Source organism: Tenrec ecaudatus, chromosome 9, assembly GCF_050624435.1.
Source record: "Tenrec ecaudatus isolate mTenEca1 chromosome 9, mTenEca1.hap1, whole genome shotgun sequence".
NCBI lineage: Eukaryota > Metazoa > Chordata > Mammalia > Afrosoricida > Tenrecidae > Tenrec > Tenrec ecaudatus.
The window spans coordinates 52,484,683-52,748,497 of record NC_134538.1 but is presented as its reverse complement, the minus strand read 5'-3'; the positions used below and the strand labels follow the sequence as shown (position 1 = coordinate 52,748,497).

Sequence of the window (263,815 nt, the reverse complement as noted above, 5' to 3'; positions counted from 1 at the left end):
GCACCGGGCAGGATCTATATTGTCATGGAGTGGTTGTTTTCGGGTAAACAAAAAAGGGTTTGGGTTATTGGTTTAAAAGATACAAAAGAGCACACTGGTACTTTTTTTTGTTTGTTTTTTGTTACTTTGTTAAACAGATAATGTTATTCACGTGGTGAGCACAAACTATGTCATAGGCATGATTTATAACTATACAGCCCTCTGTAGTTACTGTCTGCAGTACATTGACCTCCATCAAGGACACACCCAGGCATCCCCTATGAGTTGAATAGGTAACTTAACTCATTCAGGTGAGTACTAACTGTGAGTGACCTTGTTACTGCAAGGTTAGCAGTTGAAACCACCAGCCGCTCATTAGGAGACTGGACTTACTACTCCCCTAAAGAATTAAAGTCTCACAGGGGCCAGTTCTACACGGTTATATTGGGCCTGTGTGAGTCGGCATAAACTAGATGGCCGTGAGCTGTGAGTAGTCACAAGGTTCACAATCAAAGGGTTTTTCAAGGTCTAGTTTGCAAAGACTTCATGCCACTCGTGTTAACGTCTACCTCATTCTCTGCTGGCCCCCTCACCCACCCTACCAGGTTTACCTCTACTTGCAAGCTTATGGGGCTATTATGTACCTCTGGATGAGAGCAGAGGTGTCAAGAATTCAGGGGTTGGGGAAGTAGCCATTTATCAAGCAGATGTTTTAGAGTGAAAAGCAAAACTCACTACCAATGGATTATTTCTGACCCATCATGACCCTAAAGGACAGGGAGCAACTGCACCTGTGGGTTTCTGAGACTAACTCTTTACAGGAGTAGAGTTTCTGGTCTTTCGCCCATTAGGGTAAGAGGTCCCAAATTCAAATATGTTTTTTCCCCCACTATAATAACCATCTTTATTTGTAAAAATCCAGATATAAAATGTGTGCTTTCTGTCTTCCAGGTTTTCCTTTTTTACAAAAACAAAAAAAGCCACATAAAAACCTTGCCCGCTTGTCGTTCCCACAGACGGATGTTTTTCAGGCAGCCCTCTCCCCTAACCTCCTCAAAAATGTTTTATAGAGACCCAAATATTAAGTCTTAGGACCAAGACAAAATTAAGACCAAAACAAATCATTCAGATGGAGACCGTCAGCATGAGGCCATAATAGTGTCCAATGACTCACAGTCATGGAACCGCTTAAACAGGATATGAAGAACAAAAGAAACTACCACAAATCCCAATTAGCAGTAAATGTTCCACAGTTGCAGGGAGAACTAGAAAAGTGGGAGGGAGCAATGTACTAGGATATGTCACCTCCCACTTTTCTCATTCTACTTTCAATATTCTTCTCTAGCACCACAACTCAAAAACATCAATTGTTCAGTCTGTCTTATTCAATGTTCAACTTTCACATGCATATGAGGCAACAGAAAATAGTATGATTTGGGTCAGTAGCACCTTAGTCCTCAAAGTAACACCCTCGCTTTTCCATACTCTAAAGAGGTCTTGGTGGTAGAGTGGTTATGCATTGGACTGAGATCTGCATGGACAGCAATTCAAACCACTAGCAGCTCCACAGAAGCAAGACTGGGCTTTCTACTCCTGTAAACAGTTGCTGTCTTGGAAACCCACAGAGGGTAGCTATGACTCAGCATTGACTCAATGGCAGTAAGTTTGGATTTTGGGCTAATAAAGTCTTGTGAAGCAGATTTACCAAATGCAACACATCTTTTGACTTCTTGATTTTGTTTCCATGAGCATTGGTTGTGGCTGCAAGCAAGACAAATCCTTGACGTCAATCCTTCTCCACTTATAGTACTTATTAGTCCAATTGTGAGGATCTTGGTTTTCTTTATATTGAGTTGTAATCCACACCGAAGGCTGAGATGCTTCATCTTCATCAGCAAGTACTTCAAATATTCCTCACTTTCAGCAAGCATCTGCATATCCAAGGTTGTTAATAAGCCTTCCTCCAACCCTGATGCTGCCGTCTTCTTCATATAATCCAGCTTCTCTAATTATTTTCTCAGCATGTATACTGAATGAGGATAGTGAGATGATATAATCTACTGCACAAATTTCCTGATTTGGCCCGAGCCTCTACCAGTATTCCTTTGTTCTGTTTCCATAGCTGCCTCTTGATCCATGTACAGGTTGCATGTAAGCACAATAAAGTATTCTGGAATTTTCATTCTTCTCAAAATTATCCATAGTTTGTTATGATCCACACAGTTGAATGCCTTGGCATAGCCAACAAAGAACAATTAAATATCTTTTTGGTATTCTCTGCTTTTACCCGCAATGCACCTGACATCAGCAGTGATAACACTTGTTCCATAATCTCTTTGTACATTCCGAGTCCTGATCATTAGCAGATTTTTGCAGCTGTTTCTCTTTACTTTGAGTCCTGCCCCATCAGACAATGTCGATTCTGAAGGCTCCACTCCCACAGGCTTCACCGAATTCACATCATCATGGACTGGTCTCCTTCCAAGAAAGCAGTTCCTTCTTAGTCACATTTCAAGTGCCCTCAGACCTGAGGGGCCCATTCTCCAGCACAGTCTCCAACCATGTTTTCTGCTTCCATTCATTAGGCTTCAGAATTGGTTTTGAAACTATGCATAAGGTTTTCAGCAGCTACTTCTTCTGAAGTGGGTAGCCAATTCATTTTTCATTGTCTGTTCTTATGCTGGGCCTCTACTGAAATCTGTTCACTTTGTGTTACCCTGCTGGCATTTGAAATACCAGTGACATAGCTTCCAGCAACACACACACCACCACAGTATGTAAAATTGACAGATCGGGAAGTAGTAGGGGGAGGGGGAACTGATAGCAATGATGACTGTATAACCCCACTTGAGGGGAATGAATAACAGAATTTCAGGTGAATGGATACATTGGATGCTGTAAGATATGGCAAAAAAATAATATAATAATATATGAGTTCTGGGGGGTAGGTGGGAGGAGAGGATAAAGGGGAGCTGATATCAGAGTTCAAGAAGAAAGAAAATGTTTTGAAACTGATGACGGCAATAATTGTACAATTATGCTTGATCTAATTGTATTATGGATTCTTATAATATCTATAAGAGCTCCCAATAAAATGATTTTTTTAAAAGACAGGCACGTGGTAGATGAATGGTTTTACTTTCTAATAAATAGCAATAAGATCATAATCTTTCGCTTCCGCCGCGGCACCCATCGAAGAGTCGCACCCATGGCTGTGCGCTCCCCTATGGCCGTGGGCCTCCACAAGGGCCACAGGTGACCAAGAACGTGAGCAAGCCAAGGCACAGCCGCCGCCGCGGGCGCCTCACCAAGCACACCAAGTTCGTGCGGGACATGATCCGGGAGGTGTGCGGCTTCGCACCCTACGAGCGAAGGGCCATGGAGCTGCTCAAGGTCTCCAAGGGCAAGCAGGCACTGAAGTTCATCAAGAAGCGGGTGGGCACACATATCCGGGCCAAGAGGAAGAGAGAGGAGCTGAGCAACGTGCTGGCCGCCATGAGGAAGGCCGCTGCCAAGAAGGACTGAGTGCCGTGCCCCCCTCTCCCCACCCCCAAATAAAGTCTTTCCAGAAAAAAAAAAGATCATAATCTTTCAAAGAAGTTTAAATGAAGTGAACTTAAAACTCTATCATGACTACTTTGTAACAATGATCAGTTCAAGTAGATGCTAATTATCAGACTGATTAAATTTAGCCAGTAGAACTAAAGTTGAGAAAAAATTGTGACCATCTAAGACATCAACTGTTTTGTCAATGGTAATGTTAGGTAGCCAGATTAGGGACAGCGGGTTTCCCTCCCATGCCTGCAAAGGCCCCATAGAGGAGGTTGGAAAAGAAATCTCGCAACCACTATACACCCATGAACACCCCAAACTGAGTGTACTGATACTCAAGCTCCAGAGCCAAGTGGGAGATAACACCTGGGCAGGCTAAACTAGGCCCAGGCTCATGACATCACCCAGGTGGGCCTAACTCAGTCAATAGGGTTGACCAATACCATCAACCACGCCTTCCCCCAGCCAGGGGGCGGGCTAGAATATGCAACCACTCTAGGCCTACTGGGGTCCACAGCCTCTTGGTCCACATGCTCTCAGTCTCTCTGGTTCTTGGGCTTTCAGGCCTCCCCGGGTCCAATTGCCCCTCCAACACCCCACACACCCCACACAAGATCCACACGTGTGGGTGCTCTTTTCCACATGGTTGTTCAGGTCCAGTTATAAACCCCTTTGAGACGTGAACCTTGTCCTGTCCTTCATAAAAATCCACTTGGATTACAAAACGACCTTTGACATGAATTCTTTCATTGTGCAAAGCCAAGAACCGAGGTATTGCTGATTCCAGAAACCTAACAGTACAACTGAAAAACAATGGTAATTTAGGTTCACTGTTACATCTAAAACTTTTAAGCATTGTACTTTAAAATTTTTCCTTTTGTTTAACATTCCTTCCAAATTTTTGTTTTAATCTTAGTTTTGGTTTAATGTTTGTTTGTTATAATCATTTTATTGGGAGCTCATACAACTCTTATCATAATCCATAAATACATCATTGTATAAAGCACATTTATACATTCATTACCCTCATCATTCTCAAAACATTTGCTCTCTACTTAAGCCCCTGGCATCAGCTCCTCATTTTCCCCCCTCCCTCATGAGCCCTTGATAATTTATAAATTATTTTGTCATATCTTACACTGCCCGACGTCTCCCTTCACCCACTTTTTTGTTGTCCATCCCCTAGGGTGGAGGTCACATGTAAATCCTTGTAATCGGTTCCCCCTCTCTACCGCACCCTTCCTCCACTCTCTCAGTATTGCCACTCTCACCACTGGTCCTGAAGGGATCATCCATCCTGGATTCCCTGTGCTTCCAGTTCCTGTCTGTACCAGTGTACATCCTCTAGTCTAGCCAGATTTGTAAGGTAGAATTGGGATCATGATAGTGGCGGGGGGAGGAAGCATTTAGGAACTAGAGGAGAGTTGTATGTTTCATCATTGTTACCCTGCACCTTGACTGGCTCTTCTCTTCCCCCCACCCTTCTGTAAGGGGATGTCCAATTGCCTACAGATGGGCTTTGGGTCCCCACTCCGTACTCCCCCCTCATTCACAATGATATGATTTTTTGTTCTTTGATGCCTGATATCTCATCCCTTCGACACCTCATGATCACACAGGCTGGTGTGCTTTGTTGCTTCTGAGCTAGATGGCCACTTGTTTGCCTTCAAGCCTTTAAGACCCCAGACGCTTTATCTTTTGGTAGCTGGGCACCTTCAGCTGTCTTCACCACATTTGTTTATTCACCTGCTTTGTCTTCAGCGGTTGTGTCAGGAAGGTACGTATCATAGAATGCCAGTTTAATAGAACAAAGTACTCTTGCATTGAGGGAGTAGTTGAGTGGAGGCCCAATATCCTTCTGCTACCTTAATACTGAAAATATAAATATAGGCACATAGATATATTTCCTCATCCTCATATATAAATATATTTGCATATGTACATGCCTTTATTTGTACCTCTATTAATACCCTTTGTATCCTAGCTCTTTTCTCTATTTCCTTTGACTTTCCTCCTGTCCCACCATCATGCTCAGTCCCCACCTGGGTTTCAGCAATTCCTCTTGATTACATTACCCTTGATCATGCCCTACCAGGCCTCCTACACCCTCCTCACCACTAATTGGGATCACTTGTTATTCCATTGTCCCTGGGTTTGTTAACACCACTTCCTTTCTCCCCACCTCCCCCTCTCCCATGTTCCCCTGAACTGTTGGCCCCATTATTTTCTCCTCTAGATGTTTCATCCAGTCTATCTTATTTAGACAGACCTGCGGAGATAATAACATGCACAAAAACAAGACAGAGCAAAACCAAGCAACAAAAGAAAACAAAACAACAACAAAAAACCAATGACAAAAACAAAAAAAGAAAAGCTTGTCGTTAGTTCATGACTGTTTGTTGGTCTTTAGGAATGATTTCCAGTGGAGTCTGATGGGGTGCTATGCCCTGGCCCCAAAGTCTATTTTTGGTATTACCTAGGGACTTCATTGCTTTGTTCCCTTGCTATTCTGTTCCACACCCTTAGTGTTTTGCCTCGGTGTGGTGGGATCAGATCAGATGCAATTCCCACACTGGGTCTCCAGTGTTGTCCCCTGCAGGGCTCTGGGCCAATGAGGGATGTTGTGTGTCATAGTGGGGTTGACTATATGGTCTTCTCTGTGGATTGGCTGCTCTGAACGGGAATATCATTGTCAAGGCTTGGTTGGCCAGGATGTATTCCACTCTCTCTTCCTCCCCCTTCATTTGCTCCCATGTCCTCTGATCAGACTTGTCCCTCTCCCTGAGCTGCAGCTTCAGTGCTGTCCTCTGAAATAAATTCTTCTGGGGGGAGGGACAACTGTCCACATAGTTGGGATTGGGGCCAGCCCCTCAGACCTCTCCACTGTTAACCTTAGTTTTGCAATTGTTTGTAAATCTTCCAATTACGCTGTTCAAACAATATATATATTTTTAGATATTACTATCAATTAACCATTTCCATAGCAGGTTTTTTCATTTATAGATAAGCTTTTTGTGTTATAGACACAATAAGATATTTAACCAGAATTCTTCTACAAAAATAAACTTATATTGGACTTATAAAAAAGGACTAATATCCTCAAATTGAAGCCCATCAAATGGAATCAAGATTTCTAGAACTCTGAAGGGTTACAGGGCTCACGAATTACAGCTGATCCCAAAATTAAAACCATAAAACCCAAACTTGCTGCCATCAAGTCAGTGCTGACTCACAGTGTCCCCTCTGTGGGTTTCTATGACTGTCACTATTTACAAGAGTAGAAAGCCCAGTCTTTTTTCTGATGAACTGCTAGTGGTTTGAACTGCTCACCATGCAGATTGCAACCCAATGAGCTGGGCTCCTCCAAAATTAAATTTAGTCACTAAATAGATTAAGTGATTGTGGTTCCCTAAGTACTTTATGTGAGACTGTTGTGCGTATTCTCTGTAAGTGCTCTCTGTATGTAAGCAACTACTTAAAAGGAGCTTACTATAATTTGATCTATTCAATTCTGGGGGAAAAACTACTATTCCCAGACCACTACATAAATCTATCCAATGATGGGTACTTGTCTCTTTAAAACATCAACAAGGAGGCCGACTAGCTTGGTGAGTTTACAGTTTGGCTGCTAATGGTCAGCAGTTCAAACCACCAGTAGAACCATAGAAAAAAGATGAGGCTATTACACTCCCTGAACAAGACCCTCAGTAGAATTACCAAGATGGGCACACTGAGGCAGATAAAAGAGCAGCTCCATATTCAGAACCAAAATCCTTTGGTGACCTCTTTACCTCTGCTTTTATTCAAAAAGATTTTTTTCTTTCTCCCTTGCCTTGCATCTGGGAAGGGTTCTTTATTCTACCTCCAATTTCTACTTGTTTCTGAGTCTCCTGCTGCCCCCACCCCTGCTTTTAGAGAGAGGTTTGTTTATTGAGACTGAGTGCACACGTAACCTTCATTCCAAATGCACCATGTTACACCTGAGAATAGCAAGTTACTGAAGGATTTGACTCCCAAACTTTGGGAGCATTGAAAACCCTTAGGAGACTTTTAAAAGGGAAACATGAGAAGGGCTAGAATGAGACAAGACCCAAGAAGAGGCTTTTAAAGCACACAAACAAGCCTCAATTAAGGTCCTAGCCTAAGCACCCTGGACTAGAGAATATATAGCAGACTGCAGTAATTCCATGTAAGAATGTCAGTGATGAACTACTACAGTCCCATCCCGCTCTTGGTGGATCAGGCAGCTCACAGGTTTAGGGCAACTGAAGAGAGCGGACCCTGGGGGGGAAAAAAAGAAGTACCTCGTCCCACTCAACGGAAGTAGCCAGATTGGTCAACTAAGATCATGAATGAATTCAGAGTCCTGTTCTCTCCAGGGGGAAATTTCAGGGTCAGCTGGAGGCTTGGATGACCTATCCTGAATTGCCTTCCATGATCCATTCCATCGATCATGTCAGGGTCAACTGAGGTCTAGACCCATCCCAAATTGTCTTACATGATTCATTCAAAGGACATGTCCAGATAACCTATGGACTAACACCGACACCCCACATGATAATGAGGTGCCATAGATTATGAATCTAACCATTAGGCTAGAATAAGGCCCATCAGGATGCAAAAATTAAGGGCCAGTGAGAAAGGACAGGGGTTGAGGTGAGCCAATGGGGTCCTACTGCCCAACCCCTATAAATGTAATCTCATACCTCTAAACATCCTCAGTTTCCTCAAATCACGAGGTAACCCACAAGCTTTCCTCCAAGCAACAAAAGCCCAGGGCATCAGCTGTCGACATACAACAGAGATAAATGATAAAATTCAGCTGAGATGTCAATATCACATAATTTTCAAAAGCAATAGAGATTTGAACAAAGTCCAGTGACCTCAAAGTCCACAATCATTAGATAATGGCCTCTGCTTTTGCCCAGTAAGGATATTTCAAATCCGGATGAGTGTTTGTTTCTTTAATCTGCAACAAGTTTGTTTAAGGTTAAACACACAAAGTTCTGAATATTCTAGTGGAGTTCCAATTGCATGTTCTTCCGATCTAACCTGTGAAAAATGTTAGACACCTTGGAAACCACAATGTAAAATCCCTAGATTTAAGGCCAGTGGCGTGGCTCACCACAGGTAGAAGAAAAAGAAATTTGGTGAAAAATGTATGATTTACAAAACATTACAGGGGGTATGTAATATATATTTCATGCTTTTCCCTGGGGGAAACTGCCTTTTCCTAATTCACCTCCAAAAAGTGAAGTCACCTTTTCAAAGACAAATAAAATGTGCAAAGGGGTGGATGTCTTCATCTATATTCCCCTCTTCCGATCATGAATTTCCATGGAAATTATTTGATTACTATCTTGTGTCTTCTACACTCTCCTTCCTGGCCCCTAAAAAAAAACCCCAAACTGACTCAAACTGAGGTAAGAATTCCTTTGCAGAACCTCTAAAGGCAATGATCTACACAGACTACCCCAAGTTTCATGAAAGCCAGAGATAGAATGAAAATATTAACATAATTAGACCAGTTGTCTGAAATAATCCAGTATAGCAAGTACCATAGGCATTTGTGGATACCTAAGCAGCACTAGCAGCAGCTACATTCTGGAAAACTTCAGGTTATGTATAAATATGGACACTGAAACAATCATCTATTAAGATACAAAAATGTTCCTCTGGAGGCTTAATAGAAAATATTACTGCAATTTTATTTTGTAAACCATAGCTTGAACTTGATTCACTTCTTTATTTATGGTTTTTATAAACTTGCTAAATTTACTAATCCTTTATTCTGAAAATCATAACATTTCAACCTATTAACTAGATAATTTAAGGCAGCTGTTCTCAACCGGTGAGTCGCGACCCCTTTGGGGTCATCTAAGAGCATCGGAAAACACCTGTTTCCGATGGTCTTAGGAACCGAGACACCATTCCTCTAACTTGTCTCCATGCAGGTCCGCCCACATGCAGAGATGCCCACATATGAGTACCCGTTGTGAAGACTGTTACCATGCTACACCATGTTTCAAGACAAAATATCATTTATTTGTCATTAGAAATAAATATTTCACAATATAGAATTACATATTGTTTTTGTGATTAATTACTGTGCTTTAATTATGTTCAATTTGTAACAATAAAAATATATCCTGCATATCAGATATTTACATTATGATTCCTAACGGTAACAAAATTACAGTGATGAAGTAGCAATGAAAATAATTTTATAGTTGGGGGTCACCACCACATGAGGAACTGTATGAAAGGGTCACGGCATGAGGAAGGTTGAGAACCACTGATTAAGGGTAAAGGAGAAAGGCAGTTTCTTAATATGCAGAGAATAGACCCCTAAGATACTCAGAATATACCCATATAAGTATTCATAGGAACATTTCAGTCTATTCAGTGGCTGATTTTCATTTCTGACCATTTGGATCAGTTGTGTGTGTTGGAGCTTCACTTCTGAACACACTGGTCTGCAAAAGGCTATGGCTGCCAGTGACAGCTCACAATCCATTTTCAGCGTCTCCACATAGATGAAGCCTTCGTTGAACGCTTTCTGATCCTTAACCAAGGATCTTACCCTCAAGCAGAATACCTTGAAGTGTGGATTCCCTCCACCCATCTCCAGCCATCCCTGGAAGGGCAGTCTCACTCCTAGGTGCTTGCCTGGGTGTGTCTTTGATGGGGGACCACTGTAACTTTAATGGGGTCACAAGAACCTGTCAATCCAGCCCTGACTGCCTTGCTCAGAAGGCTCTGGAGCAATCACTTAAGCCCTTCCCATCCAAGGATGCTTGTTTCCTAAACATCTTGTCCCATTCCTGCTTCTGTAGTCCCACGTAGAATTGCGATGCATTGATCTGCCATGATCGTGCTTTTGTGACATTTTCTTGGCCCACATATACCTTTTTTAAAGCCTAGTATCTCAACAAACCCTTAGATGCTATTCTAACCTTGAGATAGTAGCCTTCCTTATTCAGATTATGTGTCCATGTCTATGTGGTGTCTTTGCATCTTTTAAGGCTTAATAAATGTTCTCTTACATTATTTTGAGATGGGGTACCCTGAAACTGTTGTAATTTGTGAACCTGTCACTTTCCAGAGTTTTGAATATCTTAATTTAGTCTGGAGGACTTCAAGCTCAAACAAGCTCTAAATTCAGTCTTGTTGTGTATATATAGAGAGACTTGACTTGGCAACAGTTAATTCAACATAAAATTGTTAACACTGAAAGACCTGGTGGGAATATCAAAAACAATGAAAAATCAAATAAAGTTAATCCCAAATCAGAAGGAACATTAAACAAAAAGCATCTCAAAATAACAAGAATCAATCTTTGTTTTTAAGCTTTAAACATAATACCAAACCTTGTTAGAATATATATCGTATATTGAACAGCAGGAGACAGGTTGATTGGAGGAGACCTGAGCGGGGCCTCTGACCTGAGTCAAAAGGTCCTCTCTGTACAGACTAGCAGGGTTCATAGAGCAAGTCAAGGGGGTTCATTTGTGGGTGGGGATGTGTGAATTGGCTAATTCCAGGACGCAGGGTTATCTGGTGGGAGATAACTGAACAAGCTGTTTCTTCAGCAAGTGTCCTTGCTACCTGCACAAAGAATCACCGATGAGTATGCTTCTGTGGGTGGGAGTTTCTATGGATCATTCTTCTTCACTCCCAGCCAACAGGCAGTAAGTATCAAAGGAAGAGCAAAGTCGACATCTGGTTGCTTCCTGTTTAGTTGACTACTCGCTACCTGTGGCACTGGGACTGAAGTAGGAGAATGTTTGGGGTTTGTTCTTGAAGTAGGAGTTGGAATTATGGTCTCATCGCCCTTGTCACTAGCTCCGTGATTAGACCTACAATAAAAGGGACAAAAGCAAATTTTAAAAGTATTGCTACTACAGGGCCTAAGAAAGATACTACCCATTTTAGAGGGCCTGAGAGAAGAGCCCAGGTGACATCGGCCTATTGTTGCAGTTTTATGGCTCTGTTGTTCAGTTTTGAGATCATTTTTTGGACAACTCCTGGCTTATTGTTTTAAAAAAGTAGTCTTCTCATAAAGCTAGGCAAATACGTAAGGAGAAGGAAGGGGGAACAGGGGGAAGCGATCACGATGATCTATCTATAACCCCTTCCCAGGGGAATGGACAACAGAAAAGTGGGTGAAGGGAGACATTGGTCTGTGTAAGACATGACAAAATAATAATCATTTATAAATTATCAAGGGTTCTTGAGAGAGGGAGGGTAGGGGAGGGGGAGGGAAAAAATAAGCTAATACCAAGGGCTCAAGTAGAAAGAACATGTTTTGAAAAATGGCAACAAATGTACAAATGTGCTGGACACAATGGATGGATGGATTGTGATGAGAGTTGTACAAGCCCCCAATAAAATAATTTCTTTTAAAGCTAGGCAAATGTTTCCTTTTTTCTGCTAATCGTCTCCTGTCTTTTAGGACTACAGCTGCTAGGTTGTCTATCTGGGTGTGGGGCATGTGGATTCCTTCTGAGACTTTGGTTAGGGTTTCTCCTAATTATCTTGATAAGGCTTGCCTAATATGCAGGAGGTGTTCATTCCTCCTATCCCCAGCCCCAGGGGTGCGGTGAAGCCTTGGCCTACCAGTAGGGGAATCAGGCGAATGGCATGCTTATGATTTATTATAGATGCTGCTGCTATTTCAAGGGGGATAGACACACTAGATTCTGCTGGAAGGAGTGTTATACACGTGACAGACATACTACTGCACAGAGCCTAGTCCAATTCACTGGCAGACAGAAGCAAGTACTGGTAGAAAGGACCTATTTGGAAAGAAGATTCCTTCTTTATCAAGGCAGCATGGATAGCTAGTGAGAAGTACCAGCAGAGCAAGCATCCTCCACTTGAAGTCTGTGATTAAAGCTTGACTGCGGCATAACTGAAATGGCCCTTGGGTTAAAGGATATGAGTTGGAACCATTCGGTTTTCTACATGGAATAAGAGTTCCTTCAGGTCTACCTGGGATGCCAATTGTAATGCTATTTCTGGCCATTTTTTTTCAATTTGCATGGGGTTTTTTGTACACATGGTCCAAGGGGAAATAGGTGTGAAGCTTAAAATAGGTGTGAAGCTTGAAATAGGCCAGCCTTTGCAAAACCCCATTTGTTCTGTAAGCAGGGTGCACGTGTGGCTAACATTTTTGGAGAGCCAGTAGATCATAATGTTTTAGGAGTTGCTAATCCCCCGGGGATTATGACGGGTCTGGATTCCTTTTTTGTGCCGTGGTCAGCAGGCAGGGTGAGGTAAACGGTGGCTTTGCTCTGTTGTGGGCGGCGCGCGAGCCTACAGAGATATCCTGGGCTCCAGTGTGTCAGGGGAGCCAGCCCCTAACAAACCATCACGGGTCCAGAAGGCGCAACTATCCAGCGATCAGTAAAGAGTCTACTAAAGTCATGGAGAATAAGAGAGATAAAAGAGATTGAAATAATGGAGTCAGACACATTTCATAGTAGCATGCTCACCTCAGCCCCGCTTGGTGGTCCACATCAGGATGGGAGGCGAGAGGGCAGGAGAGAGCGATTTATTGCTAACCAAGGCTTATATATCCTTTGGGGATGTGCAAGCCCCCTAATTACAGGTAAAGACCTACGTCACAGGAAAGGATTGAACTATAGGTATTATAGCAATGGGAGGGGGGCAATCTAGGGGTCTACATGTAATAGGAAGGGGAGGAATTGGGGGCGCACATGTGACAAGATGGGCGGATCCCAGATTCAGGATGGCAGCCTAACTGTGGATGTCACAGAGCAGGTTTGACCTGTTCTCTGACTCTCCATGGAAACAATGATCAGTAGGGTGTGAACCCCACCTACAGTGGACCAGACAGCAATCTGATGGCTGAATGTCTTCAGGGAGAATATCTCTAAGCATCTGACCTCCCTCCAAGGGCTGGCAAACAGCCTCTAATGATTGGCATATGTTTGGGGGAGACAAAGCTGGGAAAAGTCTTTTTATATCCCACACCAGTGTGGTTGGTGCATTTGGGAGCCTGAGAAAAGTTGGTTTGATCTGTCAGCGGCCCATAAGGACAGAGCAGTTTCTTTTGTGGATGAGTTTTTGGCATTTGGCTAAGGTTTCACCTGAGAATGTGTCCAACCTGTATGTTTTGGAAGGGATAGGCTGGGCGCATAGCCCACTCGAGAAAAGGAATTGGGGCTACTGTGCTTTGGGCTTGGGGAAAATGGCAGGCAAATCAGCAGTGTTGGGACAGGTATTTTGGTAAGGAGGTCTGTACTGTGCACCAAGTTTTGTTTCTGATCTTGGATTATATTCAACTCCTTGCACAGCTGGGAGGCAGCTTAGGTCAGGAATGACAAGAAGAAGGTTAAAAAGATGACCATGCTTAGGAGTGTAGACTAGAAAGGTCCCTTGAAGACACAGTTCTCTTACTAGCTCTCAGGGACTGATTTCTTTACTGTCATCACTGGATACCATTGCAGGTCTTTAGTTAGGTCTACAAATCTGATCAGCTGCTCAGGATCAAGGCTCAGTCTGGAGAAATAGCAATTCTGAACTATCAATGTTGTAATAGCATGGAAAGTAAATATTGCTGCTTTCCTTTTAATTTTGCTGTCATGGGTGGGGAAAGGATGACTTCAAAGGGACCCATCCTGAGATGGTTAGTTTATTGTGCCAGCCTGGCCGATAAACACAAGTGGGATTAATTGAAGGGCGGAGAGATAAATGGCTCGGTGAGTCTCGCCTTTCTTGTCTCTCGCTCTTTGATCATCGGACCAGTGTGCGGCTGAGTTGCTTGTTCTGTGCCTCAATTTACAGGCTACACTACCTGTGGGACGCCTAACCTGTGGGCTGTGTCGCTGTAAGTTGAGGTCCCTTTAAGACCACATAATTGGAATTTATATCCCTTGAGTTGGGGACTGACTGCTGGTCACCTGGCTGACAGCTGGTGAACTGCCTTGCTGTTTGCTGCCTGTGCTGGGATAGCCTAGCTCTCTCTACAGAGGACTACCTGGCAGCCCTGAAGACTTGAAGGACTGCTAGTGTCTCACAACTCTCTCATGGGAGTGATTTGCAGTGAGCCATTTGTACTGCATTGTAATTTAACTGCTCATTTCTTGTATTTTTTTTACGATGAATCCTTTATTCTCATGTATTTTTTTAAACATTTTATTAGGGGCTCATACAACTCTTATCACAGTCCATACATATACATACATCAATTGTATAAAGCACATCTGTACATTCTTTGCCCTAATCATTTTCAAAGCATTTGCTCTCCACTTAAGCCCTTTGCATCAGGTCCTCTTTTTTCCCCCCCTCCCTCCCTGCTTTCCCCTCTCTCATGTGCCCTTGATAATTTATAGATTACTATTTTGTCATATTTTGCCCTATCCGGAGTCTCCCTTCACCCCCTTTTCTGTTGTCCGTCCCCCAGGGAGGAGGTCACATGTAGATCCTTGTAATCGGTTTCCCCCCTCCAACCCACTCATCCTCTACCCTCCCAGTATCGCCACTCACACCCCTGGTCCTGAAGGTATCATCCACCCTGGATTCCCTGTGCCTCCAGCTCCTATATGCACCAGTGCACAACCTCTGCTCTATCCAGACTTGCAAGGTAGAATTCTGATCATGGTAGTTGGAGGTGGGGGAGGAAGCATTTAGAATCTGGGGGAAAGCTGTAGTCTTTATTGGTGCTACATCGCACCCTGACTGACTCATCTCCTCCCCTAGACCCCTCTGTGAGGGGATCTCCAGTGGTCAACAAATGGGCTTTGGGTCTCCACTCTGCACTTCCCCCTTCATTCACTATGGTAAGATTTTTTTTTTGATGATGCCTTATACCTGATCCCTTTGGCACCTCGTGATCGCACAGGCTGGTGTGCTTCTTCCATGTGGGCTTTACTGCTTCTGAGCTAGATGGCCGCTTGTTCACCTTCAAGCCTATAAGACCCCAGTCACTATCTCTTTTGATAGCTGGGCACCATCAGCTTTCTTCGCCACATTTACTTGTTCATCCGCTTTGACTTCAGCAGTTGTGTCGGGAGGGTGAGCATCATAGAATGCCAATTTAATAGAAGAAAGTATTCATGCATTGAGGGAGTGCTTGAGTAGAGGCCCAAGGTCCTTCTGCCACCTTAATACTAAACCTATAAATATAGACACATAGATCTATTTCCCCATCCTCATAGATATATTTGCATGGGCATGTCTTTGTCTAGACCTCTATAAATGTCCTTTGCCTCCTAGCTCTTTCCTCTATTTCCCTTAACTTTCCTCCTGCCCCACTATCATGCTCCGTCCCCACCTGGGTTACAGCTATACCTCTTCTTTACGTAACCTTACCCTTGATCATTCCCTACCAGCATTTCTTGTACTATCTATCTATCTATCTATCTATCTATCTATCTATCTATCTATCTATCTATCTATATAATTTAACAGTTCATTTCTTGTGTTATATATCTAACTATCTTTATAAATATATATATATGTATATAATTATCAGCAATCTGGTTTTATCTCTCTAGATAACCCAGTCTAACATACCTCCACAGGTGTTTGATGAATTTTTTGAAAAGGTTTTTTGTAGGACCCCATCACTGGGCATTCGTGCGTATGGTGGATTTTGTGTAGGTGCTGGGAAGGTTTGGTTGGCTGTTTTCCATTGCCGGTTTTGGACTGTTTGTAATATAAGGCCAACTAGCGTCATGAGTAGGGTGAGACACTCATCTGGGTTGGTGCTGTCAAAGGTGCCGTACATTAATTCGAATGGGCTGATCGTTAAAGTTTTCCAAGGGAGCTCTCTGAGCTTCAGCAAGACAACAGGCATCAGTGCAGTCCACGTCTGCTGCATTGCTATGGCGCGTTTGTGAGGGTGTGTTTGTAGTGTGCCATTCATTTTTGGACTTTTCTTGAGAATTGTGGACAGTATCGGATATGAACGTGCCAGGAAATTCATAACCGTTTGGTTGTGGTTTGAGTGATTTGGGATATGCATTCTTTTCTCTTGCTAACTTTGGTATTACAAGCTAAGAAATCACCGAATGTGGACATACTATCACGTTTAGCCAAATGTCAGCAAAGGTTTAAGTTGTCTCCAGAGCAGTGGTTCTCAACTTTCCTCATGTCACGACCCTTTCATATAGTTCCTCATGTAGTGGTGACCCCCCCTCCAAACATAAAATTATTTTCGTTGCTACGTCATCACTATAATTTTGCTACTGTTATGAATCAGGCGACCCCTGTGAAAGGGTCATTTGACCCCCCCAAAGAGGTCATGACCCACAGGTTGAGAACTGCTACTCTAGAGGGAAATTTCTTCTTCTTCTTTTTTTTTTTAACAATTTATTGGGGCTCATACAATTCTTATCACAGTTCATACATATACATACATCAATTGTATAAAGCACATCTGTACAGTCTTTGCCCTAATCATTTTTTTCTCCTCTTTTCTTTTTTTACATTTTATTAGGGACTCATACAACTCTTATCACCATCCATACATATACATACATCAATTGTATAAAGCACATCCATACATTCCCTGCCCCAATCATTCTCAAGGCATTTGCTCTCCACTTAAGCCCCTTGCATCAGGTCCTCTTTTTTTTTCCCCTCCCTCCCCTTTCCCCCCTCCCTCATGTGCCTGTGGTAATTTATACATCGTTATTTTGTCATATCTTGCCCTATCCGGAGTCTCCCTTCCCCCCTTCTCTGCTGTCCCTCTCCCAGGGAAGAGGTCACATGTGGATCCTTGATTTCTTCTTCTTTTTAAAACATTTTATTAGGGACTCATACAACTCTTATCACAATCCATACATACATCAATTGTATAAAGCACATCTGTACATTTTTTGTTCTCATCATTTTCAAAGCATTTGCTCTCCACTTAAGCCCTTTGCATCAGATCCTCTTTTTTCCCCTCCCTCCCTGCTCCCCACTCCCTCATGAGCCCTTGATAATTTATAAATTATTATTTTGTTATATCTTTCCCTGTCCAACATCTCCCTTCACCCCATTTTCTGTTGTCCGTACCCCAGGGAGGAGGTCGCATGTAGATCCTTGTAATTGGTTCCCTCTTTCCAACCTACTCCCCCTCTACCCTCCCAGTATCACCCCTCACACCCCTGGTCCTGAGGTATCATCCGCCCTGGATTCCCTGTGCCTCCAGCTCCTATCTGCACCAGTGTACATCCTCTGAAATTACTTTTTATCTTTCTGGTTCAAGCAAGCACCAAGTTCCGAGGCTAAAGCAGCTGCTTGTGATGGGTGGGGGATGGGGAGTAGAGAGACATAGATTTCCCTTCCCGCTACAGGGGTTAAGTCCATTCTGCTTTTCTGGTCAGGTGTTTGCTTTTTGAAGAGGGGGTCTTAAGTTTTAGACTTAAGGTTCATACCGCAAAGTACTTTTCTGCTTAGTATTTATGGTGTCCAGAGCTTGAATTGGCTTCCCTTGGGACAGATGCACACACAGGTTAAGTCTGGATTTTCGCTGCTCAGTCAGGTGTCTTAATGTTTGTACAGAAAATAGAGGACCTGATGCAAGGGGCTTAAGTGGAGAGCAAATGCCTTGAGAATGATTGGGGCAGGGAATGTATGGATGTGTTAAAAAAAGAAAAGAAAAGAAAAGAAAATAGACTTGCTATGTATGAACTCAAATGGTGATACGTTTGAGACAGAATGAGAGGATGCTGTAATACTTATAAGAGCTCTAGAAATAGGTGTGAAAGTTATCTGAACCCTTAATTTGAATAAGAAAGCTCTTCTCAAAATGGAAGCAGGGAGTTCAGGAACAATTAAAATGGGATGTGAAAATAAAGAGCTCTCCTAGGTGCAGGGCAAAGGAGGTCTAAGGAACCTTAGTTGGCAGCCCGTTAATGCCACCAACGTGGAGATAGGAGGAAGTCAAAAGGCCAACAAAAGGTCTTAGTACCAAATGTGCAGCCCTCGTGTGTCCAGCAAAACATGGATGGGGTTACTGGCAATGTCCACACATACCCACAGCTTCTTGAGTTGGATGCCTATGGTGTTGCCAGAAGATGCTAAGGAGCTAGGGCACCATCAGTCAACAGGATCTCTTGCCACCAAGACTTGCTTGGGGCAGTGACAAGCTTGGTGTCCTGGAGTCCCACATTGGAGACAGGTGGAGGGAGGCTTCCCTCCTGCCCCCATGTGTCTGCTTTCTTGAAGGACCTCCTCTTCGACACTCATGCTGGTCATGGCCAGGCTTCTCACAGCTGTGTCCGACCACGGGGTCAGGGCTATGCGGGATGGGCAGCATCCTCCTGTGGAGACGTAAGAGCTGACATTGCCGCGAGAGCCACTCAAATAATTGTAGCTTTTCGGTGTTCCGTCTTTTCCATCTCTAGATCCCGATTGTAATCCTCCTCAGGTTTCCACTGTTGGGAGCTCACTTAGGCCAATCTGAGGTTCTATAGCGTGACATTGCAGTTTCTTGCAAGTGCCTGCAATGCACTGCTTAATAAAATGGATTTTAGAAAAAGGTTCCTTCGGGTGTTCTTGAATCTACATGGGTAACTCTCTGAATCTGAATGTCTTTCATTCCTTCTATGAGGCACGTTGGCATGCAATCTTGAGACGCACTCCCCTCAGCTGGAATTCCCTTCAATTTTTCCTTCTGCCAAACAGACTGCACACAAACAAAGCTGGGTGTCCAGAGCTTGCTTGTCCAAGGTCATCTCACAGCTGCTGCTTAGAAACAGCCTTGGTAATCTGGCACGTTGCCTCGAAGGGAAGGAGTCTTCTGCTGAGGGAAGATGTTCCATTAGAAACTGGTGCAACGTGAGGAGGGAGGGGAGGGGAGGACTGGAAGGGAGTGACCAAGAGGAAGGTAACTGAGAGGAACTACTGAATCTAGAATGAAGGCTAAATATGGTAATGGGTCGGGAGGAAAGCGAAAGGAAATAGAGGAAAGGAGTAGGAGGCAAAGTGCATACAGAGAAGCCTAAATACAGACAAGTACATATGTAAATATATTTATGATTATGGGGGCAATCGATTTATATACATATATTTATAGGTTCAGTAGTAGGGTAGCAGATGGACATTGGGCCTCCTCATGCATAATCCCCCAATACAATAGCACCTCGCCCTGCTAAACAGCCATTGCAGGATACCCATCTTCCCGACGTGATCACTGAAGACAGCCGTGTGTGTAAGCAAATGTGGTGAAGAAAGCTGATGGTGCCCGGCTATCAAAAAAAGATATAGCATCTGGGTAAAGGCTTGAAGGCAAATAAGTGGCCATCTAGCTCAGAAGCAACAAATCCCACAGAGAAGAAGCACATGGCCTAAGCGAATACAAGGTGTTGAATGGACCATGTAGCAGATACAAAGGAACAAAAACAATCATTGTGTGATCACCTTCCTCACATAATTGCTGAAGACGAAAGTGTGCATAAGCAAGTGTGGTGAAGAAGGCTGATGGTGCCCGGCTACTGAGAGATATAGCGTCTGGGGACTTAAAGACTTGAAAGCAAACAAGCGGCCATCTAGCCCAGAAGCAACCGAGCCCACACAGAAGCAGCACACCAACATTGGTGACCATGAAGGACAGAGGAGACCAGGTCTCCAACAACAAAGGTGGGGTGGTGGTGAGAATCACATCACCGTGAAAGAGGGGGAGTGCATGATGGGGACCCAATGCCCACCTGTAGACATCTGGACACCACTTCCAGAGGGGCAGTGAGGAGGAGATGGGCCACTCAGGGTTCAGTGTAGCAACAATGAAACTCAAAACCTTCCTCTAGTTCCTGAACGCTTCCTCCCCTCCCAATCATCATGACCCCAATTCTACCTTGCCTTGCGGACCTGGTTATACCAGAGGATGTACAGCGGTGCAGTGGGGATCTGGAGGCACAGGGAATCTAGGACAGACGAACCCCTCAACACCAGCGGTGGGAGTGGCGACACCAGGAGGGAAGGGCATGTAGAAAGGGAGAACCGATCTCGGAGATCTATGTGTAACCTCCTCTCTGGGAGATGGGCAAAGGGGAGGTGGGTGAGGGGAGACGCCGGGGAGTGTAAGATAAGATATAATAATTATTTATAAACTATCAAGGGACCAGGGGTGGGATCGGGGAGGGAGGGGGATGGGGGGAAAAAAGGGAAACTGAGCTGATTCCAGGAACCCAAGTGGAAGGTGAATTATGAGAGTGACGAGTGCAACGAATGTATAAGGGTGCTTTGCTCAATTGATGTATGTACAGATTGTGATAAGAGCCTTATGAGCCCCAATAAAAAGATTAAAAAAAAAAAAAAGAAACTGGTGCAACAAGTGTTCTTTGTGTCTGATGTGGACTGGGAGATGAACTGGAGATAAAGGTGTGTTCTTTTCTCGAGGGTGTCAGGATCAAAGCGAGTATAAACTATTAAGTAAATTTTTCTTAATTTTCCAAGCTGTTTCAAACTGTCAGAAATTCATATTAATCTACTGATATACAACCCTTGAGCACAGATCTTTTAAAATCATGTGTTTTGGTAAAGACCTCAAATTTCAAATAATTGTTAACATTCTTAATCAGGAAAAGACAAGACAAGGACATATCACCCAGATGAGGAAGACCATTAGCATGAGGTCATAATGGTATCCAGTGTGCGGTAAGTTAGTTTATTGTGCCAACCTGGCCGATAAACACATGTGGGGTTAATTGAAAGGCAGAGGGATAAATGAGCAAGTGCTGGTGAGAATGCAGAGAATGCAGCCCTCTAACCCTGCTGGTGTGGGTGTGAAAAGCAATATAATGCGTCCTCAAAAAGTTGGGACTGACATAGCCTCTGACTCAGCAATCCCTCTACTTGATTTATATCCTAGAGAATACGAGAGGCAATGTCCATGGAAGCCCTGTTCAGATTAGCAAAAGATGGAAGCATCCTAAGTGCCAATCAGTGGAAAAATAGCTAAATAAAAATTGTTTTTGGATACCAAAGAGACCCGATTCTCAAATATCACTTAAGGAAAACATTAAGTCTTAAAAGGAACAAAGATAACACAAAGACACAGACACACCATCCGGATGAAGGAGGCCATTAGCACGAGGTCAAAATGATGTCTTAAGATTCAGTTTGGACGCTAGATAAATAAGACAAGGAAATAAAGGAAACTGTCACAAATTCATAATTGGGGCAGATCAATATACCACAATTACAGGTGGGACTGCAGAAGCAGAAATGGGACCATGTTTGGGACACATGATAGAAGATTTTACAGAATTGGTCCAGGGATTTTATGAGCAAGGCAGTCAGGATGAGCCTCATAGGGCATGACTCATAACCGAGGGTCAGCAAACAGCAGCTCGAGAGCCATATGCAGTTCTTCCGGTACATACATGTGACTCTGAAGTAAAATTGAAAAAAAATTAGGGATATTATTCAGATAATGGTGATTTCATTTGTTGGTAAAAATGTATTTATGGCTCTTGAATAATTTTTAAATTGTGCGAGGGACAGGATTGGCTCTTCTGTCTCAAAAGTTTGCTGACCCCTGCTCATGACTATTCCTACACCCCTTTTACAATGCCCAGTACGGTGACCTTTATCAAAGACAGCCAGGCTGTCCTCTAGAAGACACTGCCTCTTGCTGGGCTGGCTGGAGAGGGGTGGACATCATCTGCTTTCCAAGGCATCCTGCCTGAAGGTATGATTATCTGTGTTGTCCTTAGGGGCCATCGAATCAGGTTATGATCTCTAGCAACTCTATGCACAACAGAAGGAAACAGTGCTCAGTCCTGTGCCATCCTTACAATGGTTCCTGTGCCTGAGCCCATTGTTGTGCCCACAGTGTCAATCCATCAACTTCAGGGCTGTGGTAGTTACATAATTTCATGTCAACTAGAAGATATCAAAGTGTAGAGGTGGTGTCTATGCAGGTACAACTTGATGGTACTTCCTGGTGGCATGGCTTTATCATAAGGAGGATCCTAGGAACTTCCCCTCTCTCTGGCTTCACCTACCTGTTGAAGATCCACACGGAGACCTGGATGATCCCTGCGAAACTTCCACCACCATTGGACCCACAAGACTTTTCACCCACCAGCCTGTGATTTTCCTGCACTTTGCATCATTGAAAGTGGCTATGTGAATCTGAAGAGGGACTTATGTAATGTTATCAGACTTAAGGACTTGAATTGGATTGGGTTAAGTACAATTACTACTTGATATAAAGCTTTTTCTTACACATAAATGAGTGTCTCTGGATTTGTGTCGCTAGTCAACCTGGCCTAACACAAGGGCCTTCCTCTTTTTCACTGCTCCTCTACTTTACTAATCATGTCTTTCTTCGGGGACTGGTCTCTCCTGACAATATGTTCAAAGTATGTAAGATGAAGTCTCATCTTCTGGTCATACTTTTTCCAAGACAGACTTGTTTGTCCTTTTAACAGTCCATGTTACTTTCAAATACTCTCCAGCACCACAATTCAAATGCATTAATTATTCTATTGTCTTCTTTATTCACTGTCCAACTTTCATATGCATATGAGACAATAGAAAATACCATGGCTTCAATCAAGCATACCCTAGACCTCAAAGTAGCATCCTTGCTTTTCAACACCCAAAAGAGGTCTTGTGCTTCAGGTTTACCCAATGCAATGTACCATTTGATCGCTTGACTATTGCTTCCAGGAATATTGATTGTGGATCCAAACAAGACAAAATAATTTGACAACTAAACCTTTTCTCCATTATCTATCACGTTATCTATTGGTACAGTTGTGAGGATCGAGGTCTTCTTTGCACTGAGTTGTACTTCATTCTGAAGCCTGCAGTCCTTGATCTTCATCAGCAAGTGCTTAAGGTCGCCTCATTTTCAGCAAGCAAGGTTGTGTCATCGACACATCGCAGGTTGTTATAAAGCTTTCTTCCAATCCCACTGTGCACATTCTTCTTCAGCACACACATTGAACAAGTATGATGAATGAATGCAACCTTAACACACCCCTTTGCGGATTTTAAACCTTGCAGCAGTCCCTTATTCTATTCACACAACTGCCTCTTCATCCATGTACAAGTTCTGCAGGAGCACAATGGAGTGCTCTGGAATTCCCATGCTTCTCAAGTCATCCATGGTTTATTAGGATCCATACAGTCAAAGGTCTTCGTACAGTCAATAGAGCACAAGTAAACATCTTTTTGGTATTCTCTGCTTCAAGCCAGGATCCATATGACAGCAGCAATGATATCCCTTGTTCCATGTCCTGTTCTGAATCTGGCCTGAACTTCTGGCAGTTTCCTGTCATTGTTTTGCTCCAGTCATTATTGGATGATCTTCAGCAAATTTGTACATGTGTACAGTATCAATGATACTGTCTATAGTTTAAGCATTCTGTTGGGTCACTTTTGTTTGGAATGGGCACAAATATGGATCTCCTCCAGTTGGCCAAATAGATGTCCTCCAGATATCGTGTTATAAATGAGTGCTTCCAGTGCTTCATCAGCTTGTTGAAACATTTACATTTGGATTCCATCAATTCCTGCAGCTTTGATTTTGGCTGATGCCTTCAGTGTAGCTTGAATTCCTTTCTTCCGGCCATTGGTATTTGCTCATATGCTACCTCCTGAAATGTTGGAATGTCAACAAGTTCTTTTTGATATAGTGACTATGTATTCCTTCCATTAAAAAAATGTTTCCTGTCTTATTCAATGTTTGTCCCATATATCTTTCAATATTGCAACTTGAGCTTTGCATTTTTTCTTGAGTTCTTTTAATTCAGAACAAAAAAATTATGTCAATGTGAATGAGGGGGAGTGAAGAGTGAAAACCCAAAGCCCATCTGTAGACAATTGGACATCCCCTTACAGAAGGATCCTGGGGAATAAACAAGCCAGTCAGGGTGCAGTGTAGCAATGATGAAACATACAACTTTCTTCTAATTCTTTAATGCTTCCTCCCCACCAACTATCATGACCCCAACTCTACCGTACAAAAATGGCTAGGCCAGGGGATGTACAGTGGTACAGATAAAAGCTGGAAACACAGAACACAGGCAATCCAGGACAGATAAAGCCCTCAGGACCAATAATGAGGGTAGTGATACCAGGAGAGTAAGGGTCAGGTGGTGGTGGGGGGGAGCAGGAAATGGGGAACCATCAAAATGATCTACATATAACCTCCTCCCTGGGGAACAGACAACAGAAAAGTGGGTGAAGGGAGACAGTGGCCAGTTTAAGAAATTAAAAAATAATAATTTATAAATTATCAAGGGTTCATAAGGGAGGGAGGGTGGAAGAGAGAGAGAGACAAAAATGAGGAGCTAATACCAACGGCTAAGTAGAAAGCAAATGTTTTGAAAATGATGATGGCAGCATATGTACAAATGTGCTCTTGACACAGTGGATGTAAGTATGGATTGTGATAAGAGCTGTATGAACCCCCAATAAACTGATTTTTTTAAAAAGATATGCTGAGCATGTTCTTCCCTTTTGGTTTTCTAACTCTAGTTCTTTACGTATTTCATTATAATATTTGGCTTTGTCTTTGCGAGCTGCCCTTTGAAGATTTCCATTCAGCTCTTTGACTTCATCCTTTCTTCTATTTGCCTTTGCTGCTCTCTGATTAAGAGGACGTTATGTCTCTTATGACATCCACTGGATTTTTCCTTTCTTTCTTGTCTTTTTATTGACCTTTTCTCTCTTCATGAATGATGGTCTTAATGTCCCTCCACAGCTCTTATAGGAAAGAATAGCTTTATTTTCTTCTGATTAATTTTTTGAAATGAAATTTTATGTTATTAAAGACTCCAAGTCCATTTCAGTGTTGACTTGATGGCAGTGAGTTTTTATGACATTGTCCCTAGGAGTGAAATAGATGGTGCATCTAATCTCTAAAAGCAGAAGAATTCTGTCCTTTTCTTCAGATGAGGAAAGATCAATAGTTGCACCTTAGATGGCTGTTCACAAACGTTTCAGACCCAAGTTCATTCTTACCTAAGTAGGATGTAGAACACTGTCTTTGTGAATTATGTTATGAAAATTGACCTTCAGTTTCCCCGAGACTATTCTCCTGAGTCCCTAGCCTTAGCAACTAATTCCCTAAAGGTGTGTGGTATGACTAAGTAATATTCATAATGCCCGCTATGTGTTGCACCATATTCATATTTGTGACAAAGGTAAATAAACAGTACATCTGACCTCCAGTTCTTGGGTCTTGGGCTAGGAGCCTGCTAATATGGGGATTTGTCAACTTCACACACACACAAATATATTGAGTGCAGGCCATAGTCAAAGAAAACTCTTTGCATCAGAATAAGGGTAAGACTTGAATAAAAGTGTGACTTAAATCATACGTTCTTGTAAAGTTGTGACACACTAGTCTTGCCTCATTAACATATAGAAATTGGGATTTCCAACACATAGAATGTATGGTAATTATACAAAATCACAAAACAGAAGAGAATCACCTAATATTGTGAATCATGCCCTAGCTAAGTTACATATAACGTGAACCATATAACATGAGGTCAGGTTGTATACTGGTTATTCATTGGACTGTGACATGAATGGTAAGTAGTTCAAAACCACCAGCAGCTATTCAGGAGAAATACTGGACTTTCTACTCCCATAAATTAATATTACCTCTAAAACCCACATTGGGTTGCCATGGGTCAGCATTGACTTGATGACAGTGAGCTCATCATACATACACATACATACATCATACACACACACACACACACACACACACACACACACATACGCCCTAATTCAGTGAAGAACAGCATCCAACCAGAATGACTCACCTGCTCTGTCAAACCAGCAAACTTCTCCGCCATGCAAACAAGTGAGCTCTTCTCAGCTATGCAAGCACGTAGGCCTTGCTCTTGGTCATGCTCACCCCATTCATCTTGGCCACGCAGCCTCTCCACTATTGGACTCTCTGTTCGCCTCTCTAAGTGGCCAAGCTGCTGTTCTCTAAGCAGTAACTTTCTGCCATCACCACAGATTCTGTGGCAGGACCCCTCTGGACCTCTGGTCAACTTTAATGTTACAGCTCTTGACTCTTATTGCAGTTCTTTTAGGAGGTGTGATGGTTAGGTTTTTGTGCCAATATGGCAACCATAAGAAGATATGGGTGGAGTTTAGCCTGTCAATCAGGTCACAGCTTGATGACTTCAGTTGGAGGTGCCACTGAGATAAATGGCTCGCTGGAAGGGACCACTCTCTCTCTGTCTTCACCTTCCCATTGGAGAACCACGTGGGGACCTGTCAGAGCCCTAGATGCATCCACTGCCATTGGATCCACAGGATTCTGCACTCACTGGCCTATGATCTCCTTACGTTCTGCATCATTGCACGTGGCTGTGTGAATCTGAATAGGGAATTGTGGACTAGTATCGGTCTTATGGACTAGTATCTGACTTATGAACTTGATCTGGACTGGGTTGAAATGTTTTCCTACTTGATAATGACTTCTTGATATAAAGCTCTCTTACACATATATGACTACCCTTGGATTTGTTTCTCTATTCAACCCAGCCTAACACAGGAGGTTCCTTGCATCCTCTCTCTGTGTTTCTTCTTTCTCCTACACCTCTAAAAAGCAATTTACGGTGGTCTGCTTATATAAGTAGACTCCTCATCAATTTCAAAGCACAATCCTCCCAACAAGACCACAATTAACCAGTCCCAGCAAGTCACTCAGTCCTATTGGCAGGATTTTGAAGGTAATGGATAAATTCTTACAACTCCAAAAACCAAACTCACTGCCATCCTGTTGATACTGACTCCTGACAACCCCACAGGACAGGGTGGAACGGCCCCTGTGAGCTTCTGAGACTGTGACTTTTTAGGTGTTCTAAAGAACACCTCATCTTTACCTGAGAACCTTATGGCTAGCAGCCCAAAGTGCAACCATGATGCTACCAGGGCTGATTCTTACAAGGTGCATAAAATAAACTAATCACAGGGCTGACTGCAGCTCATGGCCAAATAAACAAGTCATGGAGCTATTTACAGCTTATTCTGGAAATGTTAATCAATCGGGGCAAAAGTAACCAGTCCTCTGAGGTAGAAAACAATCTAAACACCCCTCATAGTGGCTTCTCCAAAGAAGTAGACCAAAACTAACTCCTTGGAACTATGGGAAAACACTTTGAAGCTATCTTTTTCCCCAAAGAATCAAGGCAAAAGGTCAAATAAAGGGACACATTTCACCACAACCCGCTTTTAACTCTCTTGGGTATATTTCTAAGAGTGAAATTTGGGGGTCATATGCAATTTTATGACTAATCATTTGAGAAGTAACCCAAAGTACCTCTTTTATTTTTTAACCACAGTGGCTTTTTTTTAACATATATGTTTGTGTATTTCCTTGAGCAGTTTATGGAGATTCTAGTTTTCACACATTTTGTATTATAATATGTGGGCATGATGAAATATTTGCAATATAAAATTTGTCATTTTAACCTTTCTCAAATATAAAGTCCAGTGGCATCAATCACACTTGCAATGTTGTGCAACCGTCACTATTTGTGACCACAACTTTCCCATCACTTCAAACAGAAACTGTATCCATGAACATGAGCAGTAATCTGTCCCTCTCTCCTCCCCGCAGTATCTATGCAGTTGTCCTTTCTAGATATTTCATATAAATAGAATCACAATATTTGTCCTTTTGTATCCTGAATATTCCACTAGCATAGAGACTTCAAGGTTCATCTATGTCTCCATATGTATTACAACTTAATCCTTTTTAGGGTGGAATGATATTCCATTGTACATGCACTATATACCATATTTTGTTTATCCATTCATTTGATAATGGATATTTGAGTTTTTTCTAGATATCATTTAAAGCATTGCTTTCTCACTTTCTTATTTTTGGGGTCAATAGCCAGTAGGGAAATTACTAAACCATATCATAATTCTGTTTAGCTTTTTTAAAATAAAGGGACACATTTATAGTCAAACTGTGCTCCAGTAACTACCATTTTACATTCCTACTAATTGTACATGGAGGCCTCTGATTTCTCCGCATCCTCCGCAATGCTTGTTATGATCTGGATTGTTTTTGGTGGTGATGTTGTTTAGTTCTGAAAATAGTCATCAAAGTGATATAGTTTTGACTTGCATTTTGATTTGCTAATCATTTTATTTGATTAGTCATTTGTGTACATTCTTTGGAGAAATGTCTTGGGTCATTTGTCTTGGTACTGAATTACAATGATATACAGATTGGATCCCTTATCAGATATATAATTTGTCATTTTCCTTTTTCCTGTGGGCTACCTTTTCATTTTTTTGATATCCTTTGACAAATAAAAGTCTTAATCTCTACAAAGTCCAATTTTTCTATTTTTTTCCTCTTTTGTGTTTTTTTATGCCATAAGTAAGAAACCATTGCCTCATCCAAGGTCATGAAGAGTTAGACCCATGTTTTCATTTAACAGTTTTGTAGTTTTAACTCTTCTATTTAGCCCTGTGGTATATTTTGAGTTAGTTTTTTTGCATATTGATCCAATTCCATTCTTTAGCGAATGGAGAGCTAGTTGTCCTAGCACCATTTGTTGAAAAGGCAACTCTTTTGTGGTAGACATTCTTGTCAAAAATCCATGGAAAAGGTTAAATTATGAATTCCATATTCTTTCCCATTCATCTATATGTCTGTCTATATGCCAGTATCTCATTATCTTAATTGCTCTGACTTGTGAAATCAAGAAATGTGAGCTCACCCATAGGAGCCCTGGTGGTGTAGTGCAATCCACATGGTCAATATTGCAAACCAATAGCTCCAAGGAAGACAGACAGGGCTCCCTTCAACAGCTATAGTCTCAGAAACCCACAGGAGTGACTTGATTACAGTGAAATCTAGCCACATCCTAAAAAATAACTTAGCAGTAACACAAAGAAATCGCCAAACTTGACCTATGGCTACCATGGGTGAAGGAGGAAGAGTTCTTGCTTAGGAAGCACTGAGTTCATTTTAATGGTGGCAGAACAATTTGGAGAGGGATATCAATAATGGTTGTACAATATGAAGAGTATAATCAATGGCATTGAATTATGCATGTAGAAGTTCTCAAATTGGAGAATGTCTTGTGTATATTTTTGCCAAAATTGAAAAAAATTACATGAATAAGAATGAGTATGAGGGGGAAAATGTTCTAAAATTGATTGTGATAAAGATTGTACAATTCTTCTCGATATGGTTGAACTATTGAATTGCATGATATGTGAATTAAGTGCCAATAAAACCGTTTAAAAACAGAGAGAGAGAGAGAAGTATGAGTTCTCCCCCTCTGTTCTTTGTTTTCAAGATTACCTTGTCTACCCTGGGTCCCCTGGATTTCCCTATGAATTTTATGATCAGCTTTTCAATTTAGGAGGAAAACCTATGATTTTGATAGGGATTACAATGAATCTGTAGATTGTTTGGGTGATAGAGCCACCTTAAATTAACACTGTTCAGTTTTCTGATGCATGAGCATGGGATAGTTTTCATTTATTTGAATTTGTTCAACAATGTTTTCCAATCTCTGAGTACAAGTTTTGATTTCTGTGCTTCTTCTGTTGATTTGGTTCTAAGCATTTCATCATTTTTGATACCTTTGTAAGTGGAATTGTGTTCTTAATTTTAAGTTTCGGTTTACCTATTACCACAGAATTGTAATTTTATTTTCTATCTGTAACTAGTCATAAGGTTCAACTGCTGACTGAAAGATCGGTGGTTTGAATCCACTAGCTGGTCTGTGAGAAAAAGTTGTGGCTGCTTCTATAAAGATATATAGCCTTGGAAATCATATGAGACAGCTTTACTCTGTCCTACAAGGTTGCTGTGGGTTGAAACTGACTCAGTGGAAACTCCTTTTTGTTTCATTTTTGTGTTTGGTATAAGGTTACTTTAATAGATTCCTTAGGATTTTCTATATAGCAAATTGTGATGTACAAATGATGCCTTACTTCTTCTTTTACCATCTGACTGCCTTTTATTTCATTTTCTTGTCTGATTGCTAGAACGTCCAGCACAATGTTGAATAGCAGTGGTGAGAAATGCCCTCATAAAATTTTTCTGGACTAGGCAAGAGCTCTGTGATTGTTCTCTCCATTTCTAAATTTAACTCTAACAGTGTGTCAGAGTGAGGGTTTAAAATCATAAGTGGGATAACAATAATCCTCTAGCAAAAAAACACTATCATAGTTTTACATTGCACATATGCCAAAATATAATCCAGCTCTTTACAAGATCCAACACGAAAGGGCCCCAGTATCTCTCTGCTTCCATGTCCTACTACTCTCCTCATTCACAATGCTCCAGTCACACTGATCAACTTTGATTGTTCCAACTCCCCTAACCCTGTCCAAATTCCTTGTCTTTCCACTATCTGTCCCTTTCCTCTGCCAGATTTTCATATGGGTTGTTCCTTTACTTCCTTTGGGTTATATTGTTATTTCTTCACATTTTTAGTTCCGTTTTTTTGTTTGCTTGTTTCAGGAAACTTTCTGCTTTCATGTATATGGAGAAGATATAATTTCCCCAATACCCCAATAAGTCTAACTATATCCCAGGCTTAGAACTGAAGATGGTTTTATTCCAGAAACACCCAAAGTGTTATTAAATATGAATCCCCCCAAATTCTACCATTTGCAGCCAGAGAACCAGGAAGAGTAGTAGTTAGGTGGCATCACATTGTTTCCAAATCATAGTAACCCTGGGTACAACAGAACAAAACACGCCTGTCCTGCACTGTTATCTGAATTGTTATGTTTGGACCCTTGTTGCAGGTACTGTGTCAATCCATCTCTTCAAAGGCCTTCCTCTTTTTCATTGCCGCTCTACTTTACCAAGTGTGGTAGTTATATAATCTGTTGTCAATTTGAGAGGATTAAGAGTGAAGGGGGATGGGCAACAGGAAAGTGGGCAAAGGGAGACGCCAGGCAGTGTAAGATAAGATAAAATAATAATTTATAAATTATTAAGGGTTCATAAGGGATGGGGGAGTGGGGAGGGAGGGGAGGGAAAAAAAGGAAAATGAGCTGATTCCAGGAACCCAAGTGGAAGGCGAATTTTGAGAATGATGAGGGCAATGAAGGTATAAGGGTGCTTTACTCAATTGATGTATGCATGGATTGTGATAAGAGTTGTATGAGCCCCAATAAAATGATTTTTTTTTAAAAAGAGTGAAGGGGTAGAATCTAGCCTGTCAATGAGGTCATAGCCAATGAAGCCACTGTGTGGGCATAGCCTTTCTTGAGGATTCTGTAAACTCATGTATTCCTCGCTGGAGGCGGGATACACTCTCTCTCTGGGAGACATTGCAGCTGACGAGACACATGGAACTACGCTAGTGTTCTGAGCTGGAGGAGCCACGTGAACCCCTGCCAGCACTGAGATGCTTACAACACTACTGGATCCACAAGACTTTCCACCCACTGACCTGTGATCTTCCTGCATTCTGAATCATAGCATGTGTTTCATGAGTCTGAAGAGGACTTTATAGATTGGTATCAGACATATGTGCTAATATCGGGCTTATGGACTTGATCTGGACTGGGCTGGGCTGTTTTCTCAATATTCAACTGCTCTTGTATATAAAGCTCTTTCTTATATACATAGGAGTCTCTCTGGATTTGTTTCTCTAGTCAACCCAGACTAACACAGTAGGTAAACTGGGAGCAGCAACCTCCCATTGGGGAAAAATGCCTAGCAATACTTATATATAACCCAAGGGGAGAATATGCCTGGTATTATGCTACTAATTGGATACTTTTAACCTATTTCTAACCAGTCCTTGGTGACCCAGTTCATGTGTTACAGGCAACTGCTACTTTAGATGTTCTCTTTTTCAACCAACTAACATCTGGTTACACCAGAAGGCTTTGATGAGTAAACTTTACTAAGTGAACGGGGATTTACTTCAAACTCACTGATACCAGATTTATGGAATTGACATATTTCCTTGTAGTTAAGGCTGAAATGTCCTGGTGTGAGAAGAAACTGATAAATAGAACTGGCAGTCATTAGACTTCTGTTTGGATGCTATGCTTTAAGAGGGCTCAGTGAATGGTGGCCTGCAACTACCATATATTTACTATTTTAATGCCCTTCATGCTTTCTTATGACATGTATCAATCTTGTAGGCATGGTTCTGTCTCAGTGAATGAATGTTATTGATATTTTTGCCTTATCGCCAACCTCCATTGTTTGTGTAAGTAGTTTCAAGTCACTTAAGAGTTTAATCTGCAGAAGTAAAAAAAAAAATCATGTGTTGCAGTCTAAAATCAGTTTATACTGGTATATTTTCCTTTTCTCAATCTTTTTTTCTTTTCTTTTAAATAATTTGGGACCTCATACAACTCTTATCACAACCCATACATACATCAATTGTGTAAAGCACATTTGTACATTCATTGCCCTCAGTAGTCTCAAAACATTTGCTTTCCACTTAAGCCCCTGGCATTAGCTCCTCATTTCCCCCCCTCCCTCCCCACTCCCTCTCCCCTATGAACCCTTGATAATTTATAAATTATCATTATTTTGCCATATCTAACACTGTCCGATGTCTCCCTTAACCCACTTTTCTGCTGACCATTCCCCAGGGAGGAGGTTATATGCAGATCCTTGTAATCGGTTCCTGTTTGGGATGGGTCAGAACTAGGCAGCCCTGTTTGGTCTAAGCTGAAGCAGCTCCCGGCCCTGCATGTGCTTCCCTGCACACCTCAAATGTCAGCAGCAGATGGCACCAGATAAGATAGCCACCCGATAAGATAACCAGTGAAACCAGATGCTCTGGGTTCAAAGAAAGTCACAAGGAGTAGACAAGCAATTCCCAGAGATTCCAGAGCCCATATGCTAATTGCCACAATTGCCAGACATTCCTCACCACCCCTTTAAAAAAATCTGCACCCCCAGCTGCTGAGCATGACTTCCTTGACCTGTTGACCTAGGTCATGGAACCTTGTCCGGGAGCTTCACCCCTAATAAAGCTACTTCTGTTACGGTTCTCCCTTGTCCTGTCAGTTATGTCTGTCTGTCTCCCTGTACCTCTGTTTCACCTTTATATTTGGTGCGGAAACCCGAGAGAGGTAGGGACATGGGTTCTGTGACTTCTCGGCCCTGCTTCGACTGGGATGTAGCCCACCCCTCCTCTCCTTTTGAACCTCCGGAGCCTGTCTGAATGACCGACTTCTGATCAGTATCTCTCTGTGTTCTGTCTGTCGTTTTGGACACCAATGACCAGCAAACTCATAAAGGAACCTAGGGTCCACGGGAGGCTAACTAGTTGAGAGCCCTGAAAAGCAAGTACACTGAGAAGCTGAACGTGGTGCCCCTGCAGGGGTTTATTCTGCAACCCTAGTACCAAGAGGAGCTGGAAATAACTGCCTTTCTCCGAAAGGGGTGCAACAATAAGGTCAGTTTCTTGTGTCCATCTTTTCTCTGTGTCTATCTTCTCTCATGTGGCCTCCAGCCTTTTGTTTCTGTGTTTACCTCCTGGGATTCCTGCTGATAACAGGACTCCTAGTACTAGGCCAAGCAGCCACTGCACCTTCTGCCTCAATTGGAACACAGAGGGTGTGTCTGAGCCTTTTCTACCTGTTTGTGTGTTTTGTGTTTGCAGCTCTGTGGTACTTTCTCTAAAATGTTCTGCTTGCCCTTCTTCTCACTCTGACCAAAGACCTGACCAACCTCCATTTTTACCAGCTATTAAGCCAGACCCCTCTCCCCCTCCTCAGCTTCCATTGTGTCTCTCTCTGATCTGAGGTCCCTGTCTGCTGGACGAAAGCCACACATCTGCACCAGGGAACCTTCCTGTTCCGGAGAGTCCAGGACTCTCCCTCTGGGCCCCTAGCTCTGACTGGGACACCTCTCAGGGTTACCAGATCATCTCCTGACTGACGGGTGTGAACAGGAACCAGGGGACACCCTCTCTGTACCCCCTGCAGTTTGAGACACAATGGGAAGTTTTCTGTCCCACCCCCCTAAGGACAGTCCTTTGGGGTGAATGGGGCTTGGCTCCTGATCTCCAGCCCTAAACACCTGGTCTTTTTCTGTAACCAAGTTTGGCCTCAATACCAATTGGACAAATAATAAGAAGTCATATGTTTAGGTCTTTTCCTTTCTTCGCTCCCATCCCTCTCTACTACCTGTCACCCTGCTCAAGTTCTCTTAGACAAACTCTCTCTTAATCAGGCCCCTGACAGTACTCCCCTTCTGTCTTTCTGCGAACTCCCTGGCTCCTTCTCTGTACCCCCAGTAAACCCTCCTCCACATTCTGAGTGTCCGTCACCATCACCTCCCTCCGCTCCCCTTTCAACTACCAAAGGCTGAGGCACTGTGCCTCTGACACCCGTCCCCTCCCCAGAATCAGACCCCTCAGACTCCCTGGTCTCTCTCTCTCTCTCTTCCCCCTTCCCGGCTCCCTCCCTGCTCAGCCTCCTCTGAGCCAATAGCTACAGCCTCTGACAGACCTCTCCCAGATAGGGAAGCAGGAGGGAGGGGTCAGAAAGCTCTGGGAAGTAACAACTTTCATCGCCTGCCGCACTTTTGATTTCAATGTCTAAAATCTTGACAGTTTTTGCCAGTGAACTCACAAATAGCCCTTTCTCTGTGCTCCTGTCCCTTTTCCTGTATTTCCTGCTCCCCATCCCAAATCTTCTTAACTACAGAAAGTTCCTCCTCTCCTCCTGCTTCTGCACCCCGCTCTGGTGTTTACCTTTTCAGAACTGCCTGAACATCTTGTCTCTCCATCCACTCACCTCTCTCCCTATCCTGGCCACCTGGAGTCCCCATGTCCTCTTTTCCCGATCCACCCACTTCTCTGGGGGAACCTGCATCTACGCTCTCCGCACCAGTTAGCAAGCACATGCGATCGCAGAACCCCTGTTCTCCTTGGTCCGCTCGGAAAGTGGCCGGGCTGAAGAGTGGTCCGGTTCATGTTCTCTTCTCTCTCGCTGATTGATCTCAGATTGACAAGTTTTAGGCTCCTTTTCTAATAAACACCTATGTTAAGGAGTTTCAATATTTGACTCAAGCTTATAATGTATCCTGGCATGATATTCTTGTCACCCTACACTCTACCCTAACCGCAGATAAGAAGGAACACATTTTTTCTCGCTGCTTAGCAGCACTCCAACCAGGTTCATTTGACCACCCCTGACCTAAGCAGTTCCCAGACAAAAACCTGGTTGGAATTATTGTTTGGGCCGGGTCCGGACCATGTAGCCACCTCCCTGGCTCTCCTGAAATTTAGACTTTCTGCTGGACTGTACGGCCCCCTTCTCCCCACCTCTCAAGGCCAGAGCTGGACAGTGCAGTCCCTGCCTCCAACATCCCAAGGAGCTTATCTTCCAGGATGGGTCTGTACAGCCTCTTCCTTCAGTGTTCCAGGATGATTTACTCACAGACCATGTCCTGACTCAGACCCTGCAACTGCAGCATCAGAAGGCTCTTTCCTTCCCCTTATCAGTACATATGTCCTTGGATCAAGCTCTATATATGTCCCACTGCCAGGCGCGATTTCCCTGACCTAACTCGTTGGATCTCGGAACCTTCCTGGGGGTTCAAGATGCTCCTGTCCTTTCCTCTGCTCTCCCTTACCTCCCGGGAGTTTTTTCCCTGCCTCAATAAAATTTTTCTCAACTTCACATTCCTGGCTAAATTCTCTCCCTGTTCCACTCCTCCGTCCCCAACCTCTCATCTTGGTGCTGAAAGACATGGGACTGACAGGAGGGGCCTCTGTGCTGTCCCAGCCTTCCTCTGGGCTGTGCACAACCCCATCCTCCATTTTCAACCTTTCTGTTATCAAATTGACAATCAAGCAGGTAGGAACAGATGTGCCCACCATGATAAAATGCTTCAGTGTGTCCTGACTTGGCTTCAGGACATTTCCCATATAGGAGGCAATTTTAATAAACTTAAAATCCCTCAAAAGCCTGACGAGAATCCAGCCACTTTAAGCTGCTTAACTAATGCTTTAACCAGAAAAACCCTCAAACCCTGGTCGGAGATTTAGTGAATATGGCATTGAAGGTTTTGAACAGCTGTGAGGAGCAGGCAGACTTAGCCCAAGAAGCCTGGTATCCGCAGAAGGTAAATTTTCAAACCCAAGCCTTAGTAGCAGTCCTGTAACCGGAGATCCCCTGGACAGCATAGGGCAAGTGTGTATGGGAACAACAACTGCCACCTGGCATCTGCTTCAAGTGCGGCGAAGAAGAGCACTAATCACCAGAGTGCCCCCAGCCTGGAGCTCCAACCAAACCCTGCTCAGCGTGTGGTCAAAGCGGACACTGGAAGTCCGACTGTCCTTGGAAAAGCGACAGGCCCTTTGCATCTCCACGCAGGGGGACTGTCCTTCCAATACCTGACTCACTGTTGGCCCTGGTGGGATTGGCCGAAGACTGAGGAAACCCTAAGTGTACCTTCCATCACCCTCGCCAAGCCTGGGGTATTGGGTGAGTACATTTCCTTCTTACACAGAAGCTATCTTTTCTGACCTGCCCTCATTTTCAGGGCTAGGCCATCCTTCCTCAATCTCGGTCATGGATATTGATGGCAAACCTACCTGCCCCAGGTGTACTAGCCCTTTACTCATTCCTTCCTTATAACCCCTTCATGCCCGGTCGCTCTATTGGGAAAAGCCATTTTAAATAACTTAGGAGCCTCCTTACACCTTACTTTTGGTCTTACAGGACCTGTGCTCCTTCCCCTTCTTTCACCCGACCTGGAAGAACTGGCCTTACAGACCCCGTTGCTTCTCGATGTTAACCCATCGTACAATGATGCCTCCTTTCTGGCAACCTCATTACTCCTACCAACTCTCCCTGCAACATTCCAATCTTACCAGTAAGAAACCAAATGGTACTTACCACTTGGTCGAGGACCTGCACCTCAATAATGAAGCTGTTACCCCTCACCCGGTAGTTCCCGACCCCTATCCTCTTTTGTCCCACATTCCCCCCTCCACTCTACCTTTTTCACCATCCCCCTTAGCCCAGCTTGTCAGCATTCATTTGCCTTACCTGAAGGCCCTCCTAAACAATTCTAAAGCAAGCACAGCCCAACTTCTCTCTCCCTCCAAGGCACCGTTCTCTCATTCACTACGATCTATTCAGGCCTGTGCCTCACCCTACCACCCAGGGTTTACTCTAGAGAGACACTGGGTCATAAAGAACCTCCGACCACTGACTTTGAGCGAACAAATACTTTACATTAGGTCCCAAATTGCTTCCTTATAACTAAACCATTAAACTTCCCGAGAGTGGTCGCAGCAGCCTTTATGTAATGCAGCAGAAGTGACTCCCAACAGACCTTTAACCCTTTGCTGACACTTAGTTTGTACAATTTTCATTTCAGTGAATGTTTAAGTCTAGATGGAAACAGTAAGTTTCAGAAGGTCAGAGTAAGTTGTAAATAATAATAATAAAAGAGTTGGAATAACCTATCATAGAATGTCTGGCTGTTCCAGAATATGAAGAAATTTGAAAGTTACGGGAAGCTGTTTGCTGAGAAGTTGATAAGAAAGAAATGAATGTGTTCATGCTAAGAAAGATTACAGGGTGAGAAATGTGAAGGACATCAAGTTGATAGTTCCCCAGGAACATGGGGAAGGGACAGAGCAGACAAGGTCGCCCACAGCCTAACTAATTCAAATCAACCTCTTCTATTCCCTCCTTGTCACTGCCCAATGCCAAACCACAGCTAATCTGTTACTTCACAAACCAGGATGAGGATGACTTTTTTCTGCATGGAGTTAGCAGAATGTTAATCCCACTCACACTCATTGGTGCAAACTCACTCACTTGCGTTCATGCATCCACATGCCCACGTCTGCGCACTCACCCATTAGGGCACAGCATACTCCAAACACAAAACTTTAACAAACAACTCCAGTTGGTCACAAACTCCACCTCAAAGTCTCTCACCTCCTTGCAGCAACAACTTACATCCCTGGCAAAGGTAACCCTTCAAAACCATAGTGACCTGTCCAAAAAATATGTAAAAACGTCAGTAGGGCACCATCAGCCCTTCCTGTTGGTTTCAAAGTCCTGTCATGACCTGGGTCATGCCCCTCATAAGACTCTGATAATAATCTGTGTACTATTACTTTTACTCCGTGTGTGTTTAAATTTTTGAAGGAACATATGAAAAAATCTCCAACCTGATCTTCAATCAGCTTCTTCTCTACTTTTACAGTTTGCTGCCAGCAGGCCCAACCCGAACCTTCCAACCCTTAGTCACCCCCTTCTTCTCCCTATCTCAGCAAGAAGTAGTCAAGACAGAACACATTGCCCATTACCACTATTAAGAAGTTTGGAATGTTTGAGTGGGGTCGGAACTAGGCAGCCCTGTTTGGACTACACTGAAGCAGGTCCGGGTGCTGCACATGCTTTTCCCTGAACATCCCAAATGTCCACAGTAGATAGCTCAAGATAAGATAACTGTTGGATAAGACAACTGGTGAAACCAGATTCTCTCGGTTCGAAGAAAGCAGCAAGGAGTTGACAGGAAATTCTCTGTTTCCAGACTCCATATGCTAATTGCCATGATTGCGTTACATTCCTCACCACCCCTTTAAAAACTCGAGCTCCCAGCTGCTGACCTGTTGACCTAGGTCACAAAATCTCACCTGGGAGCTTCCCCCGTAAAAAAGCTATTTCTCTTTCTGCTCTCTGTTGTCCTGTCAGTAGTGTCTGTCTGTCTCCCTGTGCTGCACTTTCACCTTTACAGTTTGCCTTTTCCACCCCAACCTCCCTCCACCCTCCCAGTATCACCACTCTCAGCACTGGGCCTGACGGGATCATCGCCCTGGATTCCCTGTGTTTCCAGTTCCTATCTATACCAGTGTACATCCTCTGGTCTAGCCAGATTTGTAAGGTAGAATTGGGATCATGATAGTGGGTGGGGAGGAAGCATTTAGGAACTAGAGGAAAGTTGTATGTTTCATCGTTGTACCCTGACTGAGTTGTCGTCCCCCCAGTGACTCTTGCGTAAGGGGATGTCAAATTGCCTACAGATGGGTTTTGGGTCCCCACACCACAATCCCCCTCAGTCACAATAATATGACTTTTGTTCTTTGATGCCTGATACCTTATACCTTCGACATCTGGTGATCACACAGACTGGAGTGCTTCTTCGATGTGGGCTTTGTTGCTTCTGAGCTAGACGGCCACTTGTTTACCTTCAAACCTTTAAGAGCCCAGATGCTATATTTTTTGATAGTGGAGCATCATCAGCTTTCTTCACCACATTTGCTTGTGTACCCGCTTTGTCTTCAGCAATTGTGTTGGGAAGGTGAGCATCATGAAATGCCAGTTTAGTAGAACAAAGTATTCTTGCATTGAGAGAGTACATGAAGGGAGGCCAAATGTCCATCTGCTTCCTCAATACTAAACCTATATGCACATAGATCTATTTCCCATCCTCATATATGAATATATTCGCATATGTACATGCCTTTATTTAGACCTCTATAAGTGCCCTTTGCCTTCTAGCTCTTTCCTCTATTTCCTTTGGCTTTCCTCTTGTCCCACTATCATGCTCAGCCTTCATTTGGGTTTCAGTAATTCCTCTCAGTTACATTACCCTTGATCATGCCCTACCAGGTCTCCTACCCTCCTCACCACAGATTTGGATCACTTGTAGTGCCCCAGTCCCTGGGTTTGTTGACAGCACTTCCTATCCCCTCACCTCCCCCTCTCCCATGTGCCCCCGGAACTGTCAGTCCCATTGTTTTCTCCTCCAGAATGTTCATTCAGCCTATCTTATTTAGACAGACCTGCAGAGACAAGCACAAAAACAAGACAGAGCCAAACCAAGCAACAAAAGAAAACAAAACAACAACAACAAAAAGCCAATGCCAAAAACAAAACAAAAACCCACAACACAACAACAAAGAAAAGCTTTTCATTAGTTTAAGGACTTTTTGTTGGGCCTCTAAGAGTGTTTTCTGGTTGAGTCTGATGGGGTAACCTGCCCTGGCCCCAAAATCTATGTTTGGTATTCCCTTCGTTGCTCTGCTCCCCTTGCTGTTCTGTTGCATGCCCTTAGTGTTTTGCCTTGGTGTGTTGGGATTAGATTGGGCACAATTCCCACACTATATCTCCAGTGTTGTCCCCTATAGGGGTATAGGTCAGTGAGGGATGTCTTGTGTCATAGTGGGGCCGGCCATATGGTCTTCTCGGTGGATTGGCTGCTCTGAGCGGGAATATCTTTCTCAAGGTTTGGTGGACCAGGATGTGCTCCACTCTCTCTTCCTCCCCTTCATTTGCTCCCGTGTGCTCTGCTCAGACATGTCCCTCTCCCTGAGCTACAACTTCAGTGCTGTCCTCTGAAATAAGTTCTTCTGGGGGAAGGGGCAGGTGTCCATGTAATTCAGATTGTGACTGGCCCCTCAGAACTCTCCACTGGTTCCCTACTCCATGCCAGCATGTTGCATTCACATCTTGGAGCACTGGTTTGAATTCTGGTCCCTCTTTCCCTGTCGTGATATAAACAATACCCTCCCCTTGGGTGGGTTAGTGCCCTGTTCCCCCACTACCCATTTCTTTTTTATTTTTTTCTTTCCCCCCCCTCCTTTTTAGTTGTCAACCACATGTATCCCTGGATTTGGTCTGGTCCCTGCCATACTACCTGGTCCTCTCCCCAGGAATGTTTGTATATAGTAGCTTTTTCCCTATGCCACTTTTGCATTTTTTTAAAGCTTACCCCAGAGGACTCATGTTGTACTTGTCCTTTTGGCCTTGGCTTACTTCGCTTAGCATGATTTCCTCCAATTCTTCCCATGCAGCAATGTGCTTCATATGTTCATCACTGCTTTTTAGCAGTGCGTAGTACTCCATTGTATGTGTGTACCACAGTTTTTTAATCCACTCGTCATTTGATGGAAATTCGGGTTGTTTCCAAATCCTTGCGATTGTGATCTGTGCCGCAATGAACATTGGAGCACAGACGTCTGGTCTTTGTTTGTTTCTTGCCTCTTCTGGGTGTATGACCAGTAGGGGGATTGCTGGGTCATATAGTAGCTCTATTTCCATCTGTTTTAGATATCACCAAATCGATTTCTTTAGTGGCTGTACATACCTACAGGTCCACCAGCAGTTGATGAGAATTCCTGTCTCCCCCAAGCCCTCCAACACTTGTTGCTTTCTGATCTTTTGAGTTGGGCTCTCTTTGAGGATGTTAGGTGATATTTTATTGTTGTTTTGATTTGCATTTCTCTTATGGCTAAAGATCGGGAACATTTTCTCATATATTTATTGTGAAACTTCTGTTCAGGTCTTTTGCCCACCTCCTCAGTGGGCAATTAGTTTTTCTTTTTGGAAGCTAGCAGAGTATTGTAGATTTTAGTAATACGGCCTCTGTCTGATGTGTCATTGCCAAAATATTTTCCCAGTCCGTGGACTCTCTTATTCCTCTCTTGGGGAATTTTTGCGATGTACACAGGTGTTTTATCTTCAGTATATCCCATTTTTCAATTTGTGCCTCCTCTGTATTTGTGTCCTTCCCTATTTCTGATAGCCTGTGTATTCCCTGTGCCAAAGTTCTCAAGTTGGTCCCAATCCCCTCATTGATGGCCCTAATAGTTTTGACTTTACTTCAAGATCTGTTATCCGGCTCTGCGGTGCTGGTATTTAGAGCGCAGCGGCTGACATGCCGGATCGCTGTAGCTACTGCCGGTGCTCTCGCTCTGCCGCCCGCCCGCCCGCAGCCCGGGCGACTCGCCCAGCTGCGCTCACCCCACTCCTGCAGACATGTCCGAGACCATTCCCGGCCCGAGTCCGCTGCCTTTTTTGGCATCATGGGCACTACGGCCGCCATGATCTTCAGTGCCCTGGGCGCCGCCTATGGCACTGCCAAGAGTGGCACGGGCATCGCAGCCATGTCGGTCATGCTGCCGGAGCTGATCATGAAGTCCATCATCCCTGGGTCATGGCAGGCATCATCGCCATCTATGGCTTGGTGGTGGCTGTCCTCATCGCCAACTCCCTGAATGAGAAGATCACCCTGTACAAGTTTCCTGCAGCTGGGCGCCGGCCTGAGTGTGGGCCTGAGCGGGCTGGTGGCTGGCTTTGCCATCGGGATCGTGGGGGACGCCGGTGTGCGCGGCACAGCCCAGCAGCCCCGGCTCTTTGTGGGTATGATCCTGATCCTCATCTTCGCTGAGGTGCTGGGCCTCATTGTGGCCCTCATCCTGTCTACCAAGTAGCTCACACCACGCCCAGCCGCCGATCCGATGTAAAGACCACCCCCTCATTCCAGAATGAACAGCCTGACACCCGCAGGGGCCGCTGACCCCCCAGTAGCTGGTCTTGTAAATGCGCAGTGTCTTAGTGCCCATTGTCTGTGCCCCCCCCCCCCCCGCCCCATGGACGTCCGGGCCCACTCCTCTCTTTGGCCCCAGTGAGGCACAGCCCCAGAGTGCTCTGTGTATCAGGTTGACTAGACACATCATTTCCTCTTTACTGGATGTTTTATTTATAAAGATTTGACCTGTTCATACGTCTGTGGAGCAGCCCTCGCTGCCCATTCTATAGTAACTCTAGGTAGTGTGTCCTGTGGGCTCCCGGGCTGGGCCGCCTTCGCCCCTGCCCGCCTGGAGAGCTCTGCCCGGGCCCTGACATCCGTGTCCAATAAAGTTCTCCAATGTGAAAAAAAAAAAAAGAACAGTTATCCACCTTGAGTTTATTCTTTTGCGTGGAGTGAGATAAGGGTCTTGCTTTATTTTTCCACAGGTAGGTATCCATTTTTTCCAGCACCACATGTTGAAGAGGGCATTGCTTCCCATTTGATTTTTTGGGGCCCTTATCAAAGATCAGTTGCCTGCATGCTGATGATTTTATTTCTAGGTTTTCAGTTCTTTTCCATGGTCTGAGTATCTGTCATTACACTAATATTATGCAGTTTTGACAACAGTGGCTTTATAATATATGATAAGTCAGGTAAAGCAAGCCCTCTCACTGTGAGCTTCTTCTTGTGGAGTTCTCTCCTTATTCTGGGCTTCTTCCCTCTCCCTATGAAATTGGTAATCAGTTTTTCCATTTATTTGGAGAAAGATGAGGGTAATTGTATTGGGATTGCATTAAACTTATATAGTGCCTTGGGCAGAACTGACATCTTTACTATATTGAGTCTTCCAATCCAAGAACATGCGATATTCTTCCATTTGTTGAGGTCACTCTTGGTTTCTTGTAATAGTGTTCTATAGTTTTCCTCTTACAGTCTTTTGTTCTTTTAGTCAGGTATATCCCTAGATATTTCAATTTGTGGTTGGCTATTGTGAAGGGTACCACCTTTTTGATCTCTTCTGTGTTCTTCTCTCATGTGTATAGCAGTCTGATGGACTTCTGTTTGTTGATCTTGTATCCTGCCACTCTGCCAAACTCCTCTATTGCTTCCAGTAATCCCCTTCTGGAGCTTTTGGGATTTTCCATATATAAAATCTATAATCTGCGAATAACGATAGCTTCACCTCTTCTTTCCTTAGATGAATACCTTTGATGTCTTTTATTTGCCTTATGCTGTTAGCTAAAACCTCCAGCACAATATTAAGTAAGAGTGAGGACAAGGGGCATCCTTGTCTGGTCTCCTTTTTCAGTGGGATTGTGTTAGTCTTTTCTCCATTGACTACCATGTTGGCTGTTGGTTTTTCAAATATAGGTTGTATTATCTTGAGGAATTTTCCTTCCATTACTAACTTCTCAAGTGTCCTAAACAGGAATTGGTATTGGATATTGTCGAATGCTTTTTCTGAATCTATCGATATTATCATGTGGTTCTTATAGTTTTTCATGTCAATGTGGCAAATGATAGTAATGGTTTTTTGTATGTTGAACCATCCCTGGGATGAATCCCACTTGGTCATGGTGAATTATTTGTTTGATATACTTTTGTATTCTATTGGTCAGTATTTTGTTAAGGATTTTTGCATTGATGTTCATTAGGGATATTGGTCTGCAGTTCTCGATTCTTGTGGAATCCTTGCCCGGTTTTGGTATCAGAGTTATACTAGCTTCATAGAAGGAATTCGGGATTTTGCCATCCTTTTCTATGTTCTGGAAGAGTTTGTGTAGGATTGGTTTTAGTTCTTCCCTAAATGCTTGGTAGAATTTTCCTGTGAAGCCATTTGGGCCAGGGGATTTTTTGTTTGTAATACCTTGATAACCTTGTCTATTTCTTCTATTGCTATGGGTCTGTTGAGATTCTTGATGTCCACCAAAGAGAGTCTAGGAAGGGATTGTTTTTCCAAGAATTAGTCCATGTCTTCCAAGATGTTGAATTCATTGGAGTACAATCCTTCATAGAACTGTGTAATTATTCTTTTGATCTCATTAGGGTCTGTTTTAATGTCCCCTCTTTCATCCCTCATTCTTGATATTGAAATTTGTTCCCTCCTTTCTTTGGTTAGGTTTGCCAGCGACCTGTCGATAATATTTATCCTTTCAAAGAACCAACTTTTAGCAGCATTATTTTTCCCATAGTTTTCTTATTTTTCCTCTCTTGAATCTTAGCCCTCATTTTTATTATTTCTTTTCTTTTGCTATTAGTAGGATTGTTGTGCTGACTCTGCGCTAGTAAATTTTGTGCCAGGACATCAATCATGAGTCTCTATTCCTTTTTCAGGTGTACATGCATTGCTATGAAACATCCTCTGATAACTGCCTTTGCTGTGTCCCGTAAGTTTTGGTACGTCGTGTTCTCAATCTTATTGGTTTCTAGAAATTTCCTAATTTCATCTCTGATCTGCACCAGTATGCACTCCTTTTGCAGTAGAGAGTTATTCATCCTCCAATTTTTTGGCTCTTGTTTTCTTTGTCTTCCTTCTGTTTATTTCCAGCCTTTTGGCACAGTGGTCAGAGAGAGAGGTCTGTCTGATATCAATGTGCTTCAATTTATGTAGATTCACCTTATGCTCCAGCAGGTGGCCTATCTTCAAATATGTGCCATGTGGGCTTGAAAAGAATTTGAAGTTTTTTGTATTTGGATGAAAAGCTCTGTAAATATCTATCAGGTCAAATTGTCTAATTGTAGTGTTTAGATCTCCAACCTCTTTGTTGAGTTTCTTTCTTTCTCAGAGAGCGGTGTATTGAAGTCACCCACTATTCGTCAACAAGCAGCCATCTAAGTGAGGCAGCAACTAAATTCACATGGAAGAAGCACAGCAGTCTGTATGATCCCAGGATTGTAAATAATATAATCCAAATTCAAAGGAGGGTACGGTATCAGAGCTTATATTGTGAACACCTGGTTTGCAGAACGCTTTGCAGAGTGAAAGCTGACAATCTATTTGCAATGTTCCCACACAGATTAAATCTGTAGTAAATTCCCTCTGATCATAGATGGAGGATGTGAACAGCTTTCCTGTCACACAGAGAACATTGTGAGTTTGATGATGGCAGGTGTTGTTAGGTTGAAATGTAATACTTTTATCATTAGATCTCTCTTTCAACCCATTTTAAAGTTGTTTCAGTTTTTAAAATTTTCTGCTTTCATTTTGATTAAGGTTTTTCCTGTGTTTTGGCTAGTCATTGTCCTTGGGCTTTATTTGTTTGTTTTCTATGATTTTCTATTTGTGTTTTGTTTTGTAAGATGTTGCATATATGAAATTCAGGATAGGTAGACCTAGAGAGACAGTAACTGGATAGGGTCATGGCAGAGGATGATGGGGGATATGAGTTAACAAGTATGAGAAGAAAATGTTCTGAATTTGGTTGTGGTATTATTGCATTAATCTTAATATGATTGAAAGATTAAACTGTATGATAAGTGAAGTATATATGCCAATAAAACTCTTTAAAATAAAAAGAAGACGACATAGACATAGTCTGAGGCCCTCAAGAATGCCCAAAGTGCTGCTTTTAAGTGTTGTAAATCAGAGCACCAAATTCTTCAGCAAAGTGTTAGCGAGTTGGAAACACTGCCTTCAGAAATGGACAGACCTCCAGACAAAGGAACAAAACTCACTGCTATTGAGTTCATTCTGACTCAGAGTGACCCTATAGGACAGTGTAGAACCAGTCCTGTGGATTTCACAGATTGTAAATCTTTGAGTAGAAAGCATGATTAGCAGCAGATCAATACACCTCAGTTATAGGTGAGACTACAGAATTGGGAATGGGACAGTGATTGGGACACATATATTACATAAGACAGAAGAGTTTACAAGATTGATACAGAGCCTTCTGACAGTCAGTCAGGCCCAAACTCATGAGTCAGGGCATGACGTGTGGCTACGTGTGACCCCAGGATAGTGATTTCCATCAAGAACACATCCAGGCAAACCTTAAAGGGGGACTGCTTCTCCCTGGGTTAGCTAGGGTGGTGGTGGTAATCCAATTTCCATTACACTAGGCCCGAGGACAAGACTGTTTACATCCGTGGTTAATGGACAGAAAGGAATCAGTGGAAACTTAATCCATGTGGGGATGCTGCAAATGGATTTTGGGCTTTAACTGTTTTCCACATTGCTGTGTCATGCCTTTGAATTGGTCCGATTCATAGCAATCCTATGCACAAAAGAATGAAACATTATCTGGTATGGGCCATCCTCACAACTGTATTTAGGTTTTAGCCTGTTCTTGCAGTCACCGTGGATGGAGGAACATAGAGCCAACCCTTTTACTAAGTGCTCTCAGGAGATGCAGAGATTTAAAAGGTAAACACTGCAATTGAGGGGGGTACATTTGAGTGCATAATATTTACCAATGGTGGGTGCTAATGTCTTGGTTGTACACCTCTACAGGGGCTTGTTTTCTTTGCCAGGATGGCTCTAGGTGACAGCATATTGCTGACTGTGAATTTCCTGGCATATTTTAAAATATACAAGATACTGTAAAGATGGATGTTTAGGGTGACTTTCTGAGAATCAGTTGACCACCCAAAAACTCGTTTCCTGATATCATATAGCTGATGGGAGCAATAATTGAATTAGATCCTGATTGTTTTAATTTTATTTTTTAATTTAATAGCAGTGAGTTTATTGGGAGGAAATGGTTCAGAGGTCAAGGAATAGTTCAATGTTGCTCTCTAGACCCAAACTACCCAACAGCTCTCCTCAAATCAATTCTGACTTGCGGCCACCTCAGATGTGTCAGAGTGTTGAGGGGCTGCCATCTCTCAGAAGTAGATTGCCAGGACTTTCTTCCAAGGCATTAGACCCACCTACCCTTCAGTTAGTAGCCAAGTGCTTAAATGCCTGCGCTACCCAGGGGTGCTATTCTTTATTTTTTAAAATAATTTTATTAGGGGCTCATGTAACTCTGATCACAATCCATACATACATCGATTGTGTACATTCATTGCCCTCATCATTCTCAAAACATTTGCTCTTCACTTAAACCCTTGGCATCACCTCCTCATTTTCCCCCTCCCTCCTAGATCCTGATTATATTGGTGAAAGGTATACTGGCAGGATTAGAAAACATTAAGCACGCAGTCATTAGTTCATGACAATGCTCTTCAGCCAGCAGCCAAGTCTCTGTTCCTTAGCCTCAGTCACATGGCTCCTTGACTCTGCCTCCACGGCTCTGTCTCACTTTCTCATAGTCTCAGAGCTACTTCTCTGCTCTGTCTCCTGGTCTCCTTGCCTCACCCTCTGCTCTCAGTGTGCACGCCTCCGTTGCCTCCACAACTTCAGGCATAGGATCACTATAAACATGTCTAACATCAATTTATTCTGAGTGTACCTCTCTAACTCTCAAAAGTGGAACCACAACATTTTTAAAGTGCCTATGTAAGCAAGCAACCCATCTCCCCACCCCAGTGTTGAATAAGAACTGCTGTGTCTACGGAGCCCTAGCGGCACTGTCAGGTAAGTGTTGGATTGCCAATTGCAAGATCAAGGAGTCAGCAGCTCTACTGGAGAAAAATAAGGCTTTCTGCTGACCACGAGGTCAATGATCACCAAGTTGTAACAGTGAGGAAAACAAGATTTTTCAGGGACAAGTCCTCAAAAAAAGCAGAAAAAAGTTTTTGTTCATCATATGTGAAAATTAGAAAGAAAACAGACTGAATAAAGCTATGTCTGCACAAGTCCAAAGAATAATACAAAATTAATGGTTTCTATACAAGGTTAGTGGCGATTTATTTCTCTCAATAGACAAGCTAAGCATAAAAAATAGGTCTTTGGTAAACGCTTAGGTGGTAAAGACAGTCAGAGGTAGATTCTGTTAATTCAACAAGCCAGAATTGGGGGAAGGGGGCACAGGAAAACAAAGGATGATATCTCCTGTCTACTTTAGTTCTGAGGTGACTCTCTTAAGCCTATCTTCCTTAGTCTTTGTGCATGTGGTTTATCTGTCTTTCCCATAGGCACACACTACTCCTTATCTTCCTGGAGTGTCACAGACTTCTCAGAGCTGCTCCCTCTCCCCAGTGGTTAGAAGTGTGTGGGGGGCACTCAAAATGGTGTTAGGACTATTTCAAGGTTTACGATGGAACCAGGTACTGAAGGCGGAAAACGTTCCCTGTGGTGTTAGCCTTTGGTGTTAGGCACTGCTTCTGAACAGATCTACAGTCTCAGAAGCCTTACACGGAGTCAGAACCTGTGGGATTATAAAGAAACTTCCCCAGTTTTGTCCCCGGAAAGATATGCCATACATTAGAGGCTATTTGCCAGCATGTGGTGGGAGGTTAGCTGCTTAGACATCCTCCCTGAAGGCAGTCAGTTGCAGACTACTGTCTGGTCCCACCACAGGTAGGGCCCACTCCTTACTGTTAAGGACAATGGGTTACTTCTCCCTAAAGGCTTGCTGCCATCTGTCTGGTCACTGTAGGTGGGGTTTATACCCTACTGATAATGGTTTCCATGGAGAGTCACAGAACAGGTCAAACTGGTTCAGCGACATCCAAAGTTAGGCTGCCATCCTGAATCTAGGATCCACCCATCTTGTTACCTGTGTACCCCCAATACCTCCCCTTTCTATTGTGTGGATACCCCTAGATCGTCCCCCCCCCTCATTACTGTAATACCCATAGCACAACCCCTTCCTGTAACGTATGTCTTTACTTGTAATTAGGGGGCTTGCACAACCCCCAAAGATACATAAGCCTTGGTTAGCAATAAAGCTCTTCCTGTCCTCTTCCCCCATCCTTACTCCCCTGTTCCCTTTCCCTTTGTCCTCCTTTCCGCCCCACGTGGACCACCAAGTGAGGCTGAGATGAGCATGCTACCATGAAATGTGTCTGACTCCATTATTTCAATCTCTCTTCTTTCATGCTATGACTTTACTATAATCTTTACTTATTATCGCTGTAAAATTGCACCTATTGAACCCACATTAGTTGGGGGGGGGGGGCTGGCCATTCCCCCACAAGAACTGACTTGCCAGTGGGCTTGTTAGGTAGTGTAGCATAGGCGCTGGGGTGTCCATTACGCATGCCCACAGGGCCAAGGTATGGAAACAAAGGAGTGGCACACTCACATGCTCTGAGGTTCAGGTTTCCTGCTAGGTGTGCTAGGTGGGTGCTGCACCTGGATTGGCCCACCTAGGCCAGGTGAATTCAATTCAGCCAATGGGGTCGACCAGGGGTCGCCCACCAAGCCTCCTGGTGGATTAATTGAAAAGGCAGGAGCCCGGAGTCAACCGTGTAACTTTGCAGGAGCAGTTTTCAGGCAGGCTGCACATTCACGTTTGTGAGGAGCCCTGTGGGTGCCTATGTAAAATCTGAAACTTCTTCCAATGCTCATAAAACTCATTGGATCACACACCAGGTTTTGGCATAAATTCTTTCTTGCGTGGAGCCAACAACCGCGGTATATCACTCCTCTGAGAGATCTAACAGGCTTGGGTTTTGTGCTGGTGTCTACATAAAAGGTGCAGTTGAAATTTCACATCAGTGACAAGCTGATTTTATAACAGAAGAGTACAAGATGGAGTCACTTAGGGCAAGTTTCGGCCTTACTTAACCTTTGTTATCAGCAATTACCAGTTACTCAAGGCCTCACTTTTAAAATGTTCATCTTCCTCATCCTGTCTACGTGCCCCTCAGCTTTTGCATTCCTCTGGGAATGTCAGAACATGTCACCTTCTATTTGTTTCTGGTAATCTAATCCCAGGGTGAGAAGGGGCCTGCGGTTCTAGATTCTTATTCGCTAACATACTGTCAGCAAATGGAACCTGCAAGTGTCCAGCAAGTTATTCGTTGAACTTATTGCTGGGCGTTTCCCCAGGTCAAGTCTCAGAGGGACAGATGCAGGCGCGATGCTAGAGGCCGCGTGGGCTTTCACACTGAAGAGACGTGCAGAGACGGCACGGAGGAACACATTCATCTGTTCGGCTTCAGGAACCATTGCCCTTCACGTTCCAAGCCCCGGGCCTCGGCCTCCGTAGCGCCCAGCCGCGGCCCGCGTGACCAGGAACGCCACACTTCACCGGTGACCCGGCCCGTAGTGCCGTCTCCCATCCGGCCTTGCGCGCTGCTGTGGCGGGCGGCCCGCGCAGGCGCGCTGTGGCGGGCGGCCCGCGCAGGCGCGCTGTGGCGGGCGGCCCGCGCAGGCGCGCTGTGGCGGGCGGCCCGCGCAGGCGCGCTGTGGCGGGCGGCCCGCGCAGGCGCGCTGTGGCGGGCGGCCCGCGCAGGCGCGCTGTGGCGGGCGGCCCGCGCAGGCGCCGTTCGGAGCGCTGCGGAGGATGGCAGGTGTCACAGCCCGGCGGCGGCCGACAATGGGCTGTTGGGAGCTGCTGCTGCTGGCGTTGTGCGCCGCGGGTGCCCGAGCGCTTTACTTCCACATTGGCGAGACGGAGAAGCGCTGCTTCATCGAGGAGATCCCTGACGAGACCATGGTCATCGGTCAGGCGGGTGGGAGGGTGGAGAGGGCCCTTCTCCCTCCACCCCCATCTCCCCCCCGCCCCGTGGTCACTTTTACTCCCGGGGACTTGGCTTTTACCCCCTCCCCAGCGGCCTGCCATTGCCCCGAGAAAGCCAGGTCAGCGGCGGTGGGACCTAGCTGGGTTGGCTGCCCGCCTGCGTCCGCCGGGCGCTCAAGTGCTCTAGCAGAGTGTAGGGAGCCGGAGGGACAAGGTGACTGCAGCTTGTGATTGGCCTCTCTGCTCCACAGGGAACTATCGCACCCAGATGTGGGATAAGCAAAAAGAGGCGTTCCTGCTCTCCACGCCTGGCCTGGGGATGCACGTAGAAGTGAAGGACCCTGAAGGGAAGGTAAAGCCTACGTACCGCTAGCAACCCCGCTAGCAACCGGCAGGTAACGTGTAGGCGACTTCCAGGCTTTCCGCCGTGTGGGACGTTATGAACAGGGCCTTCAACCTGAAGGTCAGAGTACACCGAGCAGTCAGCGTAAAGGCGAAGGCAGGTGCTGGGGGCAGGATGGTCACTGAGGGCTGTGTTGCAGGTGGTGCTCTCGCGGCAGTACGGCTCAGAGGGCCGGTTCACGTTCACGTCCCATACTCCTGGTGACCATCAGATCTGCTTGCATTCCAACTCTACCAGAGTGGCTCTCTTTGCTGGTGGCCGACTGGTAAGAGGATTTATTTTCTCATTGGCTGTAGCTTGGAATCTCTCACTTGTTTTCAGACTTTTGCTTGACTGCTCTCTTCCACTGCCCTACATCCAGGAGCCAGAGGTGATTCCACAGAGACTACGTTTGAGCTGAAGCAGACTTTAGGAAGCCTCATTATTCAGACATCAAAATGTCAACGTGTTTCTGACTTGATTACTTTTGGGCTCCTATGCTGTTTCCTTTTAGCGTGTGCACCTAGACATCCAGGTGGGAGAACATGCCAACAATTACCCTGAGATCGCTGCCAAGGATAAACTGACGGAGCTGCAGCTTCGAGCCCGCCAGCTGCTTGATCAGGTGGAACAGATCCAGAAGGAGCAAGATTACCAGCGGGTAAGTGCTTATTTCCTTGTACTTGGAGATGGCAGTTGACCTTTATACCAACTAGACCGAAGTGAAGTTTCTGTTTGGTGCCTTCCCCACTTAGGGGATCATGTCTTGAGAGAATGGAAGGTAGGGTATTGATCCCGACAGGCATTGTTAAGCTCTAATGAAAATGAAGGCCTCAGTAAACAGAGGAAAATGTATACTGAGTGATAGTCATTGTCCCATCAGTTTTAAAGCTTGTGGAGGGGTAGTGGTGTCCTGTCCTTAGGGGCATTCTTAGTGGAGAAGCAACAGCACACAAAGGAATATTCCAGAAGGCATATAGTCCTTGAGTAGCGTTGTATTACGAGGGGAAGGGACCTTACAACAGCCCGTGACTATTTCTCCTTCACATTTAACTGTGCCCTTGTCCCATGTAGTATCGTGAAGAACGCTTCCGTCTGACCAGCGAGAGCACCAACCAGAGGGTCCTGTGGTGGTCCATTGCTCAGACTGTCATCCTCATCCTCACTGGCATCTGGCAGATGCGTCACCTCAAGAGTTTCTTTGAGGCCAAGAAGCTGGTGTAATAACCTCTTTCCATACGACCCTCCTTCAGTCACCTCGATACTGACCTTAGCTACCTGGATTTTGAGGCAGGGAGGTGGGGTGAGGAGGTCAAGGGATGAAAAACAAAACAAAAACGTAAGCCACATTGGTTCCATTGCAACAACCATTCAAATCAACTATGTGTTAATAATAATTCTCAGAAACATGGGACATTGGTCAAAGGTTTCAAAATGCTGTTTTAGGATTTATGAAGAGTCTGAATTGACCCAGGACTGAGTTTTACTTTTTTTACATCCAGTGATACCCCTTTGCCCTTTAAAAAAGTGAACAAATGAAAAACCTTTTCTACTCTATTCATCTATTTATGCAGTTAGGTGACTAGAAGGACCTACTAAGAAGAAGGTCCCTGATCACCACTCCCTAATCAGTCCTGGGTTCACTCAGTTACAGTAAATGTAAATAAGGGTCAGATCATTGGCCCCAGAGGATTGATTTTTTTTCCTATCAGAACTATTTTTTTGATAAATTATATATTTTCCTTCCTAGTTGAAATGCTACTGCCTGTCTATATAGCTGCAAACACTAATACAGTCTGTTCTGCATTATATGTTTATCTGTACATTTTTGAGAACTACCGTAGCAGTTCAGTTCAGTGGTCTATGGGCCAGAACGCAGGCATCGCAGCTGTTGGCAGTGCCTTATCAGCAGACGAGGCAAAGCATCTCTTAGGTACTTGTGATTTCCAGCACATAGATCGCCTCCAAGTAAGAGGTGAAGTGATGACACTTGAAGAGCTAGCAGAAAACTGTATTCTCACTTCCATTTAATTTTTTTTAGGGTACAAATGTTTTCTTAGTGACCAGATTTGATTCTTTGTATAGATTTTTCCAGTGAAATAAAATGTGTTGTAATAGCTGTGTTTGAAATGAAATAAGAGGCTGTGGGCAGAGGGGAAACACGAGGGGCAATGGAGGAAAGGCTCCTGGCTGGGAATGCCCCTGCAGATGGTACAGACCTGTGTATAGAGACTAGACTAGGACTGGCCTGAGCAGGCCAGTCTACTGGAGGCCCTCCCCACCGTTCACAAAGGGCAACCAAGTAAACATCTCAGCCAGGAATTGCGGGAAGCAATTAAGTGTGGTAATGATTTCTTTTAGAAGAATTAATACCAGACTGGTTCCAAGGAGCTGAAGATTAATAGTGTCTCAAATGTCCAACTCTTCTAAGACGCAATTCAGCTCCATATTCCGCCACACTCTCCCCTTGAGTATATTCCCTCATGTCCCCGGGTTCTGCAAATTGCTGCAACGTCCCACAGAAACTCACAAAAGTCTGAAGAACTGTCTCGTGTGGTGGTGGGTGCTGATCAGTCCAAAATCCGAAGGTCAGGCAGAGGTGAGCCAGATGCAGGGTTCAGAGCTGAAAGCCAAAGAGGTCCAAAATTCATAGTAGCTCCTCTTCCTTCTACCAAAGCTCAGTTAGGAAATGGGGGCTAGCTTTGCAGGTGAGGCGATGATGATATTGTATGGTGACACTGTCATATAGCTAGGGGAAACTTTCATGCCTGTTTTCATGCCTTGTTCTAAGATGGGGTCTTAAAGATGTCATCAAAGAAACAGAATGTGGCACCATTCACACCTCTACTAAGGTCGGGTCTTAATCCTGTCCTATACCTGCTCATTGGTTAAAAATGCCCTCCAAAACGGGACTGTCGCCACAGATGTATAAAGTCCAGAACTAGAGCATGTAAGGCATTGTGGCTGGAAGGGCTATAGTTGACTATAACTCATATATGTACCTATTTTCTAGCCTCCAGGAATCATAAATTTGAACAGATAGTATACTTCCCTAATGTCCTATTTAAAATTTAATACCTGGAGTTAGTTATTCTTTATAGTTTACTTTTATTTATTAAAGTAAAATTTTCCTAAATTATTCTCATGTTTAGTTCTCTATGTCCCATATTACTCTTTATGTGTTTTTACTTATAAAAGTACATATATGCAACTTAGTTTTATATTTTTTCTTTAATGTTTTCATAAGCATTTTAAAATGGTATGTTTTTACATATTTTAGTTCTGAATGGCTCTGTATAGAGCCCAGTGACATGAAATGCCATCATTATGTGCTTATCAAAAGTTATAAGTATGTTTAGAATATATTATTATAATTATTCCATTCATTATTATTAATCAGTAGGTTATCAACAGAGTAACTTCCCAGGTTAATTACCAATAGTCCATTAGTCGTTATTAATAGTACTTTGTTTATAGAACATTTTACTATTTGGTATAAATTAACGTTTAACGTGGTTATCAATCATTATCATGTTAGAATAACAGGGAAAACAGATAATCCTTCTAATTGGATTGAGTGAATCGTGGCTTAAGGTTCTTGAGGAATATATTACATATTAGGAAGAGAACAGACAATTTTGTCCTGTAACTATTCCTAGACACATCACTGTTGAAACAAAAGCATTGGCCATGTGGCAGGGCAGGAAACCTCAGACAGGTAAGGGCTGGAGTGGGTTAGACAGGTTGGTCACACAGCAGACATTTTGGTGATCTCATTCATGCCAATAGGTTATTGTGTCCTGGGTTTCTCCAACTGCTACTTGTTGATAGGAAGTGGGTGCGGAGTGAGTACGAAAGTGGGAGTGCATCACACTTTTGCACTGATGGGACACATGGAATGGGTCAGAGGATGGGTTTTATCGGGTGATGGCTGTGAGCAGGATTTCCAGGCTGGTGGTTGTGCGGAGAACAAGGTGTATGGTGTGTGTTAATTATAGATATATTATGTCCTTACATTTATTATGATTAAAATAGGTAGGGCACACCCAGGAAAGTCTTCAGATCCATGCCCACCCTCAATGCTTGTGCAATCCATGCTAACCTAAAGGTTGGTGATTCAAACTCATCCAGCAGTACCACAGAACAAAAGGCCTGTCAATTTACTTCTGACTGCCGCCAAGAAAACTCTGTAGCATATGAGGTTACCATCAGTTGGACTTGACCAAATTAAAAAAAAAAAATCTTCCATTGCATCAACGCTAATTGGGCAGGATAGAACTGCCCCTGTTAATTTCTGAGACTATTTATAGGAGTAGAAAGCTCCATCTTTGTCCAGCAGAGCTGCTCGTGGTTTCAAACTGCAGCCGTAAGTGTGAGCACTATACCACCAAAACTCCTCAGTTGACCAAATGGCAGATAACAACGATGCCGCTATGATTCCTTTCTGAAATTGCTTCAGTAGCCAGTAAAACATCAAACAGCTTTCTCCCCTTTACCACAGATAAGAGTGTGTGGCGTGTACAGTGTACATTCATTCATGGCCATCCTCTGTCCTCACTCGACTGTGTACTACTGAAGCTTGACTTCATAGCTAGACTGGCCTGTGATACTCAGAAGCTGGGTCCATGTCAGACCAGAGACACAGGATCCACCAGGAAGCGTCTCAGCAGAGATCCCTGGGCAATAGTGAGGCCCAGTCTAATTTGGCAGGTTTGGGTGTAAGGTGGTGTTTTAGCAGGGAAATGATCACCCAAAGATGTCTTCATTCTAAAGTTTTCAACCTTGGAAGATGTTACCTACCCTGGCAAAGGGCCTTCAAGTTGCAGACAAAATTATGGTGGGTAATCAGTCCCAGCCAGGGCATCTAATGCCCCTTTCAGCGTGGGCCTCATTTAATTGGGGTCACCTCATCCCTAACCCCTTTGGGTCATAGCCATAGGCTCGGTAGTCTACATTGGATAAAGGAAACTGCTACCGAGTAAATTCCAAACCAGAGCAACCCTAAAAGGATGAACTAGACCGGCCTGCTGTGTTCACGATTAGAAAGCCACCTGTATCTTGTGGAGCAGAGCTGCTGGTGGGTCCCAATTGCTGACTGCTGGTTAGTAACCCAACATGTAGTTCACTGTGCCACCAGGACTGCTTCGACAGAGGCTAACAAACTCAGGCCGTGGGATCAATTCTGACGCACAGCAACCCTATAGCAACCCTATAGCCCCTGTGGGCTTCCACTATTTTAACTCTTTACGGGAATAGAAAGCCCCACCTCATCTTTCTCCGGCAGGGCGGCTGGTGGCTACATTATTAGGGTACCATTGGGTACACTTCCTAATAAATGGTCGAAGGGTGTTGGACTCACTACATTTTGCTGTTTTCCTTATACCTGATTTTAGGTAGCACACATGAAAGTTCTGAACAGTGGTTATGTATTTGTTTTAAAAATAAGTGTAACTAGAGGAATTCCTGAAACCCAAATGAAGGCTGAACATGATAGTGGAACAAGAGGAAAGTACAAAGAAAGAGAGGAGGCAAAAGTCATTTATAGAGATCTAAATACAGGCATATACAGATGTAAATATATTTATGTATGACAAGGGGGAAGTACATTTATGTACATATATTTATAGATTTAGTAATAAGGAAACAGATGGACAGTGGTTCCCTACTCAAGTACTCCCTCAATGCAAGAACACTTTGTTCTAATAATTTGGCAGTCTGAGATGCTCACCTTGCTGGCACGATCACTGAAGACAACAGTTATACAGGCCAATGTGGTGAAGAAAGTTGATGGTGCCTGGCTATCAAAAGATATAGCGTCTGGGGTCTTAAAGGCTTGAAGATAAACAGGCAGCCATCTAGCTGAGAAACAACAAAGACCATATGGAAGAAGCACACTAGCCTGTGAGATAAGGCGTCAAAGGGATCAGGTATCAGGTATCAAAGACCAAAAAAATCACAGCATTGTGAATGAGGAGGAGTATGGAGTGGGGACCCAGGGTCCATCTGTGGGAAATTGGACATCCCCTTGCAGATGGGCCATGGGGAGGAGACGAGCCAGTCAGGGTGCAGTGTAACAATGATGAAACATACAATTTTCCTCTAGTTCTTGAATGCTTCCCCCCTCCCCACCCCCCCCACTATCATGATCCCAATGCTACCTTAAAAATCTGGCCGGACCAGATGATGTATACTGGTATAGGTGGGAACTGGAAACACAGGGAATCCAGGACAGATGAACCTCTCAGGACCAGTAGTGACAGTGGCAATACCGGGAGGGTAGAGAGAGGAAGGGAGAACAGATTACAAGGATCTACATATAACCTCCTCCTTGGGGGACGGACAGCAGAAAAGTGGGTGAAGGGAGACATCGGACAATGTAAGATATGACAAAATAATAATTTATAAATTATTAAGGGTTAATCGGGTAGAGGTGCAGGGAGAGAGGGGGGAAATGAGGAGCTGATACCAAGAGCTGAAGTAGAAAACAAATGATGAGGGAAACAAATGTAGAAAAGTGCACGACACACGACACAATGGATGTATATGTAGATTGTGATGAGTTGTACAAACCCCCAATAAAATGATTTAATTATTTAAAAAATAATAAGTGTAACTAATTCTGGCATCATGAGTAGGGTGAAGCTGTTAAAAGAACGTGTGTAATTGTGTGGACGGTGTTGTCTGACCCATGTAGGCAAAGGAGTGCACGGTTAAGTTCTAATATTCCCATTACCACATAGTCCAGACCGCTTTGCAGCACCAGGTAGATGCAATGGTTCCAGGTGGGACTAGTAACTAGAGGTCAGCAGTTCGAAACCACTCCGCACAAAAATGGGGCTTTCTGCTCCCTTAAAGAGTTGGCCTTGGACCCTGTCCTGAGTCACTGGGAGTGGGCGCCGCCTCGATGGCAGTGGAGTTTTTTAGTTTATGGAGGACCAATTCCTCTCCCTGACCAAGCGAAGCCGGTCCTGCAAGCCTGTCCCGCCACTGACAGCGGAAAGAAGCGTAAGAAGGATGCGAAAAGGCCCGAAGCTACTTCGCGGCCCTAGCCTTCTCTCCAGAGCGGCCTAAGGCCGGCGGAGTGGCTCCGGGGTGCCGAGCCTTGCGCGCAGAGAAAGCTGACAGGCGCCGACCGGAAGACCGGAACTTGGGCCCCAGCACTTCCGGGAGGGACTCCGCCCCCGAAGGCGATTGGCTGCTGCGCTGCCCCGCCCCTGCTCGCTTCCAGGGCTTCCTGCCGCGCGTGCGCGCTGCTGTTAGCGAGCAGCATGTCGGACGAAGGCTTGGGCTTTGAGCACATGGGCCTGGATCCCCGGCTCCTGCAGGTACCGGCGGCAGGCTGAGGCTCCCAGCCCGCGGGGCCCAGAGGGACGGCATGGACGGACGTGGAGCCGCCACCGCCCTCTGCGCCGCCTCAGCTGCGTGTCTCCTGTCTCCTCTCCTAGGCCGTCACGGACCTGGGCTGGTCGCGCCCCACGCTGATCCAAGAAAAGGCCATCCCGCTGGCCCTGGAGGGGAAGGACCTCCTGGCGCGAGCCCGCACTGGCTCGGGAAAGACTGCCGCGTACGCCATTCCAATGCTGCAGCTGCTGCTCCACAGGAAGGCGGTGGGTAACGGGGGGGTGTGGGGACGGAGGGAAGGAAGGAGACGTCCCGTACAAGGCCGGTAAAGCAGATGCCGGAGTCTTTACCCGCTTGTGCTTTCTTGCTAAGCCATGTCGCCCCTAGCTTCTCATTCTGCCACTCCGGTTTCCCCAAGAGCAACGACTCCTCTTGGTACCTTAGCCTCGAAGGCTCTTCGGAGAGAATCCGGAGGGAGTTGGGCTGTTGTTGGAACGTTGTAGAGTTCAAGGTTTGCAGTTCAAACCCACTAGCCACTTGGTGGGAGAAAGATGAGGCTGTCGGGCCTATTAAGAGTTACAGCTTTGGAAACCCAAAGGAGCAATTTTTCTCCACCCTAGATTTGGTTGCTATGAGTCGGAATTCACTTGATTCCAGAGATTTGTTGGGTTTTGTGGAGTTAGGGTATAGGCCCTCGTGGCATAGTTAGACTACTCACTGTAAATAAACTCTAGTTCAAAACTCCAGCAGCTTCACAGGAAAAAGTGGAACCTTTTCGCTCCCCTGAAGACTGAGCGCCTCAGAAACCTCCAGGGGGCAGTTCTGTTTTGTCCTATAGGTTGCTGCTAGTTGATGGCTGTGAGGATGAGGTTTTTCGTCAGGAAATGTATTTCTTTGGCTGTTCTGTAGAAAAGAAACACCACTCCTTTCTCTGTGTCACAGAGTTATTGCGAGATTCCAGCTTCATAGTTGGTACATTTTAAGTAACTGAATAAGCCAGCCTTTTTAAGGGGCAGGGCCTGGGGAAAGATCCCCTCCCTGTACATTCGAAGTGGGCAGATGTATGTGAGGGACTGATGAGAATGTGCCTAAGTTGTGTTGGAGTGGGTGGCTCAGATTGCTTGTAAGACGTAGAGAGAAGTATTAGGTGACCACGGTGACGTGAACCAGCTGGCAAAATACTTTAATTCCTCTTCTTTCAGACGGGCCCTGTGGTAGAACAGGCTGTGAGAGGCCTTGTCCTTGTGCCCACCAAGGAGCTGGCAAAGCAGGCACAGTCCATGATACAGCAGCTGGTGGCCTATTGTTCTCGGGACATCCGGGTGGCTGACGTCTCAGCTGCTGAAGATGCGGCTGCTCAGAGGTAGGTGTAAACTGCAGGGAAACATGTAGCAGAAGGAAGCTACACAGATGTGGGATTGAGTTTGGGTGCCACAGAGAGCAGTCTGATCATGGGTAGGTTATAGCTACTTCTTCCCTTAGCACTGCGCTTTCCTGACGATGCAGTCTTGTCTCGTTAGAACTGTGCTGGTAGAGAAGCCAGATATCGTGGTGGGGACGCCATCCCGCATCTTAAGCCATCTGCAGCAAGACAACTTGAAACTTCGCGACTCCCTTGAGCTGCTGGTGGTGGATGAGGCGGATCTTCTTTTTTCCTTTGGCTTTGAAGAAGAACTCAAGAATCTTCTCTGGTAAGAAGGCTCTCTCAGTGCAAGCATTTCTAGAGAGTTCGGCCTAAAACAGGTGACAGCTACAACAGTTGGAATCGCTCAGATGGGGTCTGACTAGACTTTGCTTTGTTTCAGTCACCTGCCCAGGATTTACCAAGCTTTTCTTATGTCAGCAACTTTCAATGAGGATGTACAAGCACTCAAAGAACTGGTGCTCCATAACCCGGTAAGGAACAGCAGAGGGATGGACGGAACCGCAGACATGGTGGTACCGATCCAATGTTCTCTTCTCAAGGAGCCCTCTTGGTGTTGGAGAGGGAACATGGTTACTGGGCACTAAAAGCCTCTAGTAGACTTGCTCCCCAAAGTCTTGTGGTATCACTTCATACTTCTGGATGGCCCCTGGGAATATTTCTTTCCAAATTCAAGTGACTCTTTTCCTAAAATTCTGACCAGGGATCCTCAGGCTGCCTTGGGTGGCAAAGCCAAAAAATCTAAGGTCCTCACCTTATGTGAATGTTATCCTTCTGTGACATTGCTTTCCCGCTAATAGTCACTTACTGAGGTGCTGCTCATTGTTTCCTTTCTCCGTGATGTACGTGTTGTGTCAGCCATTGTCTGTACCGCAGCAAGAAGTCCTTGGGCGGCATGGGTGGTTCGTGCTGGACAACTAGCCAGAAGCTTGGCGGATCGAAATCACACAGAGGCGCTTGGGAAGATAGGTCTGGCCCGTCCGCTTCTGAACGGTCACAGCCTTAGACACCTTGGGCCACCATTCTGCTTTGCATACGTGGCTTTCCATGCGTCAGAATCAAAATTTTATCCCAACAGTTTTTTGGCACATAATGCACACACACAATTCAGTAACTCAGTTATGTCAAGAAGAGTTACACAATTATCACCACAATCAGTTTTAGAACATTTTCTTCGGTCTTATACTTGTCAATGTTAGCTCCCCACTTCACCCCAACATCCCCTGCCAGACCTTCAGGGAACCATTAATCCAGTTACTGTTTCTTTAAATTTTATTTGTCCTGGATTTCATATACAGCAAAAGATTTAAAAGCAGCAAGAGTAACAAAGTAAAACATTAAAACTTCAATTGAAAAGAAAGCAAAAAATATGAAAAACTAACATTTAAATGGCTCACAAGGGAGACCAAATGAGAGGATGCTAAATTTTCACCTAACTGCATCTGCAGCAATGCACTCTCCAATGTACACTGCGTGATAGCAAGGCCGTTCACACCTCTGGTCCGTGGGCACAGGGGAGTCGGAATCAGCTTGATATGGTAACTGATAGCAACATGCCCCAACAGGGAAGGCAGGCTGACTTCAGAGATTACAGAGTAGGCAAAGAACACAGGGTACCCGCAATCTTTCTTAATAGTCTCTCTGCCTTGTCCTAAAATGGTTATGCTTTGTTTATTGAGCCAGTGGCGTCCGGTGGCACTTCTGTCTTTCCGTCCTCACTGCAGGCCTGTCCTCTTTCTAGGTTATCCTCAAGTTGCAGGAGTCCCAGCTACCAGGGCCAGACCAGCTCCAGCAGTTTCAGGTGGTCTGTGAGACTGAGGAGGACAAATTTCTGTTGCTATATGCTCTACTCAAGCTGTCACTGATCCAGGGCAAGTCCTTGCTGTTCGTCAACACTCTGGAGCGGAGTTACCGGCTCCGCCTGTTCCTGGAGCAGTTCAGCATTCCGGCCTGCGTCCTCAATGGGGAGCTCCCACTGCGCTCCAGGTTTGCTGCTTCTGCTCTCTCGGTCGAAGTAATAAGGAATAGAAAAGGAGACCCAGCTGCTGTCCGTTTCCTTAGCCTTTGAAAGGGCCGGGCCCTGGATGTGATGTGCATCGACGCACAGCTCTGATAGAGGGTGATGAGGCACAGAGATTAAGCTGGGGAGAAAAGGAGGACCGCGCTAAAGGCTGCTGCTCCTAGCGATGCTGTGAGGGGGGGGGGTCGGGGCAGGGGGTGCGCTTTCCTTTGCCTTTGTGCATTCTGGGACTTTACTCTCCCACTCTTGCTCACAGGTGCCACATCATCGCACAGTTCAACCAGGGCCTTTATGACTGTGTCATAGCAACCGATGCTGAAGTCTTGGGGAACCCCTTCAAGGGCAAACGGCGGGGCAGAGGAGCCAAAGGAGACAGGTGAGGCCACTTTCCTCCTTCGCCAGCTAACTCCGGAAAGGCCTGTGTGCCAGCTTTGAGGAAAAGCACAGCGTCAGAGGGGGCTGGAGGCCTGCGTGGTAGTGAAGGGCAGGGTGAGGGCATCCACCACGTATGCTCCGGGCAGCACTAAGGTCAAGGCAGTACGTGTGCCTGATGGTTGACTGGCGTGGTGCCCGGTCTGCAGTGGGCAGGGGTTCTGACTGAGGGTTTCACATTGGGCAGGAAGGCGGGGGAAGGAAAGCTCCCTGTTGGTGTCCTCTGAGGGCCCGCTAGCTGATAGCGCTACGGTATTTCCTCATGATTGAGGTGAAAGGGTTTGGCCACACTGGGAGGCACGGAGCTGCCCCATGCTGTTCTAACTCCCCAAACATTTCGGATGTTCAGGTCATGTGAGGGTGCTGGGCTCCCACGAAAATCTGCCTGAGGAGGTGGTTTTGCTGACCTGGCTTGTCTCTGCAGGGCCTCTGATCCCGAGGCTGGTGTGGCCCGGGGTATAGACTTCCACCAGGTGTCTCTAGTGCTCAACTTCGACCTTCCACCTACCCCTGAGGCTTACATCCACCGAGCTGGCAGGTAGGGCTGCAACTCTGGGGCAAGGTATGGGTCAGGCATACTGGAGGACTTGCGCATGTGGGTGGGCAGGGAGCTGGAGTGGGAGACACAGACTGCTAGCTAATCTTCCCTTACAGGACAGCACGTGCCAACAACCCAGGTATAGTCCTGACCTTTGTGCTACCCACAGAGCAGGCCCACCTGGGCAAGATTGAGGAGCAGCTCAGTGGAGGTAAGAGCCCCACTTTCCTGGGTATGGGCCCGGCCTCTGCTCTCAAACATTGGACTGCACTGGGTGGTAATGGGGACAGGATTAAGAACTGCAGGGAAAATTGTGACAAAGCAGCTACTGGCTTGTATGACTCGTGTCAGGCCCTGTGGTCAGTGTGTGACATGCATGGCTACATGGGATCCTAACCATGTCCCCCTTCTGTGTGGCAGGCACTGCACCCCAGTATACCATTGAGTAACCAGGCTTCAGAGTGGTCAAGTAACTTGTTCAAAGTCCTGTTTGTACACATCTGCCTCACAGGGCAGAAGGCCAGAGGGAGGGGTTCAAATCTTGGGCGATGTCCTGAAGAGGCTGGCGTATGTCTAAGTAGGTGACCCTGGGAGAAGAGGGGGAAATGGAGGCCCGTGGAGAGGAGAGGTGCCACATCATGCAGCACACAGGGTTGGCAGCTGCAAGCCCACCCTGGTTTAGGAGCAACAGCCTTGCTTCCCACCAGGTGGCATCCAGTGCTGCGGAGAAAGATGATAGGAAGGGAAGGGAAGGGAAGGAGGGGGCTGCTTTGCTGCCTGCAGACTCCTGGCCAAGTCAGAGAGCCCTCCGAGTGTGACTGTAGTGCATCCTGGTGGAAATTTTGTGGCCTGTTCCTTTACCCCCTGGATGCCTGGAAAAGGACCTGTTCATGTAGCCTCTAGATCAGGGGTCCTCAAACTACGGCCCTTCGAGGACATTTATCCGGCCCGCTGGGTGTTTTACCCGTTTTGTTTTTTTACTTCAAAATAAGAATGTGCGGTGTACATAGGAATTTGTTCATAGTTTGTTTTTAAAAAACAAAACAAACTATAGTCCTGCCCTCCAGTGGGTCTGAGGGACAGTAAACTGGCCCCCTGTTTAAAAAGTTTGAGGACCCCTGCAGATGGTTGGAGTCTCTGGGTACTTCATAGGCGGCAGGACTCAGGGGACGCCTTTTCACTGAGGCTTGTGGGTGTGGAAGCTCCCTGGCGTTGGACTGCTAGCTTCAAGGTCAGCGGTTCAAGATCACCAGGACCCCGCCGAAGGAAGATGAGACTACCTGGTCCTGTGAATGTTTACACCTTGGGATCCTCTGTATAGGGTCAATAAGAGTTAGGATTCACTTGTTGGAAGTGGTGGGTTTTATTTTTATTTTTTTATTGATAAGTATCATTTTATTGCTGTCATTTTGCTATATATTTTTCTTTTTTTTTTTCACACCAACAGCCTTACATCATTTATTGTTAAACTTGATTAGGAAGCAAAAAACCAAGGAATAAACCAGATTATTTGCCAATAGAAGTTCAAGTCATCAGATGGGGACAAAATTTGAGCCTGGGAAAATGCAGCCATGCGTGCCACCCTTCAGGGGGCTCCTTACAGCCCCAGCTTGGTTCTTCTCCAATGTCTTCTCTTGGAGTTGTACCTGATTTTATTACCGGTTTTCATTCGAATCCATTGGGGAATGGGCCGATTCTGCTTCTGTTTCTTGGCCAGGAATCTCTTGATCCTGAAAGTCTTATGAGACGACATGGTGAAGTCGGAGCACCACCGCACTCGGGGTGGCAGAGAAACGGAGAGCTATTTTTCTTTCTTAGGGTCATTTTATTTATTTATTTTAAACATTTTATTAGGGGCTCATACAACTCTTATCACAATCCATACATATACATACATCAATTTTGTTTGTTTTTAAAGTGCTTGTGGCTGGGACTAGTTGGGGAGGGACATTGGGAACAATTTGTACCTTGATTTCTGTACCTGAAAAATTGAGTAACACTTGGTAACACAAGTGCTTTCTGTACCTGCAAAGTGGCACCTGCATTATTGGTGTGTTTGACCATGAGGTGACACCTGTGGTTAGGTGTCCCTAATACCCGTGGGCACTGCCTTCCGGTTTGGCACTCCCTGTAGTGTTCTGGTGGGCGCACCAGAGAGCGCTTGTACAGGGGGAGGTCAGGACACATGGGCCACCCTTGCCTGTGGGCTCAGAGGAAGTCCTAGTGTGCAGCAGGGCTTGTGCGCAGGGCCTCTGGGGAGACTGCCCTCAGCCCTGGTGGACTTACACTGCCTTGTCCACAGAGAATGGGGCCCCTGTCCTATTGCCCTACCAGTTCCAGATGGAGGAGATTGAAGGTTTCCGCTACCGCTGCAGGGTGAGCCAGACACGGGGCCGTGGAGGGCAGGGAAGTGGTGGGTAAGGTGGTCAACCTTTAGGGCTCATGGCATTCGGGAATACACGGGGTGGATTGGGCAACCACACTGTGCTGATGGCCACCTCTGCTCCCAGGATGCCATGCGCTCTGTGACGAAACAAGGCATCCGGGAGGCGAGGCTAAAGGAGGTGAAAGAAGAGCTTTTGCGCTCAGAGAAGCTCAAGGTGAGTATAAAGCTGAGCGGAGGCAGGCCCTCAGCCGCCAGCCTGCTCACTGGAGCTGGGAACCGGGGAGGCCCGCGGTGGCTCTTGCAGGTGGGGAAGGACAGTGGGCATGGCTGGTGGGACTGTGGAGACCGTTCTTTGGCCCCACCTGCCCGAATGACAACTTCCTGTAGCCTTTGATTTCAACCCGGCTGCGGGGAACTTCGCTCTGAGCTGGGCTCCAGATCACAAAGCAGCCGTGCTGACTGTCATCCGTGGCGATGGGGTCATCCTCCCAAGAGGGTGACAGCCGGAGAAGCCGAGGCTTTAACTCTAGGGCAGGAGTGGGGGACTTTTTTCTTTTTCTGTCTAGGGCCATTTCAATATGTATAACATCATTCTTGGTCCCCCCGGTTCAACATTTAACGAGCTCACCCCCGACGTGGTGGCTGGAACTACTGCTCTTTTCAGTGGCAGGCGGTTTTCGTGTGATGTTTGTGTGGTGTTTGCTGGTGTTCATGCTTTCACTCCTCGTAGGCCCCGGACTGGGGCTTCCTCGCCCCGATAGAGCCAAGTACTCCCACATGGAGGAAAGAACCAGGAGGCTGCTTGTTACAGCATGTTGCTGTTTGTGTGACATTCAGGGTCATGTATGTTTGTAATGGGTGTGTGCCTATGTGCATACATTCATAGAAGGCAACACATGTTGCTGCTTGGAGGGTGGCATTTTGACACACATGACTATATTATCCGCTCAAAGGATGTCATTTACAAAGAATGATGCGGACCTTACCGTGGTCCCTTCTCTTCCACGTCAGACATACTTTGAAGACAACCCCCGGGACCTGCAGCTGCTACGGCATGACCTGCCCCTCCACCCTGCAATTGTGAAACCTCAGCTGGGCCATGTTCCTGACTATTTGGGTGAGCGTTGCCCTGGGCAGGTCGAGAGATTGGGGAGAGGGACAGGCAAACAGAAGCTGGGAGAGCTAGGCCCTGTGCCCGGGCCCTGGGAATGCCACTGTAGATGTGTGTGACCTCAGCGGTCCCAGCTGGGTTCTGCTGCCTGCGCTGTGGGGATGGTGGGCTGGTTGCAGAGCTCATTGGGGGAAGACTGAGCAAATGCTGGCTGCTGCGGGCACAGGCTGGGGGAGGGTGGCAAGAGTGAAGAGCAGAGCCACTGCCGTGGTCGGAGGCTGGGGACTGAGACTCCAAGGCCGAGGCCGGCAGCTCTGCACAGAATCACAGTGGCAGGTCTGTGGGCGACATCACAGAAGGCGGGGGAATAAGAGACAGGCAAGGGAGAGCAGAGGTGCGCAGGAGGGTGTCCTGGAGCTAAGGGGAGAGTGACTCCGGGGCTGAAGGCAGGGAGGGGTGGGAGCATGTTGAAGATGAGGAATGGCCCTGGCTGTCACCACTAGGAAGTAGAAGCAGATCTCTGAGGCCCACGCCTTACCCCTCCGAGTCCAAAAGCTTGACCCTTTCTTGTGCATCCTCATGTTCCCGAGAGCTGACTCGGGCGCAAGGGGTTCATTTTTTGTGTGTGGAGCCCGTCTGTGACAGACTGCGTTCAGCTCTGAGGAAGCAGGCTGGCATGTCTCCTGCTTGTTGAGGGTTAGTGTGCTCCCTGAGCAGGAGGCTGTGCAGACAGAAAAGCTGGAGTCTGGCTGGCACCGTGAGGAAGTTGGAGCTGGTGGAGGGACTGCGGGACTCTGGGGTCACTGGGGAGGGTGCAGAGGTGCAGGCAGGCAGGGTGGGGGCACTGAGGGTGCTTGGCTTTGAGCAGCTGCAATCTCTCCTCAGTCCCTCCCACTCTTCGTGGAGTCATCCACCCTCACAAGAAGCGGAAGAAGCCTTCCTCCTCCCACCGGAAGGTCAAGGTACATCCATTGAGTTTTGATAGGCAGCTGCATGGTCTTCCCCCCGAGTTCCTGGTTACTGCTAGACACAGCAGGGAATTTGCATGTCTCCACTGAAGCACAGTCAAGGGGTAGAGGACCAGGAGGAATGGGGCTAGGTGGGGAAGGCCTAGGCTGGAAATGAGGGGGGGCAACTCCAGAGATTGAGGGCTGATCCACAATCGGTGTCCAGCACGAGGGCATAGGAAGTAGTAGCCCTTCTTAGCTCAGGAAGGGCGGACAGGTGGCCAGACACCCAGCTAATCCTCTGCTTTGCTCTATCACAGAAGGGGAAGACCCAGAACCCACTCCGTAGTTTCAAGCACCAAGGACAGAAGCTCAGACCTGCCAAGAATCCCTCCTGAGCTCCTCCGACCCAGCACTTGGGTGGCCTGGAACCCTTGCTGTCTACAAGCCTGTCCCCGCGCAAGCACACGAGTAGCCCACGATACTACTGTAGGCAAGGCCAGTCTGGCACTTTGCCCCTTAACAGTATTTTGATGCTCCTCTGAGCTTCTAGCATGTCGACAGGGACTGTCCCTGAGTCCTTGGCAGTAAGAGGATGGGCCTTTGTGACAGAGGAACCGATAACTCGGTCACAGTGAACTGAAACCTGCCCTTGTCCCTTCTGATTTCTGCTGTGTTCTGTGCCAGAGTCCTTGCTGCTCAGCTTCTGCGGACCTAATGGCTTGGGTCACATCTGGGTACTCACCTACCTGGCAGGTACATGTGCCTCCTTCTCTGGCTCAGAAAGTATATTCCCTCTGCCTCAAGGGAAACATACCCCCACCCCCAAATAAATGTGAATCGTAAAGGCAGTGGGGCCCAGGAAAAGGCATCTCACAATCCAGTCTTCCTCAGAGACTCACACTCACCTCTATCAAGTCACCTCTGACTTATAGTGACTCTGTAGGACAAAGTTGAATTGGCCCTGTGGGTTTCTAAGACTATAACATTTCGGGGAGTAGAAAGCTTTATCCTGCTGAGCAGCTGGTGGTTTGTACTGGTAACCTTGTGTTTAGCAGCCCATGTCTCCTGAGGTTCCTTCCTGAACAGTTTTGTACATGCAGGAACATGTGTAAGTATGTAGTAAGCACACACATGGCTTCAGTGTACACACACATTGTCCTTTCATCGGATCCATGCCCAAGCTGCGCGGTTGCTTCTGGGCTCCCGTTTGCAGGAGGGTTCCAGCGCCAGACTCGGCCTTTGACCTGGAGAAGTTGAAGGTCCCATGCCCAAGGAGTGCACAGATCAAGCCTCTGGGTCAGCTGCCTCCTGCTGATTCTCACTGTCACTACCACCCCCTGCTGATTAGGAACCTTAAGGCAGGCAGGGAGCATAAGGGGTCCTTGGGGTAGGGGAGGAACAGGAGAAAGTAGTGGAGAAAAATGAGGGAAATGCGTGAGTATTTCCTTAAGAACGAGCCAGACAAAAGGCAAGTGTCACTAGCAAGCGGAGAGGACGTGGGATCTCTGGTTAGGGTTAGAGATAGTGTCTAGGACTGGGTTTAGTAAGACCTCAGATTCGGGCATTGGCAATTCCTGCTCTTAATACTTCCCTGAGGATTTTCCAGAAGCTAAGGTGTTTCTGACAGCACTATGGTGCTAATCTTGGGTTACATGTGGAGCTGTTAACTGCAAGGTCAGCAGTTCAAAACCACCAGTAACTCCATGGGACAAAGATGATATTTGCTACCCCCATATGATTAAAGTCTTGGAAACCCACAGGGACAACTCAACTCTCCTTTAGGGCCAGTACAAGTCAAAATCAACTAGATGGCAATGTTTTCGGTTTGGAGGGTGTGTCTGATAGGGAGGCAATGTAGGATGGCAAATTGCTAGATCCAGGTGGGGTGTGCAGCCAGCCAGGGAGCGGCATTTGAATGTACACTGCATTCTGAGGACTACCAGAGCCCGTTTATTTTGGGAACTACCACGTCAGTAGATGGATGAAGAGAGGAGCCAAGGAGCTAGGACTGGTTGCTGACAGCTCCTGTGCTTGGCCTATGTGGTCTTTCCACACTGCTTACTGGGAGGTGCACTGCAGAGGGCACTGAAACACACAAGATGAGGCCTGTTGACCTCTAAAGCTAAGCCAAATGCCGATGGAGGCCAGTGCGTGCTTTGCTGACCTGCCACTGTTAGGGTTCCTCGCCTCTGACGTTTCTAGGCATTGCAGAGTGCAGAGAAGACAGGGTGCTTTGAGTGGCACCGTAGTTTTCTCTCACGGTACAAAGCCAGTGCTCTTTGGACTGTGTCCCTCATTGGGGACCGCTGAGGCAGGGCAAGCACGTAGAGGGCTATGCAAGGCCCTGTGCTAAGCACACACTCACCTTCTGTCCTGACAGCCCCTTGGCAAAGGCTGCTGTTGCCAGTTCAGAGATGATGGTGCTGAGGCCCAGAAGTCCTCTGGCTTAGCTAGGGTCCCGAAGCTAGTAGAAACCCGGCCTACCTGGTACCACTGTCCTGCTCTTAACCACCATTCTGGTGTCTCCCCTCAGCTTTCTGATATTGCTGGTAAGACAGTGTCCAGTTCATACCAGGGTGCTTGCCCTCTGGTAGGGTGGTAACCTTGAAAACTGGTAAGCCCCCCCTTCCCCTTCTAGTTCTTGTTTTTGTGGTTTGGGTTAGCGCCAGTCATAGCAGCTGGTAGAGTGAATCGTCCTTGCCGGGGCTTGTCCCTGCACCTTGATCTGTCGGCCCACCAATCCCAGGTCTGGAATATAGAGATAACCACACAGGATAGGCTGTCCTCACTTTTTTTTTTTTTTTTAAATAGAACTTTCCCTGTGGATTTAGGAGACTGACTCTACAGGAATAGAGAGTCCCATCTTCCACAGAGCTGCCGTGGTTTTGATCTGCCAACCATGTGCATCACAGCCCAACGTGTAACCACTACCCCACCAGGGCTCCATTACTTGTCTTTTTTCAGGTTAAGTTGTCATTCAGAGGCAGGGGCTGCCACTTCAGTGTTGTCCAGTAAAACCTGTGAGTCAGTCTACAAACCTAAAACTAGGCCCTCTGATGAGTGGACAGGTAGGGGTGGGCCACCTGAAGTGGGCTGACTGGGAATGGGCAGGCAGGAGGGTCTTTATTTGTGAAAGGAGACAAGTCAGGGAACACGGGGACCAAAAAAGCCTGCCTCTTAAAATTTAGGATTTGCGCTGAACAGTGGGCCATCTACAGATTTCTAGGCTGAATGAGGGTGGGAAGTTTGGGAGTGCTTCTTAAGCACTGACAATAACTGCTAGCCTCTCCAAACCATCCAGTTTCTGGCCTGTACTGATGCCTGCCATGTTCTGGGCTGTGCTAGTTTGGGGAACAGAAAGTGGGTAAAGGGACAGTCCTTACATACACGGAGCTAGGGCCTTCAGTGCAGCCAACCTAACAGCTGTAGTCCAGTCCACAAAGGGCTTACTCGCCTGGCCAGTAGTTGAGGGTCTAGGTTCAAGGCATTGGTCAAACTAGGGTGAGTGTGGGTCTGGGGCTCACATCTCAGCCTATTGGAGGTGTGGGCTTGATGGAGGGGGGTTGTAGGGACCTCCCAGTTGCAGCATTCAGGGGGTTATGCTGAGATACACAAGATGGAAAAGATAGCCTAAGGAAGGCCCCTGTGTGGAAGAAACTGGTACATTGGAGAAACATCAAAATGTACTGCGCTGACATAACAGTTTGATTAGTTTTTTTAAAAGAATGTTCCCGTGTTTCCATTTGCTGCTGAACTTTGAAAAAGCATTGAACTCAGTTTCACTGTTAGATTTTACTCTTGTAAACCATGTTTAGAGCTGATTGGGAAGGAAAGTTGAGGGTGTGTTGGGGTTTTCAAGACTGACCTTTTTTTTGTGAAAAATCGCACAGCCCACCTCAGTACACGGAGTCCCAGCATGCCCTCCAGTGACCCCTTCCTTCCACAGACCCTCCCCGCCCTAGCCTTGTCAAAGCCTCCAAACTGCTGCTTTTTGATGTGGAAACATTTTTTGTTTTTTTTTCTTTTATAATAGTGGTGTCACACAGTATTTGTGTGAGATTGACTAATTTGCTGAGCGTATTTATATTATTTTTTTTAATCTTGCTATCCGTGTCACTGACAGGGTATCTCATTGTCATTTGAATTTGCATTTCTCTTGTAGCTAATGATTTCAGCATTTCTTCATATAATTGTAAAGTGTTTTCTGTAGAATTTTGAGATTAGCCCTGTATCTGGTATATCATTGATCAAAAATTTCCCCAATCGGTGGGTTCTCTTTATAAAGTCTTTTGCTGTTCATAAATGTCATTTTTGTTTTTTTTAAATCATATTTTGGGGGGGTGCTCATACAGCTCTTATCACAATCCATATATACACCAATCATGTCAAGCACATTTGTACATTTGTTGCCATCCTCATTCTCAAAACATTTTCTATTTGATCCCTTGGTGTCAGCTCCTCATTTTTTCCCACCCTCCCTCCCTCATGAACCCTTGAAAATTTATAAATTATTATTATTTTTTCATGTTTTACACTGACTGATGTCTCCCTTCATCGACTTTTCTGGGAGGGGATTAAATGTAGATAATTGTGATTGGTTTCCAAATGCCATATTTTTAAGAGGTCCCAGTCTTCTATTTTGTCTTCCGCAATACGGGAATATTTCCTGATATTTGGTTGCATGTTTATGCCTTGTACTAGGGTTAGGGCCCTTAAATTTTGCTCCTCTTTTTTCATGGATGGTCTTTATAGTTCTAGGGTTTATATTTAAGCCTTTAATCCATCTTGAATTCATTTTTGTATAAGTTGAGTTACTGGCCCTATTTTATTCTTTTGCAAATACAGATCTAGTTTTTCCAGGAATATTTGTTGAAAATTTGTCTCTTTTCCAACTCGTGTTTTAATCTTGTTTTTTAAAAAATCTGGTGCCTGTAGTTCTCTGTTCCGATCCATTATCTACATACTTGTTATTGTACTAATACCAAACCGTTTCGATTACCATGGCTATATAATAGGTGTTTCAATCTGGGAGTGAAAGGACTCCTTTTTTTTCTCTCTCCAATTTTGCTCATCCTGGTGTCTCTTTTTTCTATATTAAGCAGATGATTAGTTTTTCCATTTTGAAGAGAATTGTGCTGGGATTTGGATAATAATTGCATTGCATTTATAGAGTGCTTTTGGTAATATAGATATCTTCAATATATTATGTCTTCCTGTGAATGGACACGGGACATTCTATTTATATAAGTCTCTTGGCTTCTTGTGGAAGTGTTTTATAGTTTCCTTTGTATAGTCTTTTTATTTTTCTAGTTAGTTTAATTCCTAAGGATTTTATCTTTTGGGTAGTTATTGTTAAAGATACTGTTATTTTGATTTCCTTTTTGGGGTAGAGTTTGCTGTACGTAAGCTCATATTGTCTACAAATACAGTTTTGCTTCTTTGACAATTTGGATGCTTTTTTTTTTAACATTGCGTCTGCAAATCCTTTTCTTTTACTGTTGTTTTTCTTTGATGTGTAATACCTCTGGCTAAGAATTCCAGGTCTATATTAAATAAGAGTGATGATAAAGTCCAAGCCTACCTGGTTCTTGTTCAGAAGGGAGGGGGGTGCCTTCCGATCCTCTCCAGGGGGTAGAATGCTTCCTCATTACTTTGCATATATGGCTATTATTATGTAGAAAAATTTTCTATTCCCGTTTTATTGCATTTTTTTCTAGACTAGATGTTGTATTTTATAGAATGCCTTCTCAGCATCAATTGATTGATTTTTTTTTCAAATTTCTATATTGGATTGCATTGATTATATTTCCAATATTAAGCCATCTTTGCATACCTGGCATACATTCCATTTGATCTGATATACTTTATATTCTGTTGAATTCTCATGGAATTTTGTTGAAAATTTTTATATTTTTGTTCATAAGGGTTGTTGTCTATAGTCTTCTATTCTGGTGATGTCTTTGCTGGTTTTGGTATCACGGTTTTATTTGCTTCATAAAATGAGTTTGTAGTATATTGTCCTTTTATATTCTGGAATAGTTTGAGTAGGATTGGAGTCAATTCTTCTCTGACTGCTTGGTAGAATTCATCAAGAAAACCATCTGATTCTGGATGTTTTGCTGTTGGGTTTTTCACTCACTATTTCTTGTGCTAGGGGTCTTTTAAGGTTTTCTGAATCAATCTGTGTTAATTTCGGTATGTAATGCACTTCTAGAAATTTGTCTACTTTTTCCCTAGGTTTTAAAATTTGTTGGAGTATAATCTTTCATAATACATAATTATCTTTTTTATTTTGGTTGTATTGTGATGTTTCCCATTTAATTTCTTATTCATAACAAGTGCTTTTTCTTTCCTTTGTTAGATTTGTCAGTGATTTATCAATTTTCTTAATCCTTTTGATGAACCAACTTCTTATCTTGCTGATTATTCTAATTATTTTCCTGATTCACTTATCTTGGCTCTAATCTTTATTATTTCATTTCTTCTGGTGGTTGAGAGTTTTACTGGTTATATTTTAACTGTAGGTAATATATCGATTTTGGTTCATTCTTTTTTTGTTGATGTAAGCACTTATTGCTATAAATTGCCCTCTGAGATCTGCTTTTGCTGTATCCTAAAATTTTGGGCATGTTATTTTTCCTTTCTTTTTTTGTTAAATACTTTTATTGGTGACTCTTACATCTCTTATCACAATCTATACATTCCTCCAGTGTGTCAAGCACATTTGCACGGATGCCGCCATCGTCATTTTCAAAGCATTCTCTTCCCATGTGAGCCCCTGATATCAGCTCCCCATTTCTTCCCCTTCCCTATCCCGCCTGCCCTCCCTCACGGACCCTTGATAAGTTATACATTATTTTTCCATATCTTATATCATCTTTGGTTGTCTGTCACCCACTTTTCTGTTATTCGTCCCCCTGGGAGGGGGTTCTAGATTGATCCTTGAGATCAATTCCTCCTTTCTCCCCCCACCCTCCCTTAGTCCCCCTGGTATCTGTACTCTCCTTGGGCATGTTATATTTTCATTCTCATTTGTTCTGAAGAGTTAAAATGGCGCTCTTTATTTCTTGAGTTATCCAGTGGTTTTAAGTATTGTTCAATTTCCATGTAATTTATTCATTTTAGTTTCATTTCCTATTACTGATTTCTAATTTTATAGCACTGTGATCTGAAAAGATGGTTTGTAGTTTTGGAGTATTTTAAATTTTTAAAAAATCATTTTATTAGGAGTTCATACAGCTCTTATCACAATCCATACATCCATCAACTGTGTAAAGCAATTTGTACATTCATTGCCCTCATTGTTCTCAAAACATTTGCTCTCCACCTAAGCCCCTGGCATCAGCTCCTCATTTTTACCCCTCCCTTCCCGCTCCTCCTCCCTCATGAACCCTTGATAATTTATAAATTATTATTTTGTCATATCTTGACCTGTTCGACGTCTCCCTTCACCCACTTTTCTGTTGTCCATCCCCCAGGGAGGCGGTCACATGTAGATCCTTGTAATCGGTTCCCACTTTCCAGCCCACCCTCCCAGTACCGCCACTCACACTTTTGGCCTTGAAGGGATCATCTGTCCTGGATTCCCTGTGTTTCCAGTTCCTATCTGTACCAGTGTACATCCTCTGGTCTAGCCATATTTGTAAGGTATAATTGGGATCATGATGGGTGGGGAGGAAGCATTTAGGAACTAAAGGAAAGTTGTTGCTACATCGCACCCTGACAGGATCGTCTCCTCCCCGAGACCCTTCTGTAAGGGGGTGTATTTTTAAATTTATGGCTGCTTTGTGGCATAACATATGATCTGTTCTGGGCTACATTTCATAAGTGCTAGAAAAGAGTGTATATTTTATAGTTATTAGGCGAAGTCTTCTGTTTGCTTAAGAGATCAAGGTGTGATTACTTGTATTGTTTAATTTTATATCATTATGGATTTCCTTTCCAGCTGATCTCAAAAGTGATGTATTAAAATCTATTATAGACTTGACACATGGATATATGTATAGACTGTGTTAAGAGCCACCAATAAAATGATTTAAAAAAGAAATAGAATCTATTATAGTATTGCCTATTTATATCTTCATCTCAATGATTTTGATTAATGTAATTTTGAAAGTCTTTCATGGGGTGCATAGATGTTTATTATGGTTGTCTTTGTCAATTGTGACTTTGATCATTATATAATGGCCTTCTTTTTCTCATACATAGCTTTAACTTTGACATCTATTTATCTGAAATTCATATGGCCATATTACTGCTTTAAAAAAAATTAGCCTGAGAAATTTTTTTTCCATCCTTGAGGTTTTCTTTTGTCGATTTTGACTTTGGGTCTGAGGTATGTACCTGTAAGCAGCGTATTAATGAATCATTATCCATTCTTATCCATTCTATCTTTTAGCTGATTGGTTTACTCCATTTACATCCAGTGTTGTCATTGATAGGCAGGATTTTATTGCTGTACTTTTGCTGCATGTTTTTTATGGTGTTATTGGTGCTGATTATATTTGTTGGTAGATTTTCCTGTCAATCGCAGCTTCTGCTTCATGCTTCCTTGGAGATGTCTGTTCATCTGTCTTTTCCCCTGACTTTCCTGCTTGTTTGTTTAATCCCTTTTCTATCTAAGAGATTGACTCCAGAGAGACCTTATCCTAATCTTCCTCATCAACGTAGCATCGTCAATCCACTTCCAAAGGAGATTACAGCTACATGCATAGAAATTAATTAAAATATGTTTTTATTGAGAAAGTCTAACTTTAGAAGCAATGTAAAGAGTTCCCCCAAGGGGGTGCACCGTTCCCGGAAGTACTGCAATACCAGGTCGATGCGTGGAGTGGACGGAGCAAGCTCCTATTCCATCTCCCTGCTCCAAAAAACCATTTAATATATTGTCCTCGGATAGAGGACATATCAGATATTAAACTGATAAGAACAGATACTACACTTGCTCTTAGACAAAAGGCCGAGACGCGATAGAAGTTAATTTTTAAAATAAATATTTTGGGGGCACATAGTTCGATTCATAACATTTCATCCTTTGGTCCTTAAAATGTATCGCCTGCCAAATGCAAAATACATTCATGTATCGCATGATATCATCCCTAAAATCTTACATAAATTCCCAGTCTAAAATTTCATGAGTTATCTAAATCAAATATGAATGAAGCTTTAGGTGTAGTCCACCAGAGGGCAACATTTCCCTTCATCTGTGAGCCTATGAAAGCTAGAGGAGAACCCTTTTCAAGTACATTAATTCGATCCCCCATCTCCCTGGTTTCACTTTACAGAGTTTCAGTTACTCCTGGTCAAACTTAGTCCAAAATAAACAGTTTATGAGCTTTAAATTGCCATCAGGTGTAGCATGATAAAACCTTGCACCACCCTACCCTGTCTTACTCAAGAGTGGACATTCCTTTACCTTTCATTGAATAGCCTTCTCAGGGATTACGCCAACTGTCATGGTATTAACTAGGGATCTCAATATGTTATACACAGAGATGGATAGACACTAGTACAATGGTGAAATGTACACAGATGGACATTTCCTATTAGAAATGGAGAAATTAGAGGTAAGGGATAACAGGAAGCAAACAAGTAAAAACCCAGCAGAATCTCTTTCAAGGCTTGAAAATACACTCACACATCTGGGCAACAGGTCTCGCCCTCTAAACTTGATGTTGGCCAAGTCCTTTGGATTCTGGGAGAAAAGCCCCTCTGCCCTGACTTTAGCTTCACCTTCCTGACCTGCTTCAGGCAACCTCATTCTCGCAGTTCATCCGAGTGATGTCCCCCCCTCTCAGCCCCAGTAGGCTTTATTCTTCTGACCCTTGGGCAAATAGTACTTATTCACACCCACCCCCCACACACACCTTAATGACAGCTTTACTCCTGAGCTCAGCTTGGGGGGTGGGGTAAGGGAACGACACAGGACCCTGCTCTTGGAAACCAAGAAGGCCCAGCTTTCTGATTGCTTTCTCATCATTCCGACCTCTGAGCTGCCCCCGAGATGGCCCTTTCCTTTTCTGGGTGTATAACTTCTTTGGCCTGTTCCCCTGCCGTACACCCAAAACAGAGACCATTCTTTTGTTTTCTCTCTGTCTCTCTTGGTCTAAGTTAATAATGCTTTCTGCTTCGGTTGTTCCATTAGATCCATCTGTGACAGGCTTCATCTTTTGAACATTTTATTAGTACATTTCCAAGTCTTCATTTTGCAAAGTTTGTTTTTAAGTACCTCTTTCCCCTTGCATTTTACCATAACCATCAAGGGGAAAGCATGAGGCTCCTTTAAGGTCTTGTGTAGAAATCTGAGCAGCCAGCTTGAGTTCCCAGCCTTGGGCCAGGCTGAGAGATAACTGCCATCAGTCATGTCTGCCTGACGCTACTGCTGCTGAGGAGCCTGGCCGCCTGGGCCAGCAGCACCTAGTGCGATGCCCACGTCCATTTGAAGCCTCCACAGAAGCAGCTTGGGACCATAACATGCATCATCGGACTCCCTGTCTGACTGGCTCCCGTTACACCTGGAAGAGCTATACGAAGCAGGCATGACCTCCTGCGCCCTGATCTCCCCAGCCCATTTGATCACGTGTCCTGTCTCCCTGGACCATGTCATTCGATTGTGACCATCTCTGCAGGCGTAGTGGCCTCTCAGAGATTCCTTGGGGCCACAAACATCTGCGTGTAAGGCTCCAACGTGTAATGATAAATGTGATGGAACTTTTAAAATAACAGATATTAAAGTTCGTCCCTTGCAAGTTATGTGTTCCGCCCAGCATTGAACCTAATTGAGTTCTTTGGCACTGTAATGAACGCACCACCCTTCCTCCATCTTAAGTCACACCAGTAACGTGTTTAACGTCTACATTTCTAGGAACACTGTGTTGCTTGCGCCTTGTGTATTCCCTAAAATGATAAAGAGCCTATAGCTCTCCTCTTTTCCTTATGAGCCCTCACAAGAATCGACTTTAACCTCTAAAATCCTACCAACAGTTTCCATAACGGTTTTACTGTTGGAAAACCATCAAAATCCCACTTCCAGATGAACCCCTCAGGACCAGTGGTGAGAGTGGCGATATCGGGAGGGTAGAGGGAAGGTGAGGGAGTAAGGGAAAACAGATTACAAGGTCTACATACAACTTCCCTGGGGGCGGACAGGAGAAGTGGGTGAGGGAGACGTCGGATGGTGCAAGGTATGACAAAATAATAATTGATAAATTATCAAGGGCTCGGGAGGGGAAAATGAGCTGATATCAAGGGTTCAAGTAGAAAGGTGTTTTGAGAATGATGACAACATGTGTACCAATGTGCTTGACACAATTGATGTATGTATGGATTGTGATAAGAGTTGTATGAGCCCCTAATAAAATGATAATAAATTCAAGGTGGAACACACACACACACACACAAAAATCCCACTGCTGTAGTCATATAGGACAGAGCAGGACTGCTCTATGGTTTTCCAAGGCGGTAACTGCAGAACCAGTCTGCCTCGTCTTTCTCATGTGGAGCAGCTGTTGGGTTCGAACCACCTACATTTCAGTTAGCAATCCAACTTTATCCACTGTGACCCCAGAGCTCCTCATTTCACTGTTGTTAGTGCCAGGGGGTTGGCTCTGACTCAGAATGATCCTATGCACAGCCGATCCTGCGCCAGCCTCACAATTATTCCAAGTGTTCGCAGCCACTGTGTCGATCTCTGTTGAGGGTCTTCTTCCTTTTGCTGACCCTTTATTTAGTATGATGCCCTTTTCCAGGGACTGCTCCCTCGTGATAACATATCTAAAGTACAAGAGACAAAGTCTAGTCATCCTCCCTTCCAAGAAGCATTCTCCCAGTACTTCCTCCAAGACAGGTTTTTTTTTTTCTGGCAGTCCATGGTACTTTCAGTATTCTTTGCCTGCACCATAATTGAAATACATCAGTTCATCGGTCTTATTCATTGTCCACGTGCGTATGAGGTGATTAAATAGCAGGGCTTGAGTCAAGTGCACTTTAGTCTTCCAAGTGCAATCTGAATTCTCTGACACTTTTTGCGGCTCATTTGTCCGTGCAAGTCAACATCTGGTTGCTGCTTCGTGAGTGTCAAATGTGAATCCAAGCAAGCAACGTGAAACCCTTGACAACGTCCATCTCTTGTCCATTTATCATGATGCTGGCTACTGGTCCAGTTGGGAGGATATTTGTTTTCTTTACGCTGTGTTGCAAGCCATACTGAAGACTAATCTTTTCACCCTTGCGAGTAACTGCTTCCAATCGCCTTCCTTTCAGCAAGCGAGGTGGCGGCATCTGCATACCGCAAGTTAATGAGCCTTTCTCCAATCCTGATGCCATGTTCGTATCTAGCATCTTGGGATATTTTCTCAACATACAGACTGAGTAAGCATGGTGAAAGGTATATACAACCTTGAAGCATGCAGCATTCCATAGTTCAAATGACTGCCTGTCGGTCTGTGAACAGCTTCTACATGAGCACAACTAAGTGTTCCTGAATTACCATTCAGTGACATGTTCTCCACAGTGTGTGATCCACACAGTCGAATGCCTTTACACAGTCAGTTAAAAACCAAGCACATGTTCTGTTACTCTGCTCTCAGTCAAGGTCCCTCTCACGGTGGCAGCAATGCTTTCTTTCATTCCACCCCTTTCTATGAATTCAGCATGTATTCCTGGTTACTCCTTGTTAATGTATCGCTGAAACCATTGTTGGATTGTTTTCAGCAAAATTGTGCTTGCATTTGTTACTGTTCGGTTTCTGCATCCTGTTGGGCCCCCTTTCTTTGGAATAGGCACAAATAGGGATCTCTTCGAGTTGCTTGGTGAGGGAGCTGTGTTCCATTTCTTGGTGTCGGCAAGTGAGTGCTTCCAGTGTGTCATCAGGTTGTGTTGGGACGTTTACATTGATAGCCCACCCATTCCCGGAGCACTGTTTCTCCCCAGTGCCTTCAGTGCCGTCTGGACTTCCTTCAATGCCACTGATTCTTGATCATATGCCACCTTATGAAATTCTTTTTGGTACAATGACTGCGTATTCCTTCCACCCTTAAAACTTCCTGCATCATTCAATATTTTGTCCATGTAACTTCTCAGTATTTAAACTCCAGGCTTGAATTTTTATTCTTCAGTTAAAGAAATGCTACGCCTGTGCTTCCCTTTTGGTCTCCTCACTCCAGGTATTTATGCATTTTGCTGGAAAGCTTAATTTGTTGTCTCAAGCTGCCCTTGGAAATTTTGTATTGCGGTCACTTTTTCCATTCACTTAAGCTAGTCTATCTTCAAAAGCAAGCTTCAGAGTCTCTTCTGACATCCACTTTGGCCTTTTCTTTCCTGTCTTAAGTGACCTTTTATTTTCCTTCTGTATGATGTTCTTGATGTCATCCCGTGGCTTGTTAGGTCTTCAGTGTTCGGTGTGTTAAATCTGTTCTGGAGATGGTCTCTAAATTAAAAATATGACTCATGGTCACATTTTGACTATCGTGGGCTTTTAATTTTATTTTTTAAAATTTATTTTTTAGTAAATAATTTTATTGGGAGTTCTTACAGCTCTTACAACAATCCACACATCAGCTGTATAAAACACATTTGTACATAGGTTGCCATCATCATTTTCAAAGCACTTTATTTCTGCTAGAGCCCTTGGTAACAACTCCTCTTTTTTCCCTCCCCAAACCTCCCACCCATTTGAACCTCTGATAAATTATAAATTATTATCATTTTCATTTGCTGTCCCCCTTCACCCACGATTCTGTTGTTTGTCGAGGGGGTGGGGGGTTAATATGTCAATCACTGTAGTCAGTTCCCCATACCTCTATCACTACTCCCATTACTGCTCCTGAGAGGTTTATCTGTCCTGGATTCTGTGTGTCCAGAGCTCTTATCTGTACCAGTGTACATGCTCCAGTCTTGCCTGAAATCAGTTGTAAGGTAGAACTGGGGTCATGATAATGGGAGTGGGGTAGCATTAAAGAACTGGAAGAATGTCCTGTGTTCCATCGGTATTGTGCTGCACCCTGCCTGACTTGTTCCTTCCTTGTGACCCTTCTGTGAAGGAGTGTCCAGTTGTCCACAGATGGGCTTTGGGTCTCCACTCTGACCCCACTTATTTGCATCGATATATTTGTTTGTTGTGGTCTTCCGATACCTGATCCCATCAACACCTGATAAAGGCCCAGATGCTATATCCTTTAATAGCCGGGCACCATCAGCTTTCTTCATCACTTTTGCTTATGCACCCATTTTTACTTCAGCAATCATGTCAGGAAGGTGAGCATCACAGAATGTCAGCGTATTAGAACAGCATTCTTGCATTGAGCGAGTACTTGAGTAGAGACCCAATGCCAGTCCTTATTGCTTAACATTTAAATATATGTACATAGACCTATATCCTATCGTTATATAGTAATATATTTACATATGCATATGCCTATATTTATACCTCTATAAGTGTCTTTTGCCTCCTAGTTTTTTCCTCTATTTGTGTTTATGTTCCCCCTGTCCCACTATCATGTTCGACCTTCATTCGGCTCTCAGTATTTTCTCCCAGCTACATTGCATTTGATCAAACTTCACCAGACATTCTATGCCCTCCTCGATTTTAGATCTCTTATTGTTCCCTTGCCTCTGGGTTTGTTGACTCCCCTCTCCCTTTCTTCCACCTCCTCCTTTCCCATAGCCCCCTGAAGCCATTGGCCCCCATCATTTTTCCTCTGGATTATTTATCCTGCCTATCTTATATGGATAGACATGAGAAAAAAAAGCCAATAAATAGTTCCAGGACTGTCTGCTGACCCTTATGAATGTTTTCCAATTGGGTCTGGTGAAGTGCCAAGCCCTGCCCACTGATTCCGAAGTCTATTTTCAGGATTCTTCGGGGACTTCATTCCTTTGCTCCCCTCACTGCTCTGTTGTGCTCCCTTGGTGCTTCGCTCCAGTGGGAGGGCTGGGGAAGGAGAAAAGAGACAAAGACACAGATACATCATCTGGATTGGTGGGGGGAGGCATTAGCACAAGGTTGAAATAGCCAAATATTATAATGAAATGTGCAAGGACCTAGAATTAGAAAACCAGAAGGGAAAATATGCTCAGCATATCTGAAACGGAGAGTACTTAAGAAGCGTTCGGTTCTTCTGAGGAAGCTAACGCTGAGTTAGCACGAGGCTCTCACTTCATCCAGCGACTAGCACCACACCGGGCAGCCACCAGCCCAGCACTCCTGCACCAGGGCCTCCGTCTCTGGGCTCGCCTGCATCTACTCGGCCCTTATCCTGCATGATGATGAGGTCACGTCATGAAGGACAAGATCAACACCCTCGTTAAGGCAGCCGGCATCAAGGTGGAGCCCTTCTGGCCCAGCTTGTTCACCAAGGTCCTAACCACCGTCAATAATGGGAGGTTCATCGGCAATGTAAGGCCTGCCCCACCTGCTGGTGCTGCCCCAGCCTGAGGACCTGCACCTGAGGAGAAGAAAGTGGAAGCCAAGAAAGAAGAGTCGGAAGAATCTAATGATGACCTGGGCCTTGGTCTTTTTGACTAAACTTCCTTTTGTAACATGTTCAATAAAACAAACTGAATTCTCGGTGGCGGGGGGAGGAGTAACCAAAAAATGCAAGCCTTGAATTACAATTTTGAGAGATTCTATAGGCAAAATATTGAATGATAAAGGGAGCATCAAGAGAAGATGGGAAGAATACACAGTCGCTGCGCTAGAAAGAGCTAGTCTTGCAGCACTTGATGAAGAGCGAAGATTGCAGCATTCAGTAGGGGTTACAACTCAATTTAAGGACGTCCAAAATCCTCACAACTGGGTCAACAGGTAACATCATGATCAATGGAGAAAAGGTTGACGTTGTCAAGGATTTTGTCTTACTTTGATCTATTATCCATGTGAGTTTTTATGAAGGGCAGGAACAGTTAGGTAAACTGAGGCACGAAACGAGAAGAGACGGACCATACTCACTGAGGACTGATTAAAAAAGCAGGCTTTATTGGGGACAAGTGGACGGGTTCAACAGCCCACAGTAAAGTGAAGCTGTGGAAGCCACCCCAGGGGAGCGCTTGAGGGATTTTTTATACCCCTCCCCCCCGTTGAAGCTTTTGGAGAGTTGACGTAAGGTGCGGTTTTGCTCAGGGGGCGTACATGACTGTTTGCTCGTTGTACAAGGTCAGTCTGTTCTGGTTCTAGGAACAATGATATGGGTGGTCTGTGCTTTTAGAGGGTACAGTTGTTTGCAGAACTAGCCCGTTTCTGGGAAACTCAGTCTGGGGGAAGGGTGTCCATGCTTTTACCAGACATCCCTGACTCTCTCTGATAGGGAAAGGGGTGACGACGAGGTTGTCCGAGATTACTTCCTGCTGTACGGGGTCGTAGTGGGGAAGTTTGTCAGACAGAATGCAGGGACTCCGGGTTTGGCATGGACGGCAGGAGTTGGTATTGCTGACTCGTTGATGTAATAACAGCATTCTTCTTGGAGGTAAAGGCAAGTGCCTCCTTTTTCAGCGGTGATGAGGTTTAAGGCTTGTCGATTCTGTAAGGCAACTTGGACGACTGAGGTTATTTGTTTTTGCAATGAAGCTAGGGATTCGGCGGAGGCATCTATGGCCAGTTGGAATTGCATGGCTAGCCTGTCTGTGGTTAGGACTGAATGTGCCAGGGCCTCTCCGCTAAGTCCCAAGGCTACTGCTGAGGAGGCGAGCGATAGTCCTGCGACAAACGGAAGAAAAATGGCTCTAAGCACAAACAATTCCTTAGGACTAATCTTATCTTAACAAGGACAGCTGTGTTCTCAGTTTACTCATTGCATCTCGGAACTTGGGAAAACATAAAGACACAGTGTCTTAAGAGAGTCACCCAAACACTTCAGTTAAAACTCAGTGATTCTCTATAATCCCCCCCTTTTTATTTTATAGCTAACACTGAAGACTCAAAAGGCAGCCATCTGCTGAAGCTGTGGTTTTGGAAAATGCTGCAGGGTACAGGTTAAGCTGAACTTTATGCAAGGTTGGGATCATCCCGCCTTCTTCTGTTCTTATTGCAAACCTAGAACAGTTTCACCCAGAACAATTGCAACTTCCTTACCACCTAGAACAACTTCAATTTCATTATCACTCAGAGCAATTTCAACTTTTTTATCACCTTCTCCATCACATCACATCCTTATTATATTCTTATCACATTCCTTATCTTTCTTAGAACAATTTCAGCTTCTTTATTACCTTCTCCATCACTTCACATTTCTTTCAACATCTTTGCCACATCCTTATCGCATTTTTTCACATTTCTTATTCCCTTTTTCATCACATCCTCATCACATTCCTTATCTTTCTTTACTGATTTGGGGGCATACTCAGTTTTCTGACTCAGTTTGACTTGATCTTGCACAAACTTTAACTCCTTCCTTACTTCTGCTTGGGTCTGCCTAACAACTTCAGTTTTGTTTGCAACAAAAGTAACCCTAGACCTAGTTAGTGGGTTTTTGAAACTGGAAACTGGGGGCAGTTAGGGTACACATTAGGTTTTGTTTTTTTTTAGTTTAATTAGGCGGGCTCGTGGTGCCTTGCCAATGTGGTTATACTAATATCCCAGACTTCAGGAGACACCTCAGGTAACAACTGGCTGATTGGGGGCAGGGATGAGGTTGTGGAGGTGGCCTGACTTAAGAGGGCGATAAAGGGGACAGTGTTGCTGGAGAAGGAGATAAAATATTTTTTTCCAGCAACAGAACAGGGCACGAGGGGATAACTAAAAAGGAGTGAGAAAATGGGAGTTGATTAAATTGGCAAAAGAGAGATCCTGTCTTCTGTGGAGTAGAGGGGGGCCCGTCTATTCCCATAACCGAGACCTGGGAAGGGGAAATAGGACCCGAGTGAGAGGGAAAAAACGGAGAAAGTAGCCCCCGTATCCACCAAGAAAGAGATGGATTTACTCACTACCTGGAGCACGACCCGGGGCTTGGCGAGGGTGACCCGAGTCCAGGAGCCAGGGCCACTTCAGTCATCTGCCAATCCCAGGAGCTCAAGTACCGGAAGGTCTGGAAGATCCCGGGGCCCAGCTCCTACTCATGGAGATGCCTAGGGCGGGGCCGAAGCCGGGCAATCCGATTTTCAGTGACCTGACTGCTTACATTGGGGGCAAGGTCGGGTTGGAGGTCTGGGGTTAGGGCAGGAATTGGCCCAGTGGCCACTTTTTCCGCACTTGAAGCAGGCACCTGGTGGTGTTTGCTGACCCCCCTTAGGGGTCGCTGTGGTGGGGCTGAGCCACCTGCCGGCCTCAGGGAGACCACCAAGGCTTGGGTCTGGAGGCTAACCTTTTGCTGGAGTCTGGCCTGGCGGGCAGCCTCAGCCGTTTCCTCTTGAGCATTAAAAACTTTAAAAGCCATTTTTACCAGATCTTGGATGGGAGTTTCAGGGCCGTCCTTGGCCTATTTAAACTTTTTTCTGATGTCAGGTGCTGATTGGGAAATGAAATGCGAAGCTACGACTGTGGCCCCATTTCGGGATCCTGGGTCTAGCCTGGTCAAACGAATCAGGGCTTCCTGCAACCTGTTCAGGAAGAGAGCAGGGTTTTCATCTGCCTGTTGGGTCACTTCCCTGAGTTTATCACAGTTAACCACCTTATTAGAAACTGCTTCCAATCCTCGGAGGAGATCCCTGAGCATGAGGTTCCTGTGGGGAAAGTTGGTGTCCTGCCCTATTTGATAGTTCCAGTTGGGGTCTTCTCTGGGGATGGCATGCTCTCCCAAGGGGACGGTATTGTCTATAACATGGTCCCGGTCGGCCTGCTGCCTGCCTGTGTCCGTTACTCTGGCACGTTCATCCGGGGTTAGTGTGGAAGCTAAAATGACCTGTACGTCATGCCAGGTTAAATCGTAGGTCTAGGTTAAGTATTGAAATTCTTTTATAAAGTGGGAGGACAGAGGCGAGGGCTCTGGCAGAGGAGTGGGGGGAGGCTGCACGGGCGCTGGGGAATGTGGGGGTGGCTCTACAGCAGGACACCATAGCTGGAGGAGAATGAGATGGGGATGGAGGAGGCGCACTGAGGAGTTTGGGCGGCTCTTCGAGATGGGGGGCGGGGTTGGTACTGGTTTGGGGGTCTGCGCTAAGAGGATTTGGCGGGTGGAACAGTGGCTACAGAGCTCGGAGTGGGAACCCAAATCCCCAAAAGCCTGCACACGGGATCTCAGAATCCTTACCAGTCCACCGGCAAAAATTGTCCAGGTCCTGAAGAACAGTGAAATTGAAAGTGCCAGTCGGGGGCCATTGTGACTGGCTGTGTAATTTGTACTGAGGCCAAGTGGTCTGGGAAAGAAAAAGGAGTTTTTTTCTTTCGGAAGGTCTGAGAATATCCCAATTTTGGAATTTGTTAACAGGCAGCCTAGGGGAGAATCGGGGTCAATTTTGGATTGGTTTGTTCCCATGGTGAGCGGAAACGCAGTGTTTTGGCTCTAGGTTGAGAAGTGAAATGGAGTTGGTAGGGGGCTAGGTGAGCGTCTTCAAGTAGCACCCTCCGGCAAATAAATGGAGAGAGACTGGGGAAAATGTCTTTTTACCCGAGCCCTCTCCCTATGACTCCGGGTGTCGGGATAATGGGAAGCGATTCCGGCTCGGCTGTGACTTTGGCGGACCGCCTTGGATGGGACTTAACGAACTAGAGCTGTTGGAATTAAAGAAAACTCACCTCAGGAGTCAGGCTGCTATAAGGAAAAAAATAGTGGTTGGTGGTCGAGTGGTCCCTGCTTGGGGAGAGGGGCGCTCTGGACCCCCGTTAAAGGGGGAGCCACACTCCTTTCCCGGGTTTCGGTACTATAATTGTTAGGTAAACTGAGGCACGAAACGAGAAGAGACGGACCATACTCGCCGAGGACTGATTAAAAAGCAGGCTTTATTGGGAACAAGCGGACGGGTTCAACAGCCTACAGTAAAGTGAAGCTGTGGAAGCCACCCCAGGGGAGCGCTCGAGGGTTGTTTTTATACCCTCCCCCTTGAAGCTTCTGGAGAGTTGACGTAAGGTGCGGTTTTGCTCAGTGGGGCGTAAGTGACTGCTCGTTGTACAAGGTCAGTCTGTTCTGATTTTAGAACAGTGATACGGGCGGTCTGTGCTTTTAGAGGGTACAGTTGTTCGCAGAACTAGTCCGTTTCTGGGAAACTCAGTCTGGGGGAAGGGTGTCCATGCTTTTACCTGACACAAGAGGTGCATGTGGGTCCTGAGTAGGACTGGCAGGTGCGTGTGTGCCCTGAACGCTAGAAGCCCGCCTTACAACATGCCCCTGAGTGAGGACAGGGCAAAAGAAATATAAACTATATATATATATAGTCAATATGTGATGTGTGTGTGTGTGTGTGTATATATATATATATATATATATATATATATATATATATATATATATATATAGTCACTATGTGATGTAACGGACTGCAAGGCAGAGTGCCTTGCAGTCCGTTACATCACATAGTGACCTTACAGGACAAGGCGGAACAGCCCCTGTGTGTTTCCTATATTGTAACTCTAAAACAAGAGTAGTACAGGGCATGGGAGGGCATAGGAAACTGTCACAGAGCATACTTGGTGGCAGATCAATGCATCACAGTTATAGGGGGGACCCCAGAAGCAGGAATGGAAACAGGATTAGGACACGTACATCATACAGAAGGGCTTACAAGATTGGCCTAGGGCCTTCCATTCAAGGCAGTCAGGGCAAAACTGACAGAGCACGACTGATAAGTCACTCCTTGATGCCACCCCACCCCCTTTGTACAGTGACTTTTATCAGGGACATAGACTGGGCATGCCCCTAAGAGAGAGACTGCCCCTCCCTGGGCTGGGCTGGGCTGAGAGAGGTAGAGGCAATCCAGTCACCAAAGCATTCTGCCTGAGGGCAGGATTATTTACATCCTTGGTTAATGACTGGAAAGCATTCAATGAAGGCTTAATCCATGTGGGGACTCTGCAAATGGATTTTGGGCTGTCACTGCCAACCATGTTGTTGGGTACTATCACGTCGGTTCCCACCCATAAGCATCTTCTGCACACCGCAAGGAGGCACCATCCTGTTTCCATGCTCAGAGCCATTGTTGTAGCCAAGGTGCCCATCCATCTCCTTGAAGGCCTTCCTTGTTTTCATTCTCTACCAGACACGATGTCCTTCTCCGCAGCCTGGAGTGCTTAGAAGCAAGGATGGTGGGGCTTCATCTTACACATTGCCCTCCCTACGTTTTGGCAAACCAGGGTGTTCAGAATCATTATGGCCTCCTGCTGATGGTTTCCCTCAACCAGATCAATTTATTTTAGTTTTTTGTCTTGTCTTTTCTTTGTGTGTGTTAGGCCAGGTTGACTAGAGAAACAAATCCAGTGATACTCATAAGGAAGCTTTAAAAAGGAAGGAAGAAAGCTTTATATTAAAAAGTAATTATATATCAAGGAAGAGTCCCAGCCCAATCCAACGCAAATCCATGTCTGATACGAGTCCCTCTTCAGACGCATGAAGCCACATGCAATGGTATAGGATGCTGAAAGATGCAGGCTGGTGGGTGCAAAGTTCTGTGGATCCAAGGTTGGTGGACACAGGGCTCCAGCAGCTCTCAGGGTCAGTGGCAGAGTCCCAGGAAGCAGGAAGGCAAAGGAATGGGGCTGGGGTTTTTTTTTTTGGGGGGGGGGAAGTGTGTGTGAAGTACCCAGGGTCCTTCCTATAAGAGGGCCACACCCTCAAGGTGGCATCATCAGGCTGTGACTGATTGACAGGTTGGAGTCCAGCCCTGTACTTTCATACATCTTCAAGTTGACCTAAAATCATCTAACTATAATAGGTCTCCATAGATTATATCAGAATTTTGGGGCTACTTTTCCTTTACAATGTTTTCGGATACAAAAAGAGACCCCCATCTCAAGTATAATTTAAGGAGAACACTTACTGTCTTAAAAGAAACAAAGACAACACAAAGCCACACCATCTGGATGAGGGAAGCCATTAGTATGAGGTCAAAGTGGCAGCCGAGGATCCACACTTGACAAGCTAGATAAGTAGGCCATAGAATAAAGGGAATGCACACAGATTCATGATTGGTGACAGATGGAGACATCACAGTTACAGGTGGGACTTCAGATGCAGGAGATGCCCATGATTGGGACATACACAGTTAGGGAGAATGACTGAAAGATGGGCCTGGGGACTTCTGACCAAGCCAGGGTGAGACTGATAGGACATGACTCATGACTATGCAACCGTCTGTACTGTCCCCAGTACAGTCATCTCCATTAAGGACACACCCAGGCAACCCCCTAAAAAGAGACTGCCCCTCCCTGGACTGACTGGAGAAGGGTGGAGGTAATCTACTTTCCAGGGTACTCTGCCTGAGGGCAAGATGGTCTACATCATGGGTCATGATTAGAAAGAATTTAGTGGAGGCTTAATCTGTGTGGGGACTCAGCATGTAGATGTTCAGAATTTAAGCTCTAATTCAAAAAATAAACACCCAACTGCCATAGGATCTATTTTGACTCATATGGACCCTCTAGGATGGAGTCAAATTGCCCCTGTGGGTTTCCGAGACTATAAATCTTTTGTACACACACACACACACACACACACACATAATTCTTTACAGATGTAAAAATGTTCATCTTTCTCTGGAGAAGTGGCTAGTGGTTCGAACTGTTGACCTTGTCATTAGCAGCCCAACACATAACCTACTGTACCACTATGGCTTCTATTCTGTCCTATAGGGTCTCCTGCTGTGCGTCAGAATCAACTGAATGGCAGTGAGTTTTGGGTTCTTGGCTTTCCCCCTTTAAAACCACCTTAACAAACAAACGTGTTTATTTTCTCATGATTTTTGAGGCGAGAGTTTGAGTTCAGCGTGCTAGCTCTAAGACAGGCTTTCTCTGTGGGCTTTGTATGTCTTCCACTCCTGCTTCTTGGTTCTTTGGAGGTCTCCCTGAGTTTGGGGGTCTCTTGTACCCCTTCTTGGTTCTATCTAAGGAGCCCTGGTGGTGGCGTGGGTTACCCACTGGGCTGCGAATCCCAAGGTTAGCAGGTGGAAGCCTCCAGTGGCTCTGAGGAAAGCAGATGAGGCTTTATACTCAGGTCAAGAGGTAAAATCTTGGACACCTCTAGGGACAGTTCTACCTTGTCCTACAGGTTTGTTGTGCGTCTACGTCAACTCATCAACTCATCGGCAGTGAATTCTTTTCTATCTCAGGAACCCTGTGATGTCATGGGCTGTGGGTAGCACTGCTAACCCCAAGAAGAGCAGTTTGAAACCACCCACCACTCAGGGTGGGGGAAAGATGAGATTTTCTACTCCTATAAAGATTTACAATCTTAGAAACCAAAAAAGAAACGATTCTACTGTTGGTGAGTTTGAACTGGCAACCTGTGGTGAGCAGGCCGTTTACCCCACAGCATGACGATGGTTGGTGGTTCCTAACTATAGGCATAGAGGTTAGTTTTCGCCACCCACTGGGGGTCGAGGAGGGCATACTTCACCCCATCCCAGTGTTCATCAGTGGTTTTTGTTTGTTGCAGGGAATGGTTTTGAAAAGGAAGGGCCTTGGTCCGACTGCTGAGGAAGGTGAATTGAGGAGGATACTCCTAGCAACCACCGAAAGTGGAGCACAGAGCTGGACAGATACTTTTCCCGTTCTAGCTTTCTCCATCCTCCACCCTGTCGTGCTAAGGACGAATGACTCAGCTTTTGGAGAATTCCTTATTCAGGACTTTGGTCTCCAGGGATGGTGTGCCTAGGAGGAAATGGTGATAAAGCTGCCAAGAGATCGGCTATCGAAGTGGCTGAGTGTTTTGTTCCTTGTTTTTCTTTCCTCTTTTGCACTTGCTACAGCCCCTTTCAAGATGAAACAGAAAACGTCCTTTCCTGGAGAGGCAGAGGCCTTGGCCAAGAACACGTGCTGTGTGCCAGGCCCCCTGCTGCGAGAGCTCGGATCACCACTGGGACACCCTCAGCATGCCTGTCCCCGGGCTGCCCACCTGCCCCCTCATGTGCTTGGCTCAAGAGATAAGCACTACAGAGTGCACCCACCCCTTCTTCCCCCGTGGTGCGGTAGGCATGAGGAGACACAGGCGCCGGTAGACCCGAGTATATCATTCTCAGATGTTCACTTGCAGATGGTCAGTGTTAGGATTTATAAAGATAATGAAAGGAAAGGCTCCTTGGTGGTATAGTAGCCTATACACTGAGCTCTCACCACAAGGTCATTGGTTCAAACCCACCAGTCTCTCTACGGGAGAACGACAAGACTGTGGGCTCTCATCAAGATTGAAAGTCTGGAAACAAACGGGATGGTGCAAGGCATCCTGCAGAGTTGCCATGAGTTGGAATTGACGCGCTGACAGTGAGTTGGTTTGTGTTGTTGTTAACAAAAGGTAATAGTAATGAAGCAGTCATGGAACCGAACCTCCTAAGTGGGGACTAGTGGGGACTCCCTATGTATGCCCTGCTTTGCACTTGCTAAAGGTAGCAGCACTAGGGTGTTGGGACCTTTCCAGCTCTGGCACAATCTCCTCCAGACGTTTTTCTTGGCCCGTGGCCAGTACTGGGCGCCTTTATCTGTGTGCACCGCTAACTGCCTTGACCTCAGTGGACACTTAACTGCGACACTTAGTCTCCACCCCAGCAGGGGACCTCGACAAAGCCAGGCTGCATGACCAGCTGTTTTTGTGTCTGACCTGTTCCACGAGAGCTTTGAACTGAGAACGTTGCTGCTTCTTATGGGCAGTTCTTTCTTGTGGCAGCCCCTCTCCCTGCCCGAGGCTCCTGGGGACAATTTCTAATGCAAACTAGAAAAATTATGCTTTGAGGGGCGCTGAGCAGAACTGGACTCTGTCTCCATGACTCAGCAGGCTAGGCCCTGTCTGCCCTCCCCGGGGTGACGTGGCTTTACATGGAGGCCTCCCCCAGCACCTTGTTCCCCTCCGCCAGATCCTTGGCTGTGTCTCACCAAGGCCAGCGAATTCCATGTGTACCCTGCTCTGGGGCTGGCGGGCAGCAGGCCCTCTGCCAGGTCCTTCAGAGCCCCTCCAGGTCACCCTCTGGGTTTCTGGCTCCAGAGAGAAAGACACAGCTGCAGCACAGATGAGGCCAATTCAGAAGACACAGCGCGTCTGTGAGTGGGAGAAGTAACTGGAGGTTTGTACAAGAAGGCATGCATAGAGGGTCAGCTCCCTGGCCTGGAACCTGGAGACAGCAGCTTCTGGTGCTCCCTCCACTGGTGAATTCTTCAACTTCTGGATCCTGCCCTACATTCTGAGCTTAGCGCTAGTTTTTCCTGGCAGGACCCTGGGGCTGGGGGAAAGTGCTGCCTGCTGCCATGGCTTCTTCCAGGGACACGACAGGGAGCCCCGAGAGGTTCTCTAGGGAAGTCGGCAGCCTCTGCTTGCTCAGCTGCCCTTCTCCTCTCCTTGTGCCTGCCCGCCAGCCCTCTTTGTCTTAGCAGAGAAGGAGATGTCCAAGGTAAAGTTGGGGTGTCTGCTCCACCAAGCGATGGGGACACAACTCGATCGAGGCTCCTGACTCCCTGTGCACAGGGTCAAGAATCGGATGTGTGCAAGGCCCTTGGCATAGGAGACATGACCTTGCCCCCAGAAACTAGGAAGGCAGCTTCCAGAAGCATGCCCCACCCTGTGGCTGTGAGGAGGCCATGTGCCTCCATGTCCAGCCATGCTCGGGGGGCCACGGCAGGGAAAGACCACCCTGGCCTGGAGGGTGGTTAAAATCCTGCTGCCAAGCAGAGGGAGTTTAACTTAAGTTGTGAGCGATGCAAGGCTGGGGAGGCATGGGGTACCAGGGAGACAGCCTTTCTAGCGAGCACAGCAGAGCTGGGCCCTTAGCATCCACAAAGTGCTTAACGGGCAAAAGCAGATCCATTGGCCTTGGCAAGGGCTTCCTGCCAGGCCGTGGCTTGCACCAGATATAAAACATCTCTGGTTATCACAGTGGGGGACTCCTAAGAGGGGGAGTCATCAGTGATACTGCTAACATTTAAAATTTTTTTCTATTCTCTTTATTATTATTATTTTTAAATCATTTTATTGGTGGGTTCTACAACTCTTATCACAGTCCATCCATCCATCCATCCATCCATTGTGTTAAGCACATTTGTACATTTGTTGCCCTCATCATTCTCAAAACATTTGCTTTCTACTTGAGCCCTTGATATCAGCTCATTTCCCCCCTCCCTCTCCGTCCCCCTCCATGAACCCTTGCTAATTTATAAATTATTATTTCATCACATCTTACACTGTCTGATGTCTCCCTTCACCCACTTTACTGTTGCCCGTCCCCCAGGGAGGAGGTTATATGTAGATCCTTGTAATTGGTTCCCCACTTCCACCCCACCCTCCCTCCACCCTCCTGATATCGCCACTCTCACCACTGGTCCTGAAGGGATGATCCGTCCTGGATTCCCTGCGTTTCCAGTTCCTATCTGTACCAGTGTCCATCCTCTGGTCTAGAGACTTCTAAAATGTATCAATGCTCAGGGCATCATCCTACAATAATGAGTCTGCTGGTTAAAAAATGTCAATAGAGCAACACAAAGAGAGGGTTGACTGATAGCCAGGTGGTAGAGCGTAGAGTCCCAAGTCCATGAAGAAGGAGGGTAGGCCACTGCAAGTGAGAAAAGGCCTGCCTGCAGGGGCTTAACCAAATGGTGGCTTATCTTTCTCATGTGTCCAGCTGGCCAGAGATAAGTAGTGGTGAACCCTGGTTAGCGTCTTCGCGGTGCTGTCTTCTGCAGGGTGACCCTTTCTTCATGTCTGATGCCTCTGGGACATGACATGGTTGCGACCGCTCCAGGCATGCATCCCATCTATATTTAGGGCAGAGAGAGGGGAAGGCTAGATTAGCATGTCCACTGTATGTTGTTGTTGCTAGGTGCCATTGAGTTGGTTCCGATCCATGGCGACCTGCTGCACAACAGACTGAAACCCCGGCCTGTCTTGTGCCTTCCTCACGAGCGTTCCTATGCTTGCGCCCATTGTTCCAGACACCGTCCGTCCATCTCCTCGAGGTCCTGCCTCTCCTTCACTGCCCTTCAACTGTATGTGCTCCTCTGGATAAGAAAAGCGAAAGCCTTCACATTGGTCAGCACTCGATCGCATGGCCACCACTAGCTATGAAAGAGGTGGGGCCCGGGACTTCCCAGGGAGAGCAGGGTTCTGACAGAAAGGAGGACCCAGGAACCAGTAGGTACTTACGCTTCAAATTTCAATCGCAAACCAAAAATAACTGGTTATCTCAAAGGACCGTAATTTATTCTGTTATAACTCATGTTCCTACAGTCGAAAGATTACACACAGGCCCAACCGCAGTGCTCACGGCCCCGTCTGTGACTGACAGCAACCTACCTTCCCTGCTCCTTCATAAACTCATAGGTTTCTGTTGGGGTCCCAATCCCACTCCTGGGGGCCCTTAAGAGCAGCAAGGCAGTGAGTGGTCTTGACATCTCTGGGGCCATCCTGGTCAGGGTTCACCTAAGGCCTCATTCTTCCTGGGCATCCCCACAAGGCACAGCCTCCTTAACTGATGGCCATCGCCTGAGCCCCATGCCTGCTTCCTCATTAGGCTTGCTCAGAGTAACTACTTCCCAGGCATGTTCAGTCTCACTAATAATAATAATAATAAATATATACATCCTAAATTGAGGTCTCAGTTTACAGTTATACGCAGTATGAGAGCAAGTAAGACATAGGACTAGAATGAGCCAGGGCAGACAGAACTGCCTCTCTTGGGGAAATCAGTGCGTGTTCTCCACCAGCTGGCCAAGAGGAATCTGATAGTGGTTTGATCGAGGGAACAGATGAGTTACATGTGTAAGAGTCAGATGCTCTTTGCCTCACCCTTTTTATCGCTGGGAATTTAGGCGGGGCACATAACGCTAACGTAGAGGAGACTCTTTAGGTCCAAAGAAGCTAACCAGAAACTCACTTCTAAGGATTACATACTGTGAACAAGCTCACTCTTCAGTACAAGAAGGGAAGAAGATTCACCCAGTCTGAGGAGCACTGTGCGAATCAGAGAGAGGAGAGTACCGTTAAGTGTTGATGTTAATAGCTCAGAGAAAAAGCAAGGCGTTTAAGAGTGTATGTCCAATATAATGGAAAAAAATCCCTATCTAGGTCAGCCTGGGAGTTTTCATCTTCTACTTGGGGCCTGATGCTTTCGCTCTCCCATCGCGTGAGTCTCAGAGAGACCCAAAGTCAGGTTCTGCTTGAGTGTACTTGTGAGTAGGTGATTGGGTTCCAGGGTCTCCGCCAGGCCTGCCTGCTCAGGAGTACAGCTTTGGGCAGTCCGCCTGCATGGCCAGAAGGAGCGGCCTAGGCCTAATGGTCCCAGGCATGCTCGATAGTCTCCTGGGGTGCAGATTCTCTCTACAGGGGAAGCCAGAGCAGGCGTGCCGGAGTAAAGGCTTCTAGAAGAGTCCCTCACTCTGTGATGGACGGAGATGGTGGACACACATGCTTTGGGGGAGTCCCTGCCCATCTCTCAGAGGCCCTAGGGGCAGTGAACCCTCAGGGACTTTGAACACCTACTCGTTTTCGTTTCCTTATTTGTAGTAAATACGTACATTAGAAAACATCTGCCAATTCAACACTTTTTGCATGTACAACTCAGCGATGTTGATTACACGCAGTGCGTGTACAATCCTCCGTCTTTTCCTTTTCCAAATGATTCTAGAAGCCCGCGTCTCCTTGTCCTTTCTACATGGAAATCTTAATTAGCTTTGGTCTCGCTCTGTTTTTGTGTTCTAAATATCTCATTAAAATGGGATAATCCAGCATTCTTCCTTTGGTGACTGGAAATTGTGTTTTCAAGTCTCATGAACTCTGCTGATCAGCTAGAGGGTTGGAGTTCGGAGCCCACCAACTGGCCTCAAAGAGAAGCTGAGGCAGTCTGCTTCTGGAAGGACGACAGCCGTGGAAACCCAATGGAACAGTTCTCTGGCGGTATGTACATGTATGGATTGTGATAAGAGTTGTATGAGCCCCTAGTAAAATGTGAAAAAAAAAAGTCAATAGAGCAACAAAAAGAGAGGGCTGACTGATAGCCAGGTGGTAGTTCATTCAATGTTTTTGTTTGTTTCTTTTGTTTTTCAGTATTCTATATGGACAAGTATATGCTCCATGTTGTTCATTCATCTGTTGGTGGGCTTGGAGTGTTTCCATCTTTTAGCTATGGTGAGCAGTGCTGCACCGAACACGGTTGTTTATGTTTCTGTTATCAATTCTTCTGGGGAGATGCCTATAAGTGGGATTGCGAGATTATGTCGTAGAAACCTGTTTTTTAAGGCACCCTGGATTGGCTTCCTGTCTGTCCCTGACTTGTTTCCTATTGGTGCCTTCTGGGACCAACTCCCAAGTGAACTATCTGTGGTGTCAGGGTGACTGAGTGGCACCAGGCTCAAGCTTGTTCAGCTTCCAAGTGAACTGTCTGCACTTAAACCCTTGTCTCAGATCTGCTTCTAGAGGAGCCCAGGCTAAGATGCCTAGTCAGTAGACTAGAGGATGCTTCCTCAGTGGGTGATGGAGATGCCTTGGTGGCCAGGACAGGCATAGGGGCAATATGGATGGATGGTGTCAGCTTACTTTGTCAGGGCCGTGGTCCACTGGCTCTTCCTCTCCACTCTTGGAAAACTATGGGTTTAAGGTCAGCTCCAAAGTCGCTCTTATCTCTGCCTCTATATCCTGCACTCCCTCCCCTGATCTCTGATTCCCTCTGATCCCTTTCGGGGTCAGGACAGGATACATAGGACACAAATCAAGGGAGCAGGTGGCCACAGGGAGATGTTCCCAACACTCACAGCAGCGGCATCATTAGGGTGCAGACTATATCAGGTGACAGTGCCAGAGGGATGAAGACTACAGTGATTTAATATAAAACTTTGTGCAGTGCTTCAGTAGAAATTTATTCTTTTTAATTAAAATATATTTGTAGTTAATTATAACAACAGAAACCTTTTTCTTTTCTTTTAAAAAAATCATTTTATTGGGGGCTCATACAACTCTTATCACAACCCATACATATATCCATTGTGTCAAGCACATTTTTTGTCATCACCATTCTCAAAATATTTTCTTTCTACTTGAGCCCTTGGTATCAGTTTCTCAATTTTCCCCTCCCTCCCCACCCACCTCCACGAACCCTTGATAATTTATAAATTATTATTATTTTGTCATGTTTTACACTGTCCGATGTCTCCCTTCACCCACTTTCCTGTTGTCCATCCCTCAGGGAGGGGGTTAATGTACATCCTTGTAATAGGTTCCCCCTTTCTATCCCTCCTTCCTTCCTCCCTCCCAGTATTGCCACTCTCACCACTGGTCCTGAAGGGTTCATCTGTCCTGGATTCCCTGGAAACATTTTCATAAGCCCAAATACATGTATTAATATATCTAAAAGGCTAATACTCTATGCTTATGTATTTTTTATTTTTAGATTGTTTTATTGGTGTATACTTCACATATAATCATATAATTTAGTCATCCAATTCATATTAAGATCTATGCAATCATCACCAGAATCAATTTCAGAACATTTTCTTATACTCATTAGCTCCCCACTTCCCAATCTACCTACCCCCGTCATCTTCCTAGGCAATAATCAATCCAGTTACTGCTTATATACATCCACCTATCTTGGATTTCATATACAGGAAAATCATACAAAGCAGGCAGGAAGCAAGCAAGCAAATAAACAGAAAACCCAACAACAATGACTAGACAAAACATAGAAAAACCTCAATCAAAAAGAAAGCAGAGACCTAGTCTGAGAAAAAAAAGAAAGAAAATATTTAAAAATGGAAACAACTTTAAAATGAGTCATAAGGGAGATCAAATGATGAGATATTCGCTACATCTGCCAGAGTTCACTTTTCAATGTTCTCTGTATGATACCAAGGCTATATTCACATCCCTCAACAATGGTTAGAGAGGATTCACCAGAGGCTTAATCCATGTGGGACCTCTGCAAATAATGTTTGGGCTGCCATTGTCGTCCACAGCTTTCTGCAAAACCGGGAGTTCACAATTTAAGCTCTGGTGCCATTCGCTCTTTCGGATTTGGGTTTTTAAATTTTTTACAATCTTTGGATCACACAGGTTGGTGTGCTTCTTGCATGTGAATTCAGTTGACATCTCACTTAGATGGCTGCTTGTGTGAAGACAAGCCTTTAAGTTCCCAGACCCTTATTCTTTTGGATAGCTGGGTACCATGCGGTTTCTTCACTGTATTTTGCTGTAGCACCCACATCCTCAATGAGCTCCTCCATGAGGGTGGGCATTGAGCAGAGCCAACACTGGGACTGGAATTAAGGGTGAGCCCAACTCCATTCATCTATTTATGGTTGTTATCGGCCTCTGTTTCAGAGAAATCATCATCATTTTATGATTAGAGAACATCACCAATCATCCCTCTGGGTATGAGTTATTCTAGTGATAATGTCATTAATTTAGCCAATGGTATAGAATTTAAAGCAGCAACTGAGTGATCAAATGGCACATTGCAGAAGACTTTTTTTTAAGTGTTGAAAGTCAAGGATGCTACTTTGAGGACTAAGGTGCGCCTGACCTATGTCATGATATTTTCAATCGCCCTATATACATGTGAAAGTTGGACATGGAACAAAGAAGACAGAAGAAGAATCAATGCGTTTGAATTACGGTGAGGGCAAAGAATATTGACAGTACTATGAACTGCCAAAAGAACAAACACATCTATCTTGGACGAAGTACAGCCTGAATGCTCCTTACAGGCAAGGAAGGTGAGACTGTCTCATGTACTTTGGATGTGTTGTCAGGAGAGATCAGTCCCTGGAGAGAGACATCACGCCTGGTAAAAAAACGAGGAAGACCTTCAACAAGACGGATTGACTCGGTCTTTTTCCGCACCAGTAAATTGAACCGCATTAAACGCCTGTGGAAGAAAAAAAAAAAAGACGGATTGACTCAGTGGCTGCATGGATGGGCTCAAACATTCCGAAAAAAGAAAGAAAGAAAGAACGAAAGAAAGAAAACAGTTGTCTGGATGGCACAGGACCGGGAAACGTTTGGTTCTGTTGTACACAGGGTCACTATGGATCAGAATCAACCTGACAGCACCTACAACAACAGTGAATTTAAAATAATGTCGTGAAAAGGAAATTCCATAAATACAGGCTGGCTTCAGACTGCAATCCATGAAGTGTTGACTTGTCCAGATTAAACTCTTAAGTGACTAGACACTGTGTACACAAACAATGGGGGCTGGTGAGAGGGCAACACTTTCTATAACAATCATAAAGGCAGAAGATTAATAGGTATCATAAGAAAGCAAGGAGGGCATTAACATCGTAAATAGATGGTTGTCTTGGGCCACCATTCATTGGTCACCCTCAAAACAAGGGATTTGAGCCAAAGTCCAGCGACCACCAATTCTATAAGCTTGCTTCTTTTCACACTAGGGCATTTTAACCTCAAGTCTAAGGGGGCATGTCGGTTCCTTACATCTCTACAGGTGAGTTTGTGGTAAAGCCCAGTCACTTAGTGAGGTTTCCACATTGAAGCCTTCAGGTGTGACCTAGAAGAGATGCTGGGCACCTCGAAAGCATAGAGTCTAAAGTCCTAGTAGTCTGTACAGCAAACGGCCTTAGTCACCAATGGTTGGGTGGAAACTTGGTCAGAAGTGTCCAAGGAGGAACACAGTACCTGGCATATTCTCCCCTTGGGTTCTATATAAGTATGGATGGTCTTTTTTCCCCGTGGAAGGTCACCCCACTCGGTTTACTCACCAACAGAAATGTAATTCCCTTCTTCAGGATATTCATGTCCCTGCCCCCGCTGTCCCATTTTGACTGGAATGTCCAGTAAGTGTCACTTATCCCTCTGGTAGGAGTGTCAGTTGATTTGGGGTGACCTTAGCTGTGTTGTACGGCAGCAACTGAATGGTCTCCTCTTTCTCCCCCATCTTGAAAACTGGCCTCACCTTATGTGAGGTCTCCTCTGTTGAAGGGTTTCTAACATTGCATATAGAGGACATTGGTTCGTGGGCGATAGGCAGGCTCCCGACCTCATTGCTTGGGGTACCAGTTAGATGATGCCATGACCTGAAAAACAGACGTCTGCCTTCGTCCTGGTGGCATGTCTCCTAAAAGTAGTGCATGAATCTGATTCTTGTCCTTTTGTGATTGACTCCACACACCATAGCCACGTGGAGAGTGATATGGCACTTCCTAAAAATACTGGGAATAGGAGTCACATATGAGGGGGTGGTACCAAAAAAAGAACGTGGAATTTTTTTCAAAGCTATGTATGTATGTATTTATTTATATACACAAAACAACCATATCACCTTCAAACTACTCTTCATTACACTTCATACATTTGTCAAATCTGTGATTCCATTCTTGGAAACATTTTTCAAACTCATCTGTTTGGATGGCTGACAGCACTTCCCTCGTTTTTTTTCTTCACCTTTACTATGTTGTCAAATTGCTGTCCTTTCATGGCCCTCTTCATTCGTGGAAACAAAAAGAAGTCACAGGGAGTGAGGTCAGGTGAATAAGGTGTTGAAGGTAAGAGAGGCATGCAGGTTTTGTTTGTTTTTTTTTGCCAAAAACTGGTGCACTGAGATGGCTGCATGAGCAGGTGCATTGTTGTGGTGGCAAAGCCAGGCCCATGTCTGCCACAAAGCAGGCCTTTCTTGTCACACACTGTTATGAAATCTTTTCGGAATGTCTAAATGGAAAGCTTGATTAACAGTAAGACCTGGTGGATTGAGCGCCAAATGCACTATGAGTCAACATTTTCATCTGTTCGGGAAGTTGATGGACATCCAGAATAAAGTTTGTCATCAATTAATATTTCATCTTTTTTGAAATAAGAAAACTCTTACACTTGAGTTTTTCCCACAGTGCTGTCCTTGTAAGCTGTGTTCTGTTAGGGAGCGAGACCCTCACCCAGACCACTCACTGAAACAGAGATGGAAACAGGAAAGCTTTATTCAGACAGATTCGAATCGGGGCCCTCACCCGCAACTGAGGCAAGCTCAGTCTGTAAGGTGAGAGCCCCGAACAGCTTCAAAAGGGAAGTTATTATACATCCTTGTGGGGCGTCTTGCCAAGCAATGGGGAGGGGGAAGGCAAGTTCTTGTGTGAAACTGGCAAAGCATTCTCAGGAAAGTGAAACAAAACAGTTTTTAAGTCTAACAAAGTAAGTTCTACATTTAAGGTCAGCTTGTCCCCAGTGGTCTGCCAAACGATACTGTAGGTAGGCTAGGCTGCTTCTTGGAGTGTAAACAACCTGGGCTGGGCTACACCTGTTTCAGGCTGCAATTTAAAAAATTTCCATTTCTGACCGGGGTGGGGGGGGGGATGACCTGCCTGTTACTGTTACAGGGCACCCATTCCTGACCGGGCAGGGGGTGACCTGCCTGTTATTGTTACAGGGCACAGTGTCACATTTTCAACATCACAACAGTTTCTGCATTATTTTTCCCAAGTAGGAAGCAAAATTTCACAGCTGCATGCTGTTCTCTTAAATTGGCATCACCAAGGACGAGGTTTGAGCGAAACTGGTTTTAAGAAAAAATTCACTGTGAACCAGAGAGAACCTTCCCAGGTGATGCCACTGTGTGCACGCCTCAGAGCGAGTTGCTCAATGCTCGCCTAGTATGCTGTCCTATGTCCATTGCACGACAGTTTTCCAGCAAGCAGCTGGAAATAGCCCAAAGGCTCATCAGTAGAAGAATGGATCAAGAAATTCAGATACATACGCACAATGGAAGCTACACATCTCTAAAAAACAGTGATGAAACCATGAAACACTCATGACATGGTTGGACCTAGAGACCATTGTGCTAATTTGTTTTTGAACATTCTAATGCTCTCATTCAGAGTACATCACACAAATACAGATGCTTCCGATGATGGCTTCTGCCTGCGCTACCAGCACATGCTGTTGTTTTCATTGCTGTTGATGTTTGTATAGTCACTGATTTCGCTACATATCTTTGGTGTTTTATAAAGACTCAGTACAGTGGTAATAAGTATTTGCGAATCTACATCAAAAACTGTTTTCTTTCTTTTTCAGAGTTAAAAAAAAACAACCAGTTTTATTGGCTATAATTCACATATCATATCAAATAGTTCAATTATATCATGAAGCGTCGTACAAACATCACAATCAATTTTAGAATGTTTTCTTCATTCTAGTACTCGTTATTGGCTCCTCATTTCCTCCCTCAATAATTTCTTTCAGACTAAAGTCATAATTAAAGGGAAGGAGAAAAATTTTAAAAGGCTTCTATTCATTTAGAAATAACATTATAACTAATAATGTAATTCAATGGAGAAAGATATTACAAACCAGTTTTGATGGTAGTATTCGTATAATCTAAAAAATATTACATCTGAGTAGTTTGCAACTTCATTTAGCACACATTTTTCTGTGAATGAAAATGAAAATCAACATTACCGAGGGTTCTGTGTGGGCTGGCATAGGAAGAGGTTCATGATGTTGAATGAGGACAGGGTGGGTGTGTGACACTATGCTTTACCACTTATGTGGCACCAACCTTAACAACGCCTCTGATCCACAGCCTGTTATCAGGGAGCCAAGGTCATAGCCCTTCCTGACGATAGGGAAAGCCTGAACAAGGCTGTGCAAGATGCCTATCGGCAAGGAGCAGAGGGCGTTTGCAGTGCACTTGGGCCCAGCAGGGTGTGCCTGGTGGCTTTGGCCTGCCTTCTGTTCCTCACCATGCAGGCAGGCCCGACAAGGGGCAAGTAGAGGAAATAGGGAGAGCGGAGAGCTGCGTTTTCCTCTTTCCGCATGTGCACTGAATCCCAACGATCTCCTCTTATCCTGTCGTACTAATTCATAATAGTTGTTAAGGACGGTGGCATTGGGGTATGTCTGGGCCGAGGGGGATTGAAGGGAGAGGGAGGATCTGAGAGGAAGTAGAGGTTCCCAGGTCAGTACAGAGCCTGTGAGCCCAGAGCTCCACAGCCCAGAGCCCTAGCCAAGCCCTTCCCTGTCTTTCAGGGCATGGCTTCTCACGGCAGGAACTAGATAGAACCTCGGGCTTGGTGTGAGAGGCCCACGCTGGCCTCTCCTCTGCTGGCTCAGCCCTCGCTCAGCCTTTGTTGCTTTGGGAAGTGGGCGAAAGAAAGACTTCACCCTTTCCACTAAGAAGAGGCCATGGAACGGGGCCCAAATGGTGGATGAGCAGGGTGTGTGGTGGATCATTAACCAGCTGGAAGTCTGAGCGGTGTACCCATTGGCTCCCACCCCAGTCAGACCAGGGCTGTCATCAGCGGGGAGGAGACTCTTTTTAACGTGTAATGTCAGGAGCCGGAGCTCTTGGCTCGTCCTGCGCCTGACCCTCTATCTGGCTCTCTGTCCACTCCCAGGTCCAGGATGGTTAAGGGTGTCTTGAGGTGGCTGTTCTTCGTCCTGCTCCTGTGCTGGGTGAGTCCTTGCCACGTATGTCCAGAGTCCGCTGGCCTCAGGGAGCCCTGGGTGGGTATGCTGACAGATCTTGGGGACGAGGGCTGCTTGATGCACAGTGAGAAGCCTTAGGATCTGAGGGAGATGGCAGACCCAAAGATAAACGGAGGGCCAGGCTAGTCTATGGGGGAGCGGTGGGTTCCAGCCCGTCAGGATCACGACTATTACCATCACCTCCTGACTCTCTAAGAGGTTAAATTGGACTACAGAGGGCAGAGAAGGGCAGGTAGCTCCGCCCGGGAAGCAGCTTGTGCTTTGGGCTTGTCGCCGCACCCCTGTCACTAGTCTTGCTATGGAAGTCTTCGGGTCCTAGAGACGGAGGAGGCGTGGGGGACGGATCTCGTCCAGCGTCCTGGCAGCTGGCAGGAAGCACGAGGCTTCTTAAGAGTCTTGCCCCCTCCTTAGTCTCTGAGGGTGGGTGGTCATCCAGGCCAAACACAGCCTGTATTCAGCATCTCCTAGAAAGACTGACAGCAGGGCCTCTGGACTGCGGCTTTGCAGCTGGGGGCTTCCAGCCTTGGGGGCACTCAACCTCCTGAGCTTCCACATCAGCTCCCAGGAGCCGGCCTCAGCCCGTGTCCCGCCCACCCATCCCTCGGGCTCTAGGACCCTCGCGGCAGCAGACCCTCTGGGCAGACTCCAGCCCCCTGGCTTGCTTGGCTGGGAGAGATATTTCTAAACCATTCAAAACTGTACATCTATCGAGGGGGCCCTTCCTGCTGCTCCAGGCCCCCTTTCCGCTTGCCCAGTTACGTGTCCTTGGCCCAACTCCCTTTCTCTGTGTCCTCCTTGGGTCCCCCTGGGCCTCCACCCCAGGCCCAGCGACGTCTTCTGTTCCACAGGCGCGCGCAGAGCTGTATACACCCATCCACCAGGCTGGCTACTGCGCTTTCTATGACGAGTGTGGCAAGAACCCTGAGCTGTCGGGCAGTGTGCTCCCTCTGGCCAACGTCTCTTGCCTGTCCAACACACCGGCCCGCCCAGTGACAGGCTCGCACCTGGCCAATCTCCAGCGCATCTGCCCTCGTCTCTACACGGGCCCCAACACCACCTATGCCTGCTGCTCCCTCAAGCAGCTGCTGTCCTTGGAGCGAAGCATGACGGTCACCAAGGCCCTCCTCTCACGTTGCCCCGCCTGCGCCGACAACTTCGTCAGCCTGCACTGTCAAAACACGTGCAGCCCCAACCAGAGCCTCTTTATCAACGTGACACGCATCTCCAAGCTCGCCAGTGGGCCGGATTCCGCAGTGCTGGCCTATCAGGCTTTCTACCAGCGCAGCTTTGCCGAGCAAGCCTATGATTCCTGCAGCCGTGTGCGCATCCCTGCAGCCGCCACGCTGGCTGTGGGCACCATGTGTGGCGTGTATGGCTCTGCTCTGTGCAATGCCCAGCGCTGGCTCAACTTCCAGGGAGATACCAGCAATGGGCTGGCCCCACTGGACATCACCTTTCTCCTCCTGGACTCCAGCCCGGCCCCTGGGGCTGGGATCCAGCTTCTGAACTCGGAAATTGTGAGCTGCAACACGTCCCAGGAGTCTGGTGCTGCGGCCTGCTCGTGCCAGGACTGTGCCGCATCGTGTCCTGTCATTATGCGCCCCCAACCTCTGGACTCCACTTTCCGTCTGGGTCGGATGGCGGGGGACCTGGCCCTGGTGATCATACTCTGCTCCGTCCTTGCTGTCCTTGTTGTCTTCCTTGTGGGATCCCGCCTGCACTGCTGTAGGGACAAGGACAAGGTGGCAGACCCAGGTGTGCACACAAGCTTCGCCGACAGGCTCAGCCTCTCCACCCACAGGTTCCTGGGCCAGCTCTTCCAGACCTGGGGCACATGGGTGGCCTCCTGGCCACTGACCATCCTAGGGGTGTCCATTGCCGTGGTGCTGGCTCTGTCAGGGGGCCTGGCCTTCATGGAACTCACCACTGACCCTGTGGACCTGTGGTCAGCCCCAAACAGCCAGGCCCGACGGGAGAAGGAGTTCCACGACCAGCACTTTGGCCCTTTTTTCCGAACCAACCAGGTGATCCTGACCGCACCTGGCAGGACCAGCTATGGTTATGACTCCCTGATGCTGGGGCCCAAGAACTTCAGTGGGATCTTGGCCCTGGACCTGCTGCTGGAGGTGCTGGAGCTGCAGGAGAGGCTGCGGCACCTTCAGGTGTGGTCCCCTCAGGAGCAGCGCAACATCTCTCTCCGAGACATCTGCTATGCCCCACTCAACCCTCACAATGCCAGCCTCTCAGACTGCTGTGTCAACAGCCTGCTACAGTACTTCCAGAACAATCGATCGCAGCTGTTGCTCACGGCCAACCAGACGCTCCTGGGTCAGACCGCCCTGGTGGACTGGAGGGATCACTTCCTGTACTGTGTCAAGTGAGTAAAACCCACGGTAAAGCCATGGGGCGGCCAAGGTGCTCCCAGATAGGGTGCTCCTTGGGGGTGTGGGGGAGACACAGCCAAGCTAGAGGGCTCGGGACCTCTCGGGCTGCACGGTTCTTCCCTTTCCAGTCCCTCCCTCCTCCTCTTCAGCAAACACTATGAGGGGCCACTTCCCTTTCTTTCTGTTGCGGGGACCCCACTCTTCCCTTTGGTCTTCAGAGAGGAGTCTGGCTGGCCCCGCTCAGGCTTCCGTGGGTGTGCATTTGCGCTGTGCCACGACCTGCATGGCGGCAGGTGCTGCGGTGTGAAGAGGAAAGAGGGTGAGGGCGTGGTGTTGTGGGGGCCAGGCCGCTCTTGCTCACCTGCCTGGGTGTCCCTGGCAGGGCTTGGCTTAGCCCCTCTGCTGAGGCCCATGTGCAAAATGAATGTGCGGGCGGGCAGTAGCTGTGGGTTTGGGGCGTGGAAGTAAAACAGCGACCCTCAAATGTCTTTTGATTTCAAGGCCTCCTTGCCTTCCCAACATTCATTGAGCACCGACCCTGAACACTTTCTGTTAATGTGCATGAGCTTTCTCAACACTGCCAGATTAACACAGAAATGGAAACCAGTTAGTATTTTTAAAAGAACAACAAAAACCTTTTAGATGGTAATACGCACAGCATGTTTTTATGAAACATGTTTTCCAAAACAAAAACATCCATAGCGAGGAGGGTACGTCGCCCTACATTTTTGCAAATTACCTTTCATATCTGGCCTAATCAACGACAGCTGGATTTTCCTAACTGACGCTGCGCTGCCTCTGTTGCGATTTGTTTGGTGTCCCGAGCAGGCTCATAGCCTTTCCAGGCAATGTGGCTACTCTTGGATGCTCTGTCAAAACGCACCAAGGGACCTTTCTCAAATGCTAGTTGCAAAGGGCAAGGGGGAAGGGGAGGCTGTGCCATGGCTTCAGTGGGCACCAGGGGCATCTGTCCCTGTGTCCCCACTCCTCAGTCCCGCACGCAGCATGCTACGTTTGTTTAGATTATGGATTCTCACAATCATCTGGGCGGTCTGGTCTCTTCAATCCCAGACAAGAAACCCAAGGCTCAGAGGGGGGAGTGGGAGATGCTCAGGTTCGAGAGCAAGTTAGGAACACAGCCAATATTGCAGCTGCCCAAGGGCTGATAGACCCACCGCCTCTTTGCACTAACGCACGTATGGAGTACTCGTGGAAGGACCATGGACACCTTGTCCAAGGTCGCCCCCTATAGCGGCGGTGCGGACTCCGCAGAGCTCTGGGACTCGGGTGCAGGAGGCCAAGCATACGGTATGGGGGACATCTCGTTCCAATCGCAGCCCGCAGCCCCACATGGACTCTTATCAGCGTTGTCCTCCACTTGCTTTGGGGGAAATGAGCATCGCCACAGTACCTGAATTGTGGGGCTGGTGTGAGGCTGAACGAGGGCAATTAGCCCCGGGAGAGAGCCTGCCCACATGGACAGGACATGAACGATCCGCTTGATCTCAGGAGTCGGGGGCTTGAACCAACAGAAATTAATTTTCTTCTCGTGGAGGAGGCTCGAAGTCCAATTGGGAGGTTTTCTCTGCTCCTGTGGTAGAACATCTTTGCCTTTATCTTGTCCATGATCTCAGGGCGCCTCAGCTCTCTGAAGCTCCCCAGTTGGCATGTCTCTTTCCCTGTGGGGTTTGCTCATCTCTCGCTGCCAAATCTGTTCTTTGTCGATTTCTAGAGTAATTCAGTTGAAGACACGCTCTATACGGACATGACTTAGTGAACATCGCAAAGGGATGACTTCTGTGGGCATCGGCACATATGTGTTGAAATGGCAACATAATTCTGGTGGACACAGTTCAACCCATGACACCACTTTGCTTCCCGGGCTTCTTTAGGAGGCTGAATTTGGGAAACAGGCCAAGACCATTCATTACCAATCCCCTGGACCAGGTGGCCCAGGGCTCTCCGGCTCCCACTCCACAGCGGTGTGGCTGGGCAGGGAATGGGAATGAGAATGGAAAGGAGAAGGCAGAGCATGTCCCCTTTCCTGTTCCCCACAGCGCTCCACTTACCTTCAAGGATGGCACGGCCCTGGGCCTGAGTTGCATGGCTGACTATGGGGCTCCTGTTTTCCCTTTCCTTGCAGTAGGGGGGTACAAAGGTAAGATGATAGCTCCCGAGGACACCAGCAAGGGGCAGGGACCCTTGGGTGGCAGGTGGGAATGACTTTGAGGTTCTTGTGTATGGGAGCTCAGGTGGCCTGCCTTGCCCTGCCTCTTCCTTGTCTGATAGTATGCCATCCTTGTACTGGGCACTGGCCCACAGGTCTTGCCTTTGGCCGAGATGAGATAGGAAGGCCCAAACACTGAATAGGAAGGTGTGGGTGTGGGGGGCAGGGAGATGGAGAGCTGAGCCAGCAAGAGCTCTCTGTTGAGTGTGTCTTTCCCAGGGAAGGACTATTCCGAGGCAGAGGCCCTGATCATGACCTTCTCTCTCAACAACTACCCACCTGGGGACCCCCGGCTGGCCCAGGCCAAGCTCTGGGAGTCGGGCTTCCTGGAGGAGATGCGAGCTTTCAAGCTGCGAACGGCTGGCACCTTCCAGGTCACCTACATGGCAGAGGTGAGCTCAGGCCCAATGGCTTGCAGGTGCAGTCCAGGCAGCCTCAAGTGGGTTCCTGTGCCCAGTCCTGTCCTTGCCACCTCCTGAGTGACCCTGGGCAAGAGAGCTCACTGACTTATGTCCTGGTTGCCAATCGGGGCCAATTAGGGCAGCCTCCTTGCTCCAAGGCTGTTTGGGTCTTACAGCCCATCCCCAGGTACACGAGGATGTGCAGCCATGAGAGCTCAGGACGCTTTGCTGCTGCTGGGATGGATGTTCATGATGATAAAGATTCCTCCCCCATCCTCCCCGAACCCCCACTTCGCGCCCTTGCAGTTCATGAACGTTGAGAGTCTGCTAGCCCCGAGCAGGACTCAGCCAGTGTGCTTGCTGGTTGTGTGTCCACAGCGCTCCCTGGAAGATGAGATCAACCGCACCACTGGGGAGGACCTGCCCATCTTTGCCATCAGCTACATCGTCATCTTCCTGTACATCGCCCTGGCCCTGGGCAGATACTCGAGCTGTAGTCGAATGCTGGTGAGCTCTGACTGGGTCCTAAACGGTCCCCGCGGAGAGCACAGGTGGCTGTAGCGTCCTAGAAGCCCTTCATGGACTTCCATAACCAGAACACAGAGCCAAATCCACCTCAAGTCAAAGTAGCCTCTGGTCTGTTTCTCGGCAGTGCTCTGTTTCCTAAGGCCAACGCCATGTTTTCATGCCGCTCCTTGAGATGTCTTTCCATGTAAGAACCAGTAACTAGAGTTTCTTATAATACATATATGCCTCCTGCTCCAATATGAACTCCCCGCTCAGCCGTGGCCGTGGGGCCCCGGGCCTGCCCTGGGAGGCTGGCTCTGGAGAGCTGCCCAGTGATGGGAAGAGCTTGCCCTGGTGGGAGAGTAGGGTGCACAGCTGGGCACACTCTTCCTCTAGCCTGGGCGGGCGCACTCCCCTGGCAGAGGAAAGGAAGCTGATCTTTGATCCCAATGCAGGTGGACTCCAAGGCCACGCTGGGCCTGGGGGGGATAGCAGTGGTGCTGGGAGCAGTCATGTCTGCCATGGGCTTCTTCTCGTACATGGGGGTCCCCTCTTCTCTGGTCATCCTCCAAGTCGTGCCTTTCCTGGTGCTCGCCGTGGGTGCTGACAACATCTTCATCTTCGTTCTCGAGTACCAGGTAAGGAAGCCCTACGCCAGCCTAAGTCAGTCTGTGGGGCATTCCTCCAGACTTCTCCTTCTCTAAACGCACACGCTTGTTCGTGGCACCTGCCGAAAGGAGGGGCTCCTTGAGCTCTGCGGCACGAACGGTTCACCCGCTTGGCTGCTAACCCAAAGAGCGGGCAGCTCAGAGCTCATCCGGGGAACCTCAGAGGCAAGGCCTGGTGATCCACTGTGGAAAACCGGTCACTGAAAACCATATGGGGTACGGGTAAACTCTGGCACACGTGGGGTCACCGTGAGTCGGGGTCCACTGGACGGCGACTCACTGTTACGGAGAGCAGAGTTGTGTTTTGTATCGCACGGGTGGATCGATGGCGCATGCACCATCCGGCATGAACTCGCTTTCGGCTAGCTCCACACGAGGTCAGGGAGATGCCGCCTGCCTGTACACTGGCCTATGGCCCCTAGCATCAGGATAAGTTGTTAGTCCTGTCCTGATGAACATGCAGGTTCCATCCATGTGCGGGTGCAGCGATCCTGATACTCTGAAACACTGTGCCTGCCATGGTTGGGTGAGGCTACGGTGGGAGGGCAGCAGTGCCAATTGCCTACAAGGAAGCTGGAGGGCAGACTCTTTGCACCATGTGAGGTCTTTAGGAAGAGATGATTCTTGGCATTTCCATGTGGGCCTCTAGTTCTCTCCTGGCCTGGCCCACGCTTTGGCTAGGCCCTGGATCCCTTCCCTCTGCTATCCCCACACAGAGGCTGCCGAGGGAGCCTGGGGAATGCCGGGAAGCACACATTGGCCGCACCCTAGGCCACGTGGGTCCCAGCATGCTGCTGTGCAGCCTCTCTGAGGCCATCTGCTTCTTCTTAGGTAAGACTTGGGCTCCCCACCCAGGGGCTGGGTCTGTGTTGAATCGGGAGTTTCAGATGGGCCAGGCCCTTGCCTCTTGGTCTGCCTGTGCCCCGGATGGAGTGTTCTGACAGTCCTCTGGCCCTCCCACAGGGGCCCTGACTCCTATGCCAGCCGTGCGAACCTTCGCCCTGACCTCTGGCCTGGCGGTGGTGCTTGACTTCTTGCTGCAGATGTCCGCCTTCGTGGCCCTGCTCTCTCTCGACAGCAGGAGACAGGAGGTGGGGGTGGGCCAGGGCTCAGTGTCCTGCTTTGCTGGAGAGCTGTGGCCTGGGAGGTGGCTGGGAGGAAAAATTTTTGGACTTTGCGTTCCCGGTTTCCCTAGAATAGTGATTTCACTTGTGCCATTTTTCAAGAAATGCATAGAATTTCCAGGAATGCATGCGGTCAGCTACACCCAATAGGTGTGAGCAGGTGACAGGGAGTGATTGGCTACATGACCGTAAAATTCAGAGATAATTTCGCAAGAACAGCTGTGCAGGGTGGGCAGAGCCTAGTGTCTTCTGCACCACCCTGAGGGACTGCCTCCCCAGGCCTCTCGCCTCGATGTCTGCTGCTGCGTCAGGAGCACACAGCCTTCCCTGCCAAGCCCCCAGGAGGGGTTCCTGCTGCGCTTTTTCCGCCAAGTCTACGCACCAGTCCTGTTGCACAGAGTCACCCGTGGGGTTGTGGTGAGTTGCGGGGCAGCCTGGCCACTTGGGCGTGTTTGTTCAGTCTTGAACCTGGCTTTCCTGGAGAGAAGACAGGGCTCAGAAAGGTGGGGGACTCCCCAGAGAGTTTTTATGTGGGTGGCCTTGAAGGAAGATAGTCTGATTCTGGGTGCTGCCAACCAGACCCCTTGGAGGGCTGGGGAAGGAAGGTGAGCAGGGAAGAAACCCCAGGGGCTCTCATGTCCTTCCTCCCCAGGTGATGCTGTTCCTGGCCCTCTTCGGAGTGGGGCTCTACTTCATGTGCCACATCAGCGTGGGCCTCGACCAGGAACTGGCGCTGCCCAAGGTGAGGCCCTCCCGCTGCGGCTGCTGCCTGGTTGGGGTTTGGGAGCACTCCCAGAAGGGCAGGGAAAGGGCCTTGTCAGGTGGGGGAAATGCAGGCACTAAAGACTAGTGCAAGGCCGGAGGACCAGAGGTGGCCCAGGTGGCCCAGTGGTGGGCCAAGAGGACACCTCTGCAAAAGTGGGCTCAGTAAAATACAGATGCCGTCTGCATGTGCCTGGGCCATGGGGCTCTAGCCAGAGGGGCTGGAAGAGCTTCCGGAAGCTGCAAGGGAGAGGTTGGAGCAAGAACAGTGGGGGCGTTGAGTATGAAGGTGAGGAGACTTGGAGGGCAGAGACACACAGACAGGTCTGGCCTTTGGGACTCCATCCAGGCAGGCATGGAAACAGGGATCAAGGAAGAATGCAAGGCCAGCAAGTTGTAGGGTGGTGGCCAGGTGTTCTGAGGAACCAAGGCCAAACCTGCTGTTCCGCTGGATGTGCATTCAAGCGCTGGATGGCAGCAAGGGAAGGGAGCAAAGGACCAACCCCTTAGAGCCAGGGCCGATCCCTTGGGAGACATGGGCACTGGGACCTAAGAGCTTGGAGGAGGGTCAGGCCTAGGCCTGGCTACAGTGAGCCTGGCAATATCTATGGAATTGCTTTAGAGGAGCGGGTCCAAATCTTGAAGAGATCAGATGCAAAAGACTGTAGCCGTGAGGCGGAGAGAAGCCAGCCAGATCTTGGAGTTGAGGACAATGTGCCCTTAGCTTTCAAGTACTCGTGGGACCAGTGGTCTCCTAACAGGAGAGTGTCAGGTTGGGAGGCACAGGGAGAGGCCAGTGGATGTGCTGGTCCCTAAGGATGGAGCTGAGTGAGCATGGGCCATCTCTGTGTGGCGGTGTCTCAGGGCCACAGGTTGGCTGGGTATGGTAGGAAAGACAAGGTGGCACATGTGTGTGTTCATGTCGGCCAGAATGTGTTACGCTGTGCTTGTATCCCCAGAGTGTATGTACTTCTAAATGTGTGTGTGCCTTCTCTGTGGGTGGACTCTGGGTACGTACACCTCTGCACGTCTCGGCTGTGTCTGTGCCTGTCTATACTTCTATGCACGTACCTTTGTGTGTTCACATTTTTCCATAACTTTGTGTGTGTGCGCCTGCATGTGCACCTCTGCGGATGTGCCTATGTGTGTACACTTCCACGGGAGTGGGCCTACCCACCTGACTGCCCTGTGTCTCCTAGGACTCATACCTGCTCGACTATTTCCTCTTCCTGAACCGGTACTTTGAGGTTGGGGCCCCCGTCTACTTTGTCACCACGGCGGGTTACAACTTCTCCAGCGAGGCCGGCTTGAATGGCATCTGCTCCAGTGCAGGCTGTGACAGCTACTCTTTAACCCAGAAGATCCAGTATGCCACTGAGTTCCCTGAGGAGTGAGTGACTCTCTACTCAAGCCCCTCCGGCTTGTCCCTTCCTCTCCTGCCCCCAGTCTCCCACCCAGTCCTTTCTCACAGCAAAGAGCCTTCTAGGAAGCCTCCCCACCCATGCTCAGCTGCCCCATCTCTCTCCTGCCCTTCAGGTCTTACCTGGCCATACCTGCCTCTTCCTGGGTGGACGACTTCATCGACTGGCTGACCCCCTCCTCTTGTTGCCGTCTCTATGCTTTTGGCCCCAATGTGGGTGAATTCTGTCCTTCGACTATCAGTGAGCACAAGGCCTAAAGGGCCTCCTTGTCTACCTCATCTGTGGGAAACTGGGGTGCAAGGAACAGCAATCGAAAGGAAGGCAGTCAGTCTTCTCGTCCCCTCCTTTACCAGGATCTGGCTCTCCCACACTCCCCTCACTGCCCCTGTCGCAGGGGGGGGGGGGCGGCCGCCTGAAGGAGCCCATGTCTGGGGGTCTTGTCCATCTACGTATAGCAGGCACCCTGACCGTGCGTGGCTGTAGCTGGATGGGCTTGGCGAGCAGAGGGTTGCCAGTACCCTAGCAGGCGGACCAGCTCCACCAAGGGGAGAGGAGTGCTCCTGGGCAGTTTGCCCAAGATTGCCTTCTGCAGCGACGCCTGTGCCTGGAGAGGGAGTGATTTTCCTCGACTGGTGACCCTCGTGCAGCAGAGTAGAACTCCCCCACAGGGTTCTCTAGGCTGCAATCTTTTGGGAAGAAAAGTATTCAGTCTACCACAGACTGCCAGAAGCATGAACGGATCTGTGTTGAAAGAAGTGAAACCAGAATGCTCCCTAGACTCTAGGTCAGTGAGACTTGGCCTCTCGTACTTTGGACACGTTATCAGGAGCGACCTATTTCTGGAGAAGGACAGCATGCTCGATAAAGCAGAACATCAGCAGCAAGGACATGGATTAGGCACAGTGGTGGCAACCAGGGGCTCACACACGGGCGTGGCTGTGAGGCTGGCATGGGACCCAGCAGGGTTTCCTTCTGCTGCACACGAGGTCGCTGTTACTTCAAACTGACTTGGCTACACCTGACAAGCAGCAATGACAGTCGCTATGGAAGCAGACCATGGGGGTGGGGGTGTTTGAACTGCTAACCTTTCAGTTAGCAGCCAAATGCCTAGCAGCTGTGCCGCCAAGCTGCTTTCCTCCGGATTAGCGACAAATCCCTCTAGAAGTAGCACGGGGCCATATGCTGCTCTCCGATGCTGTGAGCCACAAGGGCAGGCTTTCAGAGGGTCAGGGGTGGGTGGGCTGGAGCCCCACAGAGGGTCGCTCCTGAGACCCAGGTTGCCTCTCTACCGCAGCTTCCTTGAGCTGTTCTAAGAACTGCATGAGCCGCACTCCGGGCCCTGTCCGCCCCTCAGTGGAACAGTTCCACAAGTACCTCCCGTGGTTCCTGAATGACCCGCCCAACATCAAGTGTCCCAAAGGGTACGAAGAAGGGCTGCCTCTGGGAGGGAGGACGGGGGGGCTCTAAGGGAGCATGAAGCTGACAGGGGGTTGGGGTGGGGGGGTCAGGGGGAGAGTCCTAGCCCCTTTGCTCAGCATTCTTCTCACAGGGGCCTGGCAGCTTACAGCACCTCTGTGAACCGGAGCCAGGATGGTGAGATTTTGGGTGAGTGCAGCCTGGCTGGGAGCCCTGAGAGGTCCCTGTGTGCACTGTTTCTCATTTTTCTCCTTCACACATCCCGCCTCTAAAGGCTTTAGACTCCCAGCCTATGCCCCTCACCTGGGCCCCTTCTGCTATCCCTTATCCCAGGTTAGCCTGAAGTTTATGGGATGCTACCCCAGAATTTGGAACTGCCCGAACAAACCCAGGCTGGCCCCCATCCTGCGACATGCCCAATTGACTCCCGAATGGCAGGGAGGATCACTGGCTAAGTAGGTCGGGAACGTGCTTTGTGCAGCAAGGCTTTGCCCGGCTGTTGGGCTGAGACAGGAATGCCTAGGGCATGCGACCATTAACTCTGAGACCACAGAGGAGCTGGCTATTCTGTGCCACGCGAGGGCCCCAGCACGATGCACATAGCGCCCCCCCTCCCAGGCTAGTGTGGGCAAGTGGGTCTGGAGGCCTGCAGCAGGGCGTACCCCTGTGGATCACAAGGACACCTCCTGGCCTTGAAGCATTCACAAGCATGCATTTCTTCCTTTTTTGAATAACAATGTTTAAATAGTAAATTAGGTGGGGGCTTGCCTTTAGCACGCATGTCTTTTAGGGGAGTTAAAGAAACTGCAAAACATTCTCCCCACCCTCTTAGCTAAATCAACCGGTTCCCCTCTTCTAGGGAGGGGGCTCATGCTCCCAGCTCATCCTGCTCTGTGCCCCCCTCACCTTGCCTGTGACCAGCATGGGATGTTGGGGACAGACGGGGGTACACTCCCTCAAGCACAGAGGCTGGAGGGCACAAAGGAAGCAAGACAGGTGTATAGCTGCCTGAGTCCTGACTGACTCGGTCCCAAACGCACTGTGGTCTGCATGGGTCTCTGCCCACCTCGGACCCTGGTCCTCTGGAGACACATCAAGGTTGACGTGGAGCAGTGGTTCCCAAAGTGTGGGTCCCAGACCAATAGCAAGAGCGTCCCCTGGAATCCATCAGGAATGCAGACGCTTAGCCACCACTGAGACGTTCTCTGACTCAGACGCTCTGGGGCTGCGTCACTAGCAGAGGTGCTGCAAGCGAGACTGGTTCCCCTGGGCTCGAGCGCTGCCCCATACTTTCTGACCCTCGGGTTGTCTCTACCCCAGGGCCCGTGCTTTCTGAACATTTTCTGCACAATGACAAGAGCCATACCGTGTCCTTCTCTGGTCTGCCTGCTCGTTAGAAACACTTCAGAGTGCTTTCCATTGTACCTGACTGGCACCCAGGCCCAGGATCCCATGGTCTCCGGGGTGGTGGTTTTCATTTTTCTTCTCTGTAGGAATATGCACAGGGGCAAAGTGATTGTTTTGAAGAAAACTTTGCAATCCTGTGCACGTTTTGAAGCCACACAGAGGAGCACTGGAGTCCATTAGGGTGATTGCTTTGGGGGGGTCAGTCAGTAATAGAGCCTGGGACCTGGCCTAGACCTGGTAGCCATACCAGCTGCCCAATCTGCAGGAGGAATTAAAATGAAATTTGGGGCCTTGGCTCCAAAGTAATCAGAATTGCATGAAGGCTACTAGTCATTGCGCGACTAGTCCCAGGTTTGAGGAAGCCAGAGCAGCTCCCGGCTGAAGCTAACGGTGTCTTGAAGTAGAATCTGACCCTTGTCCTTCTCCCGTCTCCCTGGCCCTCGTCCACGGCGGCCCAGCCTCCCGGTTCATGGCGTACCACAAGACCCTGAAGAACTCACAGGACTACACGGAAGCTCTGCGGGCAGCTCGAGCCTTAGCAGCCAACATCACTGCCAGTCTGCGCAAGGTCCCGGGGACAGACCCGGCCTTTGAAGTCTTCCCCTATACGTGAGACTCTGGGCAGCTGGGCCCCAGGAGAGTCAAGGGCCCCCGGCTTTAGTTTGTGGAAGTTGGGTTGCAGGGGAGTCAGGTGGGAGAGGGCACCGTTAGAATAGAAAGTTGGGGTTACATTTGGGCCTGTCTGTTCCTCACTCTGAGGTCCTCTGTCTCCGTCTCTTCATGTTAAAATGGGAGCACCCTGCCTTTCCTGATGGGATCAAGTGCTGGCTGGCTGTGACCATGTCTTGTCAACCACAGGATCACAAACGTGTTTTACGAGCAGTATCTGACTGTCATCCCCGAGGGGCTCTTCATGCTGAGCCTCTGCCTCATGCCCACCTTTGTTGTCTGCTGCTTTCTGCTGGGCATGGACCTCCGTTCTGGCCTCCTCAACCTCTTCTCTATCATCATGATCCTCGTGGACACTGTTGGCTTCATGGCGCTTTGGGACATCAGCTACAACGCTGTGTCCCTCATCAACCTGGTCACGGTAAATCTCCAGCCACAGGCTGGCAGCCCAGGGCCTGGGTCTTGAGGGTGGAACTACCTCTCCTAAGAGGTATTTGGAAATGCCAGCTTCCTAGGACGCTGCCAGTTCCATTGGGTCCTGGGGAAGACTTCAGTCTCTTTGGGTGCCTTCCCACTTTGCCTAGCCGAAGCCTTCTCTACCTGCAGGCGGTGGGTATCTCAGTGGAATTTGTGTCCCACATCACTCGCTCCTTTGCCATCAGCACCAAGCCCACTCGCCTGGAGAGGGCTGAGGAAGCCACCATTAACATGGGCAGTGCGGTGAGTGGCGTGGCGCCAGCCCCACATACCCATGGTGCGGGGTACCCGGGCCCTAACCTAACACTAGCTTGTGATGCCCAGGTCTTTGCTGGTGTGGCCATGACCAACCTGCCTGGCATCTTGGTCCTGGGACTTGCCAAGGCCCAGCTCATCCAGATCTTCTTCTTCCGCCTCAACCTGCTCATCACCCTCCTGGGCCTGCTGCATGGCCTCGTCTTCCTGCCTGTGGTCCTCAGCTATCTGGGTGAGTGCCCGACCACTCAATTGTTCCTGCCCTTGCCTGCTCTAGGTCAGGGTCATTGTGCTGATGATCACAAAGGTAATGCATGCTTCCTCCCGGAAGGTGAAGCCACACGAGCTGGAGCGAAAGCACTGAGACTCACAGACAACTTACCCAGCGACAGTCACTGTCAGCTTAGCTCTCTCTATTGATCTCTGGGTGTGAGCATACGGTACTTTCTATTCTGAAGGCTCCTCTTTTGCTTAATATATTGTGAATATCTTTGTTCAACAGATGTGTCGGAAACACTGAGAAATGGCTATATAGTATTTCATTGCTGTGCTTTGAAACTTTTAACTAAGACCTTCAGTATGAAATGGGTTTTACACTGAGAAGCTATGTGCACGGTTTGGTACCACAATGGTTAGATCTCTCGTCTGCTCGTGGAAAGGCTGGAAGTTTGAACACCAGCCAATCCCTGGGAGAAAGGTGCTGTAGTCTGCCTCTGCAAAGGTGTACAGCCTTGGAAACCCCGTGGAATTGCTTTCTGCTGCCCAGTAGGGCTATTCCAAGTGTTCCTAGAGAGACTTGCAGGCCTCCCAGGAGGCTCAGGTGCTTTAAAGTGCTTCCCTGAAAGAAAGTGTCAGCAGCTGGGCCCCTGGTGCTCTGGAGGGCAGATAAGCCAGAGGCCTGGCTAAAGTGCCCACAGTGGCTGGTAGTTTTCCAGCAGGATGAGCAGTAAGAGCAGGGAGCAAGATACGTGGAGGCAGCTGCACAGTTTGTGGGGTATCCTGCATTAATTGTGTGTGGTTCCCTGCTGCAAGGGATGGGGGCGGGGGAAGACAGACAACTTCCCAGCCAACTCTCTAATATCCTCTACTGTGGTTGCACCCCCAGGGCCGAATGTTAACCAGGCTCTGGTGATGGAACAAGAAAAGGCAAAGGCGGCTGCTATGGCGAGGGAGGCCATGGCCAAGAAAAAGCCCTGCCCAAAACATCCTTCCCTGACCCACACGACCAGCAATCTCTACGTGAACAAGGGCTTTGAAGATGATGCCAAGAGTGCTGCTGATGTGCCCCACAATGGGGAGGTGCTCTGACGGAGCCCTGTCTGGCGTGCCTGTGTTTATGGTTTGAGGGTGCTGACTGGAGGGGCTGTGGGTTCCCTTGTGGTAATCCACTGACCTTTCCTTATTGGGACCTCGGGGTGCTATGCCCTTAAGAAAGCCCACAGCTCAATTTGTGTGGTTGCACCTGATATAATTATCCTCTGTTTTGTGAAGAGGGCAGGGCTCAACTCCTACTCTTACTCATGTTCTCCCTTTCCTCATGCCACAACCTTCCTTAGTTCACACCCTTTCTTGAGACCCCTCTTGTCCTTCCCAAAGCTAAAAGGAAAGAGCAGTGAGCAGAGATGGACAGATCTCACTAGTGCCAAGGAAGAAGAGTCAGCAGTGGAGTGCATCCTTTGGGCCTGTGGGCCCTGTGCTGAGAATCTCCTAGAGCCAGAGGAAGGTTGATGCCAAGACACACGGTGAGCTCCACAGAACCAGGAAACAGAAGCTAAGAAGACATGGACCTTCCTCTAGAGCCAACATAGAGAGGGAGTCATTCCTAGAACTGTCTCCATGGATTCAGACTTCTGGTCTCCTCAACTGTGAGAAAATACATTTCTGTTAAAGCCAGTCACTTGTGGTAGTTCTGTTATAACAGCACTAGATAACTAAGCCATCTTTTCACAACAAAACAAAACAAAATCTGACAGGCGATTCTAGCCATTTGCAATAAGGCAAGAAAAAGGAATTAAGGTTGTAAGAATTGGAGATAAATTGTAATACCGTGTATACTCGAGTATAAGCCAAACCGACTATCAGCCAAGGCACATAATTTTACCCCATGAAACTGCATTAAAAATGTGCTGAAAAACTCAGCTTATACTTGAGTATATACAGTAATGTTTAATAGAAATTGGTTGAAGTTTATTTAATATAAATGTGCAAATCAGGGTGACACATTAGATTGTTGTTGTTAGGTGACGTCCAGTTGGTTCCAACTCACAGTGATTCTATGTACAGCACAATGAAACACCACCCAATTTGTGCCATTCTCAAAATGGTTCTTATGTTTGAGCCCACTGGTGCAGCCGCTGTGTCACTCTATCTTGTCAAAGATCATTCTCTCTCTTTGCTGCCCCTCTACCCTAAACAAGCATGCTGTCCTCTCCAGGCACTGGTCTCTCCTGACAACATGTCCAAAGCATGTGCGACAAAGTCTCGCCCCCCGTGTCTTTAAGGAGCATCCTGGCTGTTCTTCTGAGTCAGATGTGTTTGCTCTTTTGGTAGACTGTGGTACTGTCAACATGCTTCATCAGCACCTTAATTCATACGCATTAATCTTTTTTGGTCTTCCTTTCAATGTCTAAGGTTCACATGAACATGAGGTGATTGAAAATACCATGGTTGTGGCAGAAGCACCTTAGTCTCCAGAGTAACATCCTTACTTTTTAACACTTTAAAGAGCCCTTGTGCAGTACATTTACCCAACGCAATGGAGTCACTCGATGTTTTGACTGCTGCTTTCATGAGCATTGGTTGTGGATCCAAGACAAAATCCTTGACAATTTCAATTGTTTCTCCACTTATCTTGATGCTACTTATTTGTTCAGTTGTGAGTTTTGTTTCCTTTGAGTTGTAATCCATCCCGAAGGCTGTCACCCTTGATCTTCATCAGCAAGTGCTTCAAGTCCTCATTTTCAGGAAGCAAGGTTGTAACATCTGCATATCATAGTTTGGCAATAAGCCTTCCTCCAATCCCGGTACCACATTAAAAAACATGTTTTTTTTGGTTTTTGCTTAACAAAGGTTTGTATGATTTATAGCAATATATTTTTTTGAATAAAAAATTTATTTAAGTCAAAGTATGCAACAAATAAAACCTACAGAAAACATTTTCTCATCACAATCTTTTGCTTTACGAATATTGTATTTGAAAACACTTTCCTTCAGTCATTATCTACTTCTTAAAATACAAAAGACAAGGGAAGGTCAGGTAGAAAGGGGGAGCCAATCACAATGATCTACATGTAAACCCCTCCCTGGGGGACGGACAACAGAAAAGTGGGTGAAGGGAGACATTGGACAGTATCAGACATGACAAAAAAAAAGACATGACAAAATAATAATTTATAAATTACCAAGGGCTCATGAGGGAGGGGGTCCTGGAGGGGAAAATAAGCTGATACCAAGGGCTCAAGTAAAAAGAAAATATTTTGAGAATGAGGGCCACGAATGTACACATGTGCTTGATACAATGGATGTATGTATGGATTGTGTTAAGAGTTGTATGAGCCCCCAATAAAATGATTTTTAAAAAATACAAAAGAAATTAAATCTGTAAGGAAGTCTAGTAGATCAGCTGCCATGTCTAAAGATAAAAATAATATGCAGCATCGACACATTGAAGTCGTCTTGAATTCTACTCTTGGCTGCGGCTCTGGAATGGGAGGTCGTGGAATGGGAGGTCGTGGAATGGGAGGCGATGGCTGAGATAGAATGGATAATCAGGGAGGATATGGCTCTGTTGGAAGAGTGAGAATGACAGTGGAGGATCCGGCACTCCTGATGGCTTGGGTGATTGTGGCTATGGTAGTAGTGGTGGAGGCAGTGGAGGGTACCATGGGCAAGGTGGCATGAGTGGAGGTGGATGGTGTGGAATCTACAGAGTCATAATCAACAATAGATAGCAATATTTAAAAAGTTTTATTGGCACTTCACCCACATATCATACAATTCCATAGTTCAATCATATCAAAAAATTATACAAAAAGAGAAATGTACAATCATTACCACAATCAATTTTAGAACATTTTTCTCCCTTGTACTCATTGCTTTTTGTATATTTATTAATTTTAAAATTATTTTTTAAATTGTGGCAAAAATATACAAAACCTTCTTCGATTCAACAACTTCTAACTATATAATTCAGTGCCACTGATCATACTCTTTGTGTTGTACAACCATTATTGATACACTTTTCCAAATCATCCCACCACCATGAACATCAACTCAATGCCCCTCCTAAGCAAAGTCTCTTACTTCTTCACCCCTGGCGACCACAGGTCAAGTTTGGTTTCCTTTTCTTGATTTAATATTCACATATCATACACTTCTGTAGTTAAGTCACTTTTTAAAAGAGTTGTAAATACATCATCACAAGCAGCTCTAACATTCTTCTTTATTTAACCTGGCTTCTATGATTGTTTACTCAGCACAGAGATGGAGTAGGTGAAAAAAAAAAAAAGAAAAAGATTGAATAGGTATGGTGAGAGGCTGCAACCCTGATGCATACTTTTCTTGATTTTAAACTATGCAGTATTCCCTTGTTCTGTAAACACAACTGCCTCTTGATCCACGCACAGGTTCTACATGAGCACAAGGAAGTGTTCTGGAATTCCCATTCTTCTCAAAGTTATCCATAGTTTGTTAAATGCCTTTGCAACATTTTATTTATCTTTAACACTTTTCTTGGCATATAATTCGCAAGCCACACAATTCATTATGAAGTAGAGTTGTCCAATCATCGCCACAACCAATTTTAAAACCTGCTCTTTGTTTTCCCACTCACCGTTATCAGCTCCCCATTTCCACCCAACCTTCCCTGCCGTAGTCCCAAGGAACCATTAATCCAGTTACGGTCTCTAAAGATTTATCCTGGATTTCACAAACAGAAAACCTTTGAAAATGAAAACAGCCAAGAGGGTAACAACAACAATAACAAAGTAAAACATAAAAACCTCAAAAAGAGAGCAGAAAATATTAAAATCCACAACAAATTTGATGTGGGTCAAAGGGGAGAGCAAATGATACGGTGTTACATTTTAACCTAACTGCATCTGCAATAATCCACTTTCCAATGCACTCTGCATGATAGCAAGGCCATTCACATCTCTGGTCTATGATCAGAAGGGAATCCCTTCATTGTTTTTTAACTGAAACAACTTTAAAATGGTCAAAACAGGAGATCAAATAATAATATATTACATTTTAAGCGAACTAATTGACTTTACAATGTCCTCTGTCTGAGACCAAGGCTAGTCACATCCCTTATCTACGGTCAGGGGGGTTCACCGGAGGCTTGATCCATGTGTGCACCCTGCAAATGAATCTTGGGCTTCCACTGCCACCCACAGCCGTCTGCAAACTGGGTGTTCACAATTTAAGCTTCCATACCATTCCCTCCCTGGGATTTGGGGTTTATTATGTACAATTCTTGGATCACCTAAACTGGTATCCTTTAAAAAATTTTAATCATTTTATTAGGGGCTCATAAAACTCATCACAATCCACATACATCGTGTAAAGCGCATTTGTACACTCATTGCCCTCATCATTCTCAAAACATTTGCACTCCACTTAAGCCCCTGGCATCAGCTCATAATTTCCCCTCCCTCTTTACTCCCCCCTCATGAACCCTTGATAATTTATATATTATTATTTTGTCATATCTTGCCCTGTCCGACGTCTCCCTTCACCCACTTTTCTGTTGTCTGTCCCTCATCAGGGAGGAGGTTATATGTAGATCCTTGTAATGTTTCCTTCTTTCATGTGGAATTAATTGACACTTTACTTAGATGGCTGCTTGTTTGAAGACAATCCTTCAAAGCCCAGATCCTGTTCTTCCTGATAGGCAGGGACTATCTGGGCCTTCTCAGCTGGCAGAACAAGGAAAATGTATGTATGTATGCATGTATGTGCATGCACTGACCCATGTTTCTGTAACTATTTCTCTGTGTAATAATTTGTATTTATATTAGGTAAACATGAGTTTAAACTGTCTCCAACTCGAATCCACTACCACACGGATCATTCTGGTCTCCTCTTCTTGCTTATCTGTAACCTCTCCCACGATCATCATCAGCATTCACTTATGAACTATGTAATTCCAATGTGCAGATATCGTGGTTTCATAAGCTAGACTGCAAGTTCTTACGTGTACTTTCTTTTGCTTTCAGTCTTACAGATTTCACTCATCTTCAAAATTATTGAGGTTGACACCCCCCCCTTTTCTCGTTTATTTACAGCTAGTCTTATGCACATTTCCAGTTCTACCCTGCAATCCTGACCTAAGTTTGTATACGTGAAGGCTCACTGTTTGAGTTGTAAAGCTCTGTGGACTTTGAAAAATGCAGCGTCATCAGTGTTCTACAGAAAAGCTTCACCAACCTACATCTCCGGGCTTCACCTGTTGAACTTTTCCTTCTCTGAAGCCCTTTCCTAGCAACTCTATTAACTTGGTTTTTTCCCCCAATGGCAGTCTGGGATTGTCACCTATGCATCCTCTTCAGATCGACGACTATACCATTATACATGTACGATTAATCCATATTTTGATAACTTACTCTTTTAAGATCCAGAAGAGTAGTCTCTCTATGGCCGTATCACAGTTTGTCCACTCAGCCTATTGAAGGACATGTTGCTGGGTGCTTCCAGTTTCTGGTAATTACAAATAACGACGTCAGCAGCCCTGGTGGCATAGTGGTTACATGCTCCGCTGGTAACCACAAGGTCAGCAGTTCAAAACCACCAGCAACTCTGAGGGAGATCACACAGAGCTTTCTACTCCTGTTAAGTTACATTCTTAGTAAATCACAGGGGTGCTACAGGGTCTACCCTGTGTGATAGGGTCACTGTGAGTCTGCATCAACTCGATGGCAGTGAGGATTTTTGGTAACTGCTGATGTTTTCTAAAGAATAAAGCTGCTGTGAAAATCCACATGCGGTTTTTTTGTGGTCATAGTTTTCAAATCAGTTAGGTTTCCAATAATAAAAGTGTTTGCTTGATCATTTCATAAGGCTATGTTTACCTTTTCACTAAGTTTACTTCTCACATTCTTTTATTTACTTTTTGACCAGGTAATACATATACAAGGTAACAAAATGAAACACCCCCCCCCCCAATAACCCAAACCAAAGCTCCTTCCTATCTCAACCTCTCCAGCCCCCTTCCTCCCCTTTCTTGCATATACATTCAAGTCATACTGAGGTTTCCTTGACTCACTACCAAGAGTCACTTCTGACCCTGACCCTATAGGGCAGGCTGGAATGTTCCCTTTGCGTTTTCAAAACAGTTTACATTTTATAGAAGCAGATAGCCTCATCTTTTTCCTCTCAAAAAGGCAGGTGGGTTCAAACCACTGACCTTCCTTACAGGTAGCAGCTCAGTGCGTAGCCCATCACATCACCAGGGCTCCTTAGTTTACTCAAGGATGATCGAATTCTCTAGGGTTTTGCCTTTCCAAGTGGGGGCCTCCATGGTTAAATTAGGATGTGGTTTGTGTAAAGGCGAAACTGAGGAACAGGGAGGAAGACGGACATGACCGGACAAGGGAGAGCAGAAACAGAAATAGCTTTATTCGGTGGGGGGAGTTTCCGTGACCTAGTCCAACAGGTCAGGGAAGTCCTGCTCAGCAGCTGGGAGCGAGGGTTATAAAGGGGTGGTGAGGAATGTAGGGTAATTAGCATATGGGGCGTGGAAACCAGGAGACTTGCTGGTGGACTTCTTGCTTGTTTCACTGGTTAATCTTATCTGGCGCCTGCTGCTGCTGACCTTGGGGATGTGCAGGGAAGCTTGTGCAGAGCCTGGACCTGCTTCAGCTTAGTCCAAATTGGGCTGCCTAGTTCTGACCCGACCCAAACACTGATGGCGCAAAACAAAAGGTAGGCACAACTATGAGTGCCACGGCAGGAGTCAAAGTAGTGGCACCGTGGTACTCAGTAGTCCCTGCGTTCTTCACTGCCTGACACACTCCCTCCCCCCTGCCAAAGAAAGCCAGTTTCACTTAAGAATGTCCCAATGCAGTGTTAAAATGATTGATTTTAGTACATTTTGACACTTGAGATCAAGCCATGGTAATATTCTACGTGATGAAAAAGAATTGCATATAAAACCATCTGTTTATAAACAAACAAAACCCCCAACCCCATTGCCACGGAGGCAATCGATTCAAAGTGACATGAGGCTACATCGCCAGGCGAGCAGAAAGCCTCATCTTCCTCCTTCAGTGCAGTGTGGGTTCAAACTGCTAACCCTGTGGCTAGTAGCCCAGCGCATCACTTAGGAAATTAAGAATGAAGAAATTCATACCAACCTCCGTACATGCATTTCCCCCTTATGTGTCCCACTGATCAAAACAAAACAAAACTTACAGCGGGTCCGGTTTTAGCCACTAATAAATTGGGAGAATTCCGCCAACGAGCTGGCCAACGTCCCACCGGCCACGTGATGCCATCCAGCGACTCAGTTGACAAGCGAACCCACGTGTCAGAACGCGCAGCCGACACGCCCCTTCCCCCCGCCCACTTCCTTCAGGGTCCTCAGGTAGCTTCAGTCGAGCGTCCGCGGGGCCTTCCGCTCACCTGCGTCCACGGTCGGGCTCCGCGCGAGGACCGGCGGCGGGCGAGCCCAGCGCGGGCAGCCGGGGCGGTGCTCCCGGCCGGCGGCGGAAGCGGGTCTCCGGGGCGTCCGGGCGGAGCGAACGAGCGCGGACCGGAAGTTCCGCGGCGGAGCCGGCCGGCGGAGCCGTTAGCGGCTGCACGCCGGAAGTCGTTTGTGGTCGGGGATCCTCCAGGCCGAGCTGCGGCGGTGCGTGAGCTCCTCCTGGGCCCGTCGGACGACATGGAGCCTGGCTCAGCCGAATTGTACGATCAAGCCCTGCTGGGCATCTTGCAGCACGTGGGCAACGTCCAGGACTTTCTGCGCGTGTTTTTCGGTTTCCTCTACCGCAAGACCGACTTTTACCGCCTCCTGCGCCACCCGTCCGATCGCATGGGCTTTCCGCCGGGGGCCGCTCAGGCCTTGGTGCTGCAGGTAACAGCGGAGCTGGACAGGTTCCCGATCGTGTCCACCCAGTAGCCAGTCGCTGAGGTGAAGGTCCCCGAAGGCGCCCGTTTCGGGGGGCATCCTGCTCCCTGACATACCGCGCAGTCCTGGCTGCTTTTCTGGCCCCGCCCCCCTTTAAGTTGCGAGACACTACTCCTACCAACCTCAATTTCTTAAACCTTTTGGTTATTCTGTGGCTCTCCCTCCCGGGCCAGTGCCGGGCACCAGCTGGGACGAGGACAGCGAAAATAATTTGAAACGCTGATTGGGTATCAGGTTATTCTTCAGTGGGATATGTGACTGCCTCTCGACCAACCTAGTTTTACACACAATGTGTCAACAGTAGTAGTTTAGGATCCACCCCACCAAACCCAAAACAAGCTCACTGCCGTTGGAGTCGATTCTGACTCGTGACCCCACTGGGCAGAGCCGAACCGCCCTTGTTGGTTTCCAAGACTGTGTAACTCCTTGACAGAAGTAGAAAACCTCGTCCTTCTGCCGCAGTGACTGGTGGTTTCGCCCGAAGCGGAGCCCTCGTTCACCCCATAGTGGCGCAGCACTCTTGCAGGTGCTAAGGGCTGCTCGTCAGGGAGGGAAAACTATGCAGGTATTAGGCCAGGTGGGAGGAATGACAAATTTACAGCAACAGAAATGGACACGCCCCCAAACTACAAAGCCAAAACACTCTGGAGGTGGAAGGAATGACTGAGGGATGGTGTTCATGAATCGATATGGTCAATTTGTTTGAAACAAGAATTACCATCGCTTCTCGGCCTTTTGGCTAAGATCAAGTGAAACATGAATTACCAGCTCAGAGACAGTCATAATAATAATAATATATTAAATTTACACTTGAGCATATATATAAAATTAAGGAGCCCTGGTGGTTACGAGTTGGGTTGCTAACTGCAAGACCAGCAGTTTGAAACCACCAGCCGCTCTGTGAGACAAACATGGGCCTTTCTAACTCCTGTTAAAGAGTTATAGTATTGGAAACTCGCAGGGCCAATTCTACTCTGCTCTATAGGATCATTATGAGTCTGGCGGCGAGATTTTCTTATATATATAATTATTAAGTTTATATTTTTCCATGTGTCAATACAATTCACGTCAAAGTGTATGAACAGCTTTTAATGTTCATTCAGTTAATTTGATTGTGATTATTGCAAGTATGAGGTAAGTAGCAAAGTATTGATACGAAATCATATAAACCCTCGTTAAAGAATGATCAAAACCCAATGCTTTGTTTCTTGACACATCCTTTATGTAGGCCTGCACATTTCTGAAGGTGACGCTTCCAGTCCTCTCAGGTTTCCCGACAAACGTATATTTGCTTACACACGTTGAAAGGACACAAGTATGCACTTATTTGTTTGTGTCGTGGTGCTTGTTTCGCTTCGTAAAGTAGATAGAGGGTCAGCAAAATATAACTCCTAGGATATATACCTAGTAGTGGGACAGCAGGATCATTTGGTTTTTCTAGTTCCAGTTTTTAAAAGGAGAGCCACACTGTTTTCCATAGTGAAGGAGATACTTTTTAGCAGGACCGTAAGAACCTGTTGCTACTGTAGAGTCAGTTTCAACTCACAGCATCCTATTGGACACTAGAATGGCTCCACAGGGTTTCGAGGGCTGTAAATCTTGGCCGGAGCAGATTGACTTCTCTCTTGGATTGGCTAGTGGGCTCCAGCATTAGATTTTTGGAGAGTAGCCCAATACTTCCTGACCCTTGTGCCGCCAAAGCTGATGTAGCCAGCAGGGCTTTATGGTAGTTTAGTGCTTTCATCTAACTCTTGCCATTTGAGCTTCCATTGTCCCTGTAGATGGAGTGACGCAGTGGCTGCAATAAGGGGCTTACGCATAGGAACACTTGTGAAGATGGCACAGGACTGGGCAGTGTTTGTGTTGTGCTTATGGTTGATATGGGTCGGAACTAACTTGATGACCCCTAACAACAACAGTAATAATAACAATATCCCTGTACAACAGATAAGAATAATTGTATGTGGCAGATGATGGGACCAGCTCAGCAAAATTAAGTGATTTGACCAAGAAAACAACTAGTTCATCATGGAACTGGAACTCAAAATCTCATTTCTTTGATTTTTAAATCTTTCTACTCTGTCATGTAACCATTTGGTAGCTGAGTGAAAATACTTTTGCCTAGGATGATTGAGAATTATATTTATGTGCTAGTCATCTTGTTAGATGTTTTATATATTGGGCTGTTAAGAATTTAATCCTTATCCTGACCTGAGAGGTTGGTCTTTCTTTTTTCCTAAAAACTGAAATTTCTATTGCAGACACAAGTCCTTGCTCTGCTGGTGGGAACAGGAAATGCTCAGGGAGATATGAATGATAGGAAGATGAGAGGTAAATGAACAGGGCAGTAAGTGTAAAGGAATCCCAGGGAATAGAATTTCCAGGGGTTGGTTAAGTGTAGTGTTTTCATCACGATTACTGAAGAACTTAAAAAGTCCTCACGCTCCCTGGATATTTTGATTTAGTACATTAACGTGAAGGCAGAGGATCTATTTTTTTTTAGATTGTTATTGTTAGGTGCCATCGAATTGATTCCAACTCACGTCAACCACCCTATGTACAACAGAGGGAAACACTGGCCGCTTCCGTGTCCTCAGCATTGTTGCAATCAGTGTGTTCGTCTTGCTGAGGATTTTCTCTTTCACTGACCCTTTTTACTAGGCATGGTGAACTTCTTTTTTTGTATATGTCTTATTTTTTTTCTTTTTTTACATTCTATTAGGGACTTATACAACTCTTATCACCATCCATACATATACATACATCAATTGTATAAAGCACATCCATACATTCCCTGCCCCAATTATTCTCAAGGCATTTGCTCTCCACTTAAGCCCCTTGCATCAGGTCCTCTTTTTTTTTTTTGTTCCCTCCCTCCCCTTTCCCCACTCCCTCATGTGCCCTTGGTGAACTTCTTCAGGGACTGGTTCCTCCAGATAATGTGTCCAGAGACAAGTCTCCCGATCCTCCTTTCTAAGCAGTCTCTGGCTGTACTTCTTCAAACATGGATTTGTTTGTTTTTCATGGACCATGGTATATTCAATATTCTTCAGTACCGTAATTCAAAGTCATCAGTTCTTTGGTCTTCCGTATTCATTGTCCAGCTTTGGCATGTGTACGAGGCAATTGCAATACTGTGGCTTGGCTCAGGCGTGCTTCAGTCCTCAGGTGATATCTTTGCTTTGCATTTTGATTCTACAGAACCCTATTTGGCAGAATGCTTGCGAAAGTGATTTCCGTTTTGGCTAGGGTTTTGTTGTAAGATGGGATATTAAAATAATGACTTAGATTTGTATCTGTCTGGCTTTATCTTCGCTTTAAAAAAAATCTATTGTGAATTTGGTGGAAGTTTTGAGATCAGATCATCAGTTTTACAGTCAACAATTCATACATATTTTATTTCAACTCCTTCACTGCAGGCCCCTCAGTGTTCATTCACTTATTTCACTTCCTCTCTGGACTTCCTGTTTCCATTCCTCCTTCTTTCCTAGCTCTCTGAGCTTTGTCCTTGGGGAAATTCAACCATATGATCTTAAATGGCTGCTTACTCTAACAGGAGAGGCAGTTCAGTTTCAGACAGAAAGGGTGCCAAAGGGCAGTAGTCTTGGGACAGGGGTGTGGGGGTGGTTGGAGGGAGTGGGGTGTCCTACACATCTCTCTCTGACTAGTAAGTGTGTCTTTTATGGTTTCGTGTTCAGTCCCACATTTTCCTCCCATTCTATCCGGAACCTTCTACTGCGATCCCTTTCAGAAGAATAGTAGGAGTAGCCAGGTACCACCTAGTTTTCAGGTCTCAGGTTTGTGGAAAATTATGTTTGTGTGGTCCATTAGTCCATTGGACTACTTGTTTCCATATGCCTTTTGATTTTCAACACTTTTCTTCCCTCCAGATGGGGAGAGAGCAATACATGCACCTTAAGTGGCCGTTCATGAGCTTTGAAGACCCCAGTTGCTATTCACCAGCCGTAGACCCTCCAGTAGTTTCTCTTCCTGCATAATTTCTGTCACGCCTCTCTTTTATTGTACAGCGCCCTCCCCTTCATCCACGCTGAAACCTGTCTACCCTCTAGCCAGTGACTTCCCCACCTATCTTCCCCTCTCGCCAGTGGTAACCGTCAGAATGTTTGTTTTAGGATGAAAACCTTTTTTGACTCTTCATGATAGTGATCTCATACACTATTTGTCCTTTTGGGCTAAAGTCACTCAGCATTCAGATTCATCCATCTTATGAAGTGTTTTGCAGATTTGTTCATCTTTAACTCTGTATCGTGTTCTATTGTGTGTATGTTCCAAGGTTTGTCTATCCATTCCTCTCCAACCGATGACAAGGTCCCATATTTCTATTTTTTTTTTTGCTACAGTGTGTGTGCATGCATCCACGTAACAGCTCATGTTTCTGCAGGGTATCTACCACTCGAAGGTTGCTCGGCCATTTGATATTGTTAACTTTTGGAGAAAGCACCCTACCATTCCTACAGTGTTTGCACCATTGTCTTCGCCCACGTGCAGTGCATGACTCTGCTCTTTGCATGCTCTCCACCATCGATCGTGGAGGTAGTGGCTCAGTGTTTTGATTTGCATCTCAGTGGCTAATGATACCGAGCATTTCTTCATGTCTGTTTGCTGCCCGTGTCTTTATTGGAGAAGTCTGTTCACACCCTCTGACCATTGGTCATTGTCATTTCCTTGCCGAGGCGTTGAAGTGTATTGTAATGTTAGATATTAGTCCCTTGTCTGATAACGTCATTGCCCGAACTTTTTTCTCTGACAGCGGATTCTCTTTTCACTCTTTAGGTGCAATGTTTTGATGCCCAAGTGTCTAATTTTTAGGCGGTCCCAGCCATCTAGCTTGTCTTCTGTCATCTCCTGACCTGTCTTCCGACTGTGTATTCTGTATTTGGGAGGCTTCTTTTGACCCTTCCTTGTCCTCTTAGCAGTCCGTGGTTCTTTCAGTATTCTGCTCCTGCCCCAGAGTGCAAATGCATCGATTCTCCTTCGGTCTTTCCAACTTTCACACGCAGACGGTGCCGTGGAGAATATCCTGGCTTGGGTCAGGTGCACCTTAGTTCTCAAAGTAACCCCTGTTCACTTTTCACTCTGGCTGACCCTGCTGGCATTTGAAATACTAGTGACCTAGTTTCTAGCATCACAGCAACACCCAGGCCACCACAATGTGACAGACTGACAGACAAATAGTGGTTTTAAAGACACGTGAAAATCCCATTCCATTTCATAGAAAGGTGTTTAAAGAAAGATTATTTTGAACGACATGCTACTGATTACAGTGGATACTCTATGTTTATCCTGGAGTCAAGTTTGAGAATTACCTAGTAGAAATCCCTGACATGAGAATCAGGAAAGCCAGCTCTATAGCTGTCTGTCACCTCGTCTGTTGGGGAGATCATAGGGAGATCACTTCACCTCTTTGTGGATTGAAAGTGTGCTCGCAGGACCACAGGAGCCTTTCCTAGTTCAACGGTTCTGAGTCTCGAATGGATGTGATGGAGAAGTTGGTCGACATGAACAACGCTCCTTGGTGATGGCAAGTGGGCGGCTTGCAGGAGGCTGTGGCGAGTGCTGTGAGGGTGTAAGGAGAGACTGAGGCAGGGGAGGAAGTCTTGGGGGCCCTGCATTAGATTTTCCAGGGCATTAGGGGAGAATTTGCTGCTGCTTTGCTTTCATGGTGTTGACGATCTGGTGTGTCAAGGGAAGATGGCAGTAAACAGATGTGTGGGTGAAAGAGTGAGTCGAAGGCTTACTTTTCTGGCAAAAGTAGAAATGAACATGTATGTTATTGCTGTGATTTTTAACCTTAGAATTCTATTTATTTTATTTTGATTGTATTTTCTTTATTTGGTGCCATATCTATATCTATCTATCTCTATATTGTAACTGTCTTGTCTCACCGGTAGGACTGTGGGCAACTTTCTTAATCTCTCTTTGCCTTATTTTTTCTTCTCTTTAAGTATATTTTTTTCCTCACAGAACTTTTGTGAGAGTTTCCAGAGAATGTTTGTAAAACCATTGGTGTAATTTAGTGTGTTTGTACCCCTCTTTTATGATTATTTTTCAGCCCGGTGCTCAAAGCTTTTCTTGTATAATTCCTGCCTGCATTCCTTCCTTTCAAAATCGGCCTTTTCCAGCTTAGCCTCTCAGCCTTTCCTACGTCTAGGAGAGCAGGGTTTCTTGGCGCTGGGCTCGGTGTTTCCTTGGAGAGCTAGCTAGCTGTTCCTTAGTGTTTCCTCTCATAGCTCCCTCAGAAAGCTCTGCCTTTCAGTCACAGTCCAATCCCCACCCCTTTCTCTCACGTCTCTCGAGTTCTTTCACCGGGAACCCTCACTCCCGGCTTCACAGTGGACGTCACAGCCCTTCTCTCACTAGCGTTGTCTGGCTGGGCTTCAGGTGCTAGGGGCGTCTCGGACAGTGAGCCGACAGCATCCCTATCCTTTTTCATATCGCAGACCTTTCTTGTTAGTGCCTGTGTCTCAGAAGAGGTTAAGGGCTTCCGAGCCACACACCAGGATTTTGAGTGCTTAGACGACATAAGGCATCATTTTTAAAATGGTTTTTTGGTGTGCTCCTTGCGTATCACGGGCACCTAGTAGATGTTTGCTGGATCAGGTTGCCAAGTTTTCTAAGTGATCACTTTCCCTCAGCCTGCACAGTGTGGGCAGGAGAGCAGCACTGTCTAGTGAGCTTGGTTCTCTGGGCTAGTTGGGGATTGATGTGCAACTGAATTTTCACTTTTCTGTGTTGTCTGACTACCTCTCAGTATTGGCGCGCTTTGTTCCATGGCATCATATGTGAGATCATGTAAGGGGCTGCAGAGAGACTGATCGGGAAGGCAACCTAGTGTGCATGCTTTTCAACTAGACAGGTTGACTCGTAAGGTATGTAAATGTTGTGCATCTTGGCTTGTGAATTCTTAATTTTGATGATTGTTTTCAAAATAACTAGTAAGTATTAACAGCATTCTTTTCCATTTTATTAATGGGAAGCCTTTTGGCTGGAGATAGGACAGTTTTAGCACAATGAGCTGTTGCTAGGTCTTGTCCTGACTGGTTCTTTCTATTGCCTTTTGATTCTGTATTACCAGCTCCTGCTACATTTCCTGTCTGACTGTGATAGGGTATCGGCTCGCTGAATTGATTGCTGTCTGATTTTAGGTATTCAAAACCTTCGACCACCTGGCTCGTCAGGATGATGAGAAGAGGAGAAAGGAACTTGAAGAGAAAATCAGAAGAAAAGAAGAAGAAGAAGCAAAAGATAAAGCAACTGCCATCGCTGAGAAGGAACCAGTCCCCGTCCCCGTCCAGGAAATAGAGATTGACTCCAGCACCGCATTGGATGGGCCTCAGGCAGCGGCTCCAGTGCAGACTCCAGGCACACAAGGTGCGGAGCAGGACGAGGCCTGTGGCTCCGAGGAGGCAGAGCCTCCGGGGGAAGTTGCTGCTGTTGCTGAAGTTCCTAGGGAACCGCTCGCTCTTCCCAAGTAAGAAGTACTGATTTGTGGCTTTCTACTTTATTTAAAAATTTATATCTACGCGCACGCGTGTGCACACATGCACATACACACACACACATTGGATGAACCTGTAGGACATGTAAAATTTGTTTTTACCAGTTTTACCGACATAAAATTCACATACCTCCCAGTTAAATGGTTAAAACACATTAAAGAGTTGTACATTTATCAACACAATTCTAGAACATTTCCCACCTTTTCGTCCTCATTAGCTTCCAATCTCTGCACAACTTCTCTTGCCATAACCCTAAGAAACTATTAACCCAGTTACAGTCTCTATAGATTCACCTATCCTGGATTTCATACACAGAAAAACTTAACAAAAAACCGCTCCCCAGGAAACAATAACGAAATGAAACATAGAAAAATCCCAATAGAAAAGAAAGCTAACAATAAAAACTAGAATAAATTCTAAATGAGTCAAAAGGGAGAACAAACGATCAGGTGTTCTGTTTTAACCTGACTCCATCTGCATGAATCCACTTTCCAGTGTGCTCTTTCTGAGAGCCAGGCTTTCATGTCCTTGCTCAGTGGTCAGCAGAGATTCTCAGGAGGCGTAATCACTGGGGAATGCTGCAAATGGACTTGAGCTTTCACTGTCATCCATGGCCTTCTGCAACTGGATGCTCAGCAGTTAAGCTGGAATACAGTTCCATGCTCCAGTCTTGGATTTTAGTATTTACAGTCCTTGGCTCTCACAGGATGGTTGCTTCCTTAGCTGACCCCTCACTCAGACAGCGGCCTGTTTTGAGACAAGTCCAAGGTCTTAAAAGACATCAGACACTGTTCTTCCTGGTAGCTGGGCACTGTCTAATTTCCTCATTACGTTTTGCTTAACATTACCTATATAGATTCCCAACTGGAGAATTATGCTCCTAATCAAGCATTTTGACCAAGTTACTACTACCCAGTCCTTGGTGACCCAGACCCGGACATTAGACTCTACCCTTTTGATGTGCACAATTTTCTTCAGAGGCCACACCAGAAGCATCTGCTTTGGAAACCCCACCAAGTGAACCACTTTAAACACACGTGTAGCGATTAAAGGAACTAAAATACTTTCATGGACGTCACATGTGAGACCTTGTCATTTGTTCTCCCCTGTGACTCATTTAGAATTTTTGCTAGTGCTTAATATTTTCTGCTTTCTTTTTCAATTAGGTTTTTCTCTTTTATTTTATTATTGTTAATCTTTTTTTGCCTATGTTTTTCTGCACATGAAATCCAGTATAGGTAAATCAATGGATACGGTAACTGGATTAGTAGTTTATTATTGTAAGGAACTTGGGGGCTGAGGGGGAGCAAATAAGGAATATACAGAGTAGAAAATGTTCTCAAGTGGACTGGGGTGAAGACTGCAAAACTTTATGATATGATTAAGTCATTAAATTGTGTGATATGTAAACCATATGTCTAAACTGAAAAATGAGAATAGAACAAAGCAAGCTGTTATAAAATGTTTTTATGAAATGAAAATATAGCTATAAAATTATAGAAAGTCAGCTGCCCATAGATAGATGAATTTATAGACTGTCCCTCAGTTATGACTTTGTAATTAATGGGCAACTCAAGCTTGCCCTTTAATGGTATGCAAATTTACCTTCACTATAAAATGACAACCCACAATAAAATTTTTATTTCATTTCTTTTTTTAAAAAAGAAAACAGAAACTATTACATTTTAACAGAAAGAACACAATAGTGGTACTTTTTTAAAAATCATTGTATTGGGGGCTCATACAACTCTTATTACAATCTATACATCCATCCATTTCATTCAACTCCATTTGCTGCTTTTAAATCATGAAAAGGTGTGCAGCCTTGTCTTGCACTGCTAAAAAACCACACTCTACCGCCACGGAGTCTTCCTGTAGGACACAGTAGAACTGCCCCTGTGGGTTTCCAAGAGTGTCTAGCTTTATGCGATCGGAAAGCCTCATCCTCCCCACTGCCATGCGCCAGGTGGTTTCAAACTGCTGACTTTGTGGTTAGCAGCCTAACACGTGACCTACCACACCACCAGGGCTCTATGCACCTGTCAAAGGCAGGAATGAATCTTGTTCATCACCTGGGCGCTCTGTCTTTGGCTCTCAATTCTATTGCACTGGTCAGTATTACTCTCCTTATTCCTGTCAGAAGCTCTTGTGATCACTGGGGCAATACAGTATGTCTTGAGATCAAAAACCTTCTACTTCATTCATTTTCAGTGTTCGTTTGACTGAGGTCTCTTGTCTTTCCAAATAATTTGATCAATTTTTCCATTTTAGTAAAGAAGTTACTGGCATTTACATTGGGATTGTATTTTATCCATAGATCTCTTTAGACAGCATTGACATTTTCATGTTAAATCTTCCATGCACATGAAGTATTTTTCTGTTTATATTAGATTGTTATAGTAGTTGTGCTGTTTTTGTTCTATTTCAAATCCTGGTATGTTTATTCCTAGGTATTTTACCTTTCATGGGGCTATTGTAAATGGTACTGTTTCCTTGATTTTATTTTTGGAATTCTCCCTGTTGGAGTAAAGGAATCCAACAGATCTTTATGTGTTGATTTTGTACCTTGCCATTTTGTTAAATCCTATTAGATCCAGTAGATTTTTTATAGGATCTGTAAGGCTCTCTGTGTGTAGAATGATGTCATCTGTGGATAGAGATACCTCTGCCTGTCCAATTTGGATGCCCTTCTGTTCCCTTTCTTACTTTATTGCTCTGGTTATGACAGCACACTATTGAATAATAGCGATGATATGGCCATCCTTGGCGCATTAATCTCAAGTGATAGACTCTCAGACTTTCTCCATTTGGAGTAAAGCTTTTCCTTCGATCCCCTTAATCATTGGAAGGAATTCCCCTCTATTCCTATTTTCCTGAGAGGTTTTTTTTTTTTTTAAGTCATATTATTGGGGGCTCGTACAACTCTTATCACAATCCATACATCTATCCATACATCCATCCATACATCCATCAAGCACATTTGTACATTTGTTGCCATCATGATTCTCAAAACCTTTTCTTTCTACTTGAGCCCTTGGTATCAGCTCCTCTTTCCTGAGAGTTTCTGTGTTGGATTTTATTAAATGACTTTTCTGCATTGAATGGATGATTAACTGATTTTTCCTTTGTTTTATTGATGTGATGAGTTGCATTCCTTTTAGCCCCTCCAGTTTCTCCCACTTGTGATGGAATAGCTACCTTGTGCCTATCCTTCCATTGTACTTTGGAAACAGACGACTTGCAGAACATTTAAAATTCTAGGTATGCAGAGAAAATGTCTGGAAATACATAGTCGTTTTTGCAGGGTGTGGTGGGATTATGAGCGTTTTTAATTTTCAACTTTGCCTGCTAATGTATTTTCTATAATGAAAATATGTGAGGGTAAGTCAGATAGTATTTCAGCTAGGTCTGCAGGTCACACCTGCATGGACTGGGTCTTACTCCAAACAAAAGGTAAGTTTACACGTGTCTTTGTGATCAGTGGATGGCTGTGAACACGTTCCATCAGTCATACACTTGTCTCATGTGACGTCCATGAAAGTATTTTAGTTCCTTTAATCGCTACACGTGTGTTTAAAGTGGTTCACTTGGTGGGGTTTCCAAATCAGATGCTTCTGGTTTGGCCTCTGAAGAAAATTGTGCACATCAAAAGGGAAGAGTCTAATGTCTGGGTCTGGGTCACCAAGGACTGGGTAGTAGTAACTTGGTCAAAATGCCTGATTAGGAGCATAATTCTCCAGTTGGGAATCTATATAGGTAATGTTAAGCAAAATGTAATGAGGAAATTAGACGGTGCCCAGCTATCAGGAAGAACAGTGTCTGATGTCTTTTAAGACCTTTGACTTGTCTCAAAACAGGCCGCTGTCTGAGTGAGGGGTCAGCTAAGGAAGCAACCATCCTGTGAGAGCCAAGGACTGTAAATACTAAAATCCAAGACTGGAGCATGGAACTGTATTCCAGCTTAACTGCTGAGCATCCAGAGGACTGTTCCTGATAGACACCGGGGCTTAGTATGAAGTTTTAAGAAAGTGAGAAACTGCGCTGGCGAGAGAAAGGCTAGGAAAACCCCACTGAGGAATTCTTTCCCATCGCACTAACACTTCAGCTCACTATTGGGACGAGTGTGGGCTACCCTATGAGAACTTGTCTGGAAAACTTATCCCGTACCATCTAGCCCAGATCCTGCTCCTTTAGCTTTCTTTTTGTTCCCCAAATTCAGAGAACATTGAACAGGAAGATCTGTTTTCCTCCATGATGCCCAAACTGCCTCTTGGCTGTGGTGCGAATCGAGGCACACAGAGTTCTTGGGGAGGGTTGCTAAAGCCGCTCTGCGGTGGAGCAGGGTGTGCGCCCACCACATGGTTGCCAGCACTCACTGTTGTTGGATCACTTCCATTTTTGCAGGAGTGAGGCAGTAGTATCTCATTGTGATTTAGATATGCATCACCCTACAGTAGCCCTGGTGGCATAGTGGAGTATGCAGTGGGCTAGTAAACACAAGGTCAGCAGTTCAAAACCAACAATTGCTCTGAGGGAGAAAGAGGAGGCTTGCTGTTCCTGTAAAGATTTACAGCCTGAGAAACCCAAAGGGTTATTTTGCCCAAATAGTCATTATGGGTCAGAATTTACTGAATGGCAGTAAGGGTTTGGAGGGTTTTTTGCTTCATGGTTAATGATTATGAATATCTTTTCATGTATTGGTCACTGGAATGTCCCCGTTACTGAAGTATCTGTTCAGATTCCTTGTCCACTTTTGAATGCAGTTGCCTTTTTGTTGTTGAGTGGTTGAAGTTTCTTATAATTATTGTTTAGACCTTTGTCATGAGATATATCATCCCAATATTTTCCCTTTGTCTTTTTATTATAATTATTAATTATTTTACAGTTTTATTGGCATTTAATCCACATATCATACAGTGCAATAGTTCAATCATATCAAGAAGAATTGTACAATTATTACAATTAATATTAGAACATTCTCTGTCTTTTTTTCATGGTTAAATCACCTTTAAAATGAGTTGTATAATCACTCTTTATGATTTAAATAAGGTCTTTTGATGAGTAGAAATATTTAACTTTTTTTTAATGTTTAACTTTTATGTGGTCCTCGTTATCTTTTGCTGCTCTTGCATTTATAGTTGTGTTGGATAATTTATTCCTTAAATGAACTCATAAAACTATTTTTTCTTCCAAAACCTTTTTGGTTTTCGTTTTAACATTTAGGTCCTTAACCCATATTTAGTTTTTAATAACCTGTGACCCATATGAGTCATAATTGGATACCCAATTTTGCTGGCACCATTTGTTGAAGAGACAAAGACCATATTTACTGGTCTCTGTCAAAAGCCAGGTTTCTGCAGATGGATAGATTTATTTCTGTGTTCTGAGAACACAGAATACACATACACTGCTGTGTGTGTGTGTGTCTATTGTTGAACCGGTACCAGGCCTTTTTGATTACTGTGGCTGAATAGTTAGTTTTGAGGTTGAGAGTGAGGTCCCCTGGGGCTCTTCCTCAATGTTACCTGGGTATTTGCACCTCGTTCCCTTCCATATAGCTGGTGATTCGTTTTTCTAGTTTAGTAAAGAATTTTGTTGGTCCAGTTAAATCTTAAATGCACTGCTTTGGCAGGTCTGAAAATAGAATGTGAAAGATCATCGTTTTCCTTGTCCTATTTTTAGCTATATCCTAGAGCTATCTCTGTCCAACATAGTGTATTCTAAATACTGTAGCTAGATCTGGAGTTGTGCTGATTGAATAACTCAGGGCACTTATTCACTGCCTGTGCTGGTACTGTTCCAAAAGTCACTTACCTACCTGATAGATCTTAGATCACGGACTTTTTTAATGATTACCATTTGCCACATGTTTTGGGGGTGGTTTCCTTAGTGGGGGAGGAAGCTGAAGCTCTCTCCTTGTGTAAAGTTTCATAGCCTGGGCAACCCACAGGGGCCGTTTACCCTGTCCTGTGGTGTACCTGTGAGTCCCAATAGACGCCTTGACTGTGAGTGTGTGACTCATTGGTAAGCGTGATGGCAAATACTCTCTTCTCTTATTTGGCAGCAAAGTCGTATCATATGCATATGCAATTAAAACAAAGTTAGCACAAGTGCTGGGAAAAAATGAAATGCAAAAAGTAAAGATGCTTATCATTTACATACTCATTTTCTTATAAGAAGTTGATCATTAAGTACTTTTTTGTGTGTTTTGCTCAGGTATGGATTGTTGTATGGGATTCATTTCAGAGTGGTTGGTAGTAGTAATTGTGTACCATCTAGTTCTTATAGTCTCTGGATTGTGGAGACTTATTTTTTTTTTGAACAGTTTCATTGGCACTTAATCCACATATCACACAGTTCAGTAGTTCAGTCACATCATTGCCACAGTGGAGACTGATGTTTATGCAGTCCATTGGACTACTTGTTTCTATGTCTGTTGATTTTCATCATTGGATGGCTGCTCATGGACTTTTAAGGGCACAATTACTACTCATCAAACAGGATGTAGAGCATTATCTTCGTGCAGTATTCAGCCTATTGACACTGATGTTGCTTGAGACGAGGGTCCTGGTTCCCTAGACCTAGCAACTCATTCTGTCGAGGTGTTTGGTTGGATTTAGAATGTTTTCATGACTTTGCTCTCTATGCTTCACCACATTTTCGATCCATATGCAGCAAAGGTCAATGCATGTATACACATATCCTTTGTCAATTCTGTATCTCTTTGAAGGTATGTCCCCCTCCCCCTCCATACCTGTGGCTATCTAAACATCCCCTTGTAGATTACCACTGTTGTAGCATTGTCCACTCAATAGCACTTGCCTCTGTTACCTTTACCTTTTGCAAACCTCCCATTGTCTTCGGTTTGCATCATTTTTTGCCAACTTCCATTTTACGGTTTATTGCATCCCCCTTCACCCAAGTTAACGTTTGTTTATCCTCTGCCCCATAGCTACCTATCCCTCCATCTCTTTCCCTCCCAAATAGTAAACCTCCAAACTCCTAACACTAACCCACTGCCATTGAGTTGATTTCAATTCGTAGTGACCTGGTTTGGATTTCCAATGAGGCAAGTCTCTACTGGAGCAGAGAAACTCATCTTTCCCCCTCAGAGTGGTCAGTGGTTTTGAACCGCCAATCTTGTGGTTGGCAGTCCAATGCCTACGTGACAGCCTGGTGACCACCACAGTATGTTCTTTTAGCCTGAAAACCTTTCCTTGACTTTGTACAGTAGTGAGCTCATACATCTGGCCTGTTGTGAGTGACTAATTTTGCTTAGCATGATGCTCTCGAGATTCATCCATGTGATGAGGTGTTCAGCAGATTTGTTGTTATTCAGCAGTGCGTAGTACTCCATTGTGTGTAAGTATTAAAGTATGCATCCATTATTCCACTGATTAGTATTTAGGTTGCTTCCATATTTTTGGTCTCTCTCTCTTTCTTTGGCATAATAGCTCTGTGTGTCCGAGACCAGTGGATGCATAAATGAAATGATGCCACCTTTTTTAAAAATGTGGTTTTACTACATGGTCACCGCGACGGCAACACTTGATGGCTGCCAGCCACGTAGAGATTCCGGTGGCGTGCGTCTGGGCTTCATCCCTGAGCGAGTGCTTTTGACTGCAGGCAGAGCAGGGCTGTGGCTCACCGGCTGCAGGGTGGATGAGGGCAGTTGCTGGCCATACTTCTGGTTACCAAGAAGTGTGGGGCCCAAGGGGAGGTGGCGCCTGAGGTAGCGGCCACTGGAGTAGTGCTAGTGCAAGGGGAGATAGCTCCTTGAGGTAGCGGCCACTGGAGTAGGTGCTAGTGCAAGGGGAGATAGCGCCTGAGGTAGCGGCCACTGGAGTAGGTGCTAGTACAAGGGGAGATGGCGCCTTGAGGTAGCGGCCACTGGAGTAGGTGCTAGTACAAGGGGAGATGGCGCCTTGAGGTAGCGGCCACTGGAGTAGGTGCTAGTGCAAGGGGAGATAGCGCCTTGAGGTAGCGGCCACTGGAGTAGGGCTAGTGTGGCCCTTGGCAAGCCTGTGCAATTATTACTCAGGCTGCTGCCCAAACTGACGGCTACTTAATGAATGTTCAAAATGGCCGTGCTGTGGTTTCACGTCAGCCGACAATTGGCGCATTCTTAGTCGCCTCCTCACTCAACTCCTCAGCTTCTCTGCGCAGGTACACAGCCCACTGCTTTACCTTTACTCTGAAGCCCAGCGTTCCGGGATTCTCACCTGTATCTGCTCCATTTGGTCTCCGTGCTTTCAGAGCAAAGCTTCTTACACGATGGGCTGTGACCTCATAGAGGGTGTGCAACTGAATGTGGGGCATCTCAAAACATTGGCAGCGGTAAAAGATTTCTGAATGCACAATGACCAGAAAATAATTCAAAATCGAACTTTGAACAAGTCTGAGGTGTTTCTGGCCGCTTTTGCCCGTGTTTCAAATTTCTTGGGTGAAAACTAGTCTCAAGTCGAGAAAGTTTAAGAAGCCCTGGTGTAGCGGGTCTGTACAGTGTGTTTCCCTGTCTGCCATCTCTGCAAGGCTACTGTCCTTGTTTGTATGTCTCTTTCTGACTCAGCTTCCAAGTCAGATTTGTTCATTCTTCCTGAGTAGTCAGCATTCTTCACCAGCATCGTAATTCAAATGGTAGAGCTAGTGGTTTTTATTCCCTCCCTAGACTTTTCCTGGCTCTTCTCCTCCCCCATCACTGCGATTCTTGAAAAATAATTAAATATGAAAATTGTGTTTAAATTTTTACTTGGAACACATGAAACTTATGTTTTTAATTAGGGAAAATTCATATCATTACAATATTAAGTCTTTCCATTTAAGAACAGATATATCTTAATTATTCAAGTTTGTTTCACTCAGTAGATCATATACACCAATATGTGAATTCTTGTTGCTAATAATTTTTAAATTTGTTTCTTAGGATGCGAGTAAACCAAAACTAAAATCCCACAAAACCCCCAAATCCACTACCATTGAGTCGAGTGCAGTGACAGCAACCGTCTGTATGATTTCTTCGATTATTGGTCTTCACAGGAGCAGACAGTCTCCTCTTTCTGAGCAGTAATGGTGGATTTGGGTTGCTGGCCTGTGGTTAACCCACAGTGTTACCTCCATTTAGAACAGTGGTTCTCAACCTGTGGGTCGCGTCCCCCTCTGGGGGCTGCGCAACAGGGTTTCCCAAGACTATTGGAAAACACATATTTCCGATGGTCCTAGGAACCGAGACACAGTGCCTCGCTCCGTCTCCAGGCAGGTCCGCCCACATACGAGTACCCGGCATGAAGACTGTTACCCACCATGCTACACCATACTGCAAGACAAAATTTCATTTCTTTGTCATTAGAAATAAATGTTTCACAATATATAATTATATATTATTTTGTGATGAATCATTATGCTTTATATTTTTCCATTATGCTTTAATTATGTTCAATTTGTAACAATGAAAGTACATCTCGCATATCAGATATTTACATTACAATTCATAACAGTAGCAAACTGACAGTTATGAAGTAGCAACAAAAATAACTATGGTTTGGGTCACCACCACATGAGGAACTGTATGAAAGGGTATGGCTTTAGAAAGGTTGAGAACCACTGATTTAGAATATAGTTTAGTCTTGATCTAGTCTGTACGTATTTAACTTTTTATTATGAATAGGATGAAGATACTGCTGGAGCCTTAGTGAGGTAGTGGTTAGGCACTGGGCTGCTAAACCACAAGGCCAGCAGCTTGAAACCACTAGCTGCTCCTGGGGAAGGCTTTCTATAGCCTTAGACCCACAGAGGCTGAACAGCGCTGATGGTGCCCGGCTAGCAAAAGAGACAGTGCCTGGGATCTTAAAGGCATGAAGGTAAACAAACGGCCATCTAGCTCAGAAGCAACAAAGCCTACATGGAAGAAGCACACCAGCCTGTGTGATCACGAGGTATCGGCAGGATCAACTATTAGGCATCGAAGACCCAGAACAAAAAAAATCATATCAATGTGAATGAGGGGGAGTGTGGAGAGGAGGCCCAAAGCCCATCTGTAGACAGTTCGGCATCCCCTCTAGTTTTTTAATGCTTTCCCCACCCCCTACCCTACCCCAACTATCATGATCCCAATTCTACCTTACAAATCCTGGCTAGACCAGAGCATGTACAATAGCTAGAAACACAGGGGCTCCAGGACAGATAACCCCCTCAGGACCAATAATGAGAGTAGCAATTCCAGGAGGGTAAGGGTAAGGTGGTGGGAGAAAGGGAGAATCAATCACAATGATCTACATATAACCCCCTCCCTGGGGGATGGACAACAGAACAGTGGGTGAAAGGAGGCAGCAGACATTGTAAGACATGAAAAAAATAATAATTTATAAATTATCAAGGGTTCACGAGGAAGGGAGGGTGGGGGATGGAAGGGAAAAATGAGCTGATACCAAGGGCTCAAGTAGAAAGAAAATGTTTTCAAAATGATGGCAACAAATGTACAAATGTGCTTGACACAATGGATGGATGGATGGATGGATGGATGGATGGTGATAAGAGCTGTATGAGCCCGCAATAAAATGATTAAAAAAAAAGAAAATGATGGCAACATGTACAAATGTGCTTGACAATGAATGTATGTATGGATTGTGATAGGGCTGTATAAGCCCCCAATAAAATGATTAAAAAAGAAACCCACGGGGGCAGTTCTGCCTTGTCTTATCACTATGAGTTTAGTTGACGGCAGTGAGAGACTGAGGGGATTTACAAAGCAAAGCAGTTTTTTTTCCGTTTGAACTAATTTTAATAAATTTGTTAAAAATCATTTTATTGTGGACTCATACAACTAGCAAAGCCGTTTTCTATTCAACAGTTGACGTACATTTTGTTTCATCTCATTGGTTGTAATCCATACAATGAAGCACAATTTATCATACATCCGCCCTGTGATTCCTGTTTCCATTTCTTCTTCTTTCACAACCATCTGGACTTTGTCCTTGGGTAATTGCTGCCCTTTTGGTCTGAAATTGTTGTGTGTTGCCTCCTTAAGTCGTCTTGTTCCCTTAGAGACCCGTGTTTCGTTAGCCTGAAGGAGCCCCGGGAGTGTGGCAGGGCTGCGTGTTGGACTCTGACTGCAAGTCAGCAGTTCAAAGCACTAGTCCCTCCAAGGGAGGAAGATGAGACTTTGTACTTTTGAAAAGAGTTGCAGTGTTGTGAGCCCACCAAAGCAGTTCTACTCTGCCTTAGAGAGTGACTCGGGGTTCAGATTGCCTCGATGGAAGTGAGTTTGCCTCTGAGATGGTTAATGCTGAAAATTGAACATTGCGGGTGAACTAATTTCCAGACCTGAAAGGTGACTAATGGCCACAGGCTTGGGTGGGGTGGGGTGGGGGCATTTCCAGCAATCTCCATTTGACCAGTAAGCCTACCCCTTTTAATTATCTTGAGTTTTGTTGCATATTTTTCTCCCACACTGTCCAGCACCTTCTGATCTCTGTTAGAGCAAGCTGAAGGTGTAGGCAGGCCACTTCAGGGTCATTGGGGAGAGGGAAGGTTCACATGGTCCTGTAGTACATTGGACTAATTGTTTACATGCAGTTGTTTACATTCAATAATCTCCATTCTTCTTTGCTCCAGCTGGGGAAAGACCAGTAGCTATATCTAGGTGGCTGCTTACAAGTTTTGATGGTCCTCGTTGCTGCTACCCAGCAAAGTAGAATGTAGGGCGGTGTCCTGTGGACTGTGTTATGTTAGTTGACAGTGATGTCCTTCGAGACTGTGGTCCTGCACTACCATTTGGTTATCCTATGTTAGTAAGCATTATATTTAGTAATAAGGAGCCCTGGGGCACAGTGGTTATGAGTTGATCTGCAGTTTGAAGCCCCAGCCCTTCTATAGGAGAATGATGGGACTTTCTGCTCTTGTAAAGAGTGATAGTCTTAGCAACTCACAGGGGCAGTTCTACCCTGCCCTCCGGGCTCCTCAAATTGGGTTGGCATCCAATTGATGGCAGTGAGTTTTGTTTGGATATATTTAGCAATAAACCATATACACAAAGTAGAACTATATTTTTTTCTCCTCAGACTTTTTTTGCCTCGAGCAACTGGAAGGGTGTTGTTGCTATTATTAACCAAGGAGGAGGACAATGGAGGAGGGACAGGTTCAAGGGGACGAGCAGGACCTTGGTTTGGCTGTATGAAATTTGACAAATCTGCGGGGTATTTCAGTGGATTGTCAAGTAGGCAGTTGGGTACATGAGTCTTTTGGGTTCATGGGAGAGCTATGGAGGAGAGAGAAAACATGGAAAAATGTTAGTATTTGTATAGGCGCCCTGGTAATGTATGGTGGCTGAGTGTTAGATTGTTAACCTCAGGTTGTTAGAGCAGACGCACCAGCTGCTCCTCAGAAGACCAATGAGACGATGCTCCCAAGGGATTTATAATCTCGGAAACCCCATCCAGACTCCCCGTGGGTCAGAATTGACGCAGGGACAGTGTTTTGGGTTTTGGTAGTACATGAAGAGACCACTTTAAGACTGGGTGAGGTCACCAAGGGTGTGTATATTGATTGAGAAGAGAATAGATAAAAAGGACTGAGAGTTGGGGCCTTATAACATTAAGATGTGGGGAAAGGGGAGCCTCTCTGTGGAAGACTGTTAGGCTGTGTTGATTTAGAGAACCAAATCCAGTGATCCTCATACATGTGTAAGAAAGAGCTCTCTATCAAGGATTTATTATGTGTTAAGAAAGGATCCCAATCCAGTCTACCTCAAGTCCATAAATCCGGTACTAGTCCATAAGTCCTTCTTCAGACTCACACGGCCACATGCAATGATGCAGAATGCAGGAGGATCACAGGCTGGTGGGGGCAAAGTCGAGTGGATCCAAGATGAGTGGGAAAAGCATTGCAGGGCTCCAGCAGCTCAGAAGCTGAGAGAGAGAGAGAGAGAGAGAGAGAGAGAGAGAGAGAGAGAGAGGGGGGGGGGAGGGGGAGGGGGAGGGGAGGAGAGGAGAGGGGAGGAGAGGGGAGGAGAGGAGAGGAGAGGAGAGGAGATGAGAGAAAACAAAAACCAAAAAAACCTGGTCCCCAGAGGGGGGAAAAAAACAAAAACCTGGCCCCCAGAGAGTTATATATCTCAGTTGCCCTTCAAGTGAAGTCATCAGGCTGTGACCTGATTGATAGGCTAAACGCCACCCCTACACTTTTGTTGACATGAAATTATGGAACTACCCCAGAGACTAAGGACAGGAAAATGTGATGAATGAGTGAATGAATTCACATCAGAGGCTTGGACAAAAGTACCCCTATTTTTATTGCCAGAGCAATATGGAAGAGAGAAAAGTAGTTTTAACTTTGGTAGCACCACCATTGCTGCAGCTTTATTTTGTCTTTACATTTTAAAAATTCTTTTTAGCCCCTTTGATGTGATGGCTTGTATTTTGGAAAGTCCCTGGGGTTATGACTAGCATTTGCAATGATCTGTATTTTTGCTAATTGTGTCTGTCTTAGTCTCTGCCACATCTTTTCATGGAATGCTTGCATGTCTGATGTCTCACCCTGTCCCTGGGTGGTTGCTGTGGTACTGGGTAGTTGGTGTTGGGTTATAGTCTCGGGTTCCAGACAGTCGCATGTCTGTTTGTGGCTGTGTGTGACAGCTGGAGATGGCCTCTCCCATGCTCCTTCCTATACCTGATCAAAAGTGCCCCTCTCATATCTTCAGTTTTTAATCATTCACACGTCCCCTGCTAATTCTCTTATCAGAAATTAGGATTAGTGAAAACTGGCATAAAAGTAAATAAGGGATACCTGTGGCTGTCAAGTCACTTTCAACTCATACCCCTGTCCTTGAATCATTGCTGACATATCACAACCCTGTAGGGCAGAGTAGAACCGCCCTATAGGGTTTCCAAAGCCATAGCCTTTGTGGAAGCCGACTACCACATCTTTCTCTTGTCTAGTGATTGTCTAGTGATTGGTGGGTAGGAACAACCAACTTCTCAGGGTTTTTTTTTTTTTTAATTTCAAGAACATCCTCTTTTTTTTTCTTTTAAAAAATTAAAAAAAATTTTTTTTAAATCATTTTATTGGGGGCTCATACAACTCTTTATTTTGAGTTGTGGAGATTTTATTCTATGCTTAATTAAAAAAATTTTAATCATTTTATTGGGGGCTCGTGCAATTCTTATCGCAATCCATACATGTATCCATTGTGTCAAGCACATATGTACATTTGTTGCCACCATCATTCTCAAAACATTTGCTTTCTATTTGAGTCCTTAATATTGGCTCCTCATTTCCCCCCTCTGTCCCCACTCCCTCCTCCCTCATGAACCCTTCATACTTCATAAATTATTATTATTTTGTCATATGTTACACTGTCTGATGTCTCCCGCCGCCCTCTTCTACTGTCCATCCCCTAGGGAGGAGGCTATACGTAGATTCTTGTAATTGGTTTCCCCTTTCTATCCCACATTCCCTCCACCCTTATCATAATGCATACATACGTCAATTGTATAAAGCACGTCTGTGCATTCATAACCCTCATCATTCTCAAAACATTTGCTCTCCATGTAAGCTTTCTATTCTTTTTTTTGTCTTTTAAAAAAAGCTATCATTTTATTAGGAGCTCATACAACTCTTATCACAGTTCATACATACATCATTTATGTAAAGCACATTTGTGCACTCATTGCCCTCATCATTCTTAGAGCATTTGCTCTCCACCTAAGCTTCTGGCATCAGCTCTTCATTTATTCCCCTCTCTCCCCACTCCCCCTCCCTTATGAACCCTTGATAATTTATAAGTTATTATTTTGTCATATCTTTCCCTGTCTGATGTCTCCCTTTACCCACTTTTCTGTTGTCCATCCCCCAGGGAGGAGGTTATATTTATATCCCTGTAATCGGTTCCCCCTTTCTACCCCACCCTCCTGGTATCACCTGGTATCACTTTCATCACTGGTCCTGAAGTGATCATCCATCCTGGATTTCTTGTTTCCAGTTCCTATCTGTACCAGTGTACATCCCCTGGTGTAGCCAGATTTGTAAGGTAGAATTGGGATCATGATAGTGGGGCAGGGGGAAGCATTTAGGAACTAGAAGAAAGTTGTATTTTTCATCGTTGTTACATCGCACTCTGACTGGCTCATCTCCTCCCGAGACCCTTTTGTAAGGGGATGTCCATTGGCATACAAATGGACTTTGGGTCTCCACTCTGCACTTCCCCCATAATTCACAATGATATAATTTCTTGTTCTTTGATGCCTGATCCCTGATCTCTTCTACACCTCGTGATTGCACAGGCTGGTGTGCTTCTTCCATGTGGGCTTTGTTGCTTCTCAGCTAGATGGCTGCTTGTTTACCTTCAAGCCTTTAAGACCTCAGACACTATATCTTTTGATAGTCAGGCACCATCAGCTTTCTTCACCACATTTGCTTATGCACCCATTTGTCTTCAGCAATCATATCAGGGAGGTGAGCACACAATGATATGATTTTTTGTTCTTTGATGCCTGATAACTGATCCCTTTGGCACATCGTGATCACACAGGCTGATGTGCTTCTTCCATGTGGGCTTTGTTGCTTCTGAGCTCTAGATGGCTGCTTGTTTACCTTCAAGCCTTTAAGACCCCAGATACTATCTTGTTTGATAGCCGGGCACCATCAGCTTTCTTCACTGCATTTGTGTATGCACCGCTTTGTCTTCAGCGATTGTGTCTCGAAGGTGAGCATCATAGAATGCCAATTTAGGCCGATTCCCTTTGGACGCTGCATCTGCGCTACGCCGGGCAGTGGAAGGAAGAAGCCCTAGCTCGAGCTAGCTAATAAACTCCTTTTGCAGCTTTTGTAAATAAATAAAGAAAGAAAGCCAATTTAATAGAGGAAAGTATTCTTACATTGCGGGAGTACTTGAGTGGAGGCCCAATGTCCTTTTGCTACCTTAATGTTAAACCTATAAATATATACACATAGACCTATTTCCCCATCCTAATATATAAATGTATACATGCCTTTATTTAGACCTCTATAAATGCCCTTTGCCTCCTAGCTCTTTCCTCTATTTCCTTTGACTTTCCTCTTGTCCCACTATCATGCTCAGTCTTCATTTGGATTTCAGCCATTCCTCTTGGTTACATTACCCTTGATCATGCCCTACCAGGCCTCCCACACCCGCCTCACCACCGATTTGGATCACTTGTTGTTCCCTTGTCCCTGAGTTTGTTAACACCACTACCATTTCCCCCCACCTCTCCTTCTCCAATGTCCCCCGGAACTGTTGGTCCCGTTGTTTTCTCCTCCAGATTGCTCATCCAGCCTATCTTATTTATACGGACGTGTGGAGATAATAACATGCACAAGAACAAGACAGAGCAAAACCAAGCAACAATATACAACAAAACAGCAACAAACCAATGACAAAAAACAAAATACACCAAGAAAGAAAAGCTTGTAGTTAGTTCAAGGATCGTTTGTTGGCCTTTAGGAGTGTTTTCCAGTCCAGTCTGTTGGAGCACCATGCCCTGGCCCCAAAGTCCACCTTCAGCATTCCCTGCGGACCTCACCACTCTGTTCCCTTGCTGTTCCATTGCACCCCCTTAGTCTTTTGCCTCGGTGTGGTGGGATCAGATCGGGTGCAATTCCCACACTGTGTCTCTAGTGTTGTCCCCTGTAGGGCTATGGGTCAGTGAGAGACATCGTGTCTCATAGTGGGGTTGTCCATGTGGTCCTCTCTGTGGACTGGCTGCTCTAATCAGGAACATTGTCCTCAAGGCGTGGTGGGCCAGGATGTGCTCTCTTCTTCCCCCTTCATCTGCTCCCAGGTACTCCGATCAGATATGTCCCTCTCCTGGAGCTGCGTTTTCATTGCTGTCCTTTGAAATAAATTCTTCTGGGGGGAGGGGCAGGTGTAGTAGTTGGGATTGGGGCCGGCCCCTCAACCTTTTAGTTTTCAGTTGAGCATTTAACCATTGTGTCACCAAGGTGCCTTCTTCCTAATATAAACTAAAAAATACCTCTCATGGCCATCAATTCTGACTAATGGTAACCCTAGTGGACAGGATAGAACTAGCCCTGTGAGTTTCTGAGACTGTCAGTTTTTCGGGAAGTGCAATACCTCCTCTCTCCTCCATAAAGTGGCTAGTGGTTTTGAACTGTCAACCTCTTGGTTGGTAGCCCAGCTTGTAACCCTTACATGATCAGGGTTCCTCCTCTTACAGTACTGTGTTTTAATGTAGTTTAGACGGTACTCTTTCATTTTCCTGTGTTCTTGCTGAAGTGTCAGGCAGTCAGCTGCCATGATGTCTATTATTGTGTGTGCTCTTGCCTTTGTCTCCCTTCCCCTGGTGATTTATAATCCTTGTGGGGTACTGTAAATCAAGAGACCTGTGGCGACTTGCTGTACTGTACCTACCTGTGCAGTCTTGGTCTCTGCAGGCTGTGGACTCTGGGCTTTAATAGTAACTAGAGTAAACATGAGTCAAGGAGCTCTGATGGAGCAGTGGGTTGCGCAATGGACTGCTAACTGCAGGTCAGCAGTTCAAAGCCACCAGATGCTCCACAGGAGAGTGATAAGACTTTCTACTCCCATAAAGAGTTTTTTCCTGTTGAGGTTTTTCTGTTTTACTTTGTTTGTATGTTTTTTTTGTATATGAAATCCAAGATAGGTAAATCAATGGATTAACTGGGTTAATCTTGGGGGCCTGGTAGGGGAGGTTGGTGGGAAATGGGGAGTTAATAATGAGTACAAAAAAGAAGCAAATGTTCCAAAATGGATTGTGGTGATGATTACACAGCTCTTTTTAATATGATTGGACTTTGAATTGTTTGATATGTGAATTGTATGCCAATAAAACTGTTAAAAATAAATTTGAAAAAGAGTTATAATCTAAGAAATGGCAGTTCCATTCTGCCCTGCAGGGTCACTATAAATCAGAATAGACTCTGTGGTATTGCACCTGCTTTGGTGTGTCCAGGGGGTCTTGGTCTGGTGAACTGAAGGGCAGAGTAATGCATCATAATGGCTAGAAAGCAAAGTTTATTTAGATAGGGAAGAAAAGCACCCGGCACAGCCGGTGGGAGTCGAGTGAGTTCCCGCTAACCGAGTTCTGTCTAGGTGTTTTTTATCAGATGTGGGGTACTTGGCCTGTTTGTGTTTCCAGGTTATGGACAGATCAATCTGGAGTCTGGTCACATCTCTCTGCCAGGAGCCTGGTCACACTCTGTCCACATTGGTATCTTGCTGGGACTAGATATGGGGAAGTTATCAGGCAAAAGTGTATTATGTTTGCTGACTTTGGAGTTTAAAATTAATTTAAGGATCCAGTACCTGCTAACTAAAGGTTTAAAATGACCCTAGGCTATCAATGTCACCTCTCCAGACATCTTGCCACTCCCGGTGTTTTTGTGTGTGTGTGTGTGTGTGTGTGTGTCCCTCAGACTCCCTGTCTGCATATTGTCTGTCTCCTATCTCTCAATGGCAATGAGTTTGCTTTAGAATTTATCTATCTATCTATCTATCTATCTATCTATCTATCTATCTATCTATCTATCTATCTATCTATCTATCTATCTACCTATCTATCTATCTATCTATCTATCTATCTATCTATCTATCTATCTCATCTATCTTTCCATGATCTACTGTCATCATCATAATAATAACCAAGGACCTTATTGTTCATGTGACAGATTTGTGGGAAGCTAACAGTGTACATCAGGTGAAATCTGAGCGATGTCACCTAATATAGTATTGAGCATCCTAAGGAGACCCAGGTGTAGTGGACAGCTATGCCTGTTTGCTCTGAATCCTATGTTTGGTTGTGTTACCTGGAGGAGGCTCAAAGTTTCAATTCAGATCATGCTCACAACAAAGGGTTTAGATGAGGGACAGCGTTCAGACCAGAATCAGAGAAAAGACTTGTGCAGATCAACGTTGTTCTGTTTATTGAAGGTATACCTAAGTGTGTTTATTAAAAAGTGAAATTCTTATTTTTCTTTTAAAAATTATTATTAGTTGGGAGTTTATATATATATATTTCCATGGTTCAAGCACACCAAGCAATATTTTACTACCACAGTCATTTCAAAGCATTAATTCCTGACATCCCCCCACCCCACCCCACGGTACCCCTTCTGAGATAGTTTATTGTGCCAGCCTGGCTGATAAACACATGTGGGATTAATTGAAGGGCGGAGATATAAATGGCTCAGTGAGCCTCACCTTTCTTGTCTCTCGCTCTTCGATCATCGGACCAGTGTGCGACTGCCTTGCTTGTTCTGTGCCTCAATTTGCAAGCTGCACTACCTGTGGGACACCTAACCTGTGAACTGTGTCACTGTAATTTGAGGTCTTTTTAAGACTTGCCTCGCCAGAGAATTTGAATGTACATCTCTGGAGCTGGGGACTGACGGTTGGTGATCTGGCAGACGGTTGGTGACCTGCCTTGCTGTTTGCTGCCTGTGCTGGGATAGCCTAGCTTTCTCTCTACAGAGGACTGACTACCTGATGGTCCTCAAGACTTGAAGGACTGCCAGTGTCTCACAACTCTCTCACGGGAGTGAGTTGCACTGAGCCATTTGTACTGCCTTATAATTTAACTGTTCATTTCTTATATATATATCTATCTATCTGTTTATAATTTAACTGTTCATTTCTTATGTTATCTATCTATCTATCTATCTATCTATCTATCTATCTATCTATCTATCTATCTATCTATAATTATCAGAAATCTGGTTTTATCTCTCTAGAAAACCCTGTCTAATACATTTTGGTACCAGGAGTGCTTCTAGTGTGAAATACTGAACCGAGTTTTAATGCACACAGTGGTGGACCTTGGTTGGTTTTCTACTCTTCCACTGATGGCTGGCTTTTCATAGTGTACTTCCCATACTTCCACTTTCCTAGTGTGTGTACATCCCAGAGTGCATGTTATGTCCTTGTCACCAGGCCTCAAAACCAAGGTCGATTCAACGACCTTGCCTTTTCTCCACCCACCCTCTCACTAGCTTTGCCTCTTTCACTGGGAAGGAAATGAGGCTAGTGTGCGCTTCACCTTCCTGTGTGCTGAGAGGCTAGGGGAAACGTGCCTCACCTTGTGTTTTGTGCCAGAACTCCATCCCCCGTTAGGTCTGTGTCTAGCTAAGATGGGAGATTGGAATTGTAACCGAGCCTCTGACTAGGGAGCAGTGAAGCCTGTGGCTTGCTGCCTGTGATTCTGTAAAAGCTAGTCAAATTCCTAGCAAACCAAGGACTAGCTTGCGTACTTAAGCTCTTTCCTTTGCGCCCATATAACTCAATGTGGACTTTTTTTTTTCAATTTTTTCATCTTGAGAACATTTAGATCTAGAATACAGTTCTAAAAACAGCACAAAGAATTCCTATACATTATTCACTCAATTTTTGCCATTTTACTTTTTAAATCATTTTATTGGGGGCTCTTACAGCTCTTATCACAATCCATACATCCATCCAGTGTGTCAAGCACATTTGTACATCTGTTGCCATCATCATTTTCAAAACACTTTCTTTGTACTTGAGCCTCACTCAGCTTTTCCTAATGTTATCATCTTCCATAACCAAGGGATACTATTTGCTAATCCTTAGACCTTATTCACATGTCACCAGTTGTGTTAATCTGGGTAGACTAGAGAAATTCACAGACACTTGTGTCTAAGAAAGAGCTTTATATAAAGAGTAATTGTACATTAAGAGACCATCCCAACCCAGTCCAGATCAAGTTCAAGTTCATAAGTTCGATATTAGCCCATATGTCCATTATCAGTCAATGAAGTCCTCTTCAGACTCACGAAACACATCCAGTGATGCCGAATACAGGAAGTTGGTGAGAAGTCTTATGGATCCAGTGGCGTTGTCAGCATCTCCGCGCTGGTAGGGGTCTCCACGTGGCTTCTCCAGCTCAGGACACTAGTGTAGCTCCATGTGTCTTGTCAGCTGCATTTTCTCCCAGGGAGTGAGCATGTGTCCCACCTCAAACAAGCTATTGATCTCCTTAGCGCCTCCAAATGAGGGCAGCAAGCTGCCACCTGATTGGCAGGCTGCACTCCACCCTTTCACTCTCATCCTCATATTGACACCAGATTATGTAACTACCACAGACCACCCGTGTCAATATGACACTTTCACACAACTCCTCAGCCAGATATAATTTTCAAGCAAACAATAATAAAATCATATTTGTACCTAATAGGAGAAAACTAAAATGCATCCAATTTAATATGTGCCAGAGCCTCATTTAAACATAATATTCTTTAAGTGAACAACACAACAATATTCTATGCCGAACAGTTGCAGTTAAGTACCACCTACACCTTAATCCTATGAGTATATTACTCTACCTGTGAAAGTTTGTCAGCCAGCCACGTCATGCCTTTATCCGCCTCATTTTGGGTATCCAATTTCTATACTCTCTTACATCAACCCAGTGCTCTGAGGAGACAACCATATTTTTTGATGTGAAGAATCTTCATTCTAGTTGGAATTCCGTGAAGCTGCATCCATAAGCAAAGTCAAATCAGGACAGGCCCTCCATAAAGTCTGCAGCACCAGTCATGTCCTTTTTTCTGGTCCATGATTCAATCTGTTAAAGCTTGTTGCATTTTGTGGTCATGTTTCTTAGTTCTTTCTAGTGGGACAATTTCTTCGTTTGTCTTTGTCTCTGTTGACTATGGCACTTTTAATACTGACCTTTTAAAACCTTCTCCTTGTAGAAGACCCTGCAGTGTGAATTTGTCTTATTGTTTCATTACGATTGGCAAATATACTGGTGTTTTTCGAATTGTGGCTATCTTAGTGAATTAGATTAGCAGGTATAGGAAGCCTATTGGTCCCCTTGCTAGTGGTGCTAACTTTGATCACTTGGTTAATCAAGGTGACCAGGGTAAGTACCTATTTTTTCCTTTGCTAGTTGCAAATATCTTGTGGGGAGATACTTTGAGACGGTAAATTCCTTATTTTTCATCCTACTTTTGCCCACTAACCTTAGCCACCATTGTTTACTCTTGCCTGAGCAATTACTACTCTGGTATTTACAAATAATAATTTTCTGTTATTCTTTCTACTTTTATTAATGGAAATTATGTTATAACGGAGAGCTTTCATATGTGTTTATCCATCCAATCATTCATTGATTTGTATTTTCCAAATGGACTCATGAATATTATTCTGTAGATTATAATCCACTGTGGCCTCAGTTGACCCAGATTTGGTCAGGCTGACTTGTCCTTTTGGTTTGTTGACCTCTGTCTTTACTTTGCCACACCACAAGATGTCAAGCTCATGTTATTCTTCCCCTACCTCACCTTGTGCAGTCAATATTTTCTGGCTCTTTTTGATTAGTGGATGGTATTTAGAAATCAATGTGGATACTAGGTATGCCTGAGGTGCCATTCATTGCCTTGAGACCCTCTGGGCCGGTCAAAGAGGAAATAGGCATTTCATGCCTTTTTGCACTGTGACATGATGTGTTTCCTTTTTCTTTCCATCCAGACTTTTCTTCCCCTTTCAAAAAAATGTACGGTATGGGTAAGCGTGACCATAAACACTGCATTCAGATACCAGCTCTGACGCTGATTAGCTGTCTGGCCTTCCTCTCTCTGAGCTTTGCCTTGTCATACGTAAAATAGCGACGAGGATCACTAAAAAGTTGTTGTAGTGGTGAAGCGAGATAGTATTATCGTGAAAAACTTCCCGGAGAAATACTAGATTTGGCTCTCATTTAGCAGGTGACATTTATGGAATGAATCAACATTTAGGTTTGTTTGAGGGCCTCAGGACACATGGGGATTAAGAGAAACCTCCTTGTTTGTCCCCGGTCAGCCTTGGATCTGGGAAGTTGACTTTCTGAGTGTGATGGATGGAGAGCAGAGCCTCTGCCTGATTTTCTTCTCGTTACCTGAAGCAGCTTTTACAGTTGGAGTCAGGTGGGGGGGCGGGAAGGCAAACTTCTTTTTTGGCCACCCACTGGCGCAGGCTTTTGAGTGGGAGCTTCTGCTGTCCCAGATTTAAGTGAGCAGTCCTGGTTCTGCTCCGGAACATTTTGCTACTGAGAGCAGGAACCCCACACTTGTCTGTGGGCGTTCATCTCCTGTGCAGCCCTGGAAGCAGCCTCTGCTCCCCTTCCTCTGCTTTTGCTGGGACCTTTTTGATTGGTGACCTTTTCTGTAGAGACACGGTATAGAGCAGGTGCTCTGACCCGACGGGGGTCCGACTCTGATCTCCCACTGCACCAGACTTCTTGAAATCTGCTCGATGTTCTTGTGGGGACCGGAGGAGGCGGCCTGTGATTTTTCCCTCCCAGCTGGGGGCTGGGCGCACAGAAGCTGGGAAAAGACAACCAGCCTGGGCTCCCTCCCCCTCAGTCTTCAGCACTGATGGCACCAAGCCACCCTAGAGGCCTCTCTGGAGAGAATTTGTGCTTTCTTCTCTGGGAACCGTCGGGAGGGCTCAGAAATTGAAGCTTGGGCTGATAGTACTTCTGTCCCGTAAGGCACAGTGACCTTTGCAGCGAATCGGAAGAAGTGGCATTTGCACGTTTTACCCTCCCAAGTTTATGTCATACTTGGCAGTCCAACGCAGTGAGGACTGGCTGCTTCCGTCTGCCGGAACAAACAGCACGGGAAGTGGGTAGGTAGGACTAGCTGTGGCCTGAAAAAGCTCTTGAGCATCTTCTGGTGTCCCTAGTGAAGAGCTGAGTGAAATAGGAGAAATGTCATTGGAATGTTCAGATTCTCCCAGGAGAACGAACTTCCAGATCCTCTTTGAGTTCTGATTTTTAGCCCGGATCCCACTCCTGGGGCCGTGGGCAGGCTGGGTGGTGAATAAGTCACATGTAGTGACTGATAGCTTTCCTAACATGCTCCCTGTGAATGAGGATGGCAGCTTCATTCTGGACACCTTGGGGCCCACCCCCTACTGACCGCCACATTGATTCCTATGTAAGAAAATCAGAAAGAAATCTGTTTCCCGCCCCAAAGAAAACAATCCTCAAATAATGAAAACAACGAAGCCTAAGTAAGTACAGTATCAAGCTCAAATTAAGAAGGAAACCAGAAATAGCTCTCACCCATTTGCGTGGTGGACTTGTGTGTCTGTGCTCACAGTGTGTGCTGTGCTCCCTTCCCCTCTATCACATGGGGCAGTGGCATCTACTGTCTAGTAAGCGTTGGGCGTATTTCCCTGAGTAGCAGCGGTTTCCAGGTTTACATACCCACGGCGTGATACGGAAGGCCTTGGAGAAGAGTTCTCCCTAGATCAGCCCTGGGATGAATATTATTAGGTCTTTGACCCTGTTCGTTGGCTCTTTTCTGTTCTCCCATTGGCCTTGGCTGGCTGTTCCCACTTTCATAGGGGGAAGGCAAGTTTTACATTAGTGCACTAGTACACCTAGCACCTTACTTGGTGCCGCACGGCCAAGGCTTTTCCTTAGGGATATTGAAGTTCAGTGACTCAAGACCGCATGGTTTACAGTGGCAATGCCAGCAGCCTCCTCCGCAGTTCCAGGCTTTTGCTCCTTTTTGCTGTAAAGCCATGTCCCGGTTAGGTCAGCTTCTTTGACTCAGCTGTGCTTGTTGGTGCTGTTATAGCCTTTATTTAGACTGGACTCTATTCTATTCCTCTGACTCTGGAACTTCTTTTATTCTTAAAAATTTTTTTGGGTGGCATAGATATTTTGAAAAAACAAACAAACTCCACAAGCATATTAAAAATCATTCATGTAGTACAGAAGCCTGGCCCCATCTCAGTCATCTTGTTCAAACAGCACAGCTTCCTGGCAACTCCAGAAGCGGCATTTCTCACCTCAGCTGCAGCTTAACATCCCACGAGTTCCTTTTAGCCATTACAGGTGAGAACAACCGCAGCTTCACTCACACGTTTCATTTCCCATGCCCCTTCTTCTTTCTCTCTTGAGACCCCATGCTTCCATGGTCTGGAGCCCACACCCTGACACCAGTTGAGCAAACCTCCTCTGGCTATATGAAAGAAAAGGAGACGCCATCTCCACCCGGTTGCTCTAAGGCCCCCATCAGACATGCCTTCTCAGTCCTTTACTAACTGTTTCTCTGCTTTTCTGCTGGGTTCAATAATCTGTCGTAAGGATGACACAGACCTCACAGACAATATTCACAATTAAGGGATGTTTTAGCAAGTTACACAAGTCAGAATCTGTAGACAGTAATGATACAGTCACTGGTCCATAGCAATACCACTCCTCAGCCAGTAGCCAAATCTCGCTTCAGACCTTATCCTTTCAGCCACGTGATTCCTTGAACTCTGCCTCCATGGGCCAGGAGGCCAGCTCATCGCTCTGTGTTAGAGTCTCAGTGCTGCTCCTCTCTTGTGCCCCCTTGGCTCCTTTGCCGCAGCCTCTAGTCTTGGTCTTGCCGTTTTTTGTGTGCTATGGTCTCTGGTCTTGGCCCCTACCACTTCAGACAGAGATCTCAAATGTGCTCCATTGATGTGTTCTTCTTTGAAGGACCCTGGGGTTCTCTCTCTGTTTCTGCACCTGAGGTAGCTCTTAAATATGGAAGTGTGGTTTTTGTCTTTCATCAGACCAGATACCCAAGGAAACAAAAGCCGGTGACGATTCACACCCAGTCTAGTAAAATGGACACTCAATAGATCTCACCTTAGTCCTGTCCATTATTATAACAGAAAAATCCTTCTGTAATGGGATTATAAACAGAGGCACAGAGACTAGAATTTATAGAACCTCATAGAAGGACTTGTGGCTAGAAGGCCCACAATAAGTCATTGACTACAAAGCAATAAGGAAACATTTTTCTGGTTTTCTTTACTTTTGCCCAAGATCCATATTCCTCGTGCCATGCTCACTTCTGGAATCAGAATATCTGTCAGCTCCATGTAGATGTTCTACTACAATTGCTGTTGAATTACTTCAGAAAAATTTTACTTGCATGTGATACTGATGGCATTATTTAATAATTTCCACCTTCTGTTGGGCCTCCTTTCTTCAGAATGGACACAAACACAGGTAGCTTGCAGTTGAGTGACCAGGTAGCTGTCTTCTGAATTTCTTTGCACAGGCATGTATGTGCTTCCATGCTTCATCACCTTGTTGAACCATTTCAGTTGATTTCAATTGATATTCCAGCAATTCCTCAAGTCTTTTTCTTAAAAATAGGTTTATTGGCATATACTTCACTTATCTTATAGTTCAATTGTTCAATCATATTAAGAATATTTGTGCTCTCATCACCACAATTAATTTCAGAACATTTTCTTCCCATAGATACTGTTGCTAGTTCCCCATTTCCCCCATTCTTCCTCTGCCATGCCTCTAAGCAATTATCGATCCTGTATCAAACTGTCTCTATAGCTCTACCTAACTTTGATTTCATATATAAAGAAAATCATATAAAACACAGACAGGAAGCAAATAAACACACAAAACCAACAACAATGACTAGACAAAACATAGAAAAACCTTAAAAATAGAACACATTAAAAATGGAAACAAATTTAAAGTGGGTCAGAGGGAGATTAATAATAAAGTATTATTATTTAACCTAGCCACATCTGCCATAATCGACATCACAATGCTCTCTGTGTGATAGCAAGGCTATGCACATCCATGGATTCTAGTCCAAGGGGATTCACCAAGTCTGAATCCATTTGGTGATCCTGCAAGTGGATTTTGGGCTTCCAGTGTTGTCCATAACCTTCTGCAAACCAAGTTCACAATGCAAGCTCTGATACCATTCTCTCCTTTAGACTTGGCTTTTATTATTTACAGTCCTTGGATCACACGGGCTGGTGTGCTTCTTTCGTGTGGACGTAACTGACGCCGCCTCCCTTAGATGACTGCTTGTTTGAAGACAAACCTTTAAGACCCCTGATCCTATTCTTTTAAAAAATCATTTTATTGGGGGTTCGTACAATTCTTATCACCTATTTGTTCTTAGACTGGGGCTATGATTACATGCGAACCCGAAATCTCTTATTTATCTATGGTTTATGTATGTTTTTGGTTCACTTTAGAGACATCATCGTTTTATGATAGAGAACATTATAAATCATACCTCTGTGGCATAAGATACTTCTTTTGATAGTGTCATTACTTTAGTGAATGATACAGAATTTAAAACACTGTTGAGAAACAGAAATTTGCAAGTATAGGCAAGCTTCAGACTGCGATACATGAAGTGTTGACTTGTACAGATTAAACTCTTAAGTGACTGGACAGTATTTATACAAGCAGTGGGGGTTGGTGAGAAGGAAAATTAGGCAACAACAACAACAGCACTCCTTCCCATAGGCAGAATCATGTGTACCAGATTGAAACCTACCATAAGAAAGCAAATAGAACATTAACATAGTAAGTAGTCCCAGGCTACCATTTCTGGGGATTATCAAAGCAAGAGATTTGAGTCAGTCTAATAATTGTCAAGGACATAATCTTGGGATAGCAGTTGTCATCCTACCTTAGAGTATGTTAGTCTGAAGTCCAAGAGTGTGTCAGTTCTTTAAATCTGCTACAGGTGAGTTTGGGGGAAAACCCAGTTGGCGTAGTGGAGTTTCTACATTGAATTTTTGTGGTATGGCCTTTGAGCCTTGTGTTTTGCTAATGCCTTCAGAACAGCTTGGACTTCTTCCTTCAGTACCATTGGTTCTTGAAAGTATTGAATGTCTATCAGTTCTTTCTTTCTTTTTAAAAGACATTTTATTAGGAGTGCTTACAGATATTATTACAAGCCATAGTTTACCAGTTCTTTTTGGTCCAGTGACTGTGTATTCCGACCTCTTCCCTCCCCCCATTGTCTTTTTAAGAAATGTATTAATCATTTAATGGGTGCTCTTACAGATATCATACATTCCATATTCCAATCACATGAAGCAGTGTTGTACAATTGCTACCACAATCAGTTTCAAAACACTTTCATTCTTCTTGAACTCCTTGATATCAGCTCCCCTTTATCTCCTCCTTCCCCCATGATACCCCCCAGGAACCCTTATTTTAAATTTTTTTTCTATAATTGTTTTTTTGGGGGTGGGGGGCATGTCTTATACAATCCAGTATATCCATTAACATGCAATCCTTTTGTTCAGTCCCATCGAGTGGGTTTGAACATCAATGAATCATCGGTGCTGTCTACTCCCTCTTCCCCCCTTCCCCACCCGTACCTCCAGGGTACCATTCCTTCTGTTACTGTTTCTGAAGGGTTATCTATCCTGGCTTTCATGTGCCCAGTGATCTTAACTATACGAATGAACATGTGCAAATGTAACATGATTAATGAGGTAGAAAACAAACCCATAATCGTAAGGGAAAGACAAAGAACTAGGTAATAGTTATGTGGTTCATCGGTGCTATGCCACCCCTGGATATATCATCCTTTCTGTGTGGCTCTTCTGAGAGGGACTGTCCAATTAGCTTACAGGTGGGTTTTTGGTCTCCACTACATCCACGCCCCTTCACATCGATTTGGTTGCTTATTTTTGAACTTCTGATACTTCTTCCCATTGACACCTCATTATCACACAGACTGGTGAACTTCTTTCATTGGGCCCTGTTGCTTCCCTGCTAGATGACCGCTTGTTTAACTACAAGCCTTTAAGAACCAAGATGCTGTATCTTTTAATAGCCGGGCACCATCAGCTTTCTTCACATTTGCTTATGCACCCATTTGTCTTCAGTGAGTGTGTTAGGAGGTGAGTATCATACAGTGCCACATTATTAGAACAAACCATTCTTGTATTGAGGTAAGATTTAAGTAGAGGCCCAAAGTCCATCAGCTTCCTTGTTGCATTTGCTCATATGTACATATATAAACAAATACCCATATTTTTATATTTGCATATATACAAGTAGACGAGGAGTACACAATAAAAAAACCCCAAACCCCCAAACAGAACATTTTTCCCCAAGCTATATATTTAAAAAATTTTTTTCAAAACAACTTTATCACCTTGAAAGTACTCTCCATTACACTTAATACATTTGTTAAATCTATGATTCTGTTCTTGGAAACATTTTCCAAATTTATCTGTTTGGTTGGCTGACAGCACGTCCTTTTGTTTTTTTCTGCACCTCTTCTACATCAGCAATCACTGCCCTTTCATGACCCTTTTCATTCACAGAAACAAAAAGAAGTCACATGGAGTGAGGTCAGGAGAGTAAAGTGTGTGGGACAAGAGAAGCATGGTGTTTTTTTGCCACAAACTGGCGCACTGAGATGTCTGCGTGAGCTGGTGCATTGTCGTGGTGGCAGAAGTAGACCCCCGTCTGCCACAAATCAGACCTTTTTTGTTGCACATTGTTACGCAGTCTTTTTCAGTTTGACTTGGTGGAATGAACTCCAAATGCACTGTCCCCCTCACATCAAAAACACAAATGAGCATCAGCTTTTATTGGAGATATATATATATATATATATATATATATATATATATATATATATATATATACCCTTCTTTCCTCCTTTTCTTTTTTTCTTCCTGACCCACTATCATGTTTACTCATTCACCTATCATTAATTCCTCTCCGATAAAATTTGATCGATCAAGCATGACAAGACAAGCTCCACCCTCCTCCTTATCAATTTAGAACATGTACTATTCCCCTGTACCTGTCATTATTAGCTCACCACTCACCTCCCCCTGCATCCTTACCTCCCATGCCCCCCAGGAACTGTCAGTCCAGTTGCTGTCTCCGTAAGAGTGCCTGTCCTCCCTATCTTGTGTAGATGAATACCAAAGAAAAAGGAACATGCAGATAGTCAAGTGTTACAGGGATCTTGATATTGAGCAGATGAATCTCTCTGTTGAATAGAGAGAAGGACATGTTATAAACCATCAGTCTGTCCCCATTTCTTTCAGGGTTACATATCTCAGGTCCCACTTACCTAAGAACACACACTCCCCTTTTAGTCTTCATTTATGTCCTAAAGGTATGCATCCTAAAAGGCCCCCTTTTCTTACAGTCAGGGATGGAGCAGTCTAGTGAAATGCCTTTAGGCTTTCAGTGTGGCCCCTTTGTGAGTAATCCCCAACCAGTTCTTATGGGATGCTAAGTGCTGCCCCCCCACCCCCAGTCAGAAGTGTACAATCAGGATTCCTCGGGGACTGTGGCTTCCCACCCATCAGTGGTCTGTTGGACTCCCCTCTTGGTTTGCCCCCATGTGTCTCCCTATTATCTTTTGATGTTTGCTGTCCTTTCTGTGTTTTGGAATAGTTTCTGTAGAATTGGTGTCAGCTCTTCACTGAATGTTTGGTAGAATTCCCTGCAGATGTCCTGGATGTTTTTTTGTGTTGAAATTTTTAATGACCTGGTCTGTTTCTTCTTTTGTTATGGGCCTGTGGCCTGTTAAGAATTTCTACATCAGTCTGTGTTAATTGGGGTAGATAGTGTAAGTGCATTTCTAGAAATTTGTCAGTTTCATTTAGTTTTTCAAGGGTGTTGGAGCAGTCTTTTTTTTCCCAAATCATTTTATTGGGGGCTCCTACAGCTCTTATAACAGTCCATTCATCAATTGTATCACATATATTTGTACATATCATCGTTTTCTGAACATTTACTTTCTATTTGAGCCCTTGGTATCAGCTCCTCTTTTTTCAACCCCCTCCCTTTCCCACCCTTGTAATTGATCTCTTGATAGATAATAAATTATTATTGTTTTCATATCTTACACCGACTGCTGTCTCTCTTCACCCGCATTTCTGTTGTTCATCCCCCTAGAGGGTGGGGATTATATGTACATCATTGCAATCTTTTCCCCCTTCCATTCTCCTGATATTGCTACTCCCATTTCCGTTCCTGAGGGGTTTATTTGTCATGAATTCTGTGTATCGTGAGTTCTTATCTGTACCAGTGTACATGCTCTGATATAGCCAGGACTGAAAGGCAGGACTGGGGTCATGATAGTGTGGGAGGGAGGAAGCCTCAAGGAACCAGAGGAATATTGTGTGTTTCATCGGTGCTATATTGCGCCCTGGTTGACTCATCCCTTCCTTGTGACCCTTCTGTGAGGAGATGTACCATTGTCTACAGATGGACTTTGGGTCTCTGCTCTGACCTTCCCCCCATTCTCATATATATATATATATATATATATATATATATATATATATATATATATATATGGTTTTTATTTTATTATCAGATCTTCTGATGCCTGTTACCTGATCCTGTCAACACCTTCTGATCACACAGACTGGTGCGCTTCTTCCATGTGGGCTTGTTGCTTCTCTGTTAGATGGATGCTTGTTTAATTTCAAGCCTTTAAGACCCCAGACGCTATCTTTTGATAGCCAGGCATCATCATATTTCTTCACCACATTTGCTTATGCACCCATTTGTCTTCAGCAATCCTATTGGGAGGGTGAGCATCACAGAATGCCAAGTTGTTAGAACAGTGGTCTGGCTTTGAAGGAGGGCTTGAGCAGAGACCCAGAGTCCATCTACTTCCTCACTGTCTTGACATAATACCTCTATTTTTATGAATTAATATATTGCATAAGTACACACCTATGTTTATACCTCTATCCATAGCTTTGCTTCCTAGAGCCTTCCTGTTTCCTTTTACCTTCCTCCTGCCCCACCATCACCTTGGCGTAGTCTTTTGCAGTAATGTCTTATTATTGATTTTATTTCATCTGGTTCTGTTATTCTTGATATTTGCATCCTATCTTTCCTTTCCTTTATTAAGTTTGCTAGTGACATGTCAATTTTATCAATACGTTCAAAGAACCAACTTCTTGTCTTGTTGATTTAAATTCTTTTTTTGTATGGTTTTTTGAAGAGGTAACTTTTATATTTTAAATCATTTTTGGGGGGGCTCGTACAACTCTATCACAATCCATACATCCAAACATTGTGTAAAGCACAATTGTACATTTGTTGCCCTCATCATTCTCAAAAGATTTGCTCTCCACTTAAGTCCTTGGCATCAGCTCCTCATTTTCCCCCCTCTCCCTCCCTGCTTCCCCCTCCCTCATGAACCCTTGATAATTTATAAATTATTATTTTGTCATATCTTGCACTGTCCAACGTCTCCCTTCACCCACTTTTCTGTTGTCCATCCCCCAGGGAGGAAGTTATATGTAGATCCTTGTAATCAGTTCCCCCTTTCCACCCCACCTTCCCTTCACCTTCCTGGTATTGCCACTCTTTGCACTGGTCCGGAAGGGATCATCTGTCCTGGATTCTCTGTGTTTCTGGTTCCTTTCTGTACCAGTGTACATCCTCTGGTCTAGCCAGATTTGTAAGGTAGAATTGCGATCATGATGGGCAGGGGAAGCATTTAGGATGTAGGGGAATGTTATATGCTTTATCGTTGCTACACTGCACCCTGATTGGCTGTCTCTTCCCCCTGACCCTTCTGTAAGGGGATGTCCAGTTGCCTACAGATGGGTCTTGGGACCCCAATCTGCACTCCCCCTTATTCACAGTGATACAATTTTTTATTTTTTGATGCCTGATACCTGATCCCTTCGACACCTCGTGATCAAACAGGCTGGTGTGCTTCTTCCATGTGGGCTTTGTTGCTTCTGAGCTAGATAGTTGCTTGTTTACCTTCAAGCCTTTAAGAACCCAGATGCTATATCTTCTGATAGCTGAGCACTATCAGCTTTCTTCACCACATTTGCTTATGCACCCATTTATCTTCAAGGATTGTATAGGGGAGATGAACACACATTGATAAGATGTTTTGTTCTTTGATGCCTGATAACTGATCCCCTTGACACCTTGTGATCACACAGGCTGGTGTGTTTCTTCCATGAGGGCTTTGTTGCATCTCAGCTAGATGGCCGCTTGTTTACCTTCAAGCCTTTAAGATCCCAGATGTTATATCTTTTGATAGCCTGGTACCATCAGCTTTCTTCACAAGTTTTTCTGTCTTCAGATTAATTTATTTCTGGTCAGTTCCTTATGATTTCTTGTCAATTGTTGATTGAAAGCTTGTTTTATTACATATGCTCTAGTTTCTGAATATGCTTGATTAAAGGTGTTGATTTTGGTTCTCATGTTTTTTCAGGGGTGCACTTACTGCTATAAGTTGCCCTTTGAGTACTGCTTTTGCCAAGTCCCAAAGGTTCTGGTATGTTTTTGTTGTCATTCCTTTCAAGGAATTAAAATTTTCATTCTTTATTTCATTGTTACCCAGTCATATGTTTAAGTAGTATGCTGTTTAGTTTCCATGTATTTGATTTTTGCCCTAGCCCTTTCTGTTAGTGATTTCTAATTTTATGGTGTTTTGTTCTTAGAAAATAGCTGGTAAAATCTCAGTATTTTCAAATTTATAAGGTTTGCTTTGTGTCCTACTGTGGTCTATTGTAGAGAGTGTTCTGTGTGCACTGGTAAAGGATGTGTGCTTTTGGGTGGAATGTTCTGTATAAGTCTAGGAGATCAATTGGTTAATTGTGTTGTTTAATTCTTTTGTGTCTTTATTGAGTTTCTTTCCTGATGATTTCGCTATCCTTCAGAGTGGCATATTGAAGTCTTCTACTATTATTATTGTACTATCTGTTTTTATTTTTTGTTTTATGAGTGTTTGATTAAAGTTTATCCAGGTTTTTTTGTTGTGTGCATATATTTTTATGCATTCTTGTTCCAGTATCTGTTTAATCATTATATAAAGCCCTTTTTGCTTTGCACAATGTTTTTTTATCATAGATTAATATTGCCACTCCATGTTTTTTGGCTTCCATTAACTTAATATATATTTTCATATCTTTTGATTTTTAATCTATTTGTGTTTTTATGTCTGTGGTATGTTCCATGTAAGCAGCGTATTGAGGCAGGCTTTGGATCCATCATCTAGTTATTCTCTCTATAGATTTAACTATCCTGGATTTCATATACAGAAAAAATTAGAACAAAGCCAAAACTAACAGCAATAATAATGTAAAACAGATAAAAACTTCTACCAAGAAGAAAGCAGAAAATATTAAAAACTAGAACACATTTAACTGGATCATAAGGGAGATCAAATGATAGGTGCTAAATGTTAACCTAACAACATCTGCAGTAATTAATTTTTCCATTGTACTCTGTGTGATAGCAAGGCCATTCACATCCCTGGGCCATGGTCAGAGGGGGCTCAATGGGGTGAATTCACAGTAATTCCCCTTCACAAAACTGACCAATCGCTGAAGACAAATGTGTGCATAAGCAAATGTAGTGAAGAAAGTGGATGGTGCCCGGCTATCAAAAGCTATAATGTCTGGGGTCTTAAAGGCAAACGGCCAAAACCGTCAGAGAAGTAACAAGCCCACATGGAAGAAGCACACCAGCTGTGCGATCATGAGGTGTCATTGGGACTGGATAACAGGCAGCAGAAGACCCACAACAAACAAACAAACAAACAAACAAATAAAAACATTGTTGAAAATTAGGGGAAGACTCACAACAAACAAAAACACATTGTTGAAAATTAGGGGCTTCGGAGCAGAGACCCAAAGCCCATCTGTAGACAATGGAACATCCTCCCACAGAGGGGTCGCAGGGAAGGAATGAGTCAACCAGGGTGCTGTAAAGCACCGATGAAGCACACAATATTCTTCTGGTTCCTTGAGACATCCTCATCCCCCACTATCATGACCCCAGTGCTGCCTCTCACTGTGGACTTAACTGGAGCATGTGCCCAGGTACAGATAAGAGATAAGAGATAAGAGCTCATGACACATGGAGGCCAGGAAGAGGAATGGGAATATTGTTCCCCTACCAGTAGGGTAGGGGAACAGGGAGAGAGGAGGTGAGAAAGGGGGAACCGATAGCAATGATCAACACACCCACCTCCGGGGGAAAGGACAACAGAAACCATGGGTGAAGGGAGACAGCAGTTTTGTGAGATATGAAAATAATAATTTATAATCTATCAAGGGGTCAGGGAGGGAAAAAGGAGAAGCTGATACCAAGGACTCAATAGAAAGTAAATGCCTGTGGATTAAATTACTTGGACATGTCTTGGTGTCTTCATCTTTACAAGATGATGCCAAATTCTAAAAACTGGATGTACCAGTTTATACTTCTCCCTGCACTATGTGAATTACCTTTGTTTCACATCATCTTTAGCACATGTTTATTTTCTTTTCTTCTTTTTTTTTAAATTTTAACAATTTATTGGGGCTCATACAATTCTTTTCACAGTTCATACATATACATACATCAATTGTATAAAGCACATCTGTACAGTCTTTGCCCTAATCATTTTTTTCTCTTTTCTTCTTTTACATTTTATTAGGGACTCATACAACTCTTACCACAATCCATACATATACATACATCAATTGTATAAAGCACATCCATACATTCCCTGCCCCAATCATTCTCACGGCATTTGCTCTCCACTTAAGCCCCTTGCATCAGGTCCTCTTTTTTCCCCCCCCCCTCCCTCTCCATTCCCCCCTCCCTCATATGCCCTTGGTAATTTATACATCGTTATTTTGTCATATCTTGCCCTATCCGGAGTCTCCCTTCCCCCCTTCTCTGCTGTCCCTCTCCCAAGGAAGAGGTCACATGTGGATCCTTGTAATCAGTTCCCCCTTTCCAACCCACTCACCCTCCACTCTCCCAGCATCGTCCCTCACACCCTTGGTCCTGAAGGTATCATCCACCCTTGATTCCCTGTACCTCCAACCCTCATATGCACCAGTGTACAGCCTCTGTCCTATCCAGCCCTGCAAGGTAGAATTCGGATCATGGTAGTTGGGGGGAGGAAGCATCCAGGATCTGGGGGAAAGCTGTGTTCTTCATCGATACTACCTCACACCCTAATAAACCCATCTCCTCTCCTAAACCCCTCTATGAGGGGATCTCCATTGGTCGACACTTGGGCCTTGGGTCTCCACTCTGCACTTCCCCCTTCATTTAATATGATATATATACATATATACACATACATATATACATATACACATATATACACATACATACACACACTTATATCTTTTTTTTTTTTTTTGCATGATGCCTTATACCTGGTCCCTTGGGCACCTCGTGATCGCACTGGCCGGTGTGCTTCTTCCATGTGGGCTTATTTGCTTCTTAGCTAGATGGCCACTTGTTCACCTTCAAGCCTTTAAGACCCCAGACACTATCTCTTTTGAAAGCCGGGCACCATCAGCTTTCTTCACCACATTTGCTTATGCACCCATTTGTCTTCAGCGATCCTATCATGGAGGTGTGCAGTCAATGATATGATTTTTTGTTCTTTGATGCCTGGTAACTGATCCCTTTGGGACCACTCGATCACACAGGCTGGTGTGTTCTTCCATGTGGACTTTGTTGCTTCTGAGCTAGATGGCCGCTTGTTTATCTTCAAGCCTTTAAGACCCCAGTCACTATCTCTTTTGATAGCCGGGCACCATCAGCTTTCTTCACCACATTTACTTGTTCACCCACTTTGACTCCAGCCGTTGTGTCGGGAGAGTGAGCATCATAGAGTTCCAATTTAATAAAAGAAGGTATTCATGCATTGAGGGAGTGTTTGAGTAGAGGCCCAAGGTCCTTCCGCCACCTTAATACTTGACCTATAAATATAGACACATAGATCTATTTCCCCATCCTCCTATATATATTTGCATGTACATGTCTTTGTCTAGACCTCCATGAATGCCCTTTGACTCCTAACTCTTTCCTCCATCTCCCTTGACTTTCCTCCTGCCCTACTACCATGCTTCGTTGCCACCTGGGCTAGAGTATACCTCTTCTCTAAGCACCCCATGTTTATTTTCTATTACAAATTTTTACCAGTGTAAAAAAAAAGAAAGTAAATGTCTAGAAAAGAATGATGGCAACATATGTACAAATATGCCTGATTTAATTGCTTGTAATAAGAGTTGTAAGAGCCCTCAATAAAACAATCATAATAAATTAAAAAAGGAAAAACAAACAGAAACAGCTTTAAAATTGGTCAAAAGGTAGATCCAATGATATATTCCATTTTGACCTAATGATGTCTGTTGTGATTGATTATATAATGCTCTCTGTCTAGTAACAGGACTATTCATATCCTTCAACTATGGTCAGAGGTGATTCACTGGCGCTTAATCCCTTTGTGGACCCTGCAAATCCAGCTTTTAGGCTCCCTCTGACATTCATAGCCTTCTGTGAACCAGGCGTTCACAATGTAAGCTAATACCATTACCTTTACTACAGGCAGCTCTTTACTCCCCTCCTGTGCAGATTCCAGGAACTGTCTAGTGTTCTTTAGTGAAACTTCTATCAGTAGTTCTTGCTGAGCAGCTCTGGTAGTTTGCACAAGTTCCCATGGATTTTGTTTATTCGGGAATGTTTTGATTTCATTCTTATTTTTGCATTCAAAAATAACTTTGTTGGGTCAGGAATTCTTGGTTGACAGTTCTGTTCCTTTAATATTTTGTATATGTTGTTTCTTTCCTCTTGACCTCCAGAGTTTCTTTTTTTAAAATCTTTTTATTGGGGGCTCATACAATTCTTATCACAATCAATACATCTATCCATTGTGTCAAGCACATTTGTACATTTGTTGCCATCATCATTCTCAAAACATTTGCTTTCTGCTTGAGCCCTTAATATCAGCTCCTCTTTCCCCCTCCCCCTCTCCTTGCTCCCCCCTCGAGTTCCAGGTTTCTGAGGAGCAATCCATACTAAATTATTGAGGGCCCTTTATGTGTAACACTGTACATTGTCATGACAGCTTTACAAACCTTCACCTTGTCTTTGGGTTTCAAGAATTTATTTTTTGCAGCATGTCTTGGTTTAAACCCCTTTGTATTGTTTCTTCTTGGCGTTTACCTAGCTTTCTGAATTTGCAAGCCTGATGCCTTCTTTAATTATAAATCATTGTTTGCATTGTATCTTGGAAAATTCTTTTGAACTGTTTCTTACCTTCCTCTTCTTGAAATTCTGAACATTCTAATACTGAATTTCCTATGTGTGTCTCACAGTTCCATTTGGCTGCATTAATTTTTCATTCTGTTATTTCCTTGTTATGAGGAAGCTTCAAGAAGCTTGTGAAAATATGGAATTCTTCCATGAATTTTTGGAAAACTGCTATAAAGTTCAATTAATTTGCCTTCTGCTTTCACTTTTTTTTGGTCCTTTGACTACCTGAATCTACTGCAGTCTTGACCTTGCATTTTCCTGAATTGGAATGGAATTGTTATTTGATTCTTCAATTATAGTATTTCTCTGGTATGTCTTAAATTTTTTAATTAGACACAGACATTTTGAGTATCATTATAATTCTGAGATTCAGAAGCTTCTCTTTTCCCAGGTATTGGTGATTTTATTCCCACCCACCCCCCACCCCAATCCGCTAGAGGGTGCTCTTGCCCTTAAACATTTGGGCACTGATTCAGCAGTTCTGGAGACTTGTGCCCACCTGCCAACTTCTGAGGGAAGTCACTGGCACTTTTCCTGCTTGTTCTTCATGGGCTATGTTTGCCTCCCCAGGCTTAACTCAGGAGCTTTAAAAAGGTTTGTCTATCTATCTATCTATCTATCTATCTATCTATCTATCTATCTATCTATCTATCTCTGTTTTTTAGGAGGGATCTTAACGTCTGCAAAACAAGCCATCGAATTTAATCACTGACTCCTTCGACTCTCAGCATTTTGGCTGAGGAGGTGCAACTCGAGCTGTTTTCTAGAGCGATGCATTTGTTGGTTTGTTCTGTAGACGATCTTTTTAGTGTTCTTAATTGCGTGGAGGGATGCGGGTGTACACCTCTCCAGCTTGCCCCTTGGATAGGAATTCCTGCAGGACCGTGCATGCAGATGAGTTTCTGAACGTTGGCGCTTGTCTCTGCTGGGGTGTTTCTCACTTCATACTGCCTGCTGCTCAGTCCTGGGGTTCCCACGGCCCCAGGGCTGTGTTGCACCACACGTCTGCGTTTAGGCCTGTGTTCCCAGGCCTCTGCTCGCTGCGCCTGTACTTGAGCGGGCTCCTTGGAGGGTCCAGATCCCACTGCATTCTCCATGGCGCTCCATCCTAGAGCTCACCGGGCACCACATTTCTCTTGTGCCTTTGATCCCTTCCTAGGTCTCAGCAGAGGCTTGCTGCTTAGAACACCCTCAGCAATGCTGCACTGATCGGAAACTTAGGGCCTTCCATGTGCGTCCATCCTCACATGGGCACGTTGTGCTTGGCGGCAGAAAGGCGTGAGGATGCCCAGTTAACCTCTGTTCTCCCGCCCAGTGTGTTACTTTTTATTTGAATGAGTGTACTTTTTAGACCTCTGTGTCTTTACGAGGAAGCCCTGGTGGCAGAGTGGTTATGAATTGGATTGTGAACCACAAGACTGGCAGTTCAAAGCCACCAGCTGCTCTGGGGGAGAAAGATTGTAGTCTTGGAAACTCGTGGGACCAGCTCTGCCCTGTCCTATAGGGTCACCATGAACCAGTATTGACTCAGTGACAGCGAGTTTGAGAGAGTCTTTTACTGGACGTTGGGAGTTCTGAAGCTATTGAGATTTTCAATATTTGCTGGTTGTTTTCTCTGATAATTATGGAGGTTTAGAGTGTGTGACTGTTTATGCCATCATCTTACTCTTTGTCCAAGACATTTATTTATTAAATATTTCCTGCCAAGATTTCGTATTACCTTTAATTCAGTCTTTGTATTTCTCCACAAGCACCTTCTTTAACAAGCACGTGGTTAACTTTGTTCTCCAGGTGAGCCACTAGAAGTAAGTGTTTTGCCACAAAGTGGAAAGCTCATCACTAAGGCTTATGAGAAATGGAGCGAGACTTCTGCAAAGTGCTTTTCCTTTATGGAACGAAACCAGTGAGTCCTCTCAGAATAGTAAAATCGTATCTTACGGGTATGCACTTGACCTACAGTGCAGAACTCAGATGTTGCTTTGCCGGTTTAGGCTTTAGTCCTCTTCTTGCTCCTCTTGTGCGCTCTATTCTTTAGATTTCACAAAGCCTTCCTCTCTAGCAGAGAGATGTCCACAATCCTCTGCAGTGCAAGCCATTTCCCCTCGTTCTCTGACACGTCAATTCAATATTCCTAAGCTTTCCAAAGAAGACATCTCTCTCCTCCTCCACATCTTTGATAGTAAGACTTGGTGGCATCGTGGATGACGGACTGGGCTCCTAACCACAAGGCCAGCAGCTTTGAACACGAGGCTCTCTGCTCCCATAACGACTTTTAGCCTTGGAAACCCACGGGCAGGCCCACCATGTGCGCAGGAGCCCACGAGTCCGAATGGACCTGATGGCAGTGAATTGGAGCTTTTTCTGAGCTTCAATACGCTGAACTCTGTTGCAGCGCTTTATTTTTGTCATCTCCATTGTCTATACAATTTTCTTTTTTTACCTTACCTGGGCTAGCCTGAGACTTTGCAGTCGTTTTTTTTCTATGCTGGAATGGGCCTCTGTGGAGCTGCACTGCTAGTGCTGAGTGGTTTTCATTTTTCTCAAAACGGGAACAACAAAGGCAGGAGCCATTGCCCTTTCTTGATCTTCCCTACCTGTTAGCTTCTCTCCAGGCAGTTCTGACTCACGGCAACCCTATGGACATCAAAGGAAGCACAGCCCTGCCCAGCCGCACAATGACTGTTTCTCTCAGTTCGTCTTTGTGGAGAGGCCTCCTCGTTTTCGCGGACCCTCTACTTTGCTAAGTAAGCAGGAGGTGCTTCTCCAGACCCTGGTCTTTCCTGATAGTGTGTCCAGGGAACATGAGCCAAGTTTTTAACTCTTCTGGCTATACTTCAAAAGGTAGATTTGTTAGTCCTGGCATTACATGGTGATTTTCATATTCATTTTCAGTAATTCCATAATTCAAGTGCATCAAGTGAAAACCCCAGGGCTTGGGTCAGGTACACCTTCGTCCTCAGAGTGACACATTGCACTTCAACACCTTAAAGAGGTCTTTTGCAGCAGCTCTGTCTGCCCGGTGTAACATGTTATTTGATTTCATGACTAGTTTCCAAGTGCATTGAATGTGGAGCCAGTTAAAATGAAATACTTAACAACTTCAATCCCTCTCTGCCCTTAGATGGTCTATTATTGATTTTTTTTAAAACCTTGCGATATAATCCACATGAATGGCTGGAGTCTTTGATCTTCATTAGTTTGCATGAAAAGTTTTGAACTACGGAATAAATTCACAATTGTTTTGAAACTTTGATTTTACTAATTTGTCTATGGGAGTATTTTGTTAATAGTCATTATCTATCTATCTAACTAGCTAGCTAGCTATTTCTCATTTTAAATCCCTCTTCCTCCTAAAATCTGCTCTAGTGTTTTTAAGTTCCTGCTGTTTTCGTGTTCTATCTAGGTTAGCTTGGAAATGTATTTTCTCAAGGCAATGGAGCAAGGGAACAGTATGTCAGCGAACTGACATTAGGCAGCCTTTGAGCACATCTGTTCAATCATTGTCAAATTCAATTGCAGAGAGTCATTAATCCAAGTCAGCATGTCATGTTGACTTGGGTTATCATGGCGAGTGACACCAAGGATACATGCACTGCTTTCTTGGGCTCGCAGTGGAATTAATCAATGGCTCATTCCTGCCTATATCCTGGGCCAGTTTCACATTTGTCTTGTTGTCCCTGCCTGACATTGCTGGTTCCCTGATCCTGCTTATGTACCCTCAGAATGACCTCTGCCCCTGTTACATGTTGACACTATGGATTATCTTTTGGGGCCCCTATCTGTGAGATCTCTGCTAACTCAGGGTCACAAAGATCTTTTATGTTTTCTCCTAGAAATGTTATAGTCATAGTTTATGGTTTGGTTTCAGATTCATTTTGGGTTAATTTTGGTATATGGTGGAAGGTATGGGTTCATTATTTTGGAATTGTTCTAGCATCATTTGTTGAAAATACTATCCTTTTTTCCCATTTTAAATATTTCCCCATTTTATTTCTTCTCTTTTCATATAAAGTCTCTCTTATCCTAAATTTACTTTCCCTGAGTCTGTTACATCCTGAGCACATTATTCCTTTTCATTTTACTGTGCGCTTGCTTTCTGTGTCATTATCTTCTGCCCAGTCCTTGTCTTCTACTAATACAGTAGCCGACAATTTAATTTCTGCCTTTTCAATTCAAACAGCGGCTCTCATAAGTGATTGAGATTTCCTAGGTATCAGGGTCAGTGGTCTTCCTTGGTCTTCATCTTTAAGTCTTCTTCCACATTTGGTGGTGTTGATGGCCTTTTCTCCTTGAAACACGGCTGGCTTCTCTATTCCCCTGACTCTTACTTCCCCAATGATTATTCTTTCCAGCCTCCTTCTCTGGTTTGTCTTCTTTTTACCCCTTACGTGGGTGTTCTCAGGATTATATCTGTAATCAGCCCTTTTCTTTCTTCTGTCTACAGCTTTCTCCCTTGGAGAGCTCATCCACTCCCATAGCCCGAAGCCACACATCTGTGTGGGTGACTGAGCTATCTGTCTTGTTCTTGACTTCTCCCCCAATCTCAGTGGCTTATAATAATAGAGGTTTGTTCTTCAATAATGTGAATAATTCACTCTGGTTCACCTGTGACTCTGTGTGGGACTCAAGGAAGATGAGCCATGAGGTCAAGGAAGTTGAAGAGGCTTTTGTAAGTCCTAGCAAAGTTGGAAGTATGTCATTATCATTTGTCAATTAAGCATAAGTCAGAATTCATTCTGACTACTAGTTCTCCAGCTAGCTTACCCGACACACCATTCAGGCTCGGCGATGAGAGACCCTTTTCTCTGTGAGCAGTCACTCTCCTTTCTTTCCTTCCCCGGCGTCGAAACACTGACCAAGTCTCGGCAACAGAACCAAGGAGGCTGTGGCTATTGGAAGGGTTGTCACCACTTATGTTAATATTTACTAACAGTATCAGTCTCTGCAGAGGCCAAATAACTAACTCCAGTTTCTGCTTGCTGGACTATTAAAATTGGAACAGATGAGAGTACAAAGAGGGAATGAGGGAATTGTATTAAGGCCAAGGAGAAGGGAGACTGAAATTAGAAAGGAGCAGTATCATAAACTTGCCAGCTAGCTTGAGGAAAGTGTATTTGTGCCTTGGCTGGAGAGCCGTGTTCCCACGGTTTAGGGCAGTGACTGGAGCTACAGTGGGATCCTGGAAGACGAGGCGAGTATTTCTTCTACTCAGTGACGGAGCATATGACTGGACAATCTCCTTTGCTCTCTGAATTTTGGTTACCTGAGCTGTGAAGTGGTGATGAGGTGCTGCTGGGGCACCTCATGAGGCATGTGTGTGAAAATATTAGACATGGGCTCTGTCTGGCAGCTGCAGAATTGTTTTCCTGACACCCGGAGCCCTCCCCTTTGATAGCTTTCATTGTTCTGTGTCCCTGGCCATTTATAGCAGTGTTATGTTGTAGTGGGCCTTCCTGTAAACTTAGGCCATTGCTTAAGGCCAACAATGGTGAGATGTACATCTTCTCTGTTGAGAAGCCCCCTAGAAAATGTGTGTGTGTGTGTGTGTGTGTGTGTGTGGTGTGTTAAGACGACCCACCTGCTCAGTTCATTTTTTAAAAAACATATCTTTATCAACTTTCTAGTTTGAAACCATAAGCTTCTAGACCAGTGGTTCTTAACCTGTGGGTCACGACCCCTTTGGGGGGTGAACGACCCTTTCACAGGGGTCCCCTGATCATAACAGTAGCAAAATTACAGTGATGAAGGAGCAACGCAAATGATTTTATAGTTGGGGGTCCGCACCACATGGGGCACTGTATGAAAGTGTCGTGGCATGAGGAAGGTTGAACCACTGCACTAGAGGGATGGATATTGCTCTTGAACTCTGATGGTACCCTGTAGAAGGAACACCTCAATAAGTACTGTTTATAGAGAAGCTTTCAGATCCCTTCTAAACCTAATGATATGTGAATTAGTGCTTGCCTCTCTAGTAAAGAAAACAGCTTCAGAATAAAATATCTCCATATTTTATAATCCAAGAACTCGCTGGTTATTCTTTAGGAGCCTACGTATTTGTACTGCTACTTGAAATGTTTTCTATTTAATATAACTTTCTGACATTTATTTTGCTGTGACTGTACTTCATTATTCTTAAATCAACTTTGAATTAAATCAACATGTAGACTTCTTAAATCAACATTACTGGAAATCATCTGAATTTCTAAGGCCTTGATACGTTGACTTATTTTTTTCTGGTATTTGTCCCAATCAGGTAAATTACATTTGAGTAAATGTTTGATTCTGTGATTTAAACAGATAATAGTATTGGCTACCACTGCTCTGAAAAGGATCATATTAAAAGGTCCAGTATAGAGTGGGAGAAAAATGTGGAACAAAACTCAAAACCATAAAAGAGATCATGCTTATTGATCAAATAGAGACTGGTGGGGCCCCCAAGTCTATGGCCCTTAGTCAACCTTCAGGTCTGGAGCTCAACTCATCTCTGTTTTAGAATAACCAGTCACTTATGCTCAGAAGGGCAGCATTTCCTCCAGGATGGAGTTAGAGATGAGGAAAGTCAGAGGGATGGAGATGGGAACACAGGAAGGAAGTGGGAGAAGTGATGGCACAGTGCGGGTGGCACTGCATGACACGGAGCAAAATATGTATGGATTGTTGAGTGGGGGACTGATATCTCTCGAAACCCTTACCCAATTCAGTGTGAAAGGAAACAATGCAGGAAAAAGTTAATAGTGTGGGGATTGAGTTTTACTTATACATTAGTCAAAGCATTTCTTTGGAAACACTTTTTCAGGGGAGGCAATAAAAAACAAACTAGTTTAAAAAAAACACAAACAAGTTGTCAGTTGGCTCAAACCAGTATTAAATGCAACTCATACCAACTCATGTGCCTTAGAGCATGTGAAAGTCGGGCATGATACACTGATCTGTCTTGGAAGAAGTATGCCCAGAGTGCTCCTTAGGGGCAAGGCTGGCGAGTCACTGTCTTAGATATTTAGGACCTGTTGTCAGGAGAGCGCAGTCCCTGGAGAAGGACACCATGTTAGGAAAGTGGAGGGGCGGGGAGACAGAGGAAGGTCCTCAGGAGATGGAGTGACACAGTGGCTGCAACAATGGGCTCGGCCATGGGAACAGTTGCAAGGAGGGGACAGGACTGGGCCGTGTTCTGTTGGGCATTGGGTAGAACAGACCTATCCCATAGGGTTTTTGGGGACTGGTTTTTCAGAAGTAATCTACTTCTTTCCGGTCTTTCATCTGAGATGCCTCTTGGTGGACAGGAACCTCAGTCTTTCTGTAACAGCTGAGTATGTTCATGTTTTGCACCACCTGGGGACTCCAGATGAGTGGTGGTGGCGGTGGCAGTACAGTGGTAGTTGTAGTCACCCCGGTAGTCCAGTGGCAGTGGTAGTGGCGGTGTGAGGATCCACAGAATAGGCTTCTATGCCAATGTAAAATTGAAGCCTTCAAACGAAAGCACAGGGATGTGACTCCGCAGCTCATGCCCTGAAGACATTGAAGGGCCTCAGGTAGACTGGCATGTGGGCTAGGTCTTGGCTGGCATCTCAGCAGTTGTCCAGCCCTGGCTGCTCCTCTTAGCACCACACATTATTGGAGGCTCTGGAGAGCGTTTCTAAGTAGAAGAGGGCTGTTCTGGAGGATCAAATTGGTTAACGCAGAGACTTAAAAATAGCAGGACCGTGTCTCCAGCCTTTGTTCATTCTGTTCACAACGAAAATTTCTTGGCAGCCTGTAACTAATGAGAACGGAAAAGTACTATTTGCAGAGATTTAAAACTAGCACACTCGAATGCTCATGATGCTTTGTCACTAATTGTTGCTTTTCTGCTCTCTTGGGTGACCAGAGTCTCTTCCAAGTTGAGCTTTTGTCTCAGGGATGGAAACAATGCTACTTTGACCAAGAACCCGGAATGTACTCATGTCAGTGAGAAAGCCCTCACGTTTTGTTGGCACGATGATGTTACCAGGTGTGTTAGGCCGGGTTGTCCAGAGAAACAAACAAATCCAGTGATACTCATCTGTGTATAAGAAAGAGCTTTATTTCAAGAAGGGACCCCAACCCAGTCTAGTACAAGTCTGTAAGTCCGATGCTAGGCCATAAGCCTCTTTTCAGACTCATGCAGCTGCATGCCCGCGATGTGGAATGGTGTGCTGGGAAGCAGACCGTGCACAGCCAGGTGAGTGCACAGTTGTGTGGATCCAAAGTCAGTAGAAACATAACAGCGCCCTGACAGGTCTCCTGGTCAGGCAGCCCACATGTGGCCACCCCTAGAGGCAGATGCAGAGTCCCAGTGAAGTCCCAGTTAGGAGGAAGGCCAAGTGGCAAAGAGAGAGGCATTTCCCAGAGCTCCTCGCTCTCATACAAAAGGTCAACCCTCTAGGAGATGTTATCAAGCTATCATTTGATGGACAGGTTTGACTCTACCCCTATCCAGGAGGTGTAGTTGACGTAGTTATCCAACTGCTATCGCACCATGTGCTTTGTGACGAGAGTTGGGCTAGTGTTCCATACTTAGTGGTCCTTAGCTGGGACCTGGGGTCAGTCTAGTGCACAAGTTATTAGCCCTCTTTTCAGAAAAATAAAACTCAGCGCCCTCCAGCAACTAAAAGCTTTGGTACTAGAGCCCCTAGTCCTGAATGAAGTGTAGGTCTCCGTGTTTGCAGCCTCCCTGGATCATTCCAGTGTCCCCAGTGGGTGGTACCCACATTTGGGGAAACACTGGTTTAGTGGGATCCAATAACTGCCCTCCCCACTTGGTATCCCTTTGTGAGTCAGAATCTGTGGTGTATAAATAAGCTACATTGCTAAGTAGAGGCTGAACCTTCAGAATCTGTGGATTAAAGCTCTGAATTCTCTGGCTCATCTGGGATTCTTCAAAACGTACCTTGCTTTAAATGAAGCTGATCTTGGAGCAGACCTTTTTTGTTTTTTCTTTTTTAAAGAAACCATTATATTAGAACACAGTCCAGATATCATACAATGTATCATACCTTTTTGCCTTGATTTTTCATTTCCTCATTTAGAGAATTCATTGTTACTTATAACTTCATGTCACCTTGTAACTATCATTCCCAGTTTCCATACCTTTTGTTTAATACCTTGTATGATGGGGCTTCAAGGAAGTTTGTGGAAAATTGAAATTTTTTTCCATAAAATTCCTGAAGGCCCTTTGCATATGATGGTAAGCAGGAGCCCTGTGGCACTGTGGTTAAAGTGCCTGCTTGAACCCCAGCTACTCTGAATAAAGTGGGGATCTGCTTCTCTAAGATTTACAGCCTTGGAAACAGTAGGGGCCAGTTTGATCCTGTCCCCTAGGGTTGCTATGAGTTGGAATAGATTTGACCGCAGTGAATTAGGTTATATTAAACTATTGTGTCAAACTGTGTCTGTTATTGCACCTTCTACTTACACACATACAGACCTATACACAGAGCAACAACAGTCCTCCTTTCCTCAAAGGAGAATGAAAGACAAACACTACCGTCCAAACCAAACCCAAACCCAATCCAATCAGTAAGGTGGAAGGTGCGTCATTATTACGAGGAAGATGACGCTGGAGTTTGGCAGATTGAGAAGCACGGTCATCCTGAGTTGAAGGACTAACTGGTGGAAATAACTAGCGCCGTATAAGAAGGTACCATTCTTTCAAAGGAATGTCAGATTTGTAGAGGCCTGATGGGAGGAAGTGATGCGCTTGATATTGTAGGATGGGGACTACTTTGCTTAGTGCTTTGATGGTCATACTAAAGAATTGGGGTTTTGCTTCTAGAAAATTGGGGGTACTTGTGGATTTTTAGATGAAAAGTGTGATGCTGAAGTTTTAGAAAGGAATCAGCAGTCAGACTGAAGTGGCTGGAATGGGTAGAAAGGATAAACGCTAGAGGCAGTTCAGGGAGTGTACGTAGAAGATGGAGCCGCAGTACTGTGTGCTCCTGTGCTTCACAGGGTGGATAGGAGAGGAGGGTCGGCAAGGAAGACCAGGGAGAGAGCGAGCTTCAAGGTCAAGGGATGGACGTTTCAGGAAGAGCATATTGAAGTGAGAGTTAGTGGAGTGGAACGGCAAAAACACAAGTTTGATACTTGGAAGACGCTAGTGCTAAGCAGAGAGGCTTCATCATGGGAGTGCTGGAAAGTAAGGTAGAGATGAATATGATGGCATTGAAGGGCAAAGAGAAAATGTCCCCGGGTGTTTAGTGGTGGATCAGTGGAAGAAAATGGCAGTAGCTGGACAAAAAGGCGGGTGAGATTAGAGCTATGAATTTTGGTGAGGCATAAGAATAAGAAATTATATGGTAAGTAGAACCTGATGACTCAGGAGACTAGAGGTATTTGATGGTACAGGGCCCCACAGGAGGTGGGAAAGGGTTCAAACGAAAGCCCTGCTGACTGTTGAGCTTGGAGAAGAGCCAGAGTCCCCTCCTAGGCACCCCAACTCATCTTCACTAGTGGTAGATATATACTAATCAATACCATCTAGGCACCCCACTCTTATAATAATAGTAGATATATACTAAGGAATGCCATCTGTCTTATTTAAAAATTGAATTAGGAGTGATGGGTTGCTATATAAAAATAATTACCCACATTACCATAGGGATTTACCCCAAGGTTCCTTTAAATAGCAAACTCCTTAGTTGATTGAAAATTATTTCTTCCTATATTTACCCACGCAAGTGCTTCAGCTGCCTGAGGGCCCTTAGGGATGAGAACCTGTTCATTCGTCAGCAGTGCTTTTATATAAATGTGAGTTTGTCCATTCTACCTGCTCCAGATATTTAAATGTGAGTTTGTCTGTCCTACCTGCTCCATTTATCAAAATGTGAGCTTGTCCATCCTACCTCTCAGAGCCCCAGTGTTAGGACGCCCAGGGTGAGGTGAGGATGTCGTTGTTAGGTGTCCTTGAGCGGGGTCTGATTCTTGCAACCACGACAACAGAATGTAACCCTGTCTGGTCTTGGGCCATCCTCACAACTGTTGTCATGTTTGAGCCCATTGTTGGAGCCACTGTGTCAATTTATCTTGTCAAAGATCTTCTTTGCTGCCTTTCTACTGTACCAAGCATGATGTTCTTCTGCAGGGACTGGTCTCTCCTGACAACACATCCGAAGTACGGACGTGAGACAAAGTCGTGCCATCCTTGCTTCTAAGGGGCATTGAGACTGTACTTCCTCCAGCACAGCTTTGTTCTTTCCTTTAGCAGTCCATGGTCCCTTCAGTATTGTTTGCCAAATTCATCATGCACGGAAAAGGCTCAGACGGAGTTTCTGATTATGTTTCTCTGGAGCCTTTCCTCAGAACAGGGAACAGAGAAGCCGGCTTTACTTTTTCTGGTCTTCCCTTGTTGGCTTGGCAGTTTGGGTGTGGGAGCAGGGATGACATGGTCAGCCTGAGGTATCTACAGGAGGGAAAAGAGGTCAAACTTGTGACAGTAAGTCTGTGGTGCTGCACTGGTGATCTCTGCTGGACATACTCTTACGTACTTTGACCTGTCTTGTTAACTTAGAGAAAAAGGACTATTCTGCTCGTGATAATTTGTCTCAACGTTGAGAAATGCTTAGATGTACTATTCTTAGATGAACACATCTGGAATCGTACTACATCTAATTTCACTTTTATCAGAATTCAGTGGATTCTACTTGGTTTTAGCTGCTAATGTTGAGCTTCTCAATGGTCTTTTCCCACAGTAGATGCAATAAATTTGATTTCTGTGCATTCCATCTGGAGAAATCCATGTGTATAGTCGGCCACCTTTTGTGTTGTTGAAAAGTGGTATTTGTGATTTAGTCATTGGCCTTGCAACATTCTATCATGTGATCTCCAGCTTCCTTTCTATCACCAAAGTAATGTTTTCCAACTATTATTTCTTCCTCTCTGTTTTCAACTTGCATTCCAATTACCAATAATTATCAATGGAACTTGATTGAATGTTTGCTCAATTTCAGACTGAAGATGTTGGTAGAGCTTTTTAACTTCTGCATCACTAGCTTTGGTGATCGGTGCATAAATTTGGATAATAGTTGTATTGATTGCTTTCCCTTGTGTGTGCATAGATCTAATCCTATTACAGTCAGTGTTGTACTTCAAGAGAGATCTTGAAATGGCATTTTTGATGATGAATGCAGCTCCGTTCCTCTTGCTATGCCAACCCCAGTCTAGTAAACCATACAATTTTCTGTCTCAAAATAACATTTTCTGACTAGTCTAGTTCAACCCACTAACGCTTAGAATATTGATTGTTATGCACTCCATTTCATTTTTTTACAACTTCTAATTTTCCTAGATTTGTACTTCATACATTCCAAGTTCCTGTTATTATTCCTATTATTAATTGATGTTTATAGCTGATCCTTCGCATTTGGAGTCATGCCCATCAGCAGATGAAGTTCCCCCAAATTTTCCTCCCACAAACTTTACTTTATTCCCATCGTCATGATCCGTGTTCCTTCGAGAAGGCAGCTCTTCCTCGGTCATCCTTTAGTGTCTGCCGACGTCAGGGTCTCCTTTTCCGTCACTGCCTCCGACAGCGCTGTGCTGCTTTTCATGAGGTTTTAAGAGTCTGACAGTGCTGTGATCCGGTCCATGCGGTTTCCTTGTCTAATTCCTCAGAAGTGGACAGCCTATTCCTTCTTTGTAGTCTGTTTTAGCCTGGAAGTCCTGTTGAAGCCAGTTCACTGTAGGCGACCCTGCTGGCGTTCGAAATACCGGTGATGTAGTTACCAGCATCGCAGCTACACCCAAGCCGCGACAGTACGGCAAACTGAAAAGTGGTGGCTTGGCTCAATCAAACCTTTTTTTTAAAAATTGGGGGCTCATACAATGCTTATCACAATCCATACATGCATCAATTGTATAAAGCACATCTGTGCATTCCTTACCCTCATCATTCTCAAAACATTTGCTCTCCTCGTAAGCCCCTGGCATCAGCTTTTCATTCCCCCCTCCCTCGTCCCTCCCCCTCCCTCAAGAAGCCTAGATAATTTATAAATTATTATTTTGTCATATCTTACACTGTCCGATGTCTCCCTTCACCCACTTTTCTGTTATCCGTCCCCCAGGGAGGAGGTAATATGTAGATCCCTGTAATCTGTTCCTCCTTTCTACCCCATCGTCCCTCCACCCTCTACCCACCCAGTATCTCCATTCTCACCACTGGTCCTGAAGGGATCATCTGTCCTGGATTCCCTGTGTCTCCAGTTCCTATCTGTACCAGTGTGCATCCTCTGGTCTAGCCAGATGTGTAAGTTAGAATTGATATCATGATAGGTGGGGGGGGGGGAACGGTATGAGGAAGCATTTAGAGACTAGAGGAAAGTTGTATGTTTCATCGTTGCCGTACTACACCCTGACTGGCTCGTCTCCTCCCTGCGACCCTTTTGTAAGGGGATGTCCAGTTGCCTATAGTTGGGCTTTGGGTTTCTTCTCCGCATTCCCTCTCATTCACAATGATAAGCAATCAAACATTTTTGGAGTCAAATTACAAAGTCAAAGCCAAAGAGCCCCATAGAAAAAGAAATGTACTGTACTGCAGAAAACAAACCACACTAACACCAAGTTTCTAATCCTGCATTTAGTTGGGGCATGCTCTGAATGAATTCAATATCAAAAAACAATTCTTGGAACAAGTCAAATAGATACTAAAAACTACATATTAATCTTACAGAAGACATTTTATGCATGCTTCCTTTAAAGAACGAGCTTTTCTAGTAGTTTAATATGCCAGGAGTTCAGGTTTTTTGATACTGAATTTGTTCAAAGCATATGTCATGTTCTGACAACTGTATGTGATTTCATGACTGCATGAGAAAATGCCAAATGAACAAGTGCTCAAAAGTGCTTCAGTGACCATTGGTGCACAGCTCTGGCTTTGTGTGTGAATGAAACGGCATTTAGCGTCATGGTGTTTAGTGTGCAGGCATGCGAGGGAGAGGAGAGGTGGAGTCTGGGTACGGGTTAGGAGAGAGCTGAGGGGAGAAGGTAAGGAAACCTCAGGGGAAAGAGGTTGCTCAGAGCCGCACCCGGCCTGGTGCCTCCCCTCTAGCCCCTTCTGCTAGCCCTCAGGTTCACTCCGGCCTCCTCGAGGCCTCTGTGCCCCCACGTCTGCTAAAGGATGCCTCCACACTGCGTCTGAATGCGCACTTTTCTTTACTACTACCTACTGTATCCCACCTTGCCCTCATCCGAGCCACGGGGACCTCTACCCATCTCAACACAGCAACTCTGGAATGACCTTTTAACAACAAGCGATGATACTCCCTGCTTCTAACCTTACAGTGACTTCGGCTCACTTTTTAAAGATTATTACTATCAGAAAATATGTACCATCTCAATAATTTGTTCCTGTACAATTTAGTGACACTGTGTTTACATTTCAAGCCACGAAACCATTCTCAGTTTACGTAAACTCACGGCCCCTAGACAGACGCCCCCTGAACTGTCCCTGGCAACCGTAATAGTCTCTAGTTTATGTACAGTTCCTTATTTCAGTGACATGACTGACTGACTGTGGTTTTGCACGCACTGTGTTCATAAATAATGTGAATACTCATATAACCCACAGGAAGCAAACATCCCAGGGGTTATACGGTTATAAAAATGTTCCCATAAGGTATTTCGCTTAGCATTCCATTAACAACCTAGTGATGTATGTACTAAGATACCTCCATTTTACAGATGAGCCTGTTGAGGTCAGAGCTCACAGCGAGTCAGTGGTGCTGTGCTCTCTGGCTTATGCATAGCCACATAGCCACTTTTCCACCTAATGTACGTGGCCACCCCCCACCCCTCACTCCATTGGAAGGCTCCTCTCCTCAGTTTGTCTTGGCAGACGCGATCCTATCCTGGAGCAGATCTCAGCATACGTGTTCAGCTGTGCTCCACCCGTGCTTCTTGTCCCTCGACGGTCCTGGCCTCCACTCTTCCTGCTTCGGATGGCACTTTTGTGCACAGAGGAATGACTTGGATTGAGGTGTGGTTTTGTCATACCCCCAAGGAAACAAAGGTTTGTGACTTGATCTGTACCCTCTAGTAAGGTAGAGACTTAAGATACATCCCACCTTAACCTTGTCCCTTATCCTAAGAGAGAACTCCCACCCAAATGGGCATATAATCACAGGCATAGAGGCTAGAATTTGTAATATATCACAAAAAGGATTATAGATAAAACCATAGTAAGGAATTTATCTTCACTACATGCCAACCTCTGGCTCTTCTAGTGATTTTTCTTTAATACATGAAGAATCCCCTCCTCTTTATGTTTTCTACAATTACATTTTTACAATTTTAATTACAATTACATGACAATCACACCTGAATCATGATTCCATCACAATCTTCTTCCACCTTTTCTTAGACCTAATCATTTTGAAACTAAACATACCTTTGAAAACTATGTGGGCACCACTCTGTTTTAGATACCCAAGTTCTTTTACTTTCTTTAAAAAAAAAATCATTTTATTGAGGGCTCTTACAGCTCTTGTTACATCCATCCATCCATCCATCCATCCATCCATCCATCCATCCATCCATCCATCGTCTCAAGCACATTTGTACATATGTTGCCATCATCATTTTCAAAACATTTTTTTTCTACTTGAGCCCTTGGTATCAGCTCCTCATTTTCTGCCCTTCCCTTCCCCTCCCTCATGATCCCTTGATAATTTATAACTTGGTATTTTTTTGATGATTTATACCGGACACTGACTACCACTTTTCTATTGTTTGTCCTTCTGGGGGGGGGAGTTATAGATCAATCATTGTGATTGGTTCCCCTCCCCCCAATTCCCCCTTCCTCTCCTGGAATCGCTACTCTTATTAGTAGTCCTGGGGAGTTTATCTGTCCTGGATTCCCTGTGTTTCCAGCTTTTATCTGTACCAGTGTACATGCTCTGCTCTAGCTGGATTTGTAAGGTAGAATTGGGATCATGATAGTTGGGGGGAGGAAGCATTAAAGAACTAGAGAAAAGTTGTATGTTTCATCAGTGCTATATTGCACTATGACTGGCCCATCTTCTCCCCATAACCCTTCTGTAAGGGGTTGTCCAATTGTCTATAGATGGACTTTGGGTCTCCATTCTGCACTCCCCCTCATTCACATTGATAAGAATATTTTGCTTTGGGTCTTCGATGCCCGATATCTGATACCATCAACACTTTATGATCAGGCATAGGCTGGTGTGCTTCTTCCATGTGGGCTTTGTTGCTTCTCAGCTAAATGGCCTCTTGTTTACCTTCAAGTCTTTAAGACCCCAGACGCTATATCTTTTGATAGCCGGGCACCATCAGCTTTCTTCACCATATTTGTTTATGCACCTATTTTGTCTTCAGCAATCGTGTCAGGGAATGTGAGTATCACAGAATGCCCGGTTGTTAGAACAAAGTGTTTTTGCATTGAGGGAATACTTGAGTAGAAGCCCAATGTCCATCTGCTGCCCTAATATTTAACATATAATTGTATATATATAGATCTATTTCCCTATCATTATATATAAATGTATTTACATATATACATGCCTGTATTTTGACCTCTATAAGTATCCTTTGCCTCCTTGTTCTTTCCTCTATTTCCTTTGACTTTCCTCTTGTCCCACTGTCATGTGCAGCCTTAATTTGGGTTTTGGTAATTCCTCTCGGCTACATTGCTCTTGATCAAGTCCCACCAGCCATCCTACCCTTGCCTTGCCTCCGATTTCAGATCATTATTGTTCCCCTTTCCGTGGGTTCCTTTCCCTTGCCTCCCCCTCTCCCATGGCCCACCCACCCCCCAACCATAGGTCTGTTGCTTTCTCCTCCGGATTGTTTATCTTGCCTGTCTAATCTAGATAGACATGGAGAGACAATTATAAGCACAAAAACAAGACGAAGCAACAAAAGAAAACGAAAAACAACAACCAATGACAACAAAAGAAAAGCCTATAAATAGTTCCAGGTGTGTTTGTAGACCTTTAGGAGTGTTTACCAGTCCAGTCTGATGAGGTGTCATGCGCTGGCCCAGTCAGTTTGTAGTAGGTGGGGTAGACTGGACACAGTTCCCACTCTGTGCCTCCATTGTTGTCTCTCCTAGCGCTATGGGTCAGTAAAGGTCATTGTATCTCGTGGTGGGGCTGGCCCTATGGTCCTCTCTGTGCATTGGCTACTCTGAGCAGGAATATGGATGGCCCTGGAGATTGGTGGGCCAGGATCTCTGCTTCATGTCGGTATGTTACATTCACGTCTTGGTGCTCTGGGTTGAAGTCTGGTCCCTCTCGCCCTCCTCCGTGGAGATATAAACTATACCCTCCCCTTTGGTGGTGGGTTAGCACCCTGTTCCCCCACTACCCATGTTTTTTTTTACTTTCTTTTCCTCTCCATTTTAGGTGGCTCTGTAAGTATCCCTGGATTGGGTCTGGCCTCTGTCATAGTACCTGGACCTTGCCCCAGAAATGAAACACATCATTTTAAAGACATAATCCTTTCTAAAATACTTAAACGCCGTGCGTGCTCTCTTCACTCTAGGCTATCTCATTCATATGCATATGGCCTTGAGCCTGTGGCAGGGTGTATACAGCAGGTCCTGGCCCTTAGCTGCAGTATGGCATCTTTCATATTCCTTTCAGCCACTACAGGTAACAATAACCAAAATGACCATCTAAGCATTAAAAGTTTGACTTGTCATGCACCTTCCTTCTTTGTCTTAGAAAACTCTATGCTTCCTTGAGTCTGAGCCATCGCAACAAATCCCACCATTGCCCCCAGTCTCTTGGAGGCCACAGGAGTATTGACTGACTTAAGAAGTATTGTTCACGAGGCAGTGGGAGCTGAACTCAGTGGGAGCAGGGAGGAGGCCTTGGCTTTGGTGTTGGTGGTTGGTAGCCTTGGGGGTCTTAGCTAGATGTCAGGAGTCTGAGGCTAACATGTAATTCTGCAACTTACCAAGGGAGCAAATGACTAGATAGTTAGGATGCATGAAAGTGGGGTACGTTCTGAGGTGTAGTGCTGAATAACGATGCATTGGGTGGCTGCTTTGGCTAATACTTCATACACAGCTTGAGGAACTGTGGTGCCGTGGCTTTAGCCAGCACATCCTGATGATGCTTTCCCCGTCGACATGGCTTTATACTGGAAGTTTCCCGAGGGTTTTGCTATTTCTAAGAAAACATAAACAGCTCCATTTAGTCCAAGAGGAAACAGTGTACCACCTGCAATCAGGCCCAAGTAGGCAAACCCCACGTTTATTGCTGTGTGGTAAGAATCAAAGAAATTCTCATCTTTCTCCTAGGAAGCAATTGGTCAGCTCAAACCACCAACCTAGCGACTAGCAACCAATGATTAATCTACTGTACCACCAAGGCTCCTTTCTTTCAGATTCAGTTTTCCTTATCATAGCCATTGAGATCTTAATGCAGGTATAGGAGCCAATGAATATGCATAACTGACTAGGTCATGGCTCCCTCCCCCATTCATGACTTGTTGCCAGGGTAGGGCTTTTGTGTTTTTGTTGTTAGGTGCCATTGTGTTGGTTCTGAACCATAGTGACCCAGTGCTCAACAGAAGGAAACGCTGCCCAGTCCTGCGCCCCCCTCACAATTGTTCCGGTGTTTAAGCTCAGTGTTGCAGCCACGGCGTCAATCCATCTCGTACAGGCACTTCCTCTTTTTCGGTTGCCGTTTTACGAAGCATGATATCCTTTTCCAGGGATTGGTCTCTCCTGACAACATATTCAAAGTATGTAAGATGAAGCCTTGCTCTGTCCATATGTCATCCAAGACAGATCTGTTTGTCCTTTTAGCATCCATGGTACTTTCAATATGCTCCTCCAGCACAATTCAGATGCATCGATTCATCTTCCTTCTTCCTACTCAATGTCCAACTTTCACATGCACATGAAGCAATTGAAAATGCTTGAGTCAAGCACACCTTAGTCCTCAAAGTAGCATCCTTGCTTTTCAACCCTTTAAGGAAGCCTTGTGCGGCAGATGTGCCCACTGCAGTGTGTCATTGGATCCCTTGACTGCTGCTTAATGAGCATTGATTGGAGATCCAAACAAGACAATATGCTTGACAGCTTCCATGTTTTCTGCATTTATGATGATGTTACCTGTTCAACTAGATGTGAGGATTTGGGTCTTTCTTCAGTATGTGGTAATCCATACTGAAGGCTGCGATCCTTGCTCTTCATCAATAAGAGCTTCAAGTCCTCATCACTTTCAGCAAGCAGGGTTGTGTCATCTGCGTACTGCAGGTTATTAATAAGCCTTCCTCCAAACCTAATGTCACATTCTTCATATAATGCAGCTTCTCTAATCATTTGTTCAGCATTCATCTTGAATAAGTATGGTGAGAGGATCCAGCTCTGTCACACACCTTTCTTGATTTTAAACTGTTCAACATTGTTCTGCTTAAACAACTGCCTCTTAATCCATGTAAAAGTTCCACATGCGCACAATGAAGTGTTCTGGAAATTGCTGTCTTCTCAAGGTTATCCACAGTTTTTTGTTATGATCCACACAATTGAATGCCTTGGCAGTCAATAAAATACATCTTTCTGGTGTTCTCTGCTTTCAGCCAAGATCCATCTGACATCAACAATGATGTCCCTTGTTCCACGTCCTCTTCTCAATCCAGCTGAACTTCTGGCAGCTCCCTGTTAATGTGCTGCTGCAAACACTGGATGATCCTCAGCAGTTTCACTTGCATGTGAGACCAGTGTTATTTTTCTATAATTTACGCCGTCTGTCGGGTCACCATCCTTTAAAATGGGTATAGAGATGGATCTCTTCCAGTCAGTTGGTCAAGTAGCTGTCATCCAAATTTCTTGGCATCAATGTGTAAGTGCTTCCAGTGCTGCTTCAGCTAGTTGAAACATTTTTTTTTTACATTTAAAAAAAAACAATTTATTAGGGGCTCATACAACTCTTTTCACAGTCCATACATATACATACATCAATTGTATAAAGCACAACTGTACATTCTTTGCCCTAATCATTTTTTTTTCTCCTCTTTTCTTTTTTTACATTTTATTAGGGACTCATACAACTCTTATCACAATCCATACATATACATACATCAATTGTATAAAGCACATCCATACATTCCCTGCCCCAATCATTCTCAAGGCATTTGCTCTCCACTTAAGCCCCTTGCATCAGGTCCTCTTTTTTTTTTTCTCCCTCCCTCCCTAGTTGAAACATTTCAATTGCTATTTCATCAACTCCTGCAGCTTGTTTTTGGTCAATGCTTTTGGTGCAGCTTTAAGTTCTTCCTTCAGCACCACATGCTACCTCCTGAAGGTGGTGGATTGTCAACTAGTTCTTTTTGGTACAGCGACTCTGTGTCTTCTGCTCATCTTATTGCATCATTCAATATTTTGTCCATAGAATCTTTTAATCTTGCAACTTGAGGCTTGGATTTTTTTTCTTGAGTTATTTCAGTTTAAGATAAGCTGATAGCCGGGCACCATCAGCTTTCTTCACCACATTTGCCCATGCACCCATTTGTCTTCAGCGATCCTATCATGGAGGTGTGCAGTCAATGATATGATTTTTTGTTCTTTGATGCCTGGTAACTGATCCCTTTGGGACCACTTGATCGCACAGGCTGGTGTGTTCTTCCATGTGGACTTTGTTGCTTCTGAGCTAGATGGCCGCTTGTTTATCTTCAAACCTTTAAGACCCCAGTCACTATCTCTTTTGATAGCCAGGCACCATCAGCTTTCAAGCTCAGAAGCAGATAGGCCCACATGGAAGAAGCACACCGGCCAGTGCGATCACGAGGTGCCCAAGGGACCAGGTATAAGGCATCATGCAAAAAAAAAAAGATATAAGTGTGTGTTTGTATGTGTATATATGTGTATATGTATATATGTATGTGTATATATGTATATATATATCATATTAAATGAAGGGGGAAGTGCAGAGTGGAGACCCAAGGCCCAAGTGTCGGCCAATGGAGATTCCCTCATACAGGGGTTTAGGAGAGGAGATGGTTTAATTAGGGTGTGAGGTAGTATCGATGAAGAACACAGCTTTCCCCCAGATCCTGGATGCTTCCTCCCCCCAACTACCATGATCCGAATTCTACCTTGCAGGGCTGGATAGGACAGAGGCTGTACACTGGTACATATGAGGGTTGGAGGTACAGGGAATCCAGGGTGGATGATACCTTCAGGACCAAGGGTGTGAGGGACGATGCTGGGAGAGTGGAGGGTGAGTGGGTTGGAAAGGGGGAACTGATTACAAGGATCCACATGTGACCTCTTCCCTGGGAGAGGGACAGCAGAGAAGGGGGGAAGGGAGACTCCGGATAGGGCAAGATATGACAAAATAACGATGTATAAATTACCAAGGGCACATGAGGGAGGGGGGAAAGGGGAGGGAGGGTGAAAAAAAAGAGGACCTGATGCAAGGGGCTTAAGTGGAGAGCAAATGCCTTGAGAATGATTGGGGCAGGGAATGTATGGATGTGCTTTATACAATTGATGTATGTATATGTATGGATTGTGGTAAGAGTTGTATGAGTCCCTAATAAAATGTAAAAGAAGAAAAGAGAAAAAAATGATTAGGGCAAAGACTGTACAGATGTGCTTTATACAATTGATGTATGTATATGTATGAACTGTGAAAAGAATTGTATGAGCCCCAATAAATTGTTAAAAAAAAAAAAAAAGATAAGCTGAATGTGTTCTTTCGGTTTTCTAACTCTAGGTCACATTTTATTATAATATCTTACTTTGTCTTCGCAAGCTGCCCTTTGAAATTTCCTATTTAGCTCTTGGCTTCATCATTTCTTCCATTTGCTTTAGCTACTCTACTATTAGGAACAAATTTCAGAACTTCGTCTGATGTCCACTTTGATCTTTATTTCCTGCCTTTTAAATGAATTTTTGCTTTCTTTAGGATGTTGTTGATGTCCTTCCAGAGTTCATTAGGTTTCCTGTCATTAGTGTTCATTGCAACAAAATACCCTTAAAAATGTTCCCCGAGTTCAGATGGGTTAGACTCAGTCATATTTTAGCTCTTGTGGACTTTAGCTTTAATCTGAACATACATATGTGCACTTGATGGTCATTTCCACAGTTGGTCCCTGGTCTGATTTTAGCTCTTGGTCTTGAACTTCCCCATCATCTCTTCTTACAGATGTAGTCAGTTTGATTTCTTTGTGTTCCATCTGGAGAAGTCCATGTTAAATAGTCACCCTTTCTGTTGTTAAAAAAGGTATTTGCTATGAACAAGTTGTTGGTCTGGCAAATGCTATCTTGCAATTTCCAGCTTCATTTTTATCACCAAGACTCTCATTTCCAACTACTGTCCCTTCCTCTTTTGTTTCCAACTTTTGTGTTCAAATCGCCAGTAATTATCAATGCATCTTCATTGCACATTTGATCAATTTCAGACTGAAGACATTTGATCAATTTTAGACTGGTAGAGTTTTTCAGTTTCTTAATCACTAGCTTTAGAAGTTGGTACATAAATGTGAATAATAGTTGTGCTGAGATAAGAGTTGTATGAGCCCCTAATAAATTGTTAAAAAAAATAGTTGTGCTGATTAGGTTACCTTGAAGGTGGATAGATAGAATCCTATCACAGGTAGCATTTTACTTTAAGATTGATTTTTAAATATCCTTTTTGACAATGAACGTACTACATTCCTCATGATCATGTGATTCCTGGCATGATATATCATGATTTTCTGATTCAAAATGGTCCATTCCGTTCCACTTCAACTCACTAATGCCTAGGATATCAATCTTTATGTATTCCATTTCATTTTTGTTGACTTCCAATTGTCCTTCATTAATACTGTGCACATTCCATGTTCTGATCAATGTGTAGCGCCTACTCATTCGCACAAGTGTAAGTGTTACCTGGCTATTTCAGAAAAATGAAGACACCGCTTCAGTTGCTGAAGAAATCCTAAGCTCTTTTCCAGAAAGATGGTGTTGTGAGTTAAGCACTGGGCTACTCACTGAAAGCTAAACCCCCACAGCCACTCCATTGAATCCACATGAGGCAGCCTGCTTCTGTAGTGATGTGAAGCCTCAGCGATCCGATGGAGCCGTTTTCTTAGGGTTGCTGTCAGTCAGAATCAACTCAGTGGTGTTGAGGATGATTTTTTTTGGAGAGGGCGCATTTTGGCAACAAAGATCAATCTATGTTTCTGTCCTACACAAATAGTGTAAGCTAAAAATTACCAGGAAACAGGTGCCTTAAAAACCTGACATGGTTATTATTGTAAGTCGAGCATGTATGGTGCCCGTCACATGCTGACTGTTGTGAAAGCACACCTCCGTATCTGTGGAAAGAATTCTTGGTAGATTGCTGTTAACATATTCACCCTAAAACAGCAGGCGTGGTAAATAACAGTCCTCTCTAGACAAAGCAAATGGGAAAGCATCTCCAACTTCACTGTGCTGAGTACTGTGAGCAATGGCAACCAGCAGAGAAATTATGGAGGAAGAAAAAGGGCATAAAACCACTTTTATCTGCTTTCCAAAATTAGTAGCAATGGGGATATATGGGAGATGTGAAATAAAATGGAAGGAAACCCCAAAGAGCTCTTGACCTTAATCCACTTTCATCACCTCCTCTTCCCTCAAGCATCCTCTCAGACTGCATCTCATTACTAGTTTAAGACCCTCATTCAAAATCCATCTCCCAGTCACCAGCTCGTAACAAAATAGATTATTTTCTCTTATGTACAATTAGTTATCAGCTGAGATTACAGCTTAAGCACAAAAGCTAGATATGATTGTCTACTGGAGCCCCAAAGTAGATGAAGCCTAAATCTAATTTTTATGACACACGCCAGCCAGAAATTAATTTTCCCATTTCTCCCAAAAAGCGACTTCCTATTTGCCCTTTAACAAAGCTGCACTGACAACGGGGAGAGCGTGAAAGAGGGTGGAGGATGGGGGGACTTCCAGTGTCACTCTGTAAAGAGAAAGTGAAGGTTCTATGGGAAGCTTCTAGCATGAGGCTCCCTTCACAGTACTCTTCGTCCCTCCATCTCCCAGCTGCCAGCAGTCTCCTAGTCGTAGCTCCTCAGTGCTCGAGGAATGGCACCTTCTAAATGACATCCTTAGGCCTCGAAAGACAGAAGTCAAGCTAGAAAGAAAATACTCTGTTCCAGAATGCAGGAGGGCAAACAGCTCCCTGATTCAGCCTCAGGAAATTTTGAGGACTTACTTCTCTGGAGCCACCCAACTTCCTGGTCTCCTGCTCCCTTCCTGGCCAGTTGGCCTGTATCTTTCCTGAGTCCTTCCTAGGTAAAGGGACATTTGTGTGTGTTCAACAATCATAAGGAACATATTCAAGCATGAAAAAAAGTTTGTTTTTGAATTAGTACATGTGTAATTTATCACAGAGGAAGGATACTGATCAAAATGAAAAAACAAAGCCCGCAGTTGTTCATCTCTCCTTGATCTATTGCTATGTATGTCCTGTATTAATTTATGTAGACATTTTTAGCATAGGATTAATTGGTAATTGGTGAATCAGTTCTCCCTCAGGCCAGTCATTTGTCATTAATTTCATATACCGTGGGAGATACTAATTCAATCTCCCATATGCTTGATCTTCAATATCCATATAATAACCTAACAAACAAAGCCAGTATTATACTATGCTGCAGTGTGATAGCATATAAAAATGAGAGTTAAAAGATACTGGTATCTCATGAACATAGTTGTAAAAATGCTCAACGGAACCCTGGCAATAGAAGCCAACAGCATAACAAGTGGGATTCATATCAGATATGCAAGATTGGGTCAATATTAGAAAAGCAGTCAATATAATCTACCACATAAGTACAGCAAAAGGTTAAAAAAAGTCTTATGATCATCTCAGTCAACATTTGCTGTTTGTATGGCACAGTTGAGGGCAGGTTTGGCTGTTGTCTATTCCAGGTGATGTGTGGTTATGCATTGCACTGCTAACTGCAAGGTCAGCAGTTCAAAGCCACCAGCCCCTCCAAAGAATGACAGGGCTTTCTACTTCTGTAAAGAGTTACAGTGTTGGAAACCCACAGGGGCAGTTCTACCCTGCCCTATGGGGTCACTGTGAGTTGGAATCAACTTGATGATGGCACGGAAGTTTTTGTTTTCAGTGTATCTCATTAGGCAGTCCAGGAATGGGTAGTGGCCCTTGCACAGCAGGTGTGTGTACAGGAAGTACCGGCATGGCTGGGTGGTGTGGGCGCGTTGCTCTCTCCTTTTGGCTGGGACAAGGGGAAAAACCAACAAAAGGAGAAAGGAGAAAAATAATAGCCAAGAAGATAATAGTTAAAAAACAAACAAACAAACAAAAACAAGCCGAGTAAACCAGGCAAAGAAAAGCAAGAAATAACAACTTAATAACCAAAAGGAAAAGGGAACTATAAACCAGGGAGGAGGAAATACAGAAATACAGTCAGTAAAGCTAGGGATGGGAAAACTACACAGCAAAACAGAAGAAAGAATGGTAAAGAAAAACTTTAAAAAGGGGGGAAGGGGAGGGATAAGAAGAAAAGAGAAGCAGGAGAGAAAGAAATGATAAAACAGTAAAAGTGAACAAGGAAAGGCACAAAATGAGACAAAAGCAGTACCCTGAGATTGGAACAGGATCGAGTGCCTGGGACCCATGAGGGTAAGAGCCCTCTGCCAGCCAAGGAGCTCACAGGGAGCCACGGTCCTGGCTCCTTTGGGTGACGAGCAATTGTGGGTGACCCTCCTTCCTGGGTGACCCGTCCTGGTGTATTAGAAAGCCTTTGAAGGCCTGTCGTTCTCTTGGTGCCGGCTTTGCCTTTCTTTACCCACCATTTCTTACACTTGACACTGGCTATTTTAGACTTTGGATGGTCCCTGATCCTTTGTGTTAAAAAATAAGTTAGCCATTTGACTCTAGGAGGGAGTGAGAAGTGCCCCCACAAGCTCCCGTCTTGCTGAGAGTCATTGGTGGGCAGGGGTCCTGCACAAGCAGATGGGAAGGCATCTGTGGAGGGTCTGTCGGCCCCTATGTGCCTCGACTTCTCATTCGTGGACTCCTGTTGATGGCAGGGGACGTGGAGCTGAGCATTTTCTCTGCTCAGCAGAACCCACACATTGCAGTCCTACCAAAAGATCTGACAGCTTCTGCACCAGGCTGTCCCCATGGAGACAAGCCTTTGACTGCTCAGAGCACCAGGCAGGAGAGCTTGTGTTGTTTTTTCTTGAACATATTTAGAACCTTGTTATCTGGCCTGCTCCTGGCCTCATTGGGAGTGGGGGATGCCAGGAGGCCTACTCTGTAATATGTACCCTGGCTCCTGATGTGTTTTCTTACTCCTACCCCGGTGTTGAAGCATTGCGTTTTCACTCCCCTGTCTCGTCTCCCTGCTCCCTATTTGCTCCCTGCCCCACCATACTCTGCAGGTGATGCTTTGCTTTTGTACCCAGGGTGCAAGCGGAGTGGGGGTTAATGGCCTCCTGGCCTGGATTATCTCAATAGACGGGCTGGGGCAGATGAGGTTTTCAGAGTCACCTGGATATGACAGGAGCCAAGATGTAAATGAAGGAGGTTTATTTTTACACACTGTCAACTGGAAATAATCAACTTTATTTAAAGAGAGTGTGGAATCGGGAGTTTAAAAAAGCACTCAACAACTTGCTAGAGCTGTTTTAGGAGTGATGCTGGGTCTCTTTTACAGTAATTCTCCAGCCGCCACTGGTAGAGGCTGCAGTATGTATACGCAGGGCAAACGAAGAGCTGGGCTGCTCTGGATGCACCCCACTCTCCAGGCCCCCATAGCTTACCCACAGCTCATCCAAGCTGTGCAGAGCCTCTGTCCTATTGGGTGGAAAGGAGTTCCTTCCACCTTGGTGTGGGCAGTCAGGAGACAGGGGGAAGGAGGCAGAGACCCCCGCTAGATCTCCACCTGCTCAGTTTAAGGAAGGCACTCTTTCCATGGAAGAGCATCAGTCCTAGTCTCGTACATCCTAGGTTTCATTGCTTGTGCTTGTGTTTTCTCTGCCCCTCGGGCCCAGGCGAACACTAGGCAGCTTGAAAGAACCAGATAATACTGGTTCTGTGATTATTGTATTGTTAAAAAGAGCTGTTCACTGAGGTACAGCACTGGTCCCTGTGTTCTTGCTATCTTCCCATAATTGTTGCTGTACCCCCACCTTCAGGGGGAGTCGCCATGGGGGCTCCCTGCTCTCTGGCCCAACACTGTGTTTGTTCTGTAAGGACAGGGGCCAGCCTGCCCCAATACAATAGCACCTCGCCCTGCTAAACGGTCATTGCATGATACCCACCTTCCCGACATGATCACTGAAGACAGACGTGTGTGTAAGCAAATGTGCTGAAGAAAGCTGATGGTGCCCGGCTATCAAAAAGATATAGCGCCTGGGGTCTTAAAGGCCTGAAGGCAAACAAGCGGCCATCTAGCTCAGAAGCAACAAAGCCCACAGAGAAGAAGCACACGGCCTAAGCGAATACAAGGTGTTGAATGGACCATGTAGCAGACACCAAGGAACAAAAAAAATCATTGTGTGATCACCTTCTTCACATAATCGCTGAAGACGAAAGTGTGCATAAGCAAGTGTGGTGAAGAAGACTCATAGTGCCCAGCTACTGAGAGATATAGCGTCTGGGGACTTAAAGACTTGAAAGCAAACAAGCGGCCATCTAGCCCAGAAGCAACAAAGCCCACACCGAAGCAGCACACCAACATAGGTGATCGTGAAGGGCAGAGGAGACCAGGTCTCAAACAACAAAGGCGGGGTGGTGGTGGGAATCACATCACCGTGAATGAGGGGGAGTGCGTGATGGGGACCCAATGCCCATCTGTAGACAGCTGAACATCCCTTGCAGAGGGGTAGTGCGGAGGAGATGAGTCACTTAGGGTTCAGTGTAGCAACAATGAAACTCAAAACTTTCCTCTAGTTCCTGAACGCTTCCTCCCCTCCCAATTATCATGACCCCAGTTCTACCTTGCGGACCCAGTTATACCAGAGGATGTACAGCGGTGCAGTAGGGATCTGGAAACACAGTGAATCTAGGATGGATGAACCCCTCAACACCTGCGGTAGGAGTGGCGACACCGGGAGGGAAGGGGGTGTAGAAAGGGAGAACCGATCTTGGAGATCTATGTGTAACCTCCTCTCTGGGAGATGGGCAATGGGGAGGTGGGTAAGGCGAGATGCCGGGCAGTGTAAGATAAGATATAATAATTAGTTATAAACTATTAAGGGACCAGGGGGAAGGGAGGAGCGGGGAGGGAGAGAGAGGGGGAAGAAAAGGGAAACAGCTGATTCCAGGAACCCAAGTGGAAGGTGAATTTTGAGAATGACGAGTGCAACGAATGTATAAGGGCGCTTTGCTCAATTGATGTATGTATGGATTGTGATAAGAGTTGTATGAGCCCCAATAAAAAGATTTATTAATTTTAAAAAAAGGACAGGGGCCAGCATGAGCTTGATTTGTGTGTTTGTTGGGGACGGGGCATATTTTTTGGTTGTCATGCTAGTGAAAATATATATAACAAAACATATTGCCATGTCAACAATTAGTATTTGTACAGTTGATTACGTTCTTGAAGTTGTACCACCATGTTAGCTATCTTTTTCCAAATGATTCGCTCACCATTAACATAATCTCAGTGCCCCTTATGCAGCTGCCGTCCTTTTCTCTCCTGGTGACCATGAATAATGTTTGCTTTCATCCATTTGCTGATTTCATAGTTGAGATCAGAAAACATCCATCCTTCTGTGACGGACTTAATCGCCTTAGCACTGGAGACAGCGGTTGGTGTAAAATATGAAAATAAAAATAATTTATAAATTATCAAAGGTTCACCAGGGTGAGAAGGTTGGGGAGAGGCGGGGAAAAGAGAAGCTGAAAACAGGGCTCAAGTAGAAAGAAAATGTTTTGGAATGATAATGGCAACAAATATACAAATGTGCTTGATACAATTGGTGTATGGATTGTGATAAGAGCTGGAGAGAAAGATGAGGCTTTCTATTCCCATAAAAAGTTACAGTCTCAGAAACCCATCGGGCCAATTCTACCTTGTCCTACAGGATCGCCACAAGTCAGAGTTGACTCTATGGCAGTGAGGTGTGTTTTTGTTTTTTTTAAGTGACTCTCAGACCTGCCAGATTTCTTCTGCTAGTTTCCTGAGATGTCTGGGAAGACATAAGTTAGCTGCATTTTTTTCTTAAACTTTTGTCTTAACTCATATAGTGGAATAGGAGTCTAACCTTATTTTTGATAAAGTGTTTATTTTCTTGTTGAGCCTTGTGGTGGATCTTTTACTTTTTTAGCAGCATCTCCTTGGCCAGGGCCATTGACATCTATGTTGTTAGATTGCAGGTAACATGTGTAATAAGCCTATGCAGTTGGAATTGCCTGGTCTTTTTTTGTCTGTGTATTCCACCTAATATATTGCTTATATTTTAATAATGAGGCAAACAGTTTTATTTTGATCCTGTAGTGTTTTTTAAAAAATTATTTATAAGGAAAACATAGAGGCCAGGAGTTGTGTTAGGATTTGATGTTCAGCAGCTAAGGCTGAAGTCGCTTTGATTTGTAGGACCGGCCCCGCCTAGCAGCCCATGAGAAACCCAGCACTGGGGAGTCTAGGGGATTTTGTGAACGAGGCTCTGTAGTTGGTTGACAGGCCTGGTTTTTGACCAGTTTGCCTGTGGTTGCAGAGTCGCCTTCTCAGTAGGAGAATGCTGCCCTCAGTGTTCCCTCTAAAGTGCTCCCTTTGTCCCTGCGATTTTCCCTTTGTCCCTGCGATTTTCCCTTTGTCCCTGCGATGTTCTTGGAAACCTGTGTAGGAAGAAGAGGAAGGAAACTGCCATAGAGAAAGAGAGGGAGTTTCTAAGTACAAAGAGAAGATTTAGATCATTTGGTTGTGACTGCCTAGACTTTGTCTGATTCTGTCTTCAGGATTATAATGTGGTGCTTCTCTCCTGAGGAGTGAGCAAATTCAGTCTCCTGTTCTTTCCCAGGCAGCAGGAGCAGTTCCAGAAAAACCCTGACAGTTATAATGGAGCTGTCCGTGAGAACTACATCTGGTCTCAAGACTACATGGACCTGGAGGTCAAGGTGCCGGTACCCAAGCACATCGTGAAAGGGAAGCAGGTAACAGACACCTTGCTCCCTGCCCAACCCTAACCCCTGTTCCACCTCATTGGTGAGGAGAGTCCCCTCTTGATTGGGTGGTGCTTTGGCTCAGCTCTTACATGCTGATGGTGGAGGTTGCTGTCTGCTGGAGACTTAAGTAGCGAGTTAGAGGGTATCGATTTTGTTTAACAAGACAGTCTTCCATATTTTCAGGAGTTGGGCCATCTGAGCCTACTACTCAATGATGTGAAGACTAGTGGTTTGGGCATCTGATTTCAGGGCTTGAGTGATGTGTTTTTAAAAATATTTTACTGAATTATTTTTTCTTGCCCCAAGAATATGTCCCTGTGTTTCCTACACTTTCTTCCCTCCTTTGGACCTGTTGGCTTTCTCCTAGTGGGTCTCCAGATGTCTGTCTATGTGAAAGACAGCAGGCCTTTATTTGAACTATGAGATGGAGCCTCCCCTGGATGATGTTGATGTCTTTCCCTTTATGGCCCTTTAGGGGTGTGCTGAGCAAAGTCACCCTCATGCTTCCTCAAACCGAGCATCATTGAGTTGACTTTGACTCATAGCAACTCTGTGGAGGGCTTCCAAGACTGTAGATCATCTTTCTGGCAGCAGACAGCCTCGCCTTCTCCTCATGGAACAGCTGGTGGGTTTCAACCACCAACCTTGTGGTCAGCAGTCCAACACTTACAGGACCCTGTTTTAGGTCGCCCAACCTTTAGGTTTTCATTACTTTTGTAAAGTTTAGGCTTTTCCTGAAGAAGAAGTCTGTTTTCAGTCTTCCTATGAAAAGTCCGTTCAGTGAAACTCAGATAAAAGCCACTGCATGTTCTGGAAGTACATGTAACTGCGATTTCCTTGGGCCTTGTCGGCCCACCGTCTAGCAAACTCATGTGAAAACAAGGAAAACAGTGGACTAACACTTTCCCCGAGGGACTGGTTCTGAAGTCATATAGTTCACATGACTTTGTCGACAGCCCTGTTTGGTAATGTATATGTTTGCATGGAATGTATGTGGAAATGGCCACTACCAAGCAGAGAGGCAAGATAGGTAATTTAATTGTGTGGTGTTTTCATTTAAATATTGACAGCACTCACAGTGTAGCCAGATGCTTACACAACAAGAGACCAGGCAGGAGAGAGGAGGGTGGGGGCCTGGCTTCACAGGCTCATCTTTGGTCACGATATTGCCTACCTTTTAAAAGCATTTGTTCACATTCTTTCACCACCACCCCCCGCCCCTTTTTCGCTTGCTGTTCATTAAATGTGCATGTGAGTGGGCTTTGCCGTGAGCTCAGCTGCTCTGACTCCTACTGTGAAGGCAGGATAACACAACATCCCCTGCTTCCAGAGCACCCCTGCACACCTTTTTGGAGGTGATTTTGGAGTCCTCAGGGTGCATCTCAGGCTCGACAGCCAGGCCCAGTGGCATCTGCTGCGAGAATGCTGATGGCTGGGTTGGGGCTGTCCATTGCTGCCATTCTTGTTCCCCTTCTGGAAGCCAGCCGTGCTACCCCTCCCTTTCTGTGTTGTTTCTTGTCCTCTGCCAGTGAGTCACATTGTCATAGAGCTCCCAAAGGGGGGTTCAGGTGCCAGGCTATGGGCAAGCGAGAGCACCATCACCAAGACAGAAACTGCCCGCCTCCTCCATCTCTCAGTCTCTCCTCTGCCACAACGCGCACCACTTCTCTTCCTTCCTTCCCAAACAGTCCCACTCCCCTCCTAAGCCATGTCACATGCTGGACACCCATCTCAGTCCGCCCAGAGCTACATGAATAGCACCCGAGGTTGTGAACGGGAACATGGATATAGACATGTGACTTGTGTGTGGCCCAGCATAACAGAAAGCAGAACCGCCTCTTTTTTTCTTTCCTCCCTTTTCACATTCCCGTTACCTCCCACCGCCATCCTAGTGGATCTCCTGCCAGGTGATGCGTGGAAAGGTAGAGTTTTACTCTTCTAGAACTGAGGATAACTTTAAGATCTAAATTAGCCCAACTAAGTAGGGCTGTGTTTTTGTTCTTAGGGTTGTAGAGGCTGATGTATGAAGGTCCATTAGACTAGTTATTTCCATTGGTCTTCACTTTTCTTTGCTCCACACAGGAAGAGACCAATAGCTGGGCCTCAGATGGCTTCAGACCCCAGTCACTATGTACCAAATAGCATGTAGAACATGGTTGGTGTGGACGAGGGTGTGCCATCTGGCATTGGTGTCCACAGAGACTACAGTTCTGAGCCCCAGGCCCAGTGACTCATTTCCTCAAGGCTTGGTTAAGTGGACGTTTTCATAACTTTGTCCCTGATATGCTCTACCACATTCATAGATTTGTAGCATAAGTAAATACACACGTGGACATATCTTCTGTCAAGCCTGTATATATCTACCTCTGGGTCTAGCCCCACTTTCCCTCCCTCACCCGTTCAGGCTTCATGTCTGTCCTGGCACTGACTCGGAGACCCCAGGCTTGCAGGATCGAGTCTCGGAGCTTCTGAAGTGATCAAGTTGCATTCGTTTGCTGACCCCTCTAATTGTGCTTTATTGTGTTCTTTCCAAAGTGTATCGTCAGGTAATTTGTGTGCCTTCATTCCTCGTCCTTCTGTGAAGAACACTTCTTGAAAACTCACCCGCATGATAAAATAATTTCCCTGTGCTCTCAGGTCTCCGTGGACCTTAGCAGTGACTCCGTCCGAGTGGCTGTGCTGGAGGAAGATGGGGAGCGCGTTCTCATGCAAGGGAAGCTTACTCATAAGATCAACACTGAGAGCTCTCTTTGGAGCCTTGAGCCAGGAAAGTGTGTTTTGGTAAGTAAGATACATTTCTTTTTTGTACATGTGCATAGAGAGCTTCCAGGTAGATTTTTACACATTCTCATGCCCCTTGTAAAGGACCTAGGTGTAGCTTTACATTTAAGTGGTGAGGTGATGGATTCTAACAATTGGGGGCAGACAAGTAAGGTTCTGTGAACACCTCAGAATGTATCTTCATGATTTCCTAAGCAGAGTCTTATTGTTGCCTTTTCCTGGTCTATGCGCTTCAGAGTTCCACCTCCTGGGTTACTTTAATTGGAACTGTTTGTTACCAGCTAGAAAGGTAGAAGGCGCTGGAGTACAATGGTCCTCATTGTTTTCCTGAGATGTGTCAGTAAGAGTTAAAAAACGAAACATTGTCTTTCTGTCCAAAGAATAAATCGTTACCATGCACCAGCACAGATGGAGGGAAACATAGGGACCACAGAGAAGATATGTGGAGGGAGGCACTGGACACGCCACACAAAAGAGCATGAGCATGCTGAACCAAGGCATTCAATGCCTGCTTAGTCTCTGAGGACTTTTTCTTGTCCTTTCTCAGGAACTTTATTCCCTGGTGATTCATGGTTACGTGTAAGGCTAAAGTAAATAAAGGTGGCTTATTAAAGAGCAGGTCGAACTTTTAGCATCTGATTAGCAGCAGGCTAACTCCTTCGTGTCCTCTAGCCGTGGTTCTGGTCACAGGTCGTTTGAGTAACTGCCACACAGGTTTCCACAACAGCTGTGCCCCTCCTGTTTTCTGCACTCGTATTTAAACGTGGAGCTAGCCCACGATGTTGATGGAATTCTTCAATTTCTGCATTACTGGTTCGTGCATGCAAAGTGTCGTGGAAGAAGTACATCTAGACTGTTTCCTAGAGGCAAGGATGAAGATACTTCATTTTATTTTGTTGAATGTATGAGGTCCAGGAATAACCTATCACTGTGGGCAAAACAGAGACCAGGTTGGTTGGAGAAATTCTAAAGTTATTCTTGCAAGACTAGCTAAAGAAAACAGCACATTTCTTCCTCTGGAACGTTTCAAAGGTCCAGTGAGAATCAAATAAGTTGTATACCCTAAACTTTGTGGCTGATTGCAGAGGGGATGAAGTAGTTAATGAAGTTTTACAATGATCAGAGAGCCTTCAAGTAATGGGACAAAAGAAAGCAAGGTCCAAAAAAAGAAAGCAAGGTGCATAGGAAACAGTTTCATTTCCTCAAGGGATCCTCACCCCATCATTATTACTCCAGGGCAGCGGCTCTCAACCTGTGGGTCGCGACCCCTTTGGGGGTGTCAAACGGCCCTTTCACAGGGGTCACCTGATTCATAACAGTAGCAAACTTACAGTTATGAAGTAGCAACGAAAACAATTTTTATGATTGGGGGAGGGGGGTCACCACAACAACGCCGAACTGTATGAAAGGGTTGCAGCCTTAGGAAGGTTGAGAACCACTGCTCTAGGTTGTCAGACCGGTACCCCCTAAGATTTGCTTATCTAAATGGCCCTACTTCCCCCTTTCTGAATTAGGAGCATCTTGAATAATTCATAAGTTTTTGAATAGGCCCATAACTTGAATTAACAGGTTTAAAAGAAATTTACTATTGGGGAGGGAGCTGTTACATCCTGGGTCCCTTGTCACAAAATAAATCTCAACAAACTATATTACATTGCTAGTATTCACAGCAAGATAATTCTTCCACTTCCCTATATCATTCTTTGTGCCGCTTCTAAATTAGCTCATGTCTCAGATCCCTTTAAGGTGCTACACACTTGGTTAATGGTCAGAACTGACTCAACAGAGACTCAATTTATATAGTGACTATACAGATAGGTTTTGTGCTCCGTTGTCATAGCCTTCCAAAATACTCAGAATTGAAGCTCAAATATAATTCTTCCCTGTGATTATGGATTATACTATTAATAATCCTTTAACCACACAGCCTGGTGTGTTTTTTCCATGTGGAACTTAGCTGACACTTCACATAGATCGTTGCTTGTTTTGAGACAAGTTTTTGAGACTCCAGACACAATTTTAAAAAATCATTTTATTAGGGGCTCATACAACTCTTATCACAATCCATACGCACATCCATTGGGTAAAGCACATTGGTTCATTCATTGCCCTCATCATTCTCAAAAGATTTGCTCTCCACTTAAGCCTCTGGCATCAGCTCCTCATTTTTTCCCGTCTCCCTCTCCACTCCCCCCTCCCTCATGAACCTTAGATAATTTATAACTTATTATTTTGTCATATCTTACACTGCCCGACATCTACCTTCACCTGCTATTCTGTTGTTCATCCCCCAGAAACACGGGTGAAGGGAGACAGCGGGTGGTGTAAGATAGGAAAATAATAATAATTTATGATTTATCAGGGGCCATGAAGATGGGAGGTTTTGGGGGGTGGGGAAAAGGGAGCTGATACCAAGGGCTCAAGCAGAAAGAAAATATTTTGAAAATGATGAAGGCAACACATGTACAAATGTGCTTGACACAATTGATGTATGGATTGTTATAAGAACTGCAAGAGCCCCCAATAGAATAATTTATTAAAAAATTATACCTTATTTAAAAACGAGAAAAGCTGTATCGATCTTACTATCATAAGCAAGCAGATAGAACAGTACACTCAACATTAATGATGCTTGAACATTCCTTTTGGATGTCTTAATGATTCCATGAGTGGAATAGTTTCAGACATCCCTCTATAGACACCATGCCTGTGGGACAGCAAAAAAAAAATCATGGAAAAGATCTTTGTGATGAATGCTGGGGTTAGGAGCAGAAGAAAGCATGGTGTGTAGTGTGGAGAAATTCCAGAGCACCAGCTCTTTCTTTTTTTTTTTTTTTAAACGTTTTATTAGGGGCTCATACAACTCTTAATCACAGTCCATACATATACATACATCAATTGTATAAAGCACATCTGTACATTCTTTGCCCTAACTATTTTCTTTTCTTTCTTTCTTTTCCCTTTTCTTTTTTAACATTTTATTAGGGGCTCATACAACTCTTATCACAATCCATACATATACATACATCAATTGTATAAAGCACATCCATACATTCCCTGCCCCAATCATTCTCAAAGCATTTGCTCTCCACTTAAGCCCTTTGCATCAGGTCCTCTTTTTTTTCCCCCTCCCTCCCCGCGCCCCCCTCCCTCATGTGCCCTTTGTAATTTATACATCATTATTTTGTCATATCTTGCTCTATCCGGAGTCTCCCTTCCCCCCGCTTCTCTGCCGTCCCTCTCCCAGGGAGGAGGTCACATGTGGATCCCTGTAATCAGTTCCCCCTTTCCAACCCACTCACCCTCCACTCTCCCAGCATCGCCCCTCACACCCTTGGTCCTGAAGGTATCATCCACCCTGGATTCCCTGTGCCTCCAGCCCTCATATGTACCAGTGTACAACCTCTGCCCTATCCAGCCCTGCAAGGTAGAATTCGGATGATGGTAGTTGGGGGGCGGAAGCATCCAGGATCTGGGGGAAAGCTGTGCTCTTCGTCGGTACTACCTTGTACCCTGACTGACCCATCTCCTCTCCTAAACCCCTCTATGAGGGGATCTCCAGTGGCCAACACTTGGGCCTTGGGTCTCCACTCTGCACTTCCCCCTTCATTCAATGTGGTGTGTATATATATATATATATATATATATATATATATATATATATATATATATACATACACATACACACACATGTATATACATACATATGTGTATATGTATATATATATATACACATACACATATTCTTTTCTTTTTTTTTTTTTTTGCATGATGCCTTATACCTGGTCCCTTTGGCACCTCGTGATCGCACTGGCTGGTGTGCTTCTTCCATGTGGGCTTTTTTGCTTCTGAGCTAGATGGCCGCTTGTTTATCTTCAAGCCTTTAAGACCCCAGACACTATCTCTTTTGATAGCTGGGCACCATCAGCTTTCTTCGCCACATTTGCTTATGCACCCATTTGTCTTCAGCGATCCTTTCATGGAGGTGTGCAGCCAATGAAATGATGATTTTTTGTTCTTTGATGCCTGATAACTGATCCCTTTGGGATCGCTCGCTCACTCAGGCTGGTGTGTTCTTCCATGTGGGCTTTGTTGCTTCTGAGGTAGATGGCCGCTTGTTTATCTTCAAGCCTTTAAGACCCCAGTCACTATCTCTTTTGATAGCCGGGCACCATCAGCTTTCTTCACCACATTTACTTGTTCAACCACTTTGGCTTCAGCAGTTGTGTCGGGAGAGTGAGCATCATAGAGTACCAATTTAATAAACGAAAGTATTCATACATTGAGGGAGTGCTTGAGTAGAGGCCCAAGGTCCTTCCGCCACCTTAATATTAAACCTATAAATGTAGACAATTAGATCTATTTCCCCATCCTCATATATATGTTTGCATGTACACGTCTTTGTCTAGACCTCCATAAATGCCCCTTGACTCCCAACTCCTTCCTCCCTCTCCCTTGACTTTCCTCCTGCCCCACCACCATGCTCCGTCCCCACCTGGGCTACAGCTATACCTCTTCTCTACGCAACCTTACCCTTGATAGTTCCCCATCAGGCCTGTCACTTCCCCCTCACTACCATTTTGGGTCCCATGTTGTTCCCTTTTCCCTGTGTTTATTAACACCACTTCCTTACCCTCCTCCCCCTCCCCCACCTGGATCTGTCTGTCCCCCCGAACTGTCTGTCCTATTGTTTTTCCTCCAGATAGTTCATCCAGCCTGTCCTATTCAGACAGACCTGTGGAGACACTAACATGCACGAAAACAAGACAGAGGAAAACAAAGCAACAGTATACAACCAGACAATAAAACAACAAAAACAAACCACTGACAAAGAACAAAACAAAACACTTCACAAAAGAAAGGCTTGTAGTTCGTTCAAGGATCGTTTGCTGGCCCTTAGGAGCGTTTTCCCGTCCAGTCTGTTGGGGTACCACACCCTGGCCCCAAAGTCCACTTTCAGCATTCCCTGGGGACCTTGCCACTCCATTCCCTCGCTGTTCCACTGCACTCCCCCAGTGCTTTGCCTTGGGGTGGTGGGATCAGGTCAGGTGCAATTCCCACACTGTGTCTCCGGTGCTGTCCCCTGTATCGCCCTTAGTCACTGAGGGGCATCATGTCTCATAGTAGGGCCAGCCATGTTGTTCTCTCTGTGGACTGGCTGCTCTACTCAGGAACATCATCCTCACGGCCTCATGGGCCAGGCTCTGTTCCACTGTCTCCTCCTGCCCCTTCATCTGCTCCCATGTGCTCTGATCAGATATGTCCATTTCCCGGAGCTGCAGAATCAGTGTCATCCTTTGAAACAAATTCTTTTTGGGGGAGGGGCATATATCCACTTAATTTTTGGTGCTGGGCCCTACTCCACGCCGGGATATTGCATTCACACCTTGCGGCACTGGGTTGAAGTCTGGTCCCAGTTTCCCTGTGGAGATATAAACAATACCCCCCCCCCTTGGGTGGGTTAGTGCCCCATGCCCCCACTTCCCTTTTCTTCCTTACATTCAACCTTTTATTTTCCTTTGCACCAGCTCTTTCTGAGACCGAATCTATTCCATCTTCCACAAGGAATCCAGACCATTCCAAGAATGGAATAGAGTTCCAAATTAGTTATGAAAACGAACAATTTTCTCTATGGCAAGTAACTTCACTCTTTGTTAATTTTATTAATTAGACTTCAGTCAGACCAGTAAGTTTTGGTTCTGTCTAATAATGTGTTCTCCAGCCATTGTTCTTGTACACCTCTTTTAATAACTCCTTAAAGTTAGAAAATGAACACACCACTTAACGGATATGCACATACACATATACATTTGTGTTAGGGTTCTCTAGAGAGACAAAACCAGGTTGCTAGTAATTATATATATATATATATTTATAAAGATAGATATATAACACAAGAAATGAACTGTTAAATTATAAATTATAAAGCAGTGAGACACTAGCAGTCCTTTAAGTCTTGAGGGCCGCCAGTTCCTTCTCTGTAGAAAGAGCTGGAATACACACACACACACACACACACACACACACACACACGCAGCAAACAGCAAGGCAGGTCACCAACTGTCGGTCCCCAGCTCCAGAGATGTACATTCCAATCATGTGGGCTTAAAGGGACCTCAAATTACAGTGACACAGTCCACAGGCTAGGCATCCCACAGGTAGTGTACCCCTTTAAACTGAGGCACAGAACAAGCAAGGCAGCTGCACACTGGTCCGATGATTAAAGAGCGAGAGACAAGAAAGGTGAGGCACACCGAGCCACTTATCTCTCTGCCCTTCAATTAATCCCACTTGTGTTTATCAGCCAGGCTGGCACAATAAACTATCTCAATCCACCCCTTGCCTTCCTGGCTCCTGTACACAATTCTTTAGCCATATATACTTATATACTTTCCGAACATTGATGAAATCACACTTATACTTATCACCAATCATCTATCATACATATAAATGAAAACACACTGAGTCCAATTGTATCTAACATATCATACCTGAACAAAAGAAAGCACAATACAATAAGCACATAAAAAGAAAATACATGGACAATTAAAAAACCTCGCTTTTGCAATTGATCACATGGTCAAAATTGATAGGTAGAACTACCTTCTACTACTACCCATTCTGTATTATCTTCGCCCTCAGCAAGCATCTCAGCTGGCTGTGTTTTTTTGCTTGGTGGGGTGACCCAGACCTTCATTCTTGAGGGATCTGGGTTATTATAAGTCCGGTCAGGATTGGGTTGCTGTAATTTACCATTTACTTTAATCACGGGGTATGGTAGCACTAAGAGTCGGCTTATGGGATCTCCTGGATTCCAGACATATTCTTCTTTACCTCCATTATGTAACACCAGTCCAATTTCTCCTTAGTAATCAGGATCAATCGCACCACTTAGTACAGTGACACCCTTCCTGACCTGTTGATCCAAAGGCATGAGAAGCCCAAAGAGGCCAGGGGGAATTCTCAGCTGCCAGTTCAGTGGAATCCGTGCTGTGTTTCCAGGTGGGAGAGTTCCTTTCTTCGGGACCAGGACCTCCAGGCCTGAGGAACACAGGGTTACTAGGACATGAAGCAAAAATGCTGCAAGGGGATCACTAGGAGTAATAGTGAGTGGTCCCACTCCAGCTTCCACCCCTTGGTTCCTGGACCCATGAATTCTGGCTATTGGAGAGACAGCACCATATGTTGGCCGCTGGTTTGGAGCGTATACAGCTTCCTGGAGAACATTGCCCCAGGCCCGCAAGTTGTTGCCACCTAGTTGGCGCCGTAATTGTGTCTTTAGGAACCCATTCTATCGAGCCTGCAGCTTAAGGATGATGAGGAATATGATATATGACCAGTGGATTCCATGAGAATGGGCCCATTGCCACACTGCGTTTGCTGTGAAGTGAGTTCCTTGATCTGAAGCAATGCTATGTGGGATGCCATGCCGGTGGATGAGGCATTCTGTAAGTCCACGAATAGTAGTTTTGGCAGAAGCATCGCGTGCAGGGAAAGCAAATCCATATCCAGAGTAAGTGTCTATTCCAGTAAGAACAAAACGCTGTCCCCTCCATGATGGAAGTGGTCCTATGTCATCAACCTGCCACCAAGTTGCTGGTTGATCTCCCCAAGGAATGGTCCCGTATCTTGGACTTAATGTTGGTTTCTGCTTCTATAGGACATTCATATGTGTGTGTGTTCTAAATGTGGGCTCCCAATAATAGTAAATATTTATTTTACTCAATCATAATATAGCAAATCACCTAGAAAGTTTTAAAATTATTTAAGTACAACAGGAAACTACTGAAATACAGCTCAATTAATTTTAAACTTTGTAATCTAAATTTATCTTTTTTAGATTCTTTAAAGTTTCTGCATGTTTACGCTAATAACCCTGGCTAGTACATTGATTTTATTTCATGGTGAGTGACCTCTTAGGACAGAGCAGGAACTGCTCGCCAGGGTTTCTGAGGTGGTGAAATCCAAACGGAAACAGACTGGCTTCTTTTTCTTTTTTCTTGAACTGGTTAGCTGCTCAGTTTTAGACTTCACTGTGGCCCTTGGCCATTTCTATGTAGAATTCTCTAAAATTAACCCTGTTCACATATATATTTGAACCAGTTCAGACTGAGCAGACAGAGGAGGGAAATTTATTTATTTATTTTTATTCAAAGATTCCCTTTAGAAGCCCCGGTGGCGTAGTAGTTATGCGTTTGGCAACGATTCACGAGATCAGCAGTTTAAAACCACCAGCTTGCTCCTTAGAGCAAGACAGGGCTTTCTACTCCCAACAACAGTTAGGGTCTGGGAAACTCACTGAGGTTGCTCTACCCTGTGTTGCTATGCGTCAGCATTGACTTGATGGCAGTGCTCACCACCACCACTAAGATTCACTACATCCTCTCGCTCTCTTTGTTTCCTGAAACACCTGTAATACTTAATTCAAGTCATTTTCAAAGATCTAGATTCTAAGGTTGTTATGCACATACAGAAATCTAAGGGAAGTATTTCATTAATATTTCTTAGCATTAAAATAATCCACAAGCACACGCATACTATAAAATTAAAGCAGAGTTTAAACAAAGAGATGGAAAGGAACAAAGTGAACCATTTATTTTCCATCCGCCCTCAATCCTGCTCATGGAATCATGAAAGTTTGTACATAAGGAATTTCATTCACCCGACCTTGTGCAAAACAATCCCAACTGTAAAATAGTATAATAATTTTAAGAACCACCTTTCCTCCCAGTCCAGATTATACAAAGGTCAGTCATCGTTGCAGTAAAACCCCACAGGTTCCCGAGTCGTAGGTTTATAAGTAGAGGAAGACCATCGGACAGACAGTCTGGAGCAACCAGACTTACAGATTACAGGTGAGGGAACATACAGACATAGTTACAGACAGCTTTGGGGCCTTGCAGCCACTGACTCACAGATGAGTTAACTCTCAGACACTGTTACAGATGTTGGAGCCAGTCAGTGCAACCAAAATGACAGAGCACAGATGAGACCTCGCAGATACAGGCAAATGCCAGCTCTGCTTGCAACTTCAAGGGCTTAAATTGTCATGTGCATTTGGCAGTTGTTGCCCAATCAGAGACGTAGAATTTTTAACTCCAGAAGTAAAGAGGACAGGGGGCAGTGAGTGGCAGCCAGAACCTCTGGAAGGAAAAGGGCCCTCTGAGATTGCTCGAGGCCTCCGGTATGTCCACCCCTACTCCAGGTTTTCCATGTCCATCTCCACCGACCCCCTGAAAGGAAGGTCTCCCTAAGTGGGGTGTTTCCGTTTACAAGAGCCCTCGATACAATCCCAGTTCGTGGCTGCCAAAATGTTGTCCACTGCGAGGGGACAGATGGCCTGTCACCGTAGCCCAAACAGAGACCATTGATTGGAGAGATGTTAAGTTTATTCCTGCAAGTGCTTTCACAAGGAAGCACTGAGCTTCTTCCTCTGGACGGTTTCCAATGTCTAGTTAGAATCAAACGAGTCAGACACCCCAAACTTTGTGGCAGGTTGTGGAGGCAGGGTGAAGGAAATAGTTAACAAGCTTCTACAGTAATCCGAGGAACTTCAGGCCTTGGGACAAAAGGGAGCAAGGTCCAAGGGAAACAGTTTACATTTCCCAAGGGATGATCAGACTATTCATTGATTTCCTCATTACTCCTGGGGGTTTCAGACCATTACCCCCAAGGTGTGGGGCCCTATTGCTTATCTAGGTCCACCTGCTTCCCTCTTCCTGAATTAGTTGCATCCTGGATAATTAATAGGTTTTTCAAAAGACCCAGGCCTTGAATAATGAACAGGTTTCAAAGGAATTTACTATAAGGAAGTGGCTATTACATATTGGGTCCCCTTTAACAAACTAAATCGCAACAAACTGTGTTACATTTCCAGTAGTAATTACCAGCAGGCTAGCTCTTCCACGCACAGATACCAGTCTCCTGTACTTTGGACTTGTTCTCCGGAGAAAGCAGGCCCTGAAGAAGGACACCATGCTCAGTCAAGGGAGGGCCGTCAAACAGAGGAAGGCTTTGGACCACGAGATGGATTGATACAGTGGCAGCAACAGTGACCAGTTCTTCAGAACTCACCACCATATAGTGAACACCCGCTTGAGCCAGACACTCTATGTAGGTATTTATTTTAAATTTAGGACAATTTATTTAGAAAAAAGAAAAAATGTTATTAAATCCGGATGAAGGAGAATACCAGGCTATACACACACAAACTAATGACTTTAAAATTTTCTCACACTTTTAGATACAGTTTGTGAAACTAAGAAATTAGAATACAGTCAAGTGTTTGACTGGTTTTTGGTTGAGGTTATAAGGGATGAAGAATGGGCTTATGTTGGATAATTGGAAGAATTAAAATAATTGGTTTCAGGAACTGCTTATAAGGATTCATTATTACCTTTGATAGCTTTCAGTTGGGGTCATAAAGCCTCGCTGGTGGAAGTGTACAGAGCTCAGGAGTGCCTGAAGTCAGCTTGCTTCCAGGGTCTCATGTCACCTTAACAACTTGTTAATCAAAATTTTAAGTGAGCGGGGAAAGTTTAGATAAGGCTAGCCTTAAGACCCTTCCAAGCAATTCTCTTATAACATTTTTATCCTGAAAAAGTATTCCTTTGGTCTACTTCATGCAAAAGAAAGCTCTCTCAATATTGTTTTCCTCAAGAGTATATTTCCATAGCATCATAATTTAACCAGAGAAGGAAATTGCCTTTTCAGTTTTATGGCCCCTAGCAATTAGCAAATCCAGACAACAGAGCAATTATGAAGAATAGCACAGGCCTGGGCAGTGTTCGGGTGGCTGTACATGGGTTGCTATGAGTTGGAACAGATTGCACCTAAGAAGACAATCGAAGCTTATCAAGTGAACAAATTTTGAGTAAAAAGAACATTCCAATTCTGCCAGACCGGAGTTCAATTTAATTGTGTCGTTTTGTTCGCAAAGCTGTATAGGACATGGCAAAGGCTTAGACACACCTAGGTGAGGGAAACCTAGGAGCGAGCACAAGGTTATAATGATGCCTAAGGATTCGCAGAGATGTGGAGATCTAAATAGGGCATGAAAGGTGGTGGGCAGCATTTTAGATGGCATTCTGCAAAGATTGCTCACCCGATAGCACTCAGCCAGTGAGGAACGTGGGGAGGGAGCGTGCAAATTATGGGATCAAATGCTCGTAGAGGAGCTATGCAGCATGCCCCCACTTTTGCTGATTTGTCTCTGGACTTGGGCTCCCAATTTTGCAAAATCAAACAATAAAGACCACTCTCCCACTAATGTGACGACAGCCTGGATTGCTGGAGCATTCATTGGTTAGGCTCCCGTGATAGCCCATTGGTAAACTCATATGGGAAAACGTTCTCAAGAGTTTATACCGATCTGCCTGTTACCAGAAGCAGTCAATACCGTGTCTGGTATTTTGACAACAATTCTCACAAATTGAAACTCAGATACATCTTTACATGTGTAATTGCCCCTGCACAACCAGGATCTTTGTTTCCTAAATCTATTTTGATTAACTATTGATTGTTAGGTTTTCATGTCAGCATTCTCACCCCTCACCTTGCTGGGAAATATATATATGCTCCTGTAACTCTTATCACAGCCCATATATACATCAGCTGTGTCAAGCACATTTGTACATTCATTGCCCTCATCATTCTCAAACATTTGTTCTCCACTTAAGCTCCTGGCATCAGCTCATTTTTCCCCCTCCCGCCCCACTCCCCCCCTCTCATGAACCCTTGATAATTTATAAATTATTATTTTGTCACATCTTGCCCTGTCCAACGTCTCCCTTCACTCACTTTTCTGTTGTCTATCCCCTAGGGAGGACGTCACATGCAGATCCTTGTAATCAGTTCGCCCTTTCCAACCCACCCTCCTCTACTCTCCCAGTATCACCACTCACACCACTGGTCCTGAAGGGATCATCTGCCCTGGATTCCCTGTGTTTCCAGTTCCCATATGTACCAGTGTACATCCTCTGGTTTAGCCAGACTTGAAAGGTAGAATTGGGGATCATGAGGGGGGGGGGGAGGAGCAGGGAGGAAGCATTTAGAAAGTAGAGGAAACATGTATTTTTCAATGCTGCTACATTGCACCCTGACTGGCTCATCTCCTCCCCGAGACCTTTCTGTAAGGGGGTATCCAGTGACCTAGAAATGGGCTTTGGGTCTCCACTCTGCACTCCCCACCTCATTCACTATGGTAAGATTTTTTTGTTCTGATGATGCCTGATACCTGATCCCTTCGACACCTCATGATCGCACTGGCTGGTGTGCTTCTTCCATGTGGGCTTTTTTGCTTCTGAGCTAGATGACCACTTGTTTACCTTCAAGCCTTTAAGACCCCAGATGCTATATCTTTTGATAGCTGGGCGCCATCAGCTTTCTTTGCCACATTTGCTTATGCACCTGCTTTGTCTTCAGGGATCTTATCAGGGAGGTGAGCACACAATGATATGATTTTTTGTTCTTGGATGCCTGATAACTAATGCCATCGACACCTCGTGATCGCACTGGCTGGTGTGCTTCTTCCATGTGGGCTTTGTTGCTTCTGAGCTAGATGGCCACTTGTTTTCCTTCAACCTTTAAGACCCCAGGCGCTATCTCTTTTGATAGCCAGGCACCAGCTCTCTTCACCACATTTCCTTATTCACCCACTTTGTCTTCAGCGGTTGTATCAGGAAGGTGAGCATCATAGAATGCCAATTTAATAGAAGAAAGTATTCTTGCATTGAAGGAGTATTTGAGTGGAGGCCCAAAGTCCTTCTGCTGCCTTAATACTAAACCTATAAATATAGGCACTTAGATCTCTTTCCTTGTCCTAATATATTGACATATGTACATGTCTTTATCTAGATCTCTGTAAATGCCCTTTGCCTCCCAGCTCGTTCCTCTATTTCCTTTGACTTTCCTATTGTCCCATTATCATGCTCAGTCCCCACCAGGGTTTCAGCAATTTCTCTTGGTTATATTACCCTTGATCATGCCCTACCAGGCCTCACACACCTTCCTCACCACCAATTTGGATCACTTGTTGTTCCCTTGTCCCTGTGTTTGTTTACACCACTACCTTTTCCCCCCACCTCCCCCTCTCCCATGTCCCCCCGGAACTGTTGGTCCCATTGTTTTCTCCTCCAGATTGTTCATCCAGCCTATCTTATTTAGATAGACCTGCGGAGATAATAACATGCACAGAAACAAGACAGAGCAAAACCAAGCAACAATATACAGCAAAACAAAAACAAGCCAATGACACAAAAGCAAAACAAAACAAGAAAGAAAAGCTTGTAGTTAGTTCAAGGACTGTTTGTTGGTCTTCAGGAGTGTTTTCCAGTCCAGTCTGTTGGGGCACCACGCCCTGGCCCCAAAGTCCACCTTCAGCGTTCCTTGGGGACCTTGCTGCTCCATTCCTTTGCTGTTCTGTTGCACCCCCTTAGTGTTTTGCCTCAGTGTGGCAGGATCAGATTGGGTGCAGTTCCCACACTGTGTCTCCGGTGTTGTCCCCTGTAGGGCTATGGGTCAGTGGGGGTGTCATGTCTCCTAGTGGGGCCAGCCATGTGGTCCTCTCTGGACTGGCTACTCTATTTGGGAACATTGTCCTCATGGCCTGGTGGGCCAGGCTGTGCTCCACTCTCTCCTCCCCCTTCATCTGCTCCCGTGTGCTCCGTCCGATCAGATATGTCCCTCTCCTGGAGCTGGAAATTCAATGCCATCCCTTGAAATAAATTTTCTGGGGGGAGGGGCACGTATCCATTTAGTAGTTGGGATTGGAGCCAGCTCCCCAAACCTCTCCACTGGTTCCCTACACCATGCCGGCATGTTGCATTCACACCTTGCGGCACTGGGTTGAAGTCTGGTCCCTCTTTCCCTGTGGAGATATAAACAATACCCTCCCCTTGGGTGGGTTAGTGCCCTGTGCCCCCACTACCCATTTCTTTTTTATTATTTTATTTCCTTGCTTAGAGATATTTTATATGAAATCAAAATTGCCATCACGCTTTCACACCTGCTTTGCAATTGCATATTCTTTCCCTAGTTAGGATCCCCAGTGTCTTAGTGGGTTGATTTTTGGCCCGCTCACCACAAGGTCAGCAGTCGTAACATCAGCTGCTCTGAGGGAGAAAGATGGATGAGGCTTTCTGCCCCCATAACGATTTATAGTCTTGGAAAACTCACAACGGCAGTTCTACTCTGTCTTATATGTCAGAGCGGATTCACCAGAGACTTAATCTATGTGTGCACCCGGAAAATGGAATTTGAGTTTCCACTATCATTCATAGCCTTCTGCAAGCAGATGTTCACAATTTAGGCAGTGATACCATTCCCTCCTTCAGATTTGGATGCTATTATTTGCAATCCTTGGATCACACAGGCTGGCTTGCTTGCTTCTTCCATGTGGATCTCGTTGACGCCCTAGGTGACTGCTTGTTTGAAGAGAAGCTTTTAAGACTCCCTTGATGTTGTCTTAAAAATGTTAACATACAAGTTGGAATTCACAAAGACAGAAGTAATAAGGAAATAGAGCAAGGGGACGTATATTACTGGAGGCGGCCTGCTTCCCTTGCATATGTCAAGGCCTACTGCGTACTGCTGGCAACTCAAAAGGTTTGTTTCTTCATGTGAACTGTAATTGTTTTTGTCTCTAATACTTCATGGTGTTTTCAATTTGGTACTGATCATATGGTACTGAAGTGGGGGATGGTCCTTTTCCACTATATACAACTGTTGGTGGTGCTAGGGTGGCTAGGTTATGTGGGGCAGTTGTGTGAGCCCCAGGAATAAATCAGTTGCTCGTGTCTGTGGGTATGGTCCAGTTTACTCAGCTTTCCTTTCCCTCCTCAGAGATTTAGGACTCAGGTTTCCCCACCATTTTGGTTTTCTCCCAATTTGTGGAAGGGGTTTCTGGAGTGCATATATCTACGCTGCCATAGTTTACCAGAAATCCTCTAATTTGTGCCTTCTTAATTGGGCTGAAAGTGGTATTTAGGCCATGAATACGAATAGTGTAATAAATGCTTCTGTAGCCCAGGGGATGATAGGCTCAATGTTCCGAATGTTCGACAAGCCCTAAAAATAATCTAATCTGGTAATCACACTCTCACCTTTAATTTGTGGTCAAAATTATCTTTCTCCTCGTAGTAACAGCATCTAGTAATATATTGACAGCTCAAGATTCTTCTAATAATTCATCAGCTGCTGAACTCAATTAACTGTGGGGTTTCTCTATTCACCCTTTTTTAATCACAATTGGGACTCTGTAGGCCCAGGTATCATTTGTATTAGTTTATGTAAATCAGGAAATCTAACTTGATAAGCCTCAAGAACAATTTAAAATTCTTCAGCAAACGTGTATCCACAGTTTTAGATACATTTATCCTTTTAAAAAATGATGAGCCTGTCTAAGGAACAAAATATTAATGGGAGGATCCTCTGTGTCAGCACTGGGTCAAATCTTTAAAAGTATGTCGGAAATAAGTATTACTTTCTCCATAGTTTTTTTTAAGGGAAGAAAGGACATTCTGACAGGTAATAGTGGAGGAATCTTGAGCAGCTTCAGAAAAGTAAGGAGACAGAGAAGGTACAAGAGATTGTCAGCAACAGTGAAGCATATGGTCCCTGGACAGCTTGAATAATCGGATCAGAAATGTGGATTTCTTGCGATTCCTTATTGTGTTTAGTTAATTTTGATTTTTTTTCTTGTTTCATTTTGTTCTGTAGAGAAGCAATTTTACTCTATTATGTCTCCTACAAGCTTCAAACTCCAATTTTAAAAGCTTTCTGTTGTTTTTAGTTTAATTAAGGAGCCTTTCTTTCCTATCTGACTGTGCAGAAAATTCAATATAAATAATTCTAAAGCTTAGGACTCAGGCACAACAAAATTCTGATGGGGACCATTTTCAGGTTTGGACAACGTGTTTTGCTTTTTACCAATGTGTGCCTTGTTACAGGGGCATTGTCTGGTGGCCAGCTGATAGCCTGTTCTTTTTCGTTCCCTCACCTGGTTTATGTCAACCCAGGAATCTAACGGTCTTTCACAATTGAAAGACCATACTACCAGTATTTAGTGGTGATCTTATGCCCTTCCTTTAAAAACTTGAAAACATTTAGGACAGTAAATTGCCCAGAACCCTATACAACTGTCACCAACAGAAGCAAAATTTGACAACAGTTTGTGCAAGACCAAATGAAAAGAATCGAGGACAAAACTAGAATCCTTCAGTTGCTCCATATAAGAAGATAGTGCTCGATTATCGAGAGAAGCTAACCCCAGCCAGCTCTGAGATTCATGGGGGGAGTGAGCTCCAGTTGGCTCATGCTGGCACCACAGCTCCGGGTCCTTGGCCTCTCAGGGGAGCTGAAGATAAGAGTCCTCACTTCTGACACCAAGAAATGGCAAGTTTCTTTTAAAGCTAAAGAGTTCCTTAAAGGAACCAAACGTCCAGGATCAGACAGTACCTTGGAAGAGTTTGTAAGGTACTGCATTGAAAGGAAATTTTTACAGAGCTTACATACAGAGCATCCAGAAACTTACAAGAAGAATCGGATTGGTTGGCATTTGCAAAAGAATACTTTACCTGACACAAGACAAGGTCCCTTTAGAATTATTTTGCCAACCATAAAGTTTGAGCCATTCCACAGCTTGGTGGATGGATATTTCAAGAGCCAGCCAGAGTGAATGCCCGTTGTGGAGTCATGCTGTGAAAGGAAGGGGAAGAAGGAAGCACTAGCTGAGTTTGGGAAGTCACTTTTAAGTAACCAGTGAACAGGGGTGGTGGGGTCTCTCTGCCAAACACCACTGTTTTTTGAGCCTCTTCATAATACCCTAGTACAGATATCCTCTTTCAAACCTGGATATTCTTACATATTCCTGAGTGCACTTTTCACTCTTTCTCCCATACCCATTCAGTCACACCTGGTCAATCTAGTCATCCATTACCATTAACATAGAATTGTTTACCTGACAGTGTCTCCCGCGGCTGGATCCAAGCATTCTTGGTGTTCTTCAGTTCTCTGCAAACTCATCCGGCTAATGAGGACACAGAGGACACTGGTTCTCGGAGAAGTTCGGCGGTTTGTACAGGGGTAAAGCTAGAACGGGAACCATTGACTGCCAGTTTCTCTACTGGGCTTGGTCCAGTGTTCAGGAGTGCGGTCCCGGGTAAGGGCTGTCTCCATCATGTAAATATGTGGGGTGCAGCCACCCACCCAGCAAGTTAGGTGGGAGAAGTATGTGAGGTGCCATTGAAGGATGCCTATTTTTCCCTTCAACTATAAGAAGTTGGTAATTTTGAGTTTCTTTCATTGAGTTCATAGATGTTATAATTATGTCTTATTGTTCAATTCTGTCTTTGTCTCTCATGATGGTTTTTTACTTCAAATTCTGTTTTATCATAATTTCATATTGCTATTCCTTTTTTAACTATCATTAGCGTGATATATTTAATTTTTTTAAATTAAAAATTCACTGCCTTCCAGTCAATTTCTGTTTATAGTGACCCTGTAGGGAAAGGTAGAACTGCCCCTGTGGGTTTCTGATCCTAACTTTTTATGGGAGTAGAAAACCTTGTTTTTCTCCCACAGAGCAGCTCGTGGTTTTGAACTGCTGAACTTGTGGTTGGCAGTCCAACATGTAACCCTACACTATATTACACTAATAGGTATGATTTTATTGGTATTTTGCTGTATATTTTATGGTACTATTTATTATTTACTGTGCTGATTTCATTTTGGTTTTGAGTTTTCTTTGCTGTTTTAGTGTTCATCTTACTTTTCAGTAGGTTTCTATGGTTTGTTTTATTGAGGTTTCATTTCTTTGAAGTTATTTTTTTTATTTATTTTTTAAATCATTTTCTTTTTAATTTAAGGCAGTGTGTTCTTTTCTGTGAAGTTGGCATTTACTCAGTGGCAGTGAGTGAGTGGACTTTGATATTTATTCTGTTCTCTCTATTACTTTACTGTTGGCTTCATTGTGGAATGTTATCTTTAATTTCTTATTTTGTTTAGCTGGTTTTGTTTCACTTCGTGTATTACTTGAATGGGCTTATTTATGTTTTCAAATGATTTTCCTATTGTGAAGTAGGTGGGGTGGTTTACATTTCAGACTATCAATCCTGCAATTGACCGGTTCAAATCACCCATCACCCCACCTCCTGTATTCTATCCCACGCCCACTTCCCAGATTTCTCTTTTCCCTCTTATGGACCTCTGCCCTCTTTTACTGTCAACCTTCTAATCTGTTGGCTCATATTCCTACTAATGACCTGCCTCTCTTGGGGACCTTCAAAATCTGTTCCTATTGGTATGCAAAGAGTAGGTTCATTTTTTCCCTTCCTTCTGATGGTATCTTGCATGTTGATTCAGGGAGCCCTAGTGACGTAGTGGGTGATGTCAGTGATTCAAAAGTACTAGTCACTCTGAAGGAAAAAGAAGAGACTTTCTACTCCCACAAGGGTTGTTCTGTTTTTTCCAGTAGGGTCACTATGAGTTAGAATTGACTTGATAGCTGTAAGTTTTTGTTTGTTTGTTTGCATCTGCTCTTGTTGTTGATTCTCTGTCCAAAGAAGTTCCTTTAATATTGTTTTGTGAGGGTGGCTGCGTGTTGAGCTCTAACGGTGTAGTGGGTTATGTGTTGGGCTGCTAGCCACCAGGCTAGCAATTGGGAACCACTCTTTATCTCTCCCAGTTATTTGATAATTTTGCCGCATGTAGAATTCATTGTCGAAAAATTTTTAAGTTTCAGTTCTGTTTATTTTATTCCATTGCCTTCTTTTCTGGATGATTTCTATTAAAAACTCTGCGCTTAATCTTTTTTTAAAAAAGTCATTTTATTAGGGGCTCCTACAACTCTTAGCACAATCCATCCATCCATCCTTTGTGTCAAGCACATTTGTACGTTTGTTGCCATCATCATTCTCAAAACATTTTCTTTCTACTTGAGCCCTTGGTATCAGCTCCTCATTTTTTTCTGCTCCCTCCCTGCCACACCCCCCATAAACCCTTGATAATTTATTATTTTTGTCATGTCTTACACTGTCCAACGTCTCTCTTCACCCACTTTTCTGTTGTCCATTCCCCAGTCTGTACCAGTGCACATCCACTGGTCTAACCAGATTTTTAAGGTAGAATTGCTATCATGATAGTGGGGGGGGGGGGGAGGAGAGAAGCATTAAAGAACTAGAGGAAAGTTGTATGTTTCATTGTTGCTAAACTGCACCCTGACTATCTTACCTCCTCTGTGCGACCCTTCTATAAGGGGATGTCCAGTTGCCTACAGATGGACTTTGGGTCTCTACTCTGCACTCCCCCTCATTCACAATGATATGATTTTTTGTTCTTTGATGCCTGATACTTGATCCCATCAACACCTGGTGTGCTTCTTCCATGTGGGCTTTGTTGCTTCTGAGCTAGAGGGCCGCTTGTTTACCTTCAAGTGTTTAAGACCCCAGATGCTATATATTTTGATAGCTGGGCACCATCAGCTTTCTTCACCACATTTGCTTATGCACCTGCTTTGTCTTCAGCGATCGTGTCAGAAAGGTGAGCATCATGGAATGCCAGTTTAATAGACCAAAGTGTTCTTGCTTTGAGGGAGGGAGTACTTGAGTGGAGGCCTAATGTCCATCTGCTACCTTAATACTATTGGCTCACCATTACAGATGATAATTCTTATTCCTGAGCTGCTCTCAGGATTCTTTCCCTTTCTTTGTTGTTACAAAGTTTGATGATAATGTGTTATGATGATTTTCTTTTAGGGTCAGTTCTGTTTGGGGTTCTTTGAGATTCTTGCATGGTTGTTTCTGTTGGGTCATCATGTTAGGGAAGTTTCCTTCTAGTATTTCTTGGTTTATTTTCTCTGTGGTTATTTTTTCTTTTTTCTGTTATGGAATATTTATCAGACCTAAGTTGTTCCTTTTGATAGTGTCTCATAAGACTCTTTTAGATATTCTTAAGCATTTTTTGTTTTGTTTTTATAAATTGCTTACAAAATCAAACCTATGGAATCTTTGGAGATGTGATTGACATGGAAAATAATCTAGACCATGATTTGGGCCCGCATTTCAATGACAGAGACCACTGCCATTGAGTTTCTTCTGACTCTGAGTGACCTTATATAGCGAGTAGAACTAAACTGCCCTGGTAGGTTTCTGGGAAACTACACGAGTAGAAAACTTCATCTTTCTCCCGCAGAGTGACCAGTGGTTTTGAACTGCTGACCTTGTGGTGAGTAGTCCCAAGAGTCACCCACTACACCGCCAGCGTTCCTTAATTCAATGGCAAGGGTCCTTATAAGATTGAGACAGAGGGAGATTTGGCACAAGCACAAGAGCGGATACAAGACCACAGTTGAAGCAGTGTGATCATGGAGGCAGAGATGGGATTGGTGGAGCTGCAAGCAAGGAACGCTGAGAGGCTACAAGGTGGAGGACCCATCAGAACCCCTGAGGGAGTGCACAGCCTGGCCAAATTTCAGACATCTTTCCTTCAAACTGTGAGATAATCAATGTCTGTTTTAAGCTATCTACTGTGATAGTTTGTTTCAGCAGCCACAAGAAACTAACACAAGAACCCAGATCACACAGCATTGCTTAAAGGACCACATGAGACATCAGGAGTGACATTCAGGATACATGGGAGCTATTATTAGTGCTTCATTTCATTTCATAGATGCCTGTCCCCACCACTACCAACATATAATCCTTCGTTAGAATCTCTGACCCTATTGCCCAACAGGCACATCTAAAAATGCCACTTGCTTACCAGCTCTTGCCATGAGAGGCCCCTCCCTCTGGCCCTGGGCCTTGGATCCCATGCCAGTTGCACTAGGGCAGGCATTTTAAGCAGACAGGGGTGGCAGCTAAAACGGTGTGACAGTTCTTGCTTTCCTCCCACACTTCAGAATGTCAAATGAGACTTCTTCACTCTCAGGCAGGTTCCTTTCTTGGCTGTGGAGATGTACAATCACCGGTGGCAACAGTGGCTTCTCTTTACCCTCTGCCTCATTCAGTCATGTACTCTGAGCAGTTAGCTTGCTCATTGCCCTAATTTCTTCCTCAAATTGGGAAGCTGACAGATTCTCCCCCTCATTGCTGTGGGTGGCTGCAGTCACATCACAAGCCTCGCCCTCTGCTCCTCTGTTGCAGGAAGGGTTGGGGACCGTGCCAGGCTGACCACGTTGCTGATACCCACATACATATTTTAGACGGTTGTCATAACTATGGATGGTGTAATTTTTTTAGTTAGTGCTGTAATATATGTATGGACACGATCTGCACACAAGTCATTGTGAGTGAGTGAGGTGAGGGTAGATTATTCGCTTAGGAATCATGCCTCATTTCTTAGCCTTTAAAGCTCTAGTGTGTTTTGCATTGCACCTGATTTTTTATCCCTGTGAGTATTTTTGAATAAATTGCAAAACCTCTATTAACAGAAATGCTTAAGTTATAGTTTTGAGAAGTGGAATTACAGTGCTTCAGCAACTTTGCCATGGATTGCCCCCGAAAGGTGAAGCATTTCTTTCTTTTTTCTTTTTTAATAAATCATTTTATTGGGGCTCATACAACTCTTATCACAATCCATACATACATCAATTGAGCAAAGCACCCTTACACATTCGTTGCCCTCGTCATTCTCAAAATTCCCCTTCCACTTGGGTTCCTGGAATCAGCTCATTTTCCTCCCCCCCTCCTGCCCCGCTGCCCCCTTCCCCCTGCACCCTTAATAGTTTATAAATAATTATTTTATCTTATCTTACACTGCCCAGCGTCTCCCCTCACCCACTTTCCCATTGCCCAGCTCCCAGAGAGGAGGTTACACGTAGATCTCCAAGATCGGTTCTCCCTTTCTACACCCCCTTCCCTCCCGGTGTTGCCACTCCCACCACTGGTCCTGAGGGGTTCATCCGTCCTAGTTTCCCTGTGTTTCCAGATTCCTACTGCACCGCTGTGCATCCTCTGGTCTAACCAGATCCGCAAGGTAGAATTGGGATCATGGTAATTGGGGGGGAGGAAGTGTTCAAGAACTAGAGGAAGGTTTTGCGTTTCATTGTTGCTACACTGAACCCTGAGTGACTCATCTCCTCCCCACTACCCCTCTGCAAGGGATTTCTAGCTGTCTACAGATGGGCATTGGGTCCCCATCACGCACCCCCCTCATTCACGGTGATGTGGTTCTTCATCTCCCCCCCTCCTCGCCTTTGTTGTTTGAAACCTGGTCCCCTTGGCCCTTGATGATCACACATGTTGGTGTGCTGCTTCCATGTGGGCTTTGTTGTTTCTGGGCTAGATGCCGCTTGTGTACTTTCAAGCCTTTAAGTCCCCAGATGCTATGTCTCTCAATAGTTGAGCACCATCAGCCTTCTTCACCACACTTACTTATGCACACATTCGTCTTCAGCGGTTATGTGGGGAAGATGATCACACAATGATGGTTTTTGTTCCTTGGTGTCTGCTACATGGTCCAGTCAACACCTTGTATTCACTTAGGCTGTGTGCTTCTTCTCTGTGGGCTTTGTTGCTTCTGAGCTGGATGGCCGCTTGTTTGCCTTCAAGCCTTTAACACCCCAGACCACCATCAGCTTTCTTCACCACGTTTGCTTATGCACGCGTCTGTCTTCAGCGATCATGTTGGGAAGGTGGGCATCATGGAATGACTGTTTAGCTGAGCAAGGTGCTATTGTATTAAGGGAGTGTGTGCTAGGAGGCCAAATATCCACCTGCTACCCTACTACTGAACCTATAAATATATGCACATAGGTCTATTTCCCCCATAATCATAAATATATTTGCATATGTACATGTTTGTAAGGTGAAGCATTTCTATGGTGTCACCAGTGGCATTTTTGTGTACTAGTATCCCCATGTCCCAACCAATTAAAACGTCTTTAAGTATCATTTTTTAATGATAAATATACATATAACAAATCTTTCCATTTTAACGATTTTAAGTGTGCAATTTGATAGAATTGCATTCACACTGTTGCATAACCATTACCCGTATCTTTATCTAAAGCTTTTTCATTATCCCCAAACTGAAGCTGTATCAGCATGGGACGTTTTCTTTCTTTTTTGGGGGTGGGTGGGTGGGTGGGTGTGCTTTTTCTTTCTAACTTAAAGCCACAAAGATGTATTTAAAAACATTAACTTCTAGGCCTGGAGGTCAGACTCGAACATATGGGACTTAAAAGTTTTACTTTTGCTAATTTATGAGGATACCTTAAATTTATTCCTTTTTGTTTTTATAGTGAGGATGTACATTTTTCCAGAGTGGTTACGCTCTGTGTATCCTCCTTGGTGGGCTGTCTTCCCCTCTTTCCTGACAGCCCTCCTTGCTGGTGAGCCAGCATTATGGATTACTTCATAGACTTCTTTGTCAGTCCAGAGTGGAACTAAAGAATAAATTACTTCAGCATTTTGGCAAGACCCCAAATGCAAGTCCTTTAAGTGATCAGTTCTACCAGCATCACGAGAAGAAACCCTCAAATCCCCTGTCTTCTTCTTTTTAAATCATTTTATTGGGGACAACCCTTTTCTTTTAATTTGCTTTGTATTTTGTTAACATATGTATTAGGGGGTACCCCCCAAAAAACAGGATTTTTTTCCTCAAAGGTATGTAATTCATTTTTTTTTTTACAAAACAACCTTATCACCTTCAAAAGTATTCTCCATTAACCTTAATACATTTTGTCAACTCTGCAGTTCCATTCTGTTTGAATGGCTGACAACACCTTCCTTGTATTTTTCTTCTCCTCTTGAATTTCTCAAATCCTTGCCCTTCCATGTCCCTCTTCATTCACGGGGAGAAAAAAAACCCAGAAGAAGTCGCATGGAATGAGGTCATGTGAGTCAGGTGCGTGGGGCAAGAGAAGCATGATGTTCTTTTGTCCAAAACGGGCGCACTGAGATAGGCTGTGGGGCAGGTGCACTGTCACGGTGGCAAAACCAGTCCATCTGTCAGAAATCAGGCCATTTTTCTCATAAACTTACACAGTCTTTTCAGAGCCTCTAAATAGAAAGCTTGATTAACAGTCTGAACTGGTGGAATGAACTCCAAAGTCACTACGAGCTGACATTTCCGTGCATTCGGGAAGTTGACAGACATCCAGAATGAGTTTGTCATCAATCAACATTTCACCTTTTTTGAAACGAGAAAACCGCTCATGCAGTTGAGTTCTTCCCACAGTGATATCCTTCTAAGCTGTGTTGCACATCACAGCAGTTTCAGTAGCATTTTTCCTGAGTGGGAAACAAAATTTCACAGCTGCATGAAAAGTGATGTTCAAGCGAAACGACTTCTACGAAAAACTTCACTGTGACCGGAGCGAACCTTCCCTAGGCGAAGCCACTGGTGCTCTAGCGCAGAGTGAGTTGCTTGATGCTCGCCTACTGGGAAACATGCATGCTGTGAAAACTCCACTCTACCCAGTGAAATGTTTGTTTGCTTGTTACCCCTCATGAAACATAAAACATTCTGTGTTAACCTTTTACAGCGTACCATTCAGCCACACTCATCACCTGTACCATATTCCAGCCACTGCTGCTTCCTCAGCCATCATTGCCCCCCACAGGCTGAGTGCGCACTCAGCAGTCGTTTTCTGTTCCACCTCCCAGACCCTAGTAATCCCTGAGCTCCTCTTTCTGTCTTTAGGTAAGACTGTTGTCTACATTAGTTCTAGACATCACAATGTGCCAGCATTTTCCTTTTGCTATTTCCGTTTGTTCCCTTGCCTGAACTCTAATTTCCTTGCCCCCTTTGCTTTCGAGTACGTGTGACCCTGTCGGTCTCAAACTGATGGTATTTCAGCTGAGCACCACTCTTCCAGGTAATATCTTTTGTTTTGTGCGCTACTCTGCCGTGTCGTTGAAAGGCACCTTCAGAGTAGACCCAGTTGTGGGTGTAAAGAATGCCTCCGTCGGGTGGCAGTCCGTGGTTCCCGTTTGTTTGCCTTTCCCCTTCTCTCTTCCCCTACTCCAGCAGTTCTTTTTGGGGCAGTGATTTTGTATTCCGTCCTTCCTTTTTGCCCATAGAATGCGTAAGCAGTGCTTCATTCAGGCTTAACTTTTCACTGCTTTCAGCTTGAGAAATGCTAACCATGCTCTTCCTTGTTAGTGGTCTAACCCGGGTTTTACACAATCTACTCTACCGTGTACTTTTGAACCACACTTTAAATCTCATGTTCACTCTTCTACTTCATCATTTCTTCTCAGTACGTTAGCTTTTCTCTGATCAACAGCAAGTTTCAGAGTTCTAAAATCCATTTTGGGCTTTTCCTTCCTTCCTATCTTTTTAAAAAATCATGTTATTGGGGGCTCGTACAACTCTCAATCACAGTCCATCCATCCATCCATCCATCTATCCATCCATCCATCCATCCATCCATCCATCCATTGTGTCAAGGACATCTGTACATTTGTTGCCATCTTCATTCCTTCCTGTCTTTTTAATGATTTTTTAAAAATTCTGTCATGTAGGATGTTATTGAGGTCATGCACTCCCTTCTAAGTGTTTTCTTTTTCTCTCTGGGTACAAATAATTCCTAGTCATTGTTCTTACAACTACGCTGGAGAGTCGTGCAGTGCGGCCAGCATGGGCTGTAATCCTGGCCCACCAGTCTGCACCCTTCGTTGCAACTGGCCCGTGAGGGCAGCAGCTTTTACCTCTCCTCGATTGTTATTATGACCCCTCATGACCTCCAAAGTACAGGAGTGCCGCACGGTGGGATGCACCCTCTCTGAGCCCTGGTTTCTCTTTCCTGACTGGCCATCAACTGTCACCCACACCAGCTTGGAGTAGTCTGTCCGTCGTCCCTTGGTCTCCCTCACAGAGGCAATCTATAGATTTTTTGGTTCCTGGGCTGTTAGCATGGTTGATCATGGCTCCTACGAGAAGAGGCAGGGGAATGCAGAATTTTGTACCAGAGGACCCACCACATCTTCAACACCAGAAAGGACAGAAAACCAGGGGTCACTGTTGTTCTTGTGATGGTGTCTAAGTTCAGATGGTATATGTGCAAAGCTATGCTTTGGCTCGTTTGGACTTGTTTCAATTAATGCTAATCTGCTTCTGTATTTACTCTGTTGTATTTAATGGTTCTGCTTAATTTGGTGTGTATATTTTTCTGGGGTTGCCAGTTTGGAGTTCATTTGGTTTATAATTGAATCTATGGATAGGAAAGTTTTCATCCAATTTGTGTTTCATCAATACTTATTTGCTTATTTTGAATCCTGATCCTTTGGAAGGAACTGTTTACCTTCATGTTATACTAACATAAACAAGGTCACGATGGCTCTGTTCGCCTTCTTTTTAAAAAAATTTATATTGCAGTTTCTTCAAATTCATTGATATTTTCTTCTATAGTTTCTAATCTGCTGATGATTCTGCCCATTAAGTTTCTATTATATTTTTCATCTCTCTCTACACAGGCCCATTTAAAATCTTCCCTTTCAAGGTCTTGTTTGCTAATTCCATATTCTGTCATTTTGGAGATTTTTCGATGAACTGCTTTTGCTTCTGGCTCTGGGTCATGGTTTTCTGGTTCCTCCCTACATATCAAATACTTTTTCATTTGATCTTGACATTGTGAATTTTTAAAATCATTTTATTGGGGGTTCTTACTACACAATCCATACTTATATCCATTGTGTCAAGCGTAAACTTGTGCATATGTTGCCATCATCATTTTCAAAACATTTTTCTACTTGAGCTCTTGGTATCAGCTCCTAATTTTTTTCCTCCTTCCCTCCCTCCCTCACGATAATTTATAAAATTTATAAATTTATAAAAAAAAACTTTCATGTCTTACACTGACCGGTATCTCCCTTCACTCACTTTTCTGTTGTCTGTCCCTCTGGGAGGGCATTACATGTCAATCATTGTGATCGGTTCCCCCTTACTCCCCCCCACCTTCTCTTACCCTCCTGGTAATACTACTCTTATTATTGGTCCTGAGGGGTTTATATGTCCTGGAGTCTCTGTGTTGCGAGCTCTTATCTGTACCAGTGTACATACTCTGGTACAGCCGGATTTGTAAGGTAGAATTGAGGTCATGATAGTGTGTGTGGGGAGCATTAAAGAACTAGAGAAAAGTTGTGTTTCGTCAGTGCTATACTGCACCCTGATTGGTTCGTCTCTTCCTTGTGACCCTTCTGTAAGGGATGTTCAGTTGTCTACAGATGGGCTGGGTCTTCATTCCGCACTCTCCCTGTGTTAGTCTGGGTAGACTAGAGTTAGTTTGGGTAGTCTTCTGCAATGTCTCCCAGGGAGAACTCTCCTATGCCTAGCAATTGCAGTTAAGTAACACCTACACCTTGATCCTATAATCCTGGGAATATATTCCCCCACCTATGAAAGTTTGTAAGCCAACCACTTCATCCCTTTATCCCCCCCCCCAATTTTGGTTATCCAATTTCTCTATTGCTCACTTATATCAACCCAATGCTCTAAGGAGACAATCATATTTTTCTACATGAAGAACTTCATTCCAGTTGGAACCTTGTGAAATCCTCATCCATAAGCAAAGTCACATCAGGACAGGCCATCCATAAAGTCAACAGCAATATGCACCAGTTCACAGGCTCAAAAATCTTCCGGCCGGGTTCTGGTCAACTCAATGTAGGCTGCCTCTCTTAGCCTCACTAGGGTGTCCACTGGTCGCCTTCCCTTTAGACCATGGCCCCATCACAAAATTTCAACAACCCTAGCCCCCTTGTGCTAGGTCATGAACTTCAGACCAGTCAGCCCGCTCCTGTCTTCTCCACGAGTTCCTGTGAACCAAGTCCACGGGTGTCAGTGGCCAGGCTCAACCCGTTTCTTTATTGCTGCATTTCCCCCACTTCCGCTCAACAAGTAGATCCAGGTGGTCGCCTAGCAAGCATCTCTGCCTTCCCACAGGCTCCCTGTAATGTTCAGGCCCAGAGAGAAGTTTTCTTCATGGTTCCAGATTTTTTTCCAGCTTCTGACAAAGACCACTAGAGATCAAACTTCAAATCCAAAGAGTTCTTTTTTTGTTGTTTTGTTTTAGGCTTTAATATTTTCTGCTTTTTTTTAACAATTTATTGGGGCTCATACAATTCTTATCACAGTTCATACGTATACATACATCAATTGTATAAAGCACATCTGTACATTCTTTGCCCTAATCATTTTTTTCTTCTCTTTTCTTTTTTTACATTTTATTAGGGACTCATACAACTCTTATCACCATCCATACATATACATACATCAATTTTATAAAGCACATCCATACATTCCCTGCCCCAATCATTCTCAAGGCATTTGCTCTCCACTTAAGCCCCTTGCATCAGGTCCTCTTTTTATTTTCCCCTCCTTCCCCTTTCCCCCCTCCCTCATGTGCCCTTGGTAATTTATACATCGTTATTTTGTCATATCTTGCCCTATCCGGAGTCTCCCTTCCCCCCTTCTCTGCTGTCCCTCTCCCAGGGAAGAGGTCACATGTGGATCCTTGTAATCAGTTCCCCCTTTCCAACCCACTCACCCTCCACTCTCCCAGCATCGTCCCTCACACCCTTGGTCCTGAAGGTATCATCCATCCTGGATTCCCTGTACCTCCAGCCCTCATATGTACCAGTGTACAGCCTCTGTCCTATCCAGGCCTGCAAGGTAGAATTCGGATGATGGTAGTTGGGGGGAGGAAGCATCCAGGATCTGGGGGAAAGCTGTGTTCTTCATCGGTACTACCTCGCACCCTAATTAACCCATCTCCTATCCTAAACCCTTCTATGAGGGGATCTCCATTGGCCGACACTTGGGCCTTGGGTCTCCACTCTGCAATTCCCCCTTCATTTAATATGGTATATATATACATATACACATATATACACATACATACACACACTTATATCGTTTTTGGTTTTTTTTTCATGATGCCTTATACCTGATCCCTTGGCACCTCGTGATCGCACTGGCCGGTGTGCTTCTTCCATGTGGGCTTTTTTGCTTCTGAGCTAGATGGCCGCTTGTTCACTTTCAAGCCTTTAAGACCCCAGACACTATCTCTTTTGATAGCCGGGCACCATCAGCTTTCTTCACCACATTTGCTTATGCACCCATTTATCTTCAGCGATCCTATCATGGAGGTATGCAGTCAATGATATGATTTTTTGTTCTTTGATGCCTGGTAACTGATCCCTTTGGGACCACTCGATCACACAGGCTGGTGTGTTCTTCCATGTGGACTTTGTTGCGTCTGAGCTAGATGGCCGCTTGTTTATCTTCAAGCCTTTAAGACCCCAGTCACTATCTCTTTTGATAGCTGGGCACCATCAGCTTTCTTCACCACATTTACTTGTTCACCCACTTTGGCTCCAGTCGTTGTGTCGGGAGAGTGAGCATCATAGAGTTCCAGTTTAATAAAAGAAGGTATTCATGCATTGAGGGAGTGTTTGAGTAGAGGCCCAAGGTCCTTCCGCCACCTTAATACTTGACCTATAAATATAGACACTTAGATCTATTTCCCCATCCTCCTATATATATTTGCATGTACATGTCTTTGTCTAGACCTACATGAATGCCCTTGACTCCTAGCTCTTTCCCCCATCTCCCTTGACTTTCCTCCTGCCCTACTACCATGCTTCATCGCCACCTGGGCTAGAGTATACCTCTTCTCTAAGCAACCTTACCCTTGATCATTTCCCACCAGGCCTGCCACTCCCCCTTCTCTACCCTTTGGGGTCCCATGTTTTTCCCTTGTCCCTGGGTTTGTTAACACAACTTCCTTATCCCCCCTACCCCCCACCCCAAGTCCCCTCGGAACTGTCGGTCCCGTTGTTTTTCCTCCAGATAGTTCATCCAGCCTGTCCTATTCAGACAGACCTGTGGAGACACTAACATGCACGAAAACAAGACAGAGGAAAACAAAGCAACAGTATACAACCAGACAACATAACAACAAAAACAAACCACTGACAAAGAACAGAACAAAACAGTTCATAAGAGAAAAGCTTGTAGTTAGTTCAGGGATCGTTTGCTGGCCCTTAGGAGAGTTCTTTTTTTTAACCTTCAATCTGTCAATCTTGTCCCCAGGCAAGTCTCTTGGAATGAAATGTCACCAGTACTCCAAAGCACTGGGTTGGTTTTATCTTTTCAGAGACTTCTCTCCTGGTGTGTCTTAAACCCATCTAATGATCCAATTAGTGGCTTGAGGCAAGTGGGCTTACAAGCTCTATTTTCATACTTCCCCCAATTATTTCTATACATCCTTATATGTACAATAATAAGCAAAAGAAATCAGTATAAACAACATAGAATCAGATACTAAACTCAATTCTTAAAACAGGTTCAACTCTTATTTAGCTTATCTAAATCCTTATCTAAACTATTCTAGTCATACAAAAATATGGGATTATGTTTCTGAAGGCATTAGAACAGATCCAAGCTTTCTGCCAGCCATTTTCCTTAAGCAGCATGGTTTCTGAGACATTCAAATGGCAATTTCTACCCTTGAGCTCAAAGTATACATTAAACACATTCATTTTTGCCTTTTCACACTGGAATAGCCAAAGACTACAACCAAGCATAATAATCAAAACTTTCCAAAAAGCAACTCAGTAAACTGCAAGGATATATCTGACTTCTGGCTAGCCAAAGAAGAAACTCTATTATGAGGCAGAAGTCAAACAAACATCTACTTTCCATTTTAATGATGTGTTTCTCCAGTACCCCACTCCCAAGGTACTATAATGTGTTAGTCTGGGTAGACTAGAGAAACAAACCCACGAACACACATCTGTATAAGGGAGAGGTTTATGTACAAGAGCAATTGAACATTGAGAAAACATCCAAACCCAGTCCAGTTCAAGTCCATAAGTCCGACATTAGCCCATATGTCCGACAGCAATCCATAAAGTCCTCCTCAGACTCACGAAACACATGCAATGATGCCGAATGCAAGATGATCACAGGCCAGTGGGTAGAAAGTCTTTGGATCCAGTGGCATTGTAAGCATCTCAGTGCTGGCAGGTGTCTACATGGCTTTTCCCGCTTCCGAGGCCTGGTTGCATCCATGTGACTTGTCTTCTGGGATGTCTCCCAGGGAGTGGCAGAGAGAGAGAGAGAGAGGGAGAGAGGTGTCTTCCGCTTCCAAGGAGGAAGTACCAGATTTCCGAGAATTCTCAGGAGAAGGCCATGCCTCACAGATGTCTCATTGGCTCTCTCCAGATTGACAGCCTAGACTCCACCCCTACACTCTTAATCCATAAATTGACACCAGATTAGGTGACTACCATACCCTCATTCACATTGATATGATTTTTTTGTTTTGTTTGGGTCTTTGATGCCTGATAGCTGATCCCGTCAACACCTCATGATCAGGCACAGGCTGGTGTGCTTCTTGCATGTGGGCTTTGTTGCTTCTTGGAGCTAGATGACTGCTTGTTTATCTTCAATCCTTTAAGACCCAAGACACTATATCTTTGATAGCTGGGCACCAACAGCTTTCTTCACCACATTTGCTTATGAACCCATTTTGTCGTCAGGGATTATGTCAGGGAAGGTGAGCATCAAAGAGTGACAGGTTAGTTGAACAAAGTGTTCTTGCATTGAGGAGTACTTGAGTAGAGGCCCAATGTCCATCTGCTATTATAATACTTAACAAATAAATATATGTACATAGATCTATTCCCCTGTCTTTATATATAAATGTATTTACATATATACATGTCTATATTTAGACCTATGTAAATGTCCTTTGCCTTCTAATTCTTTCCTTTATTTCCTTTGACTTTCCTCTTGTCCCGCTATCATGATTGGCCTTCATTTGGGTTTCAGTAATTCCTCTCGGCTACATTGCCCTTGATCAAGCCCCACCAAACATCCTACACCTTCCTCACCATCAATCTTAGATCACTTGTTGTCCCCTTGTCCCTGGGTTTGTTGGCACCTCCCTTCCTGGACCCTACCACCCCCTCAACCGTGGTCCCTACCCCACCCCCCGGAACCTTTGGTCCAGTTGTTTTTCTTTTGATTGTTTATCCCGCCTGTCTTATCTAGATAGACATGCAGAGACAATAATAAGCACAAAAACAAGACAGAATAAAAAAATCAACAAAATAAAACCAAAACCAAACCAACAGCCAAAAAAAAGGAAACGTCTATAAATAGTTCCAGGTCTGTCTGTTGACCTTTATGAGTGTTTTCCAGCTGAGTCTGATGGGGTGCTTGCTATGCCCTGGTCCCAAAGTCTATTTTTGGTATATTTTTTGGACTTTGTTGCTTTGCTCCCCCTGCTGCTCTGCTCTGCACGCCCTTAGTGTTTCACCCGGTGTGGTGGGGTGAGATGGGGCACAACTCCCACACCATGTCTCTAGCTTTGTCCTCCGTAGTGCTCTGGGTCAATGAGCGACATCATGTCCCTTGGTGGGGCCAGCCTTATGGTCCTCTCTGTACGTTGGCTGCTCTGAGCCAGAATATTGTTCTCAGGGCTTGCTGGGCTGGTGCGTGTTCACTCTCTTTCCTTCCCTCTTCATTTGCTTCTGATCAGACCCGCCCCTCTCCCTGAGCTGTAGCTTCAGTGCTGTTCTCTGAAGTGCATTCTTTTGGGGGCGGGGGTCCACGTAGTTAGGATTGGGGCTGGCTCCGCAGATCTCTCTGTTGGTCCCTTGCTTCATGCTGGTATGTTGCATTCACACCTTGGTGCACTGGGTTGAAGTCCGGTCCCTCTCTCCTTTTCCTCTGGAGGTAAAAACAATACCCTCCCCTTGGGTGGGTTAGTGTCCTGGTCCCCCACTACCTCTGTCTTTTTTCTTTCCCCCATCCTTTTTAGTTGGCTGCCAAGTGTATCCCTGGGTTAGGTGTGGCCCTGCCATAGCCCCTGGACTGCACCCCAGCAATGTATGCAGGTAGTAGCTTTTTCCCTATGCTCCTTTTGCATTTTTTAAGCTTACCTCAGTGGGCTCCTGTTGTACTTGTCCTTTTGTGCTTGGCTTACTTCGTTTAACATAATTTCCTCCAGTTCTTCCCATGCTGCGATGTGCTTCATGCGTCTAACACTGCTTTTTAGGGATGCATACTACTCCATTGTATGTATGTACCACAGTTTTTAAATTCATTCCTCCATTGATGGAAATTTGGGTTGTTTCCAACTCCTTGTGATTGTGAACTGCGCCTCAATGAACATTGGAGCACAGATGTCTGGCCACATGATTTGTTTCTTGAGTCTTCTGGGGACAATCCTAATAGGGGGATTGCTGGGTCATATGGTAGCTCGATTTCCATCTGTTTTAGATATCACCAAATTGATTTCCATAATGGCTATCCATACCTACAGGGCCACCAGCAGTGGACGAGAGTGCTATCTCACCATAGCCCATCCAACACTTGTTACTTTTTGATGTTTTGAATTGGGCTATCTTTGATGGTGTTAGGTGGTATCTCATAGTTGTTTTAAATTGCATTCTCTTATGGCTAATGATCGGGACCATTTTCTCGTATGCTTATTGGCCATGTGGATTTCTGCCCTTGTGAAATTTCTTTTCAGGTCCTTTGCCCACCTCCTTAGTGGGCAAATTGGGTTTTTTCTTTTGGAAGCTGGCAGAGTATTGTAGATTTTAGTAATAAGGCCTTTGTCTGATATGTCATTGCTAAAGATGTTTTTCCAGTCTGTGGGCTCTCTTGTTACTCTCTTGGTGAATTCTTTCGATGTACACAGGAGTTTTATCTGCAGTATTTCCCACTTGTCAATTCGTGCCTCTTCTGTGTTTGTGTCCATCCCTACTTCCAGTAGCCTATGTGTTCCCTGAGCCAAATTCCCAATTCCCGCATCGATGGCCCAAATAGTTTGGGGTTTAACTTCAAGGTCTCTGAATCACCTTGAGTTTATTCTTGTGCATGGAGTGAGATAAGGCTCTTGCTTAATTTTTCTGAAGATAGATATCCAATTTTTTTCCCCAGCACCACTTTTTGAAGAGGGCATCTACTTCCCATTTGATATATTTTGGGGCCCTTATTGAAGATCAGTTGTCTGTATGCTAATGATTTCTGAGTTTTCAGTTTTTCCATTGGTCTGAGTATCTATCATTATACGAATACCACACTGTTTTGACCACTGTGGCTGTATAATAGGTGCTAAAGTCAGGTAAAGCAAGCCCTCCAACTTTGCCTTTTTAAGTTCTATGCTAATTCTGGGCTTCTTCCCTCTTCATATGAAGTTGGTCATCAGTTTTTCCAATTCTTGGGAGAAAGATGATGGTATTTGTGTTGGGGTAGCATTGAATTTATGTAGTGCCTTGGGCAGAACTGACATCTTGGCTCTGGTGAGTCTGCCAGTCCCTGAGCCTGGGATATCCTTCCATTTGTTGAGGTCACTCTTGGTTTCTTGTAATAGTGTTCTGTAGTTTTCCTCCTACAGATCTTTTGGGTTTTTTAGTCAGCTATATCCCTAGATATTTCCACTTGTAGCTTGCTCTTGTCAAGGGTACTATCTTTTTGATCCCTTCTTCCATGGTCTTGTCCGATGTACACAGCACTCCAATGGACTTCCGTCTGTTCATCTTCTTTCCTGCCACATTGCCATATTCCTCTATCACTTCCAGCACTCCTCTTGTGGAGCTTTTGGGATTTTTACATAAAATAAAATCATATCATATGTGAATAACGATAATTTCACCTCCTCCCTCCCCAAACGAATACCGTTGATGTCTTTTCTTTGCCTTATGCTGTTAGCTAGGACCTCCAGGACGATATTAAATTGGAGTGTGGACAAGGGGTCATCCTTGTCTGGTCCTATTTTTCAGAGGGATTTTTAAATTATAAATCATTTTATTCGGGGCTTGTACAACTCTTATCACAATCCATCCATTCATCTATCATGTCAAGCACATTTGTACATTTGTTGCCATCATCATTCTTAGAACATTTTCTTTCTATTTGAGCCCTTGGTATCAGCTCCTCATTTTTGTCCCCTACCTGGTATGAGTCCCTGGTATGAATCCCACTTGGTCATGGTGAATTATTTGTTTTATATACTTTTATATTCAGTTGCCTGTATTTGTTAAGGATTTTTGCATTGATGTTCATTAGGGATATTGGTCTGCAGTTCTTGATTCTTGTGGGATCCTTGCCTACTTTAGGTATCAGACTTACACTAGCTTCGTAGAAAGAGTTCAGGAGTTTACCATCTTTTTCTATGTTCTGGATGATTATGCGTAGAATTGGTGTCATTTCGTCCCTGAATGCATGGTAGAATTCTCCCGTGAAGCCATCTGGCCCAGGGATTTTTTTGTTGATAATCCCTTTTTAACCTTGTCTATTTCTTCTATTGCTATGGGTCTGTTGAGATTCTTGACATCCATCGAGGATAGTCTAGGGAGGGATTGTTTTTCCAAGTATTTGTCCATGTCTTCCAAGTTGTTGAATTCTTTGGAATACAGGCCTTCGTAGTACTGTGTAATTATCCTTTTGATTTCATTAGGACCCATTGTAATGTCCCGTTTGATCCCTCATCCTTGCTATTGAAATTTGTTCCTTCCTTTTTTTAGTTAGGTTTGCCCTAACCAAAGTCTGTGGACTCTGTTAATCTTTTCAGAGAACCAACTTTTAGCAACATTAGTTTTCCAGTTTTCCCTCTCATGAATCTCAGCTCTGCTTTTTATTATTTCTTTTCATTTGCTATTTTTAGGATTGTCCTGTTGACTCTTCACTAATTGGTGTAAATTTTGTGTCAGCATATCAGTCATAAGTCTCTCTTCTTTTTTCAGGTGTGCATGTATTGCTATCACACATCCTTGGACAACTGCCCTTGGTGTGTCCCAATGATTTTAGTACATCGGATTCTCATTCTCGTTGGTTTCTAGAAATTTCCTAATTTCATCTCTGATCTGGGCCAGTACCCACTCGTTTTGTAATAGAGAGTTATTCATCTTCCAATTGTTTGCCCTTGTTTTCTTTATCTTCCTTTTTAAAATTTACCCTATGGCGCAGTGGTCAGAGAGAGTGGTCTGTATGATCTTAGTGTACTTGAATTTACATAGATTTCACTTATGTCCCAGCATGTGGTCTGTCTTCTAGTATGTGCCATGTGGGCTTGAAAAGAGTGTGGATTTTTTTGCATTTGGTTGGACAGCTCTGTAAATATCTATCAGATCAAGTCATCTAATTATACTGTTTAAAACTGTAGCGTCCTTGTTAAGTTTTATTCCCCTGTGATCAGTCATTCTCAGAGAGCAGTGTATTAAAGTTACCTACTGTAATTGTTGAGCCTGTGATTTCTTTTTTCATTTTTTTGAGCATTTGATGAATTTCGTAGGTCTGGACTGCATATATATTTATTATATACCATCAGCTTTCTTCACAACATTCGCTTCCGCAAACGTGTCAGGAAGGTGAGCATCACAGAATGCTGGATTATTATAATGAAGTGTTCTTGCATTGAGGGAGTACTTGATAGAGGCCCAATGTCCATCTGCTACCTTAATACTAAACCTATAAACACATGTACATAGATCAATTTCCCCACCATCCTATATAAATATATTTACATATGTACATGCCTGTATTTAGACCTCTATCAATGCCCTTTGCCTCCTAATTCTTTCCTTTATTTCCTTTTACTTTCTTGAGGTTCACGTTTAAGCTTTGTTAGGATAGATCTAGAGTAGCCTTTATTTCTTTTGTAGCTTGTCTTGCTACAAAAAAAGAATAGCCTTTCTGGAGTCTCCATGGATATTTTAGGTGCAGGACTTTCCAATCTATGTTATCAGAACTTGAACATCTGCTAACCCTGGGTAAACGCTTAGAATTATTCTGCTTATAGTAACTTCCTTGTCATTCTTTGACTAGTTTTGTCCTGTCTCACTATATATGAGGGAGCTTTTAAAAGTACATGGAAAAAATTCATGACCTTTTAATTCCATTTTTACATGAACTTTTTTTTCACGGTCATTTTATTGGGGCCTCTTACAACTCCTATAACAATCCATATATCAATTGTATCAAGCATATTTGTACATATATTGCCACCATTCTTTTCTAGACATTCCTTTAGAAACCATTTGAAAGACATTTATTTTCTACTGAGCCCTTGGTATCAGCTCCTTGTGTCTATGAACTTTTGAACCCTCTCGTGAGTGACTTAATATGGAACCACAGGGTCAAGGGAATTCCCTTTGTAGGTTTCTTAGACTCTTTCTCTGTATAGCCCCCTTGTGTTTAGTACTTGGCCCCACAAGTTTCAATCCTCTTAGCCTCACCAAGCCCCATCCATGCCATCTCAGTGGGGTTTTCCATGCTCTGCTCTACTCCGTGGTACAAAAAGTGCTTCCAAATTAGACCACTCAGAGGGCCCTGTTTCCTGTCTTTAGGGACCATAGTCATTGTTGCTGTTGCCCAGTGCCTGAACAGTTACTCTCTAGTTGCTTATGGTGAGAAGACAAACCTTGTCACAGCCAGAAGCCAAGGGCACTGTCAAGTTATTTTATCACAGAAAAGTGAGTCCAGAGACAAGCAGCCATAGGGTGGTGTTCTAGCTTCACCAGTGCCTTCAGGACTTTGGAGTTCTTCTGTTTTACCATCTTTGGCATGGTAACTCCAGCCACAAGCCTTTCACCCCATCCTATATGGCAGCTGAATAGAGGAAAAGGGGAGTGGGAAGAGAGGCAAGTGGCCGCTATCTGCCCTTGACTTCAAGATAACCTACCTAACATACTCAGAAATCCTGATTTTCAAGGTAACTTCCCAGAAGTACCATTTGGTGACTGTCACTTGATCACATGGCTCAGCTGTAAGCAACAGAGTAGCTCTAAGTAAAATCGGCGTTAGCTGGGCACGTTGCTTCCCTGAATAGAAATAAGGCTCTGTTACTAAGGAAGGAAAAGGATATAAATATTGGTGAGTCATCTGGCATAGATTGGGGGATGCTAAGATAAGTTTATTCATATTGTTTAAAGTTTCTGTGAGGACATTTTGGGAAATTGTGCCGCCAGCATTCTGCACATTCTTCTGAGAAATTCATTGTACACCTAACGCAGGGTAGGTAAAAGAAGACCCTAGAATATTTTGTTATGCCAGAGAGTATACCACCGCTCCAATCTCATTATCACCAAGCTGATTCCAACTCAGCGACCCTCATAGAACAGGGCAGAACTGCCCTGTAGGTTTCCGAGACTGTAACCTTTATAGGAGTGGAATGCTTCATCTTTCTATTGCAGAGCAGCTGGTGATTTCAAATTGCTGACCTGTGGTTAGCAGTGCCACCAAGGCTCTGCCAGTGTGTTAGTCTGGGTACTTCAGAGAAACACATCCACAGAAAGTCATGTATAAGAGAGAGTTTTATATACAGGGTAAGGAGGCATCAAGAAAACATCCCAACCCAGTGCTGCCCAAGCCCACAAATCCAACATAAACCCATTAACCCAACACCAATCCACAAAGTCCTCCTTCATCTCACAAAACAGATGTAATGTTGCTGACTGCAGGAGGAAAGCCGAGTCAATGAATGTGTAAGCATCTCAGCGCTGGCAGGGGTCTCCACACGGCTGCTCCAGCACCCAGGGCTGCATCGGGGTAGGTCCATGTTACTACTCCTTGGGGATGTCTTGCAGGAAGTGAGCCTTGCCAGCTGAAGCAGGGGACTGCTAAGGCAGCTGCACCCTGGTGCGCCCATCACAAAGAAGAGACCCGAGAACTGGAAAGGTGAGGCTCACCGAGCCATTCACCCCTCCGCCCTTCAGTTTAACCCCACGTGTTTATCAGCCAGGTTGGCACCACAAACTAACTCAGCCAGAAAGTAAGGAAGAACCTAAATAAGTGATGAGGACATGTCCCTGGATCCTAGACAGCAGTTTTAAGGGACATCTTCTGATTATACTTCGATAATTTGAGTACCAAACTTAAGGATGGTAATGAACTGTAAGTGATTGAACCAAGGGGAATCCAGGAGTCATGTTGATCATAATGAGAAAAGTATATTAACTAGTGGGGTAAAGGCAGGCTCTTGGTTTTGATAGAAACTCAAATATAGAGGGAGTCTTGGAATAGAAAATCCTAATTTTCCATCCTTCATTTAAATTTTTGATCAGGCAAGAGTCTCGAGTGGTGCTAAACTTAAATAGACATTTTTATGTGGAGAAATGACATGGTCTCAAAGTGTCTTTTCATGGATTCTTATAAGTTATAGGGGGATAAAACAGTAAGAATACAGAGGAGAAATCAGACAATATCCTACTGAACCAGGTGATCAAAACGAACCAGTGAGAGGCTGGTGTACATCATATGTATCTAGGTATTGAGACCCTGGGAGAGGCACACCGAGAGGACGTGCCATGCTGGCAACCAAGAGGAATCCCGAGGCAACCCCCACAAAAAGACCAAGACTCTGGAAATGCTCCAGATTCCAGGAGACATGACAGCAACTGTGCAGTGCTGGATCCCAGATGAGAGGGAAACCGAGATAAGGTCATGATTGGGGCCTGTGACAAGCCTGGGCTACGAAGGGTAGATAAAATCATAGGCTAAAGTATTGTTCTGGTGTGACCTAATATAAAAGGACTTTTTTACTCTTAGTAGATACTCACCAGGATATTAGAGGTTAAGAGCCAAGATGCATTCAACTTATTCTTAAATGGTTCAGGGATAATACTTTATGACTTGTTACATTATATGTTACATATACACTCACACAGGCAGGCAGTCAGCCCACCCAGTGTTGTTATTATTTCAGGAAAATAATAGTTAAATCTACAAATGTAGCAGTAACAGCCGCAAATTAAGGCAGTTTGTAGAATTGGAGATAGGAAGAAACCTCTCAGTTAGGAGACTATTGAGGCATGGAGCGATGCGAGGGAAACACCACCAGGAAGTGAGACTCAGTGAGCTGAGTTTGGGAAAGTGCAAGGGGCTCCAACCTGACTCCTGGAGTTCAGTGCACAGAACCGCAAGAAAGGAGACATCTCCAAAGGAGGGCGGCAGCGAGGGGGGATGCCTTGGGTTGGATTTAGAAGAGCCTTACTGTTGACATGAGTTAGTGCTGTTGTTAGTTTAAGGAGTCCTGGTCATGCTGTGGTTAGCATTGAGGTATTAGCCTCTAAGTCAGCAGTTCAAACCTACCAGCTTCTCTGAGGAAGAAAGATGAAGCTTTCTGCTTCCATAAAAAATTAAGTCTCACAGGTCCTATATAGGACTGCTATAAATCAAAACTCAATAGTAGTGGATTTTGTTTTGTTTTGTGTAGTGTTAATACAGCTCTTTTTTACTGTTAGCCTCACCCCTACTACAAGAATAGTAGAAGATACTTGAAGGGGCCTAAGTAGATATTTATTAAAACTTTGTAGAGCCTTCCTTGCCATTTTCAGAACGTCTGCTGCTCTGCAGAGACTGGCAGAGCCCCTGGCTGGGAGTAGCCCGCTCACCGGCAGCCTACTTACTGCAATTGCAAAGGTGCTAGGTGAGAAACCTAACTGGGAGGCCCGTGAGCAGGGTGTTTACCGTGGTTACAGTAGCGTCTGCTGAGGACAAACCTTCAGAAAATGAAGGCCATGCCTTCCAGATTTTAGAGATGTGTGCGCCACACATGTGGGCGTGGTCTCTGAGCACAAGAGCACTCATGGAGGGAAGCCCATCACCGCTGTCATGTCCCACCGTGCCCCCGGCCTGGCTTGTGTGCCCTAATCGGGACCAGAAAACTCTGGGCTGTTAATGGGCTGTGACGAGGTGCAAGCCTAAGAAGAAGAGCCTCTAGCCAGCCACAGTGGCCAGCACAGGCAGCTCCGCAGTGGCTGGAAGTGGAAACATTTGCCTTAGCCTGCAGCAGTGGCGGCGTAGAACTCTCTTCCTTGGCTCTGCCTGACGGGGCTGGCACTCCTGGAAGGGTAAGAGATCTGAAGAACTGGCCGACTCGCCCTCTTCTTTTTGTGTCCACCCAGACCAGAACTCAAGGGATGTTTGCTTTGGTGATATGCTGGTACTGATACGACTGGCTCGGTTGCAATTCTTTGTCTTGCTTTTCCCACTTCTGAATATGTTTCTCTTGTGATCTGACCTCACGGACGTCCTCATTCCCATCCCTCTTAACGAGTTGGAATCATTTCTCAAGGACTTAGTATGGTCGTTGGGTTTTCATCCTGTTTTGGCCCCAAAGAGAATCTAAAGGACATGCGTCCCTTTTTCTGAAGTAGCAGCGAGAGTTCAGGGCTGGTGGAGGGTGGAAGGAGTCTCCCTGGCAGCATTGTTTCAAAGCCTGTGCCCACTTTGGGGTGAATATAAATGTTACCAGAGAACACAAGGGGACAGCAGGGCCAAGTCTTTAGTGTTCTTCCTCAGGGGCACATATGGCCCGTGTGACTGGGGCTCCTGAAATTTAACCTGGCAGATTTTACCCAGCTGACCATTCATGCCCTCCCGTAGCTGTGGGATCTCCGACGGGGAGCTTCTCTTCTTGTTCGTTCCTTGTTTCTGTTTGGCACATACACACCCTCCCCTCTATACCACACGTGGCTGTTTTGTCCCCATCAGAAAAGACAGTGCAAGAGAACTCCCTCTAGGGAGCTGCAGCTGTAGCCATGGAGGGACCTTTGAGGCCCAGGAATCAGGTGGGTGGTGTTTCCCTTAACCAGGAAACTAGTTTGAATGCAGCCACTGGCAGAGGGACCTGAGAGGTTTGGGCAGAAATGGGGTAGGAGAGGCTGGGCCTAGTCTTGCATTGTGGCTTTTGGTAGTACCCAAGATCCATGAGTGGAAAGCCTGGGCCTGGGCAGGCCAGCAAGCCAGGAGTGAGGCCAGGGCATCCAGCCAATTTGGCCCCAGGAAGATCCAGTCTAAAGTGTGAGGTTAATGGCAGGAGAGTCTTTTGTGTTTCAGAATAAGCCCTTGATCTGGTAGGTCCATCTCTTAGATCAGGTCTCAGAAAGCCTCAACTGAACCCTACTGTTAGAAGCACGGAAGAGATGACTTGGGATACGTTGGTGGTCGATAAGAACTAGGCAGCAAGACAGGGCATGTCTAGGTAAGACAGGCTATGAAGCCCATATTTGGGGATAGGATTTCTGTGGCTGCCTGTGGACCAGGTGCCTAGCAGATGAGGGATGTGTCGGCTCGTGTCCAGATTCTGACCTTGACTCAGAGGGAGTGGCAAGAGGCTTTTGGAAAACTTACTTCCTTGTTCAGGAATGGTTTTCGAGAGCACCTGCGCCTGGATGAACAGGTGGGTTCGGTGTGGGCAGTGGCAGTGGATGGGTGATGACGTCCACAGCTGGTGGCTCCCATCCTCTGTAGCAATAAGTCTCTGTTACATTGCCTGTCACAAGAGAGAGCCGCGGGTCTTGAGCCCCTTCCTGCATGCTTGATGTCGGTGCTGTCCAGCCTCAGAGTTCCTCCTTGCAGTGCGTTTGCACGGCCACACGTTTGTTGGCATGGCAGAGCAGCCTCTTGAAGGCTCAGCCCTCCCTCCCTGGACTGGCAGAGCTTGTTCTGTGTGGACGCTCAGCCTCGATGCTTCTAGGTATCTGCTGCTCAACCAGCTATTTGCCAGCCCCTTACATGCTGACCAACAGCTTCCCTCATGGACTGGTCCCTCCCGGAGGCTTCCCAACCATTGCTGCTGTCTTTTCGTAGGACTCAGACTGCATTCTGTCCTCTCTGGCCGTAGGTGAACCTGAGCAAGGTGGGAGAATACTGGTGGAGTGCCATCCTGGAGGGCGAGGAGCCCATCGACATCGACAAGATCAACAAGGAGCGTTCCATGGCCACCGTGGATGAGGAGGAGCACGCTGTCCTAGACAGACTGACCTTCGACTACCACCAGAAGCTGCAGGGAAAGCCACAGAGCCACGAGCTGGTAGGAGCTTCCGCCTTTGTCCTGGAGAGCCGGGTGCTCACCGAGGCCTGCCAGGCAGATAACACAGGCAGCCTCGCCCTGGGGAGAGAACAGGAGAGGCCGGGTGGCGGGGTACCAGGCCATGAAGGCACTGCAGTCTCGAGTGGAGCTCTTGGAGGAGGGATGTACTTAGGGTTAGACCCTGTGCTCCAGAGCTGATTACTGAACAAATTGGCATGGTCTCCTCACCTCGCAGGCTCAGGGGCGGCCTCTCTGCCCTTTCTTCTGGCAGTATGCTGCAGGTGGGAGCCTATGCCCTTGACTTAGGCAGCCATGGCCTATCTAGTCACACAATGACAAGAGCGTGCGCCCACTGACCTTCCTGCCACCACCTGAAGCCCGGCAGAAAAGAGCCCCACCAGCAGCCCTCTGGGCCAGCTGTGGCCTCTAGCCTGTCCTCATGATCAGTAACGCTCCTGCTCATGAGAAGTCAGCAGAGCCTCCATGTGCATTTCCAAAGGCCAGTGGACGGGGCGCAGGCACTCACTCATACCTGCCGGAACCGCAGTGTTGGGCGGCGGGGGGGGTGGGGTGGGGGGGGGCGGGGGGGGTCTTCAGTGGAAGAAGGCATGCACTCGGAAAAGGAGTGGAAAATTAGAATAGACATGTTTTATTTCTCTCCTCACATTGCTCTCAGATCTAGTGTCCCACGTAAGCAATAGGGCTGTCGATTCAACGATCGGATGACAGTGAGAAACGCATGGCTTGTGAGTCTGCATTCAGACCCCTGGTGGGTTTAGGCCAGTCTTCAAGTTTTTGTTCCATGTGTTGTGAACACAGAACCCACAGGTTCCTATCTTTTGCGGTTTGTTTTTGAAGCGCTTGCCTTGTGTTGTATTTGGGTTACTGGGCCAGCGTCTCATCCCTGGGAAGTCTGCTGTTCGGTAGGGGTAGCTGTAAGCTGCACTCACCTGCTCACACACAGCTTACCTGGTGGCCAACTCCTTCTTTCCTTTGTTCTGTTTAGGCCATCGATCCACAAGTCTGCACCGTGTGCCTGCCAGGACCTCATGGGCTGGAAGGCTGCCGTTCCTTCCCCTGCCCCGTCAGGCCACCGCCTCTGACATGATGCAGGCATATTAAGCAATTCCTACAAACTAGTCAGGTGTCCAAGGAACCCGTCCATGGGCGCTCTCACCGACTCCTTACGACACCTTGAGAAAAGAATGTTTGCTGTTGTTTTAACAGAGAAGCGGAGGTCCCCTCATGTTCACGGTCGCTCTGCTAGTGAGCCACGGGGGTGAGATTTGAGCCCTTAAATGATTCCAGACTTCTGCCATCACCTAGTCAGCCAGTGTCTCTGTGAACGCATGCTCCTCCCATTCGTTCACCTGACCCACAGGACCTGGAAAGGCAAGGCTCAGTCTCGCGTGACTCTCTGGGAAGCTAAGAGGTCCTTTCTGCCTCATCTCCATCCTGTAAAGGTTTCAGTGACTAATGTCGTAGTGACCAAGTGCCTAGGACCTAGGCTCTAGGAGGTTGCCTCTCTGCCTCTTGCAGAGAGTAGGCATGCTGGTCCGGCTGAGTAGGCATCACTGTCCGGCTGAGCTGCTTTTGTCTGTGGCTGTCCTGATGAGAGCCCACGGACATTTCCTCGTTGTCCTCTCCGACACCTTATGGAGAGCAGGTGTCACCCCTTTGTCGAGAGGAAGAGACAGGCTTACAGAGAAGCGATGGGACATGGCATTGTCTGTCCCCAAGTGCAGTGCTGGGCCTACAGAAGTGACTAAGATATAGTCCAAAGTTGGTCTCTGGGGGAAAGACTCCCTGTGTGCGGAAGAGTATGGGCAGTTTTTACATCAATGCTCATGGGTCTCTTAGAGGGCTTGAAAAGCAGCCTTTCCAAAATGCAGTTCTCCGTGGCGTGAAGTGAATGGAGTGCAGAGGGAGCTGCCTCCTCTGGCATCTGTCCAGATGTGCTGAGGGCGATTTTCCAAACACTGAGCTGGTCTAAGGAGCACGTGGCCCCGCAGCTGTTGGAGAGAAATCCTACCAGTTAACATTGTGGTGTGGTTTAACTGTGATATTCTGAACTCTGTTAATGAGTCGGTGAGGCCTTTGTATATTTGAGTTAGGAGATGCGAGCGAGGCTAGAATGGCTCTTCGCTAGAACACGGAAAGCATGTCCTTCTCAATTCAAGAAATGCACTTTTTAAAAAACTGGTTGTTTTTGCCTCCGAGCCTCTCAAGCTCCCTGTGATTGAGTACTTTGGCTTTAAAAGGAGGAAAAATTAAAGCTATAAATTAAGAGCCTATACCTGCTTGGTGTACAGGCTGTCCATCGTCCCAAAGCATTCGTCCCAGAAGGTGGAAGCCCAAGTCCAGGTTGCATGCCGTCACAGTTCAGGACACACCTTGGAGCGAAATATGGCCTGTGCTTTGCTGAGATGCCAGCCCTGCCACCCTTCCCTGTGCCCACCCCTTCCTCTGTTTCCTACTGCCCCAGCCGTCCCCCACCCCCATACACCACACACACACACACACACACACACACACACACACACACACACAGCCTTCTGCCTCCTCTTCTTGATCCTGGGGTTTTCTGCTCATTGTCACCTCTCCTTTACACTCTCGACCCTCATGTGTCTCCCCTCCTCCATGGGCCTGCCTCCCACCATGAAGTGAGGCAGGCACAGCACCGCCTCCATGGGGCTGGCACTCCAGCCGCTTTATTCCTACCTGCTCCCAAGAGTCTGTCTGTCAGGCTTTGATTGTCGCTGCGTGACTCTCGGGGCGCTACGGAGACAGAAGGGTGCCCACCCTGCCACTTCTTCATTCTTAGGCGCTGCTGGAGGCCTGTGCTCAGACACAAGTGGGGCCTGAAGGGCTATCTCCAGATCCCAAGTAGCCTCCAGACACTGGGATGAGAACTCCCCACTGGTGCAACCGCCCACAGGTGATCTGTTTGCGCAGAGGAGCAGCATTGGCAGTAGGGCAAGCTTTGTAGCGCCTCACAGACAGCACACTGTGTGCACAGCAGGAAGGGCAGCATCACAAGTGCTTTTCCTGGTTCTAAGACGGTCCAGGTAGGATGGGAACTCCGACAGGTGCCCCAGTCTTTTACACCACGGAGGAAGGGCTGTAAGGACCTCCTTCCCCATCCATTTATTAGTTTAACGTTTTATTGTGCGTTCAGTGCAGGTCTGCACAGCCGTGGAGATTGCGATTCACGACATTGGTTACATTTTCACAGTGTGTGGATATTCTCATTGTTCTCTTCCAATCTTCTGCATTCCCTGCCTCCTGCGTTCGTTCGCAGCTTTGTTTCAAGCTGAGTGTTGACTTGGGGCCTCATAAATGACTTTTTAAAGGAGCGCAGTACTTACGGGTGGTAATCATTGTTTTGGGGGCCAGTCTGTTGTTTATCTATGTGTCACCATCAGGCCCGTGGGTGTGTCTGTTGGTTGTTGTTGTTTTCTTGTGTGGGATGTGAAAGTTCTAGTTAATAATTTCCCCCCATTCTGCCAGTCTTTGTTTACTGTGGTCCTTGTTAGACCCGTCAGTCGTGGGAGCGCTTCTCGTGTCTGTATCAGTGTGGTTTGTACTGTGTGCCCTGAAATTGCATTTCTTTAGCCCTGCCACCTCTTTAGACAACCCACTAAGCTTCAGAAGTAGTTTGTTTCCAAGCCCAGAGATAGCTGCGTGTCCCACGCGGAGGGTGACCTCGTCTCAGCCTGGGTGCAAGTCAATCCATTCATTCCAGGCAAACTGAAGCCGCTTCCAGGGATTGTTCTGACCCTCCATAAGGTTGCTCCAAGACTTACTGCCAACCTCGGGCAAAGCCCAACCTCAAGGGAAGGGAGACGATGTGTCGCACACAGGAGTGCTCCTCTGTGGGCGCAGACACACGGTGTAAGACATGTACATACACACGTGAGTGGGCGCTTCGTGGCCGTCTCTGCTCATCTTGGTGTGCAGCTTGCGTTCTTCTGCACACGTGGCCTCTTCGAAAGCAGACTGTCGCAGTATGGGGTCCCAGAACCATGGACTGCAGTCGGGTCTCTGGTTGTGTCTTGCTCTGGAGAGGATAGGGTGCAGATTTGCTCCCAGGCTTCCTAGGGCCTCAAGCGGAGCCAGTGTGCAGCAGATAAGTGAACGGGTGCCCCAGCTGGCCTACACACTGACGTTTGGCTGCTCTTGGAAGCCAGAACCACGAAGGAGGACATTCAGAAGAGCCAGCAAGAACGCTGGAAAGACCACTGTTTATTCTGCAAGTGCTCGTCTGCGTGCTCAACTTGAGGGGTGTGCCTGCCTGCAGCGGCAGCAAACCAGAGCTCCATGGGAGAGGCTGGAGAAAGGGACAGGGACGCAGCACCCAGTCTGAGCTCACCTCTGCCACATGTGAGCCAGGTGCTCCTAGACTGGCCAGTGTGCTCCGGCCCCTGGTTGCAGCCCCCAGCCCACCCTGTGTGGTCCTCCCGGGACTTCTGTGAGCCCTGAAGCTGAGGTGTGTGCCAGGGGAAAGTCTCGCCACAGGACCCAGCAGATGTCATTGCTTATTAGTGACTGCTGTCATTGGGGGCATGCCCAGGAGGAGGGCGCTTGTGAGTACCAGTGCCGCCACCTCCCCACGTCCCAAGTCCTAGGAAATCTCATTTGCCTTGCAAATTAAGTCTCAGCTAGCACAGTGCTTTTGGCCTTGGCTCCCATGAGTGGTGTAAATTTGAAGCTTTCTAAATTTACCAAAATTTCAAATTACTCTCTAATGCTTCAGATACTATGTATTTTAAAGTATTTTTAGTTTGAAGTGGCCACGCTGTTCTCACTTACATTTTGAAGTTTTTCATTGTGACTGTGCAGTAACATCTTTTCCAAAATCAAAAATTCAATGTTTCTTCCTAATTTGATTTCTTTTGAGTGGGAGGAGAGCATGTTCTGTGGGACTTACTGCCCCTGGGAACTAACTGCCCCCCCCCACCTCCGTGTGTCCCATGAGGAAAGACAGCAGTGGCATGGAGCTGATAGCACCCAGGAGCCCTGGTTCTCCGTCTTGGGGTCAGGGAAGGTTGAGCGGACTCCAGCACCTGGGCTCCTTGTGGTGCTGGTTCCTGGCCAGAGCCTGTTCGGTGCCTGCTGCTTCCTGGTGTGGTGTCCCCAGAGAAGAACTCAAGGTGCTTGGGTAGAGCTGCCACAGCAGCTTTTCTCTGGTGCACAGCTCCCTCGTGGCCTCTCAGAGAGTGGGCCTCTCAAGGCCTGGCCTGGCCAGGTTCAGGGAGTTCTCCAGGTGTTCTAGCAGAACCCCCGTGTCGGTGGGCAGCCTGCCAGCGTCAGAAACAAGGGGCAGGCCCTTCAGCAGAGAGGAGCTGATTACAGAAAGTTCGGGGTGAGGCACCATCGAGGCACCATACTCCTGTAGTTTGGAGTTTCGAGACGGGAAAGCAGAGCATCTGTCTGCCACTGCGCTTCGGGAGTAAGGGAGCAAGGCCCTTATGCTGGTTCACTTATGCGTACACTCTCATGCTCCTCCACACCTCCAGATATCTGCTAGCGAAGAGAAGAGCAGTCGATGGTAGTCTAGGGCTGTCGGAGAGGGCAGCATGACTAGGCCAGCGAGTGCAGGTAGCCTTGGCTGTGACCGGCTTCGGGCAGAGCCTCAGGTCTCAGCAGCAGCACATGGCTCATGCAGGTCCGCGGTGGAAAGCAGACCTGGAAGAGGCTTGTTAGCTCTGTGCTGCGGCAGTGGCTGCGCCAACGATGGAGGACATGAGGGCGGTGGGGAATCAAGAGGACTTACTAGCAAGATAGGTGAGGGAACAGAAAAACGGGCCAGCACCTGACTTTCTTGCTGAGGAAGCAGTGCTATTGGAAGAGTACCCTCAACCAAAGGGGACTGGTGGAAAGCATGTAAGGAAGGGCTCCCTTTTGGAGTTTGTGTTTGTCCGGATTGACTAGAGAGACAAATGCAGAGACACTCATGTGTATAAGAAAGAACTTTATATAAAAGAGTGTATATTTAGAAAACATCTCAGCCTAGATCAAATCCATAAGTCGGATATTAGCTCATATATCTGATACCAGTTTGTAAATTCCTCTACAGATGCATGCAACACATGCAATGAGTGCAGGAAGATCACTGGCCAGGGGGTGGAAAGTCTTGTGGATCCTGTGGCGGTGGAAGCATCTAAGCACTGGTGTGGGTCTCCACTCGGCTCTTCCAGCTCCAAGGCTCTGGCTGCCACCAGCATAGCTCCATGTGGCTTGTCAACAGGAATGTTTCACAGAGAGATTTTTCCACCTCCAGGGAGGAATACTGGAGTTCCCAGAATCTTCAGGGAGGGCCATGCCCACACGGAGACCTTGTTGGCCTTGGCCTGATTGACAGGCTGGACTCCACCCCTTTTGCAAGTTGACAAGAGATTATGTAACTGTACAGAGTGAAACATTTCAGGCACCTAATTAGCTTATGAAAGGCTGGGGGATGTTAGGGTCAGGGTGTGAGATGTAGGGTGGGGGATGTTAGGGTGGGGGATGTTAGGGTCAGGGTGTGAGATGTAGGGTGGGGGATGTTAGGGTCAGGGTGTGAGATGTTAGGGTGGGGGATGTTAGGGTGGGGGATGTTAGGGTCAGAGACCTCATTTCGGAGTTGGCGTCATTGCTGTGGAGGCACGATTAGAGGGCACTGCACGAGGAAAGCTTCCCCGGAGAGAGGACGGAGAGAGACCTTAGTTTTCCAGCACTGTGGGAGGCCAGATGAGGAGTGTTGAGCAAAGAGACCAGGAGATGGTAACCACAGGTACAAAAAGAGAGAACTTCTAGGATGATCGTGTGGCTTAGGCTACAAAGGATGGTGATGTATTTGTCTGCAGTGGGCAGACACCAGACTCACTCTTCCACATGTGGCCAGCCTTCCCCTCCCAGCACAGGGGCTAGGGTGGTCCGGCATGGTCTCTGGTCTCCTCTCTGGGAGGATAAGACCCAGGTAAGGCAGCTGCCCAGACTCCAGACAGACTGCCCAGTAATCTGTTCACTATGTGCAGAGGGTAGGTCGGGCCGAGGGCTGCACCAAGATGAGCTTCTTGCCGCCTCTTCACCTCAGCCTGGTCATGCCAGTGCCAACAGAATGCGGGGATGTGTGCGCTCCCTGGCAGGAGGATTTATGTGGCGAGGATACCCGGTCAGCGGCTTGCGCCTGGGCAGTTCCTGGGAATTGCTGCACACCACAGGCCTCACAGCCTCTGATCTCCCTTGTTTGTAAAGCTACTTGAAATCTCCTCTCCCCAAGTCCCTGGTGCGGATTACCTGGACGCACTTGAGAGGAATGTCCACCAGTCTGTGGTGCCTATTCAAGCATTCTCCGATGTGCTCGTTGCTGTATCAGTTAGGGCTGATACAGAAAAGAGAGCGCCAGCTTGTCTGAAGCTGGCTGTTCGGGAAGAAGTCGCGTGTATCTGGTGTCTAGAAAAGGCTTCGGTTTTAAGAGCCAACAGCATTGTTAGCACCGAAACTTTCTACCACACTGGCCTGGCACCAGGCGCAGTCTTGCTTCAGTCTTTCTGCTCCAGGGAGCACTGCCCAGTGCGCAGGATAATCCCAGACCTGCCCAGCAGTTAGCTTGCACTCCTTCCTCATAGTGAGCAGGGAGAGGTCATCCCAGCCTTCCAGTGCCCTGAAAGGAATGTTTGTGCTGGCCAAGACCACCATGCTGATCTGCAGAGGAGGGTGGCACTGTGCTGGCCAGTGGTGGGCCCAAAAGTCAGGCCCCTGTTGTGCTCTGGTGGTCCACTGGATGGTGTGTCAGCCCTGCTGGTCGGAGCGGGTGGCGATTTGGTTCTTCCCACTGTGTGGCCATCTGCAGCTGTCTAGCCTACAAGGGCCAGGAGGAGAACCAGCTGTATGCCAAGGCCAAAGGACAGGTGGGGAAGGCTGCTGAGCCAGGGTGCTTGCCCTGTGCTCACTGGCCCTGCACTGGGCACCTGGCTGCCCTAACCCCCCTAGGGAAGCTTCTTAGAACCATGCACTTAACTTCTCCCACTTTCTCAGGGCAGCTCTGCCCAAGGATCTTCCTCTCTGGGACATCCCTCAGGAAACTTGGGCCACACGCCCGTGTGGATGCTGGACAGATGGCTGGTAGAAAAGGACAGGAACCGAGCGCTTAGACACAGCCGGCGCTTTGCTCTGGCAGGAAGGTGAAGGTGAGCGTCAGGGTCTGTGTTGGGAGGAGAAGCCAGTGCCCCCGCTGGTCATGGCTTGACCATAGGAGTGCAGGTCTTCCTGGCTGTTTATCTGCCCCTGCAGGCTTCCTACGCTAGTGTGTCCTTCCCCGGGCTCCTAGGAGAGTCAGGTAGAGGAGACAGAAATGACCTGTGCCTGCCAGTTGGAGTTCTGTTCTGGGAAGGGAGTGTGCACTGCCTTGTGGTCATGTTTAATTTCTTTCTTTTTTCTGTTTGTAGAAAGTCCATGAGATGCTGAAGAAGGGATGGGATGCTGAAGGCTCCCCCTTCCGAGGCCAGAGATTCGACCCTGCCATGTTCAACATCTCCCCTGGGGCGGTGCAGTTTTAGTGACCAGAGGACCGGAGGCCCTCCAGCACGTGGAAAGCGGAAGCCGCACGGCCGCGTCTCGGCCCCTCAGCTTCCCTCGTGGCAACCTTGCATGTTAGGGACCTTCATCTTCTCTCCTCCTGCTCCCAGGCTCATCCTTTCTTTGAAGGCAAAACTAGGCCCTCCCTGCACCTTACCCTTCCTCGTGTGACTCCGAGGAGGCTCGAAGGGCAGCCTGTCTCCCGCAGCCTCGCCTTGCTGCCGAGGGCCTCTGTGTGCGGGCAGCCTGCCAGTCTGCTCCCACTGCCCTCCCACCCCCCAGTGTTTGCTGCTGCTGTCTGGGCACTCTGTGGCTTGCTTCTCTTGGTGGGGTAGTGTCCATGCAGATGTACTGTCTGGGCACCAGTTGAATGGGGGAGCCTGTAAGAATGTACACAGGTGATTATGGCAGTGGCCTGGGAGTGCCCTGACTCTTGACCTTGGGTGGGCATGTTTCTGTGTGGTCTGCTTCTCCTTTGGCCATGCTCACTGCCCTGGCTCAGTGCCATCGAGGCACTGCCACCCTGGGATTCTGGCATCTCCATCTGTGGCCGTCTTTCTTCTCCAGTTCTAGATGTCAGCAGGAAGTCTGGGGTCGCTGCACAAAATGGTGTCTCTTTGGTCAATGTCCTGTCCACCCCCACCCCACAAGCCCCACGTGAGACCAGCATCACCTCTGCACGTTGTTCAAGGACACTCAACTTTGCCCCTCAGACCACATCTTTGGGCACTTGGATGTGACTCACGCTAGTGCCTGATTTGGGCCCATCACGCCCTCTGCATAAGTCAAGGCTCCTGGGAAGCCCACCGCCAATGAAGGAGGCAAGCTGGCGGTTCCTTGAAGGGCCGCAGCATTTGCCCCAGAAGCCCAGCCACCCACCCCTTGCAGCCCAGACAGGCTGCGGACTGCTGGAAGGAGAATGCCCACCTCGTTTGCGGTGGAGCCATGGGGATTGAGAGCCCCATTCCCGTCTGCCAGCTCATGCCTCTGTGCCATCAACATCCCCAGGCCGAAGTGGCGCCCTCCCCCTCCCCTTGACGTGTGACCCTCCATTGGACTGACTCGGCGGCTCTAGCTAAGCGTGAAGAGAGGAGGCTTCAGCTATGGGGTGACTGGCCCTTCAGCAGGGCTCCTCAGCACCCTTAGTGACCCCGAGAACACGGGTCGAGAGTCTGCCTGCCACCTGTCCTGTTAGCGGTGGGGCTCTGTCGCACACAGGCCCCACCTGTTCACACCTAGGGCAGCTGCACACCAGGGACATAGGCACGGAGAAAGTGACACCTCCACGAGGACTTGGAGCTGTTGCTGGGCGAGGGCTGCGGCAGCCTCGGGGCCACTTCGTGCACCTTGAACGGGCCCTCCAGCAGGCGGGAGTCATGGCAGCTTCCGCCGTTGGGCGCTTGGTGTAGTCTTTTCTGGCCGATTCTGGCCGAGCGGGTCACTGGCAGCCAAGTTCCTAGGCAGCTATGGCAGGAAAACAGCCAGGAGATCGTCCGTGAGTCCAGGGACACCGTCCTGTTGGCACAGCATGAGCCCAGGGCGCGTTCGTCTGCCCTAATTTTATGTGAGAGTCCTGCGGTCTCAGACCAGTCACCAAGTCTGGGATTTTGGAGCAAATGCCGGTGGACTTATGACCTACAAGGGGGCAGGCTGCGTGTCCTGGGGTCCAGGGAGGCCTTTGCCAGCCCTTCCCAGGCGTGGCAGGCTCCTGGGTTTGCACATTTGTCCCATGCTGGCTTCCCTGTGTCATTAGGTGTGCTTTTGCGTGCTTTTGTCATTGTGGTTCCTCTCTTCTCTGTAGCTCAGTTCGGCCACACAACCTTGCAGGGTCCTCCAGGAATGGCGGACGAGGTGGAGCAGGTGGCTAGTGTGGAGTCTGGGAGAATATTTGCTTCTTTGCTAGCTTGTCCTCAGTTTGCCCAGGCTCTGTTTTCTGGGGTGGCATTTTTTCCCGTTTCCAACTCAGCGTTAGCAAAACAACTGAGGAGCTGGGGAGGGGAGCTGGTGGTGGATGGAGGTGCTGAATGCATCTCGGAGTGTCCTTCCTGCTGCGCAGCCCAGGGCAGGCGCCCCGCACTGCACACACACACACACACACACACACACACACACACACACACACACACACACCCCACAGAGTGGCCTGCCCTCACCCCGACACAGCACGCTCTCTGGGTGCAGAGCCGCTCTCTGTGGGGCGCTCCCTTCCTCGATTCCCCCGCGTGGCCTTGCTGCGGGGCCCTGCGCATCCTGCTTGTTTTCTCTTTCCAGACAGGGTAGCAGCGGCGTGGCCACTCACCTCATCTGCTGAGGCGTCGAGGAGAGCAGGGCCCGGGAGCCCAGGAGAGGGGTCTCAGCCTGCCAAGTCGCGCGCTCGTTCTCCGTGTTGGTTTGCAATAAACCTGTATTTAAGCAGCTCTGGGTCGGTGTGTGGCATTTTCACTGAAGACGGTCCGACCGTGTGTATGGTTAGTGCCCCCGGTTTTCCGCTGGGTGCCGTCTGGGTACCTGTGTCCAGCAACCACACAGTGAGAGCCCATCCACCTAAATTCCCCTGGCCCTCATTTGGACTTGCTCGGCTTCTTCCAGAAATCTAATAAGCTTCTGGTCAGAGAAACTAAAAAGACCTGGAGCTATGGATCCATTTCAAATAGGTTTTGGCACTCTGCCCTGTCAGCTGACCCCCCCATCCAGTGGGAAGGCCGACTTCCATGACTGGGCCGGGTGCCAGCGCGCTTTGAATCTCAGTCTGCCTGCTGCTCCCTGCCGCTCACAGTGGAGTGGCCTCCTCTGCCCTGGGCGCGCGCCCCACGCCCCCCAGGAACGGCACTGTTTCACAGGGCGTTGGCCCAATTTCCTCAGGCGCCCCCTCTCATAAGGGACACTCAAGTCCCAGGCCTTTCGACTGTTCACAGTTTGATTAGCATATAATTCATAGCTCATCCAGTCCAGTAGTTTAAACATAATAAAAAGGGTTATGCAATCTTAGAAGATTGTCTTCTTTCTTGTTACTCATTTCTCCCCTGCTATAACTCCAAGCAACTATTAGTCTGGTTACTGCCTCTCTAGATTTACCTGTTCTGGATTTCATCTAAAGCAAAAAAAAATCCCCCGAAGCAACAAAGTAAAACAAAAAGCAAAAAAAAAAAATTATACATATATATATTTTTAATTTAAAAAATTTATATATATATTTTTAAATAATAAAACAGAAAAACCTTAATTGAAAAGACAACCAAGAAATAATAAAAACTAGAACATATTTGAAATGGGTCCCACGGGAGAACAAATGAGAAGGTGTTACATTTTAAGTACTACATTCAAGGAGCCTGGCGGAGTAGTAGGTTGCTTGAATCCACCAGCCACTCTGCTCCCAGTCCCCTCCCAGTTAGAGTCCCTGTCTGGGATCCCACCGGAGGCCTGCGCTCCCGATGGGTCTCCGGGCGTCAGAGCCAGCGTGGAGGCACTGAGCTTCCTTTTGAGTCCATCGTCCTTGTTCTTTATGACGCACTCTCTGATGACCAGCCGATTGCCACCCCTGCTCAGTGGTCAGAGGAGAGCCAGTAGAGGCTTAACCCAATTGACTTTGGCTCTCACTGTCACTCGTCGTGAGCCCCAGGCCGGTCCTGAACTCCTCATACCCCCTCCTCGCTCCTCTCAGTACTAGTCTTGTTCTGTTTCCAAAGTGGGCCCCAATTTGTCCCGCCAGCCTCTCCGGAGTAGGCCTCCAAGTGGCAGGTCTGTGGCAGATGTTTCATTCCTTGTGTGCAGGAGGAATGGTTAGCTAAATGATGGGGTTACCAGTGGACCAGACATAATCTCCCAGAAAAGAGAGGCATCTTGGAATAGTTTACCCCCAGCGATGAGTCAAAATCGACTCATTGGCAGTGGGTTTTGGAGGGTTTTTTTTGTTTTGTTTTTTTAATGAGCGCAGGAGGGGTGAAAAATCAAGCATTTCGTGTGGAAATGAGTCCAAGAGGCGTCAGCTGCTGTAGAAAGAACTCACTGCCTGGAACACTCAGCTTGGAGGAACAGAGCCGCCCCCTCTCAGCTCTGTTCCCCTGCTGGTGGCTGGCAGCGATCACTGCGAGGCCGTGGACGGCGAGCATCTGGTACCCTGAGACCAAGGCTGGCATCTCCCGCAGTGGGGTCCACTTCCAGGAGTGTGAGGAAGCAGGTGAAAGGCAGAGACTGAGAGGACGCCAGGGGAGCTGCCACCCCAGAGCATGTGATGAGCAAGAGGAGGCCTGCGTTCACAGGACCCCTGCCTGTCCACGTAGAGTCATGGTCTGCTATGTAGATGGGCCCTTGTGTGTAGCAGACACACCTGGGTTTAGAGTTGGCTAGCCTGACCCCTTAGCTGGGTGTGACCTGGTCTGATCACAGCCCTTGCTGCACCATTTGCCTATCTCTCTGGGTGAGAGGACAGGCTAGAGCCAGTCTACAGTGTTGCTCGGTGCCAGGCCTGTCCTTACAGCAGTGGGGCTTCTGCCCACCCTTAGAGAATCTGCCAGGTGCTAGGTCAGGTCAGCAAAGCTGCAGACCTGAGACAGTACGAACAAGAGGCATTGGGTAGTGGCCTTGCTGGCCAGCCCCAGCCCCATCTGGTGGCAGTTGCTATCCTGTGGCAGGGCCCTGGGTGGCCTGCTGTGCCTCCCTGGCCTCCTCCCAGAGGAAGGACTGCTCTAAGGCAGCACTGGCAGCAAATGTCTGTCAGCCCGAGAGGGAAGTCCAAGACCGTCGTCCTGTGGGGACTTCCCACCACTCAATCATGACCCTTCTTCCTGCGAACAGTCTGCCCAAGCAGGGATTTCTCCACTTTGTAAAGGCTGGCGCTGGGCAGGAGGGACCACAAAGACACTTCAGTCCCACCCTCTCGGCTTACCATGACCACAGAAGAGCGGTGGCTTTCCAGCATCACACGGCTTGTCACGGGGACAGGGACTTAGCATGTGGCCAGTACTGTGAAACCAGACTCCTCCCAAGAGGCTGCTTCTCCCCTGCTCAGGCTCCTTCAGTGAGGGGCCCTGCGCTGGCTGGCTGTCCACATCACTTCTTCCCGCGACCCCTCTTTGAGGCCAGCACCATCTCCCTGCTCAGCTCGTTCACCTCATTCTCACCCTTATCTCTAGTCGAGTGCCATTAAAACGTCCTACCAATGTGTGTATAGCTGGGGACAGACCTTCTCAGCCCGTCCCTCTAGTTGTGGTCGTGCTTCGTGATGGGTTGAGTGATTGGATCTGTTATTAGGACCTGGAGGTCCAGGGGAAAGGCCCACCATGGTAGGCTCCATGCCCTGTCCCAGCATCCCACTTAACACCACAGAGTATCCCAGCCAGGTCTAGCCTCTGGGCCTCTGGGGCCAAGACCGCGGGCATCTCCATCTTTGGTATCAGAAACCTTGAAGTGGCCTTTAATGACAGCAACACTGAGCAGGGCCAGGGCCTCTTTCCAGGGGAAGGACTACAGCCTTGAGGACCCTCGCCCCCGGCTCATGTCCTGAGGATCGGAAGCTAGTGGCCCCACAGATTGGCTCCAGACTCCTTTCCAGAGTGGCGGGAACCCCTTTGCCCAGGTGCCTCCAGGGGAAGGAGCTAGCCACCAGTCCAGAAGGCTGAGCATCAAAGATGGGTGGGATCAGGGGCTGGAGGGAAAGGGGGAGCTCTGGGAAGTTCGTTCTTCCTGCTTGTGGGTTTCCTATTCGTGGTCTGTACTAGCCTGGCTTTCTGGGAACCAGGACCAAGGTGCTCTGGCCACAGCACCCATCTCCTGGGGCTGCCGTTCAGCTTGGATGCGGGAGAAGTTCTCTAAGCTCAAGGTAGGCGGTGAAGCTTAAGCGAGATGGTAGATGGCACTTCCCCTTTCAGAGTGTGTCTCAGAGCGGTACCCCTACCCCATCGCTTAGAGGAAAGGGCAGGAGGCCCATGTCCTCAGCCTGCGTGGACCCCCTGTGTCTCCTGGATCCCCACGGATGGCTTTCTAAGCTGGCGTTCTGCAATGAAGGCCAGGCGCCAGTCTGAGTGGCCTTGATGGGGACATCAGGCGAAAGACAGCAGCATCGCAGGGAAGGCAGGCAGGTGCGAGCTGAAAACTCTTCCACTCCGTGGCTTGGCATGCACAGGGCTGCATTCCCTTGTGTGCTCACTAGGCCTCCCACACGGGGGAGTTGGCAGGTGGTGGGCCGGCCCTGGGCTCAGACATCCTGGGGGGAAGCTTCCTCCAGGATGGAGAAAGCGGCAGAGGCAGCACCTGTGGGCAACAGAGCAGGTCACCACGCACTGGCCTTTTCCAGTTTCCTCTCATCCCCACTGCCAGCTCAATGAGAAGCTAATTTCACATACTTCTGCTGTCCACCCACTGTGCCCCACCTACACACTCCACTGTAGCACGGCTGGGTGTCTGCCAACGGGCTCTGCCCTGCCAGCCAGATGTGACTCCCAAGCGGCCCCAGCAGAGCCCAGAGGCAGGCCAGGAAGGGTCAGCACAAATGACAGTGGGCCCAAGAACTTCTTTGGCCAGAAAAGGGTCTGTATGGGTGGGTGGAGGGAACCTAGCGGGCTGGTGGCCCCCAGGACTTACCTTCCTACTAACAGGTAGTTAGATCTACACTATGGAAACACCACAGGCCTGTGGTTTGTAACCCATTGAACACACAGCCTCCTCCCCATTGCTACAGATGAGATTGAGGCCCAGGGGCAAAGTGCCCCAAGGTCACCCAGCCAGGGTGATGGACATAGTGAGACCCTTCTGCCAGGTTTGCCCTTGTACTGCGAACTTGTGGAGCCTTTTGGGTCACGTTCAACTTCTGTCCTCAGCTCAGCACCAGGCCTCCCAAAGGTTTTCAGGTACCAGAAAGCCCAGGCAGGCAGCTGACTCAAATCCCTGCCCTGGGCGAGCCTGATGTGCTCAAATGAAAAATAGTCGAACTTCTACCAACTCATGACAACCCCATGGGCATCCGAGTAGAATTGTGTTCCAAAGATTAACTGACTGATTTTTCCGAAGTAAATGGCCAAGTCTTATTCCCACCCTTTCAGTTAGTAACCAAGTACATCAACCATTTG

At 45.5% G+C, this 263,815-nt stretch overlaps 4 protein-coding genes, 1 long non-coding RNA gene, 1 other non-coding gene and 3 pseudogenes across 7 annotated transcripts; 7 read left to right on the top strand and 2 right to left on the bottom strand.

Moving 5' to 3' along the window:
- The first annotated feature begins 3,187 nt into the window (after nt 1-3,187).
- Nucleotides 3,188-3,542, top strand: LOC142456353 (large ribosomal subunit protein eL36 pseudogene; annotated as a pseudogene).
- A 38,505-nt stretch (nt 3,543-42,047) lies between these two features.
- On the top strand, nt 42,048-42,683 carry LOC142455969 (V-type proton ATPase 16 kDa proteolipid subunit c-like; annotated as a pseudogene).
- Nucleotides 42,684-51,071: 8,388 nt separating this feature from the next.
- Nucleotides 51,072-53,778, top strand: TMED4 (transmembrane p24 trafficking protein 4). Its single transcript, XM_075558106.1, has 5 exons — nt 51,072-51,262; nt 51,531-51,631; nt 51,822-51,947; nt 52,176-52,322; nt 52,736-53,778. Exons 1-5 carry the CDS (start codon nt 51,103-51,105, stop codon nt 52,883-52,885), a joined length of 684 nt encoding a protein of 227 aa, XP_075414221.1. The 5' UTR covers nt 51,072-51,102; the 3' UTR covers nt 52,886-53,778.
- Nucleotides 53,779-58,896: 5,118 nt separating this feature from the next.
- On the top strand, nt 58,897-72,330 carry DDX56 (DEAD-box helicase 56). The gene is made up of 14 exons (XM_075558105.1): nt 58,897-58,986; nt 59,107-59,268; nt 60,205-60,365; nt 60,523-60,693; nt 60,808-60,898; nt 62,167-62,411; nt 62,702-62,821; nt 63,302-63,415; nt 63,532-63,626; nt 65,718-65,791; nt 65,926-66,015; nt 66,813-66,918; nt 67,798-67,874; nt 68,180-72,330. Exons 1-14 carry the CDS (start codon nt 58,930-58,932, stop codon nt 68,255-68,257), a joined length of 1,641 nt encoding a protein of 546 aa, XP_075414220.1. The 5' UTR covers nt 58,897-58,929; the 3' UTR covers nt 68,258-72,330.
- Nucleotides 72,331-76,642: 4,312 nt separating this feature from the next.
- On the bottom strand, nt 76,643-76,833 carry LOC142457428 (U2 spliceosomal RNA). The gene has a single exon (XR_012786175.1). It is a non-coding gene; the product is annotated as a U2 spliceosomal RNA (small nuclear RNA).
- Nucleotides 76,834-77,413: 580 nt separating this feature from the next.
- Nucleotides 77,414-83,385, top strand: LOC142455968 (large ribosomal subunit protein P1 pseudogene; annotated as a pseudogene).
- Nucleotides 83,386-97,857: 14,472 nt separating this feature from the next.
- Nucleotides 97,858-126,890, bottom strand: LOC142456819 (uncharacterized). Of its 2 annotated transcripts, none has more exons than XR_012786102.1 (3): nt 126,469-126,890; nt 124,662-124,755; nt 97,858-99,773 (listed from the first exon to the last, which is right to left on the bottom strand). It is a non-coding gene; the product is annotated as an uncharacterized LOC142456819 (long non-coding RNA). The 2 variants fall into 2 exon arrangements; XR_012786101.1 differs by having other exon boundaries at nt 126,679-126,763.
- On the top strand, nt 104,255-119,364 carry NPC1L1 (NPC1 like intracellular cholesterol transporter 1). Its single transcript, XM_075558337.1, has 19 exons — nt 104,255-104,305; nt 105,187-106,715; nt 108,780-108,880; nt 109,169-109,341; nt 109,729-109,857; nt 110,313-110,495; nt 111,242-111,356; nt 111,489-111,616; nt 111,929-112,066; nt 112,302-112,391; nt 113,611-113,801; nt 113,948-114,072; nt 115,127-115,253; nt 115,382-115,437; nt 117,114-117,264; nt 117,514-117,745; nt 117,931-118,044; nt 118,126-118,288; nt 119,162-119,364. The coding sequence occupies exons 1-19, from the start codon at nt 104,255-104,257 to the stop codon at nt 119,362-119,364; spliced, it is 3,999 nt and encodes a 1,332-aa protein (XP_075414452.1).
- On the top strand, nt 126,821-259,166 carry NUDCD3 (NudC domain containing 3). Its single transcript, XM_075558104.1, has 6 exons — nt 126,821-127,129; nt 134,350-134,675; nt 202,489-202,621; nt 205,271-205,414; nt 248,001-248,189; nt 256,622-259,166. The coding sequence occupies exons 1-6, from the start codon at nt 126,938-126,940 to the stop codon at nt 256,730-256,732; spliced, it is 1,095 nt and encodes a 364-aa protein (XP_075414219.1). The 5' UTR covers nt 126,821-126,937; the 3' UTR covers nt 256,733-259,166.
- Nucleotides 259,167-263,815: the final 4,649 nt, after the last annotated feature.

What these genes read in the sequence shown, in the direction of transcription:
- NPC1L1 (XM_075558337.1), top strand. Translation starts at nt 104,255, where the DNA reads ATGGTTAAGGGTGTCTTGAGGTGGCTGTTCTTCGTCCTGCTCCTGTGC. An exon ending in AGGAACTGGCGCTGCCCAAG is followed by an intron (nt 112,392 to 113,610) that starts GTGAGGCCCTCC and finishes TGTGTCTCCTAG; the next exon opens with GACTCATACCTGCTCGACTA. An exon ending in CCAGGATGGTGAGATTTTGG is followed by an intron (nt 115,438 to 117,113) that starts GTGAGTGCAGCC and finishes ACGGCGGCCCAG; the next exon opens with CCTCCCGGTTCATGGCGTAC.
- DDX56 (XM_075558105.1), top strand. Translation starts at nt 58,930, where the DNA reads ATGTCGGACGAAGGCTTGGGCTTTGAGCACATGGGCCTGGATCCCCGG. An exon ending in TGGATCCCCGGCTCCTGCAG is followed by an intron (nt 58,987 to 59,106) that starts GTACCGGCGGCA and finishes CTCCTCTCCTAG; the next exon opens with GCCGTCACGGACCTGGGCTG. An exon ending in AGAGGAGCCAAAGGAGACAG is followed by an intron (nt 62,822 to 63,301) that starts GTGAGGCCACTT and finishes TTGTCTCTGCAG; the next exon opens with GGCCTCTGATCCCGAGGCTG.
- NUDCD3 (XM_075558104.1), top strand. Translation starts at nt 126,938, where the DNA reads ATGGAGCCTGGCTCAGCCGAATTGTACGATCAAGCCCTGCTGGGCATC. An exon ending in CTCAGGCCTTGGTGCTGCAG is followed by an intron (nt 127,130 to 134,349) that starts GTAACAGCGGAG and finishes GTCTGATTTTAG; the next exon opens with GTATTCAAAACCTTCGACCA. An exon ending in ACATCGTGAAAGGGAAGCAG is followed by an intron (nt 202,622 to 205,270) that starts GTAACAGACACC and finishes CTGTGCTCTCAG; the next exon opens with GTCTCCGTGGACCTTAGCAG.
- TMED4 (XM_075558106.1), top strand. Translation starts at nt 51,103, where the DNA reads ATGGCAGGTGTCACAGCCCGGCGGCGGCCGACAATGGGCTGTTGGGAG. An exon ending in TGAAGGACCCTGAAGGGAAG is followed by an intron (nt 51,632 to 51,821) that starts GTAAAGCCTACG and finishes GCTGTGTTGCAG; the next exon opens with GTGGTGCTCTCGCGGCAGTA. An exon ending in TCTTTGCTGGTGGCCGACTG is followed by an intron (nt 51,948 to 52,175) that starts GTAAGAGGATTT and finishes GTTTCCTTTTAG; the next exon opens with CGTGTGCACCTAGACATCCA.